The sequence below is a fragment of the Canis lupus genome, chromosome 27, assembly GCF_003254725.2.
Source record: "Canis lupus dingo isolate Sandy chromosome 27, ASM325472v2, whole genome shotgun sequence".
Lineage (NCBI taxonomy): Eukaryota > Metazoa > Chordata > Mammalia > Carnivora > Canidae > Canis > Canis lupus.
Window position 1 is genome coordinate 27710850 of NC_064269.1, and position 243793 is coordinate 27954642.

Genomic DNA, 243793 nt, shown 5'->3' on the forward strand with positions numbered 1-243793 from the left:
CTCCTGCCATATCTCATCCTGCAAGCAGCCCCAGGAGGGACCAGCACCACTCCCAAGTGACACCTGTCCTGGGGAGAAGAGAGGCTAATGACACACCAGTTTGACTGCAATTGCAGCAGCTGAACCTTATAACTGGAAGAACAGAGAGAGTGCCCTACCAATCAGCACATCTGCAGTCCCAGGAGACACACTGAGGGCAGAAATCTGATCTGACTGCCAGCCCTGCCACCAACCAAAACTTCTCAGGAGGCAGCACAGGCAGAGATCCCTGCAGTTTGGGGTCACTGCAGCCCCAGCAGGCATCTGGTCTGACTGCTGACACCACCCAACTGCAGGCCCACAGCAACCTAGACTGTACCCGTAACAGCACAAGGACCAAATATGACCCAAAACAGGCAAATTTGGGACACTAGACAAGGCAAATGAGGCTCAATGACAACAGCAGGGTCCACACAGCCCACACAGGAGACATCCCTGAAGCACAAGGTTCTGGTGAACAAGGGACATTATAGTGCAGGGTATTAGACACTTCTTTAAAAGGCCACTATTTTCAGGATCAGGAGACAGAATGGACTTTCTCAACACACAGAAACAAAAAGGAAAGTTAGACAAAATGAAGAGACAGGAATATGTACCAAATGAAAGAATATGACAAAACCACAGCAAAAGAGCTAAATGAAATTAAAATAAGCAATATCCCGATTGAGAATTTAAAGAGTCATAAAGATACTTACTGAACTTGAGTAAAGAATGTAGGATCTCAGTGAGACTTTCAACAAAGAGACACAATACATAAAAAGAACCAATCATGGATGAAAATGCAATAACTAAAATTTAAAACACAGTAGAAAAGGGGTGCCTGGGTGGCTCAGTAAGTTCAGTGCCTGACTCGATTTTAGGTCATGATCTTAGGGCCATGAGATCGAGCCCCTTATCGAGTTCCACACTGGGTATAGAGCCTGCTTGAGATTCTCTCTCTTCCCCCTCCTCCCAACTAGCTACTCATGATCTCTCTCTCTCTCAAATTTAATTAATTAAAATAAAAAAACTTAAAATGGGCAGAAGACCTGAATAGACATTTTTCCAAAGAAGATATGCAGGTGGAAAACAGACACATGAAAAGATGCTCATTGGTAATCACAATGCAAATTATACCATAAAGAGATATCACTTTATCTCTTTCAAATGGCTAGTATTTGAAAAAACACAAAGAATAACAAGTGTTGGCAAGGATATGGATAAGACAGCATCCTCATGCACAGCTTATAGGAATACAATTGGCATAATCACTATGGAAAACAGTATAGAGGTTCCTCTAAAAATTGAAAATTACCATATGATGCAGTAATTCCACTACTGGGTATATACCCAAAGAAAATGAAAACACTCATCTGAAAAGCTATATGCACTTCTATGTTTACTGTAGCATTATCTACAATAGTCAAGATAGGAAGCAATCCAACTGTCCATCTATAGATGAATGGATAAAAAAGAGGTGGTATATAAATACAATGGAATATTACCCAACCATAAAAAGGAATAAGTTCTTCCATTTGGAAGAACATAGATGGAACTAGAGAGTATAATGTTAAGTGTAATAAGTCAGAGAAATACAAATATCATATGATTTCACTCATGTGAAATTTAAGAAACAAATGAACAAACAAAAAAACCAAATTCTTAAATACAGAGAACTGATAGTTGCCAGAGGGGAGGTGGTTGGGGGGATAGACGAAGCAGATAAAAAATATTCACTTATCTTTTTGCAATTTTATTTAAATTAAATTTGCCCAAATATACTATAACACTCAGTATTAATCTCATCATGAAGAATACATTTCTCTTGATAAGCACTGAGAAATATATCCAATTGTTGAATCATTATATTGTATACCTGAAACTAATATAAACCTGTTTACTATACTTGAATTTTTTTTTAAATCACTAATTTAACACTTTCTCTTTAGCGCTAAGCCCAGGTTTTTTACAATAAAATATATTAATTATTGATTTCATAACAACTATAATTTATTATGTTGTGAATGTTTCTATTTCCAACTTACTAAGTGTTTATGCTAAAAGTGTTGTATAAAGTTGATACCTTCACAGGATTTATTGAGATGATCATATAGACTTTATCCTTTGACATCCTATAAGATTTTCTGAAAGCCAACTATCTATGTTCCTGAAATAAATCCTACTCTAAAATGTTACTTTTTAAACACACTGCTTGATAGCATTTTATTCAAGATTCCTAAATCAATATGTACAAGTGAGTCTGACCTACAAATTTCACTGAAACTATCTTTATTGGGTTTTATGTTAGAGTTATTATTTTCCTATGCTCTAGAAATTTTTATAAAACAGAAGAAATTATCAGTTCATAACAGTCCAAGTACTCACCCATAAAATCTTCTGAGTCTAGTATTCATTTTTTAAGGTAGTTTTTTAAAACATTACATTTCTTGCATGGTTTCTCATCTATTCAGATTTTTTATTTCTTCCGTGTCAACTTTAGTTACATAGAATGCAAACCATCTTGAGGTGCCTGGATGGCTCAGTTGGTTAAGCATCTGACTCTTGGTTTCAGTTCAGATCATGATCTTAGGATCTTGAGTTGGAGCCCCATATGAGGCTCCATGTTCAGCAGGGAATCTGCTTGAGATTCTCTTCCTTTTTCTCTCTCCCCCACTCTGCTCACACCTACCCTCTCTCTCAAATAATCTTTTTAAAAAGAAAAAAAAAGAATGCAAATCATCTTTCTTTTTTTTTTTTTTTTTTTTTTAATGCAGGGCTCAAACTCACGACCCTGAGATCAAGACCTGAGTTGAGATCATGAGTCAGGTGCTTAGCTGAGCCACCCAGGTAGCCCCAAACCATCTTTTAAAATACATGACTAAAAAATAAAAAATAAAAATAAAAATAAAAAATAAAATACATGACCAAGCTAAACCAAACAAACAAACAAAAAAGTTCCTAAGAAGCCAAAACTCATATGAAAGTTGGAATCCAGCTGGATTACTCCATGGTAGCCTGAAGACTGGATTTTAATGGACTCATAGACAAGTGAAAGAACACAAAGCCCAGATTCTTTACAAAGTAGAGAATCAGACCAAAGAATCTTACATAAAGGCATGAATGAGTAAAGCAGGGGAAGAGCATTACAGGGAGATATAATAGGTATAATCCTATAGCCTTGGCTCTGAGAGAAGGGGGATAGAATTTATTATGTTAGGCCTTCCTTTGGGTAGGATCACTATGGAAATTCTTAATACCTCTGTCACTGGAAAATCTCCAAATTGAAATTGGTCCTATGTATAACCTTAAAGTAGTCCTAGGTCAGTTGTGGCTCCAGGCTCCCGTCAAAAGTAAATACACCTGAGTGGCTCAGTCAGTTAAGCATCTGCCTTCAGTTCAGGTCATGATCTCAGGGTCCTGGGATGGAGCCTAGGCATTAGGCTCCCTGCTCTGCAGACAGGGAGCCTGCTTCTCCCTCTCCTCCCTGCTCATGTTTTCTTTCTCTGTCGCTATTTCTGTATTTCTCAAATAAATGAATAAAATCTTAAAAAAGAAAAAGTAAACACATGTTATCCCTGGAGAAACACATTTAAACCCACTTCTCAAATAATTTCCCAAACTAAAACTCCAAGTTCAGGAGCTAAACAATGAAGACAATTGGAAAAGAGAGAGAGAGAGAGAGAGAGACGTGCAACTAGGAGCAAAAATCAGCAAAATCCAAAAGATAAAGGATCACACATACAACAATTACATATATTACATATATTAAATAATCAGATACTGAATAGCTATATAATGTTATAGTATAAATAACATTTTGATATATTATTATATAAATAATAAAACAGTGCACTGAAAGTATAAATGAAGAAATAAGAGACTATCAAAATTGATCATGCACGTTTGACGATAGAATCAAATAAAATGCCTAAATATGAAAACATAATTGAAATTAGAAACTTAATGTTGCCTTAAGTATATGAAGTTGAAGGGCACTTGGGTGGCTCAGTCAGGCCTCTGACTCTTGATTTCAGCTCAGGTTGTAATCTCAGGGTGGGGGGGGATCAAACCCCATGATGGGCTCTGCACTCAGCACAGAGCCTGCTAGAGATTATCTCCCTCTACCCTTCTAATATTCTTGAAGAAGTTATTCAAAAGAAACTTCTTAGAAAATATGAAAAAAAAGATTTAAGAGCTAAGAAAACATAATGAAAGAATACAATGAATATATCACAACAGAGACCATGAGACGGAAAATAAAAAAAGAGCTTAAGAGGCAGTGTGTAAGATGATATAATCAGAGTTTCAAGAGGCACTAGAGAGAACAGGAAAAGCAATATTTAAATAGATAAGACTGATAATTTTCTAGAATTTATTTGTAAAGTAAAAAATAAAGGGTATAAATCCCCAAAATTAGGAGGCAACAAACCCAAGGAGAGTAAATAAAAAGAAATCCACAGTCAAACACACTGTTGTGAAACTAAAGAAGACTAAAGACAAAAAGATCTTATAAGCCACCAGGAAGAAAAAACAGATTCCCCACAACAGAATGGCAGACTGATGACTCATCTCTCAAAAACAACAATGAAAGCTACAAAAATTGTGGAGTATCTTCAAAATGGTAAGTGATTTTCAGATAGAATTGTATTTTCATCAACTGTTTTTCAAGAATCAAGTTGAAATAAGGACATTTATAAAATAACAAAAATTCAAAAAGTTTATTACCAACAGACATCTCTAGAGACATGTGTAAAGTACTTTGTGAAAAAAGATAAATTCCTAGGGAGGTGCTAAGATGCAAGATATGCCAGCAACCAAAGGAAATGATAAACATGAAATGAACTGAAAAAAGCATTGCATAAACCAGTAATAACATCTAATGTAGTGGTTAAAATATTAAAATAGAACTAAAGTACTGATTAAAATTTGAGCATTCTAAGTCTTTATGTTGTCCAAGAGAAGGATAACTGCTAAAAGATTAGAATGTATATATCCTTATTAGAAGGGAAGAAATAAGAATGAAGAAAAGCATCTTAGACAAGAACAGAGAAGGAAAAAAGTTTAAAAAGGAAGCTAAATAAAAAGTCAAAAAAAGGTAAAAATGAATTCAAATGTACTAGGAATTATAAGTGTAAAGAGAATTATTTATTCTATTAAAAGAAAATCAGCCATTTATACTTCATATTAAAAATATTGTAATAATATAATATAGAAATCATATTTCTAGTGATTAGGTTATGGGATTAAAAATTAATGGAGAAACAAAATTTGGCATAAACTAGACTATTACTTGGAAGAAAATTGATAGAAAACATGAATGAGGGGTGCCTGGGTGGCCCAGTTGGTTAAACATCTGCCTTCAGCTCAGGTCATGATCTCAAGGTCTTGGGATCAAGCTCTGTGTTTGGCTTCCTGCTCAGAGAGTCTCCCTCCCCTTCTCCCCATTCCGTCCTCCCCCACCCCCCAACTCATGCTCACTCATCTCTCAAATAAAATCTTTTTTAAAAATGAAACAAAACATGAATGATCCTGCAATCATTAAACATATTAAATCAATAAAAGAAGGCAAGCATGTACCCCACCTTTGTTATATAATTATACTTCAGGATAATCAAAAAATTACCAAGGAACCATTCCTTTTTATAAAAGTATTCTAGCCTGTAAGGAGAAAATAATTTCAAAATAAACTTATCAAAAAAAAAAAAATGCTTCCCAGAGAGAGAGAAAAAAATGCTGGAGGACTACGGGACCCTAATTTGATCTGGCCCCTGAAACTCAGCTAGATAGCTATGAAATCATTCTAAATACCTTCTAACTCAACCAGAGATCTAAGAAAAGAATTGCTGCAATTATATAAATAAAAAAGCAACCACTTTTTGCAAGGCAGGTACGGAGACATGAATATGAGGGGATATATGGGAAGATAAACTGTGGGCTGAGGGAGCCTCCCACAGTAAGCTGCCAGAAAGTGATATAGCAGTGGAGTACAAAATCAGAACTTTTAGAAGTCTGCTTGGGTGAGAGACCTCCCTGCCTGAAAGGTGCTCAGGAAGGCAAAGTGGAACTCCAGGTAGACAGTGCAGTCTTAGGACCCCCAGGGTCACAGAAAGAATGGGGTACCTGAGTGCAAAAAGTTCCCAAGTATCCGAGCAGGGAAGCTGACTGCAAATGGAGTCTAGGCACCAGCTTTTTGCTCAGTGTTGCCATAAACCATGAACAACTGCACAGCTGCAAGAGCACTCTCCAAGAAGGGGCCCAGCAAGTAGCAGGACCACAGTATGACTCCCCTCCCCACGCCAGGAGGAGTGCATGTGTGCACCACAGGAGTCTGTAAAGTTGAAAAAATCCAAACGGGGTCACATGCCTGAGATAAAAATGCCCAGTCACAGGCTGAATGAACACAGAGTGAGGAACAAAAACAGAGAGATAAGAATGACTGCTTTTCTGTGAGGATGCATTGAAGAGTGGGGAGGCCTGAACATTCAGCTTCAAGGATGGAGATGGGGCATTACCATTTTCATCCACCAAAATGGTGCTGAAAGCCTTCAGGGAACAAAAGCCATATAGAGCAATCCAGAGCCACTTACACTCAGTCCCCTAGCAAGGAGGGTGCAATTCCACCCAGGGAAAGACACCTGAAAATTAGCACAACAGGCCCCCTGCCCGAAAGATTGGTAGGAACATCCAGATAATACCAAGTTCACCATGTCATACAGAACTACAAAATTTCAGGACTAGGGAAAAATAATATATAGAATTTGTGGGGTTTTCTCATGATTCTTTAGTCTTTCAATTTTAATTTTTTTTCCTTTGTGGCTATTTTCTTATTTTATCAACTCTTTTTTTAAGTCTTTTTTAATTTTCATTTTTACATTTTATATGTATTTTTTAATTTTTGGCTTCCTTTCATTGTATTCAATTTTATTTTGTGTATGTATAAGTTTTTCTTTATTTATAATTTGGGGATCTAGTTTCTTCTAAAAAAAAGAGACCAAATTACACACAGGATCAAGTTTATTGCTCTGTTTGGATCGTCTTCTGTTTGGCTTTATTCTCTTTCTCTTTCTTTTTCTTTTTTGGTTTTTGATCTCTTCTGATTTGTTCAATACATATTTTTCTGATGTTGTTACAATTTATGTATTTTGTTCTATCATCTATTCTTCTCTGGAGATAATAACAAGGTACAAGAACTCACCCCCAAAAAAGAGAACAAGAAGTACTACTCACTGCCAAGGATTTAATCAATATGAATATAGGTTAAGATGTCAGAACTAGAATTCAAAATGATCATAACGATATTAGCTGGGCTTGAAAAAAGCATAGAAGACACTAGAGAATCCCTTACAAGGAGAAATAAAATAACTAAAATCTAATCAGACCAAAATCAAAAAGGCTATTATTGAGATGCAATAAAATATGGGGGCTCTAACTCTAGAATAAATGAGGCAGAAGAGAGAGTCAGTGATAAAGAAGACAAAATGATGGAGAATAAAGAAACAGAAAAAGAAAGATAATAAACTAGTGGATCACGAGGGGAGAATTCAAGAGATAAATGATACAATATAGTGAAACAATATTAGAATAATTAGGGTCCCAGAGGAAGAGGAAAGAGAGAAGGGGGCATGCACAACGTTTCTTTGAGCAAATTATAGCTGAGAATTTCCCTAATCAGGGGAAGGAAACAGACATTCAAGTCCAGAAGGTATTCAAGTCCAGAGAACCCCCTTCAAAATCAATAAAAATAGGTCAGCACCCCAACATATAATAGTGAAGCTTGCAAATTTCAGAGACAAAGAGAAAATCCTGAAAGCAACTTGGGACAAGAGGTCCTTAACCTACACAGGTAGAAAAATACAGCTGGTAGTATACCTATCTACAGAGATCTAGCAGGCCAGAAAGGACTGACACAATATATTCAGGGTGCTAAATGAGAAAAAATATGCAGCTAAGAATACTTTATCCAGCAAGGTTGTCATTCAGAATGGAAGGAGAGATAAAGAACTTCCAGGACAAACACAAACTAAAAGAATTAGTGATTTGTGATCACAAAACCAGCCCTGCAAGAAACATTAAAGGTGATCCCTTAAAGGGAAAAAGAGCCCAAAAATAACATGGACTAGAAAAGAACAGAGACAATAAACAGAAACAGTGACTTTACAGGTAATACAATGGCACTAAATTCATTTCTTCCAATAATTACTTTGACTGTAAATGGGCTAAATGCTCTAACCAAAAGACAGAGGGTATCAGATTGGATAAAAAAGCAAGACCCATCTATATATTCATGGAGAAAACTCATTTTAGACTCAAAGGCACCTCTTGATTGAAAGTGAGGGAGTGGAGAACCACTTATCATGCTAATGGACATTAAAAGAAAGCTAGAATAGCAATCCTTATAACAGACAAATTAGATTTTAAACCAGAGACCATAATAAGAAATGAAGAAGGACTCTATATCATAATTAAAGGGTCTATTCAACAAGATGATCTAACAATTTTAAATATTTATGCCTCTAATATGGGAACAGCTAATTATATAAACCAATTAATAATAAAATTAAAGAAACCCATTGATACTAATATAATAATAGTAGGGGACTTTAACACCCCACTCACTGAAATGGACACATCACCTAGCAGAAGATCAACAAGGAAACAAAGGCTTTGAATGACACACCAGACCAGAAGAACTTCACAGATAAATTCAGAACATTCCATCCTAAAGCAACAGAATACACATTTTTCTTGGGTGCACATAGAACATTTTCTAGAATACATCGCATACTGGGTCACAAATCAGGTCTCAACTGGTACAAAAAGACTAAAATTAATCCTTGCATATTTTCAGACCATAATGCTTTAAAACTTGAACTCAATCACAAGAGGAAAATTGGAAAGAAAACAAACACATGAAGGTTAAAAAGCATCCTATTAAGGAATGAATGGGTCAATCAGGAAATTAAAGATTTTTAAAAATTCATAGAAACAAATGAAAATGAAAACACAACTGTTCAAAACCTTTGGGATGCAGCAAAGGAGGTCCTAAGAGGGAAGTACGTAACAATACAAGCCTTTCTCAAGAAACAAGAAAAGTCCCAAATATACAGTCTAACCTTCTCCAAAGGAGCTAGAGAAAGAACAGCAAATAAAGCCTAAATCTATCAAGGGAAGAGAATTAATAAAGAGTAAAGAAGAAATCAATGAAATAGAAACCAAAAGAATAGTAGAACAGATCAACGAAAATAGGAGCTGACTCTCCGAAAGAATTAATAAAATTGATAAACCCCTAGCCAGTCTTACCAAAATAAAAGAGAAAGGACCCAAATAAAATTGTGAATGAAAGAAGAGAGATCACAACCAACATCACAGAAATATAAACAATTCTAAGAACGTATTATGATAAGCAACTATATTCCAACAAATTAGGCAACCCATAAATAATGGATACATTCCTAGAAACATAAACTACCAAAACTGAAACAGGAAGAAATAGAAAACCTGAACAGACCCATAACCAGCAAAGAAAATGAAGTGGTAATAAAAAATCTCCCAACGAACAAGAGTTGAAGGCTAGATGGCTTCCCAGGGGAATTCTACCAAACATTTAAAGAAGAATTATTATCTATTCTCTTGAAGCTATTTCAAAAAATAGAAATGGAAAGAAAACTCCCAAACTCATTCTGAGACCAGCATTACCTTGTTCCCAAAACCAGACAAAGACCCGACCAAAAAGAATTACAGACCAATATCCCTCATGAACATGAAGGCCAAAATTCTCACCAAGGTACAGCCAATAGGATCCAACAGTACATTAAAAGAATTATTCTCCATGACCAAGTGGGATTTATTCATGGGCTGCAAGGGTGGTTCAACAACTACAAATCAATGTAATATACTACACTAATAAGAGAAAGGATAAGAACTATATGATCCTCTCAATAGATGCAGAGAAAGCATTTGACAAAATACAGCATCTTTTCTTAATTAAAACTCTCCACAGTGTAGGGACAGAGGGAACATACTTCAATATCCTAAAAGCTATATACAAAAAGCCCACAGTAAATATCATTCTCAATGGGGAAAAAGTGAGAGCTTTTCCCCTAAGGTCAGGAACAAAACAGGAACATCCACTCTCACTACTGTTGTTGAAGTCCTAGCCCTGGCAATGAGACAACAAAAAGAAAAGAAAAAAGGCATCCAAATCCACAAAGAAGAAGTTGAACTCTCACTCTTCATAGATGACATGATACTCTCTGTGGAAACCCAAAAGATTCCACTCCAAAATTGCTGAAACTCATACAGGAATTCAGCAACGTGACAGCATATAAAATCAATGCACAGTAATCAGCTGCATTTCTACACACTAACAATGAGACAGAAGAAAGAGAAATTAAGGAATCTATTCCATTTACAATTGCATCAAAAACCACATGTTACCTATGAATAAACCTAACCAAAGAGGTAAAGGATCTATACTCTGAAAACTATAGAACACTTCTGAAAGAAACTGAGAAAGACACAAAGTAACATAAAAATATTCCATGCTCATGGATTGGCAGAATTAATATTGTGAAAATGTCAATGTTACCCAGGGCAATATACACGTTTAATGCAATCCCTATCAAAATACCATGGACTTTCTTCAGAGAGTTAGAACAAATTATTTTAAGATTTGTGTGGAATCAGAAAAGACCCCGAATAGCCAGGGGAATTTTAAAAAAGAAAACCATATCTGGGGGCATCACAATGCCAGATTTCAGGTTGTACTACAAAGCTGTGGTCATCAAGACAGTGTGGTACTGGCACAAAAACAGACACATAGATCAATGGAACAGAATAGAGAACCCAGAAGTGGACCCTGAACTTTATGGTCAACTAATATTCGATAAAGGAGGAAAGACTATCCATTGGAAGAAAGTCTGTTCAATAAATGGTGCTGGGAAAATTGGACATCCACATGCAGAAGAATGAAACTAGACCACTCCCTTTCACCATACACAAAGATAAACTCAAAATGGATGAAAGATCTAAATGTGAGACAAGATTCCATCAAAATCCTAGAGAAGAACACAGGCAACACCCTTTTTGAACTCGGCCATAGTAACTTCTTGCAAGATACATCCATGAAGGCAAAAGAAACAAAAGCAAAAATGAACTATTGGGACTTCATCAAGATAAGAAGCTTTTGCACAGCAAAGGATACAGTCAACAAAACTCAAAGACAACCTACAGAATGGGAGAAGATATTTGCAAATGACATATCAGATAAAGGGCTAGTTTCCAAGATCTATAAAGAACTTATTAAACTCAACACCAAAGAAACAAACAATCCAATCATGAAATGGGCAAAAGACATGAACAGAAATCTCACAGAGGAAGACATAGACATGGCCAACATGCATATGAGAAAATGCTCTGCATCACTTGCCATCAGGGAAATACAAATCAAAACCACAATGAGATACCACCTCACACCAGTGAGAATGGGGAAAATTAACAAGGCAGGAAACAACAAATGTTGGAGAGGATGCGGAGAAAAGGGAACCCTCTTACACTGTTGGTGGGAATGTGAACTGGTGCAGCCACTCTGGAAAACTGTGTGGAGGTTCCTCAAACAGTTAAAAATAGACCTGCCCTATGACCCAGCAATTGCACTGTCGGGGATTTACCCCAAAGATACAAATGCAATGAAACGCCGGGACACCTGCACCCCGATGTTTATAGCAGCAATGGCCACGATAGCCAAACTGTGGAAGGAGCCTCGGTGTCCAACGAAAGATGAATGGATAAAGAAGATGTGGTTTATGTATACAATGGAATATTACTCAGCTATTAGAAATGACAAATACCCACCATTTGCTTCAACGTGGATGGAACTGGAGGGTATTATGCTGAGTGAAGTAAGTCAGTCAGAGAAGGACAAACATTATATGTTCTCATTCATTTGGGGAATATAAATAATAGTGAAAGGGAATATAAGGGAAGGGAGAAGAAATGTGTGGGAAATATCAGAAAGGGAGACAGAACGTAAAGACTGCTAACTCTGGGAAACGAACTAGGGGTGGTAGAAGAGGAGGAGGGCAGGGGGTGGGAGTGAATGGGTGACGGCACTGGGGGTTATTCTGTATGTTAGTAAATTGAACACCAATAAAAAATAAATTAAAAAAAAATATTCCATGCTCATGGATTAGAAGAACAAATGCTGTTAAAATGTCTGTGCTACCCAGAGCAATCTACATATTCAATGTTATCCTTATCAAAAGGATTATCAAAATGCCATCAACATTTTTCACAAAGCTAGAACAAATAATCCTAAAATTTGTATGGAACCAGAAAAGACCCTGAATAGCCAAAGGAATGTTGAAAAAGAAAACCAAAGCTTGTGGCATCACAATTATGGACTTCAAGTTCTATTACAAAGCTGTAATCGTCAAGACATTATGGTCCTGGCACAAAAACAGATACACAGATCAATGGAACAGAATAGAGAACCCAGAAATGGACCCTCAACTCGATGGGCAACTAATCTCCCACAAAGCTGGAAAAAAAGACAGTCTCTTCAACAAATGGTGTTGGGAAAATTGGACAGTCACATGCAGAATGAAACTGGACCATTTTCTTACACCAAACACGAAAATAAATTCAAAATGGATGAAAGACCTAAATGTGAGACAGGAATCCATCAAAATCCTAGAGGAGAACACAGGCAACACCCTTTTTGAACGTGGCCACAGCAACTTCTTGCTAGACACATCTCCAATGGCAAGGGAAACAAAGGCAAAAATAAACTATTGGGACTTCATCAAGATAAAAAGTTTTGCACAGCACAGTCAACAGAACCAAAGACAGCAATATATCTATAGGAAAAATAACAGGAAGTGGAATCAGAATGTGACAGAGAGTCAAATTATAAGCAACTGGTTGGATGGAATTTATTATCAATTGAATGGGGGAATACTTGGTGAAGCAGGTTTACTGGATGAAACCAGGAGTTTAGTATTGAAAATGTTAAGTTTAAGATGCTTATAGAAAATCCAAGCGAAGCTGTCATATACACAATTGGATATATAAACCTGGAATTGTGGACCAGTGACAAAAACATGGGAATCATCAGCATGTAGGTGGTATTTACAGCCAGCTAACTACAATGAGATCACTAAGGGAAGGAGATTGACAGAAAAATGAAGCCAACTGGGACTGTTTTGGAGAGTGATCCAGGAGAAGACACCACTTTCTATTTTCTTATATACTATATAATTCATAATATATTGTGTTTATTTTTTATAAACTTGAAGAATGTAAAATCCCATTCAAGTAGAGATTTTTGTCTTTTCTGTTCCATCCATTGATACAACACAAATACACAGAGTAGTGCCTGGCTTTCATAGGCATTCAATAAACATTTGTTGATGAGAATGTAAGAATTATGCTTTTTATATTTGTTTTAGAAATTCTTCCATACATTGAGGTCAGAAAGATAGCCTTTCTTTTCATTAAATATATTACATATTTCCCTTTCATATTGACTCCATAACCCATATTGAACTGAATAGTGTAAAGTAAGGATCTAATTTCATTTTCATACGTATTTTCATTTCTCTAGAATGAAGTACAAAATTGTTAGCATAACATTCAAGGCACTTCATAATCCAAATCTACGTTATGTACCCCATGTTACCTCTCACTGCCGGCCTACACAATCCTAGTTCAACTACATTAAATCCCTTCTAATTCTTGAGCACTGGACAATGCAATATGATATGCTAAAGGAATAAGAAGAGAATGTGAAATTATGAAAAGGTAAATATTGACATTTGTGGGTAATATAATTGTATACCTAGAAAAATCAAAATATCATTTGAAAAACATAAAATTAATAAAAAATTAGAATAGTTAAAATATTTGTGAGGTGCCTGGGCGGCTCAATCATTTGCCTTCAGCTCAGGTCACAATCCTGTGGATCAAGCCCTGAGACAGGCTCCCTGCTCAGCAGGGGGTCTGCTTCTCCCTCTCCTCTCCCTCTGCCACTCCCCACAGCTTATGTTTTCTCTCTTGCTATCTCAAATAAATAAATAAAATCTTTAAAAAGAAAAAAGAACAGTTAAAATATTTATGCCCATTAAAATGTTTTTGTAAAAATATCAAATTACATGAGACATGCTCATAATATAATATTAACTTATAAAAACAGAATTCTAAATCATTCCTACCATAATATTTATTCTAGGTTTAGAAAAATTAAATATGGAATAAGTAATTTAAGAAGCATACTAAAATTTTAATGGTCATTGTGTTTTTAGGGTTGAATTTTTCCCTATATACTAAGTATACAAGTTAATTTTATAATGAAAAACTAATAAAAACATTTTATATCTTATCCCTGATCAGAGAAGTTCTACCAAATTTCAAATAAGTCCTTGAAAAATGAGGATCTCAGCTGAAATTTTACATCAGTCATAACTACCAAAAAAATTGAAACATCCATTTATGCTAGAAAATAAATCTTCACTGTCACTAAGATTAGTAAGCCTAAATAACACAGATTTGGAGATGAAGTATCTAGTCTAGTAACTTCACAACATGGATATTATCATCTCCAATAGTTGTTAAAAGCATGGATCCATGGCTTTTCATCTACATGTAGTAGAACCAACAAAATAGCTTTGCTAGTAAATCCTAAAATTCAAAAAAAAAAAAATTCCTAAAATTCAGATGGTATGAGATTCTATTTTACAACTGGAAGTGTCCTTGAAAGTCAACTATCCCAACAGTTTTAGAGATAGAATTCCAATACTTAAGAAGAAAAGAGATTTACTGATGATCACACATCTAGGTGATGGGAATGACATCAATACCAGAATTATCACTTTACCATTCTTCCTACAGTAACACACTTCAATTCCTAATCACTGAACTCAAATCAAAATGATTGAATATTTGCCTTCAAAAATTTCCCTAATGCATTCCTCCCCAAATGGTTTCTTTGCTGAGAAGAAAAATATATAAATATTATATATAATGTGTATTTGTTACATATTATAAATGTTATACATATATGTATATATATGTGTGTGTGTGTATGTATGTGTATACACTTACATGCCCATTCACGTAATTCTGAACATTGGAGCCCTTTAAGGAGAATGTTTTGAAGCCACATACTGATAGACCATCTGCTGTTCGGAAACATCCACAGAATAATTCCTTTGAATAAGCAGCATTGCTTTTCAATATATAAATTCTCTATTAAAATGTTTATAATGCAATTCTCCCTTTTGTTATAGTAAATGAAAACACTATATCTTCTGTAAAAAATTCATTAAGAAATGCCATTCATAAAAAGATTCAATTAAGTATATGAAACTTTATCCCACTGTGACCTATATTGAGTTGTTCTATAAGACAATATAATCTTATTTTTGTTCTGAGCTCATCTCTGGAGCAAAGATTGAATTTCATTAAGAAAAACAGCTCTGCCCTTCCAATTAGAGTCCCAGAGGAATCTGACTGTGAACTTTCCAAGGCATAGGGTGGGCGAAAGATGCATGCTGCATCTCTCTCTCTCTCTCTTGCTCTCTCTCTCTCTCTCTATCTCACACACACACACACACACACACACACACACACACACACACGCAACACTCCTATTATCCCTTCCATCTGAGACTGACCAGAGTTAATTTTTTTGTTTTTAACAGACAGGGAAAATACCACAGCATTTATTCATTTTTGACTAGAAACCCAGCAAAGGTCAGGCCCTAATCCAAACCAAACACTCAGGATTTATTTTAGCAATCCCTCTGAAATTGTCCTTTCTTTCCTCTGAAGATACAAATTCCTCATCTGCTTCTTGCATGACAGACACTTCTAGACTATCCAGCTAAACTTACTTCTCTGTGGAGAAAGCCCCACAGCAGAAACAACAGGCCATTCTCCGCTTGAATAGCTTCAGATGATGGAAAACTATTCCTGCAGTAAACTGAGCTGGGGGGTGGGCAGGGCAGCTCTAGCTCTAATACTGGTCACAGAGAGTCTGGTAATGTCCACCTAAATGTCCCATGGGTTATCAGACATGTGCACCTTCACAGAGTAGTAATCATTAACTCCTATGTAGATGACAGATTTGTCCTCTCATTCATCTCATTTACCCAGAACTTTCTACATGTTCTCATATTCTGTACAACCTTGATTATCAGTCATTAAAAATAAATACAGCAAAATTAGGGCATTGGTATTTGAGATAATTTTTTGTCATCTAAAAATAAACCATTTTTTTCTTGGTTAGTCATTTTTAAGTGCTGATCTATAGACTGGTTTCATCAGAATTACTAGCGAAATATTTTTTTAATCCTAAAGATTATGATCCAAGAGATTATGATATAGATCTCAAGTGTAGGACCCACTGGTCTAAATAATTTCTGAAGTCTCTAGAGTCTCTCTACTCTTCTACAACTCAGAATTACTACCGCATGCAATATTAACACCCACTGTGTATGCTGATTGTGATTACCACTCCACACTATGAGAATAAGCCTTCTCAAATCCCCACTGTTTCAGGTTGGATTCCATGGGAAACAGGGTCTAAATCAGAGATTAGTATTCAGAAAGTTTACTGGGGAGTGGCAGCCATGGGCAAGGAAATGAAGCAGGATTGGGCAGTGAGAAATTGGATTGAGATATCAACTCAAGAAAGACTTCAGCTGATGCACAGGGACCTCTGAGGCTGATTCATGCTCTTCAGAGTTGTTTAGAGCTGGGATGAGGGGCTTGGGTCTTTACACCTGGTATGAACATGTCACTGCACGCTATCCCCCCAGGAAAGGATCATGAACTTGGCAAGATGGCTTTCTTCACCAAAGGGCAGCTGATGACTGAATAGCTTCTCAGTCCTCAAGTGGAATCTGGCATCTATCACTCATCCATTTCACTGACCTTCACTACAAACAAAACAAAACAAAACAAAAAAGATGGGGAGAGTTAAGCCAGAATATTTCTCAGTAGAGAATCAATAGTTTTTAAGTTAAGGGGGGGAGAAACCCACAACATTATTGTCTCTCACTTCCTCCCATTTCAAGCACTGGATATTTATGTAATGATTCATCACTAAAATGAAGCATGAATTTCTATGTAGAATTATATCTAGTCCTTTAAATGGCACTTCTTAGGATTTCTTCATGTTTAGAGTTTCATCAATCAGAATAAACTGCTTCCAAACAATTGGTTATTTTTGTCTGTTTAAAAAATTTGTAATTAATACATGTATTTTTCCCTTAATAATGTTTCTTTGGAAAAACAAAAGAGAATTCTTGACTCTTGTGACAATCTCACACTGCACATGGCCTTTTCACAGAGGGTTGTAATGAATAATCACCACTGCAAATTCTCAGGAGCCCAAGAAATGTGGGCCCTTTTCCCCAACTTGCCTCATTTAATAGGAATATTGGACAGATAATGTGAGATCATATCTCAGCATCACCAAATCAGATGGGGTTCCCAAGAGTGTATAAAATCAATCCAGCTAATAGATGGAGAGGTAGATGAAGCTGTAGAAGGAATGCTAATACTACCCTTAGAGTCAAATATCCTTGGCCTGAGCTCTGTCTCTGCTGCTTTTAACTTCTGATACTGAAAATGTCACTAAATCTCTAAGCCCTAGTTCTCTTGTCTAGTAAAATGGGAGCGAGTTCACCTCCATCAAAACTGACATAATGACATAGAAAGATATAACTGAAAAAGCTGTGTACACACAGGCAAAGTCACTGCCGCTGTCCTGGAGTCCTCTATCATTTCCTTGCTCTATACTATCTTCAAAACTAACACATAAGCTACTTGAGGCAGGCATTTCCTTAAATGTGATTCAGACACATGACAAATCTTGCATAAAATAAAAACTACTACTTACTGTGTGCCATGCATAATTATTTAATTTAATTCTTCCAACAACTCTATAAAGTGGTTTCTTTCTTATTCCCATTTTGCAAGTGAAGAATTTGGAGCTTAGTGAGCTGTGAGACATTCCTACCATCATACAGTGAGTAAAAGGAAAGCCTTTACAGCCCCTCACTCTGCTTCCTCTTTTTTAGTTTTAAGACTTTATTTGGGGTGGCCTGGGTGGCTCAGCAGTTTAGTGCTGCCTTCAGCCCAGGGCCTGATCCTGGAGACCCAGGATCAAGTCCCGCGTCGGGCTCCCTGCATGGGGCCTACTTTTACTGCCTATTTCTCTGCCTCTCTCTGTGTGTGTCTCTCATTAATAAATAAATAAAAAATATATTTTTTTAAAAAAAGACTGTTTGAAAGAGAGAGTGAAAGAGAGAGCATGAGTAGTGGGGAGGGGAAGTAAGAGAGGGAGAAGCAGGCTCCCCTCTGAGCAGAAAGCTGGATGTGAGACTCAAACCCAAAACCCTGGGATCATGACCTGAGCCTAAGGCAGTCACTTAACCCACTGAGCCACCCAGGTGCCCCTCCCTTCCTCTTCTTCAAATAATCCAAAGAGTAGAGACTGGAGAGAGAACATTTCTGAAACTCTCTGATATATTTGATCTTAAAAGCTATTCATAGGAATGTAATTTTTTTAGAGATTTTATTTATTTATTCATGAGAGACACAGAGAGAGAGGCAGAGACATAGGCAGAGGGAGAACCAAGCTACCTGCAGGGAGCCTGACAGGACTTGATCCTGGGACTCCTGGATCACGCCCTGGGCCGAAGGTAGATGCTCAACAACTGAGCCACCCAGGTACCCCATAAGAATGTAATTTTTAATTACTTGTTAATTTTTAACACTTTTTTAGTTTAGTCTGCAGATATATTTTATACTGGTTTTGGTGAAAATAACAGGGATTTCCTTCACACAGAATAGGAAAAGAATTAATTTCTGCCTCAGGTAAAAAGGAAGAGAAGACACAAAGTTATAGTTATAAAGAACTGGTCGACAGTAGGTCACGAAAAGGCTATCAATATGTAACAGGCAACAGCTGCAAGTTGTAGCAGCTTTTAAAAGATCTGGGCAACCATGCACAGACCTAGGGATCTTCCTACCATTAAAGACCTTTCAAAAGAGCACCTGAAAAAGAAAAAAAAAAAAAAGAGAAAGCACCTGTTGTATGATTTTGCTCAAAGCAGAATAAGAACCATAATTAAACTAGCCAAAGGCTGAAAATAGTTCAAAATTTTAGGTGTTGTTCTAATTATTACCTTTTAAATATGCATGTTATTAACAATTAGTATTTGATATTAGAAGTAAATAATTAATAATTATTCTATATTAAATATCTACCATTCCAAAAAAAGCATGACCAGATAATATAATCGCTCCATTCTTTCTCAAACATCCACATTAGGGTAAAAGTCTAGCCAAATGATACAGCCAGGTACCACCCTTAACCTGATAGCAGCTTCCAGAATTTCAGACCTCATAAAGGATATAAACACTCTGAAGACAACTTTGCACAGACTATCTAGAATCTTAGAAATAATTTTTTTTAATTTCATGTGGGACTAGAAATGGCAAATGTTCCCTGGTTATCAAAGAGAACACACCGAATTATACCTATCAATAGAAAAATTCCTACTGAAGAACTGAGGGCTGACTGAGCAACCAAAGATAGAGAGAACAGCAAGAGAGATGCATACACAGCAACAAAGGGAACCTCTTCCACTGGGGCTGCAAATGCAGTGGAGAGGGACAGTACTGAGAGGTACCAGGAACAGATCTCTCTGTGCTTGCACACAGAAAAAAGCCAAGGTTTAAAAGAGCAACTACTTATAAAAGAGACAACTCTAGGGCTGCCTCAGTGGTTCAGTTGGTTAAGCATCTGCTTTCAGCTCAGGTCATGATCCCAGAGTTCTGGGATCAAGCCCCACATCAGGCTCCCTGCTCAGCAGGAAGTCTGCTTCCCCCTCTCCCAAAGCCCCTCCCCTCTGCTCATGCGCTCTCTCTCTCTCTCTTTCTCTCAAATAAATAAATATCTTTAAAAAATATTTTTTTAAAATAGGGGCACCTGGATGGCCCAGTCAGTTAAGCATATACCTTCAGCTCCGGTCATGATCTCAGGGGTCCTGGGAATGAGCCCCACGTCAGGCTCCCTGCTCAGCACGGTATCTGCTTCTCCCTCTGCCTGCACCTTCCCCTGCTTGTGTTCTCGCTCGCTGTCTCTCTCTCTGTGTCAAATAAATAAGTAAAATCTTTAGACAACTCTAGAACTCTTGTCAAGCAGCAGAGGAGCCACAGGAAAGCTCTCCAGAACAAAGGGACTGGAGAACAATGTGGTTTATATTTCCACCTCACCTTAGAAGCCTAGCCCAGGGCAGGGTCCAGACACCATAAACGGTGAGTCTAGTCATCTCAGTGAGCTTGCAACTCCAGTGATCCCAAGGTCCATAAGCCCACACCAGACCTAATCACTCTGGGGAACAGAAAAAGAAGTGGAGGTTTAAAAGAGCCAAGGAACTACGGGAATGTTCTCTCCCTCTTTACTTTAAAAAGCCCAGTCTGGAACAGGGTCTGGTCCACAGTGAGCTTGGGACTTCAGCAAGGCCAGGGTCTGCAAGCCCACACCAGCTGCCTGTGGTGCCAAAGCACAGAAACAAAGCCGCAGTTTTGTGCTTTTGGGTTTGGGATTGTTTTGTTTTTCCTTTTTAATATTTTGTCTTGTCTTTTTTTTTTTCTTTTTTGTTTTGTTCTTTTCTTTTTTCTTTTCCTTTTTCTTTATCTTCTCTTTTATTATTTTTTATTTTGTTATTTTTTTCTTAATTCTTTCTACAAAATGCCACCGTTTAAAAGAGGAACTAGCATATACAGATGCAGCTCTGGTCAGCCAGGCAGCAAAAGTTACCAAGCACACAGTCTACATAGGAGACACCATATACATGGATCAGTGCTTCAAAATTAAGAAAGGTAGCTATTTCATCAAATCCATAGAAACAGACACAGAAAGTAAAGCAAAATGGAAAAACAGAGAAATATGCTCCAAAAGAAAGATTAAGAAATAAAAAAACTTAAAAAATGATACAAAGATAAGTAATTTAAAGTAATACCCACTGGATTGGAAAAAAGAATGAGAACTCAATGAAAGAAAAAAAAAGAGAACTCAATGAGACCTTCAATAAAGAGAGACAAAATATTTAAAAGAACTAATCAGAGTTGAAGAACACAATAATTGAAATTAAAAACAACACTAGAGGGAATCAACAGTAGATTAGAGGACGAAGCAGAACAGATTAATCATCTAAAAGACAGGCTAATGGAAAGCACAAAAGCTGAATTACAAAGGAAGAAAGTAATTTTTTAAAATAAGGATATATTAAGAGATCACTTGGACAACATCAAGCAAACAAATATTCATATTATAAGGGTCCCAGAGGAAGAAGTGAGAAAGGTGTAGAAAACTTATTTGAAGAAATTGTAACTGAAAACTCCCCCAACCTTGGAAGGGAAACAGATATCCAAGTCCAAGAAGTACAGAGTTCTAATCAAGATGAACCCATAGAGATCCACACCACAGTACATAGTAATTAAAATGTCAAAGGTTAAAGATAATCTTAAACTGCAACAAAGAAAAAAGTTACCTACAAGGGGAAACCTATAAGGCTATCAGTTGACTTTTCTGCAGAGATTTTGCAAGCCAAAAGGGAGTGGCTTGATACATTCAAAGTGCCAAAAGAAAAAAACTTACACCCAAGAACATTCTGTCCGCCAATATCATTATTCAGATTTGAAGGAAGGCAAAGAGTTTCCCAAACAAAATATAAAAAAGGACTTTATCACCACTAAACCAGCCTTACAAGAAATATTAAAGGGACTTCTTTTTTTTTTTTAAGATTTTATTTATATACTCACAAGAGATGCAGAGAGAGGCAGGGACATAGGAAGAGAGAGAGAAGCAGGCTCCATGCAGGGAGCCTGATGTGGGACTCGATCCTGGGACTCCAGGATCATGCCCTGGGCCAAAGGCAGGCGCTCAACCGCTGAGCCACCCAGGCATCCCAAAGGGACTTCTTTAAGTGGAAAAAAAAAAAAAGGTCATAATTAGACATAAGAAAAATATGAATTAAAAGATGCAAAGCATGACAACATATACATAAAATGTGGAAAAGAGAATTAAATAGAGGGAAAAAGAAAATTCTTTTTTTAAGAATATGTTTGAACTTAAATCACCATCAAATTAATATGGACTGCTATTTACTTATGATGTTATATGTGAACAACATGGTAACCACAAACCCAAAACTTATGACAGATGTGCAAAAAATAAAGTGAATGAACGCCAAATGAAATATTATAGATACTTATCAATCACAAAGAAAGAGAGCAAGAGAAGAGGAAAGGAACAATGAAGGACTACAAAAACAACCAGAAAACAAATTATTAAAGTGGTAATAAGTACATACCTATCAATAATTATTTTAAATGTAAATAGCCTAAATGGTCCAATCAAAAGATACAGAGTGTTAGAATGGATTTTTAAAAAAGCCCCATATACAGGCTACCTGAGACCTAAAGACACATACAGACTGAAAGTGAAGGGATGAAAAAACTTTCGTTTTACCCTGCAAATGGAAAAAAAAAAAAGTTAGGGTAGCAACACTCAACACTCATATCAGACAAAATAGACTTGAAAACAAAGGCTGTAACAAGGAACAAAGAAAGGCATTCCATAATGACAAAGGGATTGATCCAACAAGAGGATGTAACATGATCATCATCTCAAGAAATGCAAAAAAGTATTTGACAAGATTCAACTTCCATCTATTCATGACAAAAATTCTCAACAAAATGGGGTTAGAAGGAATATACCTCAACATAATAAAAGCCATATAGTAAAAATCCACAGCTAACATCATCTCATTGTTGAAAAACAGAGCTTTCCTAAGGTCAAGATAAGATAAGAATGTCCACTCTCACCACTTTAGTTCAACATATTAGAAGTTCCAGCCATAAGCAATTAGACAAGAGAAAGAAATAAGAGCCATCCATATAGGTAAAGAAGAAGTTTAACTGTCACTATGTGCAGATGACATGATGCTATATATATAAAATTCTAAAGATTCCACAAAAAAACTACTAACAGTAATAAACTAATTCAGTAATGTGGCAAGACACAAAATTCATACCAAGAAATCAGTCGTGTTTCTATACACTAACAACAAAGTCTCAGAGAGAAAATTTTAAACAACACCATTTACAACTGGACCAAAAAGCAGAAAATATCTAGTAATAAACTTAACCAAAAAGGTGAAAGATATGTACTCTGAAAACTATAAAACATTAATGAAAGAAATTGAAGAGCATACAAAAAATCGAAAGATATTCCATGCTCATGGATTGAAAGAATATTATCAAAATGTCCATATTACCCAAAGCAGTCAGAAGATTCAATGCAATCCCTATCAAAATACCAACAGTATTTTTCACAAAACAAATAATACCAAAATTTGTATGGGCTCACAAAAGACCTCAAATAGCCAAAGAAATTCTAATAATAACAAAGCTGGAATTATCACAGTTTCAGATTTTGAAATATACTACAGAGGTGCAGTATGGTACAGGCATAAAAACAGACACAAAGATCAAAAAAAAAAAAAAAAAAAAAAACAGAATAGAGACCCCAGAAATAAATCCCCACATTCATATGGTCAATTAATCTATGATAAAGGAGCAGGGAAATACAATGGAGAAAAGAGTCTTTTCAATAAATGGTGCTGGGACAGGGCGCCGGGACACAGCCCAGGATCCGGCCTCCCCCGGGACAGGCAGAGGCCGGGAGGGCCCAGGACAGCGAGGACGCTCCTGCCCCAGCTGAGCAGATCAGCGGCCCCGCCCCGGAGCCTCCAGGCCCTGCAGACGGAGTTCCTGCCGGAGCTGAATCCAGGTTTCCAGAGCTGCCCCGCCACTGGGGCTGTTCCTCCTGCGGCCTCACCGGGTAAACAACCCCCACCGAGCCCTGCAGCAGGCAGGGGCACAGCAGCTTCCCCAACTGCTAACACCTGAAAATCAGCACAACAGGCCCCTCCCCCAGAAGACCAGCTAGACTGACAACTTCCAGGAGAAGCCAAGGGACTTAAAGTACACAGAATCAGAAGATACTCCCCGGTGGTTCTTTTTTTGTTTGTTTTTTTTGTTTGTTTGTTTGTTTGTTTTTTTGTTTTTTTTTGTTTTGTTTTGTTTTGCTTTTTGATTTGTTTCCTTCCACCACCACCCCTTTTTTTTTTCTCCTTTCTTTTTCTTTCTCTTTTTCTTCTTTTTTTTTTTTCTTCTTTCGTTTTTTTTCTCTTCCCTTTTTTTTCTCTTTCTCTTTTCTTTCCTTCTTTCTCTCCTCTCTTTTTCTCTTTTTCCCAATACAACTTGCTTTTGGCCACTCTGCACTGAGCAAAATGACTAGAAGGAAAACCTCACCTCAAAAGAAAGAATCAGAAACAGTCCTCTCTCCCACAGAGTTACAAAATCTGGATTACAATTCAATGTCAGAAAGCCAATTCAGAAGCACTATTATACAGCTACTGGTGGCTCTAGAAAAAAGCATAAAGGACTCAAGAGACTTCATGACTGCAGAATTTAGAGCTAATCAGGCAGAAATTAAAAATCAATTGAATGAGATGCAATCCAAACTAGAAGTCCTAACGACGAGGGTTAACGAGGTGGAAGAACGAGTGAGTGACATAGAAGACAAGTTGATAGCAAAGAGGGAAACTGAGGAAAAAAGAGACAAACAATTAAAAGACCATGAAGATAGATTAAGGGAAATAAACGACAGCCTGAGGAAGAAAAACCTACGTTTAATTGGGGTTCCCGAGGGCGCCGAAAGGGACAGAGGGCCAGAATATGTATTTGAACAAATTCTAGCTGAAAACTTTCCTAATCTGGGAAGGGAAACAGGCATTCAGATCCAGGAAATAGAGAGATCCCCCCCTAAAATCAATAAAAACCGTTCAACACCTCGACATTTAATTGTGAAGCTTGCAAATTCCAAAGATAAGGAGAAGATCCTTAAAGCAGCAAGAGACAAGAAATCCCTGACTTTTATGGGGAGGAGTATTAGGGTAACAGCAGACCTCTCCACAGAGACCTGGCAGGCCAGAAAGGACTGGCAGGATATATTCAGGGTCCTAAATGAGAAGAACATGCAACCAAGAATACTTTATCCAGCAAGGCTCTCATTCAAAATGGAAGGAGAGATAAAGAGCTTCCAAGACAGGCAGCAACTAAAAGAATATGTGACCTCCAAACCAGCTCTGCAAGAAATTTTAAGGGGGACTCTTAAAATTCCCCTTTAAGAAGAAGTTCAGTGGAACAGTCCACAAAAACAAGGACTGAATAGATATCATGATGACACTAAACTCATATCTCTCAATAGTAACTCTGAATGTGAACGGGCTTAATGACCCCATCAAAAGGCGCAGGGTTTCAGACTGGATAAAAAAGCAGGACCCATCTATTTGCTGTCTACAAGAGACTCATTTTAGACAGAAGGACACCTACAGCCTGAAAATAAAAGGTTGGAGAACCATTTACCATTCGAATGGTCCTCAAAAGAAAGCAGGGGTAGCCATCCTTATATCAGATAAACTAAAATTTACCCCAAAGACTGTAGTGAGAGATGAAGAGGGACACTGTATCATACTTAAAGGATCTATTCAACAAGAGGACTTAACAATCCTCAATATATATGCCCCGAATGTGGGAGCTGCCAAATATATAAATCAATTATTAACCAAAGTGAAGAAATACTTAGATAATAATACACTTATACTTGGTGACTTCAATCTAGCTCTTTCTATACTCGATAGGTCTTCTAAGCACAACATCTCCAAAGAAACGAGAGCTTTAAATGATACACTGGACCAGATGGATTTCACAGATATCTACAGAACTTTACATCCAAACTCAACTGAATACACATTCTTCTCATGCGCACATGGAAGTTTCTCCAGAATAGACCACATATTGGGACACAAATCGGGTCTGAACCGATACCAAAAGATTGGGATTGTCCCCTGCATATTCTCGGACCATAATGCCTTGAAATTAGAACTAAATCACAACAAGAAGTTTGGAAGGACCTCAAACACGTGGAGGTTAAGGACCATCCTGCTAAAAGATAAAAGGGTCAACCAGGAAATTAAGGAAGAATTAAAAAGATTCATGGAAACTAATGAGAATGAAGATACAACCGTTCAAAATCTTTGGGATGCAGCAAAAGCAGTCCTAAGGGGGAAATACATCGCAATACAAGCATCCATTCAAAAACTGGAAAGAACTCAAATACAAAAGCTAACCTTACACATAAAGGAGCTAGAGAAAAAACAGCAAATAGATCCTACACCCAAGAGAAGAAGGGAGTTAATAAAGATTCGAGCAGAACTCAACGAAATCGAGACCAGAAGAACTGTGGAACAGATCAACAGAACCAGGAGTTGGTTCTTTGAAAGAATTAATAAGATAGATAAACCATTAGCCAGCCTTATTAAAAAGAAGAGAGAGAAGACTCAAATTAATAAAATCATGAATGAGAAAGGAGAGATCACTACCAACACCAAGGAAATACAAACGATTTTAAAAACATATTATGAACAGCTATATGCCAATAAATTAGGCAATCTAGAAGAAATGGACGCATTCCTGGAAAGCCACAAACTACCAAAACTGGAGCAGGAAGAAATAGAAAACCTGAACAGGCCAATAACCAGGGAGGAAATTGAAGCAGTCATCAAAAACCTCCCAAGACACAAAAGTCCAGGGCCAGATGGCTTCCCAGGGGAATTTTATCAAACGTTTAAAGAAGAAATCATACCTATTCTCCTAAAGCTGTTTGGAAAGATAGAAAGAGATGGAGTACTTCCAAATTCGTTCTATGAAGCCAGCATCACCTTAATTCCAAAGCCAGACAAAGACCCCACCAAAAAGGAGAATTACAGACCAATATCCCTGATGAACATGGATGCAAAAATTCTCAACAAGATACTGGCCAATAGGATCCAACAGTACATTAAGAAAATTATTCACCATGACCAAGTAGGATTTATCCCTGGGACACAAGGCTGGTTCAACACCCGTAAAACAATCAATGTGATTCATCATATCAGCAAGAGAAAAACCAAGAACCATATGATCCTCTCATTGGATGCAGAGAAAGCATTTGACAAAATACAGCATCCATTCCTGATCAAAACTCTTCAGAGTGTAGGGATAGAGGGAACATTCCTCGACATCTTAAAAGCCATCTATGAAAAGCCCACAGCAAATATCATTCTCAATGGGGAAGCACTGGGAGCCTTTCCCCTAAGATCAGGAACAAGACAGGGATGTCCACTCTCACCACTGCTGTTCAACATAGTACTGGAAGTCCTAGCCTCAGCAATCAGACAACAAAAAGACATTAAAGGCATTCAAATTGGCAAAGAAGAAGTCAAACTCTCCCTCTTCGCCAATGACATGATACTCTACGTAGAAAACCCAAAAGTCTCCACCCCAAGATTGCTAGAACTCATACAGCAATTCGGTAGCGTGGCAGGATACAAAATCAATGCCCAGAAGTCAGTGGCATTTCTATACACTAACAATGAGACTGAAGAAAGAGAAATTAAGGAGTCAATCCCATTTACAATTGCACCCAAAAGCATAAGATACCTAGGAATAAACCTAACCAAAGATGTAAAGGATCTATACCCTCAAAACTATAGAACACTTCTGAAAGAAATTGAGGAAGACACAAAGAGATGGAAAAATATTCCATGCTCATGGATTGGCAGAATTAATATTGTGAAAATGTCAATGTTACCCAGGGCAATATACACGTTTAATGCAATCCCTATCAAACTACCATGGACTTTCTTCAGAGAGTTAGAACAAATTATTTTAAGATTTGTGTGGAATCAGAAAAGACCCCGAATAGCCAGGGGAATTTTAAAAAAGAAAACCATATCTGGGGGCATCACAATGCCAGATTTCAGGTTGTACTACAAAGCTGTGGTCATCAAGACAGTGTGGTACTGGCACAAAAACAGACACATAGATCAATGGAACAGAATAGAGAATCCAGAAGTGGACCCTGAACTTTATGGTCAACTAATATTCGATAAAGGAGGAAAGACTATCCATTGGAAGAAAGACAGTCTCTTCAATAAATGGTGCTGGGAAAATTGGACATCCACATGCAGAAGAATGAATCTAGACCACTCTCTTTCACCAGACACAAAGATAAACTCAAAATGGATGAAAGATCTAAATGTGAGCCAAGATTCCATCAAAATCCTAGAGAAGAACACAGGCAACACCCTTTTTGAACTCGGCCATAGTAACTTCTTGCAAGATACATCCACGAAGGCAAAAGAAACAAAAGCAAAAATGAACTATTGGGACTTCATCAAGATAAGAAGCTTTTGCACAGCAAAGGATACAGTCAACAAAACTCAAAGACAACCTACAGAATGGGAGAAGATATTTGCAAATGACATATCAGATAAAGGGCTAGTTTCCAAGATCTATAAAGAACGTATTAAACTCAACACCAAAGAAACAAACAATCCAATCATGAAATGGGCAAAAGACATGAACAGAAATCTCACAGAGGAAGACGTAGACATGGCCAACATGCATATGAGAAAATGTTCTGCATCACTTGCCATCAGGGAAATACAAATCAAAACTACAATGAGATACCACCTCACACCAGTGAGAATGGGGAAAATTAACAAGGCAGGAAACAACAAATGTTGGAGAGGATGCGGAGAAAAGGGAACCCTCTTACACTGTTGGTGGGAATGTGAACTGGTGCAGCCACTCTGGAAAACTGTGTGGAGGTTCCTCAAACAGTTAAAAAATAGACCTGCCCTACGACCCAGCAATTGCACTATTGGGGATTTACCCCAAAGATACAAATGCAATGAAACGCCGGGACACCTGCACCCCGATGTTTATAGCAGCAATGTCCACTATAGCCAAACTGTGGAAGGAGCCTCAGTGTCCAACGAAAGATGAATGGATAAAGAAGATGTGGTTTATGTATACAATGGAATATTACTCAGCTATTAGAAATGACAAATACCCACCATTTGCTTCAACGTGGATGGAACTGGAGGGTATTATGCTGAGTGAAGTAAGTCAGTCGGAGAAGGACAAACATTATATGTTCTCATTCACTTGGGGAATATAAATAATAGTGAAAGGGAATATAAGGGAAGGGAGAAGAAATGTGTGGGGAATATCAGAAAGGGAGACAGAACGTAAAGACTGCTAACTCTGGGAAACGAACTAGGGGTGGTAGAAGGGGAGGAGGGCGGGGGGTGGGAGTGAATGGGTGACGGGCACTGGGTGTTATTCTGTATGTTAGTAAATTGAACACCAATAAAAAATAAATTAAAAAATAAAAATAAAATAAATAAATAAATAAATAAATAAAATAAAATAAATAAAAAAGAGGAAAAAAATGGTGCTGGGAAAACTGGACAGGGTATGTAAAGTAATAAACTGGACCATTTTCTAACACCGCACAAAAATAAACTCGAAATGGATTAAGGACCTAAATGTGAGACCTGAAACCATAAAACCCTATAAGAGAACACAGGCAGTAATTTCTCTGATATCAGCCATTGCAACATTTTTCTAAATGTGTCTCCTGGGCAGCCCTGGTGGCTCAGCGGTTTAGCGCCGCTGCAGCCCGGGGCGTGGTCCTGGAGACCCGGAATCAGTCCCACGTCGGGCTCCCTGCATGGAGCCTGCTTCTCCCTCTGCCTGCGTCTCTGCCTCTCTGTGTCTCTCATGAATAAATAAATAAAATCTTGTTTTAAAATTTTTTAAATTAAATTAAATTTTAAAAAAAGACACATACATACACACATAATATGCAATGGAATACTATTCTGCCACAAAAAAAAGAATGAAATCTTGCCATGTGCAACAACATAAATAGACTGAGGGTATTATGCTACATGAAAGAAATCAGACAAAGACAGGTACTGTGTATGGTCTCACTTATATGTGAAATCATTAAAACAAAAACAAAAACAAAAAAAGTTTGTGAATACAGAGAACCCACTGGTGATTGCCAGAGAAGGGAGTGGGAGTGGGAGAAATGAGTGAAAGGGTCAAAAGGTACAAACTTCCAATTATAAAATAAATAATTCATGGAGATGTACTATACAGCATGGTGACTACAGTTAATAATACTGTATTGCATATCTGAAAGTTGCTAAGAGAGTAAAACTTAAATGTTCTCATCACAAGAAAGGAAAAATAAATTTTGTAACTATGTAAGGTAATAGACATTAACATAACATAACATAACAAAAAAATAGACATTAACATAACGTAAAAAACATAAAATACATAAAAAATTAACATAATAAACATTTATATATATATATATATAACATAATAGACATCTACATAAAACCTTTCTAGACTTACAGGAAGCATATTTAATATAATTTCAAAAGCTTTTCCCCTTGAGATAAAAGAAATAAGAAACTTGTTATTACCATTTCTATTCAACATTATACTGAGGTGCCTGGACCTGGTTAGTTCAAAAAAGGCAAGAAAACAATAATAGGTAAAAGATAAAAGGAATGAATATTTGAAAGAAAGAAATAAAATTGTAAATCTTTCATTATTGGCTGATAACATAACATATATGTGCAAAATCCAAAAAATTACAAATTACTGGAATTTAACAAAATCTCTAGATACAAAACCAATATACAAAAATCAATTGCAATTGTATACACTGGCATCAAACAAACAGAAAATGAAATGTTTTAAATAGCATTTAAAAAACATCAACTACTTAGGAATAAATCTGTGATGTGTAACACTTATAGTCTAAAATTACAAAATTAATGGCATGGAAGATTCAATGCTACAAAAATAACGAATCCTCCAAAATTGATCTACAGGTTTAAAGTAACCTCAATCAAAACCTCAGCTGGATATTTTTAAAGAAACTTCACAATCTGATTCAAGTATTCAAAGAACCCACTTGAGTTATGACAAAGATAACATACAAGGAGTTAGGGAAAGAATGGGTTTGGGGTGCGTGGGTGGCTCAGTTGGTTAAGCTTCTGACTCTTGATTTTGGCTCAGATCATGATCCCAGAGTCATGAGATCAAGCCCAGCATTGGACTCTGTGCTCAGCGGGGACTCTAGGTGAGAGTCTCTCTCTCCCTCTTTCTTCCCCTTCTCCTGCCCAAGTGTGTGATCTTTCTCTCTCTAAATAAATAAATGTATAAAATCTCTTTTATAAAAAATATATAAAATCTTTTTTTTTAAATTAAAAATACATTTTTAAAAAGGAAAAGAATGGGTTTCTCATATGAGTGAAACCATATAGTTGTCCTTCTCCAATTAACTTACCTCACTCATCATAATACCCTCCAGTTCCATCCACGTCAAAGCAAATGGTGGGTATAGAGAAAGGGAGGGAAAATGAGTGGGAAAAATTAGAGAGGGTGACAAAACATGAGAGACTCCTACCTCTGGGAAACAAGGGGTAGTGGAAGGGGAAGTGGGGAGGAGGATGGGGTGACTGGGTGACGGGCACTGAGGAGGGCACTTGACGGGATGAGCACTGGGTGTCATACTATATGTTGGCAAATCGAACTTCAATTTCAAAAAAGGGGGGGAAAAGAAAGAAAATAAAATAAAAGGAAAAAAGGAAAAAAGAAAAGAATGGGTTTTTAGTCATTGTCACTGGGTCAGTTGTATACCCACATATAAAAACTTTGAATCTTCAACCTCTACCTTACACCATGTGCCAATATCAGTTCCAGATATATTGTAAATCTAAATGTGAAAGATAAAACATTACAGCTTGTGAAAGAAATCATATATGAGTATTTGATGACATTTGGATAAGTAAAGATCTCTTCAACAGAATACAAAAAGTACTGACCATAAGTGTAATGACAAATGCTAAATTGTTTTATATGAAAATTAAGAATGTCTATCTTTCAAAGACATGATTAAGAAGTGAAAAATAAAGCCCCATGGTGGAAGAAGATGTTTGCAACATCTTCTTAACAAAAGATCCAGAATTTCTAAAATCAGTGAGAAAAAGACAATCCAATAGAAAAAATGGGCAAGAAACTTGAGCAGGCACTCTGCAAAGAGGATTATCTGAAGGGTTGATAAACATATCTAAAGGTACTCAACTTTTTTTTTTAATGAATTTCATTATTTATTTAGATGCTTAAGCTCTCGCACTAGATTTTTACAAGCTGGTGAACACTGACAAATTATTTCTCCCACAGAACTATAACCACACATTCCCAGACAGTATAAATATATGGTTGAACTAACATTAATACACATCACCATTTTATCAATTACATAATAAAACAAATTATCAAGTATCCAAATATTAAGTTACACAGCTCAAAAGGCATATAAAATATTAGATGTCTGCTCAATTCATTAGCAGAAACCCACTTTTTTTTTTTTTTTTTTTGCAAGAGAGGTTGGGAAGAGAAAAAAAATCACACTTCAAACAAAAATAAGTTGGTAAACAACTTCAGATAAGAAAAAAAATACAAGAATTTCAGAAATGTTATGATTAAGAATTGTTTTAGCTACAATAACAAAGCATCTCTACATTTTAAAAAAATATTTACTATATTAAAGAGCATATTCTACATGTTCTGCACAAGACAAAGGCAACATTTACTAAAAATACTTAATAGCCCCCCCACTCTTTTTTTCAGGCCCTCCCTGTAAGTTGCACCCCAAAGTGCAAACATTAAAATTAACTGTAAGGCTTTTTTGTCTGGAGACATTAAAGACATGTGCTTCTGTACAACGTAGATTTTCAAAATGGAGGTTTTCCATAACAGCATAAAATGAAGTTTGTAGAAAGACATGAAATCATCATTTTAAGACTTAGAAAAAATCCCCCCACCCCCAAAAAAAGGGGAAAAAAAAGAGTTGAGCAAACCTGATGTATACTGGTATAAATGTGGGAGATGTAAACATAAAGTGAGCAGGCAAATAACCATATAGGCCCTAATTTCTATGTTTGAAATGACTGAAGGAATAAACCACATAAGGTCCAGAGTGTTCATAGTTCCTGGGATTTTAGTTCTGTATGATACTAAAAATATACAACAAGTATTGTGCTGGGTATTTTGGCACCTAATCTTTCTAAATTTCTTATATATTGATAAGATTCTGGCATGGGAATAGACTTAAAGACATAACTCAATACTGCATGATTTCAGGAAAGGTCAATTGGTACAAGTGATAAGCACATTTTAAATGCTGTAAAGCAAGAAACTTTTGCTAAGTGTCCAAATAGTTTGATCGTAACCCAAACATAGAGGTTGCAATTCCATCAAACTTGTGGCCTGATAAAACCGCTTTCCAATACTCCTATGGAAGCTTCATTAGACTTAATCACCAAGCCAACATATTGGCTAATATGTATATATGACAAATTAGGTCCTGTTTCAAGTTCCACTTCCAAGGCAATGACATCAGGCACCCCAGTTTTATTGAATGCAACAGTTGTTTCTATGACCATTGGAGTCTTGGAAGCGCAGCCGCATTTTAGGACGATACTTCTCCAAATACAAAAGTTGCTTGCTGTTAAAAGCTCCACGCCGCTTTTGTCTTATGAACTGTACTGCATCTTCATATTTCATTCCACCTTCAATTAATGCTAGGGCAACAAGCACTGGAGCTCTCCCAAGGCCTGCGACACAATGGGCAGCAATACAACAACCAGGTTCTTCACGAAACTTAATTTTTACAAGACTTACCCAGTCATCAACAATCTGGTTGGATGGTGGTGCACCATCATCAAAAGGCCAATCGAGAACACGGATGCCTTCTTTCTCCACAAGAGTAGTGTCATAAGTTGCTTCACATACTCTAACTATTGTTGTAACTCCATACTTCTTAAGTTCCTCTATAAATTTGTTTAAGGTCGCATTGGTTGGATTGTGTGTAATAAGAAATCTCATGTTCTTGTATGTGACTTCCACAGGAGCTGGGCGGTTCATTTGAGCCATGTTAATTAAATTAGAAAACACTCAATAGGGTTATGAAAGAATTTTAAAAAATTGAATACAGAAATGATGCAAAGAAACTGAGTCTACTTTGATATACTCCACTTGAAATTCTCAGTGCTTTGAGTATGAAGTTGGGAGTAATGGGAAATGAAATGAACCTCCTAACAATTCTTCAATCCAGTAATACTGAGGCAATAGAAAGGAAATGCACTGAGGTTTACCCCAAGCAGGTCAGAACTCTTGTAACATGCTCTGTGGATTTCAATTCAACACTTCTGGGTCCAGGTTAACCACTCTTATGGGGGCTTCTTGGTGGAGTAGTAATGAATTTCTACAGTTCACTTGTCTGCACAGAGGTCGTGCTGTGCCTGGCAGTAATCTCCACTGCCCTTCAGAAACTCCATAAATGTGTGACCAAGAACACCACAGAACTGAGGAATATGTTTACTCATTGAAGATTGTGGCCTAATCATACAGCCGGTCCCGAGGCGGCAGCTTCGCAGGCGGTGGTGGGGGCACCAGGCTCTACCATGGAGTGAGCGGCTCTGGTACTCAACTTTTTAAATCAAAATACAAATTAAAACCACCATGAGGTACTACTACTATCTGCCATTATGGCTAAAAATAAAAATGACTAATAATACCAAGAGTCGGAAAGGATGAGAACCAAATGAAATGGAACTCTTTCAGAAACCACTTTAGAATAACTATTGAGGAGGGGCACCTGGCTGGCTCAGTTGGGGGAGCATGCAACTCTTGAGCTTGGGGTTGTGAGTTCGAACCCCATGTTAGGTGCACAGATTACTCAAAAATGAAATCTAAAAAAAACAAAAACAAAAACTATTGATCGGTTTCCACTAAAAACAATTACCACATGCCCCCAGGAGTTCCACTCCTGATTATATACAAAAAGAAATATGCACTGTTCCCCGTAAGAACACTTAGAAGAATGTTCATAGCAGCAGTGACAGCAGCATTAGGCAAAAACTGGGGGCTTTTCATAAAATAGAATACTACGGAGAACTGAGAATGAACAAAGCACTGTTATATGGAAGAACAGGGATAAATCTCACTAACAGAACATTCAGCCAACAGACAGGAAGTACAGCTTCTGTAATCATATTAACATAAATTTCAGAAGCAGACAAAACTATTCTATGGCTTAGAAGTCAGAGTGGTGATTACATTTAGGACAACAGTGATCAGGGGAGTTTATGGGTTTCTGGTAATAGTCTGTTTCTTGTTCTAGGTACAGCTGCCTTCACTTTGTGGAAATTGAGCTATACATTACAATCTGTGCATTTCTCTGTATGTGTGTTATACTTCAATAAAACATTTTTTTAATTCCCATAGAAACATTCATTTCGCTTTGCCCCTAACAAATAAGAGGTATCAAGAACTCCTAGCTCAGGTATGAAGCCAACTAAACCATTGCCCATTCACAAATGAGAGATGTCTCAGGCTTAAATTTTCCTAAGACTAATTTATTCACAAGATTCAGCTGTCCCACTTATGAGTATTTTCCCATTCTGGCTGGTCTTTCTTTGATACCATCCTTTTAAAACTTTTGTTTTCACTCTCTGTAGTATGGCTCTGAAGCTGATGAGACCAGATTTTGTTGGTTCTCAGAAATTCATTTTCCATTACTTAATCACAATGGTGGCCATAACACAATTGCAGAAACGCAATTTGCCATCCAAATCTACCAAGAAAACACAAAAATTAATCATTTAGACACTAGCCCATCTGTATTATTTAAAAATTTTAGCATGGTTTTACTTTGATTCCTGCATTCTCACTTTAAATTCCTGTTGATTTGCATTGTGTAATTTAGTATTTTGGGAAAAAAACAACAAATTTTTATTCCTATTGCAAATTGGAATAATTGTTAGATATTTATCTCTTTATTCTTCATACTCCATTTTCAAGGTCAAAACCAGCATTAACTCAACTTCATATTTTATTAAATGTTATGTTGATGTTTCAAATCCCCTGTGGCCCCAATTCTAATTCTTCTCCCACTTTTGATAGTCTATTCTGTCAGAATCACAGCAACTAAAATTGCCTCAGAAGAAAGGAGAAAGAATTAGAATTTAGTTATTGACTTTTCCAAAGGGCATGGTAATGAATACATAAAACAATCAGGTGGAAAATAATCACTGGTGCAAAATGAGCAATGCAAATGACTTCCTATTTAGAGTTTTTAAGCTTTCTCTATGATTAAACTATAGTAAAGAGCAGTGCCTAGCAATTATAATTTCTAATAACAAATATGGCTTAAGCAACTTATTGCTTTCATTGAGCTCTCCAGACTTAAGTCTCTATTTTTGATAGTTAATACAACTAACCCATAAATATGTACATTTGTCATCTTCTTTAAAACCCATGCAATTCTGAGATTAAATTTTGTTTTACCAAGATTAAAATTTACATATAGAAAACAAAAACTCATTAGCCACAAATTATAATTTCATTCAGAAAAAGAAAAAAAATGGAAAAGAATACTTCTAATATAAAATAATACTAAATACCTGGATTAATTATCTTCCCTACCAAAAAATTTTTACCAATGGAAATACGCATACTTGTAATATATTTAGGGCACAATAAAAGCATTATAAAATCATAGACAAATAAAAAATATAAGGGCATGCCAACAACTGTTTTTATTACTGACAATTGAGTAAAGAAAAAACCCTTGCAAGTCTGACCAGTCCTTTGGAAATGACAGTGACTCTAAAGTAACATTTTCTTCCTCTACATGTAAGTGATTTCCATGGCAACTCTCCATCTGTTTCCCACTATTTTCACAGGCTATTTAAAATTAAGTTTACATATGTCAATGTTCCAAGATAATCTCTGTGTTTGCATAAACCATATGCCTCCTTGACAAAGTTGGTTATGCCAGTAACATTAGAGAAGTGTTTAAATGTCACATCTGTTTTGTAAGGGAAAAAAATGGGGGTAAAATGGGAATGAAGCTGGAATGGGAAGCACTACTTCTACAAATTTAATGGTAATCAATCCTTAAGCCAATGATTATAGAGTTCTCTTTAGTATCTAAATCAGAAAATTACTTACAATCTAGTAAGAAAGAATTCTAAGTAAAATATACCTGAGTTTATCTAATACTTAAAACCTATAGGAAATATACAAATTTCCCAACATAACTTTATATTAAGCAGCCTTCGTTATATGAACTATATATATGTTATTAAGGATTGTGTAAAGGGGCAAGGTATCCCTTTAAAAATATAAAATTGGGGATCCCTGGGTGGCGCAGCGGTTTGGCGCCTGCCTTTGGCCCAGGGCGCGATCCTGGACACCCGGAATCGAATCCCACGTCGGGCTCCCGGTGCATGGAGCCTGCTTCTCCTTCTGCCTATGTCTCTGCCTCTCTCTCTCTCTCTCTCTCTCTCTCTCTCTCTGTGTGTGACTATCATAAATAAATAAAATAAATAAAAAATAAAAAAATAAAAAATATATATATAAAATTTAGCAGGTGGGAAGTATAAATCAAACAAATTTGGAACTTCTTTTCTCACTACCAAATCTTTCCCATAATGTTACTAGAAGTCTGCTTCAGAAATAATTAGGTCCCTGAGAAGCATCCAGAATGAGTTTTTTTTTTTTTTTAAGTAAACTTTCACCTGAGATTTATTCTTCAATCATATGTAGCAGAAACTTCTGGTCACAAGCTCTTACAGAAAAGAAAAACCAACAGAACTTCTTAACCCTTAATCCCTGAAACTTTGGTCCTAAGAAATGCAGTTATACTAATGGATACATTTCCTACTGAAATTAATTAATTAACTAATTAATAAATAATTTTAAAGAGACATTCTTGAAGATGCAAAATAAGTAGTAGACAATACTAAATGGATGTTTCCTGCTTTGATTTTGAGTAGGCTGATCTGTCTTGCATGTAGAAAGTGTGTACATTCTGTGACCTACAAGAGCTGAGAACAGCTTCTCTGTCACCATCTTTTTCACCACCGTAATTTGCTCTTATGTCTCAAATCTCCACTACTTGCTTTCCTCAGCTTCCATCACTGAAATTCCCTGTGGAAATATTCGTAGATGAGAAAGGCAAGCCATTACATCTGCACTCAATTCATTTTCATTTCCCTAACAAAGAGCATTTTCTGAGAAAATGGGACAAGTATATTTTCAAAAGACAGAATGGTAGTGTCTCTACTGGGACTCTATCTAGGAAAAGTAGACTGGAAAGGGCAGCTACAGAGCATGACTCTTAAAAGTTGGGGCAGAGAGACGAATGTTATAAGAATATTAATTATCTGGAGTAAGGATAATTACTCCAGATTATTCCAATTCGCATGGAGAAAAAGACAAATTTAACTTATCCCAAGTTTGTTTAGGGTTAGGTTTGCCCTAATGCAGGTAGATATCAAATCCCTTTGAGAATGTGATATAAAGCTTCAAACTTTCCCCAAATTTGCCCTTAAAACATGGCTATAACCCATGTTGTGGCATATGTCAGGATTCCTTTTTTATGGTGAATAATATCCCATTGTATATATTTGTGTGTGTATCATTTCTACTCATCCATCAATGGACATGTGGGTTGTTTCTACCTCTTGGCTACTGAGAATGCTGAAACCAACATAGAAGGGCAAAAATCTCTTTGAGATCCTGACTTCAATTCTTTTGAATAAATAATCAGAAGTGGGATTGCTGGATCATACAGTAGCTCTATTTCTAATTTTTTCAGAAATCTATACCATTTTCCATAGCAGCAGATGCTATGCTAAGTGAAATAAGCCAGTTACAGAAGGACAAATACTGTATGATTGCACTTATATGAGCTATCCAAAGCAGTCAAACTCCTAGAAACTGAAAGTAGAATGGTAGTTGGCAGGGACTATGAAGAGAAAGAAATGGGTAGCTGCTGTTCAGTGGGGACTATGAAGAGAAAGAAATGGGTAGCTGCTGTTCAGTGGGGACAGAGCATAAATCATGCAAGATGAAAAAGTTCTAAAGATTTGCTTTACAACACTGTGCTTATAGGTCACAATACTGTACTATACACTTAAAAATTTGTTAAGAATGTACAAAAAAATGTTAAGAATGTAGATCTCATGTTACTTTTTAAGACAATAAAAAAAAGTTTGAAAAAAAAAACATAGCTACATTTTCATGGAGTTCAAGTCCTTTCTGACACACCAGGTTGAGTCTCTGATCTAGCAGATCCTCCGACCCAAGGACGTAACCCTGTCCTGCGACGACTCAGGAAGATGGGCTTACCTGACAAGACAAGACCTGTCCAAAAAGTCAAGATAGTGGTGTCAATCCTCCAATGTAGCCAATAGGATTCCATCTATAACAACTTAAAACAACTAGTGCATTTCTTAATAAGAGAAAAAATAAGCCTATTTGTAACCTTGTCAGTTATCAAACCCTATTCTGAGTCCTGCATCATGGGATGAGGAGCTGCTACAATAGCTCTTTGGAATTATTTAAAATGACTGTGACTTCATAAAGAAGTCTTACTTACTGATATGAAAGAGAAGACAAAGAAAGTGCAAGAGAGGGAGAAAGGAAGGGAAAAAGACTTAACTCCCTAGAAGCTATACTATCTATGACTAACAGATCTGTATATAGATACTATATATACACACATTATATATAATACATGTGTAATACAATAGTAACCCGTATTCATTGACTTACAACTATAAACCAGCTAAGTATTTTACATACATTGTTTTTACATCACAGAGCTAATACTAGGAATTAAGCATAATTATTCTAATTTTATAAATTAGATAACTGAAGCTCAATGATATTAAATAACTTTATTAACCTCAACTTAAAACAATCTGAAACTGGGGGACAAATTAGAACAAACCTTTTTCTGGGGTTTGGGGGTGTTTCCTATATCACTTTGCACAGAACTGGGAAAAGCATAAATATTTTAAAACTCTAGCTTAGAAGTCATATAAATTCATAAAAAGTCTCTATCTTTGCATTGAAATACATGTTAGGATCATTATTCTTTAAGATGGTCCCATAATGTAAAAGTGCTGTGTATCTATTAGCTTTTTGTTCATCATGGCCAGTCCGATGATCACAACTGAAGTCAATCAAAGTCTGCAAAATAGCACCAGCAGCCACTTCCACCTCAGTGTATGATAATGTACTGACTACACTGCTGGGACTCAGTAAATGTCAAATAACAGCTTTAGAGCAACATTATTAAATCTCTTTTGAAGCTCTTCATTCAGTTATGTGGGAGCACAGTAATTACACTGACAGGCAGCTTAATCTGTCTGTCATATTTCAGAACTGTCTAGAATCCATTAGTATCAACCACAGGACTTCAGAGTATCCTCAATCAAAATATTGCTGGGGAATCCTTGCTCCACTATTTTTGAGCTGTGTAACTAGATTAGCTGTATTTTCTTATTTTCTATATCCTTGATGCTCCAGTACCTATGACCTAAAATGAGAGAGACTGACCATCTCAAGACTAGCCAATTCAAGTGTACCTTTTATATGAAAATCAACTAACCCAGTGTCCATGCTGGGAATTAACCCCTCTATCTGGCTCTAACACTGCAAGGGGTAATATTCCTCTGCCCTAATCATCTCATGACCAAGTACCAGAAAACTAGGCAAAGTCCCTATGCCCCAGAGCCCACTGAAATTATTCAAACTACTCAATCCTAAACTTGCTTACCCTGCCTTTCCCATTCCTTCCCACAGACACAATAAAGGCTCTTTGCCATGCTTTCCCCCTGCCCCCAGTGGACCCCTGGTTCTTCCCCCACATGATGCAATGTGATGTGCTGTGCCTCCTATTTCTTGGAAGCTATGAATAAAAACTTCTTCCTCATGACAATCATTTCCATGTCTGCACTTCTTATCATAGCTGATTAAAACAAATCCCAGGTACATTTTAAAACTGTGACCTTGGAATTTCTAAACCTCCCTATAACTCAAGCTCCTTTAAAATTTTTTTTTATTTATTCATTCATAAGAGACATAGAGGAGAGGCAGAGACATAGGCAGAGGGGGAAGCAGACTCCCTGCAGGGAGCTTGATGCAGGACTCAATCCCAGGATACTGGGATCACACCCTGAGCCGAAGGCAGATGCTCAACCACTTTGCCACCCAGGTGCCCTTCAAGCTACTTATATACAATGAAATAACATTACCTACCTCAAAAAATTGTTATGAAATTTAAGTAATTAATACACAGAGAACATTAAGACCAGTACTCCATATACAGAGTACATTAAATAGCTGTTAGCTCTTATTATTGCGATTAATGCTAAGTCAAGAGTAATTGATTCTAAAATTAGCATTCTAAACCAGCATACTTTGCCAACTCTGTATTACTTTCAGTTTTGACATTCAGGGATTTAGCATACATGGATTTAACTGTATGTGAAAAATACTGATGCTTCATTACAACTTAGTAATGTCTAATTTTGCAAAGGTAAGAATTAAATTAAATGCAAAGTGAATATGATTTTAGTGACTGGCCATAGAAAATGGCCCAAAATCCACAGATCAACATGGCCTCCTATAGTCTGCTCTCTGGAATTATTCTTGTTAAGTCAAAAAACTTTGATTCTCTGTGGAAAATGCCCTCCCACTTGCCCTGCCTCCCTCCTCAGAAAAACAAAGTCGGCTGATGATGTAAAAGAAGATAAAGTAAATGATTCAAGGAAGAGAGAGAGAGAGAGTTGAAAGCCAGAGAATGTAAGTTTTGAATAAAGGGTGAAATGAGTTCAACAACAGCCAGGATAGATGATATAAAGTTCCCCATATGCCCTATACATAAACAAGAAAAAAGCAATCCGTTAGACTGCTTCAAGGAGTTTTCCAGCCAAGAGCAAAATGATTGATGTATATGAGAAGTCGAACTGTGCTAAAATAAGAGGTCAACTTATAAAATGAAGAGATGCATTTAAAAAAAAAAAAAGATGACCTTTGAAATAAACATGATTAGAAAAAAACCCAGAAGCCTCTAAAGAAAAAAAAAAGAGTTCCAGTGTAGCAATAGAAAACAAGGGCAATAGACTGAACTTAGCTATGAATAAAGGTGTATTCAAAGTGTTAACAAAGGGGCAGCCCAGGTGACTCAATGGTTTAGTGCTGCCTTCCACCCAGGTTGTGATCCTGGAGACCCAGGATAGAGTCCCACATCGGGGTCCCTGCATGGAGTCTCCTCCTCTCTCTGCCTCTCTCTCTCTCTCTCACTCTGTGTCTCTCATAAATAAATAAATAAAATATTTTTAAAAAACGTGTTAACAAAGCATTTTCCCCCAAAATATTAGGTAAAGTAAGATACAGCTTTAACTGAACATGTTGCTATGGAAGAATTTTCTCCAGTGCCAAAGAACACATTGGGTTATATATTGCCACAAATATTCACTGCAGACAAAAAAAAATCACAATCATGAAAAGAGAATGATAGTGGATTTCCAGATCCACATGTAAGGAGGTTGTAAACTGTCACTGTGTTCTAACAACAAGGAAAAAGCTGAACAGGCTAAAAAATCAACAACTCTTTTTGGATCCATTAAAGAGGGGAAGACTTAGGGTAACCCTGTGTTCTAATGCTGGAGAGATAGGCAAATACAGGGAGTCACATCTTCAAGAGCAGAGACTCACTAGCAGAAACCAGTGTGGGATCCAGTGGGGGGTAAGTAAACCTGAACTGCAATTGATGAATTCTCAGGATCCCAGTGTCCACAAGTCTAAGTTAAAAATTTCAGGGGAAGTCAGTCACAGAGTGACCCCCACAACACTTCAAATTTAACCTCAGGAGTATGCCTGGGTGGCTCAGTGGTTGAGCATCTGCCTTTGGCTCAGGTTGTGATCTTGAAGTCCCAGGATTGAGTCCCACATAGGGCTCCCAGCAGGGAGCCTGCATCTCCCTCTGCTTGTGTCTCTGCCCCTCTCTGTGTGTCTCTAATGAAATAAATAAAACCTTTTTAAAAATTTACTTCAGGATCTTGACCACATTCCCACAATAAATATGTGAGAAGAATCTCTTACTTCTGGCAGAGGGAGGGGAAAAAGAACCATTCTTAAGTACACAAAAGCCTGCCCTCAGGAGAAACTAGTTACCTACAGCCTAACCTCCTGAAATATTATGAGAACAGAACTGACCGGGAAGAAGGAAATATCTCAATTCTAAGTGATTCTAATTTCCACATCAGAGAAGGAAAATACCCAACTCCAGCCTATTCTAACCATTTTGCTCCACCAAGGGAGGGGAAAAGACTGAGAAACACTTGTTAAGTTCACAGTCTAGAGGCAAAGGTGCACTAAAAGATTGAGACGCCCTCCTCCCAAAGGTTACAGCCACTAAAGGACTATTTACAATAGTTCCTTTTAAATGGTACCTCACATTCAGCTCTCAAGAAAAAATTACAAGACATACCAAAAGGCAAAAACACATAATTTGAAGAGACAGAGCAAATGTCATAACCAGATATGGCAGAAATGTTGGAATTACCAGACTGAGAACTTAAAACATCCATGATTAATATGCTCAATATTCTAATGTATAGACGATATGCAAGAACAGACAGGCAATATAAGAGATGGAAATCCTAAGAAAGAACTTAAAAGAAATGCTAGAGATTAAAAAAATATTGTAAAAGAAATAAAGAATAACTTTGATGGGCTTATTAGGTAATTGGACACTGCTTAGTAAAAAATCTCTGAGCTAGAGGATTTAAAAAAAAACTTTTATTTTTGTCTTACTCTTAATTAGTCTAACATAACAGTTTGTTCAAAATAATAGTAATAATGTGTTCAATCACAAAAAAACTCGGACGCCTGGACAACTCATTCAGTTAAGCATCCAACTCTTGGTTTCAGTTCATGTCATGATCTCAAAGGTAATGAGATGGAGCCCCAAATGGGGCCCCAAGCTCAGTGGGGAGTCTACTTAAAGATTCTCCCATTCTGCCCCACCCCCCCAACACACACTCTCTTTATCTTTAAAATAAATAAATCTTTTTAAAAACAAAATCACACACACACACACACACACACACACAAAAACAGAAAGAGTGGAAGACAAATAAGAACAACAAATAGAAAACAGTAACAAAAATGGTAGATATTAATCCAATATATCAATATTTACTTTGAATTTCAATGGTCTAAATACACCAATCAAAAAACTAAGATTATAAGAATGGATCAAAAAATATGATCTAACTGGAATGCACAGCTGGCTCAGTAAGTAGAGCATGCAACTCAGTCTCAGAATCATGAGTTTAAGTCCCATGTTGGTACTAGAGTTTACTTTGAAAAATAAAAATTAAATTAAATTTTAAAAAATATATGATCCAACTATATGTTGTCTATAAGAAGCTCATTTGAAATATAAGGATATATATAAATTAAAAATCAGTTGATGGAGAAAAATATACCACGTTAAACTAATCAAAAGAAAGCAGGAGTAGCTATGTCAATTTCAGACAGAACAGACTTGAAAGTAAGGAAAGTTATCAGAGATAAATAAGGGCATTACTTAATGATAAATGGGTCAATTCTCCAAGAAGATTTAACAATTCTTAATGTATATGCATCTGACAACAGAGCATCAAACTTTGTGAGGCAAAAAGTGATAGAAAAGAATGGACAATTACATGAATCCACTATGGTAGTTGGAGACTTAAACACTCCTCTCTTAGAAATGGAAAGAACCAACAGGTAGAAAATAAGTAAGGACATAGTTGAATTCAACAACACCATGGATCAAGTGAATATAACTGATATCTACAGAATATTTCATTTAATAACATCATAAGACACATTTTTCTCAAGTTGACGAGGGACAGAAATTATATAATGTCTGCTCTTCGATTTCAGCAAAATTGAAGTAGGAATTCCTACTAACAGATAGAGCTGTAAAATGTCAAAGCACGTGGAGACTGTACAATACACTTCTAAATAACACAGGGTCAAAACTCAAGAGAAATCTTTAAATATTTTGAACTAAATGAAAAATGAAAACACAACTTAGCAAAATTTGTGAGACGCAGAAAAAGCAGTGCTTAGAGGGAAATGTATAGCATTGAATGCATACATTAGAAAAGAAGATCTAAAATCAATCATCTCAGTTTCCACCTAAGAAACTAGAAAGAGGGATCCCTGGGTGGCGCAGCAGTTTGGCGCCTGCCTTTGGCCCAGGGCGCGATCCTGGAGACCCGGGATCGAGTCCCACGTCGGGCTCCCGGTGCATGGAGCCTGCTTCTCCCTCTGCCTGTGTCTCTGCCTCTCTCTCTCTCTCTTTGTGACTATCATAAATTAAAATAAAAAAAAAAAGAACTGCTTTAAAAAAAAAGAAAGAAAGAAACTAGAAAGAAAAGAGCTAATTAATCTAAAATAAGCACAAGGAAAAAATAAAAAGAGCAGAAATCAATGAAATTGAAAACAGACCAATAATAACACCACCAAAAGCTGGTTCTTTGAAAACATAAATAAAATTGACAAGCCTCTAGCCAGGCTAACTCAAGGGATTGAGAGAGGAGACACAAAGTACTAATATCAGAGATTAAAAAGGGGATATCCCCTACAGACCCCTTAAAATTAAGAAGATAAAAAGAAATAGTATGAAGAACTGTGCACATATATTTGATAACCTAGATGAAAGTAACAATCTACAAAATTCACACACACAAAAATCTGGAAGGCCTATATCTATTAAAGAAATTGAATCAATAATTAATAACCTTCTAAAACAGAAAGCACCAAGCTCAGGTTGTTTCTTTGATTAATTCTATCAAGCATTTAAGGTACAAATTACATCAATTCTCTATAACTCTTTCAGATGGAAACAGAGGGAATACTTCAGAATTCATTTGATGAGGCTAGCATTACCAGAAAAGCCATCACAAGAAAACTAAAGACCAATATTTCTCATGAACAAAGCTCTAAATTTCCTTTCTAGAACACTAACATATCAAATCCATTTTAAAAAGACCTGTGCACCATAACCAAGTGGGATTCTTCCAGGAATGGTTCAACATTTAAAAATCAATTAATGTAATCCATTGCATCAACAAGCTAAAAAGGAAAAATCACATGAACATATCAATAGAATGCAGAAAAAGTATCTGACAACAACCAACATACATTCACGATAAAAACTCAGCAAATCAGGAACAGAGATTAATTTCCTCAATTTGATAAAGAATATCTACAAAAAACCTATAGCCAGTATCATACTTAATGATGAGAAACTCAAAGCTTTCCCACTAAAATCACAAGGCAAGATGTCCACTCTGTATGCCTTTTCAACATCATACTATAAGTTCTTATAATGCAGTAACATAAGAAAAGGAAGTAAAAGTATACAGACTGGGAAAGAAGACATAAAATTGTTTTTGTTCACAGGTGATATGATCTATGTAGAAAATCTAAAAGAGTCAAAAATAACTTTTAAAAAAACCCTCTGGGAACTATTAAGCAATTTTAGCAAGGCTGCAGGTTACAAGACTAATACGTGAAAGTCAGCTGCTTTCCTATGTACCAACAAGGAACGAGTAGAATTTGAAATTAAAAACAATATCATTCACATTAGCACCAACAAAAAGAAATACTTAGTGGTGCCTAGATGTCTCAGTCAGTTAAGCATCCAAATCTTGATTTCAGCTCAGGTCATGATCTCAGGGTCATGGGATCAAGCACCAAGTCAAGTTTCATGCTCAGCAGAGAGTTTACTTCTCTCCTTCTCTCTGCCCTCCCTCTTCACTCTCTCTCTCTCTCTCTTCCTCCCTCTCTCTCAAATAAATAAATGAATCTTTAAAAAAAAAAAAAAAAAGCCTTAGCAGCACCTGGGTAGTGCATTTAGTTAAGTCTCTGACTTTTGGTTTCGGCTCAGGTCATGATTTTAGGGTCCCTGAAATCACTGCCTGCTTAGGGAGGGTCTGCTTGTCTCCCTCTCTCTCTGCCCTTCCCCCATCACACTCTCAAATAAATAAATCTTTTTTAAAAAAAATCTCAGAAAACATGTACAAGATCTATATGAGAAGAACTACAAAATTCTGATAAATAAAATCAAAGAAAACTAATAAATAGAGATTCCATATTCATGGCTAGAAAAGTTCAATATTATCAAGCTGTCATTTCTTCCCAACTTCAGTTATAGATCCAGTGCAACCCCAATCAAAATATCTGCAAATTATTTTATAGATAATGACAAATTAATTACAAAGTTTATATAGAGAGGCAAAAGACTCAGACCAGGTAACACAATACTGAAGAAGAACAAGGTTGGAGAATGAGGCTACCTGATTATAAGACCTGAAATAAAGTTACAGTAATCATGACTGTATCGTATTGATAAAAGAAAAGACAAATGCGTTAATGGAACAGAATTGAGGACCCAGAAAAAGATCTTCACAGAGTCAATTGATCTTCGACAGAGGAGTAAAGCCTGCAGAGTAGAGAAAAGACAGTCTCTTCAACAAATGGTACTAGACATATAAAAAAGGTCAATCTATACACAGACCTTATACCTTTCACAAAAATTAACTCAAAATGGACCATATACCTAAGCGTAACATGCAAAACTATCAAATTTCTAGAAGATGATATAGCAGAAAAGTTAGATGACCTTGGATACAGTGATGTCCTCTTTGATATAATACCAAACATACAAAACCAAAGATGTCTTTTAGACACAATGCCAATTCTAATAAACTGAACTTCATTAAAATTAAAACTTTTGTTCTGTGAAAGACACTGTCCAGAGAATAAAAAGACAAGCCACAGACTAGGAGAAAATATTTGTGAAACGTACATCTGATAAGGAATTCTTATCCAGTGAAATATATAAAGAACTCTTAAAATTCAACAATTAAAAAAACAATTAAAAATGGGCTAAAGACCTTATAAATATCTCAACAAAGAAAATATAAAGATAACGAGTAGGCACATGAAAAGAATGCTCCACATCATGTATCATCAGGAAATGTAAACTAAAATATCAATGAGACACCACTAAACACCTATTAAAATGACCAAAATCCCAAATATCGACAATACCAAATGCTGACAAAGATGTAGAGCAGCAAAAATTCTCATCCATTGCTACTGGGAATATAAAACCGTACACTCACTTTGGAAGATAGTTTGGCAGTTTCTTACAAAACTAAACATACTCTTACCATATGAATGGCAATCACATGCTTGTTATTTACCTGAAGGAATTGAAAACACATGTCCACACAAAAACCTGGACACATGTTAAAGCAGCTTGATTCATAACTGCCAAAACTTGGAAGCAATCAAGATGTCTCTCAGTAGGTAAGTGAATATATAACCTGTGGTATATCAAGCAATGGAAAATTACTCAGCATTAAAATAAAACAAGCTATCAAGCCATGAAAGAACATAGAAGAAACTTAAATGTCTTTGTTACTAAGGGAAAAGGCTACATATGGTAAGATTCCAACTATATGACATTCTGGAAAGGGCAAAACTATGGAGACAATTAAAAAATCCCTGCCAGAGGTGGCACAGAGGCATATAGAGCAGAGAGTTCTAGGGCAGTGAAAATACTCTGTATGATATTACAATGATGGGTACATGTCATTCGGTACATGTTTGTGCAAAGGTACAACACCAGGAATGAACCCTGAGGGAAACTATGGGCTCTGGGGTGATTTTGATGTGTCAATGTAGGTTCAGTTTTTGCAAAAAATGTGCCATCCCAGTGAGCAGTATCGATAATGGAGGAAGCTATGCATGTGTAAGGGCATGGAGTGAATGGGGAAATCTCTGTAACTTCCTCTCAGTTTTGTAGTAAACCTAAAAAAAAACACTGCTTTTTTTTTTTTTTTAAAAAGAGGACAATATTTTTAGATATAAAGCCTTTCACACCAATAATATCTAGTTTCCAGTTTTCCCAAGGCCCCCCTCATATTAAATCAATGGTATTAATTATTAAAAGGAGTCAACTTTAAGTTTCAGATTATATTTAGATACAACTAAGATAATCTGCTTTGACAATTTTTTATTATTTTTTTATTTATTTTTATTTTTTTGACAAATTTTTAAATCCTAAAATCTTTCTTATCCTGTTAACACAGTCTTAAGTCCTGAATACAGAATTTTACTATAAGACAGAAGGTGGAAAGAATGTAGGTTATGACATAAAAACAGATTTCTTATGCACAGACCAGAAAATAAAATTTCAAGTAGCCAGTGAAAGGTAAAAAACTTAGAAGCTTAAAGACTAAGGCAACATGTTGTCTGGGACCCAAAGAAAGAAATCAGGGTCCATATACCACCCTCCTGGGTAAACTTAATAGGAATACTAGGGGAAAAAATAGTGGAGAAAAATGCAAGAACATCCCAACTGACACTCCTGTGCCCCTCATGTCCCATTAATTAAATGAACCAAAGATACTATTTCTGGTTGCCCACAATCCGTTGTGCATGGCATACAAGGGATCAAGAACTTGCATATGCATCCATGGGAAGCATGCAAATTCTGGGATGAACAATAAATCTATTAAAGGGAAAATTTACTTTTTTGAAAGTATAATAATGACTCTCCCACAAATATAAACACTCAAATGAGGCTGTGTCTAATTCATCAACTAATGAGAAAACCAGTAAGACGGTATGACTGCTTCAAAGGAGAATTCAAATATTTTTTAAAGATTTTATTTATTTTTTATTTGAGAGAGAGATTGAGCAAGATAGAGAGAAAGTGAGTATGCACATGAGCAGGGGCTGAGGGAGAGGGAGAAGTAGACTCTCCTACTGAACAGGGAGCCTGACACATGGCTCAATCCCAGGACCTGAAGGAGTTGATAACACATGTCCACACAAAAACCTGACCTGAGCTGAAGGCAGATACTTAATAGACTGAGCCACCCAGGTGCCCCTAAGAGAATTTTTCAAATTTTATATGTGTATTTAACACACATATACAAACACACACATATATTATAGCAACAAGGTCATATACCCATACTGTGGACTTTAGTTAATGTGGCACCGTGTATTTTGATAGCTTTATAAATTACTTTAATCTGCTATTTATGCCAGCACTAGAGATCCATGAAGGTCACTGACATTGTGTTTTAATTTATTGAGTTCTGTAAGGGAAATTATATTATCTAGTAGTATTTCTGAACTTGAAATTTACAGAAGGGTTTGGGATATCTCTTTTTGAAATGTTAGAAAACAATCTCCATATACATGGTGATACTCTTTCCCGCCAGGGGATAAAGCAAGCCATCATAGGCATCAGACCAGGGCTGTCAAATAGCAAATTGGAGCAATAAAACAATTACTTAAACTGCAAGTAAAAATTTCACATCAATTTAAAATTATCCTCATCTTCCTGTTAAGTTTCTGTTTTTCAAAGTTCCAAGAAAATGGGGCACCTGGGTGGCCAGTCATTGAGCATCTGCTTCAGCTCAAGTAGTGATTCCAGGATCCAGGGATCAAGTCCCATATCAGGCTCCCCACAGGAAGCCTGCTTCTCCCTCTACCTAAGTCTCTGCCTCTCTCTGTGTGTCTCTCATGAATAAATAAATAAAATGTTTTTTTAAATGTTCCAAGAAACTATTTTGATGAGCAATTCCTGAAAGAAATTATTTTTCAACACATCTAGAAGCTAATATTGTGTGCATTAAAGGAAATGCCCAGAGAAAAGATGGACAGAATGAGCCCAAGCCAAGTGAAAACCAGTAATGCCAAATTCTGTCTCTCACTGCAAAAAGCTCCTCTTAGTTTCATGCCATCCAAACCATGACTTAGCATTTTGAAACAAGTGTGCATGGTCAGTTCCAGGACAGAAAAAGAGAACTACTGAATAGATAGCAGACAATAAGATTAAAGCATTCTCAAGTCACTTTTTGCCTCATTTAGTTATTTATTCATTCATTTAACAAATACTTAGCAATGATGTACCTGATAGAAGAACTGTGTATTGTATATTTGTGTTGGTTCCAAACTTCAGGAGTTCCCTAGGAGAAATCTGAAATTGGTCCCTGGACAGGACAGGTAAGGAGAGATTAAACAAAGAGGCAGGCCACTCCAGATTGGCAGGTGGCAGATGCAATAAGCAAGGGAACTTACACAGCTTGTCTTGGGCGGCTACATCTCCCCACCATAATCTTGAGAGTTTATGAACAGAGGCCTTAGCTGGGTTCAGTCACGTATACCATCTAGGGGTCTCAAGGACCCCTTACTCTCTCAAGGTCATGTCCTTCAAAAGGCTCCTGCTGTGAGCACAGTGGGCAGAAGATACATTCCCAGGGCAGATGAGGGTCTAAGGAGACGCTGACTGCCTGGGTCCAGCTTTTGGGTCAACTAACAGTCATGTCCTCTTAACGACGCCCTCCAACAAGTTGGCATGTAACAAGACTGAAAAAGATAGTCCAAATTCTCAGGGTTACTTAAGGTTCCATGAGGCTAAAAACTAAGTGGTAAGTATGAGGCTTTTCCTAAATGATTTGGGTGGGGAAAGTTTTTCTGGAAAACAATACTAAACTGGCATCTGAGGAATAAAGTTTTCACCCTAGTGATTGCTAGGAAAAAAACCCACGAACTTTGACTTGAATAAAGGTATATGCAGGCAAAAATGTCTGGTGTAGAAACAGTACTATGCTAACCTCAACAAGAAAAAAATAAAAAACAAAACACAAAAACTGCATTTCCAAATTTAGTCAGCTAGGGACATTGAGTCAGGTCACTTAAAACAGGCACAAAGTTTCATCATTCCAAGGAGTTGAGTATTGTGCCTCTTATCTACTAATCTAAAATTAAATTTCCCATTTAGCTTTGACATAAAGACTATTTATAGACATTTTTAAAAAGAAGAAGAAGAAAACTAAAAAGCTTAAACCCTGGGCGTAGTTCCTAAACCAAAAGCAATAAGAAGAAAGCGACATCTAATGGTTCAAAACATCTCCAGTTGCTCTTCAAAACTCAAGGGAATAGAAAAGACAGATTTTGACACAAACCATCAGACAAAGACAGCCTCAAAAGTCATCCTAAAAAGTCAAAAATGTCATCCAACCATCTGGGAAACGAACTCAATGCATTCAATCTCATGTCGTGCTGAGCTGTGGAAAGTTTAACCAAAAAGAATTCCAAAGATTAACCATAAACAGCTTAAATGCTTTTAGACTTCTTGTAGGATTTTTTCTCTTGTGAGAAAATAATAACACTTGTGTAGTGCAAACATGTACCAGATCCTCTCCTAAGTGCCTCATGTATATTAAGTCATTTAAAGATTGTTTTTACACAATCCACTTTTATGCAAATGAATAAACTGTAAGTTCTGCTAGAACCATTAAGGTCAAAGTAGGAATAAATTAATGTTGTGCAAAGACAAAAGTATTAAATGGACTTAATTACTTCTTAGAACAGAACCACAAAGGAACTTAAGACGTCAAAGTTTATATTTCGGTCCTCAGGAGTTGTTGAAAAATCCATCCCATGAGAGGAAATGCAGCACTTTTACTTATTTTTACTTATTCCTTAATTTTTTCTGTCCTGTTCTTTGCTTTTTTTTTCTTTTATTTATTTTTTTAATCAGAGTTCAATTTGCCAACATATAGCATATCATCCAATGCTCATCCTGTCAAGTGCCCCCCTCAGTGCCCGTCACCCAGTCACCCCAACCCCCCCGCCCACCTCCCATTCCACTACCCCTTGTTCGTTTCTCAGAGTTAGGAGTCTCTCATGTTCAGTCATCCTCACTGATATTTTCACTCATTTTCTCTCCTTTCCCCTTTATTCCCTTTTACTATTTTTTAATATTCTCCAAATGAATGAGACCATACAATGTTTGTCTTTCTCTGATTGACTTATTTCACTCAGCATAATACCCTCCAATTCTTTGCTTTATCTTGCTCATCTGTGGAAAGTATTTTTTCCCTAGCTTCTTTCTTCCATTACTGAATTTTGCCAGTACTTATGGGCTTATAAAGGTATAATCCCAAATAGTTTATCTTTCTAAACATCATTCCTCCAATTCGAGAAAGAGTCACCAAGTTAATGGTATACCTGGCTTAAGCCTGGTAGGTCAAAAAGCCAGGCCAACACCAAGAAAAGATACATGAATCACAATATATGTTTCTTCTTTAGAAAAATGTCTTCATACAAAAAACGAGATTTTAAGTATTGCTCTGTGTTGCCTACTGAGGGAAGATTTTTTAAAATGTGTTAATCACCGTAACTAGGTAAATATCAATACTAAACAATAAATATAAACTCCTGCCAAATCCAAATGTCCTTTTATTTCTCACGGAATGGTAGAAATCGTGTTTGTTTTCACCTACAGTTTTATCAGTCATGTGGTCTCTTGCCTACACATAAATTCAGCCTGAGAGACAGCCTCAGGATGTGACCTCATTACAGGACATTTTTGGCAATTAGCCATTCCTTTGTAACTAACAAAAAAGATACTAATTTATCTCTTAAGGATCCATAATTTGTTCTGAAGCATCTCTTGTTACATAGACCATCTTCAGACTTGAAGACTGGATAGGTAGAAGTGCTGTTGACTGGTCTCCTGGTTTGGGAATGCATCTTTGCTATATGTGGAAGCTTTTTGTCTCTTTTGTGGTGGTCAGAACGGAGAAGCATTATATGACTTTATCAAAATGCATTTTTTTATTATGTTCTTTCTAATCAAGATAAGTTTCTTTTAGGAACCAAAATTCTGCATGCCCAAGTGTCTTTCCTTAAAAACTCAATATTTTATGAATGAGATACTTTGCACAGAATACATGAAGATTATCCACTAACCAACCTGGTAACCTCCAGCTCCTTCCAAATCTCTTAAGGGGGTTGGTGATTTTGTAGTCCTCAGAACAAGAGAAGCACACATTTTAGACATATAGTCCAGAAAAAAATTGATGATCAGGTTCCCCTGATGAATAAATAAAGCTCTGAACCATATTACTTTTTATTGGCTTGTGACTTTCAAGAGCATGAGCAGTGATACTTTTCCATTATTTCTCTCAACGAGGAAGAATTGGGGGGAAATAATCTAGCTTTTCTAAGTAAGCTCTACACCCAGTGTGGGACTTGAATGCATGACCCCAAGATCAAGAGTTTAATGTTCCACTGACTGAGCCAGCCCGGTGCCCTTATAGCTTTTCTTACTACACCAATTAAGAAGAAATGTCTCAGTGAAGCTTCTGGAAAAAATGACATGTTCCAGCAAAAAATTTAATGATGAACCCCACAAAATTTTCCTTCCCGAGGGTCCCCAAACTTCTTCACAATTCCAGACCCTGTGATATACATGCCTCAATTTCTTCCCAAATGTCCTTTTCGACCTTCCTCAGGAAGCTCCATCTCTCAGCCTTCACTCCTAGCATTGTTCCAGTATCTAAAAGACTGCTTGCTTGCATTTACTTGCAAATATTAACTCCTCAATAAATGGTTTTTGACTGTTTCTTGAGCTAATTATAAGCATCGCTGTAAGTTCCTTCCCAAATCCTTTCACAGTCTCTGGAGACAGCCAGCCTGTAAATGCGGTCATTTCAAGTTCACAGTGATATTTCTGGAGGCATGGAGGAAAGCAATACCGTTTCAGCAAACTAACAACTGAGTCAGGTCTTGCGTCAGGGAAAAGGGAAATCAGAGTGACTAAGACAATTCCCCTAAGACAAGATATAGTAGGGTCTAAAGAGGATTAAACAATTTAGTGGCTTAACCAATACAAATTTATTACCTTGCAGTTCTGGAGGTCAGAAGTTCAAATGGCATCTTGCTGGACTAAAATCAAGGCATTGGCAGGGCTTCATCCTTTTGAAGAAGAATCCATTTCTTTGACTTTTCTAATTTCTAGGAGCCACCAACATTCCTTGGCTTATGGCCCCTTTCTTCCACCTTCAAAACTATCAAGGGATGGTTCAGTGGTTTAGCACCTGCCTTCGGCCCACGGTATGATCCTGGAGCCCTGGGATCGAGTCCCACATCCGGCTCCTTGCATGGAGCCTGCTTCTCCCTCTGCCTGTGTCTCTGCCTCTCTCCCTGTGTCTCTCATGAATACATAAATAAAATCTTAAAAAAAATATCAAGATTAAATTGAGTCTTTCTCACATCAAATCATTCTGATCTCTTTTTCTGTCTCCCTCTTGCATTCTAAATGATCATTTTGATTACAAAGTGCTCACCTGGATAATCCTGGGCAACCTCCTTATTTTAAGATCCTTTATCTGATTAGCATTCTTAATTCTAACTGCATTAATTCCCATTTGACTTATAAAGTAGCATATTCAAAATTTCTGGGATGAAGACATGGACATCAGGATGAGCACTGGGTGTTATGCTATATGTTGGCAAACTGAGCTTCAATAAAAAATAGATAGATGATGATAGATAGATAGATAGATAGATAGATAGATAGATAGATAAAAGAAGACATGGACATCTTTGAAGAGCCCATTATTTTACCTACTACACAAAACTATAAGAAAACCTGTCCTTTGTTACAGGAAATAAAAATCTCTGTCTTCCAAGGCTGTTAGCTATACAAGCATCCTTGAAAAGACAGCCCAGAACAAAGGGCAGTCAGAGCTTTCCTTCACAAGACATGCAGAAATCTGAGTCTTGGAGGACACGAGAAAGTATCCTCCAAGACTCGTCATCACTTGATACCCTCATATATTTGCATAGGAAACTGAGTAAAGATTTCTAATTATTTTAAATTATATATTTTCTCTAATACAGCTTTACTTATGCAAAAACGAAAGCCTCTGATGACCAGTCAAGTTACTGCTTTTGGATTTTTTGTTTTGTTTTGTTTTGTTTTTATGACACTGACAGAATCTGGATCACAAGACTATATTTGTTTATATGGGTTAAAATGGATAGATAATTCCATATAGAAATTAAATCCGTTCCTAGAAATTATAACTAGATCTTTCTAGCATAATTTTCCTAGTTTAGTCAAAGACTAAATATATAATCAAACTTCATCAACTTGAAGAGATCAATGAATACTTAGAGGAAAGAAAGCAGTTTAAATAACCCGATAAATTTGGTTTGGGTGGCTAGCTTTGTGGGGAGGATTTTTGATATTTCATTACAGTGCTAAAGAATTTTCTATGTTAGGAAGTTCTTCATACTTAACCTTAAATCTTGCTATTTGCAGCTTTAACTCATCTCCTCTTAATCTGTCCTCTGGGATCTCTCTGTCACATGATCCTTTGTGCCTTCCAGAAGGAACAAAAATAAAAGACTCTCATGACACTCCTCCCTGATAAATTATACTAAAAGAAATTTGCCCTGTTCCTACAAATAAATCCATAAGGAAGACTCCTTGGTAAATTTTAGTTTTCTAGTGAAAATAAGTTCTGTCTACGCAAAATTTTTCTCACTGAAGTGAAATGAAAGGTGCTGATCACCTTTGGAGAAATATTTGCATTTTATATTTTATTTATATAACAAAGTTAAAAGAGAAGTTCCAACTAAAGTACCAAGATAAAAATAAATGAAAAAAGTAGTATGATACACATGCAAAACTTACAAAGGAGTAAGCCAAAAACCTGTTACATGACTCTTAAAATTCTTTATGAACATCACGATTATAAAAGGTCAAACAATGGGGCACCTGGCTGGTTCAGTCAGTAGAATATGCAACTCTTGATCTCAGGATCATGAGTTCAAGCCTCATGTTGAGACTAAAGCTTACTTTAAAAAAAAAAAAAAAAGCCAGATAGTTAGATAATGGTGAAATTTTATGAAGATTTCTATGGAGGTAGCTGTTGCTCCTCTGAATCCCAATCTTCAGTGTCCCAATGAGTTTGGGGGGAAGGCAGACCCTCACCTCATGTCAAGAGGGAGCTTCAAGAAGACTATTCTTAGAGTAAACAATCCTAGGATTTGGCAGCAGGCCAAAAATAGCTTGAGGCCATGCTAGAATCAGCCTTCATTTTCAGAATTTAAGCAAAGAATATTTCCATATGTGAGCCTAGAGCCACCATATATAGTGTTCTGATTATGTGCTAACAAGAGTACATCACCTATTGGGGGGAGAGGGGTATTGGGAGGAATTCATTTATATGGGAACACAGGAATATTTATTTTCTGGCACAGGGCAGTAGAGGGTCTTGTTCTAACAAAACCAGTATATATGGCCACAGTTTCCCAACAGGTAGAAACAAAGTGCCTTAGGAAACATGCACTTCTTTCTAATAAACACAAAAGCATCATATGAGCAAGCAATGGCGCTATGTGGGCTCTATATGTATGTGACTGTGAGGGAGCACCCACACAGGGACTCAATATGGCTGCCTGCAGAGGTTCATGAGACCTCAGTAAACAAAAGCCACAGGTGGACTACCAAACCACAAGAGTCTGAAGAGGGCATGAGCAAGAGCATGTTCAACTGGAACAAGAGAACTACAGATGAGGAACCTCCAACCCTGAGGCAAAATGGATGCCAACAGAACAAAAGAAAGGGTTCATTTTGAATATTGGCAGATCCCTTTCTAGGAGATGTCAATCAAGAACCTCCTTGCCCCTTCCCCAATTTTTCTTCCCTCCTTCCTGTTTCAACTGCCAGGGTCAGTAACATTGGCAACATGGAAAGGGCAAAGAAAGCACGCATATAATGTGCTATCACAGAGCGACTGGGAAGTCCTAGAGGAATGCTAGTCCTCAAACTTTTCTCTCATACCTTCAGACTTCTTATGCTTGACTGATTCCTGCACAATTTCAAAATCAATTTCACACACTGAAATCCTAAGTTATAATGTTCCTTCCATCTCTAAAATTTGGCACGTTTTGACATTATTTTTATGCTTTAATTTTGCTAGCATTTTTTTAAAGATTTTATTTATTTATTCATGAGAGACAGACAGAGATAGAGAGAGGCAGAGACACAGGCAGAGGGAGAAGCAGGCTCCTTGCCGGGAGCTGACGTGAGACTCAATCCTGGGTCTCCAGGATCAGGCCCTGGGCTGAAGGCAGTGCCAAATCGCTGAGCCACCTGGGCTGCCCTTTTGCTAGCATTTAGAAAAATCATGAGCTAGGACAACTTAAAATCTGAGAAGGAAATGTGAGAAGTAATTAAACCTCAAAGAACAAAGACCAAAGGGTAAATAGGAATAAAGCAGGATACACAGAAACAGGCAGAAGCAGACAAAGGAGCCAGATTTTCAAGTAGGACAATAAAGTATTTTTTAACTTAATTGAGACCTCATGAGAAAGTCAATGAAAGCAAGATGACTGACAGGTGGACTAAAGTCCCACCTCCAGCATCTATCCAGCACCCCTAAGGTGATCATCACTGCTGTGCCTTTCTGTAATGTGTATAACGAAAGATCAAGCTGTCAAGTGACAAAGCAAGGAAGCTAAGGAAACTGCTGGGATAGGAGACCTGAAAAAGAAAAGAGATCAAGGACACAGACCCAGGATGGACACTGAATCCAAAGATTAGAGTGAAGCGATAGGCCTAAATTAACACAAACCAGGGAAAACAAGCAGAAACCAAAGTTCTGACATATTCGCTAAATCCAAACCAGGTCAGCCACCAACATATTTGAGAGAAACAGGACACTTAAAAAACCAAATAGGAAGCCGTCTTCCAAAGAGGGCACTCTTGCCCTCAAGGCATGTGAAGATTTTCAAATTGGTGCAAGTTCACATTTTTAAAGGAACCTGTTTGCAGATCCCCTACACTTAGAGGTACTTTTTCTATAACTGATACAATACACTCTTCTCAAAGTCACTTTTTTCCCTATGTGTCGAAGAAAAGTTTACCTCTCACCCATCCCAAACCTTAAAATGTTCCAGAACCAGAGAGAATTCATCAATTCCTTTCATCAAAGCCTCAGAAACAGCTTCACATGCATACTTCTCAACAAGTCTAACTAAAAGATGCACTTCTCATCTATTTTCCCTTCTTAAAAAATCAAATATTTTAATATATCTGTGCCATTCTGAGCAGCTGTAAACCATTAATAATCATAGTGATAATTCAACACCACAGAACTATTTGAACATAATAACCTTAGGGTCACAGGAAAACATGTAATTTTTTACTTCAATTTACATAGTTTTTGTTGCTATTGCCATTAAATTTACTAAGGTGAACCTATCAGTGAGAGTTCTCAAGAGAAACAGGACCAATAGGAGACAGAAGAACTGGCTAGTGATTGTGGAGGCTGGCCAGTTTGAAACCTGTTCAGGGATCATATAGGCATGAAAACAGGCTCTTGGGCAATTACATGTAGCTGTTTATAAATTAAGGACTCAGATTATACTAGACATACATATTAGCTTTGTGAACTTGGACAATTACTTAAATGGGGTTCCTTGGCCTGGGGGTTGTTGTTTTTATATGTCATATTAAGCACTTACTTCATCCAGTTTAGGACAAGATTAACTGAGATAACATTTGCAAACCACTTAGGATCATTTCTGACACACAGTAAATCTTCAACAAATGCTATTATTATTAAGCAACAGGTATCATTTGCAGATCGTAACCCACCAATGCAGGAGGAACTCTCAAAATCTGCCAGACTCCTCTCTCTCTCTAATCCTCCTTTCAGATCAATCCCCAGGGTTCTATACGTAGGCAAGAAAACACTGATCCTTAATCCCAACCTCAGTTCATAATGGACAGCATCTCCAATTATTCTCTAGAAAGTGTCCTAGCACTGGATCCCCCACATTGCTTAAGCGTACATTAGACATTAGCTCTCTCTTTTCTACTGAGCATGCATCCCAGACAAGCCTCTTCCTAATGGTAGCTCTGGTTCCTTAAGGGATCTCTAATAAGCCTGGATCTCAGAGTTCCTTTGCTGATCTACTCAATTATGAGATAGCTTTCACAGTTTAAAAACAATTTTTTTCCAGACCAAAGGATTTTGTTTGTGTAGAGGAGCTATTAATGCTTTCAGGTAGCATGGGGTAAAAAATCACTCTGCTTTGACTATAATCTTTGCAGACTGGGTATGCCCACTTTCCTGATTCCTTTGGAGGGGTTTCCTGGTCTTCCTCCTTTTATTAAGATTTTATTTATTTATTCATGAAAGACACATACACAGAAAGAGGGAGAGAGAGAGGCAGAGACATAGGCAGAGAGAGAAGCAGGCTCCCTGCAAGGAGCCCCATGTGAGATTCGATCCTGAGACTCCAGGGTCATGCCCTGAGCCGAAGGCAGACACTCAACTACTGAGCCACTCAGACATCCCTCCTGAACTTCTTCATATGCACTGTTCTCTTCTAAACCCTTCTGCTTCTTAGCCAAAATGCAGTTCTCTGAATTTCCTAAGGCTGCTTCTCCCCCACAGGCTAAATTATCTCTCCTAAGCCTTCTATCTGTAAAAGTCAGAAATTATTGAACTATCCAAGTGTTTTCCACAATTTTGCCTATTCATCCGAATGGTCACTTTTAATCATTTTAATTTATTTCTCCAAATTTAAGCCTTTGCATTTTGTCAAGTTGAGTCCAGGAAATAGGCCTCTTCAAAGAGGGAAAACACAAAATATCATATTACTCTTTCAACACAATTTTGATTTGATCAAAGATTTCCTTCAATTTCATCTTCACAAAGCATGGATTTTCCAGCTGAACCTTGCTCGTTCCCCATTTAAATTAAAAAATCATTTAAAAAAAACATTTCAGTAATAATGGACTTTGAAGACACTTCAGAGAAAGAGAACAAAGAAGAAAAAAATACCACATTTCCATCACCCAAAGACAACCACTGTCAACATTTCTGGATCTTTTCTCTGAGCCAAAAAAAGAAAAAGTGCCTTTCCCACTACATGCACGCGTGCGCGCGCGTGCATACACACACACACACACACACACACACACACACAGGTATATTAAAGGAAAGAAGAAAAAAAAAACAGATACAAGTGATTTCCTGACTTTAAATCTTGTACAGACATTTGTGCTAATTTCCCAACAACCTTCATTTCCTTAAGTCACCAGATAGAACAAGAGGTTTCTGCGCAGGCCGAGCGGGTCTTCCTGCCCCACTGCCCATCAATTTTCCAATCTTAGTTCCCTCACTTTTGCAAACCTAACAGGCTTCCTACCACTTCTGTCCTTTAGATGGCAGCATGGTCTCTAGCACTTTGCTGCCTCTTTCCCAAGTAGTACAGTTCTCTCAATCAAAAGGAATGTTAAGGTTGAATTATCTGACAGAGTGCTGAGGAGTAGAAGTTGAGAGGGGAACGAAGAGTCACTGAGAGTGAACATGTGGAACATGGAGAAGCCAGAAGTTGTCTGCAGAATCACAGGCTTCCAGCTACCACATCTCTGCCATTGACAGTACACATGACAGCTGTCATCACCACAGCCCACTCCCTGTTACTGCAAGAGTCTGAACGACAAAACGTGTCTGTTCGTTCACTCATTCCTTCAAAATGTATTTACAGACCTCTTACAGTGTGTCAGAAAAGTAGGGTGGCAGCCAGGACTGGACAAGAGTGCTGTCTACTAGCAAGGTGGCAGACAGGAGACATTGGGACACAGGTGGATAAAACACCATTCTGTACCATTTATCCCACCCTCACTGATCATATATTCTAGTGGAGGAGACAGATGACAAGTATACAATATAAATTGAGGTAATGATAAGCACTCTGAGGAAAAATAAAACAGGGCAAAGGAGTTAGAAAGGGTATAAGGAAAAAAATAAGAATTTTTAGGGTTTTTAAAGGGTATAAGGAATGGCCGCTTCACACAGGATTGTTGAGGAAGGTTTCTCTCAGGAGGTGATATTCAAGCAAAGACCTGATGAAGCAAGCAAGGGAGAGTTACTCAGATACCTGAGGGGAAAAAAGGCTAAAGCCATGTTATTCAGACAGTCTTGGTTTGTTCAAGGAAAAGATGAAAGCCAGTGTGACTGAAAAAAGGTAAGCAAACCAACAGGCAACCAGAGAGATGAGACCTTGTAGGGCCTTGCAGGCCATGGAAAAGGCTCCGGAATTTATCATAAAGGTCAAGAAAAGCCTTTTGGCAGGAGGGAGGTTTGAACAGAGGGGTAATAAGATCTAATTTCAGTTTTAAATCCAAATTATGCCAGCTGCTGTACAGAGTACAGGTTGGATTTGGGGTAAGGAGAGGCAGTAGCGAAGTCAGTCAAGTGGCTATTGCAAAGCCAACGGAGAGATGGTGGTGGCCTATTGTGGATGAGGAATAGAGAGCAAGACTTGGGGGTGGGTGGTAAGAGGGGAGTTGTTTGCCGGGGGATTAGGGAGGGGTCAACAGTTTCCTGTGGGGCAGTTGGATTTGAATAGAATAGAATCACATTCTATTACAGATGCCAAATAGGCAAATGGATACACAAATCCAAAGCCAATGGAAAGATCAGAACTGGAGAAAACTTGAAAGTCCTGTGTATTTCTAATATTTATAACCAATCAGCTGAATAAGATCACCTTGGAAGCAAGTGAGAGCCTAAGCCCTGGGACATGCCAACATTTAGAGGGGCCAGCAAACTAAAAAAGAAAACCACAAAAAAAAAAAAAAGAAAAAGAAAAAGAAAACCACAGTAGTTGGGTGTTCCAGAAGATGATGTTTCAATAAGAAGTGATGAACTTTGTCCATAGCTTCCAAGAATTCAAGTAAATGCGTATCAAGAAGTGGCCACTGGATTGAGCAAGATGAGAGTCACCGCTTATGTGGGCGAGTGCACTCTTGGCAGATGTGGGGAAAGGGGTTGGCTGGAGTGAAAGAGAAACATGGTGGAAGGACACAGAGCACAGACATCCTGCTGAGTGTCAGTGTAAAGAGAAACAGAAAAATGAAACAAAAACTATTTATGCTCGTGTTCCTCCTTAAATCACTATTTCCCACAGTTAACTATTATTTTCTTTAAGAAGAGTCTGATATTAGTCCCTGTTCCAAAACTCTGAGAGCCAAGTGTTCCTCCGTTTCCCTTCTGCTTTGCCAGTCTCCTTGAAGGGCACATGTCCCAAACAGCATAGCTACAAGGTGAAGAAAGATTACCCCATATCAGACTTTACCACGCAAGAGGTAAGCACACTTTGTCACTAGGATTTGGGGATCGCAGCTGGCATAAATCATCTCAATGCTCTACCTCTGTTTATAGGCTAAAATCCTTTTCATCTCTTCCCATCCATGGTTTCTGGCTACACAAGTCCTCTCATCCTCAAAGGTAGTATTTCTCAAATTTGGTAAGTAGGTTGCCTGCTTCATGATGAAACTGTGCTTAAGTCAAGGAGAAGAGAAAAAGGATAATGTAATGAGATCCCATAAAAGCAAATATGGTGAATTTAAAGCACTGTCCTTGGATAGGGATAAATCCTCTCATCTTTAAGTGTCTCCTTTTATAAAATAGTGGTGATATTAGATGACAGAAGGGGTTCCCCCCTCATTATTTAGCAAAAATAAAGTCAGGTTTCTGTACCTTTGCTTCCAATGCTGTTTTCTAGATACTATCACTTTGTAATATCCACAAGTCTAACAACCATTGCTTTAAAGCATAACTCGACTGGCACCTTGGCCAGGAAGACTTCCATTATGTGCCCAAATCCAAAGTGACCTCTGATGTTGTTAATTTTGCTTTGATCCGTTGGCCTTTGAATATATTTCTCTCTCCTCCTGGAGACCAAATTCCTTCAGTTAAGTGATTCTTTCCTATTATCCATACTAAGAAGCTCAGAAAAATATATTATTATACAAATGAGAAAACTGAGATCTAGAGAAATTAAATTACCTATAAATTATAATCACTAATATTTACTGAGCACTTACTATGTGCTGGACATTCTTATAAGCATTTCACATATATTTATTTATTTTGCCCTCACAACAAACCTATAAGGTAGGCTACTATCACCATACTAATTTTGCAGAAAGATTCAGCAACCTGCCCAAGGTCAAAGAGGTAGTAGGAAATAGTCACTCTAAGGTGGAAATCCCAGTAGCCTGGCTCCAGAGTCCATGAAGTTAACACTACAGTACAGGTGAAAAGGGGCGTGACTTTTCACAATACAAGCTATTCTTGTATTGTGAAAATAGTTCTTGGCTGGCATTCTTTTCTAGAAGGCTATGATTGCAAAATCACCTTTTCTTCAACATGTTTTTTAAAGTATTTATAATTTCAAGTCTATTTATCAAAAGAGTCAATCCCTTTTATAATGTCCAGCCAGTACTTCAGTATAATTATCTCAGATTTCCCATCCCATATTCTAATTGTCTACATACATCTGCTTAGCTATAAGGTCTTGCTAATTCTGTCTGAATTTCTTTCCCAACCGTCCCCCAGAAAGAAAGAAAGAAAATTAAGTCATCAAATATTGTTCAAGCAACTGTGACCAGAAACTCAATAAGGTAGGAAATGAGCCAATAACATCAAGCATCCTTTCATTAACATTTTTCAGTACCTATTTGGTCCATCTTAAATAAAGCTGGCTTCACCTGAGAACACCAGATTTAAATGTGGTGAGTACCCCTACAGGTTGAATCCTTTGGGTGGCAGATATTTCATCTCACACTTTAAAATTCTGAAGAGAATTCTATACCTCAAACCCAAGGAAAATATCAGTGGTACCAAAAAAAATCAAGGACAGAGTGGCTGTCCTGTCAAAAAGGCCCATATGATTTTATTCTAAGAGAGTTTCATATTTTATTTGACTGAAAAACCCCTCTTAGAAATCACAGAAAAAGTTTATCTTTGTACAGCCCCAGTAGGATATTACTTTCCTAAATAATGATCATAGTGTTAATATGTATCAAAAATACATTTTTAGAAGAAAAAAATTTTTAAAAAGAAGAAAAAATTAACAAAAGGTTATGGAAGTCCTAAATTTACACACCTTCTCAATGTCAATGTGGTAAATACCCTTATTTCCCCACATCAGTGACAATCCAGAGACGCAAGTTCTTATCACAACAGAAAGTATCCCCTACTACCTACACTATCCCAGCAGACTTCTGCTAAAAATCCCACTCCAAGTTCTTCCTCCTAGGACTCATTTTGCAGCACCAATGACTTGCCCCAGGCATAGCAGGAGATGCCTCAGACCTCTCGTGTTCTCCATCCAGGAGTACAACCCTGACAAGTGTGTCTATAACCTTAACAGTGAAGTAAGTCTCTCTTGAGACCTTTTGGCCCTGTTTATTCATCAGTTGCTCCTGAATGCCAGAGACTCACATGGAATTTGAGACCTAGGGTCTCCTCCCATAGTACACATCACTTTTCTGAAAAACTCCCCTTGCCCCCAAATACAGATGATCCAAAAGCATTCATAATTTGCCGAGTGGAGAACAGACCTCATCACAACCCTAGTAGCCTTCCTGCCTCTCAATGAGATTGTTGAACATCTCATAAGAAATATGTTCTTATACCACCTAGGGAGTTGGGGTAAGCCATCACATATTTAGCAACAATTTCTGGAAATATACAGAAAAACTCCTAGAAATACACATACAGGGGTACCTGGGTGGCTCAGTCAGCTGATCTCAAACTCTTGATTTTGGTTCCGGTCATGATCTCAGGGTCCTAAAATCAAGCTCTGAGTCAGGCTCCATGCTCACATTCTCTTTTCCGCTCCCTTTGCCCCATCCCCTGCTCATGCTAAGTCTCTATCAAAAAAAAAAAAAAAAAAAACAGAGAGAGAGAGAAAAGAAATACACACAGTATCCCACACACAAACACACAGTAAATATAACTGTATTTACTAAAAACAGATAACTCTTATCATTTTTCAAGTCATCACAAAGCATTTATAAAATTCAACTATATGTTTTGAGATTTTTCATATGTTCATGAAATACTACTGTAGGTTTTAAAAATACAATAAAAATATACATTAAAAAATTCAACTATATGGTCAGTGAAAAAGAAAACCTCATAAAGTACAAAATTCAACAAATAATCCAGGGCACAGTTGTTGACCATAATACAATAAAGTACAAATAACCAAAGTGTAAGCAAAAAAGACTTGTCAATTATAAAGCAATCACACAAATAACTTTCAGGTAATAATAACGTTTTTAATTACAACCTCAGAAAAGGTTTTTGGTGTGTGTTTTTGAGGTTAAAGCCTACATTTCCGACGTAAACTTTTTAACACCAACATTACTATTTACATTCAAGTATCACTATGCCTAGCCATAGACTTTCCCAGGGTTTAATTATTTCTGCTAAGATTAGTTTGGTTTCTGTAGAAATCTCAAACAGCTGACCCTTTAGAAAAGCTTGTGGGGGACATATTATTGCAGACCTTGGGTACATTCAAGATGAACCTAAAATATAAAATCAGACCCTGGGGTAAGTTTTATTACAAACTCATGACCTCTTTTAAAGTGTGTGTTTAAAAGATGATGAATCTTCAAGTAACTTCATACTAACTCAAACCATTTCTCCCAAATGGCATTTAAGATTTTAAAAATTGCAGACTTGCCTCTAACTTACTCTAATTTCCCTAAAGCATGTTCTTCTAAGAGCCAAGAAACTCATTTAGGCTGTTAATTAAATCTGTCCCCCAAAGATGAAACAGAGAACATGAAGTTACAAATCTAAATATACCCAACACCTACAACATTTTAACATTTGTAAAAGATGTATCTACACAGGATCAACTAAAGATTCAAAAGAATTCCTTATTCCTACACTGAACAGGCCTCCAGAATTGCACATAGGACCCTTAGAGGAACCATGACACACCAAAATAGAGGGGAAGAAAAGTGTATGATTTCAGAGTCAAATAAAATTATTCCATGGGCACTTAAAAACTCAGGCATTTTCATGAGGCTAAGAGATTATTTTTTATAAAAGGAAACATATGTTATCCATAGAGATCTTTTCATTAAACCCCAAAGTCTCATCTATTTGCTGGTTATAAAAATTCTACATATGGAAAATAACTGTAAAACCACTGAACTTGAAATTCAATGTATGTGCATATAGACATTGCACATAATTTCCTGGGTGTATAACTTTTAAGCAGCATGTAAAATACCTTTGTGAGTCTTGCTCTGTTTTACTTTTTTTCAGTGTTAAGTGATACCAAGTTTCAGAGTAACAGTGTTATGTCTGGGTTTATACTTGAACAGGGCTTCTTATTTTCTCTGGCCACACACAGTTAGAGGAAATTAAATTTGGCCCTAAGAGTCTACACACGAAGCACTAGGTGTTTTATTTACCTCTCAAAGAAACTGTGCCATGAAACAGTTAATCATCTGTCCATCCCTCTATATCAAGAAATTAGGTCCCTTAATAGATTACGTGGTAGAGGGAAAAGACCCACAGAAATTGAAATCAAGTAGCTCTACCACTTAGCAAGCAGCTCTGTGATTTAAGACTCCTCGGGATATCAAATGATACCTCGTCTATATTAAATGAGAGTAAAGATTTCTTTCCTGTCGACCCTACAGTATGTTTCAGGAGAAGGTATGAGAAAATGAATGTGCAACATTCAACAAGCACAGGATCCCTGTTGGGCACTGGGGAAGCAGTGGTAAGACACGGCCTTACCTTGTAAGTTTGTAAAGAGCACCCCACATCAACCACTTACCCCCAGTACAAGGGTAATGCTCCTCCCCCAACAACAGTCAGACTCTCACAGTTGGGATCATTAGGTCTGAAAAGCTTTTCTCCAGAATTCCTCAGAGCTCACTGCCTCATTAATTTAGTACATGTTTAAGATGTTATAATTTTTTTAACTTTTTATTGTGGAGCTTTTCAAACAAATACAGAGAAAAAGGTTAATAAATCCCTACATACCTGTCACTCTGCTTCCACACTCAACTCATAGCCTCCTTGTTCCAACTGGACTCCTTTCTGATGCCCCCTGCCCATTTCTGGATTATGTTAAAGCAAATCTCAAGACATTCTTTCATCTATACACCTCAGTATACTTCATTGTAATGTGTTTATATACATTTCCACATGATAAAGGCTCTTTTTTTTTTTTTAACAAAATCACAATTACAGCATCACACCTAAACCTGACATTTTACTTAAAATTACAAATCCTGGGGCACCTGGGTAGCTCATTCGATTATGTACCCAATGATTTCAGCTCAGGTCATGATCACAAGGTTGAGGGGTTGAGCTCTGAGTCTAGCTTAGCCTGGAGTCTGCTTAAGATTCTCTCCCTCTCCTGTTGCTCTCCCCTCACCAGGCTCACTCTCTCAAAAAAAAAAAAAATTAAAATTAAAATTACAAACCCCCGGTGCTTTCTTTCCCTACTTATTCTCTATTGCCTTAATTGCTATCTGACTTACTCTACGGTTTGCCTATTTACTCATTGTCTATCTCATCCACTAGAATGTAAGCTCCCTGAAAGCAGGTATTTTTGTCTGTTTTGTTCTCTACTGTATTCCTAGTATCTAGAATTGTGCAAACATTGAAGGCACTCAGTAATTTGTTTCTGAATAAAAGAATCCATTGAAGTCATAAGAAAAGATTGGATGAGGGGCACCAGGGTGGCTCAGTCAGTTAAGCATCCAACTCTTAATCTCAGCTCAGGACTTCATCTCAGAGTCCTGAGTTCAAGCCCAGCACTTGAACAGATTGCATTCATATGATAACCTTAAGACAAAACCCTACCCTAGCCTTAAATGCCAGCTAAGCTTTTGATCAGAGCAAAACAGCAGACTTTTCAAATTTATTCTTTCCAAGAAAACCTGAAGTCCTGTATTCCTATTTAATTGCTCAAGGGTGTACTCAGATGACAAGATAGAATGTTAAGGAAACAAAGAGACCTAAGAATTATTACCACCTTGACAGAAAGCAATTTTAATTCTGTTCAAAAGTTCTTAGTCCTTGGAAACACTGAGGAGCAGACCATTATTTCTGCAACTTCAATTCCTACTTCCTATTTATTAATAGTCTAGGAACAGGCATACGCTAAGAGTAAAATTTCCAGATTCTATTTTGAATAAATAATAATAGCTAACTTTGGTAGAGCGCTTATTATGCACAAGGCATATTCTAAGTGTTTTACCCATATTACTTCATTTTATCATCATAATGACTCTACAATGTAGATAAAATTATCCTGTTAATAGATGAGGTTGAATGAGACACAGAGTAAGAACTCTCCATAACAGAGTAGAGTACAGTCAACATCCCTCCACTGGAAAGTAAGAGCTCATGACCTGAGCCCAGGAGTTCTTGGTCCACAACCTGCACTCTGAATCCCTGTGCTATCCCCAAAATATCACACATCAGCGAGCTGCCATGCTGCATTCTCCATGAGGAAACCAGTAGTGCAGCACCTAAGAGCAAAATCTTGGGAATCAATCTGACATGGATTAGTATCTAAGCTCTTCTAGTTATATGACCCTTAGTAAATTAACCTAAGGTTCAGTTTCTTCATTTCTAAAATAGAAATTATAAGGACACCTAGATGACTCAGTTGGTCAAGTGTCTGCCTTTGGCTCAGGTCATAATCTCAGGGTCCTCAGACCAAGTCCCACATCGGGCTCCCTGCTCAGCGGGGAGTCTGCTTTGCCCTGTGCCCCTCCCCCATACTCATTTTCTCTCTCTCTCAAATAAATAAAAATCTTTTAAATATAAAAATAAGGAATAAAATAGGCATTATAATAAAACATACCTCACATAATTAATGAAAGCGTTAAATGAGAGAATCTATGTAAAGTATTCAGTTCAATTTCTGTCATTTTGTGGATGTCAATGCCACAGAGCAATTAAGAGCAATCTGTGAAGTCAGAACGCCTGGGCTGGAATCTCAGTAATGCCATTCACTCTAACCTTGGGCAAGTTATTTAACTCCTCTGTACCTTTATTTCCTCATCTATAAAATAGGGAAAATATCAGTACCTACCTCACAGGGTTATGACAGTTAAGAGTGTTACTCCATATAACAGCTCAGAACAGCACCTAACACATTATAAATTCTCAATAAATGTTAACTATTTTTTTTAATTATAACTATCTGTTATTCCTCCTTCTTCCCAACATATTTCCAAGCCAGCTTTCCATATCCCACACTCCCAGATGTTACACACTTAACAGAAAATTAAAATTAACATTTCCCCAGAGATCCCAAGAACTAACAATTATAAAACTTCAAAGAAAGGTGCCAGCTGATCATGTCCAAAATTTACAAATGCAAGGTCTCAGACCTGGTTTCCCACAAGGCAGAGAGCCAGCTTTAAACATCTGTCAGGCCTGGAGAGAGTGAAACTATCCCATCACAGAAACTCCTTAGCTTCTAATGGGGTCAAAACGGCATCCAGAGAGTGGGCGAGGATGGAGAGTAAGAGAAGAACCTGACCTTGCTTCCCATTTAGACATCCTTGGTTCCCTCCAGAGATGCTCCAGAGGAAATTACAGTGGAGAAAAAAGCCCATAAGAGACCCTGGCTATATGGTGGATAAAGAAGAGTTGTACTGTCTGAAGACAGAAATGTTAATTAATACACTGAGCTGTATACACTTGTAAATATAGAATTGGGACTGTGTGTATGCAATCTAAAGTAGGGTAGTCAAGTCCCTAGAATTCAAGAAGAATTCTCTGCTTCTCCCCCACTAAATAAATTATACAAGGTCAGTAGGAGACAAATATAAATTGTTAATTTTTTGACATCTTACATATTTTACTCATGTAACATACAAGCTGTCTTCAGTTGCCTCCTGTGCCCCAACTCCCCCACTACCAGCTTAGGAACACCCCAGGGACACTCACCTATCTCCACACTCTCAACCTCCTATCTCTGCCTAATGCCAGCAGATTTTAGATTCACCTTAGGTCACGTCCACCATAAAGCTCTAGCCACCCAAACCTCCCCACTGTTCCAACAGAAGTCAGATGTGTACACAAGCCACTGTTTTCTGCACATAACCAATCCCTCTGCTTACAATATCCTTCCCCCCCTCTTCTGCACCTGGTGAACACCTGCAAGACATCATCAACAATGGCATCACCTGGGGATCCTTGGGTGGTTCAGCGGTTTAGCACCTGCCTTTGGCCCAGGGCGCGATCCTGGAGTCCCGGGATCGAGTCCTACGTCGAGCTCCCAGCATGGAGCCTGCTTTCTCCCTCTGCCTGTGTCTCTGCCTCTCTCTCTCTCTCTCTCTCTATCAAAAATAAATAAATCTAAAAAAAAAAAAAAACAATGGCATCACCCTAGTAGATACTTTCCCAATCTTCTTTAAATACATTCACCCCTGCCTCCGAGTGGCACACTGTATGCGACCCCATTATACACTTTTTATAGTGTACTGAGTGGTGTAATTACTTCACTGTGCTGAAGGATACATTGGGGCAGGGTCATCTTCATCTAGGTAAACTCTTTAGCAATGAAAAGAATCAATCTGTGTTTACTGAACTCAAGGCATTTTGTTTTATTCATAATGTTTATGTGGTTCTTTTCATAACCTTTCCAGTCAATTCTCCACCTTTAAAATTTCATATATATATATATAAATCAAATATTTCTAAGTACAATAACTTAACAATTGATTTTTAGATAAAGCACAAAAATCTCCTAAATCTATGAAAGTCTTTTACAAGAGACAGGTAACAGTAAAGAGTTCCAGCTCAGAAGATTATATCGTCCATCTATTTTCTCATGGCTGAGGAGGAGCTCCACCAATAAGGAGCTCCTGCCAATAAAAGTTTGACACGATGGTCCTTCCCATTTGGAAGATAGCACATGTTTCCCCCTTCTCTCAGAGTTTTGTCCAGATGCAACAAAGCAGATTGCTTTAGATACCGAAAATTTTCTCTGGCTTGTGCTGGGGCTCCCTGCACAGACTTCTCTTTCATCTGCCTTCAGAGCATTTTCTTGTCTGGCCTTAAAAACCCCTGGAGATACTTCATAAGACTCAACAGACACAGGCAAGATCGGCACATTCCAACTTGATTGAAGGAAGAGAACAGATGATGTGCACATTTTTCAAGGCCACATGTACCTCTTCTAGGCAAAAGGGGCACCAACAAGAGAAAGCTGGGCCTTTACTAAAAGTGGAGGGCTTCCATAAGTCCTGCTGGTAGTCAACTGATTAACTCCTACTTTGAAAGAACTCAAACACTACTACTTGCATGCTTTTCACACTGATTTTATCATTGTAGGCAAAAGAAATATTCACTAAGGACAGTTATATATTGGAGAAACAAATGTCATTTCAAGGGAATATTCAATATAACTAAGCAATTTCTATATCCTTAGCATGACTTCTACATTTTACATTTTCAGACAGGTTCCATCAATTTCATAGGAGGAAAATTCTCTCTGGTGCTGATAGTTAAGTAACCAAATCCACTCCTTTCCCAGGTCTACTATCTTATTATACAAGTGGGATCTGATGGGGCACTGACTGCCCTATAGACAGAAAGTTGGAGTTGGGGGTGACAGGAAGGCAGCAGGTGGACAAAGGGGATTGCACAGCCAGACATTATTGTTTGTTTGCTGCATGGTAACAATTCAGTAAATCTTTTCTGAATCTACCTGCAAGTTGAACAATATGGTAGTGAGTGATCTTAATTATTATAGAATACAGGCAGCGCGGGTGGCTCAGGGATTTAGCACTGCCTTCAGCCCAGGGCCTGATCCTGGAGACCCGGGATCGAGTCCCATGTCGGGCTCCCTGCATGGAGCCTGCTTCTCCTTCTGCCTGTGTCTCTGCCTCTCTCTCTCTCTCTCTCACGAATAAATAAATAAAATCTTTTTAAAAATTATTACAGAATACTAAAGCCCAAGAGATGCATTGTTGTCAGATATTTCAAAATACTGCATAAATAACTATAAACATAAGCTGGAAGTTAATTACTAGGACATCATTTATTGGCCCACATACTACCCCCAGGGCCATATGCCAGGGATTTGAACACAGATAGTCACGTTCAAGCCCTGATTAAATCATCAAACTTACCAGGAGTTCCAGCACAACTCAATGGCATGGCTCCCTATGCTGGCTATCAAAAGCAGCACTATAGTCTCATGGTTTAGCCCAGTATTCAGAAATAATAATTTTTCTGTCTGCACTTCCCAAGACTCCATAGGGTTGCAGGAAGAAGGGAGACTACAGACTTCTATACTGACATGTTACCTGGTTTTCTACTCTAGGAGTAGACCATAGTTTCCACAAAGCACACTCATGCTGGTAGAAAAGGGTTGGTATGAAGGGGTTATGCAGATGGCCCATACAAGGACGAGCAGTGACACATCACTAGTTAAGGTATGCTTGTGACTTGCCACAGAAAACCCTCAATCCTTCTCTCTCTAGAGAAGTTCACCCCAAATGCCATAACTACATCTCCCATGAAAGCTATAGCAGCCAGAAGAGCAAAAGTAAACTGAACCTAAGACTCAAATTTCTTTTCTTTCTCCAAAGGTACAATGTCTACCACTGGAGCTATGAATTAAGTACAAAGCGGATGGACATCAGTTCTGCCTCACCTATAAAGTAAATTCTCAGCAAGGTGATTTCTATTGTGATTTCTATAAACTCCATGGGGCAGCTAACTTCTTAAGGAGTTTTTCTGAACCTTACAAATGTAAATGCCATTTCTCTTGCTGCCGATCATCTCCTCCCTTACCCTAATAATCTCTCATTACCCCTGTGTAAGTATGGCCACTTCAGAACAGGTTACAAACTCTGTAAAGCACCAAGTAACACATAAACTCTACCACCCCATCCCTATCTCCAGGGCAAAGCCCCACTCTGCCTTCACTTAGGGAATCACCTTCCAGAGCAGATGCCTTCCATTACGGCTGACACAGGCAAGGACAAGGAATGCCTGATAAGATGTTTTCAATATTACATTAACATATGCTAAGGGAATAAGTCAGTTAGAGGAAGACAAATACCGTATGATTTCACTCATATGTGGAATTTAAGAAACAAAACAGATGAACACAGAGGAAGGGAAGGAAAAATAAAATAAAAACAGAGAGGGGGGCAAACCATAGGAGACTTAACTATAGAAAACAAACTGAGAGTTGCTGAGGAGGGAGAGGTGATTGGGTGATGGGCATTAAGGAGGCACTTGATACAATGAGCACTGGATGATACGTGCAACTGATGAATCACTAAATTCTACCCCTAAAACTCTCTCTCTCTCTCTCTATATATATATATATAGAGAGAGAGAGAGAGAGAGAGAGAATTTTATTTATTTATTCATGAAAGATACAGAGAGAAGCAGAGACATAGGCAGAGGGAGAAGCAGGCTCCCTGTAGGGAGCCTGATGTAGGACTCAATCCCAGGACCTTGGGATCATGCCCTGAGCCAAAGGCATATGCTCAAACACTGAGCCATCCAGGTGCCCCAGTAAAATCTTTTTTTTTAATTTCTTTTTATTGGACTTCAGTTTGCCAACATATAGCATAACACCCAGAGCTCATCACGCCAAGTGCCCCCCTCAGTGCCTGTCACCCAGTCACCCCAACTCCCCGCCCACCTCCCTTTCCACTACCCCTTGTTTGTTTCCCAGAGCTAGGTGTCTCCCATGTTTTGTCACCCTCACTGATATTTTCACTCATTTTCTCTCCTCTCCCCTTTATTCTCCCTCACTATTTTTTATATTCCCCAAATGAATGAGACCATATAATGTTTGTCCTTCTCCGATTGACTTACTTCACTCAGCATAATACCCTCCAGTTCCATCCACGTTGAAGCAAATGGTGGGTATTCGTCTCTTCTGATGGCTGAGTAATATTCCATTATATACATAGACCACAGCTTCTTTATCCATTCATCTTTCGGGGGACACCGAGGCTCCTTCCACAGTTTGGCTATTGTGGATATTGCTATTTAAAAAAAAAAAAAAAAAAGTCCATGGGACGCCTGGGTGGTTCAGTGGTTGAGCATGAGCCTTTGGCTCAGGGCGTGGTCCTAGAGTCCCAGGATCAAGTCCCACATCGGGTTCCCTGCATGGAGCCTGCTTCTCCCTCTGCCTGAGTCTCTCTGTGTGTCTCTCATGAATAAATAAACAAAATCTTTTTAAAAAACAAAAAAAGAATTTTAAGTTCTTATCATAAGACAAAGAAATTGGTAACTATGTGTGGACAATCATTATATGGTTTCACTCATACACGGAACAGAAGAAATAGTGAAAAGGATTATAAGGAAAGGAGAGGAACTGAATGGGGGAAAATTAGAGAGGGAGACAAGCCATGAGAGACTCCTAATTCTGAGAAACAAACAAAGGGTTGTGGAAGGGGAGGCGGGTGGGGGGATGAGGTAATTGGATGATGGGCATTAAAGAGTTCACTTGATGGGATGAGCACTGGGTGTTATACTGTATGTTGGCAAATTGAATTTAAATTTAAAAAATTAAGGGATCCCTGGGTGGCGCAGTGGTTTAGCGCCTGCCTTTGGCCCAGGGCGCAATCCTGGAGACCCAGGATCGAATCCCACGTCGGGCTCCCAGTGCATGGAGCCTGCTTCTCCCTCTGCCTGTGTCTCTGCCTCTCTCTCTCTCTCTCTCTCTGTGTGACTATCATAAATAAATAAAAATTAAAAAAAATAAAATAAAAAAAAAAATTAAAAAATAAAAAATTAAAAAAAAGAAATTGGTAACTATGTGGTGATGGATGATATTAACTGGACTAATTGTGGTGATCATTTCATAATATACATAAATGTCAAAATATTACATTGTATATCTGAAATATAATGCTGTATGTCAGTTATATCTCAATAAAAATAGAAATTTTAAAATCTTTTAAAATAAAAATGAGGGTTTTTTTTAAACAATATCTTGTTAATCTTTTTTTTTTTAAAGATTTTATTTATTTATTCATGAAAGACACCGAGGGAGAGGGAGAGAGAGGCAGAGACACAGGCAGAGGGAGAAGCAGGCTCCATGCAGGGAGCCCGATGTGGGACTCAATCCCGGGTCTCCATGATCACACCCTGGGCCTAAGGCGGCACTAAACCACTGAGCCATCCAGGGATGCCCAGTGAGGGTTTTTTTTAAGTAACTTTCTCAAAGAAAGGAATACCACATTCAAGTATTGCCTTACATATTGGGCCAGTTTAAATCCTAAACATCAAGCACAAACATCTTTGTGCTTCTCTTCACTACACCATCTTCCCAAGCCTAAACTAGGCCTAACACTTTGCTTTTTTTTTTCTTTAATGATTTTATTTATTTATTTTAGAGCGAGTGCAAGCAAAAGGGGGCAGAGAGAGAGAGAGACAGGCAGACGGCGCTGAGTGCAGAGCCCAATGCAGGGCTTGATCCCACCACCCTGAGATCATGACCTGAGCTGGAACCAAGAGCTGGAAGCTTAACTGACTAAGTCACCCCAGGCCTAAGATTCTTCTATTCTTTGTCAGATTCTTGAGGATGTAAAACAATCACTTTTAGACACCAAGTGGAGTAAATCTTAAATAAAGCGGTATTGCTTTTATCTTTACTCCCTTTTTGCTGAACACTTACAAGAAAGTTTAATTCTTTGGTGTTCAGGACCACACTTCATGTTCTATAACTAAAAGGACGCACTATATTTGTAAACTAACTAGGGCATGGCATTCAATCCAGATTTGCAGCAAATCTTCACCCATATTGCAAACCAGATGGAGAATTTAACTATTTTATAGCAACTAGCAGCTGTCTTCTTTTGGTGTTTATATGCCTAGAGTCAAAATCCATAGCCTGCTGTATGTCCCTAGTGAAGTAAGAAGCTTAGAAATGAGATCTTTCTAAGTTTTCCTCTGTTTCCCTTCTAAAATATTTTTAAAACATTAACCAGCTTGATAGTACCCCAAATAAGCCAACAGAAAGAAATCCTTTCCAAATGTAGCCTTGCATCTATGCAGGAGGTACCTTCATTTTACCACATGGTGTATCTACAAATGTTTTTCTATATAGTTTGTACACAAACTGGAAATAAAGATCAATGAACTGCTCTCCTATATAACTTATTGCTCAATAGTGGCCATCATAAAAGATTGGCAACTAATCCTTACTGGCCAGAAAGACCTACATATGGTTCATCTCTTTCTGGTATACACTAAATCAGAGCCTTAAAGAGAAGTAGGTAGGGAAGTTCAATTTAATGCTCTCATTACACAAGACAAATGGTGAAGCAGATGGTAGTATATAAAGCAATTCCAGCTCTTTATCACTTTGGTTCTTCCAGATTTAAACATTTAGACCACAATAATTTTTAAATATATCCATGAAAAAGCAGGAAAAACAGAAAATGCATGCAAATTTTCCTGGAATGCAAGCCACAGTCATGGAGATGGAATTCGTCTGGACCTCAATAAAATGAGAGTGTGAAGACTGATCTTTTAATACAAAATTAACATACGACCCAAAGCTCTCTGGTGCCTTCTGGTACTCAAACAGAAACTCTTTTAGCAAGTAAGGCCTTTTTTTTTTTTTTTTTTTTTTTTTTTAAGGCTGACTGAACCCTCAGCTGGATGGCAATCTTCAATTCATGTCATACACTTGACCAATTGTTTTAATGCTCATTTTGATAGTAACGGCCAAGAGCAGCTGTAGATTTAACAGACTGTGAAGCCCTCAGATTCGATTTCACTGTGAAATGTAGTCAGGGATCTGTGTGCAGAAAGACATTAACCAGTATGACTCCAGTCTCTGCCTGAAGACTCAACAAAAATAGAGAGAAGGCCAATGGAGAGGAAGGAGAGAATGAGTGGGAGAAGGCAGGGAAGCAAAGAAACACTTGGATCTTGGGTGCCCTAAATCATTACAGTGAATGAACCTGATAACATACTCATAGGAAGAACAGTAGCATAATATAAATACAAAGTGTACCAGCCTGGCATTCATACACAGTTCCTGCTGCAACATAATTAACGTGATAGTAAATTATTTCTTTATTTAAGCAAGAGCAACATCAAGTCATTACAAAAGTGAACAAATTGAGGATCCCTGGGTGGCTCAGTGGTTTGGCACCTGCCTTCGGCCCAGGGCATAATCCTGGAGTCCTGGGATCAAGTCCCACATCAGGCTCCCTGCATGGAGTCTGCTTCTCCCTCTGCCTGTGTCTCTGCGTCTCTCTGTCTCTCATGAATAAATAAAATCTTTTTTTAAAAAGTGACAAATTTTTTTAAGATTTTATTTATTTATTCATGAGAGACCCAGAGAGAGAGAGAGGGGGGCAGAGACACAGGCAGAGGGAGAAATGGGCTCCATGCTGGGAGCCTGACATGGGACTAGATCCCAGGTCTCCAGGATCACGCCCTAAGCTGAAGGCAGGCGCCAAACTGCTGCGCCACACAGGCTGCCCCAAAAGTGAATAAATTTTAAATGAAATAGAAAATCATGCCACAGTCTTAAGGACCTGAAAGGTCTGACGTAATAGTAATGGCAAATTGAAGCCCTACGCCCCAATAGTATATGTTCCAGGGGGCTCCTCTGCAGTGGCTTCAATACATAAAGAACAGCATTCCCTCAAAAGACTACACTGGACAAGAATGCTCAGCCTTTCTGACACCACGTTGCTCAATCCTACTGTCTCAGAAGGGGTGGAGGATTCCGAGAGAAACAAATTTGGAGGCAGTTGTAATGTTCTCTCCACCAAGTTCCAGAAGAAATAAGAGATTAGGAAATCTTGAGGGAAAAAAAGGTTTAGTTTTTATTCCACACTTAGGGACAAATTGAGGTGAATTTTGGAAGAGGAAAAGCTTATATTCTGGGCCCCAATGCTTTTGTTTCCTTTCAACAAAGCAAAACAGAGAGGCTCTTAGGTATGGAACAAAATGTTGTATTTAGAGTCAGAAACACTTAACTCTGACACTTCATCCATCCAATTACTTAATCTCTTCACTATGTTACTAAGGTACAATTCAAGAAGAGACATAAACTTCATTTATTCTGCCCCTGACCTCTAACAATGACACCATAGACCCTAAATTCCAAGAGAAATCATCCCTCCTCTTATATTAGCTGTGGGGTTTAGGATGGGTGCATGTGTACATGCCTGAAACAAAGGCATGCTTTTTAAGAGCAAGGGAGCAATGTGGCAATATGGAAACAGATGTGAAAAGCAAACATGTCCTACAATAAAATTTAAAGAAATTTGGAGCTCGTATAAGACACATTTAGGAAGGGTAAAGCTAAGGGTTCCAAGCTGGAAGTCACCTTCCATCACAGAGAACCTTACCTCACCCTACTGCCCAATCTCATTCCAAAGGATGCTGTTCCCAGAGAGGTGCCACTCTCTTCCCTTAGTATTAGCAAAGTCTTTAAGGTGTTCTTCCCTTGGTGTTCACCTGTATGTAGTCAAAGTTCTCGAACTTTAATAGCTCTCTCACAAAGTCTAAAAACCTACTACATACATCTCAAAGGAATGAATCTCTAATCATTAAATTTCAGAAAAGATCACAAAGCCTTGAAGTTTATGAGATTGGGGTGTCTGTGTATTCAGAATACCTCTCACATCATACTCCGTGGATAATTATATTCTTTTTCTACTCATTATACTAGAACCACTGCCCTTGCACTTTGAGATAAAGCACCTTGAGGGGCTGCTTTAACCTGAAAATCTCCAAAGAAAGGGTAAATCTTTACATAGAGAGCTGTTTACTTTTTAATTACTTATACCAAGCTTGCCTAAATTATAAATTATTTTCTGTTTGCAAAAAGCCTAACATGGTACCTTGCACATATTTATGAGATTGGTCAAAAAAATGTATTAACTTAAGTTTTTAGCCCTAGCTTTTCAAATCAATTCAAAAAACAATTTCTACCTCTAACTAATGAACTAAGGGATATGGCATTACAGTTACAACCTCGAGCTTCTATAGAGCTCTGTCAATTTTTGTGAAAGGGTCATTTTCTAGAAAGGTAGAACCAGTAGCTCAATCAGTACCACTATAATTCTTGGCATGTTGCTCCATAGAACAGGAAACACTCTCAAAGCACAAGGGGGGACGCCTGGGTGGCTCAGGGTTTGAGCATCTGCCTTCAGCTCAGAGCGTGATCCCGCGGTCAGGGGATCGAGTCCCACATCGGGCTCCCTGCATGGAGCCTGCTTCTCCCTCTGCCTGTGTCTCTGCCTCTCTCTCTGTCTCCCATGAATAAATAAATAAAATCTTAAGAATTAAAAAAAAAACACAAGGGCAGTTGTTCTACTATAGTGGTTTAAAACAAGGTTTGGACTTGGAACAGTGTTCAAACCTCAATTCTCACTTTCTGATTGTATGACCTTGGTCAAGTTATCTAGCTCTGCTAAAATCAGCTCCTCTATCTATAACTATAAAATAAAGCTAATATGCACCCATCTTATGTGTATGTGAAGCTTTTCCTTGTTCACTATACACAAACTTTTGGAATCTTCTATTATAATCCTCTATGGACATTATGGACTACAACTCATTGAAGCACCCAGGAACTTACAAAGTAAAGCCACAAAAGACTAAGCTGGGAAATTAACCCAAGGACTCACTGACTTACTTTTTACGAACGTTCTAACAGCAACACCTACAATGGGAGTTATATCATTGGAAATGATAGTCGGAAATTCGAGATTAAATTTTTTCCAAGACTCAAATCTAAACTGACTCAATGACATTGGACTACAAATAACTTCAAACTTTCTATTAACTAGAAAAGGTGGTGAATCATTGCCAAGGCTTCACATTGCATCTGGTCAGACGGAATAATTCATCCCTAAACAGCAGATAGCCACTTGGCCCTCCAAGGCAAATCCAAATAAACCTGGACAGGTTTTCTTGACCTCTGTTTGGTAATATGAAATCACAGCTTTGAGGCATTCTACAAAGTCTTACGCTCTTAGTGTTTGTGCACATCGCAGCTGCCACATATAAACTATCCAGCTTTAAGTGCTGCTCTATAGCCACTGTCAAGTCAGTTGACCCAACAAAAGAGATACAGCCAGACCTGAATCCAACTCCAAACTGGTATTTCTGAGATGAAGGTGTCATCTAGAAATCACAACAGTGGTGGTGATCAAGAGTGACTGTTGCTATAGCCAACCCTCCACCCTGGCCAGAAGATAGCTAGAGGGAGCGTGTGGAAGTAGAAAGCCAGAACCACCACCCCCATCAGTTATGCCACTACAAATGCAGAATGTCTTGCAATTTGAGTAACACTTCCTTCTTCCCTCCCAAACCTCGCCTTCCTTGTGGCTACCTTTACCCTAAGTAATAAAGCAATCCAACAACTTGCCCAAGCTTCTGACATTTAATCCTAAGAATCTGAACCTAAATTTTAAGTAATAAAAACCATGCACTAATGAGAAGTCTTTGCAGAATAATCTGTGTTTATCTGTGTAGGGTAAAGTGTAAGCAGATTTGCTGTAGCCGACTATGAAATAATGGGTTCCTAAACTCTCCATTGTCAAAGATTAGAGCCTCAGCTGGGGCACACCCCAACTGCATAGACAATATCCACGTGGGCTGCTCCACATCACCCTTGTGGGACTTGGGAGGACAAGAATTATGTGAACATGAAACTCACATTGTTTGTTGTGCCATGATTAATAAAGTCCTTTGTCTTCGACCCAGGAATCTCGTGTCTTCTTCCAGCATCTATGAAACTGTGACAAGCTAACTCATTAGCTGACAAGGAGGGCAAAATCTCAGACCCCTTACCAGGGATAGCTTGCATTCAATGATGGGGTACCAAGGCTTGAGCCATTGCCTCAATTCAAAATATAACCAAATGGCCACTCTAAATCCATGGTTACCCACTGGATTAGCAAGGCCACCATTAAAACTCTCTCATATAAAATACATAACGAACTTATATCATCAACACCAAAATCATCATCATCATCCAATTAAGAAATGGGCAGACAACATAAACAGACATTTCTCCAAGGAAGACATCCAGATGGCCAACAGACACATGAAAAGATGCTCAACATCACTCATTGTCAGGGAAATGTAAATCAAAACCACAATGAGCTATCACCTCACACCTGTCAGAATGGCTAAAATCAAAAATTCAAACAACTAGCATTGGCGAGGCTGTGGGGGGAAAGGAAGCACTGTTGATGGGAATGCAAACTGGTGCAGGAAAACAGTATAGAGGTTCCTCATGAAATTAAAATTAGAATTACCCTACAATCCAGGAATCACACTACAGGTTATTTACCAAAGCAGCCCAAATGTCCATTGATAAATGAATGGATAAAGAAGATGTGGTATAAAAAAATAATGATGTGGTAAATACACACACACAATGGAATATTATCCCGCCATAACAAAAGAATGAAATCTTGCCATTTGCACAACATGGCTAGAAATAGAGAATACAATGCTAAGCTAAATAAGACAATGAGAGAAAAACAAATACCATATGATTTCACTGACATGAGGAATTTAAGAAACAAAACAAAGGCAGGAAAAAAGAGACAAACCAAAAACAGACTTTTAACTATAGGGAACAAACTGATGGTTACCAGAGGGGAGGTGGGTGGGGGGATGGATGAAATAGATGAAGGGGAGGAAGGAGTACACTTATCTTGATGAGCACTAAGTAATATATGGAAGTGAATCATTCTATTATACATCTGAAACTAATATAACCCTGTATCTTAACTATACTGGAATTAAAATTTAAAAACAAGAAAAAAGAGAGAGGGAGGGAAAGAGGGTAGGAGGGAGAAAGGAAGAAAGAAAACTAGATAATAAACCTCTACTTTGCATTTTAAAAAATATATATTAAAAAAAGAAATACAAAAAAAATTTTTAACTATCATGGTTGAACTCCTCTCTCTGCCCTTCCCTGCTTCCTTCACTTCCCTATAGTCATTCACAAGAATATCATCCAACAAATCTCCTGCATGGAAATCTCAGAGTCTCAGAGCTAGTTCTCAGAAACCTGACCTGAGCTGGGGAAAGCCTTTGCTTCTGTACATTCACAGGATTCTCACCAGCACTTTGTGATGGAGCCTAGACCTAAGTCTTCTGCTATTTACAACTTCCTTCCTCATTTCACTCCTGCATATGCTCAAATTTCAGACTAATCCATTAATGATCATTCACCATTAGGAATTTCTTATTTAAGTCACTAAAGGGCACATAAACAGTTACTTGAGATCAGTCTCTTGAAAGACTTCCTGGAGGGAGATGGAACATCACAGGATTTCAACTCAAGGCAAATTTAAGTAAAGATTTTGCACGAGTTTAAATTTCCTGAACTGTGTACATTTTCTGAAATGATGGTCTGCTTCTAAGAGAATTGACTAAAAGTTATCCAGGCACTAGCACCAGCAAATAAGGAGAGAGGGAAAGAGTTGAACAGTTCTGGCCAGCACAACCGTAATAAGCAGCCAATACAATTTGGCCTTCCTTTCATTTTTGTTTTCTCTTATACTGAAGAATTTTTTTTAATAGAAACAGAGTTCCTTTGCCTGAAAGCTTTGAATGCTGGGACTCTGGCCACTTCAGCTAAAATCGTTAATTACCTGGGTATTTTTTTTTTTAATTCCAAAATGCTACATTTGGAAAAGCATTTTGAAAGGAATATAGAAATCACTTGTCAGTGTTCATTTCCTGAAAGATTTTGCTTTACTAAAACAGGAACTGGGTTTCTACCTTTCTACTAACAGCTAACAGAGCTGGAAAATCAAAAGGCACTAGGGTAATTATGTTCCCTAAAAAACAAAAGTAAAAGCACCAACTCTTCAGCCTCAGAGCAAAAAAATCTGCTTACTATCAGAAACAAAAGTTCACCCAAAGGTAAATCAGAGTCAAGTGCCGGTCTCTTCAGGCAGAAGAACGAACAAATGCATCAGTTGCTGGCCTTGTTACAACACAGTGTTTATAAAACATTTAATGCAGCATTTCCTTGCCAATTAAAAGTGAGTGTAGGATTTACCTTTCAGTTTTAATATCTTTCCCTGACTTTTATACTAGCAACATGAGCCAAAGGGATTAAGGAAACTATTGAATACATATTTCCACAAAACTGTCTTCGCTGGAAAGTATCTTCAGGGTAAAAGGAAACAATACAAGAGCCCTGAAAGTAAGGACAGACTGAATTTCCTTTGGATATAATTGGTACAACTGGAAATTTATTTGTATATTTAATGTAAAAGCCTGATTGTCTGGCCATCCCAGGGATTCTGTGAGCTTCCTAATACCCTTTAATAAAGCCTTTTCTGTTATAACTAGCAATAGAGGATTCAAACTAAAAACAGTAAGCCACAGAGCAACTGGTACCAAAGGCTTTGCAGTCCACATACTCTTAAAAAAACAGAAATCTTCCATTTTCTTCCTGGGTTGGGTGCAAAGGCAATAAAGATCTTATGACCTTTAAAGGACTGGCAGCTCACTTTACATGGAGAAGAGGTGGCACTTGCCTGGTCACCTGTTATAACCCAGAATGCAGCACCTATCACTGGCAACACGGCACCAGCCTGCTTCCTTAAAAAAAAAAAAAAGAAAAGAAAAAAGAAAAGAAGAAAAGAAAGAAAAGAAAAGGCCAAGCTCAATTTAAAATTCTTGGCTTCCAGCCTAATTCTCAAATAAAGAGTTTTCTGCAACTACCCTAAAAAAAGAGCTTCCTATATCTTACAGTTGCTTGGCTGAGATCACTTGAAAGTCAGACACAGAGTGTGACCTTACATTGCACAATTGCAAGGTACATTCATTTCGTGGGTCTTCTCTTAAGTACAAGTTAGGGAACTAAGAAAGAAGGCCCTAAGAACTAGAATGGAGTCCACTGGTACCCCGAAACCTTCAAAAACATTAATCCTCCAGGGGTGCCTGGCTGGCTCAGTTAGTTAAGCATCTGCCTTCAGCTCAGGTCATGACCTCAGGGTCCTGGGATCAAGCCTTGGGTCAGGCTCCCCAGTCTGCTGGAAGTCTACTTGTCCCTCTGCCTCTCCTCCTGCTGATACTCTCTCTCTCTGTCTCAAATAAGTAAATTTTTTTTTAAAAAATTTTAACGATTTTATTTATTTATTTGAGAGAGAGAAAGCCAGAGATAGAGCATGAGCAAAGCTGGAGAGGCAGAAGAAGGCTCCCCACTGAACAGAGACCCTGACCTGGGGCTCTATGCCAGGACCCTGGGATCATGACCTGAGCCAAAGGCAGACCTTTAGCCAACTGAGCCACTCAGGGACCCCAGTAAATAAAATCTTAAAAAAAAAAAAAAATACAACTAAAAACTAAAAACCACTAATCCTCCCTTCTAGATGAAGTACTTCTCTCTTCCATTAAATCTGTTCCTGACTTGCTACAGAAGCCTTGACTATAAATGACTCATCACCAAATGCAGTCACTTCTCAATTTTCCCATTGTTGCATTCTTTGTGCTTCTGTACCTAAAGGTAGAGATATAGTCCACCATGCCCTTTGAGGTAAATTACAAAGTCAAACCATGAATCTACATCAAGAAACACTGTAACAAGTGGTTGATTTCTATTACCAGAAATCTGGAGAATAAATATGAAAATAAAATCTGAGAATGTTAGAAGGAAAAGAACATAACTTTATATTTACTAAGGTTATGAATATGGAAATAAATGCCAAAATGCGGGACCCAATGCACTAGTTCTAGAAAACCCCACTTGCTTCCAACTGTTTTCTTGGAAACCGTTTCTTTCTGAACTCAAATGTGGACTTGATGGGGGTTTATGCTGAAGGATGCTGAGATACCAGATTATATAATGTAGTAGAAAAAATTACAAAGAGCCAGAAAGTCAGGAATAATAAACTAAAATTATTATATACACTTATATATGTATCCCAAATTATGTCTCCCAAGAAGGCCCAAGGTCTTTACCACAGCACTGAAAAGTATTTAAATGTTGAGGTCTTTAAAAAGCACTATAATGGTTGAACCCTATGAATCAAGATAAGTGGGAAAACCACCTTTGGAATAGGTCCCATTATTTCAATAAAGATTATAGAATCCCAGGGAGGAAGAGGCCAACAGAGTCACTTAATCACAAGAGACAGGACTGGCTTGCTAACCATAATAAGCAGTAATGATAGAGTGGACAAGAATTTAATTTGCTTAATAGAGTTTACTCCAAAAACTATTTTATTAATGCAAGGCCCTCAAAGTCTACAGAAGTCTGACTAATATGTGTATATTCATGTATACGAAGTCAACACATCTACAGAATGAACAGCTGTGGAATTAGAACACCAAAATCACTGTGAAGGAGTCAGTTGTCCAGAATATGAGAGACAGCACAAGCAACAATTTCCCCCAAAGGGCAGCGACAAGCTGGCTTGCTATGTCTATTGACCTAAAACTAGATAGGACTATGTCAAGCATTCAGGCATTTTTTAATGATCACTATTACAGATTATCTTTAAAATTATTCTGAGGGGGAAGTCGAATCAAGAATCTCAGAAAGACCTCCAAATATACCTAACTCTTCTTTAAGAAACTGTGGTGCCACTCATTGAGCCAGAGATTGTTACTCCAGAAGGAGTCCGTTGATTTCAAAATTATAATCATAAATTGTGTGAAAAGTAACAAAAAGAGGCTACTTGAGGCCAAAACCCATGAGCCACAGGTAAAGCTATACTCAAAGCCAAAATATACCATTAAATGCCTTAATATATGTTAATATTAAAAATGAAATAAGTACTAAATGTAAGAAATTAAAACTATAACATCAAAAAATAACAAACCAAAGGAAATAATTATTAGCACCCAAAATTTAAATTTTGATCCAAATGCAATAATAAGAGGAAACATAGAAAACTGTTTCTCTGCAAGTATTTTTTTCTGCAAATATTCTTTAAAATACATAAACCACTGGCAAGCCTGATTAATGGAAAAAGACAAAAACAAGAATATACAACCTTGAGATGTAAAAAAGGTGATTGCCAAGATTTTTTTTTTGATTGTGATAAAACCACAGATTTTTTAAGTGATCTAAAAATCATAAAAGAATATAGATGCAAACCTATGGAAATTTGTTCAGACACACTTCAAGGATTACCTCAGATTCTCAAGACCGCACCTGTTTCCTGGAGCCCTCAGCCACACAGATGCCACTGTTGCCACCACCACCGCCACTTCATCTGCTGGCATCCTTGATCTCGTTCTCTCCTGAGGTAAGAACCAGGTCTGGAGACATGGCTTCCCTCACCCCTTCCCATCATGACAGAAACCACAGGACTTAAATATTAGCATTCCACAAGAGTAGGATCCAGCTTCCACAGCAAAGAGGCCAGGTGATGTAGGCTGGAAGGGCAGGGAGTAAACTCCCAATGGGGCAAACACTGGCCAATGAGAGAAGGGAGGTGGGAGGGAGTTGGCAGATAAATCCACCTCTCTTTCTCTCTCCGACCCACTATTCCAAAGCTTATTTTCCATACAACCTGTTTGGAGATGCCCTTCATCCTTCAGGAAGCACTGGGCATCTTGGTAATGCACCAACTTGCATCTGCTTCCCATCTCTCCCTGGTTCCCATCTCCCTCTCTTTCACTGTCGCAGGACTGCACCTCCCAATAAAACAGCACTAAAGCCTTGCTTTAGCCTCTGTGTTCTGGGGATCTCAAGCTAAGACAGTGATAAATATGAAAATTTGGATGCATACTGATTTTCAACCAAAATAAAAATTACTACACTTGACCAAGTAGTAGATAGAAAGTTTGAAGAGATTAACAATCACAGGAAACACTGGATAGCAAAGTAAAGGTCCCATTTTTACAAGGACAGCTAGATAATATAACAGCTGAATTATATATAATTTTTAAGGTACAAATAATTCATATTTTATCTATTCTCAACCAAAGAATTCATCTTATTTTTTTATGCATTGTGGTGTTCTTATTAACATAAGTATATTCCAGAAAAAGAAAACTACAGACAAATTTTATTTATAAATAAAGATGCAAACATTTTTAAATGATCTCAAAAAAATAAAAAATAAATAAAAAAAAAAATAAATGATCTCAAATAAATTCTGGCAGTGCATTAAAAGAACAACTCATCATAACCAATTTTCAACTCATTAGCAGATCACATCAATGTCCACATGTATGAGTAAACTCAATAACTTTCTCAATGTAACATAAGACACACCCCCAAGATCTCTCCCTCTCTCCCTCCCTCTCTCTTATACACACACACACACACACACACACACAAGCACACTGTGACCAGATGAATAAAACATACTAAAGATACATCTGGTTTCCTCCCAGAATCCTCTCCAGTTTTCCTTGTGCTTTCTCCTAGTCCTCATTCCAACAGAAGTAGAACTGGCTTTGGAGAAAGAGCACTCCATTCTGTGTAAGCCTGACTCAGGCATTGTAGGACTGATTATCATTTCTGACCCAGCACATTAAATTTCATAGCACTCCCAAATCACTGACAACCGAAAGCCCCTACATGTTCCCAAGTGTCCGTGAGGATAATCCATCCCTCATTAAGTAACATTGGGAGGAATTCCAGAGAGCTACCCCTGCCCCTGAATCCCAGCAACTACTGGGAACTCTCTCCTCCTCAGATGACTTACTACTAGCTTCTTTTGTGCCCCTCCATTCTAATCTCCCCTCTTCAGAAACTGAAGAGGACACCATCATTTTAGTTCTGTTGGCCTTTCCTATCTGAGTATGCTAGAATCAAGGCCCAGAAAATTCAGTAATACGCACCTCCACACAAAGTGCTCAAGAGAGGGATGGCTGGGTGGTTCAGCGGTTGAGCAACTGCCTTTGGCTTAGGGCATGATCCTGGTCCCAGGATCAAGTCCCACATCGGGCTCCCTGTGAGGAGCCTGTTTCTCCCTCTGCCTGTATCTCTGTCCCTCTCTGTGCGTCTCTCATGAATAAATAAATAAAATCTTTTTTTAAAAAGTGCTCAAAGGAGCAGCAATATCCACGCTGTATTCTATCATGCAGTTTTGTGGATCTATGTGAGCACTGAAACAACAGAATTTCCACAGAATCAAAAATATCAATCTACCACGACTCATTAGGTCAAAATATTTGCCACTCACTGGAGCTTCTTTCCTCCTCTGATGATCAGTATAACAAATGGTCATGGCCCAAGCTCTAGAGAGAGATGGGCATAAGTCCAAATTCCACTCTACATGCCCTTGGGCAATGTATTAACCCCTCTAAACTGAGTTTTCTTCATCTATAAAATGAAGGAAATAGTACCAATTTCATAGGTAAGATGTAGGATGCTCAGCACAGGGGCTACTATGCACTAAATGTTCAGTAAGTGTTGGCTGTTTTATTACCTCATTTAAACACCAAGCTAGCATATACTTCCACAAGCAGGTTTCCAAATTCATTCTGAATTCTAACCAGTTAATGCATTTTCAATGTTCCTTTTGCATATTTTAAGGAACTTTAGTTATACTTCAGTGTGATAAGAAACACACAATTCACTCTTGAGAGTTATGGTAAATAACCATCTCCTCAAAAAGCTCTGAGTACTGACAGCAGAAAAAGGATCACCACAATAAATCCAGCACCCATCACACTGCAGACACAGAATAGCTACTTATTAAATCTGAAATGAATGAAAAAAGCTCACAATCATCTAGTGCCTTAGAATGGCACTCCGCTTAATATATTAAACGGATAACTTCTAACAGTCACTACTACTCTGAAAGTAGGCATGGTCACCAACTGGTCAGGTGTACCATGGCAGCAGAGATGCATCCTAAAAGCAGAGGTTGATGAGAAAAGTGAACAATAGAAACACTTATAGGACACACTAACATCCATGTAAATTAACAATAAATACGGCAGTTGTCAAAACTCATTGAATAGCATCCTTAAAAGTCAATCATTTATTTCTCTGTTTGTAAATGTTAACTAAACAAACTATAAACAGGGCAGCCCCGGTGGCCCAGTGGTTTAGCGCCACCTTCAGCCCAGGGTGTGATCCTGGAGACCCGGGATCCAGTCCCACATTGGGCTCCCTGCATGGAGTCTGCTTCTCCCTTTGCCTGTGTCTCTGCTTCTCTCTCGCTCTCTCTGTGTCTGTCGTGAATAAATAAATAAAATCTTTTTAAAAAAAATAAAAATAAACTGTAAACAAATAAATACATCATTAATCTTCATTTCTAGGTGCATTTCAAAGTGAATTGCAGACATCAATGCCTTTCTAAAACTTCAGCATGCTGTTATTAATTAGAGTTTTTTAAAGATTTTATTTATTCATGAGAGACACAGAGAGAGGCAGAGACGTAGGCAGAGGGAGCCTGATGCGGGACTTGATCCCTGGACCTCAGGATCACGCCCTGAGCCAAAGGCAGATGCCCAACCACTAAGCCACCTAGGTGTCCCTTAATTAGATTTTAATATGGACAGAGGGATGGAAAATGAATACCTAATACAGTAAATAAAGCAAAATGTTATTGGTAAAATCTAGATGGTGTTCACTGAACAATTCTTCAAACTTTTCTGTAATTTGATTTTTTTCACAATAAAATTTTGAGGGAAAATGTATGCAAAACCATGGTTATTTTCTAAGTATACAGACTGGAACAGGATATATACTGGACACACTAAACAACTACCTGGTGCACAGTGAGAATTTATTCATATTGTTGTAAGAGAGCGTGTTCATGGATAAGAGGGGGAAAATGCAAGTGAAATGTGGAGGTAAAGGAATAAATAAATGAGGGGCACTTGCGTGACTCAGTCCAGTAAGTGTCTGACTCTTGGTTTTGGCTTAGGTCATGATTTCATGGGTCATGAGATGGAGCCCCAAGTCAGGAATCTGCACTCAGCATGGAGTCTGCTTAAAGATTCTCTCCCTCTGCACAGCCCCCTCTCTTAAATAATCTTTTCCAAAAAAAGAATGAATAAATGAAAAATAGGAAAGAAAACTCAAAGGATATATGACTAATTCCCATCTGCAAATAACTGCATTCCAACAATATTAAGAGTTTCAACTCAAATATATATATGAATTTCTTAAGAAATACACCCCATCTCAAAGAGGGCAATTATCTAAAGAAAACTGTCACCATCTCCATCTCTTCCCTCGCCCTTTCTTCCTCTCCCACCTATTTATTCATATCATTAAACTTCATTAATGTACTCTTTCAAATAACTAGCATAAACCTAGAATTGAGAGGAAAAAGAACTTTTCTTTTCAAAACATGGTTAACATTTCTTGCCAAAATATGGTTAATATTTTGTATGCAGGGTTTTTGCTGAATCTTCCATTCTTTTTTTATATGCATTTTCTAATTTGCTTTGACTCCAATCTGTCTTTCACCAGTTTTTCCATGATCCTTAGCCATACCGCTGGCCATAGTCCTTTGTAAGAAAGCAGTGTCCAACCCCTCTGTGAAAAGATTTCAATCTAAAATGGAATCAAGGCTAGAAAAGGAAAATCAAGGCCTGTGTCCTCAGGAAAACAAACTTGAGGCCTGAGACACTAGTTTCCCATAAATGCCTAATTTACAGCCAACCAAAACTCATGGCTTAACCAATGAAGAGCTACCAAGAACCTCTCCTCATCCTCAAGCCAACGGACTTGCTGCTTGGACTCTTGCTAAACTCCCCCTTCTCTGCACTCCTGACCCATAAACATGGCCTACCCCAAACCCTCAGGTTTCACCTCTAGTGTGCTACAGATGGTGCCCCAAATTGCAATTCCTTTGCTATTCCCAAACAAAATCGGTTTCTGGTAGGTTGAGGCCCCTTCTTGCCTCTGTTTACCTCTTTATTTAGCTTGACACACACCTTAGGAACATTCATCCTCATCATATTTCACTTCGGGAATTACAAAAAAAGACACATACTCAGCTGTGTGGCAGATAGCGAGGCAGCCTGTCATAGAGAGCGCATCACCAGGTTGGCTCAGAGTTCTGATGTCACCTTCACTGACTAGATGATCTTAGGTCATTTAGTCTGACCGTTTGTTTTCTTTTTTTTTTTTTTAACTTTGTTTTTTCTAATCAAAAAATTGGAATAATAATGGCTATTTCACAGAGCTGTGATAAAAACGAAAAAGACAATGAGGCTATAAATATCCTATGCATGTGGTTACAAATTACCCCTGGGCTCGCTTTCATTCTCCACAAAATTTTAATTTTCTCCATGTTCTCCTGGATACTTTCTTTCATGTATATATGGAAGTCATTAAAACAGTTCCTGAGAGAAAGTTTCAGAACCTCACAATTGTTGTCGGGATGGAGTCTCATGCACAGGGATTCAGTCTATATGCTGCACGTTAAAGGATCTCATTATTGTTTAGTTTTGTATCTTTAATCTTCTCAAGTTACTTCATTGTATCAATTCTCTCTTTAGAATGAAGCATGTCCAAAAACTTTAATTCTTAACATGTGCTCTTGAAAATCAGCATGGGATTGGGACCAGGGAAAATGAGTTACAGAACACGTGACAAGATTTCATACATTCTTGATCTATCTAGTCCGCTATTGATATTTTCTTTTGTTCTTTAAAACAGCAATTTCCAGTGAGTGTTGCACATAATCCAGGGAATAAACCAAACAACTCATTTATGGGACAAAGAAAAGAAGAAAATATGAGAAAAGCTATTTGTATTTCTGCCTCATTCTTAGGAATTTCAATTTTTGTGTATAGCACTAATATATTAGTAGAGTATGTATTAATCAAAAAAGTTTTGGGGGCACCTGGGTGGCTCAGTCTGTTGAGCATCTGATTCTTGGTTTTGATTTGGATCATGGTCTCAGGGTCATGGGATTGAGACCCACATCAGGCTTGCGTTCAGCGAGGAGTCTGCTTCAGAGTCTTTACTCCTCCCTCTCTCTCTGCCCTTCCCCCTGCCACTCACACACACTCTCTCTCTAAGATAGATAGATAAATAAATAAATAAATAAATAATAAATAAATAAATAAATCGTTTTTTTTAAAAAGTTTAGAAGCTACTATTTTGAACTTACAATGCATTAGGAAGTCCTAAGTTCCTTTTGCTCTTTGATTTATAAAATGAAGTTTTCATAATAACAATCTACACAGTCAAAAGAATTTCAAATATAGAAAATAATCATTCCATTCACTCAGCAGTAAGTGTTTTCTAGGACTGAAGTCATGATTTTCTTGACAAATAGCAGTAGCCAGTATTCTCTATCAAGTTCTTCACAAGAGATACTAAAGACAAATTAGATTTTTCTAACCCACAAGTCAGAGAAATGCTTGTGAAACTCAGGACCATAACACTTTGGGGTTCTCTCTGTTGGAAATAAGCAGAATCACTTGATTAAAAGGTCTAAGGTCACTAAGAAGTAGTAGAATTGCACCTTCAGCCCCCATCTTCTCCTTCCCAAATCTATTGTTTCAATTTATGCTACAGCTACATCTTTCCAGGTATCTGAAAACTCCATTAAAGCATGGGGGCAATGTGGCATAGAGTTAATGTGGTTTGGGGGCAGGGGCGGGACTAGAGAGCTTCAGAAGCTAGAGTTTTAATCCTGCTTCCACTACTTAGCTCATGAGTGACCTTAGAGAATTATTTTAATCTCTCCAAACCTCAATTCCCTCATTCTATAAAGAAGACACAGTAATCCCTGTCATGCCTACCTCAAAGGTCTGTCAACATGCAATGATGAAAAGTATGTCAATGTAGGGGGTGCTTCGGTGGCTTAGTTGGTTAAGTCTCTAACTAACAATTTCTGCTCAGGTCATGATCTCAGGTCATGACATCAAGCCCTACACTGGGCTCTGTGCTGGGCATGGAGCCTGCTTGAGATTCTCTCTCTCCCTCTCCCTCTGCTCCTCCCTACTCTCCACTCTCTATTCTCTCTCAAAAAAATAAAAAATAAAAATAAAATAAAATAAAGCATGTCAATGTAACTTACAAAGTCAGACACTGTTTTTTATGAACTTCCATTCAGCAATTGCATTGGGGAGGCATGGAGCCAGTCCTGGATATTTCCTATCTATACAGTAAAAGGTACTGATACTCAACTCGAGCAAATTTAGACATCGTTTAACACAAAGCAATAGAACCTGCAGCTTCGCTAGCCACCAGCTGCAAAACACTGAATCTCTATCCAAATTTGGCTTAAGATTAACCCAAGCGAAGAATTTTAAAAAGGGCGCCTGGGCGGCTCAGTCGGTCAAGCCTCTGCCTTCGGCTCAGGTTATGAACCCTGCATTGGGCTCCCCATTCAGTGGGAAACCTGCTTCTCCCTCTCCCCTACCCAGCTCCTCTTGGACGCTCTCCTCTCTCAAATATATACAAAAAATCTTTAAAAAAAAGAAGAATTTAAGAAAGATGCTAAGAGAAAGATGAGAGCCTTTAACCATCAGTAGCTATGGAAGGCAAATTACTATATGCCCTGAAATAAGAAGGAAAACAGAGATGAAAAAGTATTCAGTTTGGTATTCTTGGAGAAGTAACTGTGTATACAATTCAAAAGGAATTCATAAATCTTCCTGTTCCAAAATCACCATCTACTGGAAAGAAAACCAGAGTCATGTTGCTTCTTTCTAGACAAGCTCAGAAACTGTCACTACGTCTTTTTTGTGAGAAGTTATTGTAGCAAAAGAACTACTGAAGGAATACTAAAGGCTAATACATTCCTCAGAATCATTTAATTCTATAATATGCAGGTGGGAATTTTTATTTTAATAGCTATGTAGAGAATATTTGACCCTTTTTAATTTTTCCCTAGCCATTTTTGTACTCCTAGTTTGTGCCTCAGAAAAATGAAAAAATATGACTGGTAAAACTGACAGTAGAAAAAGAAAAACTTTCTCCATCATCCTCTGCTCAGCCTTTTTATTGCTCATGCAGATTGGCCTGAAGGGTTTAATAGCCAAGGAATTAATTAGAAATGTCTGTTGTGGCAGAAACATTGCTGCTATTGCTGTGGTTAGTGATTTCTCTTTTATCACAATTTTAAAAAGCTAAATGATCACCAAGTAGTAAAATGCTCTCTCAGTAGATTCTTCATTTTTCATATAAATTAACTGCAATTTCAGAGAGAGTTTGGGGCCATTTTTCCATTATGTTCAGTGGGTAAATGATCCAAAAGAGCTCCTAATATTTCTAAAAGTCCTGACAAGCAACTCCTTCCAAAGTTGAGACCACACACTAAGATGGATATTGAGATTTCTTACCTTCGAGATTAAGACAAATGATGAATAAGCCAAACAAAATAAGATGAAATGACCACTTTCAGGATATAATCACCATAAAGTTATTTAACACTCCCCAGACAGTGACCTGGCATTTCTTATGAGGAGAAAACCACCTCAGAATAACAACTATGGGAAAAAGCGTATGTAGTCCAAGGGATCAATAAGCATAGAGAGAAAGTCAATGACAATGAATATAGTGACATAGGAAATTGACCAAATTGGAATCATAATGAACTGTTCTGAAAAAAAGTCTGTCATTAGATGCAGCATCTTCAGAATCAGTACGACTGGCACAAATTAGGCACTTGATAATAATCGAATATATAGGATGAAAGGTTTAACCATTCTCCAAAGTTATCCAAGGCTTATTTTTCTCTAGAAATTTAATTTTTAATCCTTAGCCTTAATGGCTAGAAAAAGCTGCTCATATTCCTCAAGAACATAATAACAAAGTCCAGGCCTCTGACACAGACCATAATTGGCAAGGCCTACTGAGCAAAACATCAACTTCCATTGCTTTGAATGGCCCTTAGCACAGTGACATATGCATCTAGAATTTATTAAATACATTTCAGTGACATTAAAATATTCCGATATAAGAAATGCTACATCGAAGCACTCAAAAATACTATTTTCAACTCTCTAGCTACTGAAAGAAGCAAACCTGGAGACATATATATAAAGTAACAAAAATACATGCTTTCTGGGCCTTGTTGTCAGCAAATAAAGCAGAGAACTAGATAGCTGAATGCCTATAAAGTTTTTTGTTATGAGTCAGAATTAAATCTCACAGGATTTTGTGTTTTCTTTTTCCTTTTCAAAATGAGTTAGCATTCCTTTTCCATAGTGTGTTATTTGATCTCATGTGTGCTACTAATAACTATTTTTGTTCCTTTAGATGATAAACCTTTATCTCCTCCCTCCTTGATGTCTAGCATCGTCCATTCAAGTCATTGTGAAAACAGACTACATGAAAAAAGACAGAACCCTAGACTAATGCCATCCTAAGAGGAAAGTAAATGAGAGCAATGAGGCAAGGATTAAACTTCTCACTTGAATAACAGTGGGGACAGTTTTTATTCATCATGAGGGGTATACAGGATCATCTGGGGGATTTTAAGACCTACCTTAAGATCAACCACTGAAATCTGCATACTAATGACTCTTAAATTTCTATCTCTAGTCTAACCCTGTACCTGGACACCTGATTATCTTGCCCTGTCCCAGCGCCACCACACTTGACCCCATTTCTATCTTCTTGAGTAACCAATTAGTATGACAATTTCTGACATTGTTTAAAAGATGATAATTCATTTAGGCCTGGAAACTTGAAAAAAAAAAAAACTTAGTGAGGCTAAAATCATTAGGAAACCCTTATACAGCATGTGTTCTGAGGTTTTTACATACATTAATTCATTTAATCCTCATACCTCCATGAGGTAGATACTGTCATCCATGTTTTTGCAGATCATGGAATTAAGACAGAGAGGTTAAGCATTTGGCTTAAGAACACACAGCCAACAATCAGTGGAGCTGGAATCTGAACCGAGGCAATCTGATTCCAAAACATATACTCTAATTGTGGTCCTAAAAATAAGCAAGCAAGCAAACAAAAATGCAAGATGCTGAGTTATCTCTTAACCCCTTACCTACCTGACATCGATTCTTTTTGGAATTTTGCAATCCCTTCCAGTTTGTTCTCCACTTGTTGAAAAAGATGCACAAAACAAGAGGTGAGCAGAATAAAGCCTACCAATGGCAACAGTCAATACAATCAGGCTGAAGGAATGACTGAATGAAATCCTGGGACCCTCTGTTTTCTCACAGGCATCAGTTAACAAGAGATCACTCTCAGCCAAAAGGCCTAATGCTTCCCTATTGTGCGCCTGGCTCTGCACACGGCGGGTTTTTCAGCGACCTCTTTCTAGCCCCAGCACTCAGTGTGATGAACCTAGAGATAATCTGGCCTTTCCCTCGTGTGCTTTCTTCTCTTGTCCACCTGCTCTTTTGCTGCACTCCCTGCAGATTCTCTCATGAAGCCATGATGGTGAAATATTGTTTTGGTGAAATATTGTATGCATATCCAAATGAAACAGACATCACTCAACTAAAAAAATAAAAAATAAAAAGGAGTGCTGAAACAGAAGCACCTGTAAGACCTGCTTGATGCTTTTTCGTTCCCTTCTCTGAGTTAACCACTATCCTGAATCTGGATAGTAGGCTCCACAGCTAACGTGGGGCTCAGACGCACCACCCTGAGATCAAGAGTCACGTGCTCCACTGAAATGAGCCAGCCAGGTGCCCCTTGGGGTACATTTTATAATTTTAATATGAATCTAGAAACAGCTAGATCCATATGATTTCTTTTTTTTCCTAGTTCTATATAATGTTAAACTTTATAGAAATGATATCACATTGTACATATACTATTCCCCTGGCCTTATTATTTATTTTAATAATAGTTGTAACAGCAAAAATAAACAACTTTGTCCCCACCAGACAGCTTAAGTAAAAGAACATTTACATTACCACGGGCGCCCCTTGATTCCATCCTCCTCCTCAACTCCCAGAGGTAATTCCTATCCTGACTTTTGTAATATTTCTCTACTTGTTTTATAGTTCCTACCACTTACACATGCATCCCTAAGACAAGTATTACTCCATTTTGCCAGTTGATTTTCTTATATAATGTTTGTATATGTTCTCCTGTGACTTGCCTCCTCCACTCACTATTTTGGAAATTCTCCCACACTGGCTCATACTCCCTTCACGTTTACCAGTCTACAGTGCAGGCTACAGTATATGGCCATGATGCACTGATGGAAGTTTATTTTGTTGTTTTAACCTTTTATATATCATACTTGACTACACCTGAGATATACACCTGAAAAAAAATCCATCTATTATTTTCTGTGACTCAAGTTTTCTGGAGAGTAACTTCAGTCACTTCGTATTTTCTCAACTTAGACTTGAACTCAGTCAATTCAGGATTTTGGTCTCTGATTTTATTCATTGAAGGGGTAAAATCTAGTCCATGTGGCATTATGAGGAGTCATAATTTTATATGGCAGGAAGGCTCTGGTCCAGTCATACTCTGTCTTCCACTGGCGTCCTTTAGGATGGATCTCCCCCTGGTTTTGTTACTTCTGTCATTGTTTTGGTTTTGGCAATTTGGCCTGGTGGCATCCTCTGAGAGATGTCATAGATGCTTCCTAAGAGGAAAAAAAAAAAAAAAAAACACTTTCCAGATGCTTCCAGCACCACTCTATGGCACAAACAACTGAAATGCTACCCTAGGCCCTTTCTTCCTCCATTCACATTGGCCAAGAAACTTTGCCACAAGTTTTTGTCTCCCCTGACTTATCAGGAAAAGAGACTTGGAATCTCTTTGGATGGATGGGGCACTGAGCAGAAACAATAGAAATATGAACAAAGTATTAGGCTATAGAGAAATTTCAGTCTATCCTGAAGGCCTGAAGGATTAGGTTAATTCTTCTGATTACCTGAAAAGCAAAGGAAAGACTGTTCCCTCTTGGGGAATAAACTAGTAAAATAATCCAAAGGCTGAGTCTCCATCCCATAAACACACCACCAACATGGTACCCACTGGCCATGTGTGTAAACTTAAAGTGTGAATAATTAAAATTAAACAGAATTTAAACTTACATTAGCCACATTTTGAGCACTCAAATAGGCTAGAGGCTATTGGAGAACACACACATAGAACATCTCCATCATCACAGAAAATTCTATTGGATGGTATGGTCTTAGAGGATGCTTATATAAGAGAGAGCCAAGAGGATATTCTAAATAAAAAGCATTAGAGTCCCAAAGAGCAGGACTGTTGATTTTGACAGCAGGTGTCCAGATTTGCAAACCAGAGTAACCACATTTGACCTCAGCATCCAGGACAGCTAAAAGGCAGAAGGGCTCTTTCTAAGGACAACAGGCAGTTTTTGAGAGACCTCAGGAATCACTCCTTCCCTTGAACTAGATGGAGAGAATCTTGGGCGGGTTCTATTGTCACAGCTCATCACAGGTTGATCTGGGCTACAATGGAATGAGACCTCATAGTCTTTCACCCTGGCTGTTCCTCACACAGCTGACACCTGTTACAAAATGAAGGGAGGAAAATTGCCCTCTGGAAACGTGTACTGTTTAATAGTATAATATAGGCCCATTTCACCAAGTCTAAGTAATATGAAGTGAAAACGTCCATGTTTTAAATATTTGTATTCCTTTTATTTGCCATTCTATACACTTTGTTGTTTAACTAGTCCGTCACTGAATGTTGGTATATTCTAACTGCAAATTTAAACCCCTCTTCCTCTAAGATTCCCTTCTAAACAACTTTATAAAAAGAACTTTGTGTAGTTCTGGGTTATTTGGTTAAGTCTGTATTTTTCTCTTTCATTGCATCAAAGCTTGAACCTGTGAGCCCTCAGGGGCCCTCCCTTTCCTGTTCCCTGGCCTGCTCTATATAGCAAGGGGGCTGAGCCCTACAGGCTACATTTCCAAGGCTTCCCTATAGTTGGAAGATCTGAGATCAGCCAGGGAGGGGACAGGAAGGAGCCCAGGGACCTGGAGGGAAGAGAACCCAGGGCACTTCCTTCCTCATCCATCCATCTTCAGGAGGATCTCCAACAGGGGCTCTTCTTTTCCCTCCATGGTGCCAGCTCAGACCAGCCAGGCCTACCGCTGCTGCATTTTTCCATAGGGTGCCTGGTCTCCAGGCTCCAGTAACACTACTTCTGCCCTCTGTCACGCCGGTCCACAAGTCACACTAGCTTCCTACTACTGCTAATATCAGGATCAGCTCACCACCTCCTGTGTGACTTCTCCATAATTCCATCACCTGTGTAACCAATTCCTGCATTCAATGTCTCTCACTACCCAGAGAGGTTTCGGTGCTCCTGCTAGGATCTGACACATCTCTTCAAACTCTGTTCAAGCTCACATGGGAAAGCTGGCAAGTATCTGCCCCAGTTACTACAAAGTGCTCCCAGCCCTCCCAAGAGTGTATGTCTGCCTATGGAAGCCAAGTTCACAAAATTAAATCCACCCCCTAAATTGCATGCACGTATGGTGGCATGTGCTATATCCTATTTTGTTTGGTTTTTTTAACTGTGATCTTCCAAAGCAAGACTTACAAAAACCTACCCCCAGCAGGCTACCATGGTTAATGATTCAGGCTATGCTCCGTAGACTCCCCTGGCAGGGGCCACTGTAACAGACTGCTCCAATCTCACCCTCTGACTACCAGGCCTTGTGCCCTGCCCAGGGCTCATCTGGCTCACCTAGAAGGATGCTTTTTTCTGACTGGTCTTGGCTGAAGATTGGAGAGGCACATTTTGCCATTTATCTGTCAAGAAGGGGTTTTTCTTTCTAATTTGCAAAAGGTAATTTGTGCTTGACTTGGACCTCTACCTGTGTATCTATTTTCCTATTCAGATATACATAGTACTCCAGAGCTGAGGTCATCTAATTGTGTAAACTTGTAATGAGGAGCACAAGGGGGTCTGGGGATCTTATGTTAGGAGGGTCCCTCAATCCTCTAAGTCCATAGCAAATTTTACATTCCAGATCACAGTGCATTATAATTATGGGTCCATCTGCCATCCCCATAGATTGTTAGCTCCCCAAAGGCAAGGACTTTCAGCTCTGCATCTGCAAGGCTTACCAAAGTGCCTTGCACTTAGCAGTGCTAAATATGTCTTTACCAAATGAACACTGAATTATATTTTACAATTTACAGAACACTTATACATTTATCACCTTTAGTGCTCACAGAAATACTATGAGGCAATCTCGGTGATTTTGTGAATGAGGAAAATCAGAGAAGGAAAGGCCACATTCACTGTTAGTAATGCAGCAAGTACTTAAACTTGGGTCTACATATTTCTAGACCAATTTTCTATCACTCCTATCCAATGACACCCCTGGTCTTCCTTTGTACTATCTCCAAACAATATTTTGAATAAATTAGGGGAAAGCGTACCCTCTGGGTGGGTGAATTACAAAAACTTTCCTCTGAGTCAACAAATCAGAAAAAAAACTGGTCCTGGCCAAGTGATTCTGTGTGAAGCACATCCCACCCAATCACACATGGGCATCCCGGAAGAAGGGCAATTTGTTATAATCCATCTGGGAAAATGAAGTTCAGAGATCCCTTTTGATTTTACCTATAAGTGACACAGGGCTCCCTTTATTAACTCTACTACACATTTATGCCATAAAAATGCTTTTCGTGGCTTTGTTTTCAACTTTTTATAACATACTAAAACTCAAAGCATTACTGAGGAAGCTTCTGATGGCAGCAATGTTTTACCCATATCCCAATAAAATAGGTATTTTATGTTAGTTACTTTCTTATCCTTTCTATCACAATCATCTTCAAATGCTTATAGTACTGTGCCAGATAATTTTGAGTACATCTACGACCTCTTTCCCGTAAGTCTTCCCTCTCACCTCAAAAGGTAGATTTCCCAGCTTTGCCTCAGTTGTTTTTTGTTTTTCACCAAGTTGAATTACAGTTCTACTAAAACAGATATGAGTAGACAGTCTTTTATCAGCTGTCAATTTTCCATAATTTTTCTTATGAGATCTTTAATTCTCTTATTTTCAAATAGAGGCTATACCAGACCCAACCATTTAGAAAGCAAACCTTATCCATAAACCGCACATTATGCCATACCAGGCCTACTCTGCTTCTTGTTCCAGGATCATTGTGCAGATGTCAGAGAGTGCCTTTCCAGACTCATGAAAATGGTGGTGGCTCTCTTGATATTAAACCGACCCCAAAAAAGGCAACTCTGAAAATTTTTTTCTTTCTTTGGTCTTCCCCTGAACTTCAAAAAAGAACCACATCATTCCCTATTTTTTTCCCTCTCCTTTACAATATCAATTGGGGTTCCTTTCCTTACATCTTTTTAGTGAACTGTTACAGACACTTCTGGGATTTATAAAATAATTTCCTTCACATTAATGCAAAAATTCTGTTACTTCTCCACTCAACAGAAACCAAAGTTATGACTCCAATTTTATTTTTCTCTCTTCTCTTCCTAATCTTTACCTCATGTTCCTTTTATCTTACCTTTTCAATTTCTAAGCCTTAAGATCAATCTTTTTGATCTATTTCTCCATACCACCCTGTAACCCTTGCACAAAACAGGAATCCGGTAATTTCAAACAGGGTCATGAGCACACACAATTCTCTCTTCTGTCTACCTTCTCTCATGGACACTTGGTGAGCACTGCTCTCTCCTTCACAGTTTAGAACGATCTTTAAAAATTATACATTACTAACACCTTTAGCCACTGAATGATACAACATTGATCTGCTGATGTTGACACTAATCTGCTAAGATCTGTGTATTTTTCCCAGTTTACCTGAGATATAATTGGCATATATCACTGTACGAGTTTTAGCTGTACAGCATAAAGGTTTGACTCACACAGATTGTAAAATGATTACCACAGTAAGTTTAGTTAACATCCGTCATGTCATGCAGATACAATAGAAAGAAATGGGAGGGGGGAAAAGGACAAAAATATTTTCTCCTTGTAATAAGAACTCTTAGGATTTTCTCTCAACAACTTTTTTTAAAAAGATTTTATTTAGGGATCCCTGGATGGCTCAGCGGTTTAGTGCCTGCCTTTGGCCCAGGGTGGTGTAGTCCTGGAGTCCCGGGATCGAGTCCCGGGATCCCGGGATTGAGTCCCACATCGGGCTCCCTGTGTGGAGCCTGCTTCTCTCTCTGCCTCTCTCTCTCTCTCTCTCTCTCTCTCTCTCTCTCCCATAAATAAATAAATAAATATTTTAAAATAAGATTTTATTTATTTATTCATGAGAGACACAGAGAGAGACAGAGAGGCAGAGACACAGGCAGAGGGAGAAGCAGGCTCCATGCAGGGAGCCTGACATGGGACTCGATCCCAGGACTCCAGGATCACATCCCCGGCTGAAGGCAGTGCTAAACCACTGAGCCACCCGGGCTGCCCTCTCAACAACTTTCATATCATATGGCAGTGATAACTTGACTCATCATGCTGTCCATTACATCACTGTGGTCATCAACAGATGAATGGGTAAAGAAAGATAAGAGAGTAGATGGAGACCAAACTGGGAGTAATTGCACTGGTCCACAGAGAATATCATCAGGGACAAATGAGGAAGGAGCAGAAGCAACTGGAAAAACATGGAGTTAAGAGACCCTACGTGGCAAAACTACCAGAACTCCAGCCAGGATGTGGGGGTTGAGGGAAGACACAGAGGATGACTTGTGAGTTGGGCTTCAGTAGTTAGGCAATGTTGTCCTTTATGAGACAAGATGACAGGAAGAAGGGCAAGTTTTGATGTAAACACGATGCATTCAGTTTGGGTAAAATATTCTTCATCTGGAAAACAGTGCTTTGCTTCTGTTTTATTCGATTTGAAGTTGACATGTAGTATTTTTTAGGTACAGTAAGTGTGGGGAAACTGATTTATGCCTAGAAGTTAATTTTCTGTGTTTGCTTTTGATATCTAAACAGAAATACAAGCCTGGTACTCTCAAGAAAGATTCCAGGATATAAATATATCTTTTGAATATATTTTATTTATACAAAACATTTTTAAAAAAATTATGTATACGCTTTGTGCCATTTTTTAGCTATTGCCTCTCAACTCTAAAACCAATTCTGTACTGTTTTGTGATGCTGGGACACAGATTCTTCAAAATACATTTCCCAGACTCCTTTGCCAATTGGCTTCCTGTTAAGTCTCGCACCAGAGGGAGACTGGGAGGCAGATCAGCAAACAAGCAACTCTCTCCCTCCTTTTGCTTGGTGTTCCTGTCAGGGGCATTTTGTCCCAGCTACAACACCTAGTTCCCACTGCAAGTACCGTTGGCACCATTACCAACCTCTCTCAAGCCATCACTTACTAGCTGCGACCCAATCATAACCCCCCTCAGAGGCCTGAGCCCCAACTTTGCAGGTCCCCTACTCTGAGTTCTAGCTTTCGATGGTCCCAACCTCATCCCTGCTGTCTCCCTAAGACCAGGATTGTAGCAGCTACTTTGGTAATTATCTTCATGTTAGTTCAGTGCTCCCTTTTGTTTTTTCCTATGGAAAAAAGCACCTATGGAAACTACTCCCTATATAAAATTCTCTCTGTTGAAATCTTTAGTACAGTCTCTATTTTCTGACTGGACAGTGACTAATATACTTTGGGTATATAAAAATGAATAAGAAACTTTCCTACCTTCCAGGAGCTCATAAACCAGTTAGGAGATGAAAACAGCCGATAAATGTAGTTGTTTCTCTTCAAAATAGGGGACAGGCCATCTTTCTTTCCTCTTCATCCCAAAGTTAGGAGGTAGATTTATAACTGATGAAGTAAGGGAAAGAAAACCTGGAATACACATAGAGAGGACTGCGGATACGAATGGAGCTTGTCTGCCCAGCAGAGCCCCGAAAGGGCTAGGAACTAGAAACCTTGATTACCATGGAAGGCAAAAATGAGGGACCAGGCTGAACTAAATGTGCATAGACTGGCTTCTTCTCCATCCCATCCCCAGAAGTAGAGTGCTCAGCAGCCAGTCAACCCTTACCCCCCACCTCCAGGAACATAAAAATGATTTATCTCCAATGAAATAAGATTAACACAGGGAGTGAACCAGAATAGCCAGTGGCAATGTTGTTGCCCCACCACAAATTCTTCTGGAACTTAGAGATCCCAGCTTAAAAACAGGGTCCCTGGCCACACGCTCTAAGATGAAGCCTGTCAATAAAGAGGCCTCACTCACCTCCACTGAAATCAAATTTTCTATTGCATTAGTCTTCATTAAAAAAAAAAAAACAGTCACATGTTCAGAATCAAAAATCAAATAATATATAAAAAGAATATAGTTCAAATACTCTCACTTTTCCCCACCCGCCCTGGTCTCACCTATTCTCATCCCAAAGATAACCTCTCTGATTAGTTTCTTGGGTATCCTTCTAGAGTTTTCACATAAACACAAGAAAATGTATTTGTATATTCCATTTCTCATTAAAATTAGTATATGATACATACTGGTCATTATTTTTTCAATATTAGCTATTCCGATAAGTATGTAGTAGTATTTCATTCTGGTATTAAGTTGCACTTCTGTCATGTCTAATGATGTTGAGCATCTTTTCACATACTTTTTGCCATCTGTATCAGTCCCTTATGGCTGATGTTGTGCATTACCACAAACTTGGTAACATAAAACAACAGAATTTTATTCTCTCCTAGTTCTGGAGGCCAGGAGTCCAAAATCGGTATCACTGAGCCAAAATTAAGGTTCAGCATGGCTGTGTTACCTTGGGAGGCTCTAGTAGAGAACCCTTTCCTGGCCCTTTCCAGCTTCTGGAGCTGCATTCCTTATATTCCTTGCCTCCTGGCCTTTCCTCCATCTTCAAAGCACGTGGGTAGTATCTCCTGACTCTTTCCTTCTACTTCCATCACATGTGAATGAATAAAACAGAACTTGACAACATTTTTATAATACATCCTTAGAAGTTACATAATATCACTTCCACAGTATTCTGCTGGTCAAGGCAGTCAAAAGGCCCTCTTCAACGAAGACATACAGATCACCAGCAGGTACATGAAAAGGTGCTCAACACCATCAATCACCAAGGAAATGCAAATCAAAACTATAAAGAGGTATCGACTCACACCTGCTAGCATGACTATTATAAAAAAAAAAATTAGAGATAAGTCCTCAAGGATGTGGAAAAGAGGGAACACTTGTGCACTGTTGGTGGGAATGTAAATTGGTACAGTCACTATGGTGAGCAGTATGGAAGTTCCTCAAAAAATTGGAAATAGAATTACCATATGATCCAGCAATCCTACTTATGTGTATATATCCAAAAGAAATGAAATCAGAATCTTGAAGAGATCTGCACTTCCATATTTATTGCTGTATGATTCACAATATTCAAGGTATGGAAACAACCTCAGGGTCTGTTAGCAGATGAATAGATGAAGAAGAAATTACACATATACACACACACACACACACACAAAAAAAAAAAAAACACTGGAATTTTACTCAGCCCAAGTATGAAACCTTGCCATTTGCAACAACATGGATGGACTTTGAGGGCATTATGCTAAGTGAAGTAAGTAAGAGAGAAAGACAAATTACAGTATGTTCTCACTTATATGTGTCATCTAAAAATAAATTTAACTCACAGAAACAAAAAGTAGAATAATGGTTACCAGGGAACTAGGAGTGGAAAAATGAGATATTGGTCAAAGGATACAAACTTCAGTTATAAGATGATTATGTTCTGTGGATTTAATGTATGACATGGTGACTAATCAGTTAATACTGTACTATATACCAGGAAGTTGCTAAGAGAATAGATTTAGATAGATAGATAGATAGATAGATAGATAGATAGATAGATATAGATATATCTCCATCCTGAGGCCTACTATAAATTCACTCCCAGATATATACCCAACAGAAATATATATATATATCCCAAAAGGCATGCCAAAGAATGCTCAATGCTGCATTATTTGTAATAGCCCAAAGCTGGAAACAATCCAACTATTTTTTAACAGTAGAAAAGGCACATGTATGTACCATGATAGATGTAGCTGATTGAAGACAGAAGTATAAAATGAGTCAATTGCAACTATATGCCTCAACATGGATGAAACGGACAAACATACACACTGTACAACTGTATTTCTATGACGTTCAAAAACTTTAGTTTTGAAATCTAAATTACAGTGTTAAGAGTATTTTATTGTTTCCCATGTGTAAGGCACTATGGCTATAAAACTGAATAGACTGTGTTGTTAGAATTAGGATAGTGTGGGCAGCCCTGGTGGTCCAGCGGTTTAGCGCCGCCTGCAGCCTTGGGTGTGATCCTGGAGACCTGGGATCGAGTCCCACGTCGGGCTCCCTGCATGAAGCCTGCTTCTCCCTCTGCCTGTGTCTCTGCCTGTCTCTCTCTCTCTCTCTCTGCGTCTCTCATGAATAAATAAATAAAATCTTTAAAAAAAAAAAAGAATTAGGATAGTGTTTACCTTTGAAGAGAAAAATGGGTATTGATGACAGGGAGCTCTGGGGAGGCTCCTGGGTTGCTGATAATGTTATTTCTTGATCTGAATTGTGGCTACAAAGACTTAGTTGCTCTGGAGTAATTTACTGATTTTATTATGTACTTTTTTACACGTAAAACAACAAGCAAATATTTGTTAAGCACCCAATGTGTGCATATAAGATTGTGTTGGGCACTGTGTTCTTTTACTTATTTTGTTGGCATCACCCTACTGGAAGGAGCCCATTCTTACTAACTAGCTCAAGGGACAGTACAGCCAATGAGTACAGTCAGGCTCTGCAAGTCCATTCTGAGAGTGGAAAGTAGAGCCCAATCAGGCATAGCCAGAGATTCAATCCCTTTGATTGCCAGAATCCATGTTAGTACTTCCCAGTTCATGAGAACTCTTCTGTGCCACACTGAAATTTCCAGAGATAACCGTACTGCTTAGGGCCAGGATACCCCTGCTCCAAAGCTTGAGTGACTCTTGTTGCCTCAAGTATCTGACTGCGTCGTCTGGAAGCAGCAGCTGATAGGTGAAAGGAGAGCTTGCTGCAACCCCACCATGCTTAGGTGGGTAGGAGGCAGAGCCAAGTCTGAACCTGCAGAGAACTGTATTCTGGTTACATACCCACTACATTACTCATTTTCTCAACTATAAAGCTGTAAGAACACATCTATTAGTATTTGAAAAGGACTTATTTGCATAATTAAAATTTAAGGACATCAGTGTACATGACAGTCTTGCCTAAATCTAGACGGAAATTTCAGTTATAAATGTAAAGAAGTAAAAATATTTTGATTTAGGGATCCCTGGGTGGCGCAGCGGTTTGGTGCCTGCCTTTGGTCCAGGGCGTGATCCTGGAGACCCAGGATCGAATCCCACGTCGGGCTCCCGGTGCATGGAGCCTGCTTCTCCCTCTGCCTGTGTCTCTGCCTCTCTCTCTCTCTCTCTCTGTGTGTGACTATCATAAATGAATTAAAAAAAAAAGTATTAAAAAAAATATATTTTGATTTGAGGGGGAAAAAATAAAGCCCTTCAAACTTCAAGAGGAGGAGACAGAAACTCTACCTCTTGATAGGAGAATGGCAAGTTTCTAGAAAGTTATGTGACTTGAGGAAATGCTAAGTAAAATATGCCAGGCACAGAAAGACAAGTACTACATAATTCCACTTATATGAAGTACCTAAAATAGTCAAATCCATAGCATCAAAGACTGTAGTGGTGGTTCCCACAGCATGAGAGGAGGAGAACACAAGGAGTTGTTAATCAAAGGATATGCAAAAAAAAAAAAAAAAAAAAAAAAAAAAAAAAAAAAAAAAAAAAAAAGGATATGCAGTTTCAGTCAAGCAAGATGAATAAGCTCCAAAGATCTGTATCCACATATCAACAATAGTATAACTGTATACTTGAAAACTTAAGAGGGTAAACTTCATGTTGTGTTCTTTTCATAATAAAAAAAAATTTTTTAAAGAAAGTTATGTGAGACAGGAGACACTCTCTTGATCATCTTCAGAAAATAAAATCTGGGGGCACCTGGCTGGCTAAGTTGGTTAAGCATCATCTGCCTTTGGCTCAGGTCATGATCCCAGGGTGCTGGGATCAAGCCCCCCATTGGACTACGTGCTTCCATTCCCCCTGTTTGTGCACTTTCCTCTCTCTCTCTCTCTCTCTCTCTCTGTCTCTGTCAAATAAATATTTTTAATGATGGGGATCCCTGGGTGGCTCAGCGGTTTAGCACCTGCCTTCAGCCCAGGGCGTGATCCTGGAGACCCGGGATCGAGTCCCACGTCGGGCTCCCTTCATGGAGCCTGCTTCTCCCTCTGCCTGTGTCTCTGCCTCTCTCTCTCTGTCTCTCATGAATAAATAAATAAAATATTTTTTAAAAATTTATAATGATTTTTAAAAATAAAAATTAATAAAAATTTAAAAAAGAAAATATAATCTGCTACAGTGACCTTAGTATTTTGAAGATATTAAGATAACCATCAAAAGAGCTAAATACAGTATCAGTTTAAAAGAATTAAAATAGATTAATTCTAGGGGATAGAACTGGGGCTGATCAACAGTAGGACAGGGACCATGATTTCTACCTTATGCCTTCTGTAATACTTTTTAGTCAAGTGCATGTATTAGTTTGATAAATTCTTTTAATATTGTATTGAGAGGGGCACCCTGCTGGCTCAGGTGGTAAGGCATACAACTCTTGATCTCGGGGATTGTGAGTTCGAGCCCCATGTTGGGTGTAGAAATCAGTTAAAAAAATTAAAAACCTTTTTAAAACATTGTATTTAAAAATATATGTAGTTAAAATGAGCTGTTCTTTGACTTATACAAGCTACCACTTCTGGTCTCACATCAGCCAGCGCTTAGAATGCAGCTTCTTCACTGGTTTCCTTTAAAAAAAATTTTTTTTAATTAAAATTTTTAAAAAATCATTCCAAATTTGGTGATTATTTAACATCTTTATGGAGATTTATAGGACCATGGAAAAGGATCATATCACATAAAATCAATTGTTAGACTGAAGTTTTCTTAAATATGTTTTTTTAAAAATTTATCAAACATGAATTTGATTTTTTTTTTTATGAATTTGATTTTTAAAGTTCAAACACTACTGGCTTGTGGTGAAAAGCAATTGCCTTGCCCCACTTGCTTTCCATTCCCAGTCTATTCTGAAGAGCCAACCTCTTTTCATTCTTCTCAATTAATTCTGCATTTATTTTCTTCTGGTGGTTTTTACTTGAAAGTCCTCCATTTGAAATTTCTGTCCTCCTTCCATGTCTCCTCTCTCTGTCTTCTCAATTTTACCTGCCCCCTCTTGCCCAAGAGGAACCGTGCCAAGACTTCTCTGGGTCTCTGAGTCCTGGAACAACTGCCTTCTCAGTCCTGAGGGCTCAGCCGCAGCTCTGGAGCAAGCTTACCAAATTACCCCTCTTCGAAGGTTTGGACCTCCCCACAAGGAATTTGATAGCTGCTGCTCGTAAAGGGAAGTTTCTCCTTATTTTACACAAATTAGTAAGATATATAGTATAATCAATCATGGAAATACATTCAATGCTCAGAAAAAACTCCAAGAATGGTTAACTCTAATCTTGAAATCAAGATAACACTTTCCGGAAGGGAAAAAATAGTTTGGTAAGCGGGGAAGGTTTTTCAGATAGACAGAAAAGACTGGAAATGGTAAAATCACACAGTGTCTTAAGGGAACCTATATTTTTGCAGCATAAAATTCAAGAGGAGAAAATGTGAGAAATGAGCCTAAAAAAGTTAATAAGAGTCAGATGGTCCTTATATGTGAGTGAGGCTAAGGAGCTGGACTTGGGCCCACAATCCAGGAGTTGAAAATTTAAATGCCTATAAATGCCAAACAGATCGTGTAAATGAGTAAAATGAAATGATGTAAATGAAAAAAAAGACAGGAAGTGTACGATCCTGTGGGAAACTAGGGAAACTGTGCCCTTCCAAATGGAACAGTTTAATTATTTTTACACAAAATAGAAGGGTAGTGTTGCCAGAGCTTCCAGCGTTTTAGTAATAGCAGAATATCCAGATTTTTTTGTCAAATTCTCCAATTTTTAAATGTTGGCAACTATTACATGGTTTTTCTTTTATCAGGCTCAAAGGACATGGTAAAAAAAATATTATATATATATATACATGTATGTAAAGTATTATATATGAATTTAATAATAGCAGAATATTCAGATTTTTCTATCAAATTCTCCAATTTTTAAATATTGGCAACTATTACATAGTTTTTCTTTTTTCAGGCTCAAAGTATGTGGTCAAAAAATATAGATATAACATTTTTCGTATGTATATATATATATATATATATATATATGCTTGAAAGCTGGTTCTAGCTAACGGACCACAAGTTTTTACCTATTTTAGAAGCAATAAGAGAACGACCATTATAAAACTTTAAGACAGGGTGGAGCCATGGTCAGTTTGACAGTTTTAAAGATCACCCTGGTGGAAGAATGTAGAATGGATTGATTGGGAGAGTGAGAAATTGAAACTGAACATAGAGAGTCAAGTGTGAAGGCTTTTACAAGCCATCATTGATAGTAGATGTGCTGAAAGTTTAAGGCATCATGTTTACATAATCAATTGTTACTTTTCAATGCAAGTAGTGAAACAGTCCTGAGCATTCCACCAGAATTAGACCCCAAATGATCACGGAGAACCTTATTTCTGTAAATCTTGGGTGTTATACTTCCAGAGACAGAATGGATTTATCCCTTCATTAGTTTCCAGGATGGCTTCTTTTTTTCTCCCTCTCTTAAAGATATTTGCCAATAGTAATAAAAGAAAAGATTGTACATCTGGCTTTAGAAAGACAGCTTGTTGAACCTCTACCCTCTGCTTCTGTATTATATCAATCGCAGAAGCAGATATTTTCTGCACACGGTTCCCATGTGCCCACATCTCTGAATGTAAAATAAACAGTACAGGCCATGAAAACAGAGTGTTTTAAACAGAGCATTCCAGCTGGGAAAACTGTCTAAACATAATCTTTATTTTTATAGTCATTTAAAGCCGTCCTTTATCTATTAAATTAACTTTAAAAAAGGAGAAAATGGGGAAGTAAGAGGGGTGGAGGAAAAAGAAAGAGCTTGCTTATTCATCTGTTTTTCTGTGACACCTAATATTTCCATTGCTTTATGCTTAGATGTTAATATATATATTTCCAGAACAAAATTATTATATCTAGGCAAAGACAGAAAAATTTTAGCCACTTTCAGTATATTTTTAAGATCTTTTTAAATCCAATCTGCTCAAGACAGATCAAATGCTATCTTTGTCTCATGTTCTAACCAATTTATTGAATCAGTAAGAACCAACATTCCCTAGTTCTTTCTCTCTTTTTTAACCAATGTTCCCTAGTCATGTAGATAGAACCTTTCAGGTACTGGCCAAGCTTTAGCCCCACTCTATGTCATGAGTTTGCAGGGTATGCCCAGGCATCAAGTCCAGTTCACTTGTCCCAGAATGAAAAGGAAAGGAGATACCCCATCAGTATCACATTGCTTGCCCAGCAAGCTTTGAAGATAGCCTAGGCTTTAGTGACGTTATCAACTATTTGGCCCCTAAGCAGCATGTGAAGAAGTCAAGGGTTCATACACAGGAAGAGAGCTCTGGCCTGCTTTCCCACCAAATCCTGAGTTCTGGGCTCTGTTCCCACTTTTTTTTCTAAGCTGTTTTATGTCTCATAAAGACATGTATGGATAGGACCCTGGCATCAGAGACCCTACTCTCACCACTGTAAAATTCCCTTTCTCCACGGAGAAAAAATCAACACTGCCACCCACTTATTCCTGCATCTATCCGTGGAGTTTCAGCTTAAAGAGAGTATAGTTCATTCCCATCTTTGAGTTCAGAATAGAGAGAAAATTCCTGTGAATCTTTCTGGAGTTATGACAAAGGGAGATGTGTTCCAGATATCCTGAGTTGAAAACTGGAATGCATTTTCTCATAGAAACAATCATTAGCTTCCCAGGCCAGTTCATAAAATCCTACTTAATCTATTATGTTCTCAGAATATTCCAGAACTTTCTATGTAACCCATCTGCTCTGTTCTCAGTTTATTTTTCTTTTTTAACTGAGTAGCATGAATAAAACCCTGCTTTGCCAAATCCTCCAAGCTTCTCCACTCAAATTTACAAAGTTCCATGTGTGCAACCCACCAGATATTAAAAACCTATGCAGGCTCAGCTGATGAGTTTTGCAGTCCCAGTTTTGCCTGCCCTACCTCAGGCCAGCAACAAAGTGTAGGTATGTTCAACAGCTCTTTCCTTTCCTTCTGTCCTTCAGCTGTCATGGAAAATGCAAGAAAGTTTGAGGCCTGTTATTTTAGATGGTAGCCTGCCAGAGACAGGCCCACTTATATATGTAAATTTTATATGTGTTATCAATTTATTAACGGGAAAAGAATGGATTGCTGGGTGGAGATGAGAAAACCATTCACTGTATGGAAAAAAAAAAACATCATTCTTCTGGATTTTAAGATTCCTCTCCCTCATGTCACTAGAGAGAAGAGGGAAAAATAGAGAGGAGTACTGGACCCTCGTAATGTATAGACTGGACAATTTGAACAGAGCTTATCAAAGTCTCCATATGGACCAGTGACCTCCTGGTGTATAATCCACAGCTGGCACACATGAAGGGTGATGAATGATCTACAAGGATCAGCTTGGCTTCCATTGGCTCCTTCAACACAGCCACCGGGATCCCTGGGTGGTGCAGCGGTTTGGCGCCTGCCTTTGGCCCAGGGCGCGATACTGGAGACCCGGGATCGAATCGGGCTCCCGGTGCATGGAGTCTGCTTCTCCCTCTGCCTGTCTCTGCCTCTCTCTCTCTCTTTGTGTGACTATCATAAATAAATTTTTTAAAAAATTAAAAACAAAAAACAAAAAACACAGCCACCAGTGAAAGTCAACATGCTCCTAAAGCTGACCCCCCAGATGAGGACTTCTTATCCTCCCGCTCTGATCTCCTACAAGGAAGACTCCACCCCTCTGGGCCTACATATCCTCCGTTGATCTTCTCAGGGGTGCAGATGAGAGGATCTCATTATTCTCTAGTTTCCTGCTAATTGTCTAACAACAGTATCAAATCTATGTCTCCTCCTCACGGGTCCTGTCTTTTGACTCTCAAAACCCCATTTTGAGGAAGAAAGTTTTTTTTTTAAACCTAAGATTCTGTTATTTCTTGCTCTCTTCTTCTCAAGGCAATGAGGACCACTTTAGAGTAACGAGTGGATATAACATAAGGAAGTGGAAAGCAAAGAACATGAAAATGATTGTTTCTAGAAATCAAATGGTTGCACGTCAGTAATCCACCACTATCCTTAAATGATCAGAGAAAAGAGAGGTCGAGCTCCCCTTATTTAAAAAATAGATAGATAAATAAATAAATAGATAAATAGATAGATAGATAGATAGATAGATAAATAAATAAATAAATAAATAAATAAATAAATAAATAAATAAATGGCTGGTAAAGTCTCTGATTGGTCCAACTAAATTCTCCCATCCCTGTGCAAGCACTGGCTAGGTAAATGAGGTACTCTGAGAAGCCAACCCTGTGGAAGGGAGAGCCTTACCAAAAATCATATATTTAGTCAAAGGAATTACCAACAGTTCTCTCCAAAAGAAGGTGTAAGCACTTTTCAAATCAAGTAAAAGTGCTTACTACACAGAAGACTATTCTCTAAGTTCACTTCCTAGAGGTGTTTAAACAAATGCTTGAAGCAAGATACTTGGAATGTCTTCCTCAACTGGAGAGAACACAAGCCTACCAAAATATACATTAGATATACATTTTATGTATAATGTGTATATATACAAAAAAAATTGTGTGTACATATATAATGTGTGTGTGTGTGTATATATATATATAGAGAGAGAGAGAGACCCCCTGTGCTATATAAGTGAGATCATTCTTGAGGAAGTTTCTCGAGAATGATTCCAGCTCTCAGTGTCCCCGGCAGCCGCGTAGATCTGTCCCCTGCTTCAACAGTAGACGGAAAAGACTCCGTGACACCCCCTCTTCCAGCCTCTGACCACCCCCCAACCTCCTTCCCAGGCTCAACCTCCAGGACCACCTTCTCTGCCATCCTCTGCCCCCAGGGCAGCCCGAGGCCTTTTTTTAAAAATTTTTATTTATTTATGATAGTCACACAGAGAGAGAGAGGCAGAGACACAGGCAGAGGGAGAAGCAGGCTCCATGCACCGGGAGCCCGATGTGGGATTCGATCCCGGGTCTCCAGGATCGCGCCCTGGGCCAAAGGCAGGCGCCAAACCGCTGCGCCACCCAGGGACCCCGGCCCGAGGCCTTCCTGAGCAACCTCCAGGAGCCCTCCTCTGCAGGCGGGGGGTCCCGGCCGCGCACCTGCCTCGCGGGGCTTCTACCTGCGGGGAGACCCTGAGGCTCGGCGCCGGCCGCCCCCGCAGGTCCGCGGACCAGCTGCACCAGCGCATCACCGGCCGCGGCCTCTCGCCGCAGGTGGAGGAGCCGCCCCAGGGCCGCGGGGTAAAGCCCTGACCTCCTCGGACCCTGCCAGGGCCCCGGAGGAGGACCGAGCCCGTCCCTTCTGCTCTGCGTGGCCGGCTTCTGTCCACGCAGACGCCTCTGCGGGTCGCGGCGACTTCCTGGAGGCCGCTTCCTGGGTGCGGAGGTGAAACTCACCCAGGTGGCGACCACCTGACTCCCCTCCGCAGGCGGGTGGGGGGCTCTGCCTCCTGGGGAGCCTCCGGAGCCCGGCGGCCTCTGAGGGGCCCCTGAGGCATCACCCTGGTGCAGGCCTTGTGCCCGAGCCTCTCCCTGCAGCCCAGAGGCAGCATTTGCCCCACGCTGGGGCCCTCCTCTCAGCAATGCGGAAACAAACAAGGCTGTTAGTAGGCAGAAAGGCTTGCAAACTATTTGCATCCAGACATTCCCCTCTACACACTATAGAATTCGAAATACAAGGATTCCGGCACGTTTAGTGACTCCATGGCCACATGTAGACCATTTGTTGCCCACAGCCAGAGAAGGTACCAGAATTAAAAAGAATCAATCCACTTGGGTCTTAAAGTCCCTTAAAATGCAGGTCAGCTTCACAAATAACCAGAGAGGCCTTGGGCACCCTAGGATTGGAAGGATTCTTGGGCCGAACTTATTTCTTGATAAAGAGATACCTGAAGCCAAAAGAACCAGCATATTTTCTTCTTAATAAAGAAAGCCAAATAAAAAAATAAAATAATAAAATAAAATAAAATAAAATAAAATAAAATAAAATAAAATAAAATAAAATAAATAAAATAATAAAATAAAAAAATAAAATAAAATATAAAATAAAATATGGGCAGCCCTGGTGACTCAGTGGTTTAGCGCCGCCTTCAGCACAGGGTGTGATCCTGGAGTCCCAGGATGGAGTCCCACGTCAGGCTCCCTGCACGGAACCTGCTTCTCCCTCTGCCTGTGTCTCTGCCTCTCTCTGTGTGTGTCTCTCATGAATAAATAAATAAAATCTTAAAAAAATAAAATAAATAAAATAAAATAAAGAAAGCCCAAAGACCCTTTTCCATTGTCCATTAAATTAGACAATGTATCTGCTTTAGAGGAGTCTCTAAATGTTCATGATTCTATTAACATCTTTACTAGTAAAACTAGCATTTAATTCCCATGATTAACAACCAGTTAAACAGGGGCACATGGCTGGCTCAGTTGGTTGGGTGACTGCCTTCAGCTGGGGTTATAATCCCAGAGTCCTCAGATGGAGCCCCTCCTAGGTCTCCCTGCTCAACCGGGAGTCGGCTTCTCCCTCTGCCTCTGTGTGCTGCTCCCTCTGCTTGTGTGCTCTGTGTGCGTGTGTGTCAAATGAATAAATAAAATCTTTAAAAAAATTAAAAAACAACCAATAAATAATTATTCTTCAGAAGTTGATTCAAGGTCTTCCTACCAGTTCTTGAAGAAACAAGATCAAGTATTTGTAGCATTAGTGACATAAGAAAAAGGAATTTGAGGATAGACTTAAGATTCATAACTATATGCATCTCTAGTAAGACTTGAAAGAATTTACAGAGCTCTAGGACTATTCGACATAGGTAGTTTATTTATTTATTTTTTTTTTTAAAGATTTTATTTTTTTATGATAGTCACAGAGAGAGAGAGAGAGGCAGAGACACAGGCAGAGGGAGAAGCAGGCTCCATGCACCGGGATCCTGATGTGGGATTCGATCCTGGGTCTCCAGGATCGCGCCCTGGGCCAAAGGCAGGCGCCAAACCGCTGCGCCACCCAGGGATCCCCGACATAGGTAGTTTAGCTGAGACTTCAAAAGGTCTTGTGTAAACAACATAAGAAGTACAGTAAATTACAAAAGAAATGTTTTTCCTCCAACCGAAAGGTAGAGTCTATTTGTTTACTCTTGAATCTGGGTAGGTTATACCATTTGCTTTGGCCAATGTGATGCAAGCAAAAACTTAAAAAGTACTTTCACTCTGGAGTTTGTCACCTGCTGCTCTTGGAACTCTGCCACCATGAGAACAAACATGGATTATTTTGCCAGAGGATAAAAGATATATGACCCAGTCACCTCAGATAGACAGCCAACTCACCAAGTGACACATGAGTGAACCCAGCCAAGACCACCAGAAGAACCACCTAGTTGAGCCCAGCCCAGACTGCAAACAATGGAATCAATGAGCTAAATAAATGAAGCCATGAAGCCACAAAGTCACAAAGTTTAGTATGCATCAAATGCTAATTGATAGAAAAGAGGTATTTATATACTCTCTTTAATTGAGAGGTCACATTTGTAGGAATTAGTTAAAGGGCCACCTATGGGAGGATCATGGGGTCACTATGGTTTAGTATGCAAGGCACAAGCTGAATATGAGTCTCTATTCACTCTATTCACAGAATACTCTTATACAGTAATTTTTAAATTTCAATAATATTATTTATAACAATATTTACTGATAATTTACCATGTGTCCTAATCTATGCTAAGCAGTTAGTACATATTATTTCCTGTGATGTTCATAGCAAACTTCTGAGATAGGTATTCCCATTCAAGGTGAGGTAACAGAGGCTTAGAAAAGTTAGGACCCAGTGTGACTCTTGATTTCAGCTCAGCTCATCTTGACATCAAGCCCCATATCAGGCTCCAGGCTGAGTATGGAAACTGCTTAAAAATTCTCTCTCTCACTCCACCTCTCCCTGCTCAAATTCTCAAATTCTCTCTCTCTCTCTCTCAAAAAAAAAAAAAAAAAAAAAAAGTTAAGATCTTTGCCCAAAGAGATGCAAATGGGAGGTGGTAGACTTGGTCTTAATCCAGGTCAGCCTGAGTCCAGAATTCTAGCTCTCAACCACTACGGCATACTAGTTCCATTTTAAACTGTTTTCAGGGATCCCTGGGTGGCGCAGCGGTTTGGCGCTTGCCCTTGGCCCAGGGCGCGAACCTGGAGACCCAGGATCGAATCCCACATCGGGCTCCCGGTGCATGGAGCCTGCTTCTCCCTCTGCCTGTGTCTCTGCCTCTCTCTCTCTGTGTGACTATCATAAATAAATAATTTAAAAAAAAAAACTGTTTTCATATCCATTATTCAGACTGGAATACAGAAAGAACAATAACCTCCTGGAGTATGAAAGCACAGAGACGCAAAAATGATTATGTAGACAAGTAGAACCAACAGATTGTGCCGAAAATTCTTGAATCCTTGTTCAATTAAATCCAACCTCTTCAGCCCAGGATTCCAAGTCTTCCAAAATTCACTCAACCCTCCACTTCCAATCATATATCTCATTACACTTCACTATCATCACCACCACACCATCCACACCAAAGAAGCCCCTACGTTCCATCACTAGCCTCTCTTCCTCATCACATCAATCCTCTCTCTTCTGTTTTCTCTGCCTGAAGTACCCCTCCATCCCTCTTCTTGGGTGTGTCCAAAGCCAATGCTGCCTTTTCCAGGAAGCCTGCTTGATCTTCTTTCTCCCTCATATGCCCCAGCATTTTGAACTTGTATTAGAGATAGACTCTTCCTTGTTTTTTCTTTTTATTTTTCCTCTACACTTCTGGTTCCTCCTGTTTGATTTTAGATTTCAAGAAGGGGAGGAAATTGGCAATATGTGCTTAACCAAAAGGTTAAGTGATTTAAGAAGGTTAAGTGATTTAAGGCCTCAGCTTCCTCATCTGTAAAATGGAGATGATAATACTGCCAGCAAAATGCAGCTTCAGGGGAAAGCTCAGGTCAAGAGTGTGGCTAGAGCAAGGACATGGACGCAGCAAGAGAAAACTATGCTAAATGAGGTAAGTTAGTCCAAGAAAGACAAGTCCCATAGGATTTCACTCATATGTGGATTGAAGAAACAAAACAAATTAACATAGGAAAAAAAAGAGAGAGACAAACCAAAAAACAGACTCTTAACTCTAGAGAACAAACTGAGGGTTGCTAGAGGGGAGATCGGTTGGCGAAGGCAAGAAATGGGTGATGAAGATAAAGGAGTGCACGTGTGCTGTGTGTCTTATAATAAGTGAGGAATCACTAAATTCTACACCAGAAACCAATATTACACTGCACGTTAAATAATGGATTTAAATAAAGATTTGGAAAATTAACTAAGTAATTACTAAAATTTTTGAGAAATAAATATGTATATTTCATTTCATTCTTAAAAAATCAAAGTTTAGTATTTTGGCTATGTGGGTTAGATTTATTTTTCAAACATTTAAATACATTTGTATTCAAATTCTGAAGGTTGAATGGGAAATTACTTAGAAGCTGACATTTTGCAAATAGAGATTCACATTGAGAAAAAAAAAGAGTGAAGGTGGAAGAGGGGGAGAGAAAGACAAAACAAGAAACAGACTCTTAACTGTAGAGAACAAACGATGGTTACCACAGGGGAGGGTGGGGTGGAGAAAATAAATGATGGGGAATAGGGATTGCACTTGTCATGATGAGTACTTGGTGATGTATGGAAGCATTGGATCACATATGGTACACTTGGAACTCATATAACACTGTAGATTAACTACACTGGAATTAAAATAAAATAACATAAAATAAAATAAAAATGTCGCTATAAGACCTTTTGTTAAACCTCAGAAATAAGCTGTTGATAGATCCTCCACAGTACCCTGTGTCTCAGCACAAGGTAGAAGGGCATTGACAAGTGTGGCTTTTATCTAAAGGAGCACATCCTAACTTGATACACAACTTACATAGGAAGTATGTAGGAAGCTATGAAATCTTTGAAAGCTTGGGTTAAATGGATCAAAAACACTTCAAAATAAGAAGAGGCTTCTGAACAGAAATCAAGCTACTCAAATGCAAGCCCATGCCATTTCTTGTGGGGAAAAAAAAAGTGTGACTCAGAACCCAGAAGGCAGAACCAAGAGCCACGGGAAACTACTTTCAGTAGCAGAACTGAACCCTAATTAAAGAATATTTCCTGTTCTCGGAGTGGGGAGACATGGTGGCACGTGGCCAGCTTGGTTCTAAAACTGCTACCTGCCTCCTTTCACCCCTTTTTGAACAAGGCTGTGACTATGGTTATCCTATCCCTATGCCACTATTATTTGCTGGACAACCTTTTTTTTTTTTTTTTTTTTTTTTTTTTACATGGCTTTCCTTCTAAGGAACTACAGCAAGGAATCCCAACCACACTTTGTCTTAGCTCAGGCTCCTATAACAAACACCATAAACTAGGTAGCTTATGAACAACAGAAATTTATTTCTTAAAGTTCCAGAGGCTGGAGGCCACAATCAGGATGCCAGCATGATCGGGTCCTGGTGAGGGCCCTCTTCTGGGTTTCAGACAACTGGCTTCTCATTGTGTCCTCCCATGGCAGAATGAGAGCAAGCTAGCTCTCTGGCCTCTTCTTATAGAGCCACTAATCCGATTCATGAGGATTCCACTCTCATGACTTCATTACCTCCCAAATGCCCCAGCTCCAAATACCATCACATGAGGGACTGTATTTCAATCTAGGAATTTGGAGGACACACATTCAGTCCATAGCACATTTGAACCTAATCAAATAAAGAAATACTAAAATCTAAGCCAATGCTGTAATAAGATTGAGGGATACCGGACTCCAACATCAAAACCCAACAAGGGGCACCTAGGTGGCTCAGTGGTTGAGCGTCTGCCTTTGGCTCGGGTCGTGATTCCTGGGGTCCTGGGGATCGAGTCCCACATCAGGCTCCAAGTAGGGAGCCTGCTTCTCCCTCTGCCTACATCTCTGCCTCTCTCTCTGTGTCTCTCATGAATAAATAAATAAAACCTTTAAAAAAAAAAAAAAACACCACCTGATCATGACACTCCAGGAGAGAAAACGTAGGCCACACAGTAATAAAGAGATCCATTCTAAAACCAATTTCTCCTGCCTTACTAATCTGTTGAAGCCTTCAAACAAAATCGTTAAACAGACCTGTGTTCTCCAAATCACAGTTACATTTCAGAATTACTCTTGAACATGATATAAAATCCTGTTTTATTCTTTTGAAAAAGAGTAGAGGCAGCAGTTTCCTAGATGTTAATACAGACTTTCTGAGAAGACATATCTATGACTATGTGGCATAAATTTATTCAGACGAATGATTTAGAGAATGTCTCTCTTCATATAAAACTTCAGAAGAGAAAAAGGCTGATGGAGGAGAAAGAAATGTTCATTTAAAAAAATTCTATAAAGAACAGGAAAGGGACACCTGGGTGGCTCAGCGGTTGAGCGTCTGCCTTTGGCTCAGGGCATGATCCTGGTCCCGGGATCAAGTCCCACATCGGGCTCCCTATGGGGAGCCTGCTTCTCCCTCTGCCTATGTCTCTTTCTCTCTCTGTGTGTCTCTTATGAATAAATAAATAAAATCTTTAAAAAAAAAAAAAGAACAGGAAAGATCTGGCTGTTGTTCACAGGTGGAGACCATATGTTGTTTTACTCATGGAAAGTGAAGCCTTAAAATAGCTATACTGTGAATCACAATCTAAACTAACACTTCCCAACATGGACATGTCTAGGAAATCATCCCTTTGCCCTTTGAAGGACCCTGAAAGAGGCATTCATTTTCTCAAAAATTTTTGATGATTGATTCTCAAGCAGATACGCAAATATGCCATCATCCGCTCGTCTCGATTTCTGTGACAACTGCCTTATCATTTGGAAGCACAAACACGATGATTTGTAGTCTTTTAACTGAATTGTTGTCTTTTAAAATGAACATGTATAGGGACAGCTGGATGGCTCAGTTAAGCATCCAACTCTCTCTTGATCTCAGCTCAGGTCTTTTTTTTTTTTTTTTAAGATTTTATTTATTTATTCATGACAGACACAGAGAGAGAGGCAGAGACATAGGCAGAGGGAGAAGCAGGCTCATGCAGGGAGCCCAATGTGAGACTCGATCCCAGGACTCCTGGGTTATCCCTGAGCCAAAGGCAGAGACGCTCAACCACCCAGGCATCCATCAGCTCAGATCTTGATCAGATCTTGATCTCAGGGTCATGATTCAAGCCCTGTGTTGGACTCTATGCTGGGTGTGAAGCCTACTTATTTTTTTACTTTACTTATTTTTTTTACTTTATTTATTTATTTATTTATTATAAATAAATACTAAAATCTTAAGAGGAAAAACACTTGACAACAAAAGTTTGATTTCATTTTACATGAGTAAGTGGGACATAAAAGGTTGAAACATGAACTTTTCACTGTCATACCATTATAAATTTGGTGTTTTGGTTTTTTTTTAATATTTATTTATTTATTTATTTGAGAGAGAGTGCAGTGGGGAGAGGAAGAAGGAGAGGGAGAGAGAGTCTGAAGCAGACTCCGCTCTGAGCATGGAGCATGATGCCAGGCTCAATCTTATGAGATCACAACCTGAGCCAAAACAAAGAGTTGGTCACCCAACCAACTGTGCCAACTACATGTCCCCATTACAAGTTCTTAAACAAACTTAATGAAATTCAATATTTTCAGTTTAAATGTCACCATGTGTCATATTACACAAATATTAAATTTACTTACTCAGTGTTGACTGTCAAAGTATCAAAACTTAGGGAAAATATGAATGTTTAAAGGGATGATACAACCATCTTTGGTAATTATGTTACCATTATTTGCACCATTGTAAAAAAACTATGAGCTTTGACCAAACTGCATGTTTTGCCTTGGCGCCTTGCCTTGGAAAAGAAAAAAAGCAAATGTTCGGTATTGATTGCTAATTAAGCCAAAATTAAGACCCAATTCACCTCTTTAAATGGCCTTGAAAGGGAATTCCTGGGTGGCGCAGCGGTTTGGCGCCTGCCTTTGGCCCAGGGCGCGATCCTGGAGACCCGGGATCGAATCCCTTATCAGGCTCCCGGTGCATGGAGCCTGCTTCTCCCTCCTCCTGTGTCTCTGCCTCTCTCTCTCTGTGACTATCATAAGTAAATAAATAAAAATTTAAAAAAAAATGGCCTTGAAAAACCTACCCCTTCATTCTTCATAGGCCTTAATGAATTGTGTTTATAACTTCTATTTTTCTTTGTTTCAGGATTTTAGAATCTCTTTTCACAGGAGACCTACTTATATAACTCATTCTGACCCTTTTCTCTTCATAAAAACGGAATAAACTTGTAACTAGAACATTCTGCCTTTACAAAGTGTCACAGTATTTTTTATCAGTATGAAAGGGGGGCATGGTTTTCCCAACTAGAGTCATAAGAAGTTTAATTGTGATTTCTGTCAGCAAAACATGAAAACACTGAATATCTAATACGTGAGATGCATGGACACAGAACTAAATTTTCCAAATCAGCATTCTTATGAATTAAAAGATGAATCTGAGGTTTGGATGAACTTTTCTCTGAAATATGCATGGATTAAACAAAAGGAAAAAGAATTAAATGGAAGCATTTTAGGTTTTGTTCACTATTTGGGCAGCTATTTGATAAGAGACTATCTTTTGACATCATAATACCTATTTATTCTTCTCAAGAAAGAAAATTTTTCCTTCAATTTAACCTTTTAAAAATATGCATTAATATCAAAGTAATAAATCTTTTTAATGACAGTTTTATTATTATAATTTCTTTTTAAAAATTATACTGATAACCAATTTATGTAAGCCCTACTGATTACATTTTATGATCTTTTCAAAATGTATTGTTTTTACATAAACAATCTTTATTGATAAAAATTATCTTTTCATTTTTTTACTTAGAATTCTTTTGCTACATACATACAAGCCTTTTGTTCTTTGTATACAAAACATATACAGGGGCACCTAGCTGGCTCTGTTGGTGGAGCATCTTACTCTTGATCTCAGGGTTATAAGTTTTGAGCTCTTATTTCATGTAGATTGCTTAAAAATAAAATCTTTTTTTAAAATTTTATTTATTTATTCATGATAGACACAGAGAGAGAGAGGCAGAGACACAGAGGGAGGAGCAGGCTCCCAGCAAGGAGCCCTTGTAGAACTAGATCCCAGGACCCTAGGATCATGCCCTGACCCAAAGGCAGACACTGAACTGCTGAGCCACCCAGGTGCCCCTAAAAGTAAAATCTGAAAAAAAAAAAAAAATACAGTCTTCATAACTATTACTTCTAATGATTGCAAAATAGTCCATTAAGTCAGCAGAATATAAATTTTTAAGTTTCCTCCTTTTTTTTTTTTAATTTTTAAGCAATCTCTACATACAACATAGGGACAGAACTGACAATCCTGAGATCCAGAGTTGTATGCTCCACAGATTGAGCCAAATACCCCCATCCTATTTGATGTAGAATTTATTTCTATAATAAATAGAGAGACTAAGATAATCTCTCCAAGCATAGTTCATGTATTCTTTGGAATTATTTCTGTAGAATAAATTCTCAGAATTACAATTACTGGGAAAAGAAAGTCTAAAATTTTATGGCTCATTATCGCCAAATTGCTCTTCAAGAAGGCTGAACCAATTAATAGTGCTCCCAAGAAATGGTGACTTTCCAGTTTCTCCAAAGTATTATCAATAAATTTTTTAACTTTTGTCTATATTATTCTTATCTTGCTTTCCTCTCAACAATTTATAAATGTTAAATTAATATTTATATATCATTTTATGTGATTTTCTCTACTATCACAGCCATCCTCCATTTTTCCATTGTGAACTTAATAATTTCTTTAAAAATATATTTCATTAGGAGTGCCTGGGTGGCTCAGTTACTTGAGCATCCAACTCTCTCTGTTTTTTTATTTTAAAATTTCATATATTAAAAAAATAATAATAAAATAAAATTTCATATATTTATATGACAGAGAGAGAGAGCACAAGCAGGGGGAGCAGCAGGCAGAAGGCATAGGGAGAGGAAGAAGCAGACTCCGGCTGAGCAGGGAGCCTGGCATGGGGCTCCATTCCAGAACTCTGAGATCATGACCCAAGCCAAAGGCAGACACTTAACTGACTGAGCCACCCAAGTACCCCTAAGCATCCAACTCTTGATTTCAGGTCCAGTCATGATCTTGGGGATGTGGGATTGAGCCCCATGACAGGCTCCATGCTCAACGTGGAGTCTGTTTGAGATTCTGTCTCTCCCTCTCCCTCTGCCTCTCCCCCCACTCACATGTGCACATGCTCTCTAAATAAATAAATAAATAAATTTGGGGGAAATATTTTTCTTTATAAATATTTTTGATATTAGACTTTAATCTATCACCATATCTATTTGCCATTTTGTTTCTTCTACTTTCATTGTACAAAAGTTTTACCTGTGCCCGTGAAGGAAAGAATCTCACATTGAAATAAACACTCCACTTTAATTTTTTATGAATTTTCTTTAAATAGTTAACACTCTAATTATTGGGTTACCTATTAAACAATGGTTTAACATACATGTAACAAATTTTTCTCACCAATTCTTTTCCCATTATGTTAGAGAAGTATTCTTCCATATTTGTGCTTTGTATAAGTTCCTGGCTGCAGGGCAAACTGTATATAATGGAAACGTTAAGCAATTAGGTGGACATATAGGTCTGAAGCTCAGGAGAAATGGAATTTTTGACATAAGGATAATATGTGAAACTATACAGTGGATGAAAATTTTGAGGGGAAATGTGAAGTGTGTCAGGAAGAGAGTCCCAGATAGAACCCTAAAAATTATCGATATTTAAAGAATGAAGGAAAAAAAAAAACAAAAAAAAATAAAAATAAATAAATAAATAAATAAATAAATAAATAAATAAATAAATAAATAAAAGAATGAAGAAAGATTAGCCCACAGGGCTCGGATAGATGGGCCAGAAAGACAGGAGGAAACCTAGAAGGGGAGAGGGTCATAAAAACAATAGAAGGGAGCATTTGAAGAAGAAAGTAATTAATAGTGTCAAATACTAATAATCTACCAATAAAGACTGATAAAACTTGGACTTAGAACATAGAGTTCACAGTACACTCGTGGGCTAGAAGTTAAACTAGAATCCAATGAAGTGGGGAGAGTATGTGGAAACAGTGAATGAAGTCAACTCTTAATTATTTTATGAACATTGGCCATGAAGGGTATAAAGGAGCTCAGTACATGGGTAACTAAATTTTTATCAAGTTAAGAAACACAGAGTTCCTGGGTGGTTCATGTCAGTTAGGTGTCCAACTTTTGATTTCAAGTCAGGTCATGATCTCAGGGTCATGAGGTGGAGCCCTAAGATGGGCTCTGTCCTGGGCATGGAGCCTGCTTAAGATTCTCTATCTCTTCCTCTGCCGCACCCCAGTCCCTGCTCACTCGAGCACATGTGCACACACTCTCTCTAAAAAGAAAGAAAAAAAGCAAACAACTGAATATTATTATTTTAGATGATTGCCTGGAGATAGTTAAGAGAGAATGGGATGAGAGGATGCATACACAATGATTATAAACAACCCTTTGTTTATAAGAAGGTTAGACACAATGAATTGAGAAAATGAGGAAACAGAAGAGAGACCCATGGGGTCAACCAATGGGAGACACTTAGGCAGTTTATGTGCTGACAGAATTGTTCTGGAAGGACAAGCAGTTTATGTGCAGGAAAGTCCATGGGAAGATGAGAGGGACAAGAATCCAGAATTCAGGTGGAGGACTTGGCTGGGACAGGAGCAGAGACATTAAAAAGTGAGGAAAGGCAGAGATTGCAGGAACAGATGGAGGACTGGTAGATTTGAATTGAAGTTAGGAAGATGAAGGAATTCCTCTAGGATTTCCCCAAGAATATTTCTCTCTTATTTGAAACTTCAAGTAGATTCTTGTATCGTAAGAGACATTTCCTCACTCCTGAGGATGGTGAAACAATATTCACACATCCATCTGAATCTGAACCCCACTCTGGGTCTTCTGAAACAGCACAGGTTTGTACAAAAGTTTTTACTGTGGAATCTCTTCCCTCATCAGGACCTTTTTCCTTTTTGCAAATTCCCCAAATTTTCTTTTAGTCAGAGATTGAGATCACCTATGTAGTACACTTTTTATCTGAATTATTAGCCAGAGTAGCTTTTCCATGTTGCCTACTTAAGAAAAGGGCTATATGGGTGTTTCCTAAAACTTCCTTAGATCCTACCAGTCATGACCTTTTCCCTCTATGTCATATTGAATGTTACATCCATCAGGTCAAGTTCATCTCACCTAACACAAGTATAACATAATAAGAATTATATATTTGATCTCTGTTCCCAGTTCCTGACCCAGAGCTCCTAAAACTTTTGGAGTTTACTGAGTGATAGGAGTGGAACATCTTTTGTTCTAGTGAGGTGATGCTCGGTGGGCCCATGGATAAATTCAGGATGGGAGCTAGTTGTCAGAAAGAGCAGGGCATTATTAGAGGACTGTGATTTTCAGCCCAAGCCCCATCTTATGGAGAGGAGAGAGACGCTGGAGAATGAGTTAATAATTGATCATGCCTACATGATGAAACTTCCATAAAACCCCCAGAATTACAGAGAGAGGCTTAGTCGGTAAAGCATATGACTCTTGATCTCCAAGTCATGAGTTCAAGCCCCATATTGGGCATAAAGATTACTTAAAGAAAGAAAGAAGAAAGAAAGAAAAAGAAAGAAAGAAAGAAAGAAAGAAAGAAAGAAAGAAAGAAAGAAAGAAAGAAAGAAAGAAAGAAAGAGAGAAAGAAAGTCCCCAAACTACACGGCTCAGAGAGCTTCTGAGTTAATGAACACATCTGTGTGCCAGGAAAGGTGGCACACCCCCAACTTCAAGGGGAAAGAAGCCCTCATGCTCAGGATCCGTCTAGACTTTGCCCTATGTACCCCTTCATCTGGCTGTTCACCTATATCCTTTATTATATGCTTCATAATAAACCAGTAAGCATGTTTCCCTGAGTTGTGTGAGTCAATATAGCAAATTATTGAACCGAAGAGGGAGCTGTAGAAACTCCTGATTTATAGCCTGTTGGTCAGAAGTACAAACAACAATTTGGGACTTGCTATTGGCCTCTGAAGCGGGGGCAGTCTTGTGGAAATGGGCACTTGACTTGGAGGGGGGTGTCTCTGCATATCCGGGTAGCGTCAATTGAAGTGTAGGATACCCAGTTGGTTTTGAGAGATTTAGAGAATTGGCTGGTGTGGGAAACTCCTCCCACACACACATGTGGTGTGAGAAGTGTTCTGTAGGGGTGCCTGGGTGGCTAAATCAGTTAATCATCCGACTTTTGATTTCACCTCAGCTCATCATCTCATGGTCATTAGATAGAGCCTCACATTGGGCTCTGAGCTCAGCAAGGAGTCTGCTTGAGATACTCTCCCTCTGCCCCTCCCACTATCACCCCTCCCCCCCAGCTCAAGCATGTGCTCACTCTCTAAATAAATAAATAAATCTTTAAAAAAATAACTGTTCTGTGAGTAGGGCACTTTTTTTCCCTCTTGACAAGATTCTTGCTCCCCTTATTCTAACTTTTCTTTAATTTCTCTTCTCCTTCCTTCTTTCCTTCAGACCACCAATTCTCATTTCTCTTTAAGAAAGTCTCACTATTACCAGTGTTTAAGGGGATGACAGGTGACTCTGTCCTGCTTGTGTTAATCTTTGACAAATCAAAGAATAATTGTCATCATCGATCAGCAATTGGAAAACTGAAGAATTTCTTTGAAGGAACTTTAAACATCTAGCCAAACTTTTCCAAGAAATTTCAAGGAAGAAGAAATGGTTGATTTTTAAGGTGATAATTTTGGAGTTCACTGTATTTGTTTAATTTGTGTTGCATGATGATATTTCAAAGTATTAATAGTGCACTCTTTCCCACCTGCTCAGTAAAATAGCTGATCCTCTCACAGCATAATTTTTTCTACACAATAGGGAGGGGAAAAGGGACTGCATTCTTCATGTCTAAGGTCACAAGGAAATTGCCTCCCCCACCCTTGCCCAGATAAGACAAAATACTACAAAAAATAGATATAAACCAGGAGAACAGATTTTTCACCTGTCCCTCCACCCCTTGCCACAAATAGATCCAAAAAAATCTCTCAACAGGAGATAGGAAAAGGAGAGCTTTGGAGAAGCATAGTGACAGTCAGGGAGTGTGGGTGAGGGGTCAGTCACCAGAGAACACTTTATGGAAAACCTTTAATTGAGAAATCTCAAAGTAAATAGAACATGTGTTCAGCTCCAAATGTGGAGTATTTTGAAAGTCACAGCATACAAAGCACTCTGGGTTCTAAGGAAGCAAGACAGTAGAGAAGGCAACCAGCAAAGAGAAGCTAGAACAAACCCCTGGGTTTCCCTCCTAAGGGGATTGGAGAAGATTTAGAAGTTTCCATGGGCCTCATGTGGGTGGGCATAGATGTCCACCTGTGTGGAAGCCACTTGCAGGCCAAAGGAACACACATTACAAAGCTAAGGCATGAGGGCACCTGGCTGGCTCAGTTGGAAGAGCTTGCAACTCTTGATCTCAGGGTCATGAGTTTGAGCCCCATGTTGGGTTTAGAGATTACTTAAATAAATAAAACTACGACAAACAAAGCTAAGGCATAAGCCTCCTGACATAAGTAAAAGAGAACACAGGAAATAAGAGAGCCATCATTTTTGCCAAGTTGTTTGGTGGGAATTAAATAAACACAGGCAAACTTGCCATTCACCCCCCAGTAAAACAAGCCAAGGAAAGACCAAGAAATGAAGTGTCCCCTCCTCCACAATCTCAAATGGAGATTGTGTAGACCCCGGGAGTTTATAATTGGGACCTGGATGTGGGGAAATGAAAAAATCTTGAGAAGGGCCTATGCCTCCCTCAGAATTGTTTAAACGAGGCTGACATAGAAATGATAAGATGGGACTGAGGAAAACGAAAAGGATGAAACTAGCTTGGACTAGACCAAACAAGACCATTAGGAGGCTGAGATCCCATCAGGTACAAACACCATTATACATTGTAACTATTTTTAAAGTGTCATTAAAAACACCAACTTTGAAAACACTGGGACCTATCATATTAACTTGTACTCAGGTTTCTTCACTTTTATGCAGATCTTGAGCTATATATAGCTTTTTATTAAGCCATCTTTGGGATATAAATAATACCCTGAATAGGTAGTAATCCTGCACGAGTCTTTTTTTTTTTAAGTCAGACTTGCACATGACCTCTTCCATACAATCATACAGGGAAGTAGACTTACCCCAGAACACATTAATCCAATTCATCAAATGCCTGATGAGACTCAGATGCTTCTCCTCGGTGCTTGCTCTTGTCAGAAAGCTTCAGAAAGCCACAGTAGGTCATGCAGCAAACAAGTGAAATATGTCATGATAATTATTTGAGTTTACATGGGATGCCTGGGTGCTCAGCAGTTGAGTGCCTGCCTGCCTTCGGCTCAGGGTGTGATCCTGGAGGCCTGGGATCGAGTCCCACATCAGGCTCCCTGCATGGAACCTGCTTCTCCCTCTGCCTGTGTCTCTGCCTCTGTGTGTGTGTGTGTGTGTGTGTGTGTGTGTGTGTGTGTGTGTGTCTCATGAATAAATAAATAAAATATTTTTTTTAAAAACTATTTGAGCTTATAGCTCATGGTAAGTTTTGGGTACTTTAAATCTTTAAAAAAAATTTTTCTAGTGACAATTACCTTTACAAGTAGACATGAGTCATTAGTTAGAAATTGTAATATGATGATAAATAAATAAGATTACGTCTCATTGCAAAAAGAGCCAATTTGAAACCAAGTGATATTCAACTAATAGTCAATGAAATGAAAGCAAGTGCCTATACATGTTTCACATGAAATCTTGTGAAGACAAGAAAGTACAATGAGAGCGCTCACCTGGTCTCATTTTAGTGTGACTAAAATTGCTCAACTTCTTGTAATTCATGCAGTGAAATCTTCTGATTTTAGTCCCCCTAAATCATATAATTTTGCAAGAAAACACAAACATTCCAAAAAATAAACAATTTGGACATTTGAACTAATTGCGAACTAACTGCCTAATTGAACTACTTAGAGACATCAACTAAATTTTATATTAACAAAATTGAAATCTGACAATGAAATCTCCTTAATAGGCCCATCCAAAGTTACAAGTGAGGAAAAGACAAATTCTACCAAAAAAGAGCTTGCTAAAGTTGGGGTTATGTTACAACAGCAGATATTTACAAAAACATAATCACTCTTCTGCTGACATTTAAGGTGAGACAAGTGCAAATCACTTAGCATCATTGGCTCCAGGAAACCTGATGCCAGGTGTGCCATTAGGTATTGAGACAACCAAAAATGCCCCCATATATTTCCAAATACCTTTGAGGGTCCATACCATGTTGGTTACCATCACTGATCTAACCTCGAAATGCACAAAATACATATCTAGTGAATTCCTTCAAAGTCTAGGTTTTATGATTCAGATACATGAAAATAAAGATTTTCAGTTGTCTGTGTTTTGCTTGTTTTTATACAGAGTTACACAAATGAACACAAGTAATACCTTAAAAACAGGGGCACCTGGCTGGCTCAAGTCAGTGAAGCATGCATGTGATTCTTGATCTCAGGGTTGTGAGTTTGAGCCCCACGTTGGGAGATTACTTTTTTTAAAAGATTTTATTTATTTATTCATGACAGAGGGAGAGGCAGAGACACAGGCAGAGGAAGGAGCAGGCTCCCTGAGGGGAGCCTGATGCGGGACTCAATCCCAAAACCCCGGGATCACACCTTGAGCCAAAGGCAGACACTCAACCACTAAGACACCCAGGTGCCCTGAGAGGAGTAATTACTTTTTTTTTTTTAAGATTTTATTTATTTATTCATGAGACACACACACACAGAGGGAGGCAGAGGCATAGGCAGAGAGAGAAGCAGGCTCCATGCAGGGAGCCTGACGTGGAATTCAATCCCAGGTCTCCAGGATCACGCCCTGGGCTGAAGGGTGGCGCTAAACCGCTGAGCCACCCAGGCTGCCTGAGTAATTCCTTTTTTAAAAAAATGAACACAACCTCCCTCTGCCTATGTCTCTGCCTCTCTCTATGTGTCTCTTGTGAATAAATAAATTTAAAAAAAAATTTTTAAAGGGGGACACCTGGGTGGCTCAGCAGTTAAGCAGCTTCCTTCAGCTCTGGGCTTGCTCCTGGGGTCCCGGGATTGAGTTTTGCATCAGGCTCCCTGCATGGAGCCTGCTTCTCCGCCCTCCCTCTGCCTATGTCTCTGCCTCTCTCTCTGTGTCTCTTGCGAATAATTTTTAAAAAACATTTTTTTTTTAAATGAACACAAAGGAGACTTACTAGATAAAATACAACTTGAGAAAAAAAATTAGGTTTTTAGATTAGATTATAATATACCACTGAATAACTTGTCAAAAATGTATCATGTCTATTCTGATATAAAAGGAATTGCTCAGATAAAAGCAGTTGCTGAGACATGCTTGCTGTGGTCTTATGTGTGTCAAATAGTTGTCTCCACAGCATTGTGAAAGAAGTTGGATAAGCTGTAAAAATTGTCAAATTTATTAAGGCATTAGTCTTTCAACTGGAGACTTTTCAGTTATTTTAATGATAAGAGTGGTAAACTCCAGAATGCATGTTTTTACATTAAAGTTTTTTAGGAGTTCCAAGATAAGGTTCTGCTACAGATATTTCAAATTAAAATGTAAATGTAAATAACTTTTTAAAAAAACTCTATTAATTAAACATCTCTCCAATGCAATTTAGTTGTAACCAGCTGGAGTATCTAGATGCGATTTTTAACCAGCTGAATGGGTTCATTCTGGCAGTTCAGGGTCCCCAGTTCATGCTCACAACAGCAGAAAAAGTGTCAGCAACAAAACTGAAACCAAATTTAGACTCAGAATACAAAGTAACATTATTTTTACTCTTTTGCAATTTTAAGGGAATGTCAGACAGAACTTGCCACTAACAAGATGCTTTGAAATGGCATCACTGAGTAACTCATGGTTTTATGACATTTGAAAACATAGTGTCAGCCAGATACACTGATGGTTTAAGCGACCTCAGGAATCCAATCATTAAATCCTTTTAAAAAGTGCACCCTCGTTAGTTAAGGAAGATGAGTCTTTATTAGGATACTGTCAGTAATTTAATGTTGCTATGTAAATTTCCTAACATGGCATTTTGAGACCTCTGGATCAGTTTTAGTGAAGAGATAGAGATCAGGATTGCAAGGTGACATGTTAAATATATATATTTATTTATAATAAATATATATATTTATTTTATTTATTATAAATAAATAAATATTTATTATAAATAAATAAATATTTATTATAAATAAATATATATTTATTATAAATATATATATATATAATTAGTTTGCCTCAGGCCATGGAGGGCCAAGAGGCTACCAGATGCTGCAAGAGGCAAGGAAGGATCCTGCCCTGGAGACTTCAGTGGGAGTGTGGGCCTGCCAGCACCTTGATTTTGGACTTCTAGCCTCCAGAGCTGTATGAGAATAAATTTCTGTTGTTTAAAACCACTGGTAGTGGTAGTTTCAGACAGCAGCACCAGGAACCTATTACAACTCCCATTTCAATCATCTATGAACACGAAAATGGCATCTTCGTCGCCCCACTTTTTAACAAAGGTTGTAATTAAGAATTCATAAGTTATCTAATAAAATATAGCTATTATGTATATAATTAAGAATTCGTAAATTATCTAATAAAATATAGCTATTATGTATATTACGTACTAGAGTTTACGTAAGATTACATTGGAAAAGAGGAAATGGTTAGGGATGCCTGGTTGATTCACTCAGTTAAGCGACTGCCTTTGGCTCAGTTCATGATCCCAGGGTCCTGGAATCAAGTCTGCATGGGGCTCCCTGCTCAGTGGGGAATCTGCTGCTTCTTCTTCCCTTTCTCCCTCCTCGTGATATCTTTCAATCTCTTTCAATCAAATAAATAAAATATTTTTTTAAAAAAAGAAGAAAAAGAAAAAAGAAAGGAGGATACCGCTGTGAAAAACATTAAAAAAGAAAGCTCAAGTTCACTGCCTCAGTTTGACCACACCATTCCACTCATCAGTCCACCAAGATGTAGAGGGAGAGAAAAATGACATGCTCAAGATGACAAAGCAAATCCGCAGCAGAGACCCAACTATGGCTTTTACATCTCTTGATTTCTAACCCAGTCTTTTTCTCCTGCCCCTCTGGATGAGACTTCACTCTGCAGGGCTGAAAGCCAAGAATGATTTGAAAAAGACAGCCTTCCAGCATAAAAATATTTAAAGAGCATGGTTCCCACACAATGCTCTCAAGGGATTGCCTTTCATATTGAAATAAATACACATTCTTTACCATAGGCAGGTCTTGGGTTTGTCATAAATCTACAAACAATTCTCATGTGTTGGGAAGAGGGCCGAATTCTGCCCTTTATGAAGGCAAAAGCAAACAAACTTCAAACCGTTGTGTTCTATCGAGTCAGAAAAAGAAAAAAGAACAAGAGAAAGGAGGACTTAGCATGGCTACCACTTCCAATGTGAACAAAATAATTACTTTTTTTCCACCCTAGGAGATTCCTAGTAAAAAGAAAAAAAAAAGTAGTAACATACTCATGTTGCCCTTCATGCTCGTGTTGCCGAGGGGAGTAACTTTTAGGGGTTATTTGGGCCCTTATTTGGGAAGATAGACACCCTTATATCGTGTTGCATACACTCTTCGCAAGTTTGATCCAGTTTTATTTCTTGGCTGAGTCCTTGCCTTGGTTGAATTCTCTCCAAAGGCTGAGGTCAGAGAGGCCTCACAAACAGGCAGCCATCTCTCCAAAAGGAGAAAAGACCCACATTGGAAGAAAGAATGCAGAGGCAGCGGTGCCTTCTTTGTGTCTGCAAATCATCAGTGATATAGAAGGTCAAGCGAGCAGGGCTGAGATGGAAACAGTGTGTTTCCATGTTAGAGAGGAATGTTCTCGGGATGGGAAAAACTTGCACATATGAAGACCAGAAGGGTTTTACTGAGCCTCGGGAGCAGAAGGGTGAAGGTTTGGGTGCTCCCAGCAGCATCAACGTGTCCTAAGCAAAGCATGACTTTTAAATGGGACCACTGGTAAAGAAAAAGTTACCGAGCCAAACGCAACAAAGAAAAGAAGTTCAGTCCTTGGTTGTAGAGGAAACAAAAACCTCCAAAGAAGCCTGTTTCCCTCATTGCTGAACTGCCTACCTTTGCAGCTCTGAACTCGAACATCACTACCCTGAGAGGCACTGGCTGGTTTTGCCCAGCCCAGGACTACTTACACCTCATTTTTCCAAATGTGCTATGTCTCTAGTCAGAGCTAGAACTTGCCATAAATCTAAAAATCATCACCACACCTGAAAACTATCCAAATTAGCCAGAGTGGGTTTTGCACACCATTTTGGTTGCACAAAAGAAGAGCTGCTGAGGTTGAGTTTGTGTTTTGAGACCGGCTTTGCGAACTCCATATGAAAGGTTGAGGGTGACGGCCGCGAACAAAACCCTAAGTTATTTCATTCTTCCTTCAAGCTTCCAGAAAAAGCTTGCCACCAGATTTGTTTAAAAGGATTCCATCTCACGTGAGTTATTTCTTGGCATGAAGAACCTTTCCTTTCATGTTATATTAAGAGCGTGTGCACCACATTCCTTCAAAAGGCAAGTCTTCCTTTCACAAACACAAAATGAAGTCACGGAACCTGTGGCAATCCTAAACCAAACTACATGTGGGTACTCCAACCCTCTAGCCTTAGGAAAGCCTGAAGTAGATCTTCCTTGCTTGGCCCGAATCAGTATTTTGTAATAGTAATTTTTCTTCTTTTTCTTTCTTTCTTTCTTTCTTTCTTTCTTTCTTTCTTTCTTTCTTTCTTTCTTTCTTTCTTTCTTTCATCTTTCTTCTTTGTCTTTTTTTTTGGCAAAAAAGTAAACAATCTTCTTTGCTTCTGGGTGCTAAAATCATAAATGGGCTTTCTCGCTGCATTGGAAACTATGACTATGACACTAAAAACTATGTTTACTGCCCAGCAAGCACGCCTGCCCCAATACTCTGGAGAAGAAGTCAAAGGCACTTCACTGCGTCCACTGCCTGCAGCTGGAATCTCTCTCCTGGCAAACAAAAACACAGAGCCGGACCTCAAGCAGTATTCTGTTGACATGGAGCAAGATGATTTGTGAGAGGGAATAAAAATTGCTATCTTGCCCCACACCACAGGTCGTATTCCCTGTCTGCTCACCTACTTGATGATGAGCACTGAGATCCAGGTAAATCAGCAGCCGGCTCACAGCCACGCAGATGCATCCCTTTCCTGTTTTTCCACCTGAAGTCATTTGTGGGCTTTTGAGGCCAAATGAAAGATTTGATGCAAAATGTGGAGCAATGCAGCTCTCCAGGGATTTTTCAGACTCAGTGGTTTGAAATTAATTTTACTCCTTCACTAAAGATTCTGAGGCAAATGGGTCTATTATTCCGTTTGTTGTATCGGGTATGGACAGAGAAGTGAAACATTTTTATTTAGGAACTTCTGCTGTCTCCTCTCTACCTCCTTTTTCCACAAGAAGCCTTACTACATGAAGTACATAAGTAACCAGATCATGTTTCACTTTTTAAATGTACACCAAAAATGAAGTGTAAGATTATCAAGGACGTCAAAGTGTAAGATCTTGCACCCTCTGTTTTTAGGAAAAAAGAAGTAGAAAAATAGGGGACTTGTTAGATGGGACAGGGCTCAAATCATGGCTCACTCACAGACTTGGTGAGCTATCACAGACATGCTACCCAAACTCCAGAGACTTCTCTGTAAAATGGGTCTGGCACCCCCTTCCTTTCAAGGTTGTTGCAAGAATTAGAAATAATGCGTATGTAAAATGCCTATTACATTATTCTTGTGATTATTGCCCAAACTACTAATGCCTAATAAAAATTACATGCTAAAAATATATTTCTTGCAGATGAATGAATAAACAAATATTTACGAATGCTCCTGCATTGAGCCACTCAATCGTCTGTGATGTAATTAATATCTTAAAGCAGTGCCTATCGTACTTTAAGGGATCTACCAGTCACCAGGAAATCCTGTTAAAATGTACATTCTGGGTCAGTAAGTCTAAGGTGGAATCTGAAACTCTGCATTTCCAACAAGCTCCCAGTCCATGCTGACATTTTGACTTCTAAATTCCTAGATAATTCAGGACACCTGGGTGGCTCCTTGGTTGAGCTTCTGCCTTGGGCTCAGGGTGTGATCCTGGGCTCCTGGGATGGAGTCCCACATTGGGCTCCCCACAGGGAGCCTTTTTTCTCCTTCTCCCTATGTCTCTACCTCTCTCTCGCTCTCTCTCTGTCTCTCATGAATAAATAAAAATCTTAAAAAAATAAATTCCCAGACAATTTCATTACTGAGGAATAGACCAACCAGTTCTTTAAATACTCACATGACACCAAAATACATTCTATCCAAATAAAAACTCAACACCAATTAGACACCATTGTTTTTTCCCATCACGGCAACTAATAATGGATTCTCAACAGTATTATCATCTCAGCTCAAGTTAATCAGGGGGTTCAGCTCCAGTTCTCTTATCAATGAACTTCTCACAGGGGATGACCTAAGAATCAAATTGTAGCCCATCCTTCTTAACAAAAGTTGGGTCACACCTACCCCCAGCTTTGGCTTGGAAGCCAGAAAACATCTGCTATTGTTCGTGGTAACTAGAAGCTGAGTTTTGAATGTCTCCATAACAAAAGCCAAGAATACATGTGAGAATGACATTATTTGTAACTCCACATCAGTTTTCTTTGTGTCCATTAGGTAGTTAGCATAGTTACTGTTGGAATTTCTTTGTGGTGGTGTCTGTCTGGACACACTTCCTAAAAACAGACCACTTTTCCCTAACTAGCATTGGTTTTGGTCTGCCTTATGAGTTTTGTTTTGAACTAGTGTAACACACGGCTGGTTTTAATGTATCTTTTCCACTTATTATAGTTAATATTCCTACAGTACAATTTTAAAATCTTGTCTTTTTATATTATATTTATGCTTCTGTTTTATGATTTGTTCAAGCTGTTATATTAGTTGTAACCAATAGTATACACATTGAATCTCATTTTTCATCCCTTGAAAAAAAACCTACTAGATAATAAACTTGGCTAGACTTTGGGGAATTTTACAAGACATCTGTAGCAATTAGATTTTCTTTTTCTACATTGAAAATATAAACTGTTTTCTTCCTTCCAATAAGCTATTGATCTCTTAGCTGTTATAATCTATTCTTAGGATCTGTATAAGCCCTGAATGAACTTTCTTTATTCAATAACATTAAATTTTTTGGCTTCTTAAAAATAAATAAATAAATAAAAATAAACGTAACATAAACATTGGAATGGGGGAGGGGGAGGATGAGAGAAATAAGGTTCCTGGTTCCATGGAACTGACAGTCTAGCCAAAGAAGACACAGTGACACCAGTGTAGACAAATATGATCAGTATTCTGGTGCTCCAGGACCCTAAGCTAAAACAGGGAAGCCTAAGAGAGCTAGAGGGGCACCAAGGGAGGCTGCTCTGAGGAAGTGATGCTCAAGCTATAATCAAAAGGATGAGTGATCAAAGCCGGGTATTCAAGAGGAAAGGTGTGGACAGTGTTCCACACAGAAGGAACACCATGTTTAAAGGCACGAAAGCACAAGAGGGCAGGGAGTGCTGGAAGCACAGAAATCAGTCCAAAATGGCTTCTCTTCACCAGTGAAATATTCACACAGGACAAAAGGGTGGAGAAGCGAGAATCTCCACATAACCCATATGCCAAGACCTGTCAGATTTTTAACAAGCTGTTATTTATAAATGCTTCTTAGCTTTTTATATAATAGGTGCTATAAAAGTGCAAATAAGCAAATAAATAAATACATAAATGCATTGCTGGTAGGCTTCATTATGCCAGGGCACTTGAGATCACCTGGCAAATGAACATGACAGAGAGACCTCTCTGTCCAAAGATAGAGGGGAAAAAAAACATAGACCAGAATAATCTGGTTTCACATAAGCCTGGAAATTACTGAATGATTACATTATATACCTGGGAGTGGGATTTTTTTTTTCTTACAGAGAGTGAGAGAAAGTAATTAATCATTAAAAAATAATACTTCAAAAGCGAAGCGCTTTGTAAAACATTGTTTGCAAGGCAGTTTTTCATTTGACTCCCATAGGTTTTAATTATAAAGAGGTGAGTAGGTATAAATTTGCTTCATGAGGCTCAGTAATAACACTTAAAGTTTCATTTTTTAATTTTTAAAAATCAAATTATTTTGGTTTTGGTCCCAACCTACCCTTCACCTAGTAGAATTAATGGAAAATTCAGTGTAACATGGTTTAGAGGGAAGGCAGGTATTTGGGGTAAGGTCTTTCCACCTGTTTCCCTAAGATCATACAAGAATTCCTAGAGAGGATACAGTGCTTGGAAAATGAGAAGAGGGGCTCAAAAGCCCATAGTGGTTGTTGTGGTAACCATATTCCTTCTACACTGAAGATGAGACAAACTGGTCACCATCACCTCCAGGCAGCTCTGAGATGCAAATCCCAGCTGTCCTTTCCTCTTAGGCTTACCTGGAGAGATACTCAGTAATCAAGGGCCTCACTCTCCGATCTCCACAGACTTCCTGCAGCCACCCTCTTATACGCAGTCATGGGTGCTGCAGGCTGACTTCCCAAAGTCAAGGAAGTTTCTTCCTAGAATCAGCCTTCAACCAACCCTGCCACCCTCCTCTTATTCTCTGAGTTATCCAGTTTTTTCCCTATTGATGGCCCTAAAATATAAAAACCAGGGCGCCTGGGGGGCACAGTCGGGTGAGTACTCAACTCTTGGCTTGGGCTCAGGTCATGATCTCAGGATCACGGGATTGAGCCCCTTACCAGGCTCCATGTTCAGTGGGAAGTCTGCCTGAGATTCTCTCTCCCTCTCCCCCTACTGCTTCCCAATCCATGCACACACTTTCTCTCTCACACTCTCTCACTCCCAAATAAAAAAAAATAAATAAATCTTAAAAAAAAAAAAAAAAAACTCAACACTTTCCCTATTTGGGCTGTGAAATAAAAGCAAGTTGTAGAACCACTCAGACCTTTAAGAAACAATACTAAGCTCATCTTCTGGGGTAGGAGTAGTAACAGGAGATACTTTGTGCTTCCTGGCAGCAGGATTAAAACTCAAGGCATCAATTAATTTTTTTAATAATTCACAACTGTGATAGAAGTATTTACAAGGGATCCCTGGGTGGCGCAGCGGTTTGGCGCCTGCCTTTGGCCCGGGGCGCGATCCTGGAGACCCGGGATCGAATCCCACATCAGGCTCCCTGCATGGAGCCTGCTTCTCCCTCTGCCTGTGTCTCTGCCTCTCTGTCTCTCTCTCTGTGTGACTATCATGAATAAATAAATAAAATCTTTAAAAAAAAAAAAAAAGAAGTATTTACAAAATTTTTCTACCAAATAACTTCTCTACAAACCAAAGTATATTTCCACAAATACAGTCACATGTTAGTTCAACATAAACATTCACTCATTTTCATTCCCTCTCCATCTCAGCTGCCACGGCTATTGTACTCAATTCTTCCCACTGGCACCTCATTTGAGCAGATTTCATTACTCCTTTGAGATTTCTCTCCAGATGCCTTCAGGAGTCCTGTTTTGATGCAGGGATCTCATTTCTAACCCCCTGACTCACCTAGGCTAAGCCTTCATCTCCTACACCCTTAATAGATGGGAGAAATCAAGTGTCCTGTCTAAATTATCAAGAGCAACTCACATCCCATCCCACTTCCCCCATCCCCAAACATACATACAACAGAAACCCCCACTACTATCTCTCTCTGGAGCAATATCAACTTAATGCTGAGAAAGATATTCAGATGCAGCTAAATTGTCATAATGCTGGAACCAATATTCACTTTCTCTACTCCCTTAACTGATACATGAGACCCATTTAGTTGGAGGAAAGTGGGACCTCCTATATTTCTTAAGAAATAACCACTCAGGCAGGAGATCAAAACCCAAAATTCTGTAAGATGAAATCCTGACAATTGTGAACGGAAAAGAAATAGAAGAAGAAAACACAGGCACTTAAAAACCACAAACTTTGATCCCAAGAGAGGAGGGCTTTGACTAACTAGGAATTAAAAGATTTCTTAGAAGAGGTAGCCTTTCTTACAAAGATGGGCAGTTTTGCAAAAACTTCTAGGGGCAGACAGCTTTAAAGACAGGGACTGGGTGGTCCTGGCCTACGTGAGAGGAACACTGGTTTTTCCTGGCTAGCTCTCACGCTCAATCTCTCCAAATTTCCACAATTCCTCCATCAGTAGCAGCTCAAGAGTTGTTATAAGAGAGATTTAGGGACAGCAATGTGATTGGTAAAGAGGCTAAAAGAATGATCTTGAGCTTGAATTTGGACAGAATCTCACAATTCATACTTAGATTGTAGGTTATGGGGGAAGGGCAGGATGGCGGAAGAGTAGGGTCCCCAAATCACCTGTCTCCACCAAATTACCTAGAAAACCTTCAAATTATCCTGAAAATCTATGAATTCGGCCTGAGAATTAAAGAGAGACCAGCTGGAATGCAACAGTGAGAAGAGTTCGCGCTTCTATCAAGGTAGGAAGACGGGGAAAAAGAAGTAAAGAAACAAAGGCCTCCAAGGGGGAGGGGCCCGCGAGGAGCCGGGCCGAGGCCGGGGCGAGTGTCCCCAGGACAGGAGAGCCCCGTCCCGGAGGAGCAGGAGCTGCACCGACCTTCCCGGGGGAAAGGGGCTCGCGGGGAGTTGGAGCAGGACCCAGGAGGGCGGGGATGCCCTCGGGCTCCCCGGGACAGTAACAGACACCTGCGCCCCGGGAGAGTGCGCCGAGCTCCCTAAGGGCTGCAGCGCGCACGGCGGGACCCGGAGCAGCTCGGGGGGCTCGGGCGGCGGCTCCGCGGAGGGGGCTGCGCGGCCCGGGAGCGCGAATCCACCAGCGCAGGCTCCGGAGCACAGGGCGCCGGGACACAGCCCAGGATCCCGCCTCCCCCGGGACAGGCAGAGGCCGGGAGGGCCCAGGACAGCGAGGACGCTCCTGCCCCAGCTGAGCAGATCAGCGGCCCCGCCCCGGAGCATCCAGGCCCTGCAGACGGAGAGCTCAGGAGTTACTGCGGGACCCATCTATTTGCTGTCTACAAGAGACTCATTTTAGACAGAAGGACACCTACAGCCTGAAAATAAAAGGTTGGAGAACCATTTACCATTCGAATGGTCCTCAAAAGAAAGCAGGGGTAACCATCCTTATATCAGATAAATTAAAATTTACCCCGAAGACTGTAGTGAGAGATGAAGAGGGACACTATATCATACTTAAAGGATCTATCCAACAAGAGGACTTAACAATCCTCAATATATATGCCCCGAATGTGGGAGCTGCCAAATATATAAATCAATTATTAACCAAAGTGAAGAAATACTTAGATAATAATACACTTATACTTGGTGACTTCAATCTAGCTCTTTCTATACTCGATAGGTCTTCTAAGCACAACATCTCCAAAGAAACAAGAGCTTTAAATGATACACTGGACCAGATGGATTTCACAGATATCTACAGAACTTTACATCCAAACTCAACTGAATACACATTCTTCTCAAGTGCACATGGAACTTTCTCCAGAATAGACCACATACTGGGTCACAAATCGGGTCTGAGCCGATACCAAAAGATTGGGATCGTCCCCTGCATATTCTCAGACCATAATGCCTTGAAATTAGAACTAAATCACAACAAGAAGTTTGGAAGGACCTCAAACACGTGGAGGTTAAGGACCATCCTGCTAAAAGATGAAAGGGTCAACCAGGAGATTAGGGAAGAGTTAAAAAGATTCATTGAAACTAATGAGAATGAAGATACAACCGTTCAAAATCTTTGGGATGCAGCAAAAGCAGTCCTGAGGGGGAAATACATCGCAATACAAGCATCCATTCAAAAACTGGAAAGAACTCAAATACAAAAGCTAACCTTACACATAAAGGAGCTAGAGAAAAAACAGCAAATAGATCCTACACCCAGGAGAAGGAGAGAGTTAATAAAGATTTGAGCAGAACTCAACGAAATCGAGACCAGTAGAACTGTGGAACAGATCGACAGAACCAGGAGTTGGTTCTTTGAAAGAATTAATAAGATAGATAAACCATTAGCCAGCCTTATTAAAAAGAAGAGAGAGAAGACTCAAATTAATAAAATCGTGAATGAGAAAGGAGAGATCACTACCAACACCAAGGAAATACAAACGATTTTAAAAACATATTATGAACAGGTATACGCCAATAAATTAGGCAATCTAGAAGAAATGGACGCATTCCTGGAAAGCCACAAACTACCAAAACTGGAACAGGAAGAAATAGAAAACCTTAACAGGCCAATAACCAGGGAGGAAACTGAAGCAGTCATCAAAAACCTCCCAAGACACAAGAGTCCAGGGCCAGATGGCTTCCCAGGGGAATTCTATCAAACGTTTAAAGAAGAAACCATACCTATTCTCCTAAAGCTGTTTGGAAAGATAGAAAGAGATGGAGTACTTCCAAATTCGTTCTATGAGGCCAGCATCACCTTAATTCCAAAACCAGACAAAGACCCAACCAAAAAGGAGAATTACAGACCAATATCCCTGAGGAACATGGATGCAAAAATTCTCAACAAGATACTGGCCAATAGGATCCAACAGTACATTAAGAAAATTATTCACCATGACCAAGTAGGATTTATCCCTGGGACACAAGGCTGGTTCAACACCTGTAAAACAATCAATGTGATTCATCATATCAGCAAGAGAAAAACCAAGAACCATATGATCCTCTCATTAGATGCAGAGAAAGCATTTGACAAAATACAGCATCCATTCCTGATCAAAACTCTTCAGAGTGTAGGGATAGAGGGAACATTCCTCTACATCTTAAAAGCCATCTACGAAAAGCCCACAGCAAATATCATTCTCAATGGGGAAGCACTGGGAGCCTTTCCCCTAAGATCAGGAACAAGACAGGGATGTCCACTCTCACCACTGCTATTCAACATAGTACTGGAAGTCCTAGCCTCAGCAATCAGACAACAAAAATACATTAAAGGCATTCAAATTGGCAAAGAAGAAGTCAAACTCTCCCTCTTCGCCGATGACATGATACTCTACATAGAAAACCCAAAAGTCTCCACCCCAAGATTGCTAGAACTCATACAGCAAATTGGGTAGCGTGGCAGGATACAAAATCAATGCCCAGAAATCAGTGGCATTTCTATACACTAACAATGAGACTGAAGAAAGAGAAATTAAGGAGTCAATCCCATTTACAATTGCACCCAAAAGCATAAGATACCTAGGAATAAACCTAACCAAAGATGTAAAGGAGCTATTCCCTCAAAACTATAGAACACTTCTGAAAGAAATTGAGGAAGACACAAAGAGATGGAAAAATATTCCATGCTCATGGATTGGCAGAATTAATATTGTGAAAATGTCAATGTTACCCAGGGCAATATACACGTTTAATGCAATCCCTATCAAACTACCATGGACTTTCTTCAGAGAGTTAGAACAAATTATTTTAAGATTTGTGTGGAATCAGAAAAGACCCCGAATAGCCAGGGGAATTTTAAAAAAACCATATCTGGGGGCATCACAATGCCAGATTTCAGGTTGTACTACAAAGCTGTGGTCATCAAGACAGTGTGGTACTGGCACAAAAACAGACACATAGATCAGTGGAACAGAATAGAGAACCCAGAAGTGGACCCTCAACTTTATGGTCAACTAATATTTGATAAAGGAGGAAAGACTATCCACTGGAAGAAAGACAGTCTCTTCGATAGATGGTGCTGGGAAAATTGGACATCCACATGCAGAAGAATGAAACTAGACCACTCTCTTGCACCATACACAAAGATAAACTCAAAATGGATGAAAGATCTAAACGTGAGACAAGATTCCATCAAAATCCTAGAGGAGAACACAGGCAACACCCTTTTTGAACTTGGCCACAGTAACTTCTTGCAAGATACATCCACGAAGGCAAAAGAAACAAAAGCAAAAATGAACTATTGGGACTTCATCAAGATAAGAAGCTTTTGCACAGCAAAGGATACAGTCAACAAAACTCAAAGACAACCTACAGAACGGGAGAAGAGATTTGCAAATGACGTATCAGATAAAGGGCTAGTTTCCAAGATCTATAAAGAACTTATTAAACTCAACACCAAAGAAACAAACAATCCAATCATGAAATGGGCAAAAGACATGAACAGAAATCTCACAGAGGAAGACATAGACATGGCCAACATGCACATGAGAAAATGCTCTGCATCACTTGCCATCAGGGAAATACAAATCAAAACCACAATGAGATACCACCTCACACCAGTGACAATGGGGCAAATTAACAAGGCAGGAAACAACAAATGTTGGAGAGGATGCGGAGAAAAGGGAACCCTCTTACACTGTTGGTGGGAATGTGAACTGGTGCAGCCACTCTGGAAAACTGTGTGGAGGTTCCTCAAAGAGTTAAAAATAGACCTGCCCTAAGACCCAGCAGTTGCACTGTTGGGGATTTACCCCAAAGACACAGATGCAATGAAACGCCGGGACACCTGCACCCAGATGTTTCTAGCAGCAATGGCTACAATAGCCAAACTGTGGAAGGAGCCTCGGTGTCCATCGAAAGATGAATGGATAAAGAAGATGTGGTTTATGTATACAATGGAATATTCCTCAGCCATTAGAAACGACAAATACCCACCATTTGCTTCAACGTGGATGGAACTGGAGGGTATTATGCTGAGTGAAGTAAGTCAGTCGGAGAAGGACAAACATTATATGTTCTCATTCATGTGGGGAATATAAATAATAGTGAAAGGGAATATAAGGGAAGGGAGAAGAAATGTGTGGGAAATATCAGAAAGGGAGACAGAACGTAAAGACTGCTAACTCTGGGAAACGAACTAGGGGTGGTAGAAGGGGAGGAGGGCGGGGGGTGGGAGTGATTGGGTGATGGGCACTGGGGGTTATTCTGTATGTTGGTAATTTGAGCACCAATAAAAAAAAAAGAAAAAGAAAAAGAATATTGAATTAACCAAAATACGCTGAAAAAAAAAAAGATTGTAGGTTATGTGTCTATTCAAGTGACAAAGCTATTTAAAGGTATTTTCATTTAGAATGCACATAAGTTTCAAAAAATTTCCATTATCCTAGTCAACTATGTAATTTTTTAAAATATGAAGTAGTTTTAGGGGTGAGGATGGATGGATTTGGAAAGAGCTGTTCCAGTTTCACTTCTACCTTCAACCTCAGCAGATGACTTCACCTTCAACTTCTAAGATACAGTGAATTCATAGGTCAAGAACTTCTTTAGTTTCCTCAACTGTAAAATGAGAATAAGAATATCTATCACATAGGAGGAAGATTGAACAAGTTATAATTTGTGAAGCGCTTGGATCAGCAACTAGGGTGGAAAGCATTAAATGTTAACAACTATAATTATTATCCCTCAAGCTCTCCCAGCAGATCTATAAACCTACCTGTATCTGCACCTACCAATTTTCCTTTCCTTTTCCTGTTACAAGAAAAGTAATGTCCCTCCTATCTAAACCACTTGTGCGCTGGTGATTCCATGTTTTCCAGCCTTCTAACGGACATATTAGCAATTATTTTCCCTCATTTCTGAATCTTTAGCCTTGTCCTTTCCATAGATTCCCTCCCATCACAAGAAACTAAACTTTAAACTCATTAACAGGGGCAGCCAGGGTGGCTCAGCGGTTTAGTGCCGCCTTCAGCCCAGGGTGTGATCCTGGAGACCCGGGCTTGAGTCCCACGTCAGGCTCCCTGCATGGAGTCTGCTTCTCCCTCTGCCTGTGTCTCTGTCTCTGTCTCTGTCTCTCTCTCTCTCCTTGTGTGTGTCTCATGAATAAATAAATAAAATCTTAAAAATAAAATAAACTCATTAACATTTCCACTGCAATAAATCCATATTATAATACCTTTTTCACTTTTTAGGCAGATTGTTGCTAATTGCTAGTTCTGGCCCCAAACTGAACCCATGATCTCCACATCTATCTGTTCCCGGAGACCCTTGGTTCAGGTTCTCTGAGGCCCCCAATCTCCAATATCTACCATGAAATTAATACATTTCTCCTGTGTTAGTCAGGAAAAAGTAGGTTACCTTGCAGCAAGGAACAACCCCTACTGTCGGTAGCTTAAAACGATTAAGATTTCTTTCTTATTCAAATTGTATATCCACTGCCTGTCACTGGGGCCTCTGATCCATGCTTCCTCAGTCAGGGACCCAGAGTGAAAACCTGCTAGTCACCACAGCAGTGGAAAGAAGAGAAAAAGGGAAATTTTGCTCCAGCTTTTAAATGTTTCCTTGAAACATCGCCTTAAATGTTTACTTGAAAGTATATGTTATTTCCACTCAAATTTCATATACCTGTAATTCAAAGGGATGAAATATAATCCACCATGCACTCACTCAGGAGGACAGGAGAGACAGTGATGCATAGCCATATGTCTACAAAATTGGAAATGATGAGCCACCCATATGTCTATGACATCTCCTTGTGGCTAACAAAGAGGAAAATAACTGCTGTTGTCTTTTGACCTTATCCAACTTTTACTAATATTCCCCTGAAAGACAAGTTACATATACATTATACCTTCAGAGACTACATTCCAAGATCCCCAGGAAATGCCTGAAATTGTGGATAGCACCGAACTCTATATATACCATGTTTTGTCCTATACATATGTATCTACGATCTAGTTTAATTACTAATTAGGCAAAGTAAGAGATTAACAACAGTGATCAGGGGCACCTGGGTGGCTCAGTGGTTGAGTGTCTGCCTTTGGCTCAGGTCATGATCTCTGGGTTCTGGAATGAAGCCCTGCATGGCGGTGGGGGGGGGGGGGCTCCCTGCTCAGTGGGGAGCCTGCTTCTCCCTCTCCGTCTGCCTGCTGCTCCCCCTGCTTGTGCTCTCTCTCTCTCTCTCTGTCAAATAAATAAATAAAATCTTTAAAAAATCATTTACAACTGCATCAAAAACATGAAATACTTAGGGATAATTTTTTTAGCTTTTATTTATATTTGTATATTTTTTATTGGAGTTTGATTTGCCAACATATAGTACAACACCCAGTGCTCATTCCATCAAGTGCCCCCCACCCCAGTGCCTGCCAGCCAGCCACCCCAACCTCCCCACCCACCCCCCTTTCTACTACCCTTAGGGATAAATTTAAACATATACATAACTTAGCCAAAGAAAACCATAAAATACAACCAAAAGAAATTTTTTTTTAAAAAGAGAGAGAGAGAAAGATGTTGTATGTATCAGTAAGAAGCCAATATTGTTAACTGGTTAATATTGATCTACAGATTCAAGACTACCCCAATCAAAATCATAACAAGTCTGTTTAAACTAACAAGTTTGTTCTCAAGCAAACTAACTCTCTCTCTCTAAAATGTATATGGAAATACAAAACAAACAAAACAAAACACACAAAAAAATAAGAATAGCCAAAAACAATCTTGAAAAAAAGGAACAAAGTTGAAAGACTTCCACCACCTGATTTCAAAATTTACTCTAAAGTTACTGTGATCAAGAGAATAAGGTATTGGAATAGGGATAAACAATAAAATCAATATGATAGAACAGAGTACAGTAATAAATTCACTCATACAAGATCAATCGATCTTTGACAAAGGGGTCAAGGCAATCCAATGGAGGAAAATAGTGTCTTCAACAATTGATACTAGAACAATTGGGTATTAAATAGAAAAAAATGAACTCAGACTTCATGCTATACACAAAACTTAACTTGAAATGGCATGCATGTAAAATGTAAATGTAAAAGCCAAAACTATAAAACTTTAGAAGAAAACATAGGAAAAAAATCTTTAATACCCTGAGGTAGGCAAAAATATTTTTGACTAGGACACAAAACACAAACCATTAAAAAAAAAAGAGCAAATACATTGGATTTCAAAAAAATTAAAAACTCATTTTTCAAAAGATATTATAAAAAAAATTAAAAAGCAAATTGCGCTACATATATATACATCTACCTGACCAAAAAGAAAGTGTGTCTAAGATATATAGTAAACTCTTACAAGATAATAATTAAGAAACAGACAAAAAAGCTAATTTAAAAATAAGCAAAAACTTTGAACACAAACTTTAAAGAAGCATACAAGTGGCTACTACATATATGAAAAGATGCTCAATATCATTCGTCATCAGGGAAGTACAAAATAAAAGTGCAGAGATAATACAACACTACACACTAGACACCAGTTAAAATGGTTAAATTAAAAATGCAAACAAGGGGCAGCCTGGGTGGCTCAGTGGTTTAGCGCCTGCCTTCAGCCCAGGGCGTGATCCTGGAGACCCGGAATCAAGTCCCACATTGGCTCCAGGCGTGAAGCCTGCTTCTCCCTCTGCCTCTCTCTCTCTCTCTCTCTCTCTCTCTCTGTGTGTGTGTCTCTCTTTCTCTGCCTCTCATGAATAAATAAATAAAATCTTAAAAAAAAAAAAAAAAAAGAAAACTTCTTGGGATGATGGGAACATTCTGCACCCAGGCCTAGATCTTGGTTTCTAAGTATTCTCTCCTTTAAAAGGAAGCAGAGCTCCTTGGAAAAATACTCAGGGAAAGTGCAAAGTGAACAAAGAAAGTATAAGTTGAGTCTTGAACAATTCCTTGTGCCAGAAAGGAAGTACTCACCAAATGGGGACATGTCAAAAAAGAAAGATAAGAGACAGAAGAATGCCAACAAATAAATATATAAAGATGACAGAAATAGAGAACTATCATTTTGTAACTACCATATTCATAAGTGACTCAGGCTATAATTATGAATGGATATTAAAACCACTGGATTGGGCAACCCTGGTGGCCCAGCAGTTTAGCGCCATCTTCAGCCCAGATTGTGATCCTGGAGACCCGGGATCAAGTCCCAGGTTGGGCTTCCTGCGTGGAGCCTGCTTCTCCCTCTGCCTGTGTCTCTGCCTCTCTCTCTCTGTGTCTCTCATGAATAAATAAATAAAATCTTAAAAAAAAAAAACACTTGGATAAAAAACAGATAGAAAACAGAATTTAAAGAAACACAGCAGACAATAGCTTGCTGAATGATTAACATCAATAATAACTGGACAAACTGCTATCATGTACTTCCTTGTATATCACACTGAAATGGCCAAAACATCACCTATGTATTACTGTACATATTGCTGTGGGTAAATGCTCCTGCTGAATCTAAAGAAAGCTGTTGGACAAATCTAAATTGAGGGATATTCTATAAAATAACTGGCCTGGACACTTCAAAACCTGTCAGTGTCATGAAAGACAAAAAGTAGTAGTAATAATAATAATAATAATAAAGCTACCAAACTATACTGTCTAGCCTAAAGGGGATTTAAAGAGACATAACAAGGGGTGCCTGGGTGGCTCAGTCAGGCACCAAACTCTTGATTTCAGCTCGGGTTATGTTCTCAAGGTTGTGGGATCAAGCCCTGTGTCAGGCTCCACTCCATACTTGGGGCAGAGTCTACTTGGGTTTCTGTCTTTCCCGCTCCCTCTGCCACTCCTTCTGTTTGCATGTGTGTTCTCTCTCAATTATCAAATAAATAAATAAATAAATAAATAAATAAATCTTTAAAAATAAATAAACAAAAATAAAGAGCCATAACAAGTAAATGTACTGCTTGCTTCTTGGTTGGGTCCTTCTTTTATAATAGCTATAAATGTCCCTAGGACAACTGGGGGATATTGAACAGGATTAGATAATATTGTTGCACTAATATTAAATTTCTTGAATGTAATTAATTTATCTTCTTAGGAGATACAGTCTGAAATATTTAGGGGTGATGCCTACAAATAGCACTCAAATAGCTCAGCAAAATTTATGTATATGAAACCAGGGAAGAACAGAGAAGCAAGTGGGACAAAATGAAAAAAAAAAAAAGTGAAGAAAAAAACAAAACTTCATTGTGAGAAACAAAAGAACATTTAAATAAATGAAAAAGATACAACATGTCCCTGGGTAGGAAAATTCACTATTGTCAAGATGTGAATCCTGCACAAATTAATATATTTATTTCAGTTCCAATTAAAATACTAATGGGGGATGCTTGTATGGCTCAGTGGGTGATCCTTCAGTTCAGGGTGTGATCCAGGGGTCCTGAGATCGAGTCTCGCATCAGGCTCCCCACGGGGAGCCCACTTCTCCCTCTGCCTATGTCTCTGCCTCTCTCTCTGTGTCTCTCATGAATAAATAAATAAAATCTTTAATTAAAAAAAACAATGGATTTTTTTCATAGTAAAAATACTGTATTTCTCTATTAATTTGAAATGTCACTTTTCTTATATAATACTTTCTATATGATAAAAGTGGCACTTCAATGAAGAATTTAAGTTTATAATTTAAATAGTACTGGTTAACTGTCAAAAGCAGGGGACAAGAGATGGACCCCAGCTTCAAAATATATATTTTAAAAATATCAATTGCATTACAGAGTGAAAAAAAATTTTTTAGACTTTATTTATTTATTTATTTGTGTATTTTAGAGCACACCAGCAGGAGGAAAAGCAGATGGGGAGGAAGAGGGAGACAGAATCTGAAGCAGAGTCCACACTGAGCACAGAACCCATCTCGAGGCTCAATGCCAAAACCAAGAATCAGACGCTTACCTGACTGAGCTACCAGGTGCCTCCAGAGTCAAAAATTTTAAAGCCATTTCTTCAACAAAAAATAAGGGGAGGAAGGAAACAGAAGATATGGAGGGCAAATCTACAGATTAAAAGAAACTTTAATTTGTAACAAACAAAAGCAATGTATGGATCTTACTAGATTCCTAATTTCAAACTTTTGAAAATAATTATAATTAGGAAAATGACACTGAATGATGGATATTAGGATTCTTTACCTAAATTCTTTACTTGTGATAATGGTCTTGTGGTTATGTGTTAAAAAAATGAAACCCTTATGGGCAGCCCAGGTGGCTCAGCGGTTTAGCACCACCTTCAGCCCAGGGCCTGATCCTGGAGACCGGGGATGGAGTCCCACATTGGGCTCCCTGTGTGAAGCCTGCTTCTCCCTCTGCCTGTGTCTCTGCCTCTCTCTCTCTCTCTCTCTCTCTCTCTCTGGGTCTCTCCTGAATAAATAAAATCTTAAAAAAAAAAAAAGAAACCCTTATCTTTTAGAGATACATCCCTAAATATCAACAGATTAAATGATATTCAGATTCTGAAATTTGCTTCAAAATGTCCCAAGAAAAAAAACAAAAAACAAAACAACAACAAAAAAAAATGTCCCAAGAGGGTCTGGAAGCAGACATTCATAGAATAAGATTGGCCACATATTGATATATACTAAAGCTGAGTGATGGGTACCACAGATTCACTATGCTTCTCTCCGTACTCTTAAATATGCTTGAAATCTTACATAATTTTTTTTCAAAATGAAACCAAGAAATAACCTGTAGTAAACTTACTGATATCGGATGGGAAAGCACTTTCTACATATTAACAAGAAAAGACCCATGATGAAAAAGATTGAGATATGATTTAAAATCTGCATAAAAATAACAGAAGTTAGATAAACATTTCCTGCAGCATACAAGAGAAAAGGATGAATATTCTTACATAGATGAATAATAAAATAAGAATTACAACTGGTCAATAAGCACAATAATATACCCAAGCTTTATTTTATTTTTTTTTTTTATTTATGATAGTCACAGAGAGAGAGAGAGGCAGAGACACAGGCAGAGGGAGAAGCAGGCTCCATGCACCGGGAGCCCGACGTGGGATTCGATCCCGGGTCTCCAGGATCGCGCCCTGGGCCAAAGGCAGGCGCCAAACCGCTGCGCCACCCAGGGATCCCTATACCCAAGCTTTATTGAAGTAAAATAAATATAAATTAAAGCAATGAGCTGCCCTTTATACTTATTTTTTTTATTTTAATGACAATATTCAGGATGGGAAGGGTATTTAAAAAACAATGCTACATACCATTTCTAGAATGCAAATAACAAAAAACACTAAAACTAAAATATGTTATCTACTCTTTGAGAAAATAATTCCCATTATAAGAATTTAATTTAGGGAAGTAACCAAATACATACTCAAAGTTTTCAGTTCAAAGATGTTTCATGGAAGTAGTATTTATACTGGTGAGACACTGAAACTAAAATAACAACAGGGACCTGCACACACTAACAATGGAGTATCACATCAATACTAAGAGCTCATTGATGTGAAGGTGCTCAACATATCCACGATCCTTTATTAACCTAATGTGGAAAAATAAAATCTGTGTAGATACATCTAAACATCCTCATAAATTGATATCTAACATATTAACAAAACATGATTAGGGGGTGCCTGGGTGGCTCAGTCGGTTAAGCATCTGACTCTTGATTTCAGCTCAGGTCATGATCTCAGGGTCCTTAGATAGAGCCCCATGTTGCACTCTATGCGGAGCATGGAGCTTGCTTAAGATTCTCTCCCTAAAAAAAATAAATAATAAATTAATTAATTAATTAATTAATTAAAAAGATTCTCTCCCTATCTCTCTGTCCCTCCCTCTTTTTTAAATTTAATTTTTTAGACATGATTATATTATAAATTTTTGCTTATTTTTGTCTGTATTTCCTAAATTCTCTACATTGAATATATTACTTCCATATTTAGAAATTTTCAAGAAAATTACTTCATACTTTGGAAAATGTACTTGATTGGCTAGGAATTATTCTAGTTTTTTGTTCTTTTACCAAGGGGCTCAAATAAAAAGAAATATAGGGCAGCCCCAGTGGCTCAGTGGTTTGGCGCCACCTTCAGCCCAGGGTATGATCCTGGAGACTGGGGATCGAGTCCCACGTCGGGCTCCCTGCATGAAGCCTGCTTCTCCCTTTGCCTATGTCTCTGCCTCTCTCTCTCTCTCATGATGAATAAATAAAAAAAAAAAAAAAAGAAAGAAATATAAATGAACACTACTGAAAATGAAGTCACCATTTTTTCTTGTTATTTTAAGTAAAAATTTAACTATTTGGAGTGTTACCATTTTTCTGAAATGTGGGCCTGTTTTCTCCCCTCAAAGTATAATCTACACAACTTAATTTCAGATTTGATATTTATTTCCTCTTTATGAATTAGATAATCCTATAAACCAAGAAGGAAATCCTTCACACATGATATACTGTCTCCTATTGGGTCAATCAGCCTGGCTGGGTCATGTCCCTGAAACGATCATTGATTAAGGACCAAAACCTTCCTCTTCAATACTCTGTACATATGAGGCTGCAAATAACTTAAGAGGTCTCCACCAAATTCCCAAATCTTATCCTAAGTTTTCTTCTTACTTTCCTCTGCCTTACCTGGGTGAAAAACACAAGCTATCCTAATTTCTCCCCTTAATCATGGCCAACAGAACATTTCTCAGCTAGTTGTACGGCACCTAGCAAAAATTAGTTTAGGTGTTTCTCATTAGATAAAAAAAGGAAATCTACAAACACAAAATTGAAGCAGTTTGCACAAACTGTGGCTGTATATGGAAGTTGTTTAAGCCAAGGAGGCAAGTAAGATTTGTCAAAAATAATAGCCTTCCAAAGCCAGCTGTACTCCAGTGCTTTCTCACAGTTGAATTGTCTCCATTCTTGATCACTAATGCCCTTAACGGGTTCTTAGATTTGTAAATTTTAAAAGAACTCTAGAGATAAAGTCTAACATTATCACAGCACCATCATTCGCTTAACAAATACTTCTGAGCATTTGCTATGGGCCACACACTATCAGGAGAAAAGAGTACTTGTAGATAAAGGATTTTTTTTCTTGCTGCCCCTTCTAAATATTCTATAAACTCAATATACCTCTGTATATACTCTAGGCCTTGACCTAATCTTGAATTGATTTTTTATAGAAATAAATAGATACCACTACATTTTTAATGAAAAGTGAGCATCATGATTTAGAGGATACTCCTGGGAGATCTCTGGGTGGCTCAGCGGTTTAGCGCCTGCCTTTGGCCCAGGGCGCGATCCTGGAGTCCCAGGATCGAGTCCCGCGTTGGGCTCCCTGCATGGAGCCTGCTTCTCCCTCTGCCTGGGTCTCTGCCTCTCTCTCCCCCTATGTCTATCATGAATAAATAAATAAATAATCTTAAAAAAAATAGAGGATACTCCTTTACACATTACCTTTTAGGAACTACTGAAAAAAAAATAAGAAATACCTATGTCAGACTATGAAATTCTTCAAAGAGGAAAGATCAAATTGCAAACCTTACCAGAAATGAATTCATTTTCCTGCCTCCTTCTGACCCAGCTGAGTTTTAAATAAGCCTGATAATATCTTACTTTAAATAGACTTCAGCTGGGGCACCTGGGTGGCTCAGTTAAGCATCCGACTTGATTTCAGCTCAGACCATGATCACAGGGTTATGAGATGGAGTCCTCCCTCAGGCTCAGTGCTGAGCATGGAGTCTGCTTAAGATTTTCTTTCCCTCTGCCCCTCCTGTCCTGCTCACACTCTCTCTCTTTCTCAGAAAAGAAAAGAAAAAGATTATATATATATATATATATATACTTTAGTTATAACACACATTAGTTGTTCAGTATTACAGATTACAAAATTATTTTTCTTAAAGATTTTATTTATTTATTCATGATAGACACAGAGAGAGAGAGGCAGACACACAGGCAGAGGGAGAAGCAGGCTCCATGCAGGGAGCCTGATGTGGGACTCGACCCCAGGGCCCCGGGATCACTCCTTGAGCTGAAGGCAGACACTTAACCAATGAGCCACTCAGGTGCCCCAGATTACAAAATTCTTATTAACAGAAAGAAAGACTCCCACCACATGCATGCATGTGCTTTCTCTCTCTCTCTCTAAAATATATAAATCTTTTAAAAAATTATAATGCCTCATACTTTAAGCAAAATATGCAGAATAACAACCACTATTTTCAATTTTCATCATGAATTTAAATAAAGGGCAAAAAATTGCTTCTTAAAAAGTTGATTTGAGGAAGTCTTCTATACTCCTTCAATAACAATTTATTAAACATCTTTTAAAATATATATTATGCTAGAAACTGAAAAAGACAGATAAATATAACACAAGTCAGCAATAATAACATTAGCATATTAGCATATTTATGACTTTGGCCTTCTGACTTTGTTGACAATTTTATGACTGTGTCACTGAAGAATGTTCTGGATCAATGTATTCATTAAACTCCCACATGAAGAGGGCCACCTGGATGGCTCAGTGGTTGAGCATCTGCCTTCTGCCCAGAGTGTAATCCTGGAAGTCCCAGGATCAAGTCCTGCATTGGGCTCCCTGCTTAGAGTCTGCTTCTCCCTCTGCCTGTCTCTGCCTCTCTCTCTGTGTCTCTCATGAATAAATAAATAAAATCTTATTTAAAAAAAGAAAAAGAACCTCAGGCATAAAGTGAGTAATGCTCAAAGACAATCACTGCACCAGAAGGAAACTTCCATTCTTTCCCTTCCTAGCCCCTTATGTACTATTGTGCTAGTCACTGACCCATCAGTACAAACAGAAGGAGACAGACACCAGAGGGGTAAACTGATGGCGCTAAGTCACAAAGCTGACAGGAATTAGCAGTTACAACTATCTTCTGGCTCACTCCCCATCATTCACATTCACTGAAGGGTCTGCACTTGCCTCAAAACGTAGTCTTGGTCTGCACTGCTACTCTTCATGATCATTCTGATTCCAAAGTGCAGGTAAGGGATTAGTGATTAGTGGCACACTCTAGCCTCTCAGTTACCCAACTTTCTCACATCCAGGGATCACATCTTCACTCTCACCTCAATCACCCACTCTCAGAGTGATTGGTTGGATATTTAATGTAGCAATTGATGGATCGGGAGCAAGGTCTTAATTTCAAGCATCCCTCTGACGAAACTCCTGCCTTTCCAGTTCATTTCCACTAGAGGCAATGAGTCCAATAGTTCTTCAACCTCACCAAAACCTATGATCTCTGGACTTTTCACTCCCTACTCAAATTGGATTCCATAGACTACATATTTTCCTAGGAATCTCTTCCTCCATCCTACCTGCCTAATAAAATCCAAGTTCAAGTTAAAACCAACCCTCCACTAATTCCATACCTGTACCCACATAGCTCTCCATGGCTGGAAAATGTACACAATAATGGGATCTGCTCTCACTTCAAAGTTAGGATGACAAACCCCATGTTATTTCAGTGCTATCTAGCATTTCTATTACATTCCTTATTTCATTCACTCTTCCAGATAATTTTCAGACCTTGACTTCTCTTCCTGAAAGAGAGAAGAATGGAAAACATCCAACTGTCTACTCACTACTGGCACTTGGATGTCTAACAAAGTTAACCAAACTCAATTTCTCCACCGAAACTCATTCTTGTTAAGTCTTCCCCAACCGTTTACTCAGTTGCTCAAATAGCCTTAGAGTCACCCCTACACACACACACACACACACACACACTCTCTCTCTCTCTCTCTTTCTCTCTCTCTCTCTCTCTCTTCATCTCATGCCCATTCTTGTCAACCTCTGTTGAAGCCATCATTTCTTTCCTCAACTCATACAAAACCCCCAGTAGCTCTCCCTGCTTCCACTCTTGTGTGAATAATACACTTTGAGGACACCTGGGTGGCTCAGCGGTTTAGCACCTACCTTCAACCCAGGACGTGATCCTGGAGTTCTGGGATCGAGTCCCACATCGGGCTCCCTGCATGGAGCCTGCTTCTCCCTCTGCCTATGTCTCTGCCTCTCTACCTCTCTCTGTGTTTCTCATAAATAAATAAATAAAAATCTTTAAACACACACACACACACACACTTTGTTTCCCATGAAGCAACCAGTAATCCTTTTAAGGTTAAGTCCTATCACTTTATTCGCCTGCTCAACACCCTCCAGTGACTCTGGTCATATTGAGAATAAAACTCACAGCACTCTCTAATGGCTTATGAAGCCCTAAATTAACAGTTAGCAAACTAGGGCCAATGTGAAAAATCTGGCCGATGGCATGTTTTTGTTAAAAAAAGGCTTTTCTGGAATACACCCAGGCCCATTTGTGTATGTAACACCTTTGGCTGCTTTTCTGCTACAAGGTCAAATATTAGCAGCTATGACAGAGACCTGAAAGCACCCAAATATCTTTAAGAAAAAAGTCTGATGTGCCTCTGGTCTCCCCTCATTCGTTATGTTCCTGCCACACTGGCCGGCTCTCCCCACACAGCTGGCCAAGCCCACTCTCACTACAGCCCTAGGTACATACAGCCTCTGCCCAGAACATGCTTCTCCCACATGTGCCATGTTAGGCCTCTCTGCTCAAACATCACTGCTGTAAAGAGAACTCCCCTGACAGTGCTAATGAAAACAGCACCCTACCTTTCTAGCTCCTCCTTCAGCTTTACTTCTCTTCATAGCCCTCATCATTGGCCTCATATATGTTATTGTCTTATACCTTACTTCCCCATACAATATTAAGTTCCACGAGGGCAGATTTTCTGTTCTATTCATTCCGGTATCCCCAGAACACTGCACATAGTAGGAATTCAGTAAGTACTGAACAACTGGATTTTCTTGATCCTCATTTGATCCTTCCTTTTTGCTCATTTGATTCTCTTTTCTTTGAGTTCCTCTACTTTGACTAGATTGTAGAAGAAAAAGAAAACTCATTAAAAAAAATCATAAAATCATAAAAATGAGACTACTGTACTTTAATTTTGCCCAAGAATGCTTAATGTAAAACGATATAAATTACATAACACACAAACTGAAAATATATCCCTGACCCTTCTATATACTTAACTCTCTTGTACGGTAATGATGCCAAAGCAATGGATAAATCGATAGCAGATTACTATTTATTTCTAACTGTTTGAACTTCCGGTTTCTATTCTGGCATGTAAGGAGTTTGGAAGTCATCACTCTGTCCTAACAAGTAAAAAAGCTGAATTGTAAATCAACAACTCTTCTTAGATCCATCAGAGAAGTGAGATCACAGAAGCCACTGCTCCCAAAAATGTAGAGAAAGACCTGTAGACAGAGAGAATCACAACTTAAGTGGAACAGAAACCTCCAAGGGAACCAGTACTGGGGTAGAAAAATCTAAACCGTAATTGGCAAATTGCTAAGGCTCAGCGTGGACAAGTCTGAGAGATAAAAACTCCAAGGGGACCCAGTCTTAGGGAAGCCCCTCCCACAGTTTTCTAAGTTTTACCTCCAGGAGTTCTAACAGATTCTCAGAGTGAAAACAGAGAAAAGTCCTCTCCTGCTGTTGGCAGGAGGAGGGGGAAAGTAGACATTTTGAAATATACCCAAAGCATTTTTCAATTCTTCTTTTATTTATTTTTTTTAAAGATTTTTATTTATTTATTCATGAGAGACACAGAGAGAGAGAGGCAGAGACAGAGGCAGAGGAAGAAGCAGGTTCCATGCAGGGAGCCCGATGCGGGACTTGATCCATCTCCAGGATCAGGCTGTGGGCTGAAGGCAGCGCTAAACCACTGAACCACCTGGGCTGTCCTCAATTCTTCTTTTAAAAGAAAAATATTAAAAAAAAAAAAAGAAAAAAAATTTTTTTATTTGAGAAAGAGAGACAGCAGAGCAGTGAGGAGGGATAGAGGGAGAAGCAGACCCCCTGTGGAGCAGGGAGCCCAAAATAGAGCACAATCCTAGGCCCTAAGATCGTAACCTGAGCCAAAGGCAGACACTTTACCGACTGAACCACTCAGGCACCCCAGCAGTGTTCAATTCTTAACAAGACCTGTCCTCAAGGGAAATTATTTTACCAGAGCCGAAACGTACAAAGTTTTACAAGAACCTAACTGATCTGGGAGACGTCTTCCAGGTGGGATAAGGTCAATACCCAACTCCAGCCTCCTCCAGCCTTCCTGCCCCACCTGAGGAAGGAGAAACACGAAGTACTTGTGAAGGTCATAGCCTAGGGCACATGTCACCTAAGCGATTGGTCTATAACACACTTCCCCCTTCCCTGCATACCTCACTACCATGTTGCTGATGCCTATTCACCACAGTTCTTTGTACCAGGCACATCATGTCCAGCTTTCAACAATTACATGGACACTAAAAGGCAAAAAGCACATCTTAAAGAGACAGAACAAGCATCAGAACCAGACTCATCAGATACAGAAAGCATGTTGGAATTATTTGATTGGGAAATCTAAAAAAGTAATACATATTAATATGCTAATGAAAAAAGTAGACAACATTCAAGAAGACATGGGTAAAGTAGGAGGAGATGGAAATTAACAGAATCAAGAAGAAATGCTAGAAATCAAAAACACTATAAAAGAAATGCTGAGAGACTTTGATGGGCTCATTAGCAGACTGGACACAGTTGAGGAAAGCATCTGTGAGCTTGGGGATATGTCAATAGAAATTTCCAAAAGTGAAATGTAAAGGAAAAAAGAAAAGAAAAAGGGAATAGAATTTCCAAGGACTGTGAGACAACTACAAAGGCATAGTATACATGTAATGGGAATATAAGAAGAGAGAGAAAAAAACAGAAGAAATATGTGAGGCAATGGAGACTGAGAATTTCCTAACATTAATGTCAGACAGCAAAGCACAGATACAGGCAACTCAAAGGACAAGTAGGATAAATGCCCAAAAAATTTATAACCAGGCATATCATATTCAAACTGTGGAAAATCAAAGATAAAGGAATGTTCTGGAGAGAAGCCCCGTACAAAAGAATACCTTCACTATAGAGGAGCAGGATAAGAGTAACATTAGACATTTCCTCAGAAGCCACACAATTAAGGAAAGTAGAATGAAATATTTAAAGTGTTGAGAGAAAAAAATAATATTAAAAGTATTGGGAGGAAAAAAAAAAGCTAGAATTCTATATAATCTCAAACTATCCTTCAAAGTGAAGGAGACAAATACCAGATGATTTCACTTGAGATGTGAAATCTAAAAAACAAAATAAATGAACAAAATAGAAACAGACTCCTAGATACAGAGAACAATCTGGTTGCCAGAAGGGAAGGTGGGGTGGGATGGGCAAAATAGAGGGCAAAATAGATTAAGAAGTACAAACTTCTAGTTATAAAGTAAGTAAGTGACAGGGGTGCAACTGTCCAGCAAAGAGAATGCAATTTAACAATATGGTAACAATTTTGTGTGGTGACATACAGTGGCTAGATTTACCATGGTGATCACTTCATAATGTATACATATATGTTGAAGCACTGTGTCATATACCTGATACTAATATAATATTATATGTCAACTACACTTCAATTTAAAAAAAAAAAAAAAAAAACAGGGGCCCCTGAGTGGCTCAGTGGTTGAGCATCTTGCCTTTGGCTCAGGTCATGATCCCGGGGTCCTGGGATCAAGTCCTACATCAGGTTCCACACAGGAAGCCTGCTTCGCCCTCTGCCTATCTCTCTGCCTCTCTCTCTGTGTCTCTCATGAATAAATAAAATCCTTTAAAAAAATAAAGTTGAAATGCCTTCTTTTTTTTTTTTAATTTATTTATGATAGTCATACAGAGAGAGAGAGAGAGAGAGAGGCAGAGACATAGGCAGAGGGAGAAGCAGGCTCCATGCACCAGGAGCCTGACGTGGGATTCGATCCCGGGTCTCCAGGATCGCGCCCTGGGCCAAAGGCAGGCGCCAAACTGCTGCGCCACCCAGGGATCCCTGAAATGCCTTCTCAGGCAAACAAAACTTGAGGGAATTTGTGGGCAGTAATGTGCTTTGCAAGAAATATTAAAAATTATTCAAGGGGCACCTGGCTGGCTCAGGTGATTGAGTGTGTGACTCTTGATCTTGGGGTTGTGAGTTTGAGCTGCACAGTGGGTGCAGAGCTTAACGTAAAAATAAATAACATATTAGGAAAAAAAGTTCTTCAGATAAAAAGAAATGATATAGATCAGAAACTCAGATCTGCATAAAGGAAGAACATTAGAGAAGTAATAAGTGAAGAAAAAAATACTTCCACTTTTTTTTAACCATTTTTAGCTTGTTATATATCATGAATTAAAGGTAACTTCAAAAAAATGTTTTTAAGTAATTTCAATCCTTAGGCGATCAGAGTTGCATTAGTAAGTGGAAATAGTTTAGAAGCAGACAAGAAGACGAGGAAAACTTGGTTAAGATTTCCTTGACGCCAATTTTTTTTTCTGAGATGCTTATTTAAGGCTTTAATAGAGCTTTGACAAATACACTCAAATAATTAACCACTTATCAAAAAGGCTTAGTAATGGGGCACCTGGGTGGCTCAGTCAGTTAAGCGCCCAACTCTTGATTTCAGCTCCGGTCATGATCTCAGGGTCATGAGACTGCATGTCAGGCTCCATGCTGAGCATGGAACCTGCTTAAGAGTCTCTCTCTCGAGACATCTGGGTGGCTCAATGGTTGAGCATCTGCCTTTGGCTCAGGGTGTGATCCCGGACTCCTGGGATTGAGTCCCACATCGGGCTCCCTGCATGGAGCCTGCTTTTCCCTCTGCCTGTGTCTCTGCCTCTCTCTGTGTGTGTCTCTCATGAATAAATAAATACAATCTTTAAAAAAAAAAAAAAAAAAAGAGATAGGGCAGCACCTGGGTGGCTCAGTCAGTTAGGCAGTTGACCCTTGACTCTTGATTTTGGCTCAGGTCATGATCTCTTGGTTTCAAAATGGAGCCCGAAGTCAGGCTCAGAGCTGGGCTTGGAGCCTGCATAAGATTCTCTCTCCCTCTCCTCCCACCCCTCCTCCCCCCACCCGCCACCTCCCCCACAGCTCACACACAAGCACACCAACTCTCTCTCTCTAAAAATAAATAAATAGATAGTAAGTAAAACATTAGGAGAACTAAAAGGGTAAAGAACAAATGATTAGTTTTTTATTTTCTCCAAGGGATGGATGAAATGATCCTAGAAGTGCATTTTAAAAGTGCTTCAAGGGGATCCCTGGGTGGTGCAGTGGTTTAGCGCCTGCCTTTGGCCCAGGGCGGGATCCTGGAGACCCGGGATCGAATCCCACGTTGGGCTCCCGGTGCATGGAGCCTGCTTCTCCCTCTGCCTGTGTCTCTGCCTCTCTCTCTCTGTGTGACTATCATAAATAAATAAAAAAAAAAAATTAAAAGTACTTCAACCTCCAATCTCATAATATGGCATCTAGGTTGACTCACTGGCCCATATTCCCAGTCCCAGGAAATGCCTACTACACATATCTTTGTTGCTATGATTCACTTCTGTATTTTCCTTTTCCCATTTTTTTTCCTAGCAAAGATGGTAAAATTTGAACTGATATTAACTAAATTTGCTTTGAATTTCTGACTCATGTTCAAATTTCCTTATAAACTATAAATATCAACTACCTTCTCTGTACTAAATATTGTCCTCTATTTTAGGAAATATTCTCTATGTTGCTAAATTCCTAAGTGATTTGCACAATGTCAAAAATAAGTCATAATGCTGAAGGCAAGAAACAATTTTTGGCTCTGTCCCATGGTAATGAGGCTATATTTTTCCCTATTTGGAAATACAACTAGGTAGGACTTGTCTGCCTATGGACATACCATAAGGAAAAGACCACTTAAAAAAATGTAATTTGTTTTAGAGAGAGAGAGTATGCACAGGGATGGAGATGAGCACAGGAGAGAGAGAGAGAATCTCAAGCAGACTCCCCACTGAGCATGAAGCCCAATAAGGGGCTCAATCTCACAATCTGAGATCACAACTTGAGCCTAAGTCAAGAGTCGGACATTCAACCAACTGAGCCACCCTGCCTTCCCCAAGGCAAGGCCACTTTTAAGTGCTTTAAGGACATTTTTGATGTTTTACCTCTCACATAGATAAAATGAGCAATGTACTGTACTGTATCACTATATTATTTTTTACATCCCATTTTAAAATGATAAATGACCAGCTTTTCATGTGTCTGTTGGTCGTGTGTGTGTGTGTGTGTGTTTGGAAAATTTTCAAATTTTTGAATTTGAAATGGAATGTTATAATCAGGTCATCACAGAGCTAAAAAGGATACTTGTTCTAGCCCCTTACCTCACTCCAAAACAAGTCTGAATTTATTTGATTACAACCTGATATTAACTTTCCTGGTAATGAATTCTATTATTTTCAAATGTTGGAAAATTAATTTTCAGTAAAATTTAAACATCTCTGAAAATTATTTACTCCTTTTCTCATTTTCCACTCTGGAAAAGAAGGCAGAGCAGCAGCCTTTGGACTAGTCTTCCCATCGCCACTCCACCAGGCCCAGCCTCTCATCGACTACTAAGCATGGTGGCCAAAACAAATCTTAGGTTGTCTTCCTACAACCTTAAATTGTTCCCATCAATCTTTCACATAAAGCCCAAACTGTGACACATGGAGATAAGGTCCTCACCAGGAGATCCTCCCTACCTCTGCAGACTTCCACCCCCCGACTCTCGACTCCAGGCCGTTCCTTGCTGTGGCACATGCAGATCCTCCGCTGTTACACCACTCCATCTCCCCCTCCATTCTCCAACAGTAAGTCAGTCATAATTTTTAAAAGGTAACTCTGAATGCTCCTCTGAGGGGAGCCAGCTCTGATGCTCCAGGACTGGCCAAATGCTGTCTGTGCTTCCACAACACTCCAGGCATAGCTCCAACACGGCACTTCATACCATACAGACATTAGGTTACTGCCATCTCCTACTCTCAAGTCTTCAAAATATAAACAGAAAATATTAACTTTTGTTCAAAGTAGTATGTGTTGGATACTATTTACACAATTATACTAAACTCTTTATCCCCTTTGAACATGTCATTTCCTCTGGCAAATTTCAAATTTTTCTAAGTCCAGTTTGAAAGTCATTTCCTCTGGGATAGCGTTCACAAATTTTTCAAGAAATTTCTCCAAATATTTACTATCTATGGGATCTTGGAAACCTCTTTTAACCTCTCTGCACCTGTTTCCTCCACCATAAAATGGAGTAATACCAACTTTACAGAGTTATTGTAAGGATTAAAGGAGTTAGGGCAGCCCGGGTTGCTCAGCGGTTTAGCGCCGCCTTCAGCCCAGGGCCTGATCCTGGAGACCTGGGATCGAGTCCCACGTCAGGCTCCCTGCATGGAGCCTGCTTCTCTGCTGTGTCTCTGCTGTGCTCTCATTAATAAAATAAAAAAAATTTTAAAAAAGGATTAAAGGAGTTAATGTATCTGAAGAACTCAGTACAGAGTCTGGGACTTGGTGTTTGAGAAATGTTCACTATTCCTATTACTCCAAGTGGTAGGTGTTAATGCCTACTTAACCCATATTATTAAGTAAAAGATTTAAGATGATTTGCTTAACTGCAAATGATATAAGGGGTTAATATCCAAAATATATAAAAATCTCATACAACTAAAAAAATAATAATCCAATTTAAAAATGGCAGATGGGAGCACCTGGGTGGCTCAGTTGGTTAAGCATCTGCCTTCAGCTCAGGTCATTATCCCTGGTCCCTGGATTGAGCACTGCACTGGGCTCCCTGTTCAGCAGGGAGTCAGTCTACTTCTTCCTCTCCCTCTGCCCCTCTCCCTACTCGTGCTCTCACTTGCTCACTCTCTCAAATAGATAAGATCTTTAAATATATATATATATATATATATATATATATATATATAATGAATGGCAGAGGACCTGAATAGAAGTTTTTCCAAAGACACACACACATGACCAACAGACATATGAAAAGCTGCTCATTTATCACTAATCATCAGGGAAATGCACATCAAAACCGTCATGCGGTATACCACCTCTCATCAGTTGCAATACCTACTATCAAAAAAATAGTAACAAGTTTGGTGAAGATTTGGAGAAAAGGGAACCTTTGTGCATTGTTGGTGGGAATGCAAACTGGTGCAGCTACTGTGGAAAACAGTATGGAGGTTCCTCAAAAAATTAAAAATAGAAATACCATATGACCCAGTAATTCCATTGCTAGGTATTTAAACCAAGGAAAACAAAACCACTAACTCAAAAAGATATATGCATCTCTATGTTTATTGTTTATTTACAATAGCCAAGATATAGAAACAACTATATCAAGTGTCCATCAGTAGAAAAATGAAGCAGGGGTGTGTATGGGCACATATCTTTAGTATATATATACTTATACGTATATTACTCAGCCATTCATGTTGTTGGGCCAAGGGACTTTATTACACTAAGTGAAATAAGTTAGAGAAAGACAAAAGTCACAGGGATGAAAAAGTACAACATAGAGAATATAGCATTACATAATGTACAGAATTGCTGAACCATTATGTTGTGTACCTAAAACTAGTGTAACATTGTATGTCAACTAAAAATTGAAATTTTTTGAAAAATCTCTGGCTGAAATGCAAAATAAAAAATAAAACATCCCGGAGCACATCTGTGGCTCTATCAGTTGAGCGTCCAACTATTGACTTCAGTTCAGGTCGTGATTTTGGGGTGGTGGGATCAAGCCCGGAAGTCTAGCTCCACACTCAATGGGGAGTCTGCTTCTCTCCCCCCTCTAAAATAAATAGATAAATCTTTAGAAAAATAAAAATAAAATAGGGGCGCCTGGGCAGCTCAGTGAGCTTAGTGTCTGCCTTCGGCTCAGGTTGTGATCCTGGAGTCCTGGAATCCAAGCCCTGATTCGGGCTCAGGGGGGCGTCTGCTTCTCCTTCTCCCTCTGCCTGTCCCCCCCAACTTGTGCTCACACTCTCTCTAAATAAATAAGTAAAATCATAAAAAAAATAAAGGAGCACCTGGGTGGCTCAGTGTTTGAGCCTCTGCCTTTGGCTCAGGTCATGATCCCGGAGTCCTGGGATTGAGTCCCACATTGGGCTCCCTGCAGGAAGTCTTCTCCCTCTGCCTGTGTCTGTGTGTCTCTCATGTATAAATAAATAAAACATTTAAAAATAAAATGAACCATTCCCATGTTGGTTTTTTTAAAAAAGGACTCATTTGTTTGGTACATAGGATGTAAAAGATAAGCAAGCAATTGTTTTACTATACCTAAATTTCTTACCACAAGCAACTTGAGCCATTGATCATTCTTTTCCCACCATTTGGCAGCTGAAAAGCGTTATTAAATAGTATGTTTCTACTAGGTCTTAGGTTGAGTCACTGTAGCCTGATGCTTGCTCAGAAGTGTCCAGGGTCCTGCTCTTGCTCAAGCCCAGACTCTCAAGGAATTGATAAACTCTTTATTGGATGTGTGTTACTTCACCTAGATTTCAAAGAAAGTATGTAAATTGCATTCATTCACTGGTCTTCTACCTTAAATCATTTCCACTATAAATTCCTCTAACTCGGGGCACCTGGGTGGCTCAGTTGGTAAAGCGTCCGACTGACTCTTGGTTTCAGCTCAGGTCATGATCTCAGGGTCCTGAGATAGAGCCCTGTGTCAGGCTCATCACTCAGTATGGAGTCTGCTTGTCCCTCTCCCTCTACTCCAACCCCTGCATGCTCTCTCTCTCATAAATAAGATCTTTTCCAAAAAATAGCAAAATAATAAATTCCTCTAACTCCTAACACCTCTGCTTTGGATATCTAATAAGCACCCCAATATAAGCCATTCAAAGCTTAACTCAACTCTCCCCACACCCTGTTCATATTGCAGTCTTTCCCATGGCTACTGAGATTGGTAGTTCTATCCGACCAGTATTTCACACCAAAAAAACTTGGGAGTCATTCTTAACTACATCTGAACTCTCAGGAAATCTACCTTCAAATGAATTTCCAAGTTCTGACTTCTTACTACCATGCATTCTGGTTGCAGATTGTATATATGGTCTTTATTTTAAATGCTCTTCCAGCCTCTGCCTTTGCTCCCTTTTAGTCAGTTCTTCAGTCATTAGAATGACCCTTTAAAACAATTCAGAACATAACTTTTCTCTGCTTTAATCACTCCAATGGCTTCCCATGTCCTCAAAGATAAAATTACTTTTACATGTTTTGTTAAATGCAGCAACACCAATACCTGGAATCATGCTAGGACAATGTAAGAAACTAACGTCTATGGAAATAAGTGATCTTGACTCAAGGGTTTTCATATTTGCTGTTCTCTGCCAGGAGTCCTCATCTCTCTGATACCTGTGTGACTTCCCACTCAGCTCCCTCCAGGCTTTGTCACCTATCGATAAGATCTTATGAACTACTCTACTTAAATTGCATCACAAATTCTCTATCCCTCCCTCCATTTTATTTCCCTTCACAGAACTCACAACTTCACCCTCTCTGTATTTACTCATTTAAATATTGCCTGTCATCTCCCATTCATACTTTTAAGTTCCATGAGATCAAGAATATTTTGTATATTGCTGAATCCCTAGGATCCAGGGCAGTGCCTTGCACTTTGCAGATGCTCTACGATTCTGCATTCCATTAATATTTTATTAAAATTGAAAGCTAACAGTTAACTTCAGGACATCCTAAGTACAACAAATTTCTTTGCTAGAAATACTTCCTCTAACATCTCCAGTATAATTACCTAAAAGACTTCCATCTTAAGTCACATAACTACCTTAAAAACTGACAATAAACTGATTAAAGATAACAGATTTTTTAAAACTGCCTTAAAAATATCTCTACACCGCCTAATCACATCCCAGAAGTCTTTTGTATTTAGTAAATCTGAAGTAATGATCAGAAATAATCATCCGATGTCAGAAGAGTTCAGATAATTTTGTGCCCCCACTTACCTACTTACAATACAAATAGAAAAGAGAAAGAAATGTTATCAGTAGAGGCAGAAAATGTGTATATATTATTTATTGTTCCATTTCAAAACCATTATGCCGAGTGAAAGCCAAACACAGTAGAGTACATTCTGTATGATTCTATTTATTTAAATTTTAGAAAATGCAAACCAATCTACATTAAGAAATTATAGCTCAGTGGGTGCCTGGGCTGGGCTGTCGACAAGGACATACTACAGACAAGAATTATGGGCGGCAATGGAGATGTTCTGTGTCTTAATTGTTGTTGATTTCATGGTGATGTACATCTGTCAAAACTCACCTAATTGTACAATTAAAATTAGGGGCGCCTGGCTGGCTCAGTGGATTAAACGTCTGCCTTTGACTCAGGTCATGATCCTGGGCTCCTGGCAGTGTCTTGCTTCTCCCTCTCCCTGCCTGCTCCTCCCCCTGCTTGTGCTCTCAAATATGAATGAATGAATGAATGAATGAATGAATGATTAGGAATATAAAATACTTAATATGACGAAAATGAAAATATTATTTTTGTGAATACACATACTGGAGAGCTCTTTATTCCCCAAGAATAATCAGAAAGACGAAGGAACGTACACGGAGATTTCTTTCAATGACAAGAAAAGATCCTATCTATAGTGGCTTTAAAGGGATATGTAGATATATGGGTGTCTAGGTGGGTTAGTTGGTTAAGCCTCGGACTCTTATTTCAGCTCAAGGTCATGATCTCAGGGTCCTAGGATCTCAAGCCCCATGCCAGGCATCATGCTCAGCAGGGAGTCCACTTGTATCCCTCTCTCTTTGCCCCTCCTGCCACTCGTTTGCCCGCTCTAAAATAAAATCTTTATATAAAAAAAGTTTTATTTATTTATTCATGAGACACACAGAGAGAGGCAGAGACACAGGCAGAGGGAGAAGTAGGCTCCCTGCAGGGAGCCCAATGTGGGACTCATCCCAGATCCCGGGATCACGCCCTGAGCTGAAGTCAGACGCTCAACTGCTGGGCCATCCAGGTGTCCCTAAAACAAAATCTTTAAAAGGGGGGTGGGGGGGGATAAGAAGATACAACGATTAAGACTCTACTTTCAAACCATGCTCATCAAAACAAGGACTATACAAATCCTATCAAGTAATAGCAGCATGCCATTTACAAACAATAAAACAGGCACAAGTTCAACAGGTTCAATTTCCCCAAAACCACAAAATCAGTTTTCAGTTGAAAGAAGAATCAAACCCAGGCAATTCTTTTTACTCACTTTTCCATCTTTGACTAAAATGTAAAGGTTGATAATATCTAAGTATTGGAATTAGTGCAGGGAAAAAAGCATTCACATCCAATTGATGGGAGTTTATGTTGGTAGCACCTTTTCAGGAAAACATTTTGCAATACCAAAACTTTAAAACAGATACAACTCACAAGGTCAGCTGACAGTCCCTCCCAGGAGGCTACAGTATAGAAATCTTCCCAACAAGTTTTTTTTTTTTTTAAAGATTTCATTTATTTATCCATGAGACACGGGGGGAGGGGGGCAGAGACACAGGCAGAGGGAGAAGCAGGCTCCATGCAGGGAGCCTGATGTGGGACTTGATCCTGGGTCTCCAGGATCACACCCTGGGCGGAAGGCAGGAGCCAAACTGCTGAGCCATCCAGGGATCCTATTATGAGGTTTTTAAAAGTTAATCAAGTATTAAGATAATCAATTAGGCTCTAATTTATGAAATTCAACAAGATACAACCTAGGAATCTTCTGACCTACTCCTCTGCAATGCTAGATGATGTTTATACTAAACTATCTTTTTTTTTTTTTTTTAAATTTTTATTTATTTATGATAGTCACACAGAGAGAGAGAGGCAGAGACACAGGCAGAGGGAGAAGCAGGCTCCATGCACCGGGAGCCCGACATGGGATTCGATCCTGGGTCTCCAGGATCGTGCCCTGGGCCAAAGGCAGGCGCCAAACCGCTGCGCCACCCAGGGATCCCTATACTAAACTATCTACACTGGGCCCAGCTATCAAGAGTAACTGCTCATGTTTTACGATTATTCCCTTGCTTCATACTCTCCAAAAAAATTTTGTTTTTCTAAAAGGTAAAGGCCCAAAATGTAATAATCTTATGCAAGACCTATTAGGAATATATGAATTCCTGAAATGGTTTTAATAGGAACATATAAATCCTTGTCAGTTTCTTAATAAATTCATAAGATTTGTAACACATAGGTTTTTCTCTAGCAGAGGCATATAAATATTGAAAAGGAAAATAGATCCTTTGGGGGACAATGCCCTGGGACCTTGACAAAATACTTAAGAAATCAAATACTGGGTAACTCCTTCAAAATAGTGTTACTATTTAAAAATGTTACTCATATCATAAATACGATTGAGGTCTCAAAAAAAAAAAAAAAAGTAGTCCTACCAAAAACTAAATTGAGCCTCTTTTTAATAAAATTCAATAAACCAGAAATGGTTACAACTGAATATGTAAAAATATAACATCAATAATCCCTTACAATGAAAACATTTAGACAAACTATAGTTCCTTTTGTAGGTTCATAAAATAAAGGCAAACATTATCACAGTGTGGTGTAAAGCAAAGTTGCTTCAACCCTACTAGTATTTTATGGACATGACTCTCCAAAATATATTCCTGTAACAAGTACTCACCTATAATGGTCTTTCAACAAATAGACTATTTTGCAGACTATTTTGTGCCACATGTCATGCTAGGGATTTGGCTATAGCAGAAACGCTGAAAACAACTTTACAGTGGTATTACAATGTACATTTATTTCCTCTCTCACATTGTTTGGTATGGTGAAAATAATACTGACCTAGAAAAAAATGTGGGTTGCAATTCCTGCTGTAGCCACTTACAACTCCTTTTTAATTTTCAGAGTAAGAGAACCATAATACCATGCAAATCTGATTAAGAAAATAAATTGGACTAATGTAAATATTTAAAATTTTTTTAATTAAAAATACAGCATTTCATTACATTTTTAAGGCTCTGAGGCTCATAAGCATTAGAAATTACAAAATACTCTAGCCTAAAAAGAACTCTGTAGACCCTTATTTAGTAAAGCTGTTGGGATGCCTGGTTGGCTCTGTCAGTTAAGCATCCAACTCTTGGTTTCAGCTCAGGTCGTGATCAGAGTCATGAGATCAAGCCCCATAGAGCCTATTTCAGACTCTCTCTTCCGCCTCCTACCCCTACCCTCCTCAAATAAATAAGTAAATCTTAAAAATAATAATTAATGACAATAAACCTATAGTGCTGGAATTATAAAATCCTCCACCAGGTCACAAATTCTTTAAGAATTAAAAAGAGAAAAATATGTATGGAATTTTCTAACAGATTTTATACTTTTAAGAAATAGTCTTTACATTTTGTACAAGAGTATCTTTTTCATTTTCAAAACATACTGTTAGCTCTCCCAAAAAATTGAAAACATTCAGGGTGCCTGGCTAGCTCAGTTAGTGGAGCATGAAACCCTTGATCACACGACTGTGAGTTCAAGCTCCACATTGGGTATAGAGATTACTTAAAAAATATGTTTTTCAAACTGAGAATCTGCCATAACTAGGAATTTGTGTTTGCTTTTTAAAGAATAATGTGAAGGTATTAAATACTTTAAAAAATTAAGTATATAGGAAGTCCCCACTATTTTACAGACTTCAACCACATTTACCCATTTTAAATTTTATCTGAATATCTATTTCTGTTACTCATATATTATTAAAACAAGAATTCACATAGCAAACAATAAAAAATGTTTTAAATAATTATGGCAAATTCTATCCTTTTAAAAGGACTTGTATATTTAAAACATTTTATTAAGGTGTGAAAGGGAAAAAAGTTTTACAGGCAAAAATTTACTGACATGATTATCAATGCTTTTAATCAGAGTAAAACAAATCTTAAAATATGCTTTAAGAGTTACTGTTCCTCTTAATTTCTTTTCATCTGAAATTCAGAAGTAATGTGTGTTCACTTTAGGGAAGATTTAGATAGGAAAAAATTTATTAGAAAAATAAACAACTTTAAGTTTTACAGTATTTTCCACTTCCAAAATTCTTTTATATAGAGCAGATGTGCCTTATGGTTTAAACATAATCTTATTTACAAAATCCCATTTAGTCCTAAGGATACATAAACACAAATGGTGAAATGTTGGTAACTATTAAGTAGTTCAATGTAAAAAAATTTTTCAAACCACCATTTGTTGCAGATACCTAATATGACAATATGTACTGAAAAGTATAAATGATTTTCACTGAAATTTACTGTACTGGCTTATTGTCAAAATTCAACACTATCAGATTAAAATGTACATTAAAATTTGTGTAACCTAGGTTTATTTTTCCAAAACTTTTATCAACTATATTAGGAACTGGCAAATTTTCTTCCTTAAAAGGTCAGAGAGTAAATATTTTAAGTTTGCAGGCCTTAAGATCTTACTACACAACCATGCCACTACAGGGAGAAAAGCAGTCCCAGACAACACATACATGAATGGATACTCCTGTGGGCTGCAGTTTGCCTGCTGTTGAACTATGCCATGGATGCTGAACGAGAGACTGATAAAATTCAGGTGCCATATTACAAATAAGCCATATACGGAGGTTAGGAGGAACAGTATAAATGGTAAACATCACTATATGAACTATTTTTAGTTAGAATTTTCACACTTATTTCCCAAATTTAATTGCATGTGTATACATGTATATATACAAGTTATAAAACTATTTCATCTCAATTCCATATACTTTTTGGTGTGTTAATATAATATCAGACCAAAGTCAGATAAGCAGCAAAGTACCACAAGTGACTGAGCACTCAGAAGCTAGTTAATCAATAACCATGAAGTTTGGTTTTGACATCTAAATATTTCCAAACAATAAAAACACTAATTTATTTGCTGTGCCCTTAAAGAAAATATGAGATGTATATTTCAGAAGTCGTTTTAAAATTTAATTGAATTGTTACAATTTTGAAGCTAAATGTGATTTGCTTTGTTTTATTAGAAAAAATACTCAGGCAAGGTCTACAATCATCGGTCAATTAAGAATGACTTACAAGAACATGAGGCAATAAAATAAAAAATACAGGTACAAACTATATATCTGAAACACTTCTATTTGGCAATTTTATAACAAATCAAAATTTTAAAAGAACAAAGGAGATCGCAGATTACTTCGTAGATACAGAATAAAGCAATTGATGAAGTGCTTAAGCAAAAGAAAACAAAAAAAAAGTAAAACACACTGCTTTTCTTTCTTTTTAAAAATAAAATCACATTTGCTACAGATCAAATGGATAATACCCTTATTAAACAACCATTCCAGAATGTCTTATAGTAGCAGTGCTTTTATTTGCACTTCATTTAATTTTATATGACTCATTTCATGTATATAGCTCTTTACCCCACTGTTAACGAATAAAGTCTCCCATAATTTTTATTATTTTTAAAATTTTTTAAAGTAAATGAGAAATGATTTATGTATCATGGAACCTTTCCCATTTTGGAACCAAAGGCTTAATTCTATATTTTTGTCTATTCTTTTCTTTAAAAAATTTAGTGTAAAAACTGCTGGTTTTTATATCACTGTAGTAAAGTGAAAACTCCTCAATCAGGAGTATTTTCTGCAGTTTGACTGCATATAACCACATATACTTTACAATATGTCCTTCCAACAGTAAGGAAATAATTGATTTCACGGTCACTGTCAGAAATGAGTGCCATAATTCTATTATGGGTATAGGTCCTCCCTCAAAGACTTTCTGGAAGGATGTTCAATGTGTTTTGTTCTTATAGATATTAACAGTAGTACATAGTCCCTTAAGTCTGCAAAGACATTTATTGTTAAAGAAGGTGCTTTATTAACAATTCCTCTGGCAGCACTAGTGAATTACAATATCCTTCAATATTATTTCTACCCATAATATATACATTTAACTTTCATGCCTCTAGAAAAACATCTACAGTACATTTCATAATATAAAAATATATTACAAATCTGCTGAATTATTTACAAGCAATGTTCTATTATCTCTATGCAACATTTGTTTAATACAATACTAACAAGTTACACATATTTCCATTTCTGTAAGTTAAAAAAAATCCATATGGCTTCTTGCTTACCAAGCAAGAAAGTGATTTATTTTCCTTTTCAAAACCAACTTTGGTGCATAAAGGATTCAGTTTGAAGATATTAAAAAAAAAAAAAAGTACAATTTTTCTTACGTTAAGAAAAAACAACTCAGAAACCAAATGCTTTCCTCAGGAAAAAAAAAAAATTAGAGGCTTATATAGGTTAAAATGAAAATATGAGGATTATTCAAATAATTTGAAATAGAGGTTTTTCAAAAACCGTTAACAGATTAGTTATATAGGTAAATATTAACATACTGTACTCCATGAGAAAACCCTAGTCCTGAAAAGGGAGCCACCAGACATACTGCAACACTCTTTAACAGAAATTTTCAGCCCTAATTCGATAGACGAATTTTTAGTTGATTGCAAATGTCGTTCACTGTTTGCTTAAATACAAATTGAACACTTTTCTTATCAGAGTTCTGCAAAAGAACACAAATGGCAACCAATCACATCTATTTATCATAATTGAAAGGTAAATTATCTCTTGATAATTTTCATTGTCTAAATATTTCCTAATATGACTTCAAATCAATAGACACTGTCAAGACAAATATCCTTACAGTGCTTTAGGTATTTTTAAGGGCACATGTTGTAATTGTTTTCTTTCCAATATAAACTACTATAATCACTAAAGGGGGAAAAAAAGCAGCTTAAAGCAGCAAGCATGCAAAGCCTTTAAGAAGCTGTTTCACTAAGTTGCCAGAAGAGTGTTTGCTCAGTCTCCCACAGTACCATTCCATGAAAATGTGGATATACAGTAATATATTAATATATTCCACAGAAGAGCCTACTTCATTCACAGAATGTTTACACTAAGCATAAATATTATTCTAAATACTGGATTTAAGAAAAAAAAAAGGAAGGGGGTTGACTCTAATGTGCAACTTTTACTAAACCCATTGTCAGTGACTAAGACTGCAGGTGTCCCCGCTTGTTTGCTTTTTATGTATTTATTTATTTTTTACCTCTTCAACCTCTTCTGCGGCATTGTTCTAGAAAAAGAGAAAAAGGAATATTCTTTTATTCAACTGAATAAAAAACACGTTATTTCAAGAGACATTAAAAGCATTAATAAGATATAGGCAATGTGATAATCATTGATCACTAAAATTTATTTCCAAAGCATTCCTACTTTAATGGATACAAATTCAGTTACATAATGCAGGTTTTTAATAAATTCTTTTTATGTAGCCTAATGTGATTCTAAAAGAGAATCTCATGCCTAACACATGCATTTCAACTAACTAGGACTTTAAAACTGATGTTTAAATCTTGAATAAATACATTCTAAATTTTAGTTTCATTTAATATATTTTTTGGAAACTCTGTCATGCTTTCATCATTTTGAGATGTGTATAAGCCACAAAATGTTTCTCTAAAAAAAGTTAGAATAATTGCTTTTATACTTAATTTCACAAGTGTTCCAAATCAAAATCCAGGCCTCGCTATCATGTTACACCACAGCAAATGTACCAGTTCTATTAATCTGTACCACTTTAAGAAAGACTCAATTCTAATTTCCAGAACAGTAGAAGCATCAAAGTTTAGACTCAAAATTACAGGTTAAGACCAAGGCGGGAGTGGGGGAGGTGAAATACAGTTAAAGAAAATTAATTCCACAGATGCATTTAATATGTCTTAAGAACAAACATGTTCATTACCCAAGACTGAAATCAGTAAGAACTGTAGACGTACACTATTGAAAGCAGGCAATGTAATTGCTCTTTTGGACAGTACTTCTGCACCTCAATGTTTTTTTTAAGTCGCTTTTGCTATAAATTTGCTTCCTAAATACACAAGATTTACAAAAATAAGCTGGTGTGTGAAAAAGGAAGACTCTTAGGGGGAAACAGAACACAGGGCAGAAACAACAGAAGTTAGTCTGAATCTTATAATTAGGAGATTCATGCCCCTTTGTCAACTCTCTGCCTAAGGGATGTTTACAACCAGTTCTAATAGCAGGGTGACTTTCCCAAAATACCACTCTTTTAGAATGCTAATTTTAATTACTCCCTTCAAAGCGTAAGCAGAAATAAACCCTAAATTAAGTAACAGTAAATAAAGAATATTCATTTATTTTTCTTATAAAGAGAAAGGTAAACTGTGACTTTCTCATATTTTTGGTGATGGATTCCCTCAATCTTCTCCTTTAAGGTAATTTCACTGTTTACTATGCTACTTAATTTCTTGATAACGTAGCTTATTCCACCACAAAAAAACAAGTTTTTATGGTACTTATTATTAGCACTTTCACCAAAAGATATTTAAAATAAATTTGGGGGGAGGAGGGTCAACTCAAGAGTCTCGGTGTTTCCACGAGGCAAGTCCCATTATGTTTGAATTTCATTCTCAGACGGTATCTTCAATTATAAGAAATCCTATTATACCGAATAACATTCCAAAAAGTTGAATCATAGAATGAACAGAACCTTCAAAGTGTTTAACTGCTTCAGAATTTGGCATAGGACACACTCTCTTGATGATAGCTAAAATTCACATTTGGTATTATTAATTATTATGTTATCTTATTCAACCTATTCTTATGCAAAATACATATCAAATTAAAATTGATTTTAAAAACATAGAAAGTTTGCTGATGAAGAGTGCCTTTTAAGCATTTTCACCACTTTTTTTTTTCATTTTTTTTTTTTTCACCACTTTTTGAATCACCCTAGTATATGTCATTTGGATGAGGCAGTACTGTCACATACTATCTGTGTAACCTTGGGCAAGCTATTTCAACTCTTGCTTCAGTTTTCCAATCTGTAAAAACAGAGATAGGAACACCTACTCCACAGGCTGCTGTGAGGATGTAAAGCACCTAGCAAAGTGACTCAGCATATAGTCAGAAATGCTGGTATCTTCTCTTTCCCCCCCATACCTTCATAAGCACAGCACACTAAAACAAAGGTCAGATCAGAAAATTATTAGCATTGTGAACACTGAGCTACCTCTTAAACACAATATTTAAACTACTATTCTAAAAATGTTTGGGTAGATTATAAGTTCAAAAATTCAACCATTTTTGGGGGGCATTTTAGGGCATATGTGATATATTCCCAGACCCACAAAAGTCTGATATTATACTTAAACATAAGGCACTTATTTTCCACATACTATATGCATTACAATTTAAGCTACATAAGATAAATCTGGAATTAAATTGGCAAATAAACTTTACCAAAACATTATCTTTCTGGATCCTACAATGTAGAAACCTTTATGATGGAATCTCCACATACAAAGCTCCAGAAAGCAAGCTATGCTTGGTACTGAAACTCAATACTTAAAAAGAAGTCCTAACCTTATATCCAAAATTTAGGGAGATTTAAGATTACAATAATCAAATCAAGAATTAAATTACCTGTATATGTTTGGATCCAAAAGCAAGGCAGTATCTTTGGGTAGCTTTGATAAATGAACTACTTTAGTTTTTAATTGATGTCGTTCACTTTCATTCACCCACACGTCAGGCAGACTATGAGTTTAAAAAAAAAAGTCATAAATGAAATAACATCTATCTTAAACTTATTCACATACTTCAAATTACATAGACTTTTCTGCTGGTGTGACTGAGCCACCTAGGTTAACAAGCTTTTCAGAAGCAAAGGAACAGCAATGGGATGCAGAGTCCCAGCTAAAAATGGCACTGAAATTTCAGGCATGAATTTGGGAATTAATTAGGAATTATTTTGGTGGCAAAGCCACTTAGAAACACACATTATACAAACACTCCTTGACTTTTAGTTCACTGAGTAAAATTCATACTCGAGCCTGACTTGGAAATTTGACAATGAATTTATTTTTATTTTTTTATTGAAGTATAATTGATTTCCAGTGTTGTATTTGTTTCAGGTGTACTACATAGTAATTCAACAATTCTAGACATTACTCTGTCACTCTATCATATTATTATAGTACGACTGACTATATTCCTTATGCTGACACCAAGTTTTTTAATGAAGAAATAAGTAAACACCCCACCAGATAAAGCCCCACTTAAAAAAAAATGCACATGTCACCAACTCTTGAATTCAAAGAAATCTAATCCTACTGGGAAATTCAAATAAAAGCATTTTGATATCTGGACTGATCAATTTCCAAAACACTAAGAGTATACATATATTTCAACATCTTAAAGGAACTATGTTTTAATTTTTTTTTTTAATTTTTATTTATTTATGATAGTCACAGAGAGAGAAAGAGAGGCAGAGACACAGGCAGAGGGAGAAGCAGGCTCCATGCACCAGGAGCCCGATGTGGGATTCGATCCCGGGTCTCCAGGATCACGCCCTGAGCCAAAGGCAGGCGCCAAACCGCTGCGCCACCCAGGGATCCCAGGAACTATGTTTATAACCTCTATATATAAAAAGAGCTCTTACAGTATGAAACAGGTGAATGCTCATTGAAGAAAAAGGGATAGGAGAGACAAAGGACACAAACCAACAGTTTACAGAGAGTGTAAACTCTCTCTGTGTCTCTCATGAATAAATAAAATCTTCTTTAAAAATTAAAATTAAAAGAACTCTAACATTCTGCAGTTTGTGTATTGATTTTAACAGCTATTAATAGTAGAGAAAAATGGCAACTTTAATGTTTCAGCAAAAAAGGAGCTCATTAAGTTTTACACAGCCATTTCAAAATACTTCATAGCATTATAAATATATATGTATTTGCAATAGCATTTCCACAAAACCTGGATGGGGAGGGGAAAGTGATGGAAAATATGTTCTATGTTAATGCAATTTGATAGTCACAGAATTAAAAGATAGATTTCTTTACCAATATGCTAAGCATATATTGTAAACTCTCAATCTATTTAACAACTCTTAATTCATGGGGCACCTGTGACACCCAACATGGAACCTGCTTAAGATATTCTCTCTCTTCCCATCTCTTTAAAAAAAAAAAAAAAAAGACTCTTACATCACATTCATTAACATATCACAATGAGAAATATTACAGAAAAATATTTAATAACAAAGACAAATGTTAAGCACATACTATTAATTTCTGAAAATTCAAGTATACCCAATGAGATTCCATCCACTTAAGTTTATTCTGTTCTTGGCATTTTTAAACTTTGTCTAAAATTTCTATAATACATCTTTATTACCTTTACTAACAAGAAGGAACATTTTAATTAAAAGATAAAAGGAAAATTAAACATGAAATGTTTAATTAAGGAGCATCTGGGTCAGAAAAACATAATGGTGCTAGAAAACCAGCCAACTCAAAAAAAGAAAAAGAAAAAGAAAAGAAAACCAGCCAACTGATTTTTTAATTTATTTATTCATGAGAGACACAGAGACAGGCAGAGACACAGGCAGAGGAAGAAGCAAGCTCCCCAAGGGGAGGTCCAATTCCAGGACCCCGGGATCATGACCGGAGCGAAAGGCAGATGCTCAACCACTGACTGAGCCACCCAGTGCCCCACCAACTGATTTTTCTATAAAATATCATTGTGGCTAGAAAATGTTTAGAAATTTTTTAAATGATGCAAACAAAGGCATAACTAAGGTTGCTTGCGTATTACCTAAGGGTCTTTTAAAGTCCTAAAAATAATCACATCCTAAAAACGATTAAAAATTGCTATAACAAGTTTTATTAAAAATAAGCAAGTTTTAAAGCTTATACCTTGAGCCAGGTACTATACAAGCTTTCAGAGATTATCCTTTTAATCCTGACAAGTCAAAATGTTTTGCAGCTTAATTTCTATAATTCTTTTCTAACATTCAAATCCAATTACTTAAATAATTTTTGATTATAAGATTTTTAATAAAAATAAGAGTCTATTAATTATACATAGCATTCCAAATACTTACATGTCTTCAGGCATCCAATGAAGCAAAAGTTTTATCTTTCCAGAATCTTCTTTTCTCTTAGCTATTACCTAGTGATGAAATAAGAGATCATAAAAATGATTCACAGAACATTATTTTAATATATCAATAAAAAGCACTTTTGATCCTAATCAAGAATTTTTAAATGTTCATATCCCCAGACCAGATATTACCACAGTATTTTGTTCTGACCAGCTTTGTAGCAGCTTTACCTCTGAGCATGTATTTTCACAAAAAAAAAAAAAAAAGAAAGAAAGAAAGAAAGAAAGAAAAGAAAAGAAAAAAAAAAAAAACCCAAAACAGAAAAAAGAAGTTGAAGAAGTTCTGCAAAGCCAAATACTAATACCATATTAACTTTATTAAGGGCCTGAAAATGTTACTTATTTTACTATCAAAGTCTGAAGATTCACTAGATTTCCAACAAAAAATCCATACTGGTTGGAATATTTTTAAAGAATAAAACAGTAAGGAAAAGAAGTAACAGCTGAGATCTCTAATTTATGACTAAGATATTTATGTTTGCTTGGATGTTTTTGTTTGCTGGTTGGTTTCTGTTATTTTAAATGAAACATTAGCCAATGAGTGTTTAGGTTCAGTTTTAAGGAGTCTACAGATCTAAGTTAAAAGGTGGATCAACCTGAATAAAAAGACCAACCTAAAATGTAAAAAAGGCAATATGCTTGTCATTCGTTACCAGATTCTGAAAACTAAGGAAATGCTTATATAACTGACCAAAATTGCATTTTGTATCTCTTACAACTTCCATATTAACAAAATTTGCACTTTAGTGTTCTCATAACCTAAATCTCAGTATTTTTACCTAGTTTAAGCTGCAAACAGCCACCTCAAAATATGTTAGAACTAAGTAAAAACATCACTTTATATAAAAATAAAATACTTTCTATTCTCGTTACATAAAAACCAGTAGTTCTTTAATTCTAGACTTGGCAAAATAAAATACATTCTATTCTCATTATGTAAAAAAAACCAATAGTTCTCTACTTCTAGACTTGGCAATGTGATTAATTTAAAAGCCCAAAGACAGATATGAAGGTGCTGAAACAAAATACCACTCCAAAAAAAGTAAGACATAAAAAACAATGCAAACCAACCAAGCACAGCTAACCAACTGACTGGTAACTAGGATTCTGCTGACCTCTTCTGGAGAAGGCTCGAAAGAAAATGTTTCAATTAAAGACAAATTAGGCCAACTGCATAGTATGTACATCACACATAGATTTTTCTGCAAACTGTTTCATTACCAGTATGGTTATTGACTGTAACTGCTTATTTGATTTCTAGGAAACCTAAATTTGCAGTTTGTATTGGATAGTCTGATTACTAAAAAAACTGATTCTCTTTAACACATACCACACCTCCATCCAAACCTAGTCATGGAACTTGGGAGGTCTACCTAACTCCTTTTTTTTTCTATTGTGTCCAATGAAGTAAGTACCTTTTCTCATATTTGATGTCTCTTCCTTCCACTTTCCTCAGGAAAAAGCACTCCTCAGATTATACTCTACCTCTGTGGCTCTTTCTCAGTCAAGGTACTCCTACCCCTCTGATGTCACCTGGAGGTGCAAATCACTAATGACACTAAGGAGTCATTAGTTTCTTAGTGTACGGCAAACGAAGTATCATTCTTAAAACTTGTCAGATGTTTTCTACAGCTAAAAACTTATTTTCATCTTTATACATGATTTTAAGAGTGAATTAAAAAAAATTTCCAGACTCCTAATATCACCACTATTTTTAGTTCCTTCATTTTTTGATCAGATCTATTCCTCCCATGGTGAACCTAAGCATTTCATCACAAGAAGCTGCTCTAATGAAAGCATGTGAACATTGGTGCTTCATTTTTTAAAATACAACCGTATTTATCATCATCACCACTATTCCCTAAGATGTAGAGATACCTGCTCATTACTAAGCCATTTCATCAGGTTTATTGCCCTGTAAATTCAGTGATTAGTCTCCAAACCTCACTCCTTATATTTATGCTTATTTCCTAGGTATAAATCCAATCTGATTCCTTTAAATACCTTTAAGTATGCTGACAATATCTCTGTATCTATAGCCCATACCTCTCCTCTGGGCTCAAACTCTTCCATCCAAGTAAATGAGGCAATACATTCTGTATTGAATATGTCAAAAATTACAGCTCTTGACACTCAACTCTCCCCCAATCTACTCTCCCCAAATCCTCTATTAAATGGTAACTCCATTCTTTTGCCCAGTCGCCCAGACCAAAAACACCAGAGTCATCCTTTACTTTCATTATCAAACCAGACATGTGATCCATCCATAATTCTGGTCAGTACTACTTTCAAAAGATATCCAGAATATAACACTTCTTAGCATCTCCACTCTAACAATTATAGCCTCTTCTCACCTCAGATACTAAAAAGACTGATCCTCTTTTCCCCCATCCTGACCTTCATTCTGTTCTCAACACAGAAACCTAAGTGAGCATATTAAAATCCACAAGAGAAAATAGATCAGTGAGTTCTCTAGGACAGGGGATGCGGGCAGAGATGAACTACAAAATTACACTAGAAAACTTCTGAGTGATGGGAATATTCTGTATCTTATCTGTGGTGGCAGTGGTGGTTTCATTGGTGAATACAACTGTTAAAACTCATAAAATTGTATACTTTAAATGGATGCAGTTTTTATTTATCATCTCAATAAAAATTATTATGGAAAGAAAACAACATTAGACCATGGCTACTCAAATTTCTTCAATGGCTTCCCATCAGACAAAGAATAAAAACCAAAGCCTTAAGTTCAACAACGTTCTCCCTCATTACCTTTCTGAATTAACTCCTACTCTCTCTGCCTTCTTGCATACTTGGTATATTTTCAAACATATGTGGCATATTCCCACTTGGTCATTTTATATTTGATTTTCCCTCTAGCTATGATGTCCATCCCTCTAGTATCTGAATGGCTCATAACCTCACTTCTTGTCAGTTTTTACAATTCTACTATTTCATCTTGTTTATCATGTCTCTTCCACTAGCCACAGTCTATTGTTTTAATGGTTTTGTTCACTGTTGCATCATGCTCAATATTTAAGCAAATGAACGAATGAGTACTAATGCCACACTCTGGGTCGAGTGACCACATCTCACTTATTGATCTTCGAAAAAAAGAACAATTATAGACCTACCAAATCATAAACCTATGTTATCAAATGTCAAAGAAGGACTTCAACCATCACTGCTGAACAAGACCCTAATCTTGCTGAATCCAAAAAGAATTCCCAGTACAGCCATTTTAACTTTGTCTTCACAAACTTTAATTTTCCTTTCAACTCTTTCATTCTTATTTAGATAACTATATTTCCAATGTTTTTTTTCTTAAATCCAATGTTCTTTAAAAGCAAATAAATTATGGTGCGCCTTTCCTCAAACCCAAAGTTGCATCATGTGCTCCAATCTCAGAAAAGGTTGCCTTGCTTTCTGTCTAATCTTCTACCTTTCTTGCTTTCAATTCTGGCAATCACAATCAAAATTGGGAATTTTTCACTGGAAATGTACATAAAAGAAAAAGTAAAAATGCAATGCAATAAATAAAACCTCAATGTTATAGGAGATAGAAAAAATAGATATTCAAACCAGTAGATAAACTGGTATCAATATTGATCTTTTGTATTTAATTCTCATGCATTCTGATGGACATAAAAAATAAAACCTAAATTTAGTATATTTTATATTTTAACTCTCAAAATTAAATAATCTCTTTCTCTAGGGATTCAAATCACCAAGGTGTGGTCTAAAATTTACCTCTACTCATTTACCTATACCAAAATATACCAATTTAAGGATGACTGGATAATAAAATGGCAAGGAGCATGGGAACAAAGAATAACTCTGTTACCTCCTAACCAAAAATGAAATATTTATTGCTTTTTAAAATTTGATACTATAGTCACTCATCCAACAAATACATACACTGTCTATTATGTATCAGGCACAATTACAGAAATTTGGGATACTTCAGTAGAATAAACAAAAACTCCCTCCTTCATAAATCTTTAATTTAATGGCCGTTATCCTATTTCTGTTTAATACCAACGTTAGATGTGTTTTGGGAGTGAGGGGCGAGCATGTAAGCACTTAGTGGCAGGGAGTTAAAAAGAATTTAATATTCTCATTCTATTAAAGAAAAAACCAGAAAAGAGAACTAGTTTAAGGTTACAGCTTGATCCTCAAATGCCTACAAGCCCAAACATCACCCCGATACTCCTAAATAGCTCAAAATAAAAGCTGAAATATTCAATCATCAAAATGTTGAACTGTGAGAAATATAATTGACTCTTGAACAATGTAGAGATTAGGGCTGCCAATCACCTACACTGTCACAAATCCACATTTAACTCCCCAAAAATTTTTCAATAGCCTACTGATGATCAGAAGCCTTACTGATAACATAAACAGTCAATTAACACTTATTTTATACTTTATATGTATTGTAAACCATATTCTTACAATAAAATAAACTAGAAGAAAATATTAAGAAAATTTTAAGGAAGAAAAATACATTTACAGTGATTTATCGAAAAAATTAAGTGGACCTGTGCAGTTCAAGTTCATATTAAGAGTTAACTGTATTTGTTTTATAACCAACAATACATGTAATTTTAAAATACTGATAAAGCAGAACTTGTGATCTTGTTAAAATATATTTTCATAGACTTTGAACAGTTTAGAATTAGGATTGTGAAAGTCAAAATACATGTTCTTATAAACCTACACAAGTAATTTGAAAAAAAACAATAACAAATACTTACAGTACTATGAAAAACAACACTGTGTCCCTTCCCTAAACTTTCTATATGAGCTGAGAGGTTAAAGCATATGGCTCGATGTCTTATCGCATCCAGTGTTTGTGCATCGAAGAAATCATGTGGTCGTGCTAAAAGTCAATATAAAAGAGGTAAAGAATATTTAGAAAAATGTAACAATCTGCCAAGTAGCCAGTCTATTTTCTACAAAAATACATAATAAGAAGGATCTTGAAACAATTAACATAAGTTTCTATCTGGTATTTAAACAAAAAATTTTAGTTTGCTTTTAGAACATGGGGTTTAGCTGGCAAGGATACACAAAAGCAGACTTCCAGCTAATGAGTGAATGAGGGGCCTAACTGTGCCTGTTGGTGTGTGAGGTTCTAACCTTCAACCTCATGATTCCACAGTGCAACTACTATCTTTTCCATATAATTTCCTATTTTACTCCAGCATCTCTCCTGAGCACGAGTCCTGTATTTTCAACAATCTGATGAGTATCTACCCTATTGCTACTACTGAGATTTAATTCACCACACCCAAATATATAAACTATATGCCATGAATATTCTATATTAACATGGAATCAAAAAATTTCCAGATTTGGGGGATCTGACTGGCTCAACTGGAGGAGCATGTGACTCTTGATCTCAGGACAGTGATTTCAATACCCATGTTGAGTATTTACTTAAATACATTTTTAAAAAATTATTTTTCCAAATTTGACAAACCTTAATATTATTTTAGAGTTTTAACAAGTATTTTCTTAATTATAAATAACTCTTCTAGGGCGCCTAGGTGGTGTCCAACTTGGTTTCAGCTCAGGTCCTGATCTCAGAGTCCTGAGACCTAGTTCTGCATGAGCTCCACACTTAGCAGGGAGTCTGCTTGGGATTTGCTCTCCTCCTCTGCCCCTTCCCCTTCTGCTCTCTCTTTCAATAAAATCTTTAAAGAAAAAAAAAATAACTCTAACAACAATCTAAGAAAATTATAAATACACTTTTCCTTTTTTTTTTTTTAAAGATTTTATCTATTTATTCATGAGAGACACAGAGAGAGAAAGAGGCAGACACACAGGCAGAGGGAGAAGCAAGCTCCATGCAGGGGGCCTGACGTGGGACTCAATCCCAGGTCTCCAGAATCATGCCCTGGGCCAAAGGCGGCACTAAACCGCTGAGTCACCCAGGGATCCCCTAAATACACTTTTCAATGCCAATGAGTCTACCAAAATTCTTACTCCCAACTCCCCCAGTTATTAGCTGTGTTGACTTTAGGCAAACTCCTTAATCTACTTAACCTGTTTCCTTATTTGTGAAATGGAAATACAATGGCTATTAAGTAAAACAAATGTATATAGAAATGCCTTTAAGTCACAAAGCAGTCTGTATTATTAAGCTTACATTATTTTGAAATAAACTTACAAACCTGGAGTAAGTGATCTCTTAGTGTAATCACAACAAAACTATACACTGAAGATTTAATTTGATAAGAACATTTTTTTAAATTTCTATTTTCATCCCACTAGTATTATAAATTGTGCTGTTTTTTATTCCTAATTAGAATGTTACTCAAGGAAAATGAATTTATTTTACAATTGTGGAGCTTACTAATACATGAAATTTTTCAGTATCAACTATAATTAAGAATTAAATTTTATTGACAATAAATGAAATGGCTTGATTTCCTGGTACAGCATATCCTGAATTACATGTATGCTGATTCACTACACAATTCATATTTTAATACTATGTGAAGTGAATTTTCCTCTACTAATCATGGAGTCCTCAGAACATCTACACAAATCCACCAGAGTTTTTGTGGAGAAATGTTTTCACCAGTTGGCATAGACAATAAAACAACCTAAATAGCTATTTTTTTCATTGGACTTTTCTTCAAAGGAAAATAAATAAAACAACATCAAGTAATAAACTAACAGAACCCACAGGACTAGGAATGCAAAGGGAAATCAGAAAAAACATGTTTGATGTTTACAGGAGAAAAAAGTCAAAAGGAAAAACAAATCCCATTCCCATTAGATTTGTGGCTAGGGGGGGGGGGGGGGGGGGGTTACTCTACTCTGTCCATGCTCTCCAAATATGCTTTCTCCTCAGCAGGATAAGCACTTAGAGAAAAGAGAAACTAGAATTAATCTCTCAAGTAGGTCTGTGTCATGATCCATTAGGGTAAGGAAAGAAATTACTATCACTATTTTCATTTTTCATCAATGTTTTTCAATATATCTTTCTTGGTAACAGTTTTATAATGTGCACCAGCACTGTATTATATAAGCACACATGTTGAGAATAGGTGCCCAAGCGTTTTTTTTTTTAACTGATGAGCTACATAATCAAAAATCTTTGGAGACCACAAAAATTGAGACTCTACTTTCCTGTGGCTCAAAATTATACATATTATCTGATATCTTTTTGCCCTTTTAGTATGGTATTATGGGTATATCCCCAAGAATGGTATATATGGCCTTGTAAAAGAATATCTTTATTCTTAGGAGATGCATTCTTAGAGTATATTGGAATCAGGACCAAAAGAGTATGTATGTATGGAGATAAAGTAAATGTAGCATATTCTTTAAATGAAGGACATACAAGTATTTATTATACTATTCTTTCCACTTTATTTTCAAAAATATCAAAATAGAAAAGCTTTAAAATAAATTTTAAAAATTCTAACAAAAAATGACTTAAGCTGCAGTTCTGCCATTTATTAATGTACTTTTCACCCAGTTAAGTGAAAATGACCTCTCTGAATTAAATGAGGAAGGTACTAGAGCAAAGAGATCATTTAGTGCACTGCTTTAAACATGTCTATTTTTAAGGAAAGAATGAACTACAATGGCAGCAGCTCTGCCATTCAAATAACGGCACTTAACAGTAGCTGCTCACAGTGAAAGAGCTTAGATTTTTTTAAAGTTCATATACTCAGGATTATCCTCATCCTCTTCCCTTCAAAGAGGAAAGAAAAAGATTTTTTTTTTCACCCACTACACAACCTCCCTCCCCACCACTTTCCCTACATACCCCTTTTTTCTCTATACTGGACAAAACATTCTCAAAAGAAGCCTTGACTTAATCAGACACCAGTCCCTCCATTTCTAAGCAAGGCCTGGATATTTAACTGAACCATTCTCTTTAAGAGAACAAGCACACTGTATAGACACTACACCAAGCAAATAATGTAAAAAAAAGTCAGAAGTTTAAATGATTACTATATATAAACTGAGAAGAAAATAATGAGGCTATTAAGTGGAATGGGTAGGAAAGTTATTCTCAGTTTTGAATACCATAATATATATTTAGCAATCTTCTGTGTGTGATTGCAAGCTACCCAAGATCATCAGTCAAGTAAAAAAAAAACTGATGTCATTTCTGTTTTTATAAATGGAGTCAAAAGGAAAATGGATCCATAATCTAAATTCAATAGCCAACTTTGAAAAATGCATGTTTATTTCAACAATAAGAAGCCTAAGAGTTTAGAAAAATTTGTCACCTATGATTTGTTCCTTTGTCCACTGTAGCTTTGTGATAACAAAAATTTTAACATTTTAGAGACAAGTTTTCCAATCTGGATTAGTGTTTGGAGTCTCTTCTGCACTCTAATCAAATCCCAAGGGAAAGGGTATAGTGATCTCCTTTTTTCTTTCTAGTTCAACCCTTGCATTGGACTCCCTCCCTTTCAATGACAGCTGCCGTCAATCATATTTCTTCACTTTGGATATATTTAATTAGCCAGCTGACACCAAGACCAGGGCCAGTGCTAGGCTCTGGAGTTTCTAAGTCAAGTCCTGCTCCCCACATTTATAAACCTCATCGTCCGTGTTCTATCCTAAATATTGAGGATATACTTCAAAATCTGGTAATTTGGCATATAACATGTATTTCAATAGAATTAAGGACTGAGACACTGTAAACAGTTTTACTATTCACATATACTACCACTTTGGAGCAGACTGGTTACTTTTACTTCATTATTACCTTTAACATGTTCAAATTTTCTAAAATATCAACATTGCCACATTTTAAATCTTATTTTAGAACAGAATCAAAGGAGCCCTCAAAATGTTATTTCTATACAGATTTCATATTCTAGGGCCACATATACTTACCCCTCCCTTAACTACTAATTAGGATAAAATATACATTAATGAACTCTTACACTGACACCCAAGAGATCCTATCTGTTTATTACTGTTAACAAAAATACACAGAGTTAAAGAACAGTAAAATCTGAATTTGCATGAAAACCCAAGATATAAACAAAAGCTATCTAATACATACAGATTTTTAGTGAAACACTTACGTAATGAACGTCGTCTTTTGTTCTTTAATTTTCTCCTTTTGTTCATCCCAGCTTTAGAAGGAGATTCTTCTTTGGCCTTTGGCTGGCTAGAAACTTTTGAGGAGTTCTGCTGACTGAAGTGTGTGGGTACATGGCGAGCTAGCCCTCCCTGAGAAGCAAAGCTGGCATTGCAGCCACCAACAACACACTAAATAAAAATAAAAAGGATGTCAGGGATGCCATGTAGGGCACAATAATATGAATGAGTGAATATTTTATATTTTTGGAAGTAAATCAGTAACACTATGGAACTATCCCAGATAGAAATTGTAAGAGACTACTACACCCCTTCTTGTTATAAATTGCCCAAAATATTACACATTAGGCATTGGCAGAGATGTAAAATAAAACTCTAGTTCCACAACTCTCCAGTTTACTGCTCTCCCCACTACATGCAAGGGAAAAATAGTGAGATCTTCTTTCCAGAAAACTTGGGTTTTGAATTTAACACCTTCCTAAGAAAAACAGTAACTTGTTTTTAAATCAAAGAATCAGATATCATCCTAGGGTGCCTGTGTGGCTCAGCTGGTTGAGTGTCATGACTGGCTCAGGTCATGATCTCATAGGTAGTGGCTCATGATCTTATGTCAGCTCAGATCATGATCTAATGGGTAGTGGGATCAAGCCCCATGTCCGCTCAGCAAGGAATCTGCTTGGGATTCTCTCTCCCTCTGCCTCTGCCCTTCCTGCCAAACACGTGCTCTTTCTCTCTAAAATAAATAAAGCTTAAAGAAAAATTAAATATCCTTAACAATTACTTAGGACTCCTAGATTTTTAAAATTATTTTTATTGTTAACAATATATACTGCTTCAAGACCATCAGTCGCCTCCCTACTTTCTATGCTGTTAGAACAAATAGAGAAGATATACAGTGATACTGACTTTTAATTATTAGATCCAGTTGCTTAGAGAAGACTTATGTTCAGGGTTGATCTTACACAACTCTATAAATTCTACTAAGTACTGCCTTCTTTAGCCTTCTGGACTTGCCAGATTGAGAAAATGAAAGGTTAACTACCCAAGTCACCTGGAAGATCTGCTACTCCAACAGTGAATGCAGAATGTTTGGATATTACTAAAATTATAATACAAAAATTAGCTATAGTACAAGTGTGTGACTTTTTTAAAAGATTTATTCATGATAGACACGGAGACAGAGAGAGGCAGAGACACAGGCAGAGGGAGAAGCAGGCTCCATGCAGGGAGCCTGATATGGGACTCGATCCCGGGTCTCCAGGATCACGCTGAAGGTGGTGCTAAACCGCTGAGCCACTGGGGTTGCCCAAGTGTGTGACTGCTAACAAATCAATGTTACTAATTAAAACAAACACCATTTTCAAAATGATCCCCAAACAGCAAAATCTACAGCTGAATTTCCAGTGGCTTCTCTAGTAGTAACTTATCTAATATACTTGGTTTCTGGCTTGACAACCAAACTCCAAGCATAGAAATCTGTCATGTTGAATACCAAATAAATCATCACATTAGTCCTAGGTGGTTCAACTTAGCGTTTATCTAGAGAATACCACAAAAAATTTAAATTTTCAGGCTCTTTCTTTTAATCCAGGGAACTTTATCATTTTAAACTTCTAAAAACACAAAACAACTCTGTTAGTAAAGATCGCAACTTGGTTTACAAAGTTCCTCTAAATCTATGCAAATTTTTAATCTTCTGGGACGCCTGGGTGGCTCAGCGGTTAAGTGTCTGCCTTTGTCTGCCTTTGGCTCAGGGTGTGATCCTGGGGTCCGGGATCGAGTCCCACAACGGATACCTGCAGGAAGCCTGCTTCTCCCTCTCTGCCTATGTCTCTGCCTCTCTCTGTATCTCTCATGAATAAATAAATAAAAATCTTAAAAAAACTAACTAATCTTCCAAACTAACTAATCTTCCTTTAAGGACATGACACTTTCACTGCTTATTTAGATACTTATCCCAATTCATCCTTTCCCTATATATACTGAAGAACATACTTTTATGAATATATATATACACACATACATGCATGCATGTATATATATCCAGAAGCACCTTACTAATCATAGCTATTTCTAAATATACCTGAAAACTAAACTACTTACAGATTCTAATAAAAGTGATGCTGGCTGAAACATTTTACAGCAATCTCCTTATATAGTGCCATTCATAATCTATTTGTTTTGATACAAAAGAGACTTTTTATGGGCTCTAATGGTACTCTGCATTACTAATAAAAATCTTTGCCCATTTTAAGGTGTACATTAAGAGGCAGAGGAATGATCCAAGGTTTTAGTTCAAATATTTATATATTCAAAGTGCTATGTAAGATGCTAAAAGCATAAGGATGAATGCTTATACTTAAGTATAATTTACACTTAATTATACTTAATTTCCCACCCTTAAAGAGCTTACATGTAGTCAGGAGACATATAAAATGACAACTTCAAAGTTGGCAGTAAGGGACAAAATGCTATGGGAACCCTGAAAAGGAGCAATCAGCCATATCCAGTGCTTTAAAATTAATATTTAATTCTTAAAATGACCTTATCAATAGTGTGGTCCTCAGAGTGCCTGCATCAAATGTTCAGCTATATATTATGACAATGGCAAGTTTAGCATCTAATGGTTACTGAATTCTCAAAATTTAAAAATTTACTAGGTAGATTTTGAGTGCCAAGAAAAAAATAATGCTTTTTAAAAGTTTCCATCTCTTGGGGTGCCTGGGTGGTTCAAATGGTTGAGCATTTGTATGTGGCTCAGGTCGTAGTCCCAGGGTCTTGGGGTTGAGCCTGAGGTGGGGGTAGAGGGGTGGTCCTTGCTCAGCAGGGGGTCTGCTTCTCCCTCTACCCCACATAACCCCACTCATGCTTTCTCTTTCTCAAATAAATTAAATCTTGAAAGAAATAATGAAAGTTTTATGTCCTATGGATTACCAATAGAATACTATCCAGTACAAAATCCATTAAAGACTACTGTAACCAAGAAACAAACTTTAATTTTATTTAATTTTTATTAATTGAGGTGAAATTCATATAACATGCCATTTTAAAGTATACAATTCAGTGGTCTTTAGTGCATTCACAATGTTGTATAATCATTAGCTAGCTCCATATCCTTGCCAACATTTGTTATTTTCAGTTTATTTTATTAAAATCATCCTAGTATGAAGTAGTACCTCATTGTGGCTTTTATTAGTATTTCCTTAACTGCCATCTATATTTTTTACAAAGGTAGTGTCTTTTACTATAATAATAAAACTAGCCCTTCCATTTTAATTTTCAGTTAATTATCTGATACTTAATTTCACTACTAAAAAACTTTTAGTATCTAAAATAGCTTGGTATGTGAATCTACCTCTCCAATTGCTAATTTTGTGAAATCTAAATAAAGATCAAAGGCTTAGCATCTGAACTGAGAGTACTTAAGTAGAATCACCCTAATGGATTAGTTTTACACTGTCCAATACATTTTAGGCATCAGACACATATAGTTACTGAGCACCTGAAATGTGACTATCCAAACTGAAAAGACTTATAAGTATAAAATACACACTGGGGGTGCCTAGGTGACTAAGTAGGTTAAGTGTTTGCTTTCGGCTCAAGTCATGATCCTGGGGTCCTGGGACTGAGCCTCAGGTCCATCAGGGTCCCTGCTCAGCTGAATTGGCCTCTCCTTCTCCTTCTTCCTCTGCCCCTCCCCCTCACTTGTGCGCTCTCTCTCAAAATAAAATATTTAAGAAAAGTAAATAAAATACATACTGAATTTTGAAGATTCAGTACCCAAAAAAGCAAAAAATTTCATTAATTTTGTATACTGCTAAGATGTTGAAATAATAATATAATAAGTTAAGTCAAAGATGTTTAAATTATTTTCATCTGTTTCAATTATTTTAATGAAGCACTGGAGAATTTAAAATTATCTATTTGGTTCATGTATATTTCTATTACACAGTACTGCCATAGAATAAAGCCATAAGGTATTTATTTTCCTTACTTTTCAATTTTAGAAGATATTACTCCTATATTTCCTAATATCTACTTTAAAAACATACATGGTCTTTTGCAGCCCTTGTGTCAGGGACTTTAAGGAGTACAATAAACTATTTGTCTTTGGGACATCTGGGTGTCTCAGTGGTTGAGCATCTGCTTTTGGCTTGGGTCATGATCCTGGGGTCCAGGGATCAAGTCCCACATTGGGCTCCCTGCAAGGAGCCTGCTTCTCCCTCTGCCTGTGTCTCTGCCTCTCTCTGTGTGTCTCTCATGAATAAATAAAATCTTTAAAAAAAAAAAAAAAAAAAGAGAAGTCTTTGCCTCAGAATTCCCAGGTTTTTTTTTTTTTTAAGATTTTATTTATTTATTCATGAGACACAGAGACACAGGCAGAGGGAGAAGCAGGCTCCATGTAGGGAGACTGATGTAGGACTCAATCCCAGGACTCCAGGATCACACCCTGGGCCAAAGGCGGCGCTAAACCACTGAGCCACCCAGGGATCTCCAGGAATTCCCAGTTTAATATAGGTTATTCAAACAAATTTGTTGAAAAACTCTGTATTTCAAATTTTAAAAAAGCTACTTGACTACAATTAAGGTAGAGAGGACTTTAACAGTTCGTATCCAAGCCCTCGCGCTTAAATTCAGAAGGACTTTATGATAGAACTCCACTTAGGATTACCCTTAATTATAAGAATCCTAGTAGGCTAGCAGATTCATTTTGTCCTAGAACCCTTCAAGACTTCAACAAATAGGCCCTGACATCATCTAAAACTGAGTAAATTTCACAAGTGTATTTTAATGAGCAATGCTTCAACGTTCTGAACATAAATAATGAGAATTCTAATAGAAAAAAAGTTTTATCTTGGATTTTGATCATTTATCCACCAAGAATCATAAACAAATCTGAAAAAGAAAGCCCAAAAGTACAATGAGAATTTAGAATGAGAAATTACTTAAAAAAAAAGAAACAGGGCAGCCCGGGTGGCTCAGTGGTTTAGCACCGCCTTCGGTCTAGGGTGTGATCCTGGAGACCCAGGATCAAGCCCCATGTCAGGCTCCCAGCATGGTGGGGCATGGGGAATGCCTACGTGGTTCAGCTAAGCATCTGCCTTCAGCTCAGGTCATGATCACAGGGTTCTGGGATCGAGGCCTGCATCAGGCTCCCTGCTCAGCTTGGAGTCTTTTTCCTCTGCCTATTTCTCCTCTGCCTGCTTCTCCATCTGCCTGCCGCTCCCCTTGCTTGTGCTCTCTTTCTCTGTCAAATGAATACATAACATCTTTAAAAAAAGAAAAAAAGATGATGATGGTAAATCAAAGATAAAAGAGTAGAAAGAGAAGCAGTAGTCATATTCAAAATATACTGAGGGTCAAATTGAGATGATTTGCTAAGGCATTTATGGAAGTACAGGAGAAGGGGCAGCCCCGGTGGCACAGCAGTTTAGCGCCGCCTGCAGCCTGGGGTGTGATCCTGGAGACCCAGGATGGAGTCCCACATCGGGCTTCCGGCATGGAGCCTGCTTCTCCCTCTGCCTGTGTCTCTTGCCTCTCTCTTCGCTCTCTCTGAATGAATAAATAAATCTTTAAAAATATATAATAATAATAATAATAATAATAATAATAATAATAAAAAGGAAGTACAGGAGAAGTTAAGAGAGGAATCAAGAATGATGCAGGGTTCTTAAAGTGAGAGCCTTTGACAATCTTACTATTTACTGAGTCTAAAGTAGAACCACATTTGAAATAAAAAACCTTAAGATTTTCTACATATTAAGTTCAAAATACTCTAATTAGACATCAAAGCGAAATATTCCATTCTAGAATACAAGAGGGAATATTGGTAGGGCTAGAGATAAACAACTGAGAGTAATCGGAATATACAGTATTTTATAGTATTTAAAACCAAAGGACACCTAGGGTAAGACCTTCAAGAGAGCACTTTCCAACACCTAGAAGTCAGGTAGAGCAGAGGCCAGCAAAGGTGACTAGAGAGAGCAGCCAATGAGTTCGGAAATAGGAGTGGGAAGGATGAAGAACAGGCAAGTGTGGTATCAAGGAAGCCTAGAAAAGAAAGTTTATATCAACAAAAACAAGATCCAAAATGCAACAAGCACACAGTACACAGCATAGCTCTTTTTCTCCTCTTTTATTTTATCTTTTGCAAAGACCACTGAACTGATAGTCACATTTATCAAAGAAATGCTATTTAGTATAGGGTACCCCATAAGAGAAATACCTTGTAGAACAATGGTTCTTAAGCCTAGATGCACATCCAAGTCACCCAATTTTTTAAAATTATAGCAAAATGCCTGGCTGCATGCCCCAATTCTAATTTAATTGGTCATAGTTGCAACTCAAGCACCAGGATTTGGACACCCAGTGGCACAATTCATATCATAAAGGAAGAACTACTTGATTCTTACCAGTTTCCAAATAATAAGATCCCTATCATCCTCTTATGGTGACCAATTAGTTTTCTTTGGGGGAAGAAAGGGAATCATTTTTTGGTCTTTTAGTATCATGATGATCACTGCAGTTATTATCCTTATGTATAGTCAAACATTATGTGTTAGGTCAGCAGGAGCATCCTAAACACTGGCTGCCGAGGCTAAGGAACATGAGAGCTTCAAATACACACAGACACACTAAATATCAAATTAAAGACAGCAGAACAGGGGATCCCTGGGTGGCGCAGCGGTTTAGCGCCTGCCTTTGACCCAGGGCGCGATCCTGGAGACCCGGGATCGAATCCCACGTCGGGCTCCCGGTGCATGGAGCCTGCTTCTCTCTCTGCCTGTGTCTCTGCCTCTCTCTCTCTGTGTCTATCATGAATAAATAAATAAAATCTTTAAAAAATAAATAAATAAATAAATAAAGACAGCAGAACAAGGTATTTAATGCTTTGTGTTACTACAGAGAACGTCTATTGAAAAGATTCTAAAAAAAAAAAAAAAAGATGTATATATGAGGTGATGGATGGGTTCATTAACTAGATGGAGAACATCCTTTCACAACTATATACACATACCAAATCATCATTACGTATAATTTAATTAAATATTTTAAAATTTTATTTTTCAATTATACCTCTAAAAGTTGGGGGTAGGGATGCCTGGCTGGCTGGGGGCAGGGACACCTGGGTGGCTCAGCAGCTGAATGTCTGTCTTTGGCTCAGGGCGTGATCCCAGATTCCTGGGATCAAGTCCCGTCAGGCTCCTTGCATGGAGCCTGCTTCTCCTCCCTCTGCCTGTGTGTTTCTGCCTCTCTTTCTGTGTCTCTCATGAATAAATAAAATCTTAAAAAAAAAAAAAAAGTTGGGGGGGGACGGTGACTGAGCGGTTTGGGGCCTGCCTTTGGCCCAGGGCGTGATCCTGGAGTCCTGGGACCAAGTCCCACATCGGGCTCCCTGCATGAAGCCTGCTTCTCCCCATGCCTGTGTCTCTGCCTCTCTCTCTATCTCTCATGAATAAATAAAATCTTTATGAAAAAAAATGTTGGGGTTAAAAAGCAAATGATATAAAAATTATCAGCATCAGAGCTGGCAGGATGGGCCGGGGCTCAGGCAGTATGTATGTATGTATGTATGAATGAATAAATAAAATTATCAGCCTCAACTACCATTACAAAAAAAGTCATAAAGGAGAAGAAAATTATTTCATCATCCATCACAGTGAATGACACAGTAATGGTACCATTCACTGTGTAACAAATTACCAGAATTTGCCTGTATGTACAACTATAAGGAAATCATAGTTTGGTTTGACAAGATTTCTTTTTTCTTTATCAACAATTTAGGATGGGGTCTTGATTCCAAAACACCTAAAAAGATAGGCTATTTTATGTACCAGCCCTGGAAGAAGTTTTGAGTTATTCAAACACTACTCTAACACAATGAGAAGTTATTCACGTATGTCAATATTGTGAATGGAGTCGATCATGCTGAGCTATAGGTGACTAGTTGCTGAGAAAAAGTTACAATAAATAAATTAACCCAAAACAAGTAAATGACTATACTATGCTCAAAGTAAACAAATACTGGAGTAGGAGAGAAATGTATGTGCAAAGTAAAAGCACCTATTACTAATAAGCTTATCTGATAGGGACGCCTGGGTGGCTCAGTGGTTGAGCATCTGGCCACTGGCTTAGGTCATGATTGCAGAGTCCTGGATTCTGGGATTGCAAGTCCCATGGGGAGCCTGCTTCTCCCTCTGCCTGTGTCTCTACCTCTCTCTATGTCTCTCATGAAAAAATAAAATATTAAAAAAAATAAGCTTATCTAATAAAAAGTACAACTACATAATTTTTAACACATACATATCTATCAAGACAAACCACTGCCTCATCAGCAGTAAAGTAAGCAAATCTAAACAATCACCACTCTATATCTAACTACTTTTTCTTTTCTTCAGTTAAGTAATATATATATTTCTAAGCATGGTAGGATTAAGCCACTTAACTATCATAAAACATAAATCATAAATACCAGATAATTAACAAGAATCAAAATTAAAATTGAAAAGGAAAAAAAAAGGCTAAAAATAGTTTAAAATATTACCACATCCTACTACTGTAAACATGTAATTTTTTTTCTTTTAAGTAATCTCTACACCCAATGTGGGACCTGAACTTACAACCTGAAGATCAAGAGTCCCACCCCCTCTACCAACTGAGCCAGGCAGGCATCCCCCAAAACATGGAATGTTTTACAAACCCTTAACAATGTTTCACTACATGTATTAGCAGAACAGCAGCAGCAACTCCACCTTCCCACAAATCTTCAATGTATAAGGCAGATATATATACATGACAAAGTGAAGAGTGGAGGCACAATGTTATCTAGTAATGATCTCTGCACTTTAATTATCAAAGATAGGGATCCCTGGGTGGCGCAGCGGTTTGGCGCCTGCCTTTGGCCCAGGGCGCGATCCTGGAGACCCGGGATCGAATCCCACGTCGGGCTCCCGGTGCATGGAGCCTGCTTCTCCCTCTGCCTGTGTCTCTGCCTCTCTCTCTCTCTCTCTCTCTCTGTGGGACTATCATAAATAAATAAAAATTAAAAAAAAAAATAATAATAATTATCAAAGATAAATATTATTAAAAAAAAAAACCTTGGTGGGCACCTGGGTGCCTCAGTGATTAAGCATCTACCTCCAGCTTAGGTCATAACCCCAGGGTCCTGGGATAGTGTCTCAAATTGGCTGCCCTGCTTCGCAAGGAGTCTGGTTCTCCCTCTCCCTCTGCCCCACTTCCCTGCTCATGCTCTCTCTCTAAAATAAAAAAATAAAATAAAATAAAATAAAATAAAATAAAATAAAATAAAATAAAATAAAATAAAATAAAATAAAATAAAATAAAATAAAATAAAATAAAAAAATATAATATAATATAATATAATATAATATAATATAATATAAATAAAATTCAATTAATTAATTAATTGATTGATTAATAAAACAAACCCTTGGCAAAGAAGATGTATTTATATTTTAGGGATATGCTGATTTTACAAAACTAAAATTTCATAATAAGCTAACATGATCAATTATTTTCATATGATACATATGAAGGCAAATTCCACCTTCATCAAGTGATCTAGGTAACATCATCTATGACAAACAAATTGTCATCAGGTATCCCTTAACATGATACAGTGAGAATTTTATTCTATTTTCTCCAAAAATGCATAAACCAAATCTGATCATTACAAAAACACAAACAACCCCAAAATGGGGAATATACAAAATAAAAGATTTATACTCTTCAAAAATACCAGCGACATGAAAGATAAAAAAATGTTGAGGAAACATTAAGATTAAAGGAGTCACAAAACTAAAAGCAATGCATGATCCCCAACTGGATTCTAAGTAGAGAAAAAAAAACTGCTATGAAGGACATTATTGGGACAATTAGTACAACTTCAATACTTAATAGTATCAATATTAAATTTCTGGGTCTTGATAATTATTCTAAAGTTATGAATACCCTTGTTCTTAGGAAATGCACACAGTGAAGTATCTAGGGATTATGCTAGAATTTTCAAAAAATGTGTGAAGGTGGTAGGGAAGAAGAAAGAGGGAGAGATGGGAGTAGGAAAGACGACAGAGATAGATGATGGATGGATGGATGGATATAGAACAAATGTAGCACAAAGATAATTAGTGAATCCATGTTAGGGAATTTATACATTCATGTGTGACAGAGAAAGGGTATAGGAGTTTTCCATCTTCTCTATTAGTTGAAATTATTTCAAAATTAAGTTTAAAAACTCTGCCTTTTGGAAAAAAAGTCAAGAAAAACATCAAAATGGAGAAAATATTGAACTCCTATCACAGCAAGGAAATCATGTTTTTCATCATTTAAAGATGAAAGATGAGTAGGTTAACAAAATTTCCATCCTCTAAATACAAAATTTGGGGCACCTGTGTGGCTAAGTAACTCAAGCATCTGACTCTTGATTTTGGCTCAGATGATGATCCTATGAGATAGAGCCCCACAGTGCGCTCCAAGCTCAGCATGGAGTCGGCTTGAAATTCTCTCTCTTTCTCCCTCTGCCCTTCCCCATGGCTCACATTCTCAAATAAATAAATAAATAAATAAATAAAATCTTTTAAAGATAAATATACAAAAATATAGGAAAAGGGTAATGCAAATATATAAAAAATATGTTTACATTGTGTTTACATTTCATGTATCTATACAAGTATATATATAGAAATTATGGGAATATCAATACAGAGAAACTTCTTGATAGAACAAACAGAAGTTTATGGGGCAACCCGGGTGGCTCAGCGATTTAGTGCTGCCTTCAGCCCAGGGCCTGATCCTGGAGACCCGGGATCGAGTCCCATGTCAGGCTCCTTGCGTGGAGCCTGCTTCTCCCTCTGCCTGTGTCTCTGCCCCTCTCTCTCTCTCTGTCTCTGTGTCTCCCATGAATGAATAAATAAAATCTTAAAAAAAAAAAAAAAGTTTACAAGAAATGACAAACCAAAGTATCTGTTACATGCAGAAAATATGTACATTTAATTTAAAGTTATATAAATAAGAAAAAATTCAATAGAAGGGCAAAGTAACCAAATAATCAATTTAGAGAAAAAAAATAACCAATAGCCAGAACATTAGAGATATTCAAATCTTGCTAGTAATAAAAAAAAAATGTGTTTGGCAAAGATAAAACAATGCCAATTATTAATGTCAATAATTATTGCCAAGCTTCAAGGAGACTGGGGAAACAGCACTATATTATATATAGGTTGGACTATGAATTGTTAGTTTTCCAGAGGGGGGTTTAATAATACCTATAAAAAGCAAACCTAAATATCTACTCTTTGAACTAGTGAAATAGCTTCTAGGAATTTATATTAGCTCCCAAAAGCAGTTTATAAAAATATGTTCATTGATTACATTGTCCTTTATGTTGGGGATAATTGGACCAAAAAAGATACATCAAGAAAGCACTAGTTAAGGGCACCTGAGTGGCTCAGTTAAGTCTCAGACTTAATTTCACCTCAGGTCATGATCTCAGGGCCATGAGATCAATGCCCACATTGGGCACCTTGGTCCATGGGGAATCTGCTTCAGATTCTTTCTCTCTCCTTCTCCATCTGCCCCTCCCCCCAACTTTCTGACAAATCTTAAAAAAAAAAAGGACTGATTAAGTAAGATAAACTATCACATAAGAATAATAAACAACCAGTAGTGCCTGGGTGGTTCAGTCAGTTAAGCATCTGCCTTCAAGCTCAGGTCATGATCCAAAGGTTCTGAGAGTGAGTCCCACATCAGGCTTCCTGCTAAGCAGGGAGTATGCTTCTCCCTTTGTTCCTCATCCTGCTCATGCTTGCTCTTGCTAGCTCATACTCTCTCTCAAATAAATTTTTTTTTAAAGGAATAGTGGGGGGATCCCTGGGTGGCTCAGTGGTTTAGCGCCTGTCTTTGGCCCGGGACATGATCCTGGAGTCCTGGGATTGAGTCCCTCATCAGGCTCCCAGCATGGAGCCTGCTTCTCCCTCTGCCTTGTGTCTCTGCCCGCCCCCCTCTCTCAGTCTATCATGAATAAATAAATAAAATCTTTTTTAAAAAAGTTTAAAATTTAAAAAAAAGGAATAGTGTAGAACCATTAAGAAGTAATAAGCTTATTGACATGAAACACTGCCCAATATAGAACTGAAAAAGCAAGCTACATTTAGGTGCAAAATGATTCAATTTATTTTGTACTTATGTTAAGAAATCCAATATGTACAGAAGAATAACGATTTTCTGAAGGTGTTATAGTTCCATTATCTTCTTGAAGCTTTTTAGTTTCAAATTCTTAAAATAGTAACAGGTATTACATTTCTAACATACTTATTTCCATGTGACCAAGTGGAGGAAGATCAAGACCCTACTAGAAATTAAGAAAAAACTTTGTTGGCTGTGAAATTTCAAAGTCTGTCATAATTAGGCAACATTAGGTGCTATACTAAGCCCTTCCTTTCCCTCTTCTCAATCCCTCTTCTTTATTCATACTTCATCCTGAAGAATTAACAACTTCAAATATTTTCAGTAAAGACAGTGCACGTTTTAGGAAATTCATCTAGATGATTTTATCAATTATCCACACAAAGACACCAACAATAGAGCAGCCACATTGATATTTTTTTAAGGTATGAATAAAACTGAACTCTTTAGTGAATGTTTGAAGAATATTGTAAAAAAAATGAAAAAGGCCAAAAAATACAATGCAAACTCCACAGCATAATCAAATTGCAGGCTAACATATAGTAAAAGATAATAACAGTAATCTAGACACAATATACAATATACATATTGCACAGGGGCTGTTCTACATTATAAATTATCAAGAGGCACCAGAGCACAAGTGGTTAAGGACAAAGACTGAATTTATACTGCCTCTGAAGCCTTCCATCTGCTACTAACTGCCCATAACCTTAGAAAATATTTCATCTCTTCTTACCTCGGTCTCCTCATATCTAAACTGAGAGCAACAACAGTAATTACTTCAAAGAACTTCTTTAAGAATTAAATTAGTTAAAATAGGTAATGTAATAAAATATGTAGGTAACCTGCAAGGCACAAAATAGCATTATTAAAGCCTTTGCTAATCATGACTATTTCTGACCCCTACCTTCACTTGTTCATTATACAACAAATACTAGAACAGCCAATACAAAAAACTTTTTGAAATCAACTGCTTATATATTTAATTTCCAAACAGTCTAAGCTCACCAATCTACAGAAATAGTTCTAAAAATCTTTCAAATTGCCACAATAAAGTATCACCCAAGATATATATATTCATGGAGAATCTGGGTAGCTCAGTTAGGAGGCCGGCAATTGGTTTCAGCTCTGATTGTGATCTCAGGATCACGGGATTTATCCCCCAACGTGGGGGGGGGGGGCCTTTCACGCTCAGCGGGGAGTCAGCTTGAGATTCTCTCTCTCTCTTTCCTTCCACCCTTGCCCCCACATGCTCTTGCTCTCTCAAGTAAATCATATAAAAAAAAAATGCTACTCCCTACTCATTCTTTTATATGCCTCCTTTTCTTTCTCTTAGAAGCACTTATTTCTATAATTAAATAGTGGTGATGGTTGCAGAACGCTATGAACACACTAAAAAACTACTGAAAACCTTGGTAAACCTTATAGTATGCAAAATATATTTAAATATATGCCTGAAATGATCTCCTTACAAACATAAGACAAAACTTAGGTTTTCAATAAGACACTCCTCACCTTCTTATACTAAGGGTAGGCAAAAACTTCTTAGAATACAAAAAGTACTATCAAAGAAAGTTGATAAATGAGATTTCACTGAAATTAAAAATATTCAAAAGATCCCATTAGGAAACCAAAGACAGAAAAGTGCCTGGTGACTTAGTTGGTGGAGCATGTGACTCTCAAACTCTGAGTTGTGAGTTTGAGCCCATTAGGTGTAGAAATTACTTAAACAATAAAATCTTAACAACAACAAAAAAGGGACATCATAGAGTCTGGAAGAAAGTATCTGCAATATATATATATATATTCAAATAGCCATAAGCACATGAAAATGAGCTCAACCTCATTTCTCATCAGGGAAATAAAAATTAAAGCCAAAATGAAATACCACTAAAAATCTAAATCTACTAGAATAGCTAAAATTAAAAGACTGATAATACCAAGATATACAGCAACTAAATTCTAATTCACTGCTGGTGGGAATATAAAATGATACAATCAATGCATGCAGGGATCCCTGGGTGGCGCAGCGGTTTGGCGCCTGCCTTTGGCCCAGGGCGCGATCCTGGAGACCTGGGATCGAATCCCACATCGGGCTCCTGGTGCGTGGAGCCTGTTCTCCCTCTGCCTATGTCTCTGCCTCTCTCTCTCTCTCTGTGTGACTATCATAAATAAATTTAAAAAAAAATAAAAAATAAAAATAAAATAAAATGATACAATCAATTTGGGTAAGAGTTTATAGTTTCCAAAGCTAAAAAATGCCCTATTCTATGACTCAGCAACTCCATTCATAGGTAAACAGCCAAGAGAAGTTAGGTTAAATAAAATGCTATAGCTGGAACTAAGCCAAGATGACTGAAATTGTAATATGGCAAGGGGAGAATAGAGGACAGGATAATAGACTGGAAAGGGATATTAAATTCTGTTTTATTAAGAATATTTTCATCAGGGTGGTGATGGCACAGCTGCATACAAACATATGAAACAATCTTTAAACTGCTAAACACTTAAGCATACTTTAGAAACTTTATTGTACATTACAACTAAAAATTTTTTTAAAAGACTCCCTAAAACATCATCACCTCACAACCTTCTCTCTATAGCTGACTCCCATTTACTTCCTACTACTCCTTCTCAGTCATTATATACTTTTGACTTATCCCTAGTCCATGTTCCCAGAAACCTTTCATAGGTCACTATTAAAGCATTTAAAACATTTCATTACTTACATCTATTTAGATCTGTACACACCTAAAGAATGTTAAGTTCCCTGAAGAGCTGAGGCCTGGCTTTCTTATTCACCTTGCTTCCAAAGTACCTAGCACACTGCCATGTACTGTAGACATCAATAAATGTTTTCTGGATTTCAAGGATTCCTATGACTTCTAGAACAATGCCTCACTAAATCATACCCCTTAATTTTTGTCTTTTAAAGATAATTTCTTTCCCCCTCTCCAATGGGAATCTTCTACAGTTTCCAAAAAGAGGATCTGGGAGAAAAATGCATTTGACAGGCTTTGAAATGAATCTGCACATCATAATCAACCAGCAGAATTGCTGCCCTAAAGAAAAATAAATGGAAATACACACAATGAGAAAGTAAATGATTCTCTTAGTTTAACAACAATAAGCTCTTACATTTATTGGATACATACTGTGCAATTCTAGGGGGTAACTATTCTTAAAACAGCTACATCTTAGATGGGGAGTTTATTTTATTTTTTAGATGGGGAGTTTAAAAACTGTTTATAAAACTACTTAAATAGCAGCTGAATAATGTGCTTTAAAAAAAATTGTATTAAAAAGAAAAAATTTGTATTCCAGGACACCCAGGTGCCAGGTTGAGCATCTGCCTTCAGCTCAGGGCATGACCCTGGAGTCCTGGGATCGAGTCCCACATCAGGCTCCCTGCAAGGAGCCTGCTTCTCTCTCTGCCTCTCTGTGTCACTCATGAATAAATAAAGAAAATCTTTAATGATTAAATAAAACTTTCACAGTATGAATGAATGAATGAATGAATGAATGAATGAAGAGGGAGACCTAGCTGACTCAGTCAGTATAGCATGCAAATCTTGATCTCAGGGTCGTGAGTTCAAGGCTCACATTGGGCACAGAGCTGGCTTAATATAAATAAGTAAATTTTTAAAAATAAAAAATAGAATTTAAAACAAAGAAAAACCCGAATGTTAAGCATATGAAAAGATGCAAAAAGAAAAGCAAACTAAAACACAGTAGGATACAACTCATCTATTAGACTGGCAAAAATTCAAAAGTTTGATAACACCTTCTCAGCAAGGCTATTGAGAAGGCAGATGCTCTAACAATGATGATGAAGACACAACCCCTATGGAGGGCAATTTGGCAATATTTATCAAAATTACCAATACTTAGGCATCTGGATGGCCACTCAGTTAAGCGGCTACCTTCGGCTCAGGTCATGATCCCAGGGTCCTGGGATAGAGTCCCACATCAGGTTCCTTGCTCAGTGGGGAAAGTGCTTCTCCCTCTACCCTCCCCCTTTCCCCCACTCATGGTCTCTGTCACGCTTACACTCTCTCTCAAATAAAAATCTTTAAAAAAACAAAAAACAAAACAAAAAATCACCAATACTTCTATTATATAGCCTTTGATCTACCCTCTCATATGATTTTTGGGAATTTTTCCTACAAATATAATTATGCATGTACAAAATGACATTATGTTCAAAGATTTATCACTGCAGTACAATTTAAAATAGCCAAAGACTAGAAATAACCCAAGTATCTATACAAGTTTGGCTAAATAAACTAAAAGAATATTCTTATGATCAAATATAGAAGATCTTCATCATAAAGTAAGTTTAAAAAGCAAGGTACACATACATGCAGCAAAGATGTCAACAGTGGGAAAAAGTTGGTATAGGGTGTAAGGGAACCCTCTATAATCTTTCTAATATTATTGTAAATCTAAAACTGCTCTAAAATAAAAAGCTCAGGGCACCTGGGTGGCATCAGTTAGGCATCTGCCTTTGGCTTGTGACCCTGGGGGTCCTGAGATCAAGTCCTGAGTTGGGTTCCCTGTTCAGCAGGGAGTCTGCTTCTCCTTCTCCCTCTGTCCCTCCCCAACACTCATGCTAATATAAATAAATAAAATCTTAAAATAAAAAGCTCATTTAAAAAATAAGGCATTGAGAGTATATAGTTTACTGAATTATGTGTAAGAAAAGTGAATGAAACTACAGATCTACTTGCTTATACTTTCATAAATACTAGAAGAATTCACTAGAAACTAGTAATAGTGGGACACCTGGTTGGCTCAGCGGTTGAGCGTCTGCCTTTGGCTCAAGGGATGATCCCGGATTCCCAGGGTTTGAGTCCCACATCGGGCTCCTTGCATGGAGACTGCTTCTCCCTCTACCTGTGTCTTTGCCCACCCCCCCGTGTCTCTCTCATGAATAAATAAATAAAACCTTAAAAAAAAGAAACTAATAATAGTGATTACGTATTTGGAGAAGGAACAAGGAAAGAAAAAAAGGAGCAAGATATCTCAATGTAAAAATTTTTTTTAACTTGTTAAAGATGGTCTTTTCAAAAAACTGGGTAATTTTTAAAAAGCAGCTCCACAAGAATTATCTCCTTCTCTAATGAAACCCAAGGGAAGTTTCTGGCACAGTATTTACATACCAGAAGATTATGGGTTTAACTACTATTAAACCTCTAAACACAAATTTTAACCTCTATGGTATATGCTTTCCATAATTAAAAACCAAAATATTTTAATTTTTAATGAAGATAAATAGAAAAATAGCTTTTATAGACACTTGTTCTTTATACAATTTTTCAGAACACATCATTTGACATAATTTACCAAAGCTCAGTAATATGACCTCAAAACTGAGTGAAAACAATCAAACCCCTCAATATTGTACAATTTCACTTTTTTGTATAATAATCAGTTATTTGCTAATAAGAAGGCTGAAAACTATGGCAGTGAGAAAAAAAAAAGCACAAGGTATTAAAAGCCACCAATTTTAAAGACATGTATGTATTCATACCAGTCTGTTCATTAGCTATTTTCAAGACCCTACACCTCAGTAGTTTTCTTTCTGTTTTCCAAATTTTAAAAATTGGGTATTATTTTCATCTCCATCTATTTTTTTAAATTCCATGCATCCACAGGAATGCTAAAACAAGTTTTTTTTTTTTGAACTATTTTTAGAAGTGGGGGGGGGCACCTGGGTGGCTGAGTCAGTTAAGTATCTGCCTTCAGCTGGGGTCATGATTCCAGGGTCCCAGGAAGAGCCCTGCATCTGGTTCCTTGTTCAGCAGGGAATCAGCTTCTCCCTCTTTCTCTCTCTGCTCCTCCCCCAACTCATGCTCCTGCTCTCTCTCTCTCTCTCACCTTCGAATAAATAAAATCTTAAAATAAAAAAAATTTTTAGAAGGGCAAAAGTATGCCCATTAAGAAATATACAACCAAAAGTCAAATAACGCACATATGCTTACTTACCTTGAAAGGTTTGTCTCCACTATGTGTCAGCATATGCCTCTGTAACCAACTCTGACTGGTTGACGGAGTGTTATATACTTTACAACCTTTCCATAAGCAAACAAATACCTGTTAAAAGAAGAGCCATAATAATTTTCATCACTTATTTCAACAGAGTTTTATTCCTCGTAAGTTCAAATGAACATGTTGCAAGTCTTAACAAAAAGAACCATTAATGTATGAATCAATCAAAAAGGCTTAATAGTTAAACTTTCTGAACTTCCGGTATATGAGAGATATGGTTTTAAACCCTTTCCCTGTAAGGCCACTGTCCAATTCCTTCAATGAGAACGACAAACCAATCCCAAGATGTCATTCAGAAGGAAATATACAAAATATTAACAACATATCCCTAAGAGCTAGGACTATACATAATTATTTTTAGAACAAGCATTATTAATTAGAAATACCAGGAAAATATAAGGGTATAAAGAAACAATGAAAATAAATCAAAATAATCAAATATTAATTGAAGATGGAACTTCAAAAAATGAGTAAAGCTATTAAATTACCACATTAAATTTTTCTGCTCTTGATTCCTTATTCTCACATGCATACTAATACTTATTTTTACATTGTTCTATTCATTAAAAATTATTTCCACTTATCTTCATTATAAAGCAAAATCTAATACAAAATGTTAATTTAAACAAACGCAAAAGCAAATGGGCATAAACTGCTCTATAATCATGAAAGACCCACATACTTGGATTCACATAATTAAGTATGATTGGGATTAGAAAGTACTAATCTAACAACTAACAATCTAATCTTTATCATCTTCTTACTAATAAAATACCAATTTTCTAACATTATATTTCCATCAAACTGAACATTGAAAACTGTACCCCAACATCAGTAAAAGTATGAATCCACTGTAATCATAATCTTCAAAGAATCATTAATAGGCTCTGCTCTTTTCTAAGGAAGAGCAATTATAAATAGAGCCACACTTTGAAGACTACACATCTAATAGAATGAACTTGGACACAGAACTGAAAAACAATCATTAAAGAGTTTAAAATACACTTTTTTTTTTGGAGGGGGGAGAGGAGTGCCTGGGTAGTTCAGTGACTAAGCATCTGCCTTCAGCTCAGGGCATGATCCCAGGGTCCAGGGATTGAGTCCCGCATTGGGCTCCCCAGGGGGAGCCTGCTTCTCCCTCTGCCTATGTCTCTGCGTCTCTGTGTCTCTCATGAGTAAATAAATAAAATTTTAAGGGAAAAAAAAAAAATCGAGGGCAGTAGCCCGGGTGGCTCAGGGGTTTAGCGCCGCCTTCAGCCCAGGGCGTGATCCTGGAGTCCCGGGATCGAGTCCCACATCAGGCTCCCTGCATGGAGCCTGCTTCTCCCTCTGCCTGTGTCTCTGCCTCTCTGTTTCTCAAATAAATAAATAAAATCTTAAAAAAAAAAAAAAAAATATATATATATATATATGGGGGGGGGGGGCTGCCTGGGTGGCTTAGTGATTTAGCGCTGCCTTCAGCCCAGCGCAGGATCCTGGGGACCTGGGATTGAGTCCCAGGTCAGGCTCCCTGCATGGGGCCTGCTTCTCCCTCTGCCTGTGTCTCTGCCTCCCTCTCTCTCTGTCTCTCATGAATAAATAAAATCTTTAAAAGAAAAAAAGAAAAAGAAAAAAAAAATCTTTTAAAAATAAACGTTTTTTTTAAAGTCTAGAAAAATCAGCTATCTTAAAAATAACTGAGTTTTTAGTGATAACTAAAACCATTTTATATCAGGTCTAACAAGGCAATACTGTTATTGCTGTTTGACACGACTATTTAGAGTTATCACATATCCTGATTTTTGTACAGACTAGCTCATTTCTTTTAGTAAGCAGATACAGAAATCATAACCTTTCCTCCTTCACACTTCAAATCCCTGAGCCTAATGTATGTTTACAAAACGATTCCTCAAGTTACCAGAATTAAAAGCTATTTTTAAAATAAATGCAAAAAAAAAAAAAAGAAAAGAAAAGAAAGTTCTTAAAACTACTCATGTACTCATGTTATGTTGTGGAAATTAGTTCAGTAATGTTTAAAAATCACATACAAATGATTAGTGCTATCTATTTCCTGACTCAAGACTACTAGACTCTGGGATCCCCAGGTGGCTCAGCGGTTTAGCGCCTGCCTTTGGCCCAGGGCGCGATCCTGGAGTCCCGGGATCGAGTCCCACACCGGGCTCCCGGCATGGAGCCTGCTTCTCCCTCCTCCTGTGTCTCTGCCTCTCTCTCTCTCTATCATGAATAAATAAATAAATCTTAAAAAAAAAAAAAAAGACTACTAGACTCTGAGTCTTAAATATTCAATTCTCGGGAATCAGAGGTTGATTTAAAATTTCCTAAAAAAAATAAAAATAAAATTTCCTCAACAAGCCATACCACATTAAAAAAAAAAAAAAAAGCCTTAAAAAGTAACTGGAAACAAAATTAACGTCATTCATGTAATAATTTCTATAACAGTGAAGAGTTCTGCTGTCTTAACTCTTTTTTTAGTATATGTGCTGCCGAAGCGAGCACAGCTGTCTTAACTCTTAAATAACATCTGTGAATTATTCTCAAAGAAACAATTAAGGTAAATACTCCAACACTGCCCCTACCTAACATTAGCCAACCATTGTATTTGAGAGAAAACAACAATCTCTGACTTTTAATTTTTTTCCTAGGAATAAATATGAATATGGAGATAATGGCACACTGTAATTTCACTGGATAATAGCCTTCACTATGAGTAGGTACGGTCTAGACTCTAGATGGAATAATGTCTAGTAACACTATTAGAGCAACACCTTCAGGTTCAAAGAAAAACCGTAACTTTCAACCTAATGAATTTTATAGGAAATGAAGTAAGTGTAAAGAGACTGAAGCTAACTATGTTCAGCTATAATGGAGTGAAATATTTGGAAAATAATTCCCAACGGCAAGGGCAGGGGAAGAGGAAGCACTAACCTTGCACAAGGATAAAAGAGGCACCAGAACTCCACACCAAGGATCCACAAAAACCACAAAACTGTTTAAAAGCTGAATTTATTTTCCTAATCTATGTTAAAAAGACACTTGATAAAAAAGAGTTCAAACTCTGGCAAAAGGATCATCTTCAAACTTGAGAGTTTTTAGAGGCACAATATGTGAAAAATTGTTTTCATACCCAATTTTTAGAAACTGTCTCATTATAAAAATTAACCCTGAAAACTGACCAAACACCACTGGAATCCAATCCAAATGTGAAAGGAATTATTCAAGAATAAAATCTGTCGGGACGTCTGTGTAGCTCAGCAGTTTAGCACTGCCTTCGGCCAGGGCGTGATCCCAGAGTTCTGAGCTCGAGTCCCACATCCAGCTCCCTGCAAGGAGCCTGCTTCTCCCTCTGCCTGTGTTTCTGCCTCTGTGTCACTCATGAATAAATATAAAAAAATAAATAAAATCTGTCATTCCTCTATATTATCTTAAAATGAATTAAGCTTTAGCAATACTAATCAGAATGCTGAGGCACAGAGGTTCATAGTGTACCCTCTCGTGATAGATTTATATTAGATTTGTAATTAGAGGTAACAAAATTAGGGGTGCCTGGGTGGCTTAGTCAGTTAAGTGTCTGTTCATGACCTCAGGGTGCTAAGATCGAGTCTGGGGGTAGAGCTCTGTGCAGAATCTATTTGAGAGATTCTCACTTTCCTCTCCATCCTCCCTCCTCCTCCTGCTTATGTGCTCTCTCATAAATAAATAAAACCTTAAAAAAAAAGTATAGAAATAGCACGAAAGTAAATGATCTGAACTCTAACCCAGAGCTTTCACACTTTGCAGTGATGTAATCATGGAAGATACTTATCTAAGCCTTTATTTCCTTTTTCATCAAACACTGTGAGCACACATTTGCTAACTCCAAAATATGATGAAATGCAAGATGATATATTCTCTCAGTAGGACTATTTAACAGAAAAATTGGGTTTATGTTAATAATTGGAGGTCCCTTCTCAAAATTAACTGCCACCAAATTTTTCTGCCCGTCTGTCTTAAAGAAAAGAGAGAGGAGGGAAGATGTAGTTATTAAAAGAATCTTTAAATGTGTAACAATCTAACTTACAAAGATGTAGCGGTCTAAATTTCAATGTACAAGGAAGTTTGGGCTTTCAATCGAGAAGCCCTATAGAAAACCTTTCTCATTACTGTCAGAATAGGTCAATTTTATTTTAAGGGAAGTCCTCCAAAATGCCCCAAATGAAAAAGACTGATACAACCCTGGGAACCAAGGCCAGTGTAAGTCTCCCTATCTAGTTACTAACATCTCACTCTTGGAAGTATACAAATGAATCCAACAAAATTTTAAGTAAATTGTAAAATCTACTGCAAACTTGACAAAATCTAAGTATGTATAAGGAAAATTCAGTTAGTAGTAAGGTAAATTAAAATCACCAAGTATATTCTAAGTAGAGCTAGTAGGCAACATAATTTACAAGTAGGCATGGGGAAAGGGGCTGGTTTTACCAAAGAATTTTTGTATGAATTAAAATCATACAAAAAGATTTTATATAAAGCAAGAGATACACCATCTAAATTCAAGAAGGTGTTGGATGATCCCTTAAGCTTTAATATTTCTTAGAAAAAAAACCATCTCACTCTTTTACAAAATGTTTGAACAAAACATTTTAATATGTAATTATTTTGTCTCAAATCAGTTTGCTCTTCTAAGACATAAAATGACAGTTATAATTCTGTATCCTACTATTCTGAGTCACATTGAGTATTTTCAATTTTCTGTTAAAGCATATTTACTAAAACAGAGAACAAAAATATTTAATAGAACACTCAAATTACATGAATTAAGCATTTCTCCTTTATTACAAAATATATAACCAATTTCATGTTGTGTTCAGGAGATACCAGATAGGCAATCAAAACTCAATGTGAGGGGCACCTGGGTGGCTCAGTGAGTTAAGTGTCTGCCTTTGGCTCAGGTCATAATCCTGGAGTCCTGGGACCAAGCCCTGTATCAGATTCCCTGCTCAGCTGGGAGTCTGCTTCTGCCTCTACTCCTCACCCCACTCATGCTAAGAGATGAATAAAATCTTAAAAAACAAAACAAAACAGCCTTAGTGTGACCTCCTAAGACTGATTTCACTTTCTAGTAACATTCCAATTTAACCCTGAGTGTCTACAAATGTCATTTTATATGGCATATAAAAGTAAGTGACTTCATTCAAGTCTTTGAATATCAGCCCTCTCCCCAAATCTTCCTTGGGCCCTCTGCCCTCAAACACCATAGAATATATATAAAAATGAACTTAATAAAATGACATGTGCAAAATAATTCCTGCATCAAGGGATCCCTGGGTGGCGCAGCGGTTTGGCGCCTGCCTTTGGCCCGGGGCGTGATCCTGGAGACCCGGGATCGAATCCCACATCGGGCTCCCGGTGCATGGAGCCTGCTTCTCCCTCTGCCTGTGTCTCTGCCTCTCTGTCTCTCTCTGTGTGACTATCATGAATAAATAAATAAAATCTTTAAAAAAAAAAAATAATAATTCCTGCATCAAGAAACACATTTTTTTCTGACAACTGTTTTTAAAGTGAGAAATAGTTAAAACAGAAAGAACAGAACACTAATGGATTGTTACTGAACCACTGAAATCCTACAAGACGAAGTTTCCTGCCTACCAAGTCCTCAGTGTAAATTAAGAGGACACGGGGATTTGAGATTTGATTAGTAAAATAGCTCAGCCTAGGTTTTGAAATCCAGTCATGCATGCAAGTATGGACCCAAGAACACAATTCTACTATACCTAACAAAAAAGGTTAAAAAAATTTTTTTGCTTCTTTCTCCTTATATTTTTAAATAGTAGAAAACACTTTCAGGAGTCTTCTTTAAAAAGGTACATTCAGGGGTACCTGGGTGGCATAATCGGTTAAAAGTGTCTGACTCCTGGTTTTGGCTCAGGTCATGATCTCAGGGTGGTGAGATCAAGGCCCTCATCAGGCTCTGTGCTCAGCACGGAGTCAGCTTGAGACTCTCTTCCTCTTTCTGTGCCCCTCCCCCCCCAAATAAATCTTTAAAAAAGTAAAAGTTACATTCACAATTGGTACTTAAATGGTTAGTTTAAATTTTGAAATAGAAGATTCTACCCATTTTAATACATAAAAAGGTCAGAAAAAGGTAACCTATCCAATTTCAGCCTCTAAATGTAATTATAGTCCATGTGACATGGCAACATAAAAAGCTTAAAGAGGGGGAAAGAAGTTTTTCTAAGCTGTTACATGATGGTTTTGTTTTCCCACTGTGACTATCATAGTGGGATGAGAATAAGAACAGGAATTAATATAGTATTTAGATCTTACTAACTTACTGCTCCAATAAAACTGTCATCTTTTAATAATATGCTTTAAGAAGCATAAAATCCGGGATCCCTGGGTGGCGCAGCGGTTTGGCGCCTGCCTTTGGCCCAGGACGTGATCCTGGAGACCCGGGATCGAATCCCACATCAGGTTCCCGGTGCATGGAGCCTGGAGCCTGCTTCTTCCTCTGCCTATGTCTCTGCCTCTCTCTCTCTCTCTCTCTCTCTCTCTCTCTCTCTGTGACTATCATAAATTAAAAAAAAAAAAAAAAAAAAAAGGAAGAAGCATAAAATCCTCTAGAGGTACCAATATTTTCCTCATTTGTTTCTGTTCCATCAAGACAGTTTAACACTTGGGGTAGAAGTAATAAGAAGAAATCTTAAGAAGAAGAGATAAAAGAAATCTTTAAAAAATGGTCTTGAAATTAGCTGTTTTCCACATATATGAGATATCTACAACAGTCAAAGTTACGAAAACAGAAAGTAGAATAGTCTTACTAGGTGCTGGGGAGAATTAGGAAGTTATTGTTGAATGGGCAGATTTCAGTTTAGAGATATTGAAAAAATTCTAGAGATGGACACAGATGATAGTTGTACAACAATGTGAATGTACTTAATGCCACTGAACTGTACACTTAAAAACATTTACAATTTTTTTAAAATTTTCTTTAAAGAGGCCATTAAAAAAAAAAAATGTCCAAACAACACCCACTCTATTTTAAGCACAAAACCAGATCAAGATTTCCTGTTACATAGCCGTGTATAGTTTTCAGAGTTTCATTCATACTTTCGTTCTGAAAGCTTAGTCTATATACCAATGACTGGTATGTAAAAAAAATCTGAATGTATTTTCTCCATTCCTCTGATTCTTTAACATTTGTAGTTCAGCAACTAATGTCCTTCAAAGATCAGGCCTTCTTTCTGTGGTCAAAACAGCATTAATCTTAAAATTAGCTAGACAATCTTACTATTCATAATAAAATAATTTTATGAATAAGTATAAAGCAAGAAATGACATGAGGGGGACAGGTTCATATCAGCAAGTTTATACTTATTGTAAAAATACCAAGACTTCATGCCTAGCTCTTTGATATCTATAAGGTAAACATAGCAGCAGTGATTACAGGATACATTCAGTCTGTACCTCCATTTTTTTCTACAGATCCTTAAAGGGCTGAAAACATTCTCATAAGGCTGTGTACTCCTCAACATGTAGGATCCAACGCTTAGAAATATGAAATTCTCTAACGCCTACCAGAGATGCCCAATAATCTATACAGTTCATGACCCTATATACAGCTAAATCAAGGGACTAAAAAAGCATCATGCCATGGCTCAAAAGGCTATCTTAGTGATACATACCTAGTGACATCAAGCACTGCCTCACAAAAGGCAACTCTGTGATAACTAGGAAACCGACTTGGTTAAGATAGTTCACACAAAATCTGATACATGTGGTAAGGGAAAAGACTATTACAAAAGTAACCTAACCATTGAGCAGGGCTGGGTTAGGAGGTAAAAATAACATATGATGGGCAAAGTTCATTAATACACCATCTGTCGTCAAAATCAAATCTAGTAAGTCAAATCTTACCAAATTTAAGTAATCAAAAGATTGCTGACACATTACAACATATTGTGACAATGGCAAAGTTTTCTAAAAAGAAACTTCAATGCACAAATAACACTAGTTAAAATATTAGAGGTGTTTATATGGCTGCGTGTTTTGTTTTGTTTTTTAAAGAAGATCAATAATGCAACCTAAATATCAATGCAACCTTGGAAACAGTTACCCACTCACTTAAACCATAATGATCTTAACCATTTTAGTATCAGTTTATCTCAATAGTGGTGGCAGGCTGATAGGAAATATGTGGCCTAAGAATTATGTGTACTTACAATGTGACGTTAATTTCTGGAAAATGCACTAACGTGGTAACTATTCAAGACAAACCTAGTGAAGTCGAAAAAAATTATAACCTTATAATACTTTGATCCATTACACTGACTCACCTAATCTACTTAGCTCTTAATTCACTATCCAATAAAAATTATATAAACTGACACATTAAAATGTATTCCCAAAAGGATATAGGTCAATACTCACTAATCATAACTTTCTGTCTAAGCCAGCTCTGTTAAGACCTGGGAAAAGGTGATCAATTCACTTTCACAAATAATGAGTACAAGCTGTCATTTCACAGAACTGTATATATTAATCCTGGTACCAACAATCTCTCCAGTTAATTTCACCATCAGGGATAATTTAAGACCACTCTAAACAAGAGAAATCCTAGCTGTCCTCAACTCAAAACATCACAAACTTGGAATAGGCTGTATTCATTTATTATATTCCCACTATATTTTAGGAAGTCTAATTTCTTCTAAAAGCAAATTAAAATCCAACACACAATATGTTCTATTTAATTCCATCAAGTATGTGGGAAATAAATACAAAAGCTTTTTAAAAAATAGAGCCTGTGTAAAAACAATCCCAAATTACTTTGAGAAAGAAAGCCTAACTAGCATGAATAAATTAATAAAACTAATGAAAACAGGGAGTGAAAAAAAGAAATGACAAAACCAACCCCTCCTCGCTGACCATCTACATGTATGGAACGGATGTGATCGGCCAGGTCTGGGCTAGAGTTGAAGCAAGCCTGGCACTGGTCCCAACAACAATTATAGGCAATATTTTTGCTTGAAGAAGTAGTGCTTCCTTGTCCATTCATCATTGCTGGAGTTGAACGCCCACTGGAAATTGTGCTGTCTACATCCATTATAGTACTGCTTATGCTACAAAAGAAGAAAAAAGGCTGTGTTATTCCTAGAAATTCACTAACATGAATATGATCTTATAAATATTCAATTAAGATTACTACTTGACATTATGCTCCATATAAAGCATACTGACCATATTTTCTATTAGAAAACAACATGGTTTTGAGATGATTGTTGGCAATAAAGTGCAAATCAAGGGAAAAGCCTCAAAACAGGGAAGAGATAATTTAAGCAACTTTGGCAGACATGAACTCCCCAATGCTACAATCTACAGAAAACAAACCAAACACAAACACACACACACAGCTCAACACATTTCATCCCTTCCATAGTTCTAAGCAGCACAATAAACCAACGGAGTAACAGTTTCCAGCTATAAATAATTCAGAATCAAGAGTACCTTTACAGTATAAATCACTTGTTAATCCAAATCTTTTCTTCTATTCACTAATCTGAGGCTACAACTTCTTGTCTTATCCTACCTCTTTCTACCTCAAGTAAGTTTGGGAAACTGTGTATTTTCCCTTCTAAATAAAAAAACAGAACAGACAAAACAGTACAATAAAGTTTTCCTGATTTTGCTAAGTCCAAATAAAATATCTTTTTCTGGCCCTCAACTTTTTTAAACTCACAATCCACAAAAGAGGTCTGAAAAGCCAATCAATCAACTCTTTTTATTTTTTTTATTTACTAAACAAATTATTATATATTAGTTATCCTTTTATTAAGAAAATTATATATTAATAGAAATAGAAGTAATTCTGAATGCTCAAAATTTCAAATCTTAGTAAAATGTAACACACTTTTCCTTTTCAAAGTAATTCATTTAGGGGCACCTTGCTGGCTCAGTTAGTAGAGTATGTGACTTGACCTCCCGGTTGTAGGTTACAGCCCCACACTGGGTGTAGAGATTACTTAAAAATAAAATCTTTAGAGGTGTCTGGTTGGCTCAATTGGTTAAGTGTCCAACTTAGCTCAGGTCATCCTAATTTTTTTTAATCAAAAACAATTCATTAAAAAAATTCTTTTCAGTATCTTCCCAATACAGAAATTACAGGGAAGTAGCTTCAACCACGGAGGGGTTAACAGTCAACAACAAGAATGTTTGCAGGCTAAATCCGTCAAAAGCAATGTATCTGTTTACAATTTAAGTAATTTTTGAAAACTGTATTAACTTTTAAGAAATATGCTTCCCTACTCCCAAGCTTTTATTACAGAAAGCTTAACAATTTACATTTTGTCCTATTTGTTGTAATTTGTTTTTCTCAATTATCTGCAAATTGCAAACATGATACTTCAACCACAATTATTTCAGCATATAGCTTCTAAAAATAAGAACATTTACCTATAACCACAACCTTATTTGCTCATACATAAAAGCCAAAATAAATTTTAACTTATTGGGGTGTCTGGGTGGCTCAGTCAGTTAAGCATTTGCTTTGGGCTCAGGTCATGATCCCAAGGTTCTGGGATCGAGCTCCACATTGGGTTTTCTGCTCCACGGGGAGTCTGCTTCTCCCTCTCCCTCTGCCACTCCTCCTGCTTGTGCTCTCTCATGCTCTCTAACAAATAAAATCTTTTAAAAAAATCTTTAACTTATTAAGTGTTTTGTTTTTCCCTCCCCCACTTATTAAGTATGCTTAATAATGATTTGAGTTCTAACATCCAAAGCACATATTTTAAAAAACTAGCAAAAATGTTTTCATGTGATATTTTAGACATAAAAAATGTCTAAGATTTTCCTTTAAAGAATATTCACATAAGTTTATCTGGCTACCAGTCAACATGTAAGTTCTAAATTTAAACTCTGTGGGGCAGCCCGGGTGACTCAGTGGGTTAGCACCGCCTTCAGCCCAGGGCATGATCCTAGAGACCGGGGATCGAGTCCCACATCAGGCTCCCTGCATGGAGCCTGCTTCTCCCTCTGCCTGTGTCTCTGCCCCCACCCCGGGTCTCTCATGAATAAATAAAATCTTAAAAAAAAAAAAAAAAAAAAAAACTCTAAAGCTTTGGGGCAACTGGGTGACTCAGTGGTTGAGCATCTGCTTTGGGCTCAGGTCATGATCCTGGGGTCCTGGGATTGAGTCCCATATCAGGCTCCCTTTGGGAAGCCTGCCTCTCTCCCTCTGCCTATGTCTCTGATGAATAAATAAATCTTTCAAAAGTAAAAAATAAAATAAACTAAAACTTTGTAAACTTGGGGCACCTGGTTGGCTCATTCAGTAGAGCATGAAATTCCTTTAAAAAAAAAAAGATTTTATTTATTCAGAGAGAGAAAGAGAGACAGAAACACAGGCAGAGGCAGAAGCAGGCTTCATGCAGGAAGCCTGACGTGGGACTCGATCCCAGGTCTCCAGGATCACACCCTGGGCTGCAGGTGGCGCTAAACTGCTGTGCCACCGGGGCTGCCCAAATTCCTTTTTTTTTTTTTCTTAAAGATTTTATTTATTCATGAGAGACAGAGAGAGACAAAGAGAGGCAGAGACACAGGCAAAGGGAGAAGCAGGCTCCATGCAGAGAGCCTGACGTGGGACTCCATCCCAGGTCTCAAGGATCACACCCCAGGCTGAAGGCAGCACTAAACCGCTGAGCCACCCAGGCTGCCTGGGCATGAAATTCTTGATCTCAGGGTTGTTACTTCAAGCCCTACACTGGATGTAGACATTTTTTTTTCTTTTGTAATTTCCATTGAACTCTCAAATGCAAATCAGCTCTTGAATCGCTGAATATTTATTCATATTTATTTTGGCAGGAATAAATTGTGAGTATGGCAGTTTTTCTATACTGAAATGCATATTTTCATTTGAGCCTTAGAAATTCCAAGTTTCATGAGGCCCTTAACCATGAAATGGTTGGTTATCTATTTTCCTTATCCCTTGTTTCATATATTTTAAAACATTTTAACTATAAATCTCATACTTTTGTAAACTATACCAATTAACTCTAAAGGCAAATAAAATTTTAAGTTTTAAGTGAACAACCAACCACATTCAAATTATAAACAATCTTAGAGGATGCCTGGGTGGCTCAGTGGTTGAGCGTGTGCTTTCGGTTCGGAGCATGATCCCAGGGTCCCCAGATCTTAGGAAAAGAGATAAATCTCAATGACCTATTGTGATACAATCTCTAAGGTACAGCAAAGTATTAAAAAAAAAAAAAAAAAAACATATACACACACAAATGCAGGGTAGTAATGCTCCAATTTCCATACCTAGATCAGGGAGAGAGACAATATAGACACAACTATCGTCTAAAGAAAAAGCTTCTTTTGAAAGATACACAAAACACTGTCCATGTTTTTTTGGATGGAGGAACAGAGGGTCAGTAGGAGAGAAACATTCACTATATACATCTTTCATTTAATTTTTAATAGGATACCTGTATTGCTACAGGTAGTAAGTCCAAAATTAGTTGAAAATGAAACTAATTTTCTCCTTAGACAAAGTAAAGGTCAAGAGACTTCTACTTGTAATAGATCCAACTAGCAATATACACAATTGTATATAAACTAGCAATTGGGGGCAGCCCGGGTGGCTCAGCAGTTTAGCGCCGCCTTCAGCCCAGGGCCTGATCCTGGAGACCCGAGATCGAGTCCCACATCGGGCTCCCTGCATGGACCCTGCTTCTCCCTCTGCCCCTGTCTCTGCCTCTCCCTCTCTGTGTCTCTCATGAATAAATAAATAAAATCTTTAAAAAAATAAAACATAAACTAGCAATTGTTATACACAATGCTTAATGTACTTTTGCTTATTAATTTTACTACAGAAGGGGAACCTTGTAAGTCCAAATACCCTTAAACACTAATAAGCACACTTGAAACACAGTACTTCAGGTAAATACAGATCCTCATAAAAAGAAAGCACAATGCTGATATTAAGAACATGAATTGTCGATCATTGGCAACTAAGCTGCAAATATGGTGAAAGAAGACTAAGACATTGGTCCCATGACCTAGAAGACTCAAGAGACCTTTGCAGATGTGTGTATCCAAAGAGCCTCCCATTCCCTAGCAGGGCCAACTGGAGCCCTGTCACATATAGACCCTCTTAGGTTCCTCCAACTTCTAAAAAGTGCCCAAATCCTACATCCCCAGGCTCCCTCTGGCCCCAGACACATTTGTAATCCATGGTTCCTTCCATTCCTAAGACTGATAAAGACAAAAAACAACAGTTCTGATGCAGAAGAGCACAGGAGACAAGGTGTAGCTAATTTTTATTTTGACAGGACACTGAGCTAGCTATAGATCTCGTAAGAAAGCAGTGCCCTCCTCCTTCTTCCTATAACAGGAAGATAACAAGATGATCTGAACTAGAAAGGGACATTCCACTTGATCCTGTAATATTCCTAGGATCATACGTGTTAAAATTTTTCACTCGGGATCCCTGGGTGGTGCAGCGGTATGGCGCCTGCCTTTGGCCCAGGGTGCGATCCTGGAGACCCGGGATCGAATCCCACATCGGGCTCCCGGTGCATGGAGCCTGCTTCTCCCTCTGCCTGTGTCTCTGCCTCTCTCTCTCTCTGTGACTATCATAAATAAATAAATTAAAATTAAAAAAAAAAAGAACTGCTTTAAAAAAAAAAAAAATTTTTCACTCAATTAGGTCTTCCCAGTGAACACCTATTGATTCTGTAAAATGTGAACAAAAGCAGCCTAGTATTTGGACAAAAACAGAAGCCAGACAAAGCACTCTTACTATTCAGATAACTACAATAATGTAAGCACTACTTCTCAATGTTATATGAATCACCTGGAATCTTACTAAGTGCAGATACTGATTTGGGAGATTTGGAGTAGGGGGTAGGACCTGAGATACTTATTTTAAAAATACCTACTTGTTGATACTACTGCTACAATGATGTTAGTAGCAAGACTCTAAGAAGATCTTTTATTACCCAAGTAAGACTGATTAGACTATCTAAGAAGTATCTCATATCGCAAAATGATAAAAAGCACACACACAAAACACATTCATAGACACACACGCGCGCACTCCCAGTGACAACAGAAAATTCTTAAATTTAAAAAAAAATACATGTTGTTAGAAATTCAAATGCAATATTTAGGAGAGTACAGGAGACATTTTCAACATAACATTCCATTTTCCCTCTTTTCCATGGGTCATTTTCCTCTTGTTAAGAAACTACCTGACACACCAGACTTTTCTACCCCAACATCTAAAGTACATAGATTTTATGAAAATGACTTCCTCTTAAGAATTCAAGGGCCAACTCACTCATACATATAAGAACAGAACCTTCTTTGAGAACTCAGATTACTGTCAAGCAAAACATCTGTGTGGTGGATGTGACAAGAGCCGACAGGGTTGCCAACACTGAAAAGTAAAGAGCAGCTTGCTAAATGACAAGATACAGGAAAAGAGGAAGCAATCCATGGATGCTGTATTATCATCATAGAGGACAAGACCATGATCTTCATGTAACATCATCATAGAGGACAAGACCATGATCTTCATGTAACAGAATAAGAAAAGTTCACTGATACGGTTTAGATTCCACATTGCAAACACTATTAAAAAAACTATTCTTTGTCAAGTTTGGGTATTATTATCAAATAGTTACACAATTAACCTAAAAAGGCTATTAAAATACTCCTTTTTCTGGAACGCCTGCGTGGCTCAGCAGTTCAGCATCTGCCTTCGGCTCAGGGAATGATCCCGGGATCCCAGGATCGAGTCCCACATGGGGCTCCCTGCGTGAAGCCTGCTTCTCCCTCTGCCTATGTCTCTGCCTTTCTCTCTCTCTCATGAGTAAATAAATGAAAACTTAAAAAAAAATAAAACACTCCTTTTTCCAACTAAGTATCTGTATGAGGCCAGATAGTCTTCACATGGTTCAACCAAACAATTCATTGCAACAGACTGCAGAATTAGAAATGGAAAACTAGCTGTTAAGACAGGTATTAAAGACATTAGGGCAGCCCGGGTGGCTCAGCGGTTCAGCGCCATCTTCGGCCCAGGGTGTGATCCTGAAGACCCGGGATCGAGTCCCACATCGGGCTCCCTGCATGGAGTCTACTTCTCCCTCTGCCTGTGACTCTGCCTCTCTCTCTCTCTTTCTATCTCTCTCTCTTTCTCTCTCTCTCTGTGTCTCTCATGAAAAAATAAATAAAATCTTAAAAAAAAATCTTTAAAGACATTAAATATAAAACATCACTTTTCAATTTTTTTTAACTGGAAATGTTATTCTAAACATTAAGAAAAATCCTGTTTAGAGGTGCCTGGCTGGCTCAGGTGTACCAAGCATGTGACCCTTAATCTCAGGGTCATGGGCACTGGAGCCCACTTAAAATAAAAAAAGACAGAAAATAGTGTTACATATAATTGGCTTATTTGTAAATTAATACTTCTAAAGTTCTTGGTCTTAATTTCCATTCCTAGAATAGTGATAAATATAACTCACATAAACTTAACAGCTTTACTGAGATCTAAGTTATATTCAGTATTTAAGAAAGCAAAGAGTTTTTAAAAGCAAAATGTAGGATGCCTGGGTGGCTCGGTGGTTGAGCATCTGCCTTTGGCTCAGGTCGTGATCCCAGGCCCCCCACCCCACCCCACCCCGCAGCATGGAGCCTGCTTCTCCCTCTGCCTGTCTCTGCCTCTCATGAATAAATAAACAAAATACTTTAAAAATAAAAATAAAAAATAAAACAGATTGGAAAGAGCATGTTTCTGAGCTGGAACATTTTTATTTTATTTGAAATGTATTGCTGAATTTGACATTGAATCTGAGGTCCAATGAACAGAAGCCTTATCAGGAATCTTCTTTTCAGTTACTTACAAGGAAATTCATTTGTACTGTGGATTTTCCTTGGTAGCTATGGATACTTTTCTTCTCCTTAATTTCTAGGTTACTGAAATGTCTAACTTTATTTTTTTTAAGATTTTATTTATTTATTCATGAGAGACACACAGAGAGGGAGGCAGAGACAGAGGCAAAGGGAGAAGCAGGCTCCATGCAGGGAGCCCAATGTGGGACTCAGTCCCAGGACCGCGGGATCACACCCTGAGCTGAAGGCAGATGCTCACTTGCTGAGCCATCCAGGTGCCCAAAATGTCTAACTGTAAATGAGCACTGAGAATAGGGGCCTGAAGGTATATGTGTATATAATCTGAATTCAAGTTTAATTTATACTCTTGTCACTCACAAAATTTTTAAGAATTTTTTTTTAATTTTATTAATTTATTCTTGAGAGACACAGAGAAAGAGGCAGAGACACAGGCAGAGGGGGAAGCAGGTCCCACACAGGGAGCCTGATGTGGGACTCCAGGATCACGCCCTGAGCCAAAAGCAGGCACTTAACCACCGAGCCACCCAGGCATCCCTCAAAAAATTTTAAATATCAGAATTTCCTATGTCACTGATTAGCAAAGTTGCAGAATCTGATTTAGGCCTCCACGTGTCTATTTATATAAAATTAGATGTGCAAGGGATGCCTGAGTGGCTCAGCGGTTGAGTGTCTGCCTTTGGCTCAGGGCATGATCCCAGAGAGTCCCAGGATCGAGTCCCACATCGGGCTCCCTACATGGAGTCTGCTTCTCCCTCTCTCCATGTCTCTCATGAATAAATAAAATCTTTTTTTAAATAAATAAACAAACAAATAAACAAATAAATATTAGATCTGCAAAACACGCCCTCCCTTATGCTTTCCCCATTAAACACCTTTCAAGACTTGCAGTTACTTGCTACATGCTCTCCTCTCCTAGGGCGCTGATAACAAATTATAGGGCTAACATAAAACAATACTAAGAGGGCACCTGGGTGGTTCAGTGGTTGAGCGTCTGCCTTTGGTTCAGGTCGTGATCCCAGGGTCCAGGGATCAAGTTTCATATCAAGCTCCCTGCAGGGAGCCTACTTCTCTCCTTCTGCCTATTTTTTTCTGCTTCTCTGTGTCTCCTATGATTAAATAAATAAAATCTTTAAAAAAAAAAAGTTTTACTGCTGAAGTTTGAGGTTCTAGTGACTTGTGCATTTGTGATATAAACACAATTAAGATCTTTAAGTATCATTGGTATTTTTCAAACAAATTTCCATCCTAGTAATCCTCTTTCATAGCTATCAGGAGAACAAAATGTAGTCTATGAAGACTGAAAAACAAGGTGCCCATATCTGCAAGTCAAATTTTCAAGACTAAGCTGCCAAAATAGAACAAGGAAATTTTGTTTGAATACTAAAACTGACATAAACTGGGCGCCTGAGTGGCTCAGTCGGTTGAGCATCTGCCTTTGGCTCAGGTCATGATCGCAGGGTCCCAGGACTGAGTCTGGCATTGGGCTCCTTGCTCAGCAGGGAGTCTGCTTCACCCTCTCCCTATGCCCCATCCCCCCACTTGTGCTCTTCTCTTTCTCAAATAAATGAAATTTTTAGAGAAGGGAAAAAAAAAAAAAAACTTGTTCACAAATCCTACTTCAAATTTATTCTTTTTTTAAAGATTTTGTTTATTTATTCATGAGAGACAGAGAGAGAGAGAGAGGGAGAGAAACAGGCAGAGGGAGAAGCAGGCTCCATGCAGGGAGCCTGGCGTGGGACTTGATCCCAAGTCTCCAGGATCAGGCCCTGGGCTGAAGGCGGCGCTAAACCGCTGGGCCATCCGGGCTGCCCCCTACTTCAAATTTAAATTCACTTAAAAGTTTTACTGTTCTGATTCAATTTATAAATTAATGCAAAACTTTTGAACTTATAAAAAGTAAGTACTAATAAAATATCATTTTAATATGTCTTAGGGACTGGGGTTCTGCACAAAAATTCATTTGGGGAAAAAAATGAAAATTGTTTTTAGATTCTTTATTTCCTCAAGAACAGACCTCAAAATTGTTAAACTACTAGCTGTGAAATGGAGAATAGTTTTACATTAAAAAGTTAGAAACAAACCAAAAAAAAGTTAGAAAACATGGAGCTGTATTATGAAGTAAGTGACAGAAAGGATAAAAAGTGCCATAAACTTAAAGATGTAGTTAGGGGATGCATGGGTGGCTCAGTAGTTGAGCACCTGCCTTCCGCCCAGCATGTGATCCTGGAGTCTCAGGATCAAGTCCTGCATCGGACTCCCTGCATGAAGCCTGCTTCTCTCTCTTCCTCTCTCTGTGTCTCTCGTGAATAAATAAATAAATAAAATCTTAAAAAAAAACAACAACAACAATGTAGTTGGAAGGGGCGTCTGACTGGTTCAGTCCGTGGATCGTGCAACTCTTGACCTGGAGATGCAAATTCAAGCTCCACCTTGAGTGCAGAGATTACTCAAAAATAAAATCTTAAAAATGAAAAGAATATAGTAGGAAAAAGAGGATGATCTAACCACTTCCTTCAGGATTTGGAAGTTACTGATTGAGGTTCCACAAAAGAACCTCCTTAATCTCTGAAGAATCCAAGATGTTTTATTTTTTTCCTTCAATGAAAACCATATCATCTTTATAAAGTCTTAGGTTCATAAGCTTCTATCTGGCTTACTATAAAACAAATAATTCTATAATTCTTATTTTTAAAGAATGGAACATGGTCCTCCACATGTACTGAAGAAAGTGGTATGAGACAAAAGCAAACACAAATTCTACTCATTTATGTTACATTTAACAGGGTCAGAGCAAGCATTATACACTTAGCTTATTAACTCTGTAACTGGTAATAGCTTTTCACAGAAATAAGTATACTGCACTTAGTTTCAAAGTATTTATCAAATTGTAGGTAAACAACATTATACCCACACATCAGGGATTCCTAATCTAATCACAAAACAGGTAAGTTGTTATTTGGTTAACAGATGATATTCTTATCCCTGAAATTGACACTCACTACTAGAATGATTACTCTATGTCTCTCCCATACTTATAATCAAAATTATAATAAGGCTAAAACTCAAAAGAGTGCCAAGCATTTCAGACAAGCCTGTATTCTTGAAAAGTGTGAAGCTGTATACCTGATATTATATGGATAATATACAACTTTAAGAGTGAAACTCTACTGTTCCTCACCTCCATTTGTTGGACTGGACTGTAATTTTGTGCCCTGCTCCTTATTTTAGACATTGACAATGGGACTGAAAGCCAAAACTAAACCAGTTACAAGAAACAGGCACTTCAAGAAAATTATAAACTGCCTACCTGTTATATTTTATGGCTTTCTCTCAAGGAAAAAAATAAAAGTATCATGTAACTTAACAAAATTTGCATCACAAAAGTAAGATACTCTAAACCTCAGCTCCTATTTTTTATCATAACAGCTAACACTTACTGAATGTATTTCCCAAAAATAGCTACACCATATACACTGTCCCACATCTTTTTCTTACAAGAGGGCATCAAGGTGCTGGAGGGTCATTATTACTATCCCCTTGAATCTCAACAAGCCTGAAACTACTGCAAAAGTGACACTGCTAGATTTACAAGACGAGGTCATAAAAGGCAATAGCACAGCTTCAACCTAACTTTGGGACACACAGCTTGGGAGACCAGGACTACCAAGGAAAAACCAGAACTACCACAGCTTCAGAAACTTCCCTAGCTACCATGCAGAAAAGATCTTGTGAAAAGTACACAGAGCTAGAGAAAGATGCCAGGGAGTCTTAGCTGTATCAGTTTTCATAGTCCAGGCACCACGCATGTGACAGACCTGTGAGTGGTTAAGGGAGTTTTCTGGTGATGAGAGTCCCTAACCTTTTCTAAACTGTTCACTTGTAGTTCTAAACTGACACTAAATGGAGCAAGAATGACCTACCCCTACCCAGCCCTGCTCAGATCTTAGATCTGTAAGCAAAATAATTGTTTAAAACCATTAATGTAAAAAATAAAAAAATAAAAAAAATAAAACCATTAATGTTGGAGTTGGTTGTCATGCAGCCATAGTAACTGAAAGCATGCTTGACATGTATTAACTCATTTAATCAAAAAAGTTGATTAAACCACATGAGGTAGGTACTATCAGTACCCTCATCTTAACAGATAAAAGAGACTGAAATATAGAAATTATATGACTTGCCCAAAGTCACACAAATACAAAACACAAATGCCAAACAACTCAGCAGACACATTTATACATAGGAAATATTTGAGCAAATCAGATTTGAGAAATACTGAAATACAGCCTGTATCACGTCAAAGTAACTGACAGGTTCACTTGGTGTGCACATACAAAAAGTTGTTTCTTTGTTTTTGTACATCTATAACATTCATAACACAAAAGATATTTAACATTCATATATAATTTGATTAATTTAGGCAGACAGAATCACTTCTCAGCCTTTTGGCTAAGATCAAGTGTTTTTAGGCAGATAGATAGTTTTGCTAACAAGTTTCCTGGGGTGCCTGGGTGGCTCAGTTAAGCGTTCCACTCTTGATTTCAGCTCAGGTTACAATCTAAGGCTTGTGAGATCAAGCTTGGCATCTGGTTCCATGCTGGATATGGATCTTAAGATTCTCCCTCTCCCCTTCCCTCTGCCCCTCCTCTTTCTTTAAAAAAAAAAAAAAAAAAAAATTCCTACAAGCCAATTAGCTTTATAAAAAAATAATTCAAGGTCATAGAAAGCAACACTATCCTCAAGTAGAACTTGTCCCAAATTTAGAACTTAAGCCACTAAAACAGATAGAAGCCTACAATGTCAACATAAAATCCAACTCCAAATATTCATTTGTCTAGGGATAAAGGGGCAGAGACTTTGGCTTTTCTTTATCAAGAACAAATAGTAAATGATGAAACTGATTTTAAATGGGATTAAAGAATTTAGATCACATCAGATTTCAGTAAGGCCACCTGGTTTTGCCTTCCAAACTGCTATGGTATTGCAGGCTTTTAGGTCTTTAAACTCAGAAGCAATTAGAAAAAACAAGTTAAAAATGAAAAAAAAAAGTAAAAGTCCTTATTTTATTTTTTTTTTAAGATTTTATTTATTTATTCATGAGAGACAGAGAGAGAGAGAAAGGCAGAGACACAGGCAGAGGGAGAAGCAGGCTCCATGCAGGGAGCCTGACGTGGGACTCGATCCCCGGTCTCCAGGATCACGCCCCGGGCTGAAGGCGGCACTAAACTGCGGAGCCACCCGGGCTGCCCAAAGTGCTTGTTTGATTACATGCATTATATATCTCAAGTCACATATTCTTAAGGCCTTCCCTACTCCCCTAAGGTAGAAAGAATTCTGCTTCCTTCTGATCTGATTGATTGTACTATGAATCACCTGTAAGCCTCTCATTTAGAGTAAACTCCTAAACCTAAGCAGTATAGTGCCTTGCACACAGTAAATGCTCACATACTTTTAGTGACAAATTTAAGTAGCATTTTTAAGGCAAGTAAAATATATGGCTTTGTCATACTGAAATAATCATAAAAATTAATTGGAGGCACACTAAAAATCATTAGCCAAAACCAAGATATTATTATTACTATTGTTACTGTAATTACAAGCTATTATCACTGTAATTTAAAAAGCTAAAATGGGTTTTTCTAATCAAGAAAAAGACTACTTTCCATCCCTACAATTATTTCTCTGAATAAAAACAAAAGATTTTTTCCCCAAGACCCAGCAGCATTCACTAAATTGGTCAAAAGGGACTTTATGCAACAATGATGAAATATAGCCTATGGAAAACAAGTAGGCTGCATTCTTACATGCACATCATTTGAAATTTGCTTCTCATTTCTAGTCTATTGCTCTTTAAGATTACTCCACCCACATTTTTCTCGCAGTTTAAGACCAGCTCAGCAAGCAATTACGTTCAAAAAGACTGTAATACTAAAAACATTCTATTTCAATGTAATTACATTATATAAGGAGTTAGCTTTTACCTTTTTTTTAATCTTTTACCTTCAAAAAGATTTCCAGGAAAATGCCTATATGCCAAGAAAGTTATGTAAAAAAAATCTGCTATGAAGAATAACACTCATTTTATACAGAAGCAATCACATTTGTTTTTTTTTAAGTTGGTGTAAAAGCATAAAAATAATTTTATCAGACGATTTCATACACACATTTCTGGCAAAAATGCCTACAGAACTCCTAAACACCTCAAAAGACATGTTCAAATGACTGTCAACATAAATGTAAAGCACTAAAAAATCTACTGCTGACTCATCCATTCTTGGTACTTTGACAAATACTTATAAAAAGTAATGACAAAAATTTTATAATTTAGAAATAAAATAGCAGGGACGCCTGGGTGGCTCAGCGATGGAGCATCTGCCTTTGGCTCAGGGCGTGATCCTGGAGTCCTGGGATAGAGTCCCACAGCAGGCTCCCTGCATGGAGCCTGCTTCTCCCTCTGCCTATGTCTCTGCCTCTCTCTATGTCTCTCTCATGAATAAAAAAATCTTTAAAAGAAAAAAAAAAAAAAGAAAGAAAGAAAATGCTACTAAAGACTCTATTCCCCGGAAGACTGAGTAACTACAACACTTAAAAATCAACTTTTATACTTCATAGCCTTCAAAGGAATCTAGGCTATATTATAATTACCAATGAAAATCAGGCCCAGAAATGTAAATGAATTCAAGCTCCTAAGTTATTCTTTGTAAGAGAGGCTGAAATTTAAACTAGCCACTGACTTAATACTATTTTAATTAAACTCCCCCAGTCAAGGCTGGTTACAAGAGTCATACAGGCAGCATAAGAGCTTAAAGCACATCCGCCAGGACTGCCTACATTCTCCAGGAGCTATGCAACTCTGGGTAAGTTCTAATGTCTGCTTTCCTCGCTTCATCAGTTGTTTGTGAGGATGCAATGAATTGAACTTCATAAAATCCTTCCAATAAGCTCATGAGTCTCAGATTCATAAGCAAAGCACACACAATAGTTTTCACCTAAAATAGTATGTAAATTTATTTCTTTGTTCGGAAACAAAATATTAGTTGGGGATGTCTGCTTTTTAAATTACTCAAAAACCACAACTTTTTTCAAATACTGTTTCTAACTATGCTGTTAAAAAGAATTGGGAGAAGGGGTACCCAGTGGCTCTGTTACAAGAACACAAGACTCTTGATCCTGGAGGTTGTGAGTCTGAGCCCCACATTGGGTATAGAGATTACTTAAATGAGTAAATACACGGAAAAAAAAAAAAAGAAGAAGAAGAATTGAGGGAATGTATGAGGCACAGAATGGTTCTCCTTGTTTCATACAGTCATGATAGTGAGAAAGAAGAAATATGTATCAGGTACATCTACATTCAGCTGAATTCAACAAATTATTGAATTCTGAACATAGGCAGTGCAATAGGTGAATACAGCTGGTAAGCAATGCAAGTATAAAAAATAAACGGAGGGCAGCCCAAGTGGCTCAGCAGTTTGGTGCCACCTTTGGCCCAGGGCGTGATCCTGGAGACCCAGGATCGAGTCCGCATCGGGCTCCCTGCATGGAGCCTGCTTCTCCCTCTGCCTGTGTCTCTACCTCTCTGCCTCTCATGAATAAATAAATAAAATATTTAAATAAATAAATAAATAAAACCAGACTTTAATCCTTACAAATGTTATAGCCTAGAAAAAACAAACACAAACGGGTATTTTTTTTTTAAAGATTTTATTTATTTATTCATGATAGTCACAGAGAGAGAGAGAGAGAGAGAGGCAGAGACACAGGCAGAGGGAGAAGCAGGCTCCATGCACCGGGAGCCCGATGTGGGATTTGATCCTGGGTCTCCAGGATCGCGCCCTGGGCCAAAGGCAGGCGCCAAACCGCTGCGCCACCCAGGGATCCCACAAACAGGTATTTTAATACAATACCATAAATTATGGTGATTTTTGAAAGCAGAAGAACCTATCTAAACTATGTTTGAGATCCTGGCTATAACAAAGCCATGCTTGCAATACTCTGGGTTTGTCGAAAGGATAAAATCGAAAGGATAAAATAGAAAGCATTTGCCAAGTCTACTTCAGAATCATCACATTTGAGCTCCAAATTGTATCATTTAAATTCTCACTTTTAAGAAAAAAAAAAACTAATCTGAAGTTCAGAGAAATAAAATGATTTGCAAGCCGTCTCCAGTAAAGCCAGTACTACAATATCATTCATTCTCACCCAAGTTTTCCTTCCACATCTATATGCATGAGAATGGAAGCATAAATGACTCTATGAATTAAATATAGCCCTGGGGGAAGCCTGGGAGGCTTAGCAGGTTAAGCGTCTGCCTTCAGCTCAGGTCATATCTCAAGGGTTCAGGATCCAGCCCAACACTGGGCTCCCTGCTCAGCAGGAAGCCTGCTTCTCCCTCTCCCTCTGCATTCCCCCTATTTGTGCTCTCTGACTCTATCTCTGTCAAATAAATAAATAAACAAATATATTTTTAAATAAATAAATACAACCCTAGGCCCTCTACATATTCCATCTCATTTAATCACAATACTAAAATATCCTATTTTACAGGTAAGGAAGCAAATTTTGAGAAGTAAATTGTAACTCCTAAGTTAAGGTTCATGCTCCTTCACTACCCAACTTTTCCTTGAGTTATTTCAGTGATGGATGTGTCTGGAAAAATAAGCAAGCTATTGTTCCAATGAAATCCTCAAGAAAAAAAACATTTTACTCAAAAATAATAACATAATATTTTTCTTATAAGCTATCCAGGAAATTAGTTTTTCTTTCCTTTGATTTAGTTTCCCAAGCATGACTTTTTCCCCAACTTCTACCCTAGCTCTAGTCTCTTCATTTCACACCTGTACTATTCCTACCACTTCCTAATTGGTCTCGCAGCTCCCATAATTTCCTCTCTACCTTTGCCACGTTTTCCTATAACACAGGAGATTCATCATTCATCCAAAATACATTTAAGAATACCTAAGGGGTGCCTGGTTGGCTCTGTAGGTAGAGAATGCAATCTTGATCTTGGGGTTGTAAATCTGAAACCCACACTGGGTGTAGAGATTACTGAAAAAATGTTAAAAGAAAAAAGAATCCCTAAAATAAGTATCAAGCACTGTGCCAGGTGCTGTGGATAGAACAATGATCAAAAGAGACAGGATTCCTATTCTCAAGGAGCATATATTCTAGCAGGAAAGAGAAACAGTAAATACTCAAACTGTAACAAGGGCAACAAAAAACTTGGGAGTGCTAGCAATGTGCCTCAACAAAGAATCAGGAATAGTCAGCCCGTGAAAATGTTTGATAAAACCTGAATGTGATTAGGAGTTACAAAGACAGAAGTTGGGGAGCAGCAAAAGAATCTGATTCACAAATCCACACTGACAAAATGCCTACATTTGTGTTGGCATAAGAAATCCCACTTTAGCCATTCTTATTTTCCAGTTCCAATGTGAATCCTCTGACCTAGAAAGAAGTCTCCTGAATATGGTAGGCTCTTTCCTATGCTTCATTTAGACTTTCTAAAAATTTCCCATCACTCACCTAACACTAAAATCCAGTACCCTCCCACCAAAATTTTAACCACTGACTACAATATTTGCCAGTTTTTATTTTAATGTAATATACTGTGTCACAAACACTTTACAGAAAAACTAGAAAACAACGGAACCATCTTTTTTAGTCTTGTCATTAAAAACGAAGTATCTGAGGGCACGTGGCTGGCTCAGTCTGTAGAGCATGCGACTCTTCATCTCACGGTAGTGAGGTTCAAGCCCCACATTGGGCATGGAGCCTATTTAAAAAATAAAAATAAAACTGAGGAGGCATCATCACATTTCTTTCTTATCAGTAGAAAGAGCACCAAATTTTTTTTTAAAGATTTTATTTTATTTATTCATAGAGACAGAGAGAGAGAGAGGCAGAGACACAGGCAGAGGGAGAAGCAGGCACCACACAGAGAGCCTGACGTGGGACTCGATCCCAGGTCTCCAGGATCACACCCTGGGCTGCAGGCGGTGCTAAACCGCTGCGCTACCGGGACTGCCCAAAAGAGCACCAAATTAAGCATCAGAGTAAATGCTCAAAATGTGATTTTTTTTAAACATCCATACATCCCTCTGATCTCCTCTGATGCCCAAAATTGTCCATTTAGTTCCAAGACCAACATAACCGTGATTTGCACAAATGCATGCTAACAGTCATAAAAATGAACTCGACATGTGAGTAGATCACTGCAAGTCCATTACCAGTACTAGAAAATAAACTCCGAAGAGTTTTACTAATAGGTCAGTAGCTCACTTATATATTAAAAACTATTATGTGACCTTTTAGGTCGACCACTGAATAGATTATATATGTTAAAGGAAAGCTGATTAAAATGTAGATTTTGCAATGAAATATTTGGCCTGGCATATCCTTTTGCAAGTCTCTGTGGCACTCATTTACAGATACTTGCCACACAATTACCAGTTGGTCTAGTACTTTTTGGCATTCAGATCTGATACTGCTTCATTACAACAAAAGATCATTACCGGCTATTTCTAGCTCATTTGTGCAATTTGTCTCCCCAACTCATGAGGTCAGGGGGCTTTGTTTTACTCACTACTCTGTACCCTGTACCTAGAATACCACCTGGCACATAACAGAGGGATTCTATGTATACCCGTGGGCTAAATACCTATCACACAGTAAACATTTAAAATAGACTGTGTGCCAAATACTCTACATGTAATCCCCTTAACAATCTTATAGGATAGTTAACTATTATTGTCCCTTTTTTACAGAAGAGAAACCTGAACAGTAAGATGGTAAATAAATAACTGTCCCATAGTCACCCAGTTTAAGTGAAAACCAGAATTCAAACCACACATTCTGACTCAAATCACAGTCTTAAACCACTATTCTCCCTATACCTTCTCCCTCCTTAACTTCAAAATTTCCATTTAACTTTGATAAAATGTTATGCATTTTTATACAGTAAACGCTTCTTAACAATTATTTAGGGGGAAAAAAAACCTCTGGTGACTATCCATTTCAGACTTTCCATACTCACACTCATTTAAAAAATGTTTTTTACAGACATTAACAATTTCAGAATTGTCCTATCATTTTTGTTGGTAGAATTGTCCACAATCAGTTAGTTAATAAACAATTATTATGTATCTCTGGATCTCCTCTAAATTGGTAGTTTTTGTTTTATTCTAAGGTTTTACTTAATCATTTATATGAGAGAGAAGAGGGCACACGTGCGCAAGCCACGGGAGGGACAGAGAAGGAGAGAGAGAATATCATGCAGACTCCATACTTAGTGCTGAGCCCCATACAGGGCTCGATGCCACAACCCTGAAATCATGACCTGAGGAGAAACCAAGTCAGACTTTTAACCAACTGAGCCAACCAGGTGCCCCTTGTTCTTTTTGTTTTTTAAGGTAAACTCTACTCCTAACATGAGGCTTGAACTCATGACCCTGAGATCAAAAATCATATACTCTACCAGCTGACCAGCCAGGTGCCCCCAAACTAGTAGCTCTTAGACCAAATTCCTTTGAAAATCTGCTAGAAGTTGTCAACATCTTCTCAGAGAAATCACATAAAATTTTGCATAGGATCTCACTGGCTTTACTGGAGTACACTGACCCAATGACTAAACTTAGCAATATCAAATACAATGATCCAACCAAAGGCACTAAATCCTGGCCTTCAGTTTATAGTTCCCTTTATTTATATAAATTGTATTGTTATTTCAATTTAATGCTAATAATTAATTACTCACCATACCCAAGGTACTGTATTTAGACACTATAAAGATCTAAATGAGCTAAAACTGTTTCTGCTCTCAAAAACACCACTGTACAACAAAATGGATAAAGCAAGCATTCAAATAACATGGATTCTTCAGAAAGTTCACAGGACTCTACCAGAAATTCTTTTGCACTTCAGAACACCTTCATGGTAAAATCTAACCTTTTTACGTAGTTAGGGAACCAAGGCTCAAAGATATTACTTAAAATCATAATACAGGTAGCAAGACCAAGATCTAAATTGTGACCTTTGACTCAGATACACACTCTTTATACGAGCATTCTATTTTTTTTATACAAGCATTCTATATCCCACCACCTAGAATAAAGCCATAAGCAGGAAGGAAAAAAATACATCTATAGGAATTAAATGGAAAAAGAAATTAAAGCCAGAATTCGTTGTGGCATTTTGATGGGCCTTAAGTGAACAAAATCTGAAGTAATTATTGTGTAACAGGGAATAAATGAAAAAAGAAAATAGGAAAAACTTACCTGCTACATGAAAACGTAGGAAGAAGAAAAAATAAGTATATTTAGGTCATAAAATGACTTTGTGGCTTCTTCTGCCACTTGCTCTGAGGGGAAATAGCTGCTATGTCATGAGGATACACAGATTCTGACTTGGTGAGTAACTGAAGCATCCTGCCAAGAGCTACAATAAGTAAGCCATCTTGGAAACACATGTCTAGCCCCAGTCAAATCTTCAGATGACTGCAGTGCTGGCCAACCTTTTCACTACAATCTCATGAAACTCTGAGCCAGAACCACCCAGCTAAGCCTATCCACTTCTAACTCTCAGAAACCACTGTGTGATAACAAATGTCTGTTCCTTTAAAAGTTGCTAAATTTGAAAGAAATTTGCTACACAGCAATAAATAATAGCTAATACAACTGGCAAGGTGTAAAATTTGACTCTGTTTATATAAGACTCAATAAAGTCTTGTGCTAGGAACATACACCTTGGAATTAAAAGTCTCACAGCAATACGCAAGATGGATGAAGCGGAAAGCATTTTTCTCTTCCCGTCTTCCACAATATTCAATAGAGTCCTGCACATAGTAAATACCTGTTTGGTTAGCAAATCAACTTACAGGATTCTCTGACTCAACATGGTAGCCTTAACTTTTCTTAAAAGTAAAATGACCCCCTAGAATCTCTCCATAAATTCAGTCCTGAAGTCTGTAGTTTTTTCATGATTTGTTTCATGCACAGAACCATGCCTTACTTAACTGGGAGTTACAGGTTATCAAAGAAAACGGAGACCTACTAAAAAGCTCTTTTCCCTAAACTTAATCAAAATAAAAGGTCATTGAAAAGAATGACTTTAGAGACTATGGACAGCTGCTTCAGAGTTGAAGAGGTAAATACTGAAAGGAGTTTATCATAAAGTATGAGCAAAAATTACTTTACATAAAAGTATTGCATTGCCTCAACCATAGAGATCCTTAATAAATCTTGATGATAACTTCAGCAAGCAGCCTTCTGGTATGAACAGGACTTAAAAATTTAGACTCCAAATTGGAAGATCTTCCCAGTCATACCACTGAGAATTTGGGCAATATAAGCCCATTTTCCCAGCATCAGAGCAATGTCAGTTACACCTCAAAGTTTGCAACCCCCTAAGATTGGGATTACAAATCTTGATCCACAAAATGATAAGGGCCTGTGGCCTTTCCTGATCACTAAGTTTCATACTTTTATGTCTTTCCCTATTACCCCCATCCTTACACATGCACTTTTCACTTGGCATGGACTTACCCAGAAAGGTGGTAAAAGTGGCTGATGGTGGTCTTGGCTTTTCAAAACAAGTTATGGCTTCTATTCTATCTAGTTGGAGGGGGAAGGGGGAACACACATATACATATATATGTGTGTGTGTGTATAATACATTGTTATATATGTGTATATACATGTATATATTATATATAAATGACATATATAATTTCTTTTTGTAGTTGTTTCATTCATATATTTGTTTGTGGTTTTATTCATATATATGTATACATGTATATATATATGAATGAAACAACTACAAAAGAAATTATCAATTCACTTACACAGAAAAGGTAATACTTCCAGTGTATAATTTGATTCAATAGCTAGAATTTGTGAACTTAAAAACTTTCAGAAGTATTTTAAATTCTAAAATTCTATTTAAAAGTTCGTCTCTGAAATTAACTTAAAAGATGGTAATTATTTTTTTAAAGTGATAATTTTTTAAAAAATACTTAAGCTTAGGTTTGAAGTAAAAGAAAAACTAGTTCATAGTGGTCTCAAACAGCTAAATATTCCCCTAAAGAAAATAAATTCGATATCAACATTAAGGTTTTCTAACTTTACCAAAATAAACACACTAATATGCTTATTCTGGTTTTGAATAACTTTCTCATGGGGAAAATAATCAATGTTTTTGTAGCAATTGTCATTTATTCATTTTATAAATCAGTCATTTTTCACCACACAACATTTCCACTAGATGTTTATAAACTGACACCTTGGATCTGAGCTTTAAATATCTAAGTCTTTATATCTAAATGTTTCTTAAAAAGAAGCACTTACAATTAAAAATACTTAAGATAGTTCAACAAATTCCAAGGTATGTTAAACTCAAAAGTATGATCTAATTTCAAAGTAAGAGAAAAATTGAACAGGTATTCTAGAACAGTAAATTTTAATAATAAAATTATTTTTATAGGAATGCCCAAATTTTTTAAAAGCACTTTAAAATCACGATATCCTTACATCAGTTACAAAAGTAATTATGGCCTCCTACCATGAAATCAATTTATAAAATCTACATAGATTAATGTAATCTGCAGAACAGTTCCTAAGAACTATGAATCCTTTCCAAATTTAAAAGGACCCTTAAGGGCAGCCCGGGTAGTTCGGCAGTTTAGCGCCGCCTTCCGCCCAGGGCGTGATCCTGGAGACGGGGGATCGAGTCCCACATGGGGCTCCCAGCGTGGAGCCTGCTTCTCCCTCTGCCTGTGTCTCTGCCTCTCTCTGTGACTCTCATGAATAAATAAATAAAAATCTTTAAAAATAAAAAAAAAAAAGGACACTTAAGGAAAAAAAAACTTAAAGGCAACAAGGGGGCATTTAAGAATGAAGATTAAGACTACCGTATCCAGTTTCACTAGCAAAACCTTTTCGTACAAGTGATAATCTTTCACTCTGAAACAGTAAAAAGATTACAATATTTTGCACTCTCTAATGTTTAAGCATTAAGAAAAGCAAGTATGTTTGATTATGAAGCTTTAACCTTATTTGGACTTGTGGCACTAATATCTTAGTCCTTACTCTGAAATATGATGTAAAAATTAGATATTCCAGTGATTATCTTATAAATATGAAATGAAGCCAAAACTCCACTTCCTGAAATATTACTTGACCAATAATAGTTCATCTCCTAAATGGATGTAGCAAATAGTAACTTAAAAAAAAAAAAAAAAAATCCTGGCACATACAGCTTGTTATTTGAGTTGAGTATTCTAACTCTTGTGAAGTGGAAGTAGGAGGCTTGAGAACCTTTGTTCGGATCCAGCTCTTCCACTCCATACTTACTTTTTGAGTAAGACAATTTGCTTCACCTGTTAAATGGAAGTCAAAGTAATTCCTATCTTGCACCAGAATTGTGAGAATGAATAGAGACATTTAAATTGTGCAGTGCTAAACCTGTGTGTGCCCACACACGCTGGATAAATGGAAGAACTGTGCTAGATGTTAACTGTATAAACTGATGTCAACTTTCAAATATCTGCTGGTACCAATGGACGAGGATATACTAAAATGATAAATAACATATGCTTCATTGTGTGGGTCACATCAATTTTTAATCATCTTAAAGATTCTCCTTCCTGCCATACCTACATAGTTCAGCACAGTCTCTCTAGGGTTTGTACAGTCTACTTTACTCCATCCATCCATCCAAGGTATTTTCTTCTCTAAAGTAAATGTCGAACTGAATCTAGTGCTATATTTTCACGTTTTTTAGAGTTTTGTATTCCTTGTAACATTAACGATAAACCAAAGTGTTCGTTTTATTAGTTACCAATCCGAATTCCTAAAACCTCAGAATACTTAAACTTTTAAAGACCAATCAATACCGATGGTTAAAAATCCTACTGTTCATCAAAACATCAAAACATTAATAGATGGTCAAAATAAAGGCCAGGAGCAGTATAATAGGCATGACATGGTTGTCTCTGTGTTTAAAAAAAAAAAAAGTACATTAAAAACCAATTAGTTAAAATAGGAAGTTTTCCAAAGTGATGAGAAGTAATAACTGAAACACACTAATGCAATAAACTGTAATGTCTCCAAAACATGAAGCGTATTTTCGACTGTATTCATGTTATTTTTTTTTTTTTTTAATTTTTATTTACTTATGATAGGCACACAGTGAGAGAGAGAGGCAGAGACACAGGCAGAGGGAGAAGCAGGCTCCATGCACCGGGAGCCCGACGTGGGATTCGATCCTGAATCTTCAGGATCGCGCCCTGGGCCAAAGGCAGGGGCCAAACCGCTGCGCCACCAGGGGATCCCTATTCATATTATTTCTAACAAGCTTTAGAAAAAGGCTACTTATTTCTTCAGAGATCTCTCCGATCCACGACTTTAATATCACCGTCTAAAAAATCATGACATTCCTGTTAAAGATTCTAAACCACATACCAATATGGTGTGCCTTCCGGGCTGTACCTCATTACGATTCCCAATTCTTTGATCCCCTCACATCATCTTAAAGGACATCAATCCATTATTCTCGTCTACAATTCCTACAAGTGTTTCTAAACTTTCTCCCCACGTTTAGTCACAAAGCAAAATACAAGTTAGCAAAATCACTTTGGAGAGCGTATATAATGACTACACGTGAGAAATTGTAGAAGCACTGACCAAATTACAAAAGGCCAGTCGTTTTCCTTCTAAGTGGCGAAAAGTGATAGTGGGGGGTGGGGGGGGGGGGGTCTCCTCCCTGAACAAGGAAGTTCTGTTAAATCCAGGCGAGACCAGCCATGTTGGAAAACACTTGTCAATTACAGTTCTGACAAGTGTTCGCGAACACGGTGGGGCCGAGCGAACCCTGTGTACCGGGGTGTGAGCATCGAGGCCCTCGGGAGCTCCGCCAGGGGATCGGGGCCTACTTTGAGGGCTGTTTCGGAGTTGGCGCTGTCCGTAGGTCCGTCCGGAGCGCAGAGCCGAGGGGGGAAAGAGGGCGGGGAAAGGAGAGTTGGGGGGGGCCGGTCGGAGAGTTGCGGGCGGCCATCCGCGGCGAGAGGGGCGCGGCGGGCAGGAGAGATTTCCGAGTTGGGAGCCGGGGGGAGGGGCCGCGGATCTGGGGCGCAGGGGGACCTCAGTTTAAGAAAAAAAAAAAAAAAAGAAAGTCCCCTCGTGCCCCCCTCGAGAGGCGCACGAGCGCAGAAAGGAGAAGGGAAGGGGACACCCTCCCGGGCACTGACCTGTCCTCCGAGTCCATGCGGCTCAGGGGTTCCCCGTCCGACGACATCTCCAAGCTGCCTCGCCGGCCCCCGGAGGTCGCGCTGCTTCCGCCGCCCCCGGTCCCGTAACCCTCGTCGCCGCCGCTGGAGACGACGCTGCTGCTGCTGCTGCCGCCCCCGCCGCCGCCCTGGCTGCCCCGGGGTCCCTTGGGCTCCTCCAGGCCCTCCTTGCCGTCCCCATCCCCGCTGCTGCTGCTGGCGGCGCCGGGGCTCAGCGAGCGCGTCTCGTCGCTGCTGCTCCCGCCGCTGCTGCTGCCCACCAGGCTCTCGGCGCTGCTCTCCTCCTCGCCCCCGCCGCTGCTGCTGCTCTCGTCCTCCTCCTCCTCGTCCTCCTCCTCGTCCTCGTCCTCGCCGGCCTGGCTGGCGCTCTCGGGGCTCGGCTCCGACATCGTCTCCGCCTCGCCGCCCCCCACTCCGCCGCCGCCGCCGCCGCCGCCGCCCCCGCCGCCGCCGTTCAGCAGCAGCGCCGCCACCGCCTCGGCCTCGGCCTCCTCCTCCTCCTCCTCCTCTTCCTCCTCCTCCTCGGGGGGCTCAGCCCGGCCCCGCGCCGCCGGGCCGGGGCTGCCGGGGGGCAGAGGGCTCAGGCGAGAGAGCTCCTCCAGGTCGGCCATGTCGGTGATAGCGGCGGCCATGGCGGCGCCTGCTCCTCCTCCTCCTCCTCCTCCCCGCCGCCGCCTCCCTCTCCTGACTCTAGCTCCCTCGCTCGCCCCCTCCCAAACGCCCAAAACTCCGCCGCCGCCGCCGCCGCCGCCGCAGAGCAGGAGGAGGGCCCGCGAGCTGCGTCAGCCTGCACACGCGCTACGGAGCCCGCGCGGGGACAGGCGCGCCGCTGCGCGCACTCACGCGGACACGGCTGCGCGCCTGCGCGGAGGCCCGAGGTGGCGCCGCCCCCGGCCGCCCCGCCCCGCCCCCGCCCCGCCCCCCCGCCGAGGGCTCAGACTTTCCTCGGGGTCTTCCCACGCCTGCTCCGGGCCTCGCGGCCGCCGGGACACACAGAACGAAAGCTGGAGCGCTGGCCGGGGATTTTAACAGCCTTCCGAGTTCTCACGATAAAGTCATTCATTCCGGGGATGTTTGGGGAGCGTCCGCCCCCCCCACCCCCACCCCCACCCCCACCCCCGTGTGCAGGCGACGAGCCAGGAATCCAACAAGTCCCTGCTCTTGCGCGGCCCAGAGGGGAGGTGCTGGCGACGGTGGAAACGGGGAACACGGGGCGAGCTGCTGCGCCCGCGCGCGCAACGTGGAGCCACAGGTTTGGGGCCAACCGTGATTCCAACGCCCCCCAAGAAATGGTTCAGCCGGCCTCCCTGCAGACTTGGGTTCTGCTCAGGATCTTCAGACTTTGTAGCTAACGAGTCCCCCAAATTCTGTACATCCTTCTGCAGTTGAAAAAGACATCTACATTTTTTTTCCCCCAACTGGTTATGAATATTTTATCATTGTCACTTTTAAATATAGCCGGCCAACTCCAAATATTGCAGTTTTGAGGCCCACCAAATCCACTTTTTTAAATACGGTTTCTTTGATACTTGGGCAATTTCCATCTTTCCTTTATCCTCCGTATTTACATTCCACATCCCTCCAGAATTTTATCCTAATAATAGACTTTTATGTCTGTTTTATTGATCATCTTCTAGTCCCTTGTAATAAAATGAAATAAATTGAAATTAAGGATCGTGTTTGAATCTCTTGTGATCGTAGAATTTAAAGCTTTATTATTTCGAATGATCAAAGCACGTTTTTTTAAATATTTATGTAAGAGGGGCGCTTGGGTGGCTGGCTATGTCCGTTAAGCCTTGACTTTTGGTTTCAGCTCAAGTCAGGATTTCAGGCCTCAGATTGAGGCCTAGGTAGGGCTCCTCACTCAGCTAGGAATCTCTCTTTTTTTCTCCCTCCCTTCTGCCCCTCAGCGCTCCTGCCTGGACTCTCTCTCTCTCTAAAATAATAAATAAATCGTTAAATACTTACATAAGTATTAAACACAGAAGTAAAATGTTGTTGGAAATGCATCTTACAGAGATAGAACTGCTAGTTCCCACTACTTTTTTGTTTGTTTTTCAAGTAGGCTCCACACTCAGCATGGAGACCAAGGCAGGACTTGAACTCAAGACCCTGAGATCAAGACGTGAGTTGAGATCAAGAGTTGGACCTTTAACCAACTGAGCCACCCAGATGCCCCCAACTAGTTTATTTTATTGATGGATGAGTATCACCAGAATGAGAACAAGTTCAACATCCATTCTATTCCAAGTTTTCGATTCCATGGATGTACTCAGTGAGGAAACTTGTTCGCATAAATAAGTAGATGAAAATGAATGGAGTTTTTAGTAACTTGATTCTTTGAACTCCTTCCAAATTATATGCCAGAAGAATCACATAAAGATCTAACAATAAAAATTATTTTTAATGATCCATCAGCTGACAACCCTGATTAGGTTCTCTTTCAATTGTTGAAAGCAAGTTGTTGAAAACCATCTGACTTCTAAGGTTGTGTTATCCATTCTCATTCACCAATTGTTCCTTTTTTTGACATCCTGGAGATTTTTGTTTCACCCCTGGGGTATTGCACCTTGGTAGGATTTGGGGTGGAGAAGAATTATGCTTTTCTTTTTCTATAAGTAGGGAAGGGGCAACTGGGATAAGGAAGGCTGGAAAGAACTTTACACTCTGACACCAGAGGTGTATCTTC

General features: G+C 38.0%; 2 protein-coding genes across 11 annotated transcripts; both read right to left on the reverse strand.

Annotated features, from left to right (window-relative positions):
* Positions 1-33472: 33472 nt before the first annotated feature.
* LOC112665469 (protein tyrosine phosphatase type IVA 1-like) lies at positions 33473-34526 on the reverse strand. The gene has a single exon (XM_035707359.2). The coding sequence runs from the start codon at positions 34012-34014 to the stop codon at positions 33493-33495; it is 522 nt and encodes a 173-aa protein (XP_035563252.2). The 5' UTR covers positions 34015-34526; the 3' UTR covers positions 33473-33492.
* Positions 34527-35646: 1120 nt separating this feature from the next.
* AEBP2 (AE binding protein 2) lies at positions 35647-241836 on the reverse strand. Of its 10 annotated transcripts, XR_004809846.2 has the most exons (11): positions 241066-241834; positions 216826-217033; positions 207876-207983; positions 189668-189854; positions 185357-185481; positions 180541-180608; positions 178080-178193; positions 175681-175707; positions 159897-159980; positions 159723-159796; positions 158737-158930 (listed from the first exon to the last, which is right to left on the reverse strand). XR_004809846.2 is itself a non-coding variant. In XM_049102612.1 (9 exons), exons 1-9 carry the CDS (start codon positions 241734-241736, stop codon positions 35662-35664), a joined length of 1563 nt encoding a protein of 520 aa, XP_048958569.1. In that variant the 5' UTR covers positions 241737-241834; the 3' UTR covers positions 35647-35661. The 10 variants fall into 10 exon arrangements, 9 of the variants coding, with proteins under 9 accessions (XP_048958569.1, XP_048958571.1, XP_035563250.2 ...); XM_049102612.1 differs by lacking the exons at positions 158737-158930; positions 159723-159796; positions 159897-159980 and adding an exon at positions 35647-35716; XM_049102614.1 differs by lacking the exons at positions 158737-158930; positions 159723-159796; positions 159897-159980 and adding an exon at positions 98113-98140 and having other exon boundaries at positions 241066-241833.
* Positions 241837-243793: the final 1957 nt, after the last annotated feature.

Bases quoted from the DNA above. Each gene is read 5' to 3' on its own strand.
- AEBP2 (XM_049102610.1), bottom strand. From the start codon at position 241,736: ATGGCCGCCGCTATCACCGACATGGCCGACCTGGAGGAGCTCTCTCGC. The intron at 217,034-241,065 runs GTCAGTGCCCGG...CTTCTTTTGTAG, and splicing joins CGCATGGACTCGGAGGACAG to CATAAGCAGTACTATAATGG. The intron at 185,482-189,667 runs GTAAGTGTTTCA...ATTGACTTTTAG, and splicing joins CAAAAGACGACGTTCATTAC to CACGACCACATGATTTCTTC.
- LOC112665469 (XM_035707359.2), bottom strand. From the start codon at position 34,014: ATGGCTCAAATGAACCGCCCAGCTCCTGTGGAAGTCACATACAAGAAC.